Source organism: Sus scrofa, chromosome 13 (genome assembly GCF_000003025.6).
Source record: "Sus scrofa isolate TJ Tabasco breed Duroc chromosome 13, Sscrofa11.1, whole genome shotgun sequence".
Taxonomy (NCBI): Eukaryota; Metazoa; Chordata; class Mammalia; order Artiodactyla; family Suidae; genus Sus; species Sus scrofa.
The window spans coordinates 89,666,943-89,955,300 of NC_010455.5; the positions used below are offsets into that span (position 1 = coordinate 89,666,943).

Below are 288,358 nucleotides of genomic sequence, written 5' to 3' on the forward strand. Positions count from 1 at the left end.
GGTAACTATTTTGAACGCCTAATCTATGAGGATATTCTTCTGGGACCTTATCTCTAGGCCTTATCATCCCCGGAAGTCAAGGGCTTTCTGTGGTTTTACACTAGAACCAGAGCCATCTCCTCCAAGTCAGTTACACTCCAAAGTTCAATGACATTTACATGTGCAGTGATAGTGATTACCACCCTTTGAAATAACTGGTGAAGAGAGTATGGGGTTTCATTTCAAAACATCAAGACTATGTCTCACAAGTAAAACAAGAATCACAAAGTTTCTGAAAAGAAATAGGTAATCATTGGTTATTAAAGAGATAATTCACAGATTTTATTCTCATACCAATTATTAGTTAATATGAGCTTTCAGAATAGCTATCTACAGTTCATCTAAATTTTATCCAATTCTGAACACAAATTTTTTTAATTTATCCCCCCTGCCATGTGTCTCCCATTTAAAAAAAAATCACAGGAGTTCCCTGGTGGCTCAGTGGGTTAAGGATCCAGCGTTGTCACTGCTGTGGCATGGGTTCAGTCCCTCGCCTGGGAATTTCCACATGCTTCAGGCGCATCCAAAAAATAAAATAAAATTAAATAAATAAAAAATAAAATTTTAAAAATCACATACAACTAAATGGTTAAGAGCACAAGTGTTAGATCCAGAATGCCTGGGTTTGAATCCAGATCATGCCATTTACTCTATATGTAACTTTAGGGAAGTAACTTAGCCTTTTTAAGTAATTTAATCTTTATAGCTATTTAGCCTTTACAGTTTTCATCTGTAAAATGGGAATGACAATAGTACCTAATTCACAAGGCAATTACACAAATTAAATGGGTTAATATACATAAAGTGAAAAACATAAAAATGCTCAATAAATAGTGGAATCTTGTATGTTCCTCCAATGCATTCATTTAATGGATGGCTAAATGACAGTATGACATTCCCCAAATGCCATGCACTCAGTAGACACCCAGTAATACTGATGATAATGAACATGAAACAGCCCAAACTTAGACATGAAATCCATTAAGTCATTACAAAAGCTTTATTCAAGCAAGTATATTGGTTTATATCTACTCTTACATATTAAGGCCTTACCTATCTTGGCACACTAGAACAGAGCTGTCTCAATCTGCTTCCAGAATGCCACAAAGCAAGATGGATGCATGCAGTTCTGCAAAGATAAATTGGCTCCCCCAATACAGATAAAAACAAAATGGTAGAGCCTTCACAAAAGTGAACTTCATTTTTAGCCCTCTCACCTCTGAACCTAACCATCCCAACTCCTTTTATCGTTGTTTATATATGGTGTCTAGTCATTTAATTTTTCCTTTTGTTCTTCCCTAGTCCCTCATGCGTACTTTAAAATGTACTGAACATCCCCAATGGATAGGAGAGGGTCTGCTGCTTTCCCCATGCATGTGTCATCCATTGTCCCATCATTACCCACAAACTTCCAAAACAGAATGCTAAGTATGTAGTCACAGGTTCAGCCTCTGGTGCACCAGATGTTCAGCTCTAGAAATTACCATTGAATATTAGTTGGTACTCAGGCATACCTTTAGCTCACAGTAAATAGCCTTATGCTACATGTATTTGAAATCTGCCATGCACAACTAATTTTCAGGAAGAATTCAAAATATACTTTATTCATTCTGTATGCCTGTTTTGATGATTGTAACCATGGTTTCCCTAAATCCTTAACTTCCTGTGGAGATTTCTTTGGCAACGACAGAGAAAATGTGACAAGAAGATTCCACTACTGAAAAATGGAGAGCCAAAACAAAAAATTCTTATACCTTAACATTTTAATAACTACTTTGATTTTATGGATCAGCACAAACTTCCCAGCTAAATGTAAGAGGATCAAAGATAAGTTAGAGTTTTATTAAAAGCAGTACAAACTCCCCCCTCAAAAAGAAAGATTTTTGCTTTTATAACTGCATTTAGATCACTCAGTAATAAGCTAAGGTCCTAGTTTATGTGACTTTGGGGAATCTGAAAGCTACCAATTGCATCCCCCTCTGATGTAGACACACTTTTCTCCCAGGTCTTAATTAGAAAGGTCTTTCTGTTCAAACCATCTTATTTCCTGCCATGCATACTGCCAGCCACACCACATGCCATTTTTACATCCGACCTTCAGTAATCAGTGAAGGCTACAAAGATAAATAAGCAATTAAAGAGAAGGAAGTAATTAGCTTTTATTAGAGAATATTGAGATGATTAACCTCCATGGTTTCTAGTCATTTTGAGGTGCGGCTTGCTCCTATTTTTAGCAGCAATAAAACATACATCTCTTCCTATGTTGCCATTGTCTATGTATTCATAGGCCTAAGTTATATCTGAAGTATTTTCCACATGGAGATTTGCATAGGGAAAGGGCAGCAATGCAGTCTGGGATCCTTAGAGCAAATGCAGGAAAATGAAGTTTGTTCATGTGTTTGTTTTCCTTCTAAATAGCTGTGTGATAGGAATATAAGATATAGTCTCTGATGAAATCAGCTTCCCCAGTCATCTTCTCTGATTCTGGGTCATGACCTTACTGTGAAATAATGAGCATTGACCAGCATTGCAGTCTCTCTAGCCTTGTCTGATGCTGTGTCCTTCTAAAAAGATAACCACTAGTGCTCCAAACTGTGACAGCAACAATGCTAAATTTTTGGTTAAGGTCACTAACCTCTAACCTTGAATTTTAAACCCAGAGAGAAAACACTGTTACACTGTAAGTCTTCTAAGTAATTCAAACTGGTGTCCTATGGATTGAGTTCATAGTTGATGACCTCACAATCTCTTTTGCGCAAAGAAACTTTGCTTGCAAATGTATGTGTCATAGGCTCTTATCGGAGTTGAAATGAAGAAAGCCTGATATAAATGACAAGAATGAGACAAAGGTTATGGCAAACACAGTGTGATGTGGAGCCCTTAATTACCATCCATGACCTAAAACATGATTGAGAGGTGGTGACTAACAGGTAATGTCACGTCCTCTCTCCCAACCTCCCCATAGTAGATACCGCTATCGTGATGGGAAAACTCCTGGGCATGACCAGCCCTTGTATGACAGGGCCCTCCCTTTTCCATTCATTAGGCGCTAATGATGGCCCCTGCCTGTAGGTTCAAGGAGGGTAGGCGTAGATGGGACCTATAATCTGAAGTGGAGGAGGCAATGGGAAGGTTGGTGTTCTGGATGCAGGAAATCATTTAGAATATCATCCCTCAAACATTCATAACTTTAGTTTCAGGAAACCTAAAACTAGATGGAATTTGTATAGCAAGTGGGTAAGGCATTTCACGGGTGGTGGCAAGACAGAAAGTTCTGCAACAGCCATGAAAGACACAGCAGTGATTTTTTTATGGGAGTCACCCAGAATCCCACTGGACTCTGATGGGCCAGGTGGGGGCTTGGCTAGATGCTCTTAGGGGCTGGTCCCAGGGTTACCAACTTGGGTCCCAGAATCTCTCAATGAACAACATAAGGTGAGACGAATATCATGTCCACTTTGAGAAAACATGCACACACACACACACACACACACACACACACACACACGGCCATCAATTCTATTAAGAGACTTATAATGAAAGCAGTCTAATCAGAGCTGGCATCAGTTAGAAAGGGTGGTGGGAGTTCCCCCTGTGGCTCAGTGGGTTAAGGACCCAACACTGTCACAGCAGTGGCTTGGGTTGCTGCAGTGGCTTGGGCTCAACTCCTAGTCCAGAAACTTTCACATGGTGCAAGTGTGGCCAAAAAAAAAAGTAGCAAAGAGACTGCTAACAGTTCATGTGGCTTCTCCTCTGACAATCCCAGGCAAGGCCATGTCTCTTAGTCCATTGGTGAGGAAGGGGGTGCCTATAGTTCCTGAAGGATGAGGTTAAACCCATGCCACTAAGGCAAATAAATACCTTTAAAGAAATATAATGCTTTGCAGCATGGGGACACACTCTGATGGGAGGAGTGTCTGAACAGTAATGAGAGGACTGACATTCATCCTCATTTATAGTGTGGGGCCATATCCTTTGGAAACACACAATAGGCATTCAGAGAAATGCAGAGGCATTACTGGAGGGATAGAGCAGCAGGATGTAGTAGAGACTTTCAAGGAACAAAGTAGCACCATTAGAATGAGACACTTGATGGGGAGAAGAGCTATATGTGGGCTTGAGGAAGAGACCTGAGGAGAGCAGAACAGGTGGGTTCCTAGGATACCCATCCTTTAAAGACCTTCCAAGAACCTAGGAAGGCTCAGTTTTCATAAGGCACAAAAATCTCTCAGACTTTTAAGCATTTAAATGTTTATTTTTCTGCTTCTGAAATACCCTTTGGATACTTACTACCTTTTTAATAGAGATACAGGGGGGTAAGGCATGAGAGGAGGACATAAAGAGGGATGGAGGAATTCCCATTGTGGCACAGAGGAAATGAGTCCAACTAGTGTCCATGAGGATGTGGACAGGTTCAATCCCTAGCCTTGCTCAGTGGTTAAGGATCTGGTGTTGCTGTGAGTTGAGGTGTAGATCGAAGACATGGCTCAGATCCTGTGTTGCTGTGGCTGTGGCATAGGCCGGCAGCTGCAGCTCTGATTCAACCCCTAGCCTGGTAACCTCCATATGCTGCTGCAAGTGCAGCCCTAAAAAGCAGAAAAAAAAAAAAAAGAGAGAGAGAGAGAGATTTGAGATGGAGAGGTAGGGCGATTGATTTCTAAAGTCCTGAGGTTAGATGACAGTTGCTTATTTTCAAAATTCACCTTGAAAATTGCCTAAATCTCCCATAACACAGAGGACATGAGATTTCTTACAAATAAAGCCATTCACTCACTCCTTTGTCCGAAGTTATTTGCACATTTTCTCTGTGCAGGCTTCCCCCAGGCATGGACTGTGTTGGGCTTGACTTCGTCCTTTACCTAATTGCTATAATTGAGTCAATTAGTAGTTTAAAAAAACTTCTGATCTACCACAAGTAGGAAAAACCCTTTCGTAAAAGGGATTTATGTTGAGATTTTGCTGTCTGCACATCCAAACGTGGTGGGCGCTGTGTGTGTGTGTGTGTGTGTAGGCGTGTGTGTGCATGTGTGTGTGTGCCCTGCTACAAGAAAACTGTAATGCACCTACTATGGTGCCTATCATTAATTGCAAGCCTTGATGGAGAAAGGCATATTTTAGTATGTATTTGCTCGTTTTGGGTTTTTTTTGTCCAATCTCAGAACAGTTTTTAAGAATCCTTTGCTATCTGTTCTTCCTTACTGTCTACTGTCTATGCTCTTAACTTCTTCAGACATATATCTAGATTGCATGTCCCAGGCTATGAATAGTTTTCTCTACTTCATGGTGGTTCTAATATACTTCAACTTTAGGACTTCACAGTTCCTGAAATGATTGCTTTCCAGGTGGAAAAACAAATTGAAGAAGAAAATATTGTCTGTTGTAAAGAGGATGTCGTTTTGTCCCTAACAGTTCTTTGGACAGAGATACAATCACAGTTTAAAAGTTACGGCTTTAGGGAATTCCCATCGTGGCTCAGTGCTTAATGAATCTGACTAGCATCCATGAGGATGCAGGTTCCATCCCTGGCCTTGCTCAGTGAATTAAGGATCAGGCGTTGACATGAGCTGTGGTGTAGGTCATAGATGTGGCTTGGATCCTGCATTGCTGTGGCTGTGGCATAGACCGGCGGCTACAGCTCCAATTAGACTCCTAGCCTGGGAACCTGCATATGCTGTAGGTACGGCCCTAAAAAGCAAAAAAAAAAAAAAAAAAAAAAAAAAAGTTACAGCTTTTCTACTCTTTGCTCCCTCCATAAGAAGAGGATATTTTTCAAAGAGACTTTCTTATAGAGCTGTGGGCCTTTTCTATATGAGCATGGTTTTGTTTAAACATGATCATGATGAAATAAATTCAAGCTAAAATATTGACTCTTAGAGGGGAGTTAGAAAGAAAACTGCTTCTACCTCATTCACTTCAGATGGACCCACTGCCATAGCACTGCTGTTGAAATCTGAATTCTGAGTCTAGTTGCTAAGTTGGAAACTGTCAGATATCTGTTATATAAGATATAAGACCTGCTGAAGGATCACAAAGTCACTATTCTTGGAATCAAAATTACATATTTAACCAGAAAAACAATGTATTCCTTTTTCTACTCCATTTTTTCTAGTAAATTATGTATTTATATATATATATAAAATATATGCACATATGTACACATATAGCTCCTATAACATTATTTTAAACTAAAAAAAATTTTATAATACTTTATAGTTTATGAAACACACATTCATATATTCATAAGATTAAATATTTACTTAATCTTCACAACAACATTTTGAAGGTATAAATATTAATCCTCTTTGGAGTTCCCTGGTAGCTCAGCAGGTTAAGGATTTGGTGTTGTCACTGCTGTGGTGCAGGTTCAGTCCCTGACCTGGGAACTTCTGCATGCCACAGGTGTGGCCAAAAAAATAAAATGAAACAAACATTAGTCCTCTTTGACAGATGAGAAAATTGAGGCTTGACCATCCTAAGTCCTTAATCCGAGGACTCTAAGGAGCTAGGTATCATGGTTGGAATTTTGGCTAATTGCAAACTCTAAATTCATAGTTCTTTCCACTATACTTGGCTCTTTTCATCTTTGGTCATTTTCCCACATGCTCCATTTGCAAGTATTTTCCTGAAATCATGGCCCAATCACTGTAAGATAAAAATATACAGTGATTATCAATGGCCTGCATTCTTTTCCACAAATTTTCATTTAATTCAATTCCACAGATATTTATTTAATTCAGTGATGATGACACAGAAGCCCACTCTGTATTAGTAAGGCAGAATATTGCAGTAGACTAAATACTCTGTGATCAGACTGCCTGGACTTGAATCCCACCCACCATCTCCTACAAGTGTGAATTTAGGCAAGTTTTTCTGCCTATTTTTCTCCATAGGCATAAAGGATATAATAATAGCATGTACCTCATAGGGTTGTTGTGGTAACTAAATGATGTAATTCATACCAAGCACTTAGAACAATAATTGAGACTTATTAAAAACCAAATAAATCCAGGAGTTCCCGTTGTGACTCAGCAGTAGCAAACCCAACTAGCATGCATGAAGATCATGTTTGATTCCTGTTCTTGCTCAGTGGGTTAAATACCTTCTTTTTCCTTGCGGTGTGGGCTGGTAGCTGCAGCTCCGATTTGACACCTAGCGCAGGAACTTCCATATGCCATGGGTGCGACCCTAAAAAGACAATAAATTAAAAATAAATAAATAAATCCTGGTTAATATTCTTTGGAAGGACAGAGATTTATGGTGACCATACCCACATAAATAACTATTTTAACTGCATAAATAACTCTGCCACCTGGAGGAGGCTGATAAATGCCGTAGAATAGGTATTCACTAGGTATTATTGAGGTTCTAAGTAGGGAGGCAGTAGCCGCAGGAGGAGGCTGTTCGAGAAGGCCTATGAGTTGGGGGAGGATTCTAAAAAGTGGAACAGGCAGAGACACTTAGGTTTTCCAAAAAAAAAAAGGAGACTAAAATGAACATTGGATTTAATGGGTTCTTTTGGCCACACCCATGACATGAGGAAGTTCTACGGTCAGGGGCCATGAATCGAACCTGAGCCACAGCAGTGACAATACCAGATTCTTAATCCACCAAGGGAACTCTGATGTAATGCGGGTTTTTTGTTTTGTTTTGTTTTTCTTTGTTCTTCAAAGCACTGTAACAAGTGGAGGCAAGCTCCAGGAGTGAGACATAGAAAATGGAAGAGCTTCCAGACCTCCCCATGCTCTCAGTCCGAGGAAGCACATGACTTAAATAGCACCTGACTTGAATTTCTCAATCAGCTACCATGTGGTAATGTTACCTGGCTTCAGGAAGGCATGTGTGCGATTCCTGCCAAGAGACTAAAATTTCCAGGTGTGTCCGCCCTTCCCTTCGGCCTGACTTATCATACGACTTACCTAAGTCATATAGCTCCTAAGGGACCCCTCTCCACTTCTTCCTGCCCCCATCCTCCTCCCCCTTCCCTTCCATATTATTCTATCTAACAATGTTTTTATGAAGATGACTAAGGCACATAACGATCATTTGGTAAAAATACAAAATGCCCTGTGGTTAAATGATGACTAAATGAGAAATAAAAGTCAAACCAACAAAGCATAACTATCTTTTCATCTTCACATGAATTAGCGTGCCCAACTTCAAAATTAATGATTTCAGATGTTAATTTAATGATGTCTCAGACACTTGGGTTTGTTATTGCTATTTTATAGAGTAAACTATGACACAGAAGCAGTTTGCCTGATGGATGCCCACGAGTTAGTAGCGGAGTCAATGAAAAGCCTCTGAGATTTGACTTCTGGCTAGATTAGCAGCCTGAACATAACCCTCAGATTGCTTTGGACTGAGACCTTTTACTGCATGCTCTAGTGGCTCAGAGGACTTCCCTCAGGACTACAGAGCCAAGCTACAGAAAAAACTCTGTAACCAAATATAAATAGCTTGGAGATGTCCCACAGCCTTGTGGGTGGTGACTTTGTCTTTTAAAATTTCCCAAATCAAGTACATATATGTGTATATATACATACATATACACACACACACACACACACATACTATATATATGTATGTATATATGACTTGGAGCTTGAATATATAAAGAATTTTTGCAAGTTAATAAGAAGAAGACAACTGAGTAGAAAATGGGTAAAAGAGTTAAACAGACACTTCACAAAAGAAGATATATACAAGGGGCCAAGAAGCACATTAAAAAATGTTCAAGACCATCATTAGACAAATGATTTAGGCAAATTAAAACCCTAAGGATATATCTTTTTATATCCACTAGAGAGGTTGAAATTAAAAAGACTCACAAAATTCCCACTGTGGCTCCCTTGTAACGAACCCAACGAGTATCCATGAGGACGTGGGCTTGATCCCTGGCCCCACTTAGTGGTTAAGGATCCAGTGGTTTAAGGATCTGGAATTGCCATGAGCTGTCATGTACGTCTTAGATGTGGCTTGGATGCCACCTTGCTGTGACTGTGGCGTAGACCAGCAGCTGCAGCTCCAATTCAACCCTAGCCTGGAAGTTTCCATATGCCACAGGTGTGACTCTAAAAATTAAAAAAAAAAAAAAAAATTAATTAACAATAAAATAGGAGTTTCCATCATGGCTCAGTGGTTAACGAATCCGACTAGGAACCATGAGGTTGCAGGTTCGATCCCTGGCCTTGCTCAGTGGGTTAAGGATCCGGCGTTGCCGTGAGCTGTGGTGTAGGTTGCAGACACTTCTCGGATCCCGCATTGCTGTGGCTCTGGTGTAGGCCAGCGACTGTAGCTCTGATTCAATCCCTAGCCTGGGAACCTCTATATGCCGCGGGAGCAGCCAAGAAATGGCAAAAAGACAAAAAAATAAATAAAAATAAAAATAAATAAATAAATAATAAAATAAAAAGACTCACAAGTCGTTGCCAAACTTGTAGAACTAGAAATCTCATATATTGCTCATAGGAGTATAATATGATACAATCACTAGAGAAAATAATGTGATGATTTCTACCAAAGTGTTCATTATAACCTAGCAATTCCGTTCTTAGGTATTTACTCAAGAAAAATGAAAATGTGTCCACACAAAAACTTGTACACAAATGTTCACAGCAGTCACACTATGTGGTTAGAGGTCTCTAACCTGGATCACAATGATCCTTACCTCCTAGAACTCATGCCTTTGTTAATACCCTCTCCTGGAGTGTGAGCTGAACCTAGTAACTTACCTCTAATAAAAAAAATATGGCAAAAGTGATGAGATTGGGCCACCAAAATACTGGTTTTTTATTCTCTGCTCTCTCTTGCCCTCTTCCTTTTCATTCTGATGAAGCCAATAGACATGCCATGAGCTTCCCTATGAAAAAGCCACATGATGAGGAATTGAAGGAGGCCTCTGGCCAACAGCCAGGAAGGAATGGAGGCTTTTCAGTCCAGCAGGCCACAAGGAGCTGAATCCTCCCAATAACCATGAGCCTGGGGACTAGCAGCCGGCCACACCTGACTATGACTTTGAGAGAAACTAGAGGCAGAAGCACCCAGCTAAGCTAGACCTGAATTCCTGATCCACAAAATCCATGACATAATAAATGTTTCCTTTTTAAATCACTAGTTGTGTGATAATTTGCTCCACAGCAATAGATAACTAATACATATTCACAGTCGTCAAAAACTGGAAACAGTAGAAAAATGATCAACATATTTCAGCATATTCATACAATGGAATGCTACTTGGCAATAAAAAGAAACAAACTTCTGATACTTGCTACAACGTAGATAACTAAAGAAAACAAACTGCAAACAAAGAGAGTATATGGTATGATTCCATTTATACAAGAGTCTAGAAAAGACAATATTTACAGTAACAGAGAGCTGATCAGTGGTTGCCCAGGGCCAGGATGTGAGGGTTGGCTGCAAAAGAGCAAAGGAAACTTCTGGAGTAATGGCAGGCTCTGTATCTTGTGTATATCTTGTGTGTTGTGTCATAACTCATTGAACTCTATACTTAAAATAGGTATACAGGAAGATTTATCATATGCAAATTATACCCCAATTAAATTGATTTGCAAAGTAAGCAAATAAGTCCCAAGCAAATACAAGTATAAGGAAACAGCTGTAAATTTTTTAAACGTGTAGGAAATGAACAGTTTCCTAACAAATACAAGTAACTGAAATTGGCCCACAAAGAAATGGGAACATAGACTGGCATATAATAGATGATAAAGATGATTAAAGAACTATCAAAAGCTACTTAAAATGTATTTATCTTTTCAGTCTTCAGTTTCTTAATCTGTAAAATAGAAATAAAGTAACATCTATCTCAGAATTTTTATGAGAATTGAAGAAACATGTTTAGTACAATGCTTGGGGCATAGTAGGTACACAGTAATAGTTTTCCTGGTCTGCAGTGGTGTTTTTTGGGTTTTGGGTGGTTTTTTTTTTGGTTGTTTTTTTTTTTTTTTGGTTTTGTGTGTGTGTGTATGCTTTTTAGGGCTGCACCTGAGGCATATCGAGGTTCCCAGGCTAGGGGTCGAATGGAGCTGCAGCTGCCGGCCTACACCACGGCCACAGCATCACCGGATCCAAGCCACATCTACAACCTACATCACAGGTCTCTGCAACACCGGATCCCTGACCCACTGAATGAGGCCAGGGATTGAACCCATGTCCTCATGGATTCATTTCCACTGCACCACAGTGGTGTTTTAAGCCCTTTTAATGATAACTTCACTTCTCTTTCAAGCGGGCAATGTGACATTACTTAATTCAGGCAACACACCTTGAGTTCCTCCTTTGAGGCTCTTCCCAAGGAGATTCCAACTTCACAAGATGCGACAGAGTCAATCTATCTTTTTCTTTCCCAAACCTAATTGCAGAGTGAGAGAGGAGAAAAGACAACTAAATGCAGGAAGTAACCCTCAAAAAGGAAAATACCACCCAGGGAGGTAGGAGATGTCTAAAGAACGTCTTCAGCATATCCAACACACACCACCTGTGCAAGCCCTGAACTAGGGACATTGCCAATTCTGCTGTGAAGAATGCAGAGGTTTCCCAAGTCTAAGCCATAGTATGGAAAAGTTGAGCCTTTTAGCATCTAAATGTAAGATGAAGGTTGCTGGAACCAGAGCTTTTCGACAGGGTGAATTCACCCTCCCTCCCCTACCCCACCAGAGAAGCCTCTGGGCTGAGGGTGGAACCTGCTCCCCACCCTGCCCCACCCCGAGGTTTGGGAATGGTGTTCAGGGAAGGTAGCCTCCTACCAGCTTGGAGGTCTGAAAGAATGTGGCAGGTCACTTCCCTGTTGGCCTCCTCCACTCTCCTTACCCCATGACTGTTTCTCTTGGCCTCCCTCAAAATCTGGGAATGTTCTAGCTTTCAGATAGCTGTTGGAGCCTCCTGTAGCTTGGGCCTGGGCGATGCAGGATGCCAGGGAGCATGGGTGTGGAAGGAAAGGAGGAGCCAGCACCAGGCTGTTATCCCAGGGAGCAATGGTGATTTCCAATAGCCATTATCATATCCCTCCACCCTCAAATATATCTCTTCCCTCACTCACACAACAAGAAATAACATCAGAGTCAGGTCAGGTGGCATCAGGCTCAGAGAGAGTCTAAGAATCCCTAAGAATCTGCCACAAAGGAACTTTGCAAGAACTTCTATAGGTGACTTCTGTGGCATTTCCTCTGGACAAGGGATTCTAGGCAACGTAACTGTCACTGAAACCAAACAGATCTACCAACCGGCCCTGCCATGCAGCAACTTTGTGGCCTGAGTTTTTTCAATAATTGAGGATGATTATATCACCTCCTTTTAATGCTGTATGGAGAATGACCAAGATATCACATGTCAAGCACATGGTAATGTCCCTGGCTCATAATAGAGCCTCAATAATTATCAGTTTTCCCCTAATCACTGTCATTTCACACACTTCCAATAGGAGCATGCAAAACAACTCCTTCTATCTATAATTTGCCCAGTGACCCTGACAAAAGCCGTCATGAATTTTGGTGAGATCTGGTTTGTTCTACGAAGGAAATTTCAATTCAAATTTGACTTAAAAAGGATTTGTGGAGCACGTGTTATCTCTTGAAGGTCCTAGGAGTTAAGATGATTTCCAATTACTATTGCCAAAACCACCCAGATGTAGTGTCTTAATACCAATGGGCGTTCTCGTCATAGCTCAGTGGAAAAGAATCTGACTCACATCCATAAGGACACAGGTTAATCCCCGCCTCGCTCAGTAGGTTAAGGTTTGGCATTGCGTGAGCTGTGGTGTAGGTTGCAGATGTGACTCAGATACAGCATGGCTGTGGTGTAAGCCAGCCGCTACAGCTCAGAATCAACCCTAGCTGGGAAACTCATATGCAGTGGGTACGGCCTAAAAAGACACCCCTCCCCCCCACATACACATAAATATATTATTGTCCCTCATGGTTCTGTGGGTGGACTAGGCAGCTGGCTTTTTCTCATGCAATGGCAGTTGATGCTTAGCCATCTGAAGGACCGTCTGGCTGGGCATCCAGAACAGCTTCTTCCGGATTCATCTGGGGTCTGAGTAATCCTATCTATGAATCTTTTCCAGTGGAGTGGCTAGATTCTTACCAGGTGGCTTAAGGCTCCAAGAGAAAGAAAGCAGAAACTGCCAGTGATCTTAAAGCCTGAGCTTAGGAATGGCCAGCGTGTCCTCTACCAGATTCTGATGACAAGTAACTACAGCAGGCCAGATCCAAGGAAGAAGAGGGGCAGACTCTAGACTCTACCGCTGGATGGGAAGTAGCACTATGTACAAAGGGAAAGGATTGATTGGTAGTGGATCTTTAGAGACAAGCTATCACCAATGGATACACACATGAGTTCCATGTGGATATAACACAGATATTTGCTTGTATAATTTGTTGTGCTGAGAGTTTTTCAAACGTGTTATAAAGCCCATTCATCACATGCTCAGATTTTGAATTCCTACCACTAAAACAATGCCACCACGGAGTTCCATTGTGGCTCAGTGGAAATGAACTGGCTGTATCTGGAGGATATGGGTTCGATCCCTGGCCTCACTCAGTGGGTTAGGATCTGTGTTGCTGTGAGTGTGGTGTAGGTTGCAGATGTGCTCAGATCCAGATCCTGTGACTGTGGTGTAGACTAGCAGCTACAGCTCTGATTCGACCCTAGCCTGGGAACTTCCACATGCCTCGAGTGCAGCCTTGAAAAGACAAAAAAAAAAAAGAGAGAGAGAGAGAAGAAGAAGATCTTGATATCTGCTTAAGAAAGTGAATTATGAATTCTGTGACTCAGGCAGTAAAAATAAAGTAATCTTTAAGAACCACTCCATTCTATTGTGGAGCAATGGAAACAAATCGACAGGACATGAGGTTGCGGGTTCGATCCCTGGCCTTGCTTGGTGGGCTAAGGATCTAACATTGCCGTGAGCTGTGGTGTAGGTCACAGATGCAGCCAGATCTGGCATTACTGTGTCTGTGACGTAGGCCGGTGGCTACAGCTCCAATTTTACCCCTAGCCTGGGAACCTCCACATGCCGAGGGTGCAGCCCTAAAAAGCAAAGCAAAAAAAGAAACAGTCCACAGCAGCAGATATGACCTCAGTCTCTACTAAGGAATGTATCCAAGTTTCAGCTCCATTATCATTCCAGACCTCTTGCCTCTTCTGCATTCGCATTCCTTCCAGTTGCCTCATACTGGTTACCTAACCCAGTTGATGGATGTTACAGTTGTAGGGTCAATTTGGCTTAAAATTTCCTGAATTCCCTGACCCCTTGGGCAATATCTTTCAAAGATCCGTCCTACCTCAGGCCAGACACACCTAACATGACTGTGGAATCCTTGATTAATTCCAATACGCTGATTCTCAACATATTCAGACACAGCCTGGTCCTGCTTTAGGATTCCACAAACAGTGAGCACAGTTGAGCAATTGGACTCCAGATTTTTTTCTTTTTCGGGCTGCACCTGCAGCATATGCAAGTTCCAGGCCAGGGGTCTAATCAGAGCTGCAGCTGCAGGTCTAGGCCACAGCCACAGCAACGCTGGATCGAGCTACACTACACCACACCACAGGTCACCGAATGCCAGATCCTTAACCACCTGAGCAAGGCCAGGGATTGAACCGTATCCTCATGGATACTGTCAGTTATTACCCAATGAGCCGCATGGAAATTCCAGAATTTTTTTCATTCTTACTTTTTATACGGAAAATTTTGAAGGTAAAGAAAATATTATAATAAACTTTGATATAGGCATCACCAGCTTTAATAATTATCTACTCATTACCAGTCTTTTTCCATCCACACTCCACCCACTTCCCTAGCCTGGATGATTCAGTATCCCATCTCAACTAAAATACTTATCATACCTAAAATACTGGGGGCCTTTAAATGTCAGTGACTGCTAATTTTCAGTCTGAACTACTGATACAAAGAGCTCCAAAAGTTAGCCTTTCTCTACCATGCTCCAAGTCCATAAGCAAACTTAGGTTTCTACTCTCTAAAGTACAGAAGACTGCATTTCCGAGGACACCTTTATTGTTCTGTGTAAATGGAACTAATAGATATTGACTTCACTTTTTTTTTTTCCTGTTCTTCAGACAAGACCACCAGGAAACCTGTTGTTGAACAAGCTGGGGTTTTTTATGGGCTGCAGTGGTGGAACACACCCTGGAGAACCATGGCGTTTCTCAGTAAGAGAGTGTCAGGAGGAAGCTGGTAACAGATGTGGGCTTTGGTGGGCTCGTTAGGGGGAAGAATCAAAGGAAGCGCAGCTTACTCTGGATTGGAGTTGTCCGCAAGTGGAGGCAGTTCTGTGAATGGATTCTCAATCGATCATTCTGTGCGGAGGTCTGATTAGAGAACGGCGAACATTGACGTAGGTAAAGAATTAAGTCTCCACTCTGCACACCAGGGTAATGGTCCTTGCTGAATGGGGAAATGATATTTTGTGATACACTGAGACCTTGTTTTTGTCTCACTTCATCATGATCTGAGATGTGCCTCATTTGACATGGATTTTCTGTAACATGTTTCTGTGCAACAGGAGACAAAGGGAGGCTGTGAGCATCAGACTAGCTCATAGACATCCAGCTGCCAAAGTCAAATACATTCTGGATGTAAGGGGCTATTTTTTTTTTCTTTCTCATTACCAATTTCTAGACTATATGAGTTCACTGATACTACTAACTTTAGTCTCGTTTTATTTGACTTTGTGACCCTCTTTTCTTTAAGATCATTTTATCACTCACATTTACTAATGTGAGTGGTGTGTGTTCTATTATATTCAACTGTTTATAAACTTCTTTAAATCTTTTCTGGAGAAGAAATGAATCATGTTCAAATAAATGTTTGAAAATGTGAAACTAATCTGCTATCTATATTTTTTTTTGTCAAACATCCAAAATCAACTCATCTTGGTTGAACATTCATAAGATTGTGCTTAAATCAATTTCTTAAAAAAACAAGCATTTTGCTTGAGTAGAGAATAACTAAACCTGCTTTTGCAATTACTTTATTCAGTTTAAACTGGGGCAATTTTTTAAACTTTTTTCACCCTCACTGGGACCTCAGTAAGCAGTACACTGCACTCAGTAAAAAGTGTACCCAAAATACACACATACACACAGATTACAAACTCAAATTCTACAAGCCGTATTTATTTTTACCAATTGTGATATACCTCATATTTTCTATTTTATTTCATTTAAAATTAAATACTAATTTCTAAATTGACTTCATGACCGCCTAATGATCACAACATGCAGTTGAAAGACTGACTTGGCCCGGGGTATTTACTTTGCTTAATAAAATACTTACAGGTACTTCATTGAATTGTATTAATGACTGTTTTTAAAACTGTGGTGGGTTTTGCAAAAATCATTTAAAAATCTTCCCTGCCAAAATGATGACAATCATGTTGAATGGCATAGAACACAACAAATTATTTGTAGAGAAATTGTGGTTCTCTCTCTTCTACTTCTGGCTACCCCGTGCAGAGACAACTGTATTGGGTGTGTTCCATCATGCATCAGACTATCATAATTGGGTTTTAAGCCAAGTCCAACTTATCAACACAGCAGAATACTTCCAGTGGAATGATCTCTTTCCACTTTACCGAAAGCTTAGCTGGAAGAATGACTGTAGAGGGATGATGTTTGGTGATACCTATCAGGCCAAGGTCTTTGTTGCTGATCCCATTTCTACCTTGCCACTGTCAACATCATTCTTTTTGATTCTTGCTCTTTCATTCTCCATAAAGAAGAAAGGACAATTTACTCACAGTATGAGATGAGGAAGGAGGTTTTAAACTCACATCAGTAGTAAACTAATTTGGCTCTGAATATCAAGACAAAGAGATCAAGACATTTATTCACCAACAGTAGATGAGAGACCAAGAACAGAGCAGGACAAGCTGAATTCCTTTTTTTTTTTTTTTTTTTTTTTTTTTTTTTTTGTCTTTTTAGCTATTTCTTGGCCGCTCCCGTGGCATACGGAGGCTAGGGTCAAATCGGAGCTGTAGCACCGGCCTACACCAGAGCACAGCAACGCGGGATCCGAGCCGCGTCTGCAACCTACACCACAGCTCACGGCAACGCCAGGTCGTTAACCCACTGAGCAAGGGCAGGGACCGAACCCGCAACCTCATGGTTCCTAGTCGGATTCGTTAACCTCTGCACCACGACGGGAACTCCCAAGCTGAATTCTTGAGGATGGAGAGCCTGTGGTGGGTTTGGGGAAAAGAAGATTAATAAAGGAGGGGCATTACTTGGCTGGGGGTAATTCTTGAGGATGGAGAGCTGTGGTGGGTTTGGGGAAAAGAGATTAATAAGGAGGGGCATTACTTGGCTGGGGGTGAGCGGTGCCTCTCGGGTGGGGGACCACTAACCATAGAGGCCATCTGGGCAAGTGTTGAGTAAAGATGGGCACTGCCCAGCCTGCCAGATTGAGCACTAGCCTTCACGGTAGCACTTTGTTGAGCCAGTACATCTGACTGCCATTGCCATTCACCTGAGGAAACACTTAGCTAATCATCCTAAGCTTGGTTGTTTTAGGTTGCTGTAAAAGAGTTTGCATCCCTTAAAAAAGAAGTGAATTCTTGGAGTTCCCCGTGGTGGCGCAGTGGTTAACGAATCCGACTAGGAACCATGAGGTTGCGGGTTCGGTCCCTGCCCTTGCTCAGCGGGTTAACGATCCGGCGTTGCCGTGAGCTGTGGTGTAGGTTGCAGACGCGGCTCGGATCCCGAGTTGCTGTGGCTCTGACGTAGGCCGGTGGCTACAGCTCCGATTCATCCCTAGCCTGGGAACCTCCATATGCCTCGGGAGCGGCCAAGAAATAGCAACAACAACAACAGCAGCAAAGACAAAAAAAAAAAAAAAAAAAAAAAAAAAGTGAATTCTAACACATTCTCCAACCTGGATGAACCTTAAAGATATTCTGTTGAGTGGAATAACGGCTGACAAGAAAAGGCAAATATAATATGTTTGCCTATGAGGTACCTAGAACAGTCAAATTCATAGAGACAAAAGTAGAATGGCGATTACAGCAGGCTGATGGGAAGGAGGTGTTGCAAGTTTGTGTTTAAGGGAATGGAGTTTCAGTTGGGAAAGATGAAAAAGATCTGGAGATCGATAGTGATGGTTGCACAACAATGTGAATGCACTCAGTGCCTCTGAACTGTACAGTTAAAATAGCTAAAATGGTCAGTTCTAGTTTGTGTGTATTTATGACAAGTTTTAAAAGGGCATGGGCTCTTAGTATGTAACTGCAATGTAAATTTAAATAACAATAATTATTTAAAAGTTTGGTTCTTTATTTCCTTATTTGTTTTTGTTTTGTTTTGTTTTTTAAGGCTGCTCCAGAGGCATATGGAAGGCCAGGGGTTTAATCAGAGCTGCAGCTGCCGCCTATGCCACAGCCACAGCCACGGCAACACCAAATCTGAGCCACATCTGCAACCTACACCACAGCTCACGGCAATGCCAGATCCTTAACCCACTGAGCAGGGCCAGGGATCAAACCCACGTCCTCATGGATACTATCAGGTTCATTACCACTGAGCCACAATGGGAACTCCAAAAGTTTTGTTATTTTAAAATCCTGTGTTCAGGGGAAATTTCCAAAGTGCTCCTCCTTTTTTTAGGGTTCTGCTTGTTTGCACACAAAATAAGTGACTTTTTCAGTGCCTCCCTTTGTGGTGGGTGTCAATCTTCCTTCCAGAATACAGTAATGAGTGATTTGATCCTGGGCCTACAAATACTTATAGTTTACTAAGGAAATTTCTCTTACTAGACCGTCCATTGCCCACACCCCCATCCCCTGAGAGGAAAATAGAAAACATTTTCTTCCTGAATTATCTTCATCTATGGAGTTAGCATAGACACAGTTGCCTCCAGCCTAAACCTGGGAAATAGTCTAGACTTTTCCTCTTTCTCTGTGTCCCCTCGTCCAGACTTTGCCATGATTACCCTCCAAATATATCTCAAATCTGCCACTCCTCTGCCACACCACCTCAATAACTCACTTGGGCCACTACCATGAAATTCTGTCTGGTCTCCTGATTAAACCTTTGTTTTGCTAATCCATTATCCACCCAAGAAACCAAAATGATTTTTTTTTTAATTTGTCACACCCAAGGCATACGGAAGTTCCAGGCCAAGCATCAAACCCACATCATAGCAATGACAATGCCAGAGCCTTAACCCACTGCACCAGAGGGAACTCCCAAAATGATCTTAACTAAAAGAAAAAGGCAGAAAGAATTGTGTTGCTCTTCTGCTTAAAACCTCCCAGTGGCCTCCCACTGAACTAGAACTAAAACCCCAGCTTCTGACCCTGGCTTCATGCCTCCACGTAAGCTGGCCATTGCCCTCCCTCCAGCCACAGGGCAGCTCTGTCTCAGCCCGTAGCCCCCATACTGGGGCAGGGCTTCTCTTACCCAGGCGCTCCTGCACTTGCTATGCCTCTGCCTGGAATGAGACACCCTCTTCCCATCTAAATTTCATCGTGAGTGTCCCAAACCTCGTGCAATGCTGGGCTCATAATTCCCCACCTCCCTAATCTGCTTGATTCCTTTATAGTATTCCTTTGAAGTATTTTTTTTCGAGTTTGCCAACTTCTCTCTCTCACTCGGCTCCACGAAGGCATGGACCAAGTCTGCATTTATTTAGCACGGTAAACCCAACTCCTCTGGACACAGGAGTGGAACCCAACAACATAGTCATTGAATGAATAAATAAGGCGGTATTAAGATGTATAAGGAAATCACATATAAGTAGGAAATGATAAATGCTAGGAGAAAAGTATGCTGCCTCTGAATTCAGAGTCAAGAAAGACAACTGAATGTGTGTGTCAGTTTGTGTAGGGGGGAGAATTAGTCAGAGAAAGTTATAAGTAATACGTTTTAAATTATGTCCTGATATGTACATTATATGTATAGCATATGTATCTGTTAGACATTTTGCCCTTTTTGTTCCCAAAGATATATTTTAAGTGGTGATAAGTTTTTCCATTATGACTAATAAATCAAACATTCTTTTCTTGGTCTGCATTCCTATGAGATACAAGGAAACACAGCTATTAAAAATAGTTTCTATGAGTTTCTGTTCTGGCTCAGCAGCAACAAACCCACTGGTATCCCTGCGAATGCGGGGTCAATCTCTGGCTTGCTCAGTGGTTAAGGGTCCAGTGTTGCATGAGCTATAGTGTAGGTACAAACGTGGCTCAGATACTGCATTGCTGTGGCTGTGGCTGTGCATAGACCGGCACCCTGCAGCTCCAATTTGACACCTAGCCTAGAAACTTCCATATGCCGCACATGCAGCCCTAAAAAGCAAAAATAAAAATAGTTTCCAAACTTTTGATGATTATAAATATTATGATTATGAGACCAGAAATATTAAAGAAATACACTGAATGTAAGCCATGTAAACATGGTGTGGAATTCAGAAGACTTGTGTCTGAGTGCTGCATTCATGTGGCCTTAGTCTGGTCACTGTCTGACCAGTTCTCCAATATCTTAGCTACAACATACTGGATTGGGCTGGATGACTTTTTGGTTCTATCAATCTGATTCTACAGCATAAAATAGTCTTTGCTATATTACATACACATGTATCTTCCTTCCTCTAACTTTTACCATGGAAAATTTCAAACGTGTAAAAGTTGAGAGAACAAGTGAAACCAAAACCCCCTATAGTCATCACGGGCTTTTCCAGCCACCAAGTTTCCAGCACTGGCCAAGGTTGCTTGTCTCTGCACCCACCCACGCCAATGCTATTTGGAAGCAAATCCCAGACATCATTTATTTCATCTGCTGTTCTGACTGGAAAAAAAAAATTTTTAAGAAAAGGACATTTTAAATTTAGAGTCCCACAATGTCGCCATTTGCTCTATATAGAAATTTCAGGACAAAGAGTCTATGTTTAATAGTGTGACTGGAAATGGACAACAGTTTTATCAGACGTGGTTTTAACAGGCATGATGCCCAGTGGCAGAGTTAGAAAAAAGGTAAAGAAACGTGGTTTTTTTTTTAGAGTATTCTTTGCATTTAAAAACAGTCCAGGTGTTCCTGTCGTGGCTCAATGGAACAAATCTGACTAGCACCCATGAGGACACAGGATCAATCCCTGTCCTCATTCAGTGGGTTAAGATCCAGCGTGCCGTGAGCTGTGGTGTAGGTTACAGACATGGCTCAGATCTGGTGTTGCTGTGGCTGTGGTGTAGGCCAGCATCTGCAGCTCTGATTCAAGCCATATCCTGGGAACTCCATATGCCTCGAGTGCAGCCCTAGAAAGCAATAAATAAATTAATTAATTAAAAAATAAAAATAGTCCAAAGATTTCAAAACCAAACTTAGGCTCACCAAAGAGGAAACTGGGAGTGGGAGCATAAATTACGGGCTTGGGATTGATACATACACACTATTATATATGGAATAGATGGGTAACGGGGATCTACTGTACAGCACATGGAAATTTACTCAATATACCATGTGGTGGTTTGTTTGGGAAAAGAATCTGAAAAGGAATAGATACATATATAATGTATGACTGATTTACTTTGCTGCATGACTGAAATTAACACAACTTTGTGAGCCAACTATACTCCAATAAAATTTTAAATATATATAATTATTAATATAAAGAAAGAACTGAGACATATTCACTCAATAAAAAATAAAATAAAATAAAAATAAAAATGGCGTTCCCTGGTGGCTCAGTGGGTTAACGATCCTGTGACTTGGGTTACAGATGTGGCTCAAGTTTGGTCACTGGCCCAGGAACTTCCATGTGCCACAGGCAAAGCCAAAAAAATAATCAATTGATTAACTAATTTTTTAAAAAATAGTCTTCTGTGGCCATTTGTCAGTTCTAATTGAATCCATGCATATCAAGGGACAAGGTGGTCAGAGAGGATGTGAGCCATAGGATGAGGGGCGGCTCAGCCCCAGTCAGCCACAATCTGCTCTTTTTTGGGCCCCAGCTTTTGGAAGGCTGAGTGCCTGGGTCTGCAGGGTCATATCTGACCTCACCAATGTTGTGGGTGATCACTGAATATGATGGCATGGATCCCACATAGGTTCATACTGCCAGTAGGGTTGCCAGATTTAGCAAATAAAAATACAGGATGTCCCGTTACCTTCTAATTTTGGATTACCAATGAGTAATTTTTTGATGTAAGTATGTCCCAGATATTATGAGACATACTTAAACTAAAAAAAAAAAAAATATTGTTTATCTGAAATTCAAATTTAACCAGGCATCTTATATTTTAACTGGCAACCTTAATTACAAGGTATGTGTTCCAGTTACTCTGGCTGCAAAATACAACTTAGTGGCTTAAAATGACAATAGTCATTTATTATGTTTCCTACCCTCTGTGGCAGGGATTCCGAGCGTGGGGGACCGTTTCTGCCATTTCTGCTTCACGAGGTCTGAGGCCTCAGCAAGGAGATGGAGGATGCTTATGTCTGGCAGTTGATGCTGGTTGTCGGCCCTGCACATAGCTGTTGGCTGCAGTGCTCACATGTGGGCTTCCTTACAACAGAGTAGCTGGTCTCCAAAGGCAAGGGTTCCTAGAGAGAGAATCCGGCCAAGGGCACACTGCCTTTTATGACCTAACCTCAGTGATACTTTCACCCAGTTTCAAAGGGAAGGGATATAGAACGGAACTATTTTTGTCACATAGGGAGAAGAGCAGGATGGGGTACATATTGATGGTCATCTTTAGAAAGTGCAACCTTCCACAGCATGTGATGTCATTTTGATATCTTGTATCTGACTATTCACTTTCAAATACAGATAAACATTCCAGATACAGCTCAGAATGAAGACTCTCCTATGTGTGCTTTTCGTGAACTGGACAGCTAAAATGTAAATGCATGTATTTACATCTGTAGGGGTAAAATGTCAAAATCATTATGATTGTGAAAGCTATTTATCTGTACATACAAAACCAGTTAAGAACTACTAAATAGGGAGCTCCTGTCGTGGTGCAGTAGTTAATAAATCCAACTAGGAACCATGAGGTTACTGGTTCGATCCCTGGCCTTGCTTAGTGGGTTAAGGATCCGGCATTGCCGTGAGCTGTGGTGTAGGTCGCAGACGCAGCTTGGATCTGGAGTGGCTGTGGCTGTGGCATAGGCTGATGGCTACAGCTCCAATTAGACCCCTAGCCTAGGAACCTCCATATGCTGCAGGAGCAGCCCTAGAAAAGGAAAAAAGACAAAGAAAAAAAGAACTACTGAATGGATCATAGGAAAATCAGTTGATAGTTTGTGCAATAATTCTAAACTTTGTAGAATGAATGGCTGTTCTAATTCTCTTAACTTTTACTTAAGTTAATTAATTAAAATAAACTTTCAAAACTGTACTTCATTTTTGGTTATTTAAATTCTATACAGCAGAAATTGACAGAACAATGTAAATCAACTATAATAGGAAGAAATAAAAACCTAAAAAAATAAAATAAATAAATATATAAATTATATTTGAGCCATTCATCTTTCAAGGAAAAGTCCTATTTAGAAATTCTTTACATATTAGGAAGACAATTTGATCTGGACTACTCAATATGACTGATAAATTTAAGAAAAGCTGTTAATTTCTAAAAAGTCATTGTTTGATCTATGTGATGCCAAATACCTGGATTTTATTTTATAAAATAAATAAATGAATAAAAGTTTTGCTCTGCTTATAAAGTAATGCATGTTTTATTTTCTAACAGTCTCCGGGCCAGGTGCAGACAGTAAGCATTCTTCAGACACAGCCATGACCTTCTCAGCTGCCCATGTACATTTCCTCTCTTAGTCCCGTTGCCTCCTGAGGACTTCAGTGTTGTTATTCCCTTGGACTTACCCTCGAGTAAACCAACAGGAGATGACCTCTAACATGAGGGATCCTAGGCCTGGAAGTTGGGTATAAGCAACACGACGTAGGATCTGATATGGGTTTTCCAGTGTCCTTTTTCTAACAAAGGAATAAATTACATGAACCAGATCATTTTCTACTCCTTTGGGGGGGAAAATTATTTGCCTTGACCCTGCCAAAGAGAGGCAGATTTAGGCATGGCTAGAACATCAGTTTTTCTAAAATATTATCTATCTGATATAACTATAGAGATTCTATTCTGAATAAGAAGAAGAAAAAACAGAAAGAGAAGTCTTCATGCTGATGAAGATGACAGTCCATGAGGTGCGGTTTGATCACTGCCTATGGGTTATTGGCATGCTATAGCTATGAGTAGTGTGGTACAGATGGCTGGATCCTTGTGTGTGTGCTGTGGCAGTAGCTCCAATTGATAGACTGGAATTCATTCATCAGTAGAAAAGCAAAAAAACAGATAAAAAACAGGAAAAAAAATCTGGAAACATGGAGATGTCCCACAGGTTCATCTGACACTGAGAATAGTGCTGACCCCAATGCCTATTGAACATACTGATGGATGAGCAGCTATTCTGTGTGGTGGCCTTTGGCTACATCACCTCCTTTGGCTCTTGATAGCCAACTATTCCATTTCATACATGAAGTAACCAAGGGTCACAGTTATTAAGTGGTAGAGCCAGAACTTATATCTAAGGACTCTTTCCATTATACTAGCAAAGTTTCTGAAAGGAATTGACAGTGGGCCTGCCTCAAAGGCACACATACCTCAGTTACTCTGAGAAGGTAGTTTTGGGAGTTCCCTGGTGGTCTAATTGTCAGAACTTAGCACTTTCACCACTGTGGCCCAGGGTCAGTTCCTGATCTGAGAACTGAGATCCCATGTCAAGCTGCTGCACCATATGGCTTAAAAAATAATAATAATTTCATGTGAAATGATGGCCGAGTGTCTTCACGAGAACAAAGCATACAATTCAGGGAACAAACCCCTTTAGCCAGGAAGCTTTGGGGGATCTTTGAAGTCTTCTTTGCTTGCTCTGCAGCTGGTAGATGAGCTCTGAGGCTGGTAGCCAGCTCCAGAAGTAACTAGGAGCTTAACTCATGGTCAACAAAAGCACTAGAGGTGTCCCGGGTCAGGCAGAGGGAGGACTCTGCGGATCATGGCAGCTATGAGACTGTGGTCCACATGGGGACTCTCAGCCCATGTGTGCACATGGGAGAAGGGATGTGACTTATGTTTCCTCTAAAGATTACTGTCTAAACTGTTTGCCAAAAGTGTTCAATATGATTATTTTTTCAGGCGTCCTCCAAACATACAGGGGGAGAAAATACAATGCTTATATCAGGTAAAATAATCTCTCCTCTCTCTCTCCATCCTCCCCCTATGTGATCCCCTAACCCCACCTTGCTGGTTACATGTGCTCTTAAGTAGCCCTCAATTCAATTGTGAAAAAGTGATGCATGAATACTCAAGTGGTAACTTGAATTTTAAAATGCATTCAGTTTTACATAGGAACCACGTGAGCATGGAAATCCCAGCCTGGGAAACTTAGGTAATTAGCGATATGGTTATTTCAAAAGGGCATCAAAACCGGCGTTTAAGAAGTAAAAATAAATGATCCTATCTCATGTTTCCGCCAGTCAGGTTTTATAGCTGCGTGGGAGTAGCCGTCATTATCATGGTTATCACCATTATCAGTTAATAGTTTATGGTGCTTCGATTAAGTGAAGGACCTTACCAGGTACAGTCAAGGACTTTACCTTTCTAGAAGGTACAGTCACTGTCTTTAAAGGAGTGGTCCGTCTCCACTCCTGGGGCAGAGGTTAAGGTGAAAGGTTTTGATGTGGTGATAAGTTTGGAAAGTCATTGTAGTCCTGAAAGGCCTGGAAAGGGAGAAATTTGCAGAGGGTTAACTGCCAAATCCCTATACAGAGAACCAGTGTGACTCCAGCCACACAAAGGAAAAAGGAATGCAGCAGAGGTCAAAGAAGAGTGAGGCCTGAGAAATGGCCACTGGATTCAATCATGCAAAATGTTGCTGAAGAGCTCTCTATAGTGAGCCTGGGACAGGAGCTGGACAGCAAGAGGACCAGGAATTGCAGAGAGGAGCTTGGTCACAAAAGGAAGCCAAGAAGTAGCGGTGGTAGGTGAGGGAAGGCACAAGGGAAGACAATTCCAAGAAAAAAAATTCAAAAATGGCAAATTTTGATAATGACTGAAGTTAGTGGATGGGTAAAAAGGAGTTCATTATATAATTCTTTCTACTTGGCAGGTTTTTTTTTTTTTTTGTAAGTATAGCTGATTTACAATGTTATATTAGTTTCAGGAGTACAACATAGTGATTCAATATTTTTACAGATTATACTCCATTTAAAATTATTATAGGAGTTCCCGTCGTGGCGCAGTGGTTAACGAATCCAACTAGGAACCATGAGGTTTCGGGTTCGGTCCCTGCCCTTGCTCAGTGGGTTAACGATCCGGCGTTGCCGTGAGCTGTGGTGTAGGTGGCAGACGTAGCTCAGATCCCGCGTTGCTGTGGCTCTGGCGTAGGCCGGTGGCTACAGCTCCGATTCAACCCCTAGCCTGGGAACCTCCATATGCCGCGGGAGCGGCCCAAGAAATAGCAACAACAACAACGACAACAACAACAACAAAAAAGACAAAAAGACAAAAAAAAAAAAATTACTATAGTATTATATATGTAATTAAAAGTTGTAATATAAAATAATATGTATAATATATATTTATATATAATGTAATTATATATATATATATATAATTGGGTCACTTTGCTGTAGAGCAGAAATTGTAAATCAACTACATGCTAATAAAAAATTTAAAAAATAGAGTTATTATTAAATATTGGTTATACCGGCTAGAATTTTTTTTAACTTCCTTAATAAAAATTTAGGAAAAGAAACGCAAGAACTAGCATCCCGAAAGATGGTAGAGAAATGAGTAAAGGGAATATCCTAAGTGTATATGAGGGAATAACCATAATTGATGGGACGGTCTCAGAGGAGGTGTGTTGAAATGGAAACAAGAGCTAGGTGGGGAGTTCCCACTGTGGTGCATCAGAAACGAACCCGACTAGTATCCATGAGAATTCAGATTCAATCCCTGGCCTTGCTCAATGGGCCAGGGATCTGGCATTGCTGTAAGCTATGGTGTAGTAGCAGTCGAGGCTCGGATCCCACATTGCTGTGGCTCTGGCTGTGGCAGCAGCTATAGCTCTAATTGGACCCTAGCCTGGAACATCCATATGCCTCAGGTGCACCTCTAAAAAGAGAAAAAAAAAAAAAAAGAGTTGGGGGAATTAACCTTATTACAGGAAGGATAATTTTTAAAAAATCAATGAAAATAAGGATAAAATTGTGTTGGAGAGGAATTATTGTGTGCATATATGTATGTATATGTAATAAAGTTAAAAGTAAGATGAGGAGTTTCCTCGTGGTATAGTGGGTTAAGAATCCAACTGTAGGAGTTTCCGTCGTGGCACAGTGGTTAACGAATCCGACTAGGAACCATGAGGTTTCGGGTTCGATCCCTGGCCTTGCTCAGTGGGTTAAGGATCTGGCATTGGCAGTGAGCTGTGGTGTGGGTCGAAGACGCGGCTCAGATCCTGAGTTGCTGTGTGGCTCTGGTGTAGGCCGGTGGCTATAGCTCCGATTAGACCCCTAGCCTGAGAACCTCCACATGCCGTGGGAACGGCCCTAGAAAAGGCAAAAAAAAAAAAAAAAAAAAATACCAACTGTAATGTCTCAAGCCATCTCGGAGGAGGGTTTGATCCCTGGCCCGGCACAGTGGGTTAAATTAGAGCTCCAGCATTGCTGAGCTGCAGAGTAGGTTATAGCCATGTGGACGACTTCCATATCAGTGGGTGTAGCAATTAAAAAAAAAAAAAAATGTAAGGTGAATGAGGGAATGTGGGTCACCATTTCCACAAAGTGGGAGGAGAGACTGTAAGAAGCAAAGGAATGGGGGCCAAAAGAAGGCGGGCTGAGAAATGTGAAAAGGGCTGGAACGACAGTCCTGGAAGGCAGTCAATAATGACTGAGTGCCAGGGGAAGACAGACAGCTGAGTGGCAGGGTCCTTCCCATAGATGTCAGCACAAATTTTTAATGGGCCCACGCTTTAAGAACCACTACCTTGAAACATGCAGAAATCGGCAGGCTGGAGAGATGAGAGTTCTCTTTGAATCGCCAAACCTTCTGAAATCCCCAAGTTGGCAGTAATTATCTCAAGAACAAAGTTTGCTAGAGCAAGGAGCAGCTGCCCGAAACACTCTACACAGGGCAGATCTGGTAGGAAGTCAAAGAAGGGAGTAGGTTTGGCCCAAAATAAATATTCCAATAAATGTATATTATTTACTATATGGTCCTAGAACACAGGTATGACATATGACATGACCTCCAGCATTACCTGGAAGCTTGTTAGAAATGCAAAATCTCAGGAGTCTAGCAAGTTAAGGCTCCCTACGTTTTCACTGTTGTGGCTCTGGTAGCTGCTGTGTGACCCAGAATCTCCACATACTGTAGGTGAGGCAAAAAAAAAAAAAGAAAAAAAAATTTTAAAAACAAAACAAGAGAGACCTGAAATGCAAAATCTCAAGTCCCACTCCAGATCTTCTAAATCAGCATCTGCTTTTAACAAGATCAAAGATGAGTCATATGCACAATAAAGTTTGAGAAGCCCTGGTCTATAACTTTGCTAAAACTTTTGATGTACATATAGGTAACCACAGTAATGCTAATCTCAATTTAAAAATATTGGGCTTCTGCAATATGCCTCAGGCTGCATAGGGTACTATGAAAACCACCAAAACCTCCAGGATGCATTCTCTTACCTCTAAGTTTAATGACCAGAGTTACTAATGGAAGGATATTTTTATTTTTGTTTTTTTGCAGCTGTACTTCAGTCTCCAAAGGAAAGCAGTTTACTTTATCTTTGACTTTCTATAATTTGGAGCTGGTCATTCAGTTTCAAGTGAGTGATGTTTATCATTCAACTCAGGCTTCTGGACATCACCACTGACAGGGAAAGAGCACACCAAGTTGGCCACAGAGTAAACATCACACCAACTGCCCACACCAAGATCTACCTTTTTAAACTTGGTTTTAATATTTTCACCACCCCTAAGAATGTAGTCTTACCCATAATTTTTGCTCTCTTTGCTCAGTACTTTTGCAGCTGAGAATCGGTCCTTAGAGTCAATGTGAGCATCTTTGGGCAGTGGGACAGCATGAGCCTCCCATTGCCCGGGGAGGGCTTCTCCTTTTATTAAGACAAGTAGGAGTTCCCATTTTGGCCAAGTGGGTTAAGAACCAGACAGAATATCCATGAGGATGCCAGTTCAATCCCAGGCCTTGCTCAGTGGGTTTAGGATCCAGTGTTGCCACGAGCTGTGGTGTAGGTCACAGATGCACCTCTGATCCAGCATTGCTGTGGCTGTGGTGTAAGTCAGCAGCCACAGCTCTAATCAACCCCTGGCCTGGGTATTCCATATGCGCAATGCGGCCTTAAAAAAAAAAAAAAAAAAAAAAAAAAAAGGCAACAGCGTTGGCTGGGTTCAATGCTAATGATCCTTTTATGCACAGCCTGATACTCCTTTTACCCTCAGAGCATCAGTTTCTTCCTCTATAGGAAAGAGTGAGTTACTCTACCACTTAGAGAGACTTCGTCAAGATCAAAAGAGCAAAGAATGAAAAGCATTGAAGCCATACCTAGCATGTAACAAGCACACAATAAATATTAACTATATAATTTTGTTAAAATTTTATTCTTGGCAATGAACAAAATTTCAAAGGTAATTACCTTCCTAGAGAACTTCATATTTTCCAAATATTACTTTTATTTTCGGGTTTTTTGTTGTTGTTGTTTTCTAGTATATCTGTGAATTTTTTAAGAGCAAATATGACTGGGGAAATAACTTGTGGAAGGTATAGGCCAAAAAAATATATATATATATTTATGATGTCATAAAATCAGGTTTATACACATAAAAATAAATGTAGTGTTCAAATTTCTCTGCCTTTTTAAACCGTAGCATGAATGTCTAAACTTAGTGTACTTTAGAACCCATAAGTATATTTAACTTTAAAAGAGAATGAGAAGCCTGAATTAGGGATGTTCCACTTTCTGGAGAGTAGGGGTAGAGGGATGAGTTTCTATTGAAAGCTAACTTTTCACTTATAACCATAGTGACGTGAAAGAACACTAAGCCGATCAATATTTGGGCAGATCTCTCGGGAGAGATTCATCAGCCAGGGTTCATGCCTTTCTGAGAGGTCAGGCTGTGCCCTTTTGTACTGAGAACTAGATTAGAGAGGGCCAAGGAGCACCCCTTTGAGTCATGAGGTATTGTGTGCTTATAATTACTCATTCTGATTTTGAAAACAACTAGAGGTACTGACTTTTAGGTGTCCATGACATTTGCAAATCCCCAAGTTCAAATCCTAATTAAGCTGTGTCCACCCATATGAAATAGAGGAATTATCCAGATATTCAGCCTGACACTGAGAAAGGTAAATACTGCTCTCCCTGTGCTGATCCAAGCACAGTGTATTGAGGCATTACACTGAGGTAGTTAAGAGCCCAGTCTCTGGAATCAGGGACTCTGAGTTCAAATCCCACCTCTACATCGCTGAGGATTAAAGATGGCCACAAATTCTTTGACATTTTTCTCATGCAGATGTGAGGTCTACGACCGAGTCCTCGAATCTTAGATGACTCTGACAATCCTAACCAAGAGAATATGACAAAAGGGGCCTGTCCCTGTCTCTGCCTTAGGTCTTAAGAAACTGGCAGCTTCCATTCCTTGTCTTTTGCAGCACCATGTAAAACCTCACTATGTCACTGCAGAGACCATGTGCGGACCTCTAAGACTATGGGGGAAGGGAGGGCCCTCCTGAGCCCAGTCTTACCACCCTTCCCATCGAGGTGCCTGGAATGTGAGTGAAACCATCTAGGACCCTACAGACCAATGCACTGCAGCCCCAGCTGAACAAGAAAGAGCCAATAATCCCAGTGACACTACCTAGAGCTGAAGAAATACCTTGTTGATCTCCACTCAAACAACTGACCACAAAACCATGCTGTATAATAAAATGGTTGCTTTTTCTTCCACTATGGCTTATTACAGGATACTGATATAGTTCCCTGCTATACAGTAGAACCTTGTTTATCCATCCTATATATAATAAGCGTCTGCTGATCCAAACTCCAATCCTCCCTCTGACCCCTATTTTAAACACAAAGTTGCTATTTTAAATATAAAGTTTTAAGATGCTTTATGCTACATCAAGAGTCAACCAGAACAGCACTTACTAGTTATTTTGTTATCACGAAAACAGGGCAAGTACCCATTTTATTGGAATGCTCTGGGATTAAATGAGTTATGGCACAGACCGGTAGACCAGTGCCTGGCATATAGCAAGTGCTCTGTAAATGGTGGCTCTGGTTAGGCTTGGATGACAACTCCAGTTAGGTTCTGACAGAGAGAAATCCGAGAGTGGGTCCTGTGTCATTCAGCTCTCTAGGCTGTTGGAGTCCTTTTGTGGTCTAGTCTCAAACAGGACAGTGGCCACTTATGGAACGCTTATGCTGGAATGACCCAAGAGTGAAGGAGCCAGTCATGTGCCACCCAGGCTCGTGTTCTCTCCTTTTCTCTCCGAAAGGATCCCTTTCTGTGCCTTCCAGAGATTCCATCTATTCTCACCTCTGAGGTCTTCTTCCTATAGGACAGGACCCAAAGTGGGGCTCCAGGAGTTCCTGTTGTGGCTCGGTGGTATCAAATCCAACTAGAATCCATGAGGATATGGGTTTGATCCCTGGCCTTGTTCAGTACATTACTTGGCGTTGCTGTGAGCTATGGTGTAGCTCACAGATGCGGCTTGGATCCCACATTGCTGTGATTGTGTGTAGGCCAGCGGCTATGGCTGAAATTAGACCCCTAGCCTGGGAACTTCCATATGCTGCAGGTGTGGTCCCAAAAGAAAAAAAAAAAAAAAAAAAAAAAAAGTGGGGCTCCATCTCAGCCACCTCCTCCTTGCTGTCTCTGAAAAGGAAGGCTCTAGCCCTTTTGGTTTAAGGGCTTCAGTGCTAAACAGAGAGTGAACAGCAAACAAGAAGGGTATCAAAAGAACTATTGTCTGAAATCTCACAAGTGCCTAGAGCCATGACCCCACCCTTCCCTTCCTGAGGGTGAATTTCACCAAGCCTCCCTCCCTCACCATCCCATTTCCCTAGATTAGGTATTCCACTTCCTGCCTACAGGTCTAAAGGCACAATGAATAGTTGAACAATAAATGAATTAATCACCCTCCAAGCTTGAAGTCAGGGCATTCCAGAAGGGTGATTGTCTGTCTGTGTTTCCACTTCTCCACACAGGAAATAAGGACCTCTGGCCTCTCCCTCACAGTTACTCAGTTACCAAGTCTTCTTAAAAAACTGAATTGTGATCCACAGTATCTCTTACTTGCACTTGTTCACTTAGTGATTGCCAACCCCAGTTGCTCATCTAAAAAGTCTGGGATATCAGGGCTGTGTTGACCAGTTATTCAAATGCCTTGACTTCTAGAGGCAAAAGTCTCTGAAGAAAGAAAAAACTGCCAGTGTCCAAAGGGGAATGGCCTAGCTCCAAGGTGGCATCTATAAGGGTGAACTTACCACTTACAACCCTAAAATCTTTGTCTTCCGTCTGGGATTATTCTTATGGCTCCCTGTCAAACCTGGTGGGTTACAAAGAAAGCTTATTTGCACCTGCTTGGGGTGTTGGAAAACTAATGCCAGCAAAGAGATAAGAGTCCTTACCTATTGGTGATGGAACACAGTTGGTTTTCCTTTTCTTCCTTCTGTTTGTCTATATTTCTGACTTTTCTACAAAAAAGAAAAAAAAATCCATATTATTTTCTAATAGGAAAAAAAAAATCACAGTTGTTCACCATTGTTCAGCAGGAAATTTGTCCAAACTTACCCACACAATTCAACATGGCATCATTCTTGTTCATATTGAAAAAATAACTTGTTTAATTTCGAAAAAAGGAAAATCTATGAGGAAAACAATAGCCTGGGTTTTGGTGACAAAGAATCTTGATTTAAACTCTTAGCACCACACTTCATTAGGCTGGGGTGATCTCGCAAAATGTATTTTTAACCTCTCTAAGCCCTACTGCCTTCTACAGGGGACATGACGTCTTCTTCCAGTGCTCAAGAAATATTTTCTGTTTTTCTTCTCATCCCCAATCCTGAGATCTCAGAAAGTATCTTTTATAGAGCAACCAATGCACGTTTCATAGACTTTTAGAAGGAACCTCAGAGTCCATCTGCTCTGAATCTTCTGGAATTCTGTCCACAGCTCCCCTGGTTGAGGCTCCTTGAGCCTTGGTAGAATGCAGCCCACTGCTTCCCAGGGAACATTGTGGCCAACTCCACGGGAGGACAAGTCTCACCATGATAATGATGTTACTTGCTTTTTATTTAGCTAAAATCTGACTATGAAATATTATCTACTGTCTTATTCTAACCTCTAGACTCCCAACAAAGAGCTAGCAGGCTCCCTTTCCATCCCATAGTCCTTCAGCTGTTACCCAACACCAGTTCAGAGCAGGGTCATTGCACATGGTAGGGTTTGGTCTGGGCATGGCAGAGACCTTCTTAAAATGACACAGTGCAAACTAGTAATTTAATCATGCCCCAGGCTGTTGGCAAAATTTCCAGTAGAAGTCCATCTTACTGCCTCCTACATTCTCTAACTGTTCTTTCAACTTTTTCTGCTCTGCCTCCAATTATTTATCAGTATCTTTCCCCTCCTCCACTCAACCTCAATCTTCCTTTCCCCTTACCTTTTGTAAAGGTAGAGGTTTTTACCTCTGCATGGAAGATGCAGCTGAACAAGTTGATTGTGGAAACTGTTTTTTGCTAATTCTAGCATGCCAAGTAGGGAAGGAGAGAGAATTTAATGGAGTAGCAAGTATAAAAATAGAGCAATGAGACAACAAACAGTCATTCTGATATTGTCCTTTAAAAAATTCCTGTAGACCTAAGCTCAGCAGTATCCAACTGGATCATCAGATTGTTATTTTCCTACTGAGGAAAACAGAAGCTCTTTCAAATATCTCTTTTGTATTCCCAGCTTTCAGCGGAAAAGACAAAGACACGCACTGTAGGCCATTAAGTACTTAGGAGACATGGTTTTAGCTAGGATGTAACTCAATTTTACAGTGATTTATAAAGAGCCTGGGGAAAATATTTCTTGATTTGGGTAGGGGCATTGTCAGATTAAAGGTGCAGTATTTCCAGATGCTGTTTGTTTCAGCCCTATATTCTACTGCAACAAGGTTGAGTATCTTGTCTATGCTGGTGGATTATTAACAGAGGTTATTGGTCTCCATGGCAAAATGATTGCAAAGGACGTAATCTTATTTATGAGGGTGCAAAAAAAAAAGAAAGGACTTAGTGTCAAGCAGAATGTATAAATGCCTGTTGCCATCGAGGTTCTGCTGTATTTGAGAGGCTGAAGCAACTCCAAGGACACAGTTCACGGGCTGATTTCGTTTCTGAGCTCCAAAATACGGATTGACTTGTGGACAATTATTAAGACGCTGTGGCCAATAATTTGAAGAGAGCCTGTGAAGAAGGCAGCGAAGGACTTTGTATCACAAACCTTGTATCTCCATCTCCAGCATGTGCACTGGGAGCTGTGCCAAGTGCCTGGGGGGCACCCTCATTCCCCTCACTGTGTTTGGCTTCCTGGCTAACATCCTGCTATTTTTCCCTGGAGGAAAAGTGATAGACAACAATGACCACCTTTCCGATGAAGTCTGGCTTTTTGGAGGAATATTAGGAAGCGGAGTTTTGGTGAGTAGGGAAGCCTTAAAATCCCCCCAGAGGATATATTCACCCTATCCTTTTAAAAGTGGGTACTGACTAAACAGGAAGAGATTTGGCTGCTAACAAAAGCCCAAGCACTGCATGATGAAAAGTTAGCGCTTTAATTTCTGCCCTTCCCCATTGGGACCGGCCAAAGACACGTTCATTAAATGGACTAAGTGATGAATCCCCAAGCTTAGGCTAGCAGTTCTCATGGGTCAGTTGAATTTCCTGAACCGAACTGATTGCCGCATAATTTCTTCATTTTAACAAGAAAACGCTGGGGTGCAGGGTGGTGGTCGGGGAGGAGGTGAACACAGTTTTCTAGTAAATGACTGAAAACCACCAAGAGAAGCAGGTGTCAGTGGATTCTTCTTCCACTCTTGTGCTAATGATTTCTTTATTCCCTCATTTCCAACAGAGGTTGGTTATGTTTCACGACCATTGAGGACAGGATTTTTAATCCCTATCCTGACCCACCATGTAAATGGGAACACAGGGTGTCAAATCTCGACATCCTGCCTCACAACAGCTGCCCTTAGGCCAAATAGAACCCGGATACTCAACACTTGTCCACCCACCAGCCAGGCTCTGTTAGTTCCTGCCATACCCCTTGGCCACCAAGTCCCACATCACAGGTGTGGCTCCTCACACAGCCAGGCAGGCATGGGCACCCCCTTCATGACCAAACCAGAGTCCCTCTAAGGTGCTTCTTTTGCCTATAGATGATCTTCCCTGCACTGGTGTTCTTGGGCCTGAAGAACAATGACTGCTGTGGGTGCTGTGGCAACGAGAGCTGCGGGAAGCGCTTCGCGGTGAGTCTCTGGTTCTGTGCCCTCCTGCTCCCTCGCACTGCCTCCTTGTGCTGGCGGAGGTGGGTGACAGGGGATGGAGAAGTTACCAACCCCAGGAAGGACTTTGGGAGCAGCTGGTAGGAGGATGACGATGGGATTCGTGCTGGAGCAAAGTGACAATTATCCTAAATTTTAAAAACCATCGCCCTCATACTTATAAAGGCATGAGTACCATTTAAAATGTTATAAACAGGCAGAGTTGGAAAAGTGCAGCAGTGCTGTATAAAAAATACAGGTTTGGCAGGCAGAAGGGCTGTAACTCTCCCTTTGCCACTGAGAAGCCCTGAGTTCCCTGGCGAGGCCTTTCCCTTCTCTGGCTCTGCGTCACCTCATCAGTAAAGGGGAGTGGGACAGAATAACAGACAATAACCCTGTCTTCTCCCCAATGGCCCCCTCAACTCTCCATTCTTACCACCAGCAAGTTCACTGCCTCAGAGCCCAGCATTTCCGTCCTCTACCTGGACTTTGCCTTGGGACCTCTGTTCCCTTTCTTTCTTTCTTTTTTTTTTTTTTTTTTTTTTTTTTTTTTTGTCTTTTTGCCTTTTCTAGGGTCGCTCCTGTGGCATATGGAGGTTCCCGGGCTAGGGGTCGAATTGGAGCTGTAGCCACTGGCCTACGCCACAGCACAGAGGGATTGGAGCCACATCTGCGACCTACACCACAGCTCATGGCAATGCCGGATCCTTAACCCACTGGAGGCCAGGAGTTGAACCCGAAACCTCATGGTTCCTAGTCAGATTCGTTAGCCATTGAGCCACAGTGGGAATTCCTCTGTTCCTTTCTTGTTTTCTGCAGTCATACATCTTATAGTGGGCCACACTGTTCCAAGCAGGAGGGAAAGAAGACTGGGAGTGGGGTTGAGTCTCATTTCCACAACTGGAGTCACTGCTCTCTGTCTCCCTCTGCTCATCTACAAGATAAGGATATGGGACTAGATCAGAATTTCCCCAAGTACAGACAAGCTCTGCCCAGATACAGATATGCTCTATCGTTCGATCACATACAAAGTTAGTTTCTTTTTTCTTCTCCTTCAATCCTCTTGATTCTACCAGAAAACTCTTATTTTGATGGAAATTAGTCCTTACTAATTCGAATCGTTTTTAATTTCCCTTTCTTAACAAAGTGAGATCAAGTCTCCGGCTCCAGGAGATGAGAAACATTAATGAGAAAATCAGTAACATTGTGTTTACATACATTAGTGATTCTAGTTTTTCATTCAGAGAGGTGATATAAATGAATAAAATGGAGAGTTGACTTAGAGAAGAATAGTGAGTTCGGGTACCTTGATGTGGCAAAAATGAAGAAACTGAACTGGAATTACTGTCTGAATGATGATAAGGCAAGCTCCTGCTCTAATTTCCTGAGCTTCAGCTGTCCATCTTAGAGACTCATGAACCCAGTGATGAATTACATTCTCTCACCTTAACCTCTTAAAGGAAAGGTATAGGAGTTCCCACTGTGGCACAGTGGATTTGGAATCCACCTACAACGGCTGGGGTCACTGAGGAATCACAAGTCAGGCCTGGGAACCTCCATATGCCGAGGGTATAGTCATTTTTTTTTTAAAAAGGGAAAGGTGCAGCTATTTGCCCTGAAACAGAAACATATCAGCATTTCTCATCATTAATTGCTCGTTTAGTCAACTAAAAAATATGTATTGAGTACATATGAAGGGCTGCAGCTGGTGCACTCTGCATACATTAATGCTTTTCCATATGAGCTCAAAGATCATTCCAAGAGGATGTTCTCACTGTTTAAACACCATCAAGTATTGATGATTATAGCAGCATTTAAAATCATAATTTAGGAGTTCCTATTGTGGCTCAGTGGGTTAAGAACCCTTCTAGTATCCATGAGGTTGCTGGTTCAATTCCTGGCTTTGTTCAGTGGGTTAAAGGATACATCATTGCTGCAGGCTGTGGCATACATTGCAGATATTGCCCAGATCTGGCGTTGCCATGGCTGTGGCATCATAGGCTGGCAGCTGCATTCAGCCCCTAGCCTGGAAACTTCCATATGCTGCGCATGTGGCCCTAAAATCACCATTTATAAAGATGTCAAAATTAACCACAATTTATTTGCTATATTTGCATAATGTGTGTTATATATAATAATATTTTAAAATAATTAATTGTAAAGGAAAGAAATAAATATGTTAACTCATTTCCCTTTGAAACGTAGTCCCATTATACCTTGTAGTTTTTTGGGGGGGGATAAGTCGGAAATGAGAACTTGCAAAAAATTAGCAATTAAGGAATTTGGATGAATTGCTTAGAAATCTAACAGCTCATTCCCTGGTGCAGAGTAGAAGGCTGAAGATTAACCAGTATAAAAGAAGGATTGGGGGGTTGTTTTGTTTTGTTTTTAGGTTTATGTATAACCACAGTGAGATGTGAAACAGTATTCAAAATACTGTGCAAAACATGTTTTTAAATTAGATTTATGGGGAGTCCAAGAGGAAGGCAGAGAAGTCCTATTTTTCCAAGCAAAGTTGAGTCAATATGCTCAGAAACATTTAGAGCAGCTGATTGAAGTGGTCTGACTGGGCGCTCTCACTGTGACTGAGCTGAGGATGATGCATCCCAGCGACTGGCTGCCTGTCCACAAGGCAGTGCCCATCAAGTACCAGCTCTTCCAGCTGGAAACCAAGTACCAGCTCTTCCAGCTGGAAACCCTGCACCAGGGGCGACCACAAACTAGATGGCCAGAAGAAGGGTTTCTTACTTGGAGTTCCTTTGTTTGTTAATCAGCTCCCAACTTTTAAAAATAGTAAGATTTCACCAAAAATATCTAGATATCTTACTTCTTTTCCTCTTCAAAAAAAAAAAAAAAACAAAAACAAAAACAAAAAATTAACCTGATTCTCCTGGGCCTACACATTGGCACAAAAATGGCCTGCCCTGGGCATGATCAAGTCCTTCACCACACCCCAAAGGGCTATTGGATTCATGTCCCAGCTTTAGAGCCACATTTCCTTAATGTTTTGAGGCTCTGGAGCACAAAGCGATAATCAATTTTTAAAGAAAGATATTTAACAGACAAAAAGAAAAAAAGCTACAGCATAATCTGATCAGGACTATAATGCTAAAGATTTGAATTATTTTTCCAAAGGCTCACAGCCTTCCTCTCCAGATATTTAAGGTCACTGGGCTTCCAAGCAACACTGTGTAAGAAATATTGGGTGGAAAGGCCTGTGAGGCAGAAACAGACTAGGCCAAGGGCTGCTGGACTAAATCCTACATCTGTCTTCACAGCTTTGCTCTCCATCAGTTGTCCTGATCTCTCTCCTCTCTTCTCTGCTGTCTTTCTAGAATAGCCCCAGAAATCAGCTGCATCACTCCCTTCCCTTTCCTTGGGTAGTAGAACCAGGACATATTAATCAATAGTGAAAGCAGGGAGTTCCCTGGTGGCTTAGTGGGTTAAGGATCTGGCATTTTCACTGCCGTGGCTCTGGTTACTGCTGTGTCATGGGTTCAATCTCTGGCCAGAGCAGCCAAAAAACTAAAATAAAAATAATGGAAGCAGGATGTTATGGCTGTAGAGATAAAGTAAGAAAATGAGCTGGAGAAAAAAAAAATCTTGAGGTCACTTAATTGATAGTTTTGTAGTGACACTAAAAATTGGAGGAAAGGCTCCTCTGAAACAGAACAAGACTGAAACCCAATCCCAGGGATCTGTACCCTTTTACATAAATTAGAGTAAATGAGAGCTGAGAACAGGGTGACCTGTGAGGGGAGGATGTCTTCCAAAGTGGGCGTCAAAAACCTTGGCCTGGGTCTGTTGCTAGGTCTCAAGCTTTCCTTCCCATCCTAGAGGTTCACTAGTAGCGATCGTGGTAGATCAGGAGCTCCTGCCCTCTAACCCTTAAAAAAAATGGACTTGTCAGATCCAAAGGGACAGCTAGTTAATTTTATTAACTCTTGCTTGTTAAATATGTGCTTTAATAAGAAACTTTAGAAGACCTTGACCTTGACTTAAAGGAGTGTCTTTAATAATGGGATGATAAAAAAAGATATTTCGAGGCAGGCAGGTATTTCAGCATCCTTAAAGTATATCAGGCAGATAAAAGTCCACCCCACCCATAGGCAGCTACAGATGGTTGACAGACCTGTCCTGAAAGATCTTGGTCAGATCATAAATCAGTCTATTCCGTGTAGAGTCAGTGCTTCTTCCTGTGCCCAGCTTGGCTCACCAGTGCCCTCTAGGGACGCCTCCTGTGTGGTGAGCACTGCTGGGGATGGCACTTGCTGAGGCCAGGAACACTGACTCCCTGCCATTCTCCACTGCATTCCTTGGAAGGACAGCCAGTTTGAACGGGGGTGGGGGTTAAGAAAGACAATTCTTTTGAAATAATGGATTAACTTACAAAAGAAATAAAGTGTAAATTCCTATCTCTTCACTAAATGTTTTTCTATGTTTCAAAACCCTCTGCTGTAAAGTGGACCATGGCAGTTGCTAGCTTTCATAAGGGCATTGCAGGGGTTGAGGAAGCTGTTTCAAGCATTAGTGTTCAGGGAAAGGGCGGCGAGTACCAAGGATCTGGGGTATTGAGGACACACAGGTGCTCAGTAAGTGCATTTTGGGTGGATGAAGTGAATGAATGTCCAGGAAGGATTTAAGGTGATTTGCACACTTTTTCAGGCTCAATTCTCACAGTACCCTTTGAGTTAGGCACTAAGTTTCTAAATTTATGAATTCATAAATAAGGAAACTGAGCCTCTTGCAGGTTAAGTTTCTGACCGACCGCTTGCCTCCCCTGAGCCCATCTTCCCAGCTTCCCAAGACAGAGGCAGAAAATTCAGGAGGATATGAAAGTTTAAGTGAAAAAAGACTTCAAGTAATCTCTAAATGACTCTTAGAATACTTGCTTAGAGGAAACTTCATATCCACAGAAATGCTTCCCCAACACATTGCCACTACCCAAGCTGCAAAATACCTTGTTTCCAGAGTTCCCTGGTGGCTCAGCAGGTTAAGGATCCAGCGTTGTCACTGCTGTGGTGCAGATTCAAACCCTGGCCCAGGAACTTCCACCTGCCACAGGTGCAGCCAAAAAAGAAAAGAAAAGAGTACCTACCATATCTCCGAATCACCCACTCTTCCTCCCTTCTCAGCCCCCATGCTTCCTCCATCTGGTTCAGCTGACAGAAAAGGCTAGGATCTGATCCCACATCATCTGCCTTCAGAGCCCAGCAGAGACGGAGGTCTTGAAGCTAACACATGGTGAATTTGAAGGCATTATCTTGCATTTCAAGGGAAGTGTTTACAGTACATACATCAACGGATGTTTCTCTAGAAATATGAACTTAACATGAGCAACCCCAAGATAACCTGCTTACTTTTATTTTTCTCCCCAGAGCTGTGCTCTCTGTATTTGTGGGAGGTTAATGTTTGTGAAGCTATGATCATTAAAACATTATTATGGAGTTCCCATTTTGGCTCAATGGTTAACGAACCCGACTATTATCCATGAGGAAGGAGGTTCAATCCCTGGTCTCGCTCAGTGAGTTAAGGATCGGGCATTGCTGCGAGCTGTGGTGTAGGTTGCAAACATGGCTCAGATCCCACATTGTTGTGGCTGTGGCTACAGCTCTGATTCCACCCCTAGCCTGGGAACCTCCATATGTCACAAGTGTGGCGCTAAAAAAAAAAAAAAAAAAATTATGTAACAATGATATTTATCAAATGCTTGTTAATGTCATGTGAAATTATCCAAATCTTGGAAATAAGCAAAAGAAATTTCTGGATATCCCAACAGTGAAATACTAGGCATTATGTAATTGCCTGACGCACCTGGGGGTTGTCTGATTTTCTAGAGATGGGTACCTTTGATTCTCTATTTCCTATTGATTAGATATCTTACTTATCATGACCTCTGAGAGTAGTTATTATTGAGCCTTGCTTTACAGAAGAAAAAATGGAGATCTTAGAAAGATGAACTCCCAAGGTCATGAGGGAGGAACCAGGACTCAAACCCAGATCTATCTGCCTATACTGCATGCCCTTGACCACTGCACAGCAATGTTTTTCTTTATTTTTACTCATCTAGAATAGGAAAAACACGTCCACAGTACAAAAACTGCAAAGGAAGCCACACATTCCTGATTCCAAAGTCTGGCAACGCCCTTCCCCAGAAGTTACCAGTGTCCCCAATTATTGTGTCTCCTTCCAGAAATATTGAAGGCCTTTTGCCTGTTTACTTTAAAAAACACCCCGTTTAGAGTGTCTGTTCCCTAACATATTCTGCTTGATTTCAATAACTTCTCTTTTACTTTTTATTTTTTAATAACTTCTCTTTTAACATGAAAATTTTTGGATCAGGACCCCCTGAAAAATTGAAGGTGCTCCATCTGATTTCAAGACTGATAATATCTCTGAGTAGTGAATTTGGCGATTTTTAATTTTTCTGAAAATAAAATTAGTTAAAACAAAGAGACATACAGTATACCTTGCTTCATGTAAGTCATCCATTCTGGAAAATTATAAAAAAAATTTTGGAGTATTTATTTTCTTCATTTTAAGATGAGATATTTCAAATGTGAATACAAAAACAAAACATACCACCTGTAGCTTTAAGAAATTGTAAACTGATGCCATAGTTTCTTCAGGTAGTTTTATAAAGAAATAAAATGTTTGAGAGTAAAGAAAACAAGAATAAAACCTTTCTTGCAAAAAACATTTACAATAAATAAAACAATTGAGAGTCATGGCATTCCCCCTCTGTACCACATTTCCCTCCTTCCTGAGAGTAACCATAATCATGAAATCAGTACACACCATATCTATCCATTTTTTAAACTTTTACTACCAAAAATCAATCTATCAAATGTTCTAGACTATACTGTCTACTAGAGTAGCCATTATCCATATGGAGCTATTGAGCACATGGAATGTGGCTGGTCTAAATTGAGATGTACCCCGGGTATAAAATACACACCAGATTTCAAATAATTAGTACAAAAGAAGAATGTAAAATGTCTCATAGTAATTGTTTTGTTGATTACATATTGAAATGATAATACATTGTATATGTTGAGTTAAAGAAACTGTGTCATTAAGATTAATTTCAGAGTTCCCGTCGTGGCTTGGTGGTTAATGAATCTGACTAGGAACCATGAGGTTGTGGGTTCGATCCCTGGCCTTGCTCAGTGGGCTAAGGATCTGGTGTTGCCGTGAGCTGTGGTGTAGGTCACAGGCCGGCAGCTGTAGCTCCAATTAGACCCCTAGCCTGGGAACCTCCATGTGCCATGGGTGTGGCCATAGAAAAAGACCAAAAACAAAAAAAAAACTCACTTTTTAAAAACTTTTAAAGCGGAGGTTACTAGAAAATTTTAAGTTACATATAGGGCTTGCGTTATATTTCAATTGGACAGGGCTAGTCTAGAGGTGCTTACAATGGGGGCTCTCCATAAAGGGGAAAATCCTCTCATTGATATTTTATAAGAACCTGGTTTTGATTTCCTCAGACTTGCTTAAAATGAAGACTTGCTTGCTTGCAGTTGTACACACTTTTCATGTCTGTAAACATCTGCCTGTTAAAATGTTTCAAGAATGATATCTAAAATCCTTTACCCATCTCATATAGCAGGAATAGTGCAAGTTAGGTTTCTCCTCTCACTGCCAGCCAGTGGTGATGAAATCCTGAGTTGTAGCTGAAGGGACCTTTTCAGCCCACCCATTTCTTCTGTTACCACTGGGAGCTGAGGCCAGAGAGCTGGGGGCGGGGGGGCGCTGGGTGATGCCAAAGAGGCTGGAACCCAGGTGTCCTCAGACTTCCAAACTCCCTTTTTGAAAATGCAAGCTTCTTTTTTTATTACAGCAATTTTAGATACTCTTCCATTCTTACCTGTCAATAGTTTCATGATTCTCAACTAATAAATATAACTCAAGATCAGAAGGTCAAGTACGCAAAAAGATATTTTTTCCTGGAGTTCCCATCGTGGTGCAGTGGTTAACGAATCCGACTAGGAACCATGAGGTTGCGGGTTCGGTCCCTGCCCTTGCTCAGTGGGTTAATGATCCGGCGTTGCCGTGAGCTGTGGTGTAGTTTGCAGACGCGGCTCGGATCCCACGTTGCTGCGGCTCTGGTGTAGGCCGGCAGCTATAGCTCCAATTCGACCCCTAGCCTGGGAACCTCCATATGCCGCAGGAGCGGCCAAAGAAATAGCAAAAAGACAAAAAAAAAAAAAGATATTTTTTCCTTATCTATTGTTTTATTTATATGAGAGAACCAATGTCATTTACAAAGAAATTTGAAAATGACAGGGTATCTGGAGTTAGTTGGCAGAGTATTGTGTGTGGTGTGTGTGTGTGTGAAGTGGTGAAGGGTACAGGACACTGGATATAATTATCATGTATACCCAAATATAAGGCAAAACAATATATAATCATCTCTCATTTTCCCATAAAGTTTCAAAAAATGTTCCTTGACTAGCATTAATATTCACATAAACTTTCAATGACATAGCAAATTTTAAATCACATGTATAAAATATAAAATAATTTTTTTGTCTTTTTTTTAATGGCTGCACCCGTGGCATATGGAAGTTGCCAGGCTAAGGATCGAATTGGAGCTACAGCTGCCAGCATACACAACAGCCACAGCAACAGCAGATCTGAACTGCATCTGGGACCTGCACCGCAGCTCATGGCAATGCTGGATCCTTAACCCACTGAGAGAGGCCAGGGATTGAACCTGAATCCTCATGGATACTAGTTGGGTTCATTACTGCTGAAGCACAATGGGAACTCCATAAAATAATTTTAATATATGCTTTTGAGATATTACTTCTCCCCCATTTATTTATTCTAAAATGTTTTCATACTTCTTTGACGTCAAAGTCTTTGCTCTCACTGAAGTCTTTGGAGCCATCAAAAGTTTCACACAGGGAGTTTCCCCGTAGTCTAATGGTTAGGATTCAGCACTTCCACTGCTACAGCCTGGGTTCAATCCCTGGCCTGGGAACTGAGATCCTACTTCAAGCTGCTGCATGCCACAGCCAAGAAAGAAAAATTTCCCACAGTACATCCTCTCTTCCATTTAATGACATTTTTGTATCCATGTGTGATGCTGTCAGTGGAAATTTCAGTCTTAGTCATAAATATCAATTCACATAAGACAAAGACAGATTCAGACATTCCTCTTGCAAGTATAAATTAATTATCTCCACTACTGTAAACACTGTGTGCTCATATTAGAATGCCCTCTAAAAGGCCTGTTAACTATAATATCCAGAGCTAAGAACTGTGAGGTAAACTTTCTAAGAATTATTAACAAATCTGTGTTAAGAAAGAAATTTTTAAATAATTCTGTCATCCAATAGTAATGGGGTTGTTTCTGACTAATGTCTTTCCTACACAATACTTGGCTGTTCAAATTTGAGGAAATGCCCTATTGCATGATGGATGAAATAAGGACAGGGCTCTAAGGCAATTCCCTCACATCTGAGGAGAGTGCCCATTCTACCATGATAAATTGAGAAAAATGTTTTTTTACTTCTGACCTAGATTATATTCACAAATTTTTTGATGGTGAGAATAGGTTTAGGATATCCTAGGCACAAAAAAAAAAATTAAGGGGAACAAAATCTAACTGATAAGTAATATGAAAGCCTAGTCATTGAAAACATCCAAGAGTTCCCATTGTGGCTCAGCGGGTTAAAAAACTGACTAGTATCCATGAAGATGCAGGTTCAATCCCTGGCATCGCTCAGTGGGTTAAGGGTCCGATGTTGCCACAAGTTGTGACATAGGTTGCAGATATAGCTCGGATCTGGCATTGCTGTGGCTGTGTTATAGGCTGGCAGCTGCAGCTCCAAATCAACCCCTAGCCTAGGAACATCCATATGCCGCAGGTGCAGCCATAAAAAGAAAAAATAATGAAATCATCCAGTAAGTACCTTTGATTCTGTACTTTTGATAAGCTAGGAAGGAAAACAGCAAATGTACAGTTGGTGGTAGGAGTCGGGCAACGTCCAAACTATCTTCAGATAACCTACTGTCCACGGCTTCAAGGAATTTGTCCTCTGGTTGGGCAAGACACACATAAACAGCTATGCATTATGGTTGTGGGTAGCTGCTGTGATGGGAGTTGACACATTCCAGAGTATGGGGCGGGTGAGAGATGTGAAGGAAGGAAAGGTAGGTTCTACATGGGAAGTCAGACATGGCCCGTGGTGCCAGAGCTCAGTCTTGGAAATGTGCACTCAAAATACACTTATATATGCTATGAATATGAATCCCTGCTAAATAGATTACATAGACTCCAGTTGCCCTGGTACAATTTGATCCTTTCAACCCTCAAACCCTGGAATACATACCGTGAAAAGATTGATAGTAACACGGGAAAGAGGGAAGAGGGAGTATCTGACATTTAGCTCAGGTTAGCACATCTAACTTAGGTAGGCTTTATCATGCCCTTTTTCTAGATAAGAAACAAAGACCCTGAGGATACATCCCTTGTGCAGTCATCTCACAGAGAAAAGTAGTAAAGCTGAGATCTGAGCCTGAGTCTGCTGACTTTTTAAACTCTGCTCTGCACTATACCTTTGTGTCACCGGAGCAGTAGAGGTGATAATTTTTCACCTCCATTTCCAAAATTATTCATGTTTCCATACTGCTCTCTAATTTCTGTTTTAGAATGGACAGTGCCTCTCTAGATCTTTTTTTTTTTTTTTTCATCTCTAAGAGAGAGTTAGCCTAGATAGGCTCCAGGACCGTTTCTGCCTTTTATATTCTATATATCTATTCTATATTCTATCTTGATTTTATAATTTGAAAAAAAAGATGCTAGTGCAGTCTATTTTTCACTAATTAATCTCTGTCATATAAAAATATTTAAAAGAGGAGTTCCCTGATGACCTAGTGCTTAAGGATTCAGTGTAGTCGCTGCTGTGGCTTGGATTCAATCTTTGGTCCAAGAACTTCCACATGCCATGGGGGTGGTCAAAAAAAAAAAAAAGAAATTAAAACAACTGGAATTGTTGGGTTTGTGTAGTCCAAAGAAGAGAAAACTTTCAGAGAGCAGAAGGGGTGGAGAGATGTAAAGCAGGCAATATTTTTGTGTAAGATATAAAATATCTTTGGATATTTTAGAGGTTGCTACCTCATGGGAAAGAGGTTGGACTTAATCTTCTTGAATTCAAGGAATATAATTAGGACCGATGAGGAGAAATTCTTGGCTGCCACGCCTTGTCATAAACAGAATCCGCCTGCCAAATGATGCCCCACTATGACTTAGCTTCAGCAAGATAACTGGACCAGAAAACTGAAGATCACTTTCCATTCTAAGATTCTTTGATTCTATAAAAGCCTGGTCTTCCATTATTAACTTTGTGAAGGAGCATCTGTTCTTAATGAGGTTAAAAATCATGGTTCAAATGTATCAAATCATAACTAGCACTTGAGTCATCAATGAATAGGTGAAAAAGGTATGGGGATAGGGTGAAAAGGGGCACATGAGACACCAAAAATCATTCTAGGAGACCCCACAACCCTATTTCCAGTAAAGACTGGCTCTACCCCTAACTTCCCTATATTCACCGTGCTCAGCAACAGGCTGCTTAGGAGTGCTGTGGATACTCTTTGGACACCTTAGGAACCTGGTGGTCTTTCTCCTTCTCTTTCAGATGTTCACCTCCACAATATTTGCCGTGGTTGGATTCTTGGGTGCCGGATACTCATTTATCATCTCAGCCGTCTCAATCAACAAGGGGCCAAAATGTTTCATAGCCAGGAATAGCACGTGGGGCTACCCTTTCCAGGACGGGTAAGGTACACCCTGTACACCTGCAATACCCATGTGTCACCACGGGGGGCACCAGCTGGTAAAGGGCCCAAGGGGGACACAGCACACAGTCCGCCATCTTCAATGTACAATCTCCAGCATTTTGCTCCTGTGGGGCAGAGTCAGAGTTGTGGGGTGGATTTGCAAAAGCTTTCATTTCTCAGTGCTCTTTTGATAGACATCAAGAGAAATCATGAAAGAGGGTGCCTCAGCTAGCCCGAGGCCTGGAGATTGGTGGGGGTCACCACATGCATTCAAACATTTATTGCATCAACACGAGGCAACTAGTAATATTCATAAATAGAAAGCAGTGGCAACCATTGCACATCTTACAATAGGAAACAAGAATGATTACTCATTAACAGAGCTCAGAGGCTTTCACTAATAACCCAAATGATGGATAACTAAACAATCTTTTATGGTGCAAATTTATGGAAAAATGACCTTGAAAACACTGTAGTTTCCTCAAGAGAGTTGATGTCAATAGAACCTATTAAAATTACACATCATATTTTCATGGTACTTTGTGATTTATTAAAAGTAAAAAAAAAAAAAAACTTGGAGTTCCCGTTTTGGCGCAGTGGTTAACGAATCCAACTCGGAACCATGAGGTTGCAGGTTCGATCCCTGGCCTTGCTCAGTGGGTTAAGGATGCAGCATTGCTGTGAGCTGTGGTGTAGGCTGGTGACTACGGCTCCGATTAGACCCCCTAGCCTGGGAATCTCCATATTCTGCGGGAGCGGCCCTAGAAAAGGCAAAAAGACAGACAGAAAGAAAGAAAGAAAGAAAGAAAGAAAGAAAGAAAGAAAGAGAAAGAAAGAAAGAAACTTAAAAAAAAATAAATTTACAACAAACTCCACAGCAACCTCAGAAGGTAGTTACTCCCCACCAAGGCAGGCTGAATAAATGTGACTTGCTCCAAGTCACACAGTTAGTGGGGACAGAGACAGGGCGTAAACACACATCTTCTAAGTGAAAGTCCTTAGTCCTTTTATATTACACACCCTTCTGCCCCTAGACACACTACCCAAGGCAGTACACAATTTCCACATGTGGCCACTTAAACATAAATTTATTTTAATTGAATACATTTTAAAATTCCTCAATCACATGAGCCATATTTCAAGCATTCAGTAGCTACACAGGACTATTAGTTACCAGAATGAAAACCGCAGAGAGAGGACTTTCCATTAGATGGGGCTGCAGTAGACCCTAACTTCCAGAAGGACTGGGACTATTTCTATTTTGTTCACCATTGTAGCCCTGCTGCCCTGTACAAGAACTGACGTATCTTGAGAGTCAGGAATTACAGCTGTTGGGTCCTCCTGCACATGGAGGATAGGTCTATGCCTAACAAATCTGTAGGACACTAATTCATTAACTTACCCCCTAATTTATTAACATATAGTGAGATTCTACAGAACCCTAAGAGTAAGCTTCACATGGAAGAAATGGGGGGGTGCTGGTTCTGTATGACACAGGGTCTCAGTTTGTCCTCAAGTGTTTCACATAAAACATCATCCCCACCCTTCTCTGTAGTTAAACAGGAGTATAAGCCCTCTAATATCCTCATGTCCCACCCAGTGATTCCCATGGATGTTTATGTTTAGTTTTTGTGGAAAGCCCTCTCCTGTTACAGAGGACTGCTGGGCTCCATGGCCATAGGGTTGGCTTGCCTGAGCATAGCATTCAGACTGCATGAGGGGCCACCTCCTGAGGTCCTTGCCTCTATGGCTCCCTCTCCCTGACCCAGAGGTGTGTCTATGAAGCTATAGATTACTAGAATTTCTTTTTTCCCTAGAATTTCTTTTTTTAAATTTTTTTTTTATTAAATATAGTTGACTTGCAATGTTATGTCAATTTCTGCCATACAGCAAAGTGACCCAATCATACATATATATATTGTGTGTATATATATATACATATATACACAATATTTTTCTCATATTATCTTCTCTCATGTTCTATCACAAGACATTGGATATAGTTTCCAGCGCTATACAGGAGGACCTCATTGCTTATCCATTCTAAATGCAACAGTTTGCATCTTCTAACCTGAAACTCCCTGTCCATCCCATTCCCCCTTGGCAACCAGTATTTCCATCAGCACCATCAGTGCGGTATTAAACACATTTTCTATTTATTCTATAATGTGAACGATACTACCCTTGATGAATTTAAAACCAATTTGAATAAATCTATGTCCAAAACAAGGGAGGGAGAAAGAAACAAAAGAAAAGCTAAGTAACAAGGCAATACAATGGTCCCATATTGTTCTGACTAGTGGGCCCTCACACCCTCCCCTGGCACACTCACACCTTGCTTGGGGTGGGCTGGGCCCAATGCTCCAGGTCAGGACAGTGACAGCTGGTCTGTGGGCCACACCGTGAAATGTTAGCTTGTGGGAGGACAGGAAACCCCCTTTCAAAGTCTTCTGTATCTGTCCTCCTACTGAAGCAGGTTTGCTTTCACATCTGATTCATGCGTTGCACATCACTCTGTGATAGATGTTTTTGTCTGCATTGTTTTACCTATATCTCACCACAGCAGCTAACCCTCCCATTGACAGCTATCAGGTTAGAGCAGTTTAATAACAAAACCAGAATAAACTGTGCAGGCAACATTTCAGAATTCTCCACCCATCCTCTGTTCACCATATGGCTTTGATAATTATTGGACGGGAGAAAGATTTAGATACCTGGACATCTGCCTCAGGACTTCAAACTATAATATGATCAAAAATTGCTATATAGGGGTTTATTACAAAACCATATATGTTACCCTTTCCAGGTGATTTATAAATAAGAATGATTTTGACTCTTCATGCTCTTTCCCATCATGCCCTGACTCCAGAATTTAATCCCATATAAATGCAGGTCCACTTTCACTGTGAAATATGCTGAAATTGCTATGGGAGGGGCTCTTGGGAGGGTAGGTCATGGTGGAGTGTCTCACCATACCTCTGCCACCTGGCAGGCTTTCCTCAGCATCCCATTGTCCCTATATCCTATTCCTATCTTCCTTTATAACCTTACCTCCCATGCCAGCTCCAAATCTCCCCTTGAACTGCAGGGGCTTGTCTTGAGTTTCTTATAATAATACTTGAACTTGGTGTTTTCACTTTGACAAAGAGCTTTCACCTACAGTATTTTATTTGATCCTCACAAAAAGCTCGTGAGATGATCAACTCTCCTTCCAGAGGTAAGACAGCCAAGGCCCAGAGAGGGCAAGCGACTTGCCCGAAGGAATGCTGTTCTTAATCATCAAAGCTTGAATCTAGGTTTTCTGACTTCAAGTCACAGAGCATTTTCTAGGACACAATTTATATTGATTTACGCTATCTGATTTTTGTAGAGTCCGTTTAGAAAAGCTCAGGGGCATCTGTCTCAAATCTTTTTTACTGTCTTGTGGACTCTTTTTTTCTAAAATTTTATTGGAGTAAGGTTGACTTACAATGTTATGTTAGTTTCAGGTATATAGCAAAGTGAATAAGCCATGCATATACGTATATATCCATTCTTTTTCTGATTCTTTCCCCATATAGATTTTTCCCATGCTATACAGTAGGTCCTTGCTTCTGATCTATTTTGTATATTGCAGTGTGTACATTCCAATCCCAACCTCCCAATCCATCCCTTCCCCTCAATGTTTCCTTTTCCATAACCCTAAATTTGGTTTCAAAATCTTTGAGTCTGTTTCTGTTTTGTAAGTTCTTTTGTATCACTTTTTGTTACATTCCACATATTAGTGATCTCATATGACATTTGTCTTTCTCTGTCTGACTTACTTCACTTAGTATGATAATTTCTAGGTCCATCTAAATTGCTGCAAATGGCATTATTTCATTCTCCTTTATGGCTGAGTAATATTCCCTTGTATGTATGTACCACATCTTTTTTATCCATTCCTCTGTTAATGGACATTTAGGTTGCTTCCATGTGTTAGCTTTTGCGAATAGTGCTGTTATGAACATGTGGGCGCATGTATCTTTTTGAATTTGTAGTTTTGTCTGGGTATATGCCCAGGAGTGGGATTGCTGGATCATATGGTAGTTCTATATTTAGTTTTTAAAGAAATTCCATACTATTCTCCATAGTGGTTAGACCAGTTTGCATTCCTACCAACAGTGTAGGAGGGTTCCCTTTTCTCTACATCCTCTCCAGCATTTATTGTTTGTAAACTTGTTGATGATGGCCATTCTGTCTGGTGTGCAGTTAATACCTCATTGCAGTTTCGATTTGCACTTCTCTAATAATTAGTGATGTTGAGCATCTTTTCATATGTTTTTTGGCCATCTGTATGTCTTCTTTGGAGAAATGTTTATTTGGATCTTCTGACCATTTTGATTGGATTTTTTTATATAAAACCATATGAGATGGTTGTATATTTTGGAGATTAATCCTTCGTCAGTTGCCTTGTTAAGCAAAATTTTCTCCCATTCTGTGGGTTGTCTTTTCATTTTGCACACCATGGTTTCCTTTGGTGTGCAAAAACTTTTAAGTTTAATTGGGTCCCATTCTGTGGATTCTTCTTATCCATTGATCCTAGTGTGTAAACATCACAGGAGTTATTTTTGTAGCAGCAGGTGTAACACACATAGACAGCTATCTAGTGGGTATAAAGGAATGATCATTTGTAGGAGCCCAAAGGGAAGGACTTAAAACAGCTTCCCTTATCACCAAGTGTCAGAGGCAGCATCTCCTCCTCCTCCTCATTTTTTCCTCCTCCTCCTTCTAATGTTTAAAGCCTGAGTGTTTTTGCTTTCATTATTTCACTTAATCCTCCTAATAAATCTCAGGAGATTTCTTGTCCCTAGAGTAGAACAATATAGTTCAAAAGGTTAATTTGCCTGGGGCTCCGCAGCTAGAAATTAGTAGAAGAATTAAAAAAAAAGAAGCACCTTACAGTACCTTACATTGTGCTGAAGCCTGTGCCAAACATGGAGCACAGAAGGACAGACCTGGGCCCTGCCCCAGTGAATACATGTTAAGTTAGGGTGACGACACGGAACAGATCCTCACTTACCAAAAGGGTGAAATGGAAGTATGCAAGGAAAACTTCTCAGAGGAGGTGACGTGGGCTGGTTTTGGAAGTTGCACAGAAGCTTGCCTTCCAGGGAGGAAGGGAAGCAGAGGCAGAGAGAAGAGCAAATCCTGAGGCAACCTGGAAAAGGTCCCCTGAGCTCAGAGTATGTCAGTTCATTGTATGGCTGGAAGCTCAGGGTTAATTTGGGGAGGAAGAGCCGAGGGACCCCATAGGATGGAGATGATTAAGAAGAAGGAAGACCTTCAGGTCATCCGGGAACAGCAGAGGATTTCAAGCAGGACAAGCCATGACCACTCGGGAGTTTTAGGATGATCCTGATAGTAGTGACATGGAGAATGACAAGAAGGTTCAGTAACTGAAAGAGGGAGCAAAGTAATAGGTTGGAGTACTTGTCCAGATAAGATCTTGAGCATCCCCAAGGTATGGAACTGGGGATCAAAAAAGGAGAGAAATTTCAGAGACTGTCTGAGATGGGATCATCAGGATTAGGTGTGAGGAAAGATAGAAGGTTATCAGGAGGGCTCTTTCCAGCTTGGGGCACAAAATTCAGGGCTCTTCAAGGCCATAGATTTTAGTGCTGTTTCCTTAGAAATGTTTGTTGACCATCATGTTAAAGTGACAAAAGCAGGTAACTTTTTCTGTCCTAGGAAAAAGAAGCATACTAAAGAAGCAACCTAGAAGAAAAAAGAAACCTAGGGCATTTTGAGATCCGCCCTCTTAGTTTCCTTTGAAGTAGGACCTCCTCCCATCCAGGCCTTCCTTTCTGAGACAATTGGCCACCTCTCCCCTGACCCTGAGCTGCTGAAAGGGAAGCAGCTTGCATAGAGCATGGGGACAGCTGTGGGAGGGAATACAGGAGGCAAGGCCAAGGACAGTCAGCAGTGGGGGAGCAACAAGGACATGGCCAAGCACAATACTGCCTGCTCCCTGGGGAAGGAGTTCAGGGGGGAAGAAGAGTGCTCTCTCACCAAGCACAGAACTGATACAATTCAATGTTGTGCCTGGGCTTTCAGTTAAGATTATCAGCAGCCGCTCTTCAGTAATTACTTTTTAGCACAAGGAACCCCCATACGCTGCTGTGAACACACTCCCTCAGCTGAAAACCATGTGGAGAGGGGGAAATGGGCTTTGTCCTAACGTGCAATCATGAAGCAGGAAAACCCTGGAGATGTTAAGATCTGGCTTTGCCTTTGGCCCGACTAGACTTAGGGTTCAGTCCCACCTCCGCCACATACCAGCAATGTGATCTTGGGTGATGCAGTCCCCTCTCAGCTCTTTCCCTGTGAAATGGGGTGATGGCAAGATCTTCCTCACAGGTTCAGGCAAGAATGAACTAGCATAATGTGCATAAAGCACTTGGCACAAGTACTGCTTGCTAAACATTCAATCTTATTATTCGTTTTTATGAATAGAGCATATACTGTAAATGGAATTAATTACGATGCATTAGAATTTTCTAAAATGTGATTTTATAATAAGTTTGTGATTAATCTTAATCTTTTCCAAACAGTTGCCTGAAGGCTCAAAAGAGAATAATCTCTTTATTATGATATCAGGAAACCTTGATTGACATACTGTTAAAGATGTATTGTACAAATCAAACTTCACAAATAAATCCTATTTTAATTATTTTGAAGGGATGAAATTAGTCAAATAGAGGAAGTGTAATGATTAAGAGGATTGGCTTTGGAGTCAGACAGAAGGAAAATCAAATCCAGGTACTTGCATTTCTTAGCCGCAACTTTTTTTACACTTTCTGACTACTTAATGTCTTTTTTTAAGCAGTACGTTTTTTGTAATTGAAGTATAGTTGATGTACAATGTTATATAAGTTACAGGTGTACAATATAGTGGTTCACAATGTTTAAAGGTTATACTCCATCTACAGTTTTATAAAATATTGGCTATATTCCCCAGGTTATACAATATACCCTGTAGCTTTTTTTATACATAATAGTTTGTGCCCCCCCCCTTTATGGCCACATCTGCAGCATATGGAAATTCCTAGGCTAGGGGTCACATTGGGGTTGTAACTTCAGCCTACACCACAGCCACAGCAACGCTGGATCCAAGCCACATTTGTGACCTAAACCGCAGCTTGCAGCAACGTTGGATCCTCAACCTACTGAGCAAGACCAGGGATCAAATCTGCATCCTCACAGAGACAATGATGGGTCTTTAACTTGCTGAGCCACAATGGGAACTCTTAGTTTGTGCCTTTTAATTCCCTACCCTTATATTGCCTTTCCCCCCTCAACTTCTTAATCTGTGTATGTATATGTTCATTCATTCAATGACTGTTTCCTGGGAGCTCCTCTATGCCAGGCATTGTTCTAGGAAAAAGGCACCTCCTTGAAGGATTGAGAAGGATGACAGGAGTTCCCGTCGTGACTCAGCAGTAAACGAACCCGACTAGTATCTATGAGGACATGGGTTCAATTCCTGGCCTTGCTCAGTGGGTTAAGGATCCGGTGTTACTGTGAGCTGTGGTGTGGGTAGCAGATGCAGCTTGGATCCCAAGTTGCTGCGGCTGTGGCATAGGCTGGCAGCTGCAGCTCCGATTTGAACCCTAGCCTGGGAACTTCCATATGCCTCAGGTGCAACCCTAAAAAGACAAAAGAGAAAGAGAGAGATGGCATAACATAGCTAGCCCAGCACCAGGAATGTGGGCAGGACCCTGTACCTGAGATCTACTCATTTATTGAACTCTCCCTGTACTGAAACTGGAGACAGAGATAGGGGACATGGTCTCTATTCTTGGGGGTATATAGTCATGAAGAGAGGACTGACAAATGGACACATAAGGACAGCTGAGGGGTCTGGTCCTTTATCAGAGGACAGAGAAACACAGAAGGGGTCCCAAGGCCAGCCAAGGGCAGGAGGAGCATCAGGGCATCTGTCTGGGAGGAGCAGGTGGCATGGGATTATCCAGGCAAAGCACTTCGGCTCCCCTGTTCTTCCCTCAGAGGTCTTAGTTGCTGGCAAGAAGTGAGTGGTATGAAATCCATGGCATTCTACTCTGAGGTTGATGGAATTACTGCAGCTCAGGTGGGACGGCCCTTCGCAATGATGGGTTTCAGTGGGTTAAACTGCCTCAGCTCTCCTTGCTTCACGGAATGTGGAAACACGGTTTGCCACTAGATCCATGAAAAGTTAGGGCCTCCTCTCCCCTAGGATTGGAGAGTTGGACACAGCAGTCATTGGCAAGATCTGATACTCTCAGGACTTGAGAGTTTGAGGTGAAAGAAGGGTCTGTGGAATGGCTATCCGTGGTAGTTTGTAAGAGGTGAAGCAACAGCAGGAGTGAGGCTGAGAGGATTTCTCCACCCAAACTCAATCTTTGCTTGCAAGCTCCCCCATGAGAGGTTTGTCAATCTCACCACCAGGGGGTGCTGTTGTCCCACCGCCGGACAAACTCTTTAGCAGGAATCAACTCAGGACTGCCAAAAACTTCATCTTGGAATATTTTCTTTATAAAATGTGCCCAGAAAATATTATCTTCATAACCTCTATTAATCATCAAATTTAAAAAATTTTAAAATAGGAAACAATACGTGGAAAAAGGCAGAAGAGAAAGATGAATGTCTGAAAAATAATGCATATTGGGAGTTCTGTCATGGCTCAGTGGGTAAAAATCCGACTAGGAACCATGAGGTCATGGGTTTGATCCCTGGCCTCACTCAGTGGGTTAAGGATCTGGTGCTGCTGTGAGCTGCGGTGTAGGTTGGAAACGTGGCTCGGATCCCACGTTGCTGTGGCTGTGACTTAGGCCAATGGCTGCAGCTCCAATTCGACCCCTAGCCTGGGAACCTCCATATGCCGAGAGTGTGGCCCTAAAGAGAAAAAAACAGAAAACAAGAAAACAAAAATGAAACAAACAAACCAAAAAAAGCATATTGAAGAGAAGTCTCATACAGCAATACATAAGGTATATTATATTACCTCAGTGAATTCTCACAATTGTGAGGTTGTTCTCAGCCCATTTTACAGATGAAGAAACTGATGCAGAGGCTTGGAGGTGGGGTACAAGGCGTGGGTAGGTGACCTGTAATTCACAGCCAGTAAGAAGAATGCTTGGATTCATACTCAGGTCTATCTGAATTCAAAATACTAGTCCTTCTCCTTTAGAGCAGACTACTCAGATTAAATAAAGTAATAATAATACTAGGGGTTTCTTGAACACTTAGTATATGCCAGGCTCTGTTCTAAGTACTTTACCAGTGTTAATTCATTTAATCCTCATTTTAATTTAATCCTAATTTAACCCTATGATTTGATAGATATTGTTATTCCCATTTTACAGATACACAAGTCACACAGCCAGTGAACTGCTAGAACCTCTGTTCTCATAGGAAGGTGAATCAGCACAATAAACAGCGCTTTATTTTTAAATCAAGAGCAAGTTCTCTTTATCCCTTCTGCTCTGTTAAACTCTGGGGCATCTTTCATCATTTCAAAGGTTTTTCAAAATCTTAATACAGAATGTGTTTAAATTATGTGTGTACTGATGCACTGGAGAAATAATCAGATTGTTGAAGAGATCTGAAAACAATAAGGTAGATGTTAATTTAGTAGCCAGGTGGAGCGTTTCCATTGAGGCCTTGAAAGGAGAGAAGATGCATAAAGGAAGAGAGAAAGGCCAATTTGCAGCTCTAAGAATGTGAAAAAAAAAAAAAAAAAAAAAAAAAAAAAAAGAGTTCCCGTCGTGGCGCAGTGGTTAACGAATCCGACTAGGAACCATGAGTTGCGGGTTCAATCCCTGCCCTTGCTCAGTGGGTTAATGATCTGGGGTTGCCATGAGCTGTGGTGTAAGTCGCAGATGCAGCTCGGATCCCGCGTTGCTGTGGCACTGGTGTAGGCTGGTGGCTACAGCTCTGATTGGACCCCTAGCCTGGGAACCTCCATATGCCGCCGGAGCGGCTCAAGTAATGGCAAAAAGACAAAAAAAAAAAAAAAAAAAAAAAAAAAAAAGAATGTGAAAAGAAATTATAATAATGCTGAAGTTTTACCCTCTTTACCCTCATTTTTGTCTTAAAGATAACATACTTCACATTTCTCCTTCGAGGGACAATGCCTTTGATATCACAGTGGGATTCCTAACGCATGTATTTTATAAATATATGACCATTTCTCCTATTTCAAAGTTTTTATGTAATGTGTATGAAAGCAACAAATTATTTTTTCCTTTTAATTAATTAAACCTTTGCAAGTGGAATCCTTACATGTTAACAGAAATATAGCTGTCAAATTCACTGTTGGGCTAGAAACAGGCCTTAAAAGTGTCAAGCTCTTCCCTTTAACTATATGACAGGACTGTACTCTTCATGGCTTCAGTGGCCACTAGACTTGACAGATAATTTGTGAGAGGTCCGAATAGTCCCTGATGATGAGAGTAGGAGAAAGACTGAACATTTGTGAGATTCTGACGCTCAAGAATCTTCATTTTCGTGGTCTCTTCATAGATATTAAATGTACCCATCTTCCTGGTCAACTCACACGAAAAAATCTCTCTGTCACTCAGTAGCTGTGTGAGCGAGGGGTAAGTCACTTAGCCTCTCTGTGCCTCAATGACCTCATTTATGAAATGGTAGAAAAGAACCTGAAAATTTTTATGGGAAATAAACAAGGGAATATGTGTAAAATGTTCAGAACATGGCCTGGCACATAGTATATACTCAATAAAATTGTTAGGAATTGGTTTTAAAAGTGTTATTGTGTTTTGTTTTGTTTTGTTTCCCTTATAGAGCTATGTCTTGGATAGAGTACTGAAAAAGAAAAATTGTTATGGTGACTTTCTAGCCTAGGGTATTATGTGCTTTTTACCAGTGACTCCTTTCTCCCCCATGTCCCCAACAGGGATTACCTCAGTAACCGGGATTTATGGAGCAACTGCCAAAAGCCGGACAACGTGGTTCCCTGGAATCTGACCCTCTTCTCCATCCTGCTGATCACAGGAGGGGTCCAGATGCTTATCTGTGCCATCCAGGTGATCAATGGCCTTCTGGGGACCCTGTGTGGAGACTGCCAGTGTTGTGGCTGCTGCAGGGTAAGCTGGGGTTTTCGTCCTTTCTTCTCAGCAGGCAGGAGGCCAGATCAGGCCACCCACACTAATGGAGATGAGGGGCAGAGGGGTGGCGGCTGCCGAAAACCAGAGCTTGGCTGGAAGGTCCAGGGAGCCCCTTAGCCAAGGGAAACAGAGATGCTGTGTTGTCAGAACCCAAAAGTTGTGGTCTCTGTGACACTAACACCCCAGGTTGAAGCTGACCAAGGTTTTCAGTCTCCCACCCAGTTGACCACAGTCTTAGGGCAAAGGACTCCATATACATATAAAAGTTTATTATAAATGTTTACATCAAAATCCCAGTAAGGGATTGGGCAGTGTCCTTGCAACACTGGGATGCAGGTTCAATCCCCAGCCAGCACAGTGGTTTAAGGATCCAGTGTTACCGCAGCTGCAGCATAGGCTGTGACTGCAGCTGGGATCTGATCCTTGGCCTGGGAACTTCCATATGCTGTGGGGAGGCCAAAAAAGGTCCCCAGGAAGTGGGCATCTGTTATAGGCACATATTGTCAGGAATTGTGGTCTGTTCCCCAAATGCTGTATTTCCTAAATAGATCTAGACAGTGAGTTAAAGTTGTCCAGTATATATGGAAGGGTATTTCCTTTTCCCTGGAAAAGATGTAGAATAGAGAAATAGTTCTTAAGTGAGAAAAATAAAAGAAAAGCAATGGAGACTTACTCTCCCAATATGACTGTAAATTATCAACAATATGAAAAGTAAACCTATGGACAGTAAGGCAGGGTGATTATTATTTCAACTACTGAACAAACCAGATTAGGCAAATATTCATACACATAAAGTTATCTTAAAATACAGATTGAGACTTCCCTGGTGTCTCAGTGGGTTAAGGATCTGGTGTTGTTCCTGCTTTGGTTCTGGTTACAGTTCTGGCATGGGTTCAATCCCTGCCAGGAACTTCTACATGTGTGGGTGCAGAAAAAAAAAACAAACAAACACAGATTGATGTATGAGGAAAAAAATTAACAAGTCTTGAGTTCCGTAATTGGGGGATTATGTAAATAAGTCTATCTACGAATACAATATTATACCAAAATTTTAAATGATACAAGTAATTCCAACAAGGATTACATGTGTATAGGTCAACATGTCAAATTCCTTGTTAGAATTTCTTTTGGAAAATCTTACCTTTCCTCCACCTAATTCCTTCAGTTCTAAAACTGGGGGAGTTGTGTAATTTCTCATATATCCTCCCAGAGTTCCTTCTTTTTTTTTTTTTTTTTTTTTTTGGTCTTTTTTCTTTTTAGAGCCACACCCGCAGCATATGGAGGTTCCGAAACTAGGGGTCCAATTGGAGCCGTTGCCGCCAGTCTACTCAACAGCCACAGCAACTTGGGATCTGAGCCGCGTCTGCGACCTACACCACAGCTCAGGCTTTAACCCATGAGCGAGGCCAGGGATCCAACCCGCAACCTCATGGTTCACAGTCAGATTTGTTTCCACTGCACCAAGACGGGAACTCCCCAGAGTTTCTTTTTAATTTTTTTCATTCCCCCTACCTTAAAAGGATTTTTTCTGACATTGTAGTAACACTGAAAATTCTTGAGATAGTGTTATTTGAAAAGAGCAAGAGGGAGTTCCCATCGTGTCTCAGTGATAACGAATCCAACTAGTATCCGTGAGGACACAGGTTCAATCCCTGGCCTCACTGAATGGGTTAAGAATCCAGCATTGCCTTGAGCTGTGGTGTAAGTCGCAGATGCGGCTCGGATCTGGTGCTTCTATGGCGGTGGCATAGGCCAGCAGCTACAGCTCTGATTGGACCCCTAGCCTCGGAACCTCCATGTGCTGCGGGTGTAGCCCTAAAAAGGCAAAAAAGACAAAAATAAGTAAGTAAATTAATTAATTAATTAAAACATACTCATAGGTCATTATGCTATAAGTGAAATAAGTCAGACAGAGAAAGGGATATCCGTTCTATGTAGAATCTAAAAAATACAACAAACTAGTGAATATTCCAAAAAAGAAGCAGAGTCACAGATATAGAGAGCAAACCAGTGTGTTACTGGGGGAGGCAGGCAATAGGGGTCAGGGGTGGTAGGTACAAACTATTGGGTGGAAGGTGGGTTCAAGGAGGTATTATTGTACAACATGGAGAATGTAGCCTATGTTTTGTAATAACTTTAAATGGAAAGGAACCTTTAAAATTGTATAAAAATTTTTATTTTTACTTTTTTAATTGTATAAAAATTTTTAATTAAAAATTTAAAACAACATGTCCATAGGTGCAGTTAGCTGACTCTTTCCAGTGAGTGTTATCTGTTTAGACATCATATTTTAGCAATTTTAGTGAACTAATCACTTGACAGTCGAAAAATAGTACATGAACGTCACAGCTATCAGCATAGCTGGCACCAGAGAATCACAGAGGAAGACCATATATCACCAAAATCCTCTTCCTCACTCCCTTCCTTCCTTTCTTCCTTCTCTTTTTATTTGGATAATTTCAAATTTATGTAAAAATTTTAAAACAATACAATGAACTCCTGTGTGTTTTCGCCTGGATCTACATACTACTACGTGCTCACTCTCTGAACCATTAGAAAAGTAATTTGCAGATATCATGAACCTCAATGCTAAATATTTCAGTGCACATAAGAGCTGCATGGGGGAAGAAGAAAAAAAAAACAGTCTGCTGAGGTTGCCTTTCTTGCAGGCAGCTGGTCAGCGTCCCTCCAGCTGGAGGACGCGGTGGAATCTGGGCTCCTGCCTGTCACTCACTCGCTGAGTGAGCCAAGCTAGCTGCCTGGCTTCTCCGTCTTGGTCCCCCCAAGTGCCTCTTGCCAAACTTCCACAGAGAGTATGCAGATCAACCCTCATCCATTCAGACAGAAAGTATTTATTGAGAGGTTCCTGGCCTGGCACAGCCTTTACGTGAGGTAATAGATGGAAACAGCCTCAAAATACAAGCTGTTAAGATCTGGGTTGGGATGCCAGCTGTGCAGTCTTTGCTCAAGTCAGTTGCCCTCAACTGCTTCTTTGTCTGTAAAATGTGGTTATTAAACCTACTTCCTAAGGTTGCTGAGTGAGGGTCTAACTTGGGGTGTTCAATATGCATCCATGGCAACAGATAGAAGGCTCAGTACATTGTACTGCTTGTTAGTAAATAACGAAATAGCCTGGAAATCAGTGAGGCAGCATAGCTTCAAGGAAAAGAGCACAGTCTCTGGGCTCAACTTCCCTAGGGTTCTTTATTAAGTCCTGGCTTCTCTCCTTATTAACTGTGGCTTTATATACATTACTTGAGCCCTCTGTGCCACTTATCAAAACTAATTTTATTTTATTTATTTATTTATTATTTATTTATTTATTTATTTATTTTTGTCTTTTTGTCTTTTCTGGGGCCACACCTGTGGCATATGGAGGTTCCCAGGCTAGGGGTCGAATCGGAGCTGTAGCCACTGGCCTACACCAGAGCCACAGCAACTTGGGATCCAAGCCGCGTCTGCAACCTACACCACAGCTTACGGCAACGCCAGATCCTTAACCCGCTGAACAAGGGCAGGGATTGAACCCGCAACCTCACGGTTCTTAGATTCGTTAACCACTGCGCCACGACGGGAACACCTCAAAACTAATTTTAATAATAAATGATGGATAGACATAGAGAACAGACTTGTAGTTGCCAAGGGAGGTGGGGCAGAGTGGGAGAGGGATGGATTTCGATCTGGGGATTAGTAGATGCAAACTATTATATGTGGGGTGGATAAACAACAAGGTCCTACTGTATAGCACACCAGAAACTATGTTCAATATCCTGTGATAAACCATAATGGAAAAGAATCTGGAAAAGAATATGTGTGTGCGTTTTATATATACAACTGATCATTTTGCTGTACACCGGAAAGTAACACAACCTGTAAAACAATAAAATAGTTTTTTCTTTAAATAACAGAAAATGAAGCTTCCACGCCTATAAACATAGGCAAGTGATAGATGAAAGCTCTGAAACAAAATAGGAAAAGTATAGAAAACTTTCAGTAGGTAACCAATAATGGACAGGAGTAATCAGGAAGAAGAGGGCTAATGGGAGAGTTCCCGCTGTTCTGCAATGGGTTAAAAATCCGAGCAGGAGCTCGGGTCTCTGTGGAGCTGCAGGTTCAATCCCCAGCCTGCCTCAGTGAGTTAAAGGATCTGGCATTGCTGCAGTTGCAGTGTATCTCGCAGCTGTGGTTCAGATTCAGTTCCTGGCCTGTGAACTTCCATGTGCCATAGTCTCAGCCATTCAAAAAAAAAAAAAAAAAAAAAAAAAAAAAGGAGGATGGAGAGGGGGAAAAGAAAGAAAAAATAAAATGATGTCATAACTCATCACCTTTTCCTATCTTCTAGGGAGATGGACCAGTCTGAACCTCTCTGATGAGCTGCTCTAACTTGATGGCGTGTGAGAAGATACATTCAATGCTTTTCCCCTCCGGAGGTTACTAATTCCTATCTGCTTCCCAACTGACAAAGCTTAGGGAGGCCAGAGTTAGTCCTTCTTTCCAACCAGCTGAGCTCAAGTTATAATTTTATGCTAGTTTCAAATTAGAAAAAAAAATAGTTTTCACCACTTAAGTAATATTTATGAGTCTTACAAATTAGCTTCCTTTTAGAATTGAAGAGCGGGTTCAAAGCAAATACTCCATCATTTTTTCTTTAAGAGTGAAAACTGTATAAAGTCACAAGTACTGCCTTACTGCTTCTTTGTATATTGAGTTGTTAATATCTTTGGAAGTTTTACAGAAGTCACATGAGGAATGCACATTAAAAATAAAATGAGAAGCTAAGACCAGTTTTTATTTTAAAGATTTATGGGAAAAAAAAGAATGACTGATGTATCATAAATAATTTTTATTTGTTGTCTTTTGGGCTAACATGTTTGAATTACTTGTTACTAGTCTTTGAGGCCTGCCATCATTTGCTAGGTTTTCTTTATGTATATTAAATTAAAATCAGAATTCAGAGGTAATATAATAAAGATTGTGTGTTTGGGGGGAGGGGCAAAAGATTGAATGAATAACAGTTTCTTTCCATCTTTTCCATAAATACTTCCTTTGATCAAACAAAAAAACTATGTTTTTTAAAAGTTGATTTGGAGTAACAATTTTGTCAGCCTATGGCCCAGGATTATGGTAACTGGTATTATCAAATCTATGTGTTACATTAAGACATTACCTTTGGTTGCATGAGTCAGTCACTAATAGAGTCAAATCCATCTGTTGATTTGAGTTCAAGCACCAACTACCCACATATCAGCTTAGGGGTCCTGGGAATGTCACTTTCTAAGTCTCAGTTCCCCCTTCTGTACAAAGACTGTTGATGGGCAATCAGTCATCCAAAAAATGTTGAAGTCCTCCAAGGGTGAAACAAAGAGCCTGTGGGATTGCCCAAATGACTGATGCATAACAAAGAGGATCTCAGAGGGTGTTACAAACAGGAGTCTAACTTCTCTACCTGCCAAGCAGATGGGCTGCCCTGTGTAGTTAGGCACAGTAAAAACTGGATTTCTCAGGGAGTTCCCATAGTGGCTCAGTGGTTAACAAATCCGACTAGGATCCTTGAGGTTGCAGGTTCGATCCCCAGCCTCGCTCAGTGGGTTAAGGATCTGGCGTTGCTGTGGCTGTGGTGTAGGCCGGCAGCTGCAGCTCCAATTGGACCCCTAGCCTGAGAACCTCCATATGCCACAGGTGCAGCCCTAGAAAAGGCAAAAAGACCAAAAAAAAAAAAAAAAAAAAAAAAAAGCTGGGTTTCTCAGTCACCAATAAGGCAATTACTAATCACCAGGGACCAGGCACAGAAGACTCAAAGAGTTACATGCTGTGATTTTGCCCTCACTATAATGTGAACTCTGAGGTCAGAGATCACATCAGGCACTTGCTAGGCGGAAGGAAGAAAGGCAGGCAGACAGGCAATTAAGGTCTTGTCCAGGGAACAATGAATCCCAACACACACACACACACTTAAATAAAACATGTTTCAATTCATTGTTTCTCAAACACCACTGACACTAGAAACAGCTTGGTATTACTCTAAAATTAGGATTCTTGAGCCCCAGCCTAGACCTACTGTCTCTAGGCATGAGGCAGGAAAGCCTGCTTTTTTTTCCATTATGTAGTTTTTAAAGCTCACCAGGTGATGCTAAAAATCCACCCACTTTGAACAACCACTGACTTAGACCACAAACTGGCAGGCACCAAGGATGACAATGAGTCAGACCCACCGACAGTCTGTTGCTAGCTCACACTCTACTGATTAATATCAATCAACATCATACATGCTAAATCTTGAAGGTAACACAGATAATGAATATTCCAGAGGCTCAGAGTTGTCAAGGCATTAGGACAGATTCACCTACCAATGTTCTTTGATGAGGAAATAAGAATGTGGGGAAGGTATATCAATTCCTTTTTTAGGGGTTTTCATTGATTCAGAGCTTTAGGAATGAAGGAATGTGAGTGATCATCAAATCTAATCTCATTATTTTATAGAATAAGACCTAAAACAAGCCTTTGACACATTTTTCACACAAAAGTTTTCAGATCTAATTATAAAATTAGGGAAAATAGCTTACTTTGGATAAGAAGACTTAAAAAGAAGAGATGAAATAAACAGTAAAGATGAATGCTCTCCCTTGGTACCTTTTCCTACACACACACACACACACACACACACACACACACACACACACACACACGCAGGTACACCTCTCAAGGTTGGTCATCAGACTGTCCAGAAAATTTATTTTTTAATAAAATATATTTGCTATATAATATTATGCTACTTTCAAGTGTACCACACAGTGATTCAACATTTATATACATTATGAAATAATCACCACAATAAGTATAGTAACCATATGTCCCCACACAAAGTTATTATAATATTATTGCTTTTGTTCCCTTTGCCTGAAGAGATAGATCCAAACAATCATTCCTATGATTTATGTCAAAGAGCGCTCTGCCTATGTTTTCTTCTAGGAGCTTTGTGGTTGCCAGTCTTACATATAGGTTTTTAATCCATTTTTAGTTTATTTTTGTATGTGGTAGGAGAAAATGTTCTAATTTTATTCTTTTACATATAGCTGTCCAGTTTTCTCAGCACCATTTATTGAAGAGATTATCTTTCCCCATTGTATATTCTTGCCTCCTCTGTCTTAGATTAATTGACCATAAGTACATGGGTTTATTTCTGAGTTCTCTATTCTGTTTCATGGATCTATGTGTCTGTTATTGTTCCAGTGCCATATTGTTTTGATTACTGCAGATTTTTAGTATAGTCTGAAGCCAAGGAGCCTTATACCCCCAGTTTTGCTTTATTTTCCCTCAAGGTTGCTTTGGCTATTCGAGGTCTTTTGTAGTTCCATATAAATTTTAGGATTATTTGTTCCAGTTCTGTGAAAAATGTCATGGGTATTTTGTTAGGGATTGCATTATATCTATAAATTGCTTTGGATAGTATGGGCATTTTAACAATGTTAATTCTACCAGGTCCTGGTGTTAATAGACGGAGTATTCCAAAATGATATTTACCAGTGCTGCTGTTACTGAAACAGAATAAGCTCCCCAAAATGACTACCATCCCCATCCCCAGGGGGAGTCTCCATTGCCTGCTGACTCTCCACAACACTCTCTAAGATCAGCAAGTGAGTGTTATTCAGGCTCTTTTAGGGCTGCTACCTCTGCACTGGGTCTCAGAGCAAGTGAGATTTTTGCTAAGGGTGGAGCCTCAGGGAGTTCCCTTTGTGGCTCAGCAGTTAACGATACTGACTAGGATCCATGAGGATGTGGGTTCAATCCCTGGCCTCGCTCAGTGGGTTAAGGATCCGCTGTTGCCATGAGCTGTGGTGTCAGTTGCAGACCAACCTGGATCCCAAGTTACTGTGGTTGTGGCATAGGCCGCAGCTATAGCTCTGATTCACCCCCTAACCTGGGAACTCCCATATGCCACAGACACAGCCCTAAAAAAGAAAAAAAAATGTGTAGTCTCGGAGTTCCCAGGTGGCATAGAGGTTAAGGATCCAGTGTTGTCACTGCTGTGGCTCAGGTTGCATTGCTGCTGTGGCACAGCTTCTATCCCTGGCCATTTCTGCATACCCCAGGAACAGCCAAAAATATGGAAAAAAAAATTTCTCCCTCTAAATCCTCAGTTCTCCCAAACATAAAGCCAGACATTCTAGGAGCTCATCTTCCAGTACAAGATCCCTGGGCTGAGGAGCCCAGTGTGGGATCAGACCCCCGGCTCCTTGAATAGGACCTCATGATTGTGATACTCCTCCCATTTGGGGATCACCAGCTATGAGGTGTGGGACCTGACCAGACTGTCTCTGCCCATCCTACCCACCTTGGTGTGACTCCTTTTCTATGTCTTTAGCTATGGAAAATGTTTTCTGCTCATCTTCAAGTCATTCTCATAAATAGTTGCTCTGTAAATAGTTGCAATTTTGGTGTGCCCAGAGGAGGCAATGAGCTCAGGCTCTTCCTACTCTGTTTTCTTGGCCACTTCCTTCCAGAAAATTCTTTCATGGGGGTTACCAACGTTGTGTTGCTTTCTTGAGTACATGACATATCTCTCCACTTTGGACTACAAATTCTTTGAGGCAAGGGCAGTACCTGATTCATGTCTACATCCCCAGTTCCTAACAGGGAACCTAGCATGTAGTAGGCAATCAATAAATGTGTAGGGTTGGTGAAGATGCCCAGGGCCCATTTCTTTTTCTCTTATATCCTCAGACTGAGTGAGGCAGTGCCCCTTGCCCTGAAATAAACTGTAGGATGATTTCAAAAATGAGTAGCCAAAAAAAGTAGGATGTGGGCATCTGTGTTACAAAATGAACAAGGGCCCAGAGTGATCTTAGTACACAGATCTGGGAGTATACGAGTTACACCCACATTTTCTGTAACTGTATTTTATTTCTGACTCTGCGCATCATTGCTCCAGGCTTTAACTTCAGTTGTTCAGGGGGTTTCCCCTCTGCGTCAGCACTCTACTGAACCCCTTACACAAGGCCAAAGACCCACCTGAATGAGGGGAAGCAACCAGAACTCCAGTGGTTGTGCTATTATCACCATTAAGCGAGAGATGAGGAAACTGAGGCATGAAGAGGTGGAGCAAGAGGCCCAAGGCCACAGGGCCAGTTGGTGGCAGAGCTGGCAGTAACCTCAGGACACCTGGCTCCAAGCCTGAGCCTTCCCTCTGATCCCCACCAGGTTCTCCTTTTGGGCACCTCAAGTGTCAACCCGAAGACAGCCCCTCCCCACCAACCCTACCTGGGCCTTACAGCTCTGATGCTTCCCACTGGCTAGGCATAGGTTAAGCTCATTCTCAAGAAAGTGCCACAGACTGAGTTCAGTGGAAATGGGCAGCAGGCACCGCAGACAGTGAGCCAAAGAGGAAACCTGCTGGGCACTAAGGTCAGTGATCTGCTTCTGAAAATACCGAGGTGTTGGCGACTCCTAAACATGGGCATCTTCATTGCCCAGGTTTCTCAGGAGTATGAGGTCCCCTCCTGGGAAAGGAAAGATGGAGATTTGGGTGCTCCTGAGTCATTCAGTAACTGTGTGGGCTTAGGGAAGCTCCTCAGTCTCCCTCCTCTGGGCATCAGTTTCTTCCTATAGATGCGAGGGATGAGTCAAGCTGTTCAAAGTTCCTCTCTAGGAGGAGGAGATAGACTGCCCTAGTTTGGGATTGTCAGAAATAGCCTGAGTTGTTAAAATCTTTTTTTTTTCAGGGCTGTACCTGTAGCATATGGGAATTCCCAGACTAGAAGTCGAATCAGAGCCACAGCCATAGCAACACCAGATCCAACGCCACAGCAACATGGGATCTGAGCCATGTCTATAACCTATACCACAGCTCGTGGCAACGCCAGATCCTTAACCCACTGAACAAGGCCAGGAATCAAACCCTCATCCTCATGGTTACTAGTTGGGTTCGTTACCGCTGAGCCATAATGGGAATTCCAGGGTTATTGAAATCTGGGTCCACAGGGCTTAGCTCCTTTGAAGAGCTTTTAAAAATTCCAATGTTCAGGCCCTACCTCCAGAGATATGATTTAATTAAAGGAGATCTTAATCCAGGCATCAGTGCCTTTATTTATTTATTTATTTATTTATTTTTCCCTGACTCATCAGGTGATTCTAATAAGAAGGTAGATTTGAGAACCACTGCTCTGGGGTGTTTTCAAACTTGAATAGTCACCAAAAATACCTGGAGGGTTTATTCCCACCCAAAAGTTTCTGATTCAGTAGGCTTTGAGGGTGGAGCACTTCTAGTAAGTTCCCAGAAAATGCTGATGCTTCTGGCTCAGAATCCACATGTTGAGAACTCCAGAAACTTTCACACCCTCTAAAATGGGATGAGAAATTGTTTTCCCCCATCCTGGGGAAAAAGTTGATAGATTTCATTAGATTCTCAGAGACCTATGACCTCAGAAGGTTAAAAGCCAAATTTAGAATCTAATCAATAATTTAAAGCTTTTTTTTTTTTTTGACAAGAATTTAAAGATTTTTGTAGGCAGGGTTTCATAGCAGATGATTTTTGCAAGTTGTTCATTCTTGACGTAGTCCCAGAGGGGTGTGTGTGTGTGTGGTGTGTAAGTACCTGGGCATTGCCAGGCTCTACGATGCCAACACACCCAACAGTCCACACTTGGTTTCCCACCCAGAAGTTGCCCTCAGGGCATCAGTTTGAGGAAGAGGGTACACATGACAGTTTTCCCCAGGACCAAATGTGAATTTTGGAGTGAAGGGAAAAGAGAGAGGAGAGAGAATTCCCAGTGACTCTTTGGAAGCCGAAATAAAACCTTTACAGATAGACATGCTGCCTCATGCCTATTGATGCCAAGGCCATAAACTTCAGACAATGAAGGTTGTGCCCTCACAATCAGCCTGCAGATCAGCTAAACAACATTTCATCAGCATGAATTATCTGTATCCTCTCATCCAAAATGTGGCATAGGAAGTCCACGTGTAAAATTTAATGTATATGTCTTTTTCAATCTTTCAAAATTTCTGTTTTTGTGAACTGTTTTATGATATATAAGATACATTAGGATAGCCGTCTATGTATATAGAGAGAAATAAGTAGACCAACATACATACGTATGTTGGGCCTCCATGATAAAAAAGTTTGGAGACTATTCATCACATGTGGTGGTCCTCACACTTGAGGGTGTGCCAGAATCACACTAAATAAATGCAGATTCCCAGCCCTTGGCCTCATTCAGATGCAGGAAGTCAGGGAAATCCACATTTTACACTGACAGCTGCAGACAATCTGAGGCAGTTTTCCATTGACTCCATTATGACCCTTGCTCTCAGAATGCCTCATTTTTTCCTTTTTTTTTTTTTCCTATGTACTTAAAAATAACTTTATTGTCACTCAAAAGCTGTAGATCTTCCTGGCAAGGGATATGTAGGTGAGGGCAAAGAAAGTAACAAAACTATCAGTATTCTGCATTTCCTTCTGTTTCCCCTCCTGTGATGTCCCACTCCTTCCCCAGCCTTCCCAGGCACTGGTCACCACACCATAACAAAGCCATCTGGGGCCCTCAGACAGCAATTTGGCCCAGCAGATCATGCAGCAGATAGTTTCTAAGGGGGTAGGTTTGGTCATCTTTCTAAAGAATCCAATTTTTCTCTAAAATCTCCCTGTTGAGCCTTTTCCAAAAGCCTCTTTAATTCAAGACATAGAAGTAGAAGCAAACAAGTCAATCAACAGTGGCGTTGGTCCAGTCAAAGACGGTCCACAGGAAGGGTTGCAGCATGAAAGACAAGCTCCCATAAACATATTCATTCATTCAACAGCTATTTTGAAAATACTTTTGAACAGTGTGCTAGTCATTGTTCAAGGTGCTAGACGCTAAACAAAAATTCCTGCTCTCATAGCACTGACAGGTTAATGGGGGGAGACAATGACATCAGACTATCAGATGGTGTTAAGTGCTATAGAGAAAAATGTGGCTGGGAAGAAGAGAGAAAAAAGCTCGCCAAAAAAAGAAGGAAATGAGGAGTTCCTGTAGTGGTGCAGCAGAAACAAATCTGACTAGGAGCCATGAGGTTGCGGGTTCAATCCCTGGCCTCAATCAGTGGGTTAAGGATCTGGCATTGCCCTGAGCTGTGGTGTAGGTTGCAGACTCGTCTCGGATCTGGCAGATCTGGCGTTGCTGTGGCTCTGGCGTAGGCTGGCAGCTGTGGTTCTGCTTCAACCCCTAGCATGGGAACATTTCTATGCGATGGGTAAAGTCCGATAAAGCAAAACAACAACAAAAAAAAGAAGAAGGAAATGAACATGTATTCATCACCTTTGGAATTATTGAGTGTTCTTCATAAGTTACTTCTCTTGATCTTCGCCACTCATTGTAACTCCCTTTTTTAGGATAATAGCCAGTTTACATGTAAAGACACTGCAGTTCCAAAAGCTAAGTAAGTAGCGTAAGAAGCTTGACTAAGGCCACAATGTTAATTAATAGCTGCCTGGCACTGAACTTCTTAACTGGTTATAGGAACGAAGCCCAGGGCAAATTTGTAATGGAGACTGCCCACACATGCCCTTTCTCAACTCACACAGCCACCTTCTCCAGGACCTGCAACGCTGCATGGCATGTGCCAGAATCACATTTCCCAATTCATCTTTCCCTTGTTCTCATTCTCTGAAACTCTTATTTTATTCTATGCTAATTCCATAAACAATTCACTTTCTAGAGTGTGAGGATTTAATGACTATTAATCCCTACTAATTATATAAATTAATTTTCTCCATTTATAGCCGAATTAATCACCTCATCCTTATCCAGGTAAGATATTTGAGAGGAATTTTTTCTGGAAATAGTCCCTAATCCTCACAGTGGAAAAATCAGGCCCTCTGGTTGGGCACTGTGAACATGCTTGCTGAAACTGTGCTATGTATGGGGATTAGAGCCATAGGTAAAATATGTTTCCCATCTTCCAGCTGCTATAACTATTGGACTCTCAAAAGTAAGAAAAAGAGTGTGTCTTTGTGTACCTGACACAAATCCATCAATCTCCTGAATATAGAAAATCTATTCAAACACGGGGAGATTATAGAATGGGAAAGTTTTGGTGCCATGAGAAAGTTTTATAGATAAGAAGAATAAGAAATGAGACCTAGTATATACTACTATATATAAAAGAAATAAGCTACAAGGATATATTATATATTACAAGGAATATAGCCAATATTTTATAATAGATATAAATGGAGAAAAAATTTTCAAACTTGTAATTTCCTATGTTGTACACCTGGAATGTATATAACATTGTACATCCACTGTACCTCAATTAAAAAAAAAAGAGAGAGAGAGAGAGAGAGAGAAAAGGAATGAGACCAGAAAGGTTAAGTGGATTTCTGAAAATTACAATTATATCCCTCGTTTCTTTTTGCAGATATGTCGCACCTGCAACATATAGAAGTTCCTGGGCCAGCTATCAAATCTCAGCCAGAGCTGCAACCTATGCCACAGATGCACCAATGCCAGATCCTGAACCCACTGAACAACAGTGGGAGTTCCTATCTGTCATTCTTTTCTTTTCTTTTCTTTCTTTCTTTCTTTCTTTCTTTCTTTCTTTCTTTCTTTCTTTCTTTCTTTCTTTCTTTCTTTCTTTCTTTCTTTCTTTCTTTTCTCTCTCTCTCTCTTCTCTCTCTCTCTCTCTCTCTCTCTCTTTCTTTCTTTCTTTCTTTCTTCTTTCTTTTTCGGGCCACACCTGCCACATATAGAAGTTCCCAGCTAGGGACTGAAGCACAGCTGCAGCTGCTGGCCTACACCATAGCCACAGCAACGTCAGATCCGAGCTGGAGCTGAGTCTGAAACCTATTCCACAGCTCATGGCAACACCAGATCCACTTATCGAGGCCAAGGATGGAACTCCTGTCCTCATGAATACTAGTTGTTCATCACCACTGAGCCAAAATGCAAACTCCCTTTGCCTGTTTTTCTCAAACCACTCTACCTTTGGAAATCTTCCTGTGGTTTTCATTGATTGGATTAAACTCCAATTCTGGAACAAAGCATACAAACCACTTTAAGGACTATTCTGCATCTCCTTTATTTGGCCTCACCTCCTGCCTCATCGCCTTCCTGTACTCTCCCACCAGGGATGTGGACCTTTTCACCACTCCTCTTTCAAAATTCGTGATTTCATATATGCTGTTTCCTTTACCTGAAATGCCTAGGAAATTCCTTGACACCACAGCCTATTTGAGACTGTTCACTCCTCTTCTTCTTTCCCCACTCTTAGCTCCCATTCCCTTCTGTCCTGTAATATATGGCCCTGATTAAACTGTAAAGCTGTTTAATAAACTGTAAGCTCCTCTAGAGAAAGGACTGAGAAATACTTCATTCCTGTATTTTTATTTATTTATTTATTTTTTGGCCACCCTGTGGCATATGGAGTTCCTAGGCCAGGGATCATATGTGAGCCAGCAACGTCACATCCTTAACCCACTATGCCAGGTGGGGGATTGAACCTGCATCTCAGTGCTCCAGAGGACACCACCCATCCTGATATGCCACAGTGAGAACTCCCTTTTTTCTTTTTAGGGCTGCACCTGTGGCATATGGAAGTTCCTGGGCTAGGGGTCAAATCAGAGCTGTAGCTGAGGCCTATATCACAGCCACAGCAATGCCAGATCCAAGCCTTATCTGTGACTTAAGTCGCAGCTTGTGGCAATGCCAGATCCTTAACCCACTAAGTGAGACAAGAGATAGAACCTGCATTCTCACAAACATATGTAAGGTTCTTAACCCACTAAGCCACAATGGGAACTCCTCATCTTGAAAATCTTAATAAATCTGGGTGAAGAGCCATATTTCCATTTTGCATTGGGTCCCACAAATTATGTAGTCTGTCTTGCCAATGAGTACATGATGCTTGCTTTTCAACTTTTTCCAGTTTGCTGGCACTTTCCCAAATTTAACACTGAAAGTCCTGAGTCTTGTGGGGAAGACCTCTAGCCCAGGCAAATCAGAAAAAAATGGTCACCCAACTCTTGATCCTCAAACTGCAAACATATGAGGCTTACATCCTTTTGTTCAATTAATAATATGACAATGACCTATAAAAAAATCCATTTAGAATATATAAAACTCTGTGATGTCTATCTGTGACCATCTACAAATTAATATTTCTAAACACGACTTATAGATCTCTGCTAATGACCATTTAATGCTTTATCAACTTTTAAGTTACAAGGGACCTATTTCAAAAGACAGCCTATAGGGAAGAGTTGCAGAGTCTAAGGTCAATGGAAGGGCTTCAACAAAGCCATGCGTCAACTGGAATTGAGTGTAACATATGTGTATGAACATCTCTCTGTGAACAGCACCTCAAGCTTTGGTCAGTTTCCTGAAGGCTTCAGAGATGATGCAAAAATAAAAATGCATTGGTTAATTGTTTTGGTGAATCTTTAACATTGGGAACATTTTGGAGAACATTTTAAGGAATTCTGCTCTGAGACCTGAATGTACCAGAACTTCTGAGACATCCCTGGAATAAATCCAGAATCCATAGACCCATTTCATGCCAGGGACCAGAATCTCATTCAAAAAGTCTTCCTCATATGACATAATGCATCTGATCTTTATAGTGTATTCATTTTGATATATTACATACATTTAACTATTCTGGACAGCAAGGCGGGTATCATAGCTTCTCCAGATTTTAACCTAACACAATACTTTCACATAGGCTCTCATTAGAAGTCAAGTAAACTATATATCCAGAAACTTTGATGTCCACACAATATTTAGTCATAATTTTTTTTAGAGTGCCCCAGGGAAAAACTTAAAATATAGTGGCTACAGTTTTTCATGGGAAACACCCATATATGAATATTTAGTAGATTGTAAAAAGAAAAAAAAATTGAATACACTGTAATTGTACAAGTCCCAGATCTCAGCTGGTTTGGCTGCAATGCCTGTCAGACTGACTTATCAAATAGATTGATCAACTAGATGAAAAATGTGGTTGGTACAATGCTGTCACTCCATTGCCTGGGTCTGACAGATTTGTTTAATCAATTAAATTGTCTAGGAAGTTCTTTTCCCCCTATTTTGCAACCACTCTTCTCTGTATGTTCCCTTTGAAACTACTTGCTTCCTAGGGGAACACAGCGTGCCAAAATATTAATTCAGTCAACAAATATTTACTATTTAGTATCTACTATGTTTTGGGCGTTGCCCTAAGGACTGAGGATATAGTGGTGAACAAAATAGATCAAGTTGCCAGCCTCATGGAAGTTACAAATTGCCTTTATCAATTTACACTGCCACCAGCAGTGTATTGCTCTCCCACTTCCCCACATCCTAGCCAACACTTGGTATTATCAGCCTTTCTTATTTTGCCATTTGATAGAAGTGAAATGTTATGTCATTACTAACTAATTTCCATTTTCCTGATGAGTAATGAGGTTGGGAAATTATTTGGCATCCAGTTTCCCACTGCAAAATATTTCAATTTATATCCTTACTCCTTACACTGTATTTCAACTGGATTGCATTTTTTTTTTTTTTTTTTTTTTTGTCTTTTTAGGGCTGCAGCTGCAACATATAGAGGTTCTCAGGCTAGGGGTCTAATTGGAACTGTAGCCTCCAACCTACACCACAGCCATAGCAATGTGGTGGGATCCAAGCCGTGCCTGCGACCTACGTCACAGTTACATCATGGTCCCTAACCCACAGAGGGAGACCAAGGATTGAACCTGAGTCCTCATGGATGCTAGTCAGATTCGATAACTGCTGAGCCATGACGGGAACTCCTGAATTGCTTGTTTTTCTTATTGATTTGCAAGAGTGTGTTGTATGTTCTGGATGCTATCTTAGGTCTGGTTTCCAGAACAGATACAAGTAATCATGTACAAGTGACTTACTAAGAGAGCATTGTTTAAGGAAGGATTTATCAAGGAAGTGGTTGTTTATAGGAGAAACTGGTAAGAGAGTCAGGGAAACAGCACCAGAAAGGGGAGAAAATAGCCAGTGTGCTTTCAGGCAAAATCCCACAGAAGGTAGTTTCTGCATGATCCCAACAGAGGACTCACTCTGGAATGGAAGTTACATGCCTACCTGTGATTGGCCAAAGGGCCTCTTGAAGGATGTAAATTCCTATGCATTTCTAGCTCTTTGTGGTTGTGATGTCTCTGTCAAATCTGTGAGGGTGTTGAACCGACAATGTGATTTTTTTATATATATGTAAAGTCTCAGGGAGTAAATTCAAATACAATGGAAATCAGAATTCTGTGGATATTTAGAATATTGAAGGCATTTGAACCAAAAAAAATGTTTGCCTACAAAATTTTCTTTCTTTGTTTGTCTGCCAGAATGTTACATAAGCCTTTCCTCAGTACCACCCAAAGCCCTTAGTGAAAGGAACACACACAAATAACGACAAGATAAAGGCTCCAAGTGGAAATTCAATTGTATTTATTTTTCTTATACAGAATCAGAGAAGTAAAAACCAGTACCAAACTCCAGGTAAATTGGTTTGATCTGACTGATTTTTCTGCATACTTTCTGTATGCATAGCAATCTAAATTAAAAATAAACACACATATGTCATACTACAAAAAGTAGAAATTTTTTTTTTTAAATTAAAGTACTAACACATAAATGATGTAGTGTGTTAGGGAAACAGTCTCTGTCAATCACCTATTTTCCCAATTAAGTTAATCTACAATTTCCTTTTAACAGCTTTTATTGTTCATGAATGTTGCATTCTCTCAATCCAGATCACCTTCCTCCACAGAGCGCTTTTCTCCCACGCTGGAGTCAGCAGTACCCCCAGGAGACTAAATGTTTTACGCTGTGTTGTATAGTCCATGAAAGAAATGGCATTTCACATCCTAAATACAACATCTTAAAAGAAAGAACTCTGAAATTATTTTTTATTTCAATTTTTAATATGCCTTTTCTCTGCAAAATTATTAGATAAAATGTTGACATCTATTGATTGACTTAGGACTAAAAAGACAAGATATTCTGGCAGTTGTTTTATAATAAGAAATATAGTATAAATAGCACCTTATCATGAATTCTGCAGGGCTTTAAACACTTAAACAATAATAGGAAATAGCCTTTAAAAAGTTGTTCTTACTTTAGATTTCTAGCTTTAGTGTTCTTTAACAAAGGCCATATTTTATGACCTTAAAAAAAAAAATTCTATCTGGCTTCATTTATTATTAGTAAACACATAGTCAAGGTCCATATTTAACTCTGGAAAAATATTTGTTATGTTCATTAATAAATGTTCCAACTAATTTCACTAAAAAAAATTAATCTATTTTTCTAATGCCACAAGCTTACTAGGAAATTACGTCTAAAAACTGACAATAAAAATCATCGATGTTTTAACTACTTTAAAAAAAGAGGGATATCTGTTTCTTTTATGTTTAATAACCTGAAAATGAGTCTACAAAAATATTTTTTTAAAAATACAGTAACACTGCTCAGTTTTATTAGGTCCCTTGTTTTGGTGGGGTTATAAATTTTTTTGTTTGTTTTTTTGCTTTTTCTTAGAAAGAACGCACAAAGCTTTTTTGCAATTATTACTAACACGAGAGAAAAAGAAGTAGTGCTCCCTTCAATTTAGTAGCAACAGAAACATCTACCCCCATCTCTCTCAGAGCGCTTCGAGGAAGAGAGAAGGAGTCAGAGGAACAGAAACCATGGGTCCTTCAGGAAAAAAAAAAAAAAAAAAAGTTACTTCATTGTGTTGGAAACAACCGTAGGTGTATGTTCTTGTCCGCCTACATACCTAATATTGGCACGGACTGGGCAACACCAGTCCTGCTCCTCCTTCTCCCACATAAAGTGCACCGAAGCCTGCTTTCCTTCCACAACAGAATCTTTGGGTACAAAGGTTGTAGGAGGAAATCGTTGCTTTGTTCCTTGGGGCACTTTCCAGACCTCCTGCTCGTCTTGCTTTGGGGGTACTCTGGCTTGTCTATTTCCATTTCACACCTGGCATCCTTTCCACTCTATTCCACTGCTTTTCTACTTCATCTCTGACCTTTACACTTGCCTTCTTTCCAACAAGATAAGATGAATTCTGCTCGTCTAGATCCTGGTAGATTGAAAAGGATCCCATGAAAGATCCCCAGCAAATCAGCCCCTTGGGAATGGGAAGGTTCCTCTCAGAGACCTGCAGTATTAATGTCTTTCCAAAAGAGATATTAAATTCATAGATTATAAATAATGTCAAAATATTAAACAGTTGAGGACTTCATTGGCAATGCAGGCAGAGTGCACGCCCGGTGAACCCGATGCTCCCTCTCAGTCCTTAAAAGCTAATAAAAAATGGTTTTGGTTACATAAGAGGTATTGAGTACATATTTCAGGCCTTTTTATACCAACTGTAGCAAACAGGGTTAGGATAATATACTTAGGAATCAACTGTAATGACTTCAGAAACATGTCTCCACCATACACCCTCAGGGGGCATATTTTTACATGTCAGTCAGAGATCTGCTTCATCCTTCAAACAGTTTCATAGATAAAATGATTTTAAATACCTCAAATCTTGAAAGAAGCAAAACCGACCAAAGACTTCAGCATTTAAAAAAGCAACAGTTTACTGTGTGTGCCATCAGGTTGAAAGCTATGTTGTCCTGATGTTTTTAGGATAGTTTCAAAAGGCAAAAATTCAGTTGCACTGATTTATCAAAAACATTCGGCTGCCCTCTGTCATCAGCTACGAAATGATAGTGCTTGACAAAATAAACATCAAGGTCTAAGCTGCAATTAAAAAAAAAAATCCAACTTGTAATTTTCAAAACTTCTGTCTAATAAATGTTCATAATGAGTACCAAACGGGTTTCTTTCATAAGATCTTAGAGTAGGAACTGTGACTAATGCTGCCGTTACTCTCCTGCTGAAAGGATTAGTTATTTAGATGCTGTGCAGTAAAATGAAGAAGGAGAAACTGCAATGGGACTGCATGCGCCTTTGTAAATACAAAGAAGAACTACCAGAACTAGCACGGATTCAATACTACATTGTATTCCAAACAGCAGAATTTTACTATCCGTACAATGATTTTTAAAGCTCAAGTTAAATATTTTTTAAAGCATCTGGTACTAAGATCATCAATACAGTTTTTGAAACTGTAAATCAGGTCTAATTTTGTGTACATTTCCTGGACCGAGCCGCCTGTCACTGCCTGTGGTCAGCTCTTCATGGTTTATAATTAATTGATGTATAAATTTCAACTAACACCCATAAAGCTTAGTCATGGGGCAGCAGAGAGAAAAGCGGAGAAGCAATTCTGCATAATTAATTCTGCAGAAACAATTCTGCTTAAGCCATCACAGGAATGCAGGCTTGCAGAAAATGAAACTAGAATGTTTATTTGGGTTGAACTTAAGTTACTGTCAATCAAATCCAGGCAATGATTAAACTGGCCACAAGGAAAGGAGGGAGCATGCGTCATGGAGGCAGAAAGCAGCACACCTGCAGACTTGCTCTGCTCCATCGTGTTTTCCAAGAGGCCCAGGAAATGTCAGGTCACGGCTGCATCCAAGCTACAATGGTATTGATTACAGCCAGGTTAGAAAGGGCTCGCTTTTGTTCAGAGCAGACTCAACATCATTGAAGAGAGGGATCAGATCTTCAGATTCCAAAGTTCCTAGATCAACATTTGTTCCCGGAAGACAGTCAAGAAAATCAGGGAAACGGGTCTGCTGAGGATTGATGTTCATGGGTGTGGGTCCTGCGTTTTCTCCTGTAACAGAATGAAATGAAACCATTTTAATTCCTTTTTCTAAGCTCTTGAAAGAGGGACAAACTCAAGTGGTAGCATAACTCTCTTTATTTCACCGTGTCTACATTCCATCAGAAGATTTTATTGCTGCAGATCTAAACTATTTCATCTCTGTGCAAACCACAGCTGCCATGTTACTGAAACTGAGTTGGTGATGCTTCCCCGCGAGAGATGCAGAGGTGCCAGGTGAATCTTTTATTGTTCTGGGTGAGCATGGTCCAGAATGGGTAAGTCCAGGGAGACAGGAAAGGAGCAAGTGAAGGCACTGTGGATCTGACCTACGATGGGTGCCAAGAGTTGAGAGGCTGTGACTGCATAAAAGCCTTATCCCAGAGCTATAATCCAACGATTTAACTGTAAGCTTAAATTTGTCCCTATCATCCCTCTTTATGTTCAAAGACAGCAGTGAGGAGTTTCTCTTAACCATGTCATTAAAAGGCTATCTTCATTGATAGCTCTAGGGATCATGTGGTATAGGTGGCAGATGCGGCTCAAATCTGGTGTCTCTGTGGCTGTGGTGTAAGCCGGCAGCTACAGCTCTGATTCGACCCCTCCTAGCCTATGAACCTCCATATGCCATGTTTTCAGCCATAAAAAGATTAAAAAAAAAAAGAAGAACAAATAAATAAGTAAATAATAGTGGGACAGCCCCCCCCAAAAAAAACAAACAAACAAAAAAACAAAGCAAAACAAGCAATTCTTAAAAGGGTGTGGTTATCACAGAATATTCTAGAAGGTAGATAACTTCCTGGCCTTTTCTCTGTTCTTCCCTCTACTCTATGCTCACACCACGTCCAGCTATTGTTTCCATGTGTATTTGGCAAAGGAAGTGCTCAGCTGGCTTCTTCCCACTCGGCATGTGGTTAGGGTGAGGTTAGTGGGTCTACTAGAATTTTGCTAGTTACACTTGAGCTTTGCCCACTTCTCAGCTTTTCATCATCTCTACAGTTAATTTCATGTCTCCCCTTGAGAGGGTTTATGCCCACTTCCTATTAAGGCTTCAGAGATGTGACCCTAAACTCAATGGGCTAATACTCACTTAACCAGGTTAACCTGGTTAAGGCCAGCTTGTACATCACTTCATCTTTCTTCGAAGGAGGAGAAAAAACTTGGTGCCCAGCTCTATGACCTCATGACCCCCTCACAACTCTATGAAGTGAGCACCTTACTCCCACTCTATAAGTGAGAAATCTGAGGCCCTGGGAGTTTATGTCACTCACCCAAAGTCACTGCTAAGAAGCAGAGAAGCAAAGGTCCAACCCAGTTGCCTGTCTGGGCAAGACCATGCTCTTTTCAGGACACCCTTTAATTCTACATGTTGGCTTCAAAACATCCCTCATTTATCCACTCAATGTCATTTTAAAAAGCCGCAGAATAGCATTCATCCTTTTTATTTCTAACGCTTTTTCAGCTGCATATGGAAGTTCCCCGGCCAGGGACCTATGCCACAGCCATGGCAACACCAGATCCTTGCTGTGCTGAGGATCAAACCCCCACCGCCTCAGAGACAATGCCAAATCCTTAACTTGCTTTGCTGCTCCACCTCGGGAACTCCTCAGCTTTTTTACTTTTTTATTTTTAAGCATCAAGCTTAGATTTAGATCTCCAGATCTTTTCTTATTTAACTTTGCTTTTTATCTTTACTGGTGTCCCAATGTTTAAAAGATGAAAGCAAACAATTATTAAACATAGGAAGGAGCCACTTCATTAGGCTGTTCCAAAGAGGGCGAAATAAATCTCACACCGAAAAATAAAGAGACAGATGAAGAAAGAGAGGGAGGGAGGCAGGAAGGGAGGGAGGAGGCTGAAGTAATAAATTGAAGAATAACAAAACAAACAGTTCAAACTATTCCTGTGTGACTCCTCACAAGACAGTCTGTGCAATTCTCTAAACACGTAGATGAGGGCCCGCACAGAGAGCCGGGAACAGCTGCTCTAACGTTCTGGCCGAGTTTGACTCTTGTCTGACCCATCGTTTAGTTTCAGGGCACAAAGAACAGTCATGGAGGAGCGGAGGGTAACAAACAAGGGCACTCTGGACAACTGCACTGGGAGAGCAATGATTTGCATCACAGAACCATTTTCTTTCTTTCTTTTTTTTTTTTTTTTTTTTGCTTTTTAGGGCCGCACCCGCGGCATATGGAGGTTCCCAGGCTAGGGGTCCAATCGGAGCTGTAGCCTCTGGCCTATGCCACAGCCACGCATATGTGACCTACACCACAGCTCACCACAATGCCAGATCCGTAACCCACTGATCAAGGCCAGGGATCAAACCCGCAGCCTCATGGTTCCTAGTCAGATTCATTTCCACTGCCCCACAACGGGAACTCCTGCATCACAGAACCATTTTCTATCATCAGTGATGATGGAGGAGAAACTTGCATGAACAAGTCCAAATAGTTAACACGTTAGCTGTTATTTAATGTTTTTAAGTCCATTTTTAGTTTTTTTTTTTTCCCCCATTGGAGTATAGTTGATTTACAACATTGTGTTAGTTTCTGTTGTACAGCAAAGTGATTCAGTTTTATGCATGTGTGTATGTGTGTGTGTGTACACATACATTCTTTTTCAGATTCTTTCCCATTATATGTTATTTCAACATACCGAATATAGTTCCCTGGGCTATACAGTAGATCCTTGTTGTTAGCTGATATTTAATATTGGTTCTAGAATATCTTCTGGGATTTGAGGACTTTGATAATTCAATCTAGATTTGGCTCTTAAAACCAAATTTGGAAGCCTCACTCCTGGAGAAATGGAGAAAAGGAGGCAACCAGGAAACCAGCTGAGGCAGGGCCAGGGACTATGTTAAATTTAATTGCTGTGGGATAACACTGTTACCATGTTAGGACGTGGAGCTGACAATTTAGAATTCTCTGAATTGCTTAACTTTCCAAATGCCCGTGCCAATTGCTTCCCAAATGCAGTGAATGCATGAGAAAACTTGCATACTGGTGGCCCATACATCATAACCAAAAGCTAGAAAAGCACGAATATTCCATTACGGAAGAATGGCAAAGCAGAGAGTGGTATGTCAGTGCAATTGCGAGGAAATGGTTTTATGAAGCAAGGACAAGGGGGAGAAAAAAGAAAGAAAAGAGAGCAGAAATTAAAATCTCATGCTCATATATAAAACTATATTTGTGTCCACTATGGGGAAAGGGCTAGAGTTTATTTATAGTGCCCAGGTTTAGGGGGCTTTTCCGCAGTCACTATGTTGTTGTTGAGGTTAAATGCTTCTGGTTGGATTTTAGAATTGTGATGACTAAAGAGACGACTTAAAAGTGCAAGCCCGGAAGCTGCTGTTGTGGCTCAGTGGTAACCATCCTGACTAGGATCCATAACGACACAGGTTCGATCCCTGGCCCCACTCAGCAGGTTAAGGACCTGGTGTTGCCGAAAGTTGTGGCGTAGGTTGCAGATTCGGCTCAGATGCGGTGTTGCTGTGGTGTAGGCTGGCAGTTGCAGCTCCAATTTGACCCCTAGCCTGGGAACTTCCATATGCCGCATGTGCGGCCCTAAAAAAAAAAAAAAAAAAAAAAAAAGTGCAAGCCTGGGAGTTCTCCTGTGGCACAGTGAGTTAAGGATCCAGCATTGTCACTGCAGCAGCTTGGGTCATGGCTGTGGCATGGACGTGGCCAAATAAATAAATAAATAAAGGGTAAACCCGTTATGAGGCCTCCTCACAGGCCCTGATCCTACCTGTGTCCATCTCATCCACGTTGCTGAGGAAGTCCTCTGGAGTCGTGGGGACACTGTAGCAGCCTAACCCCAGGCCACTGTCGGTACTCTGCTCCCTTGAATGATATGGTCCCCTGTGGAGCAAAAAATGGAAAGAAATTTCAAAAATAGAATACAGTCACAAACAAATGCCATACGGTATCACTTTTACGTGGAATCTAAAATTTTGACACAAATGAACTTATCTACACAACAAAAACAGACTCATAGACATAGAGAATGGACTTGTGGTTGCCAAGGGGTGGGGTGAAGGTGGGGAGGGGAAGGATTGGGAGTTTGGAATTAGCAGATACAAACTATTATATATAGGATGAATAAACAACAAGGTCCTACTGTTCAGCAGGGAACTATATTCAATACCCTGTGATAAATCGTAATGGAAAAGAATATGAAAAAGAATATATATGTATAACTGAGTCACGTGGCTGTATAGCAGAAACTAACACATTTTAAATCAACTATACTTCAATAATTTTTCTAACATGTAATGGATACACATCAATTTCCAAATAGTGGATACCACTGGGAGGGAATAAGGGAAAGAAATGGATTTCAGTAGTGGCGGGGATGAGATGAAATATTAATTTTAATACTTATTAAAAAAATAAGATCTATGGAAATGTGGTAAATCTGGGTGATGGGTATATGGGTAAATCTTAAGTTATTCTTTATAATTTTATGTACATGTGAAGTATTTTTAAATCAGTCATTTAAAAACTCTTTTCCTTGATTATTTTGGTTACTTTTTGTTTTCATCTTTCTCTCTGTTTTTAATAACTTTCAAAATTTATTTGTTTACTTATCAGAAGTCTCTGCAAGGGCAAGAAAGACATAGGAAATAGAAAACTGCTCTTTACTTGGGTTTAAAAGGCTACAGTTAAGGTTGATTTCTTTTACTCATAAAGGTATTTCTGGCTAAATTATCTTTTTCTTCTATTCATATGTTTCATATTTTAAAACAATACCTATTTGTTTTAATTGATATTTAAATTGTGAGATAATAATTTTAGACTTGCAGAGAAGATGTAACAAGAGTACAGAGTTTCCGTGCATCCCATACCCAGCTTCCTGAAGGACACGGTGCTTAACCATAGCATAATGATCAACATCAGGGGCTGACAGTGTATAATACCATTAACTAAACTACAGATCTCAGTCACATTTCACCAGATGCATCAACTCAAGTTGTTTTGCTCCATATTTGCCATATAACATACTTTTATCGCCCTATTGGCTATGTAAAACCACAAGATTCCTCTAAATAATTACTGCATAATGCTACAGCATAACACAGAGAACTATATCCTATCTCTTGTGCTAGAATATGATGGAAGATAATATGAGAAAAAGGATGTATATACACATATGACTGGGTCACTTTGCTGTATAGCAGAAATTGACACAACACTGTAAATCAATTATACTTTAATAAATAAATACATAACAAATGCTGGAGAGGATGTGAGAAAAGGGTACCCTCCTTCACTGTTGATGGGAATGTAAATTGGTACAACCACTATGGAAACCAGTATGGAAGTACCTTAGAAAACTAAATACAGAACTACCATATGGCCCAGAAATCCCACTCCTGGGCATATATCTGGACAAAACTTTCATTGAAAAAGATACATGCACCCATATGTTCATCACAGCACTATTCACAATAGCCAAGACATGGAAACAACCTAAATGTCCACTGACAGATGAATGGATTAAGAAGATGTGGTACATACATACAATGGAATACTACTCAGTCATAAAAAAAGAAAAAAATAATGCCATTTGCAGCAACATGGATGGAACTAGAGGCTGTCATAGTGAAGTAAGTCACAAAGAGAAAGACAAATACCATATGATATTACTTATATATGGAATCTAAAATATGGCACAAATGAACCTAACTAAAAAAACAAACAAAAAAAAACCACTCATGGACATGGAGAACAGACTTGTGGTTGCCAAAGGGGAAGGGAGGGAGTGGGATGGACTGGGATTCTGGGGTTAGTAGATTCACACTATTGCATTTGGAGTGGATAAGCAATAAGATCCTGCTATATAGCCCAGGGAACTATTATCTAGTCACTTGTGGGAACATGATGGGGGATAATGTGAGAAAAAGAATATATATAATTGACTGGGTCGCTTTGTTGTACAGTAGAAATTGACAGAACATTGTAAATCAACTATAATAAAAATTTAAATAAATATATATCTATAAATAACTGCTACATAATACTAACCCACTGAAATCATAATTCCATCCTCATTTTCAAGTTACTGACTAGGGGTTTACTCCATTTCATAGCACCAATTTTTGAATTTGAGATTTAAAAAGGTAGATGACTTCTTCCTCTGTTTTTCTTTTTTTTTTTTTTGCCTACTGACCCCAACCTCCATCCAAAATCCCTAACTTCATACAACATAAAGCTTTGTTACACTCTAAACCACCAATAAAGAAAGCAAAAATAGTCGCCCCAAGTGTTGACTTACCCATTGAGGAAAGGATCTGAGCTATTATTAGTGATGGACCTCATGTCCGGGGTCATGGCGGGTGGGTTGACGGCAGCTTGAACTGTGGGCAGAGTCTCGGCTTCCATGGGGAGCTGTCTACAGAGGGCGGCTTCCTACAGAAATACGACAGTCAGAGGGAGAGGTGACAGTTAGTCACTCATTGTCACAAGGATGGGAGCAAATGATGCTTTGCAATAAAAACTTTTCACCAAACAGAAAAGCACTTTATCTCCCATAGGTCAAAATAATCAGGAAATCATTAGTGTTATTCCTCTGAAGAAAGTCCTACCAGCATGTCACTTTCTCACAGTCACAAAATTAATGAGAAACTCATGTAATATCTGCCCTTGAGGCACTTAGGTAGCAAGTGTCCAACCCATCCATTGTTTAAATATTCAAATCATATAAAGACACTTTCTCAGAGACAAGGCTATTTTTATCCCAGGTGCTCAGATCACAAATCTAAGTCAATCAAAACAACTGGACTCCTTTGGACTGGCAGGTGCATTCTGGTTTTTGCCACTTACAGGCCAGTAAAGCTGTGAAATTAGAGTTCAGGCTCTGCCTTAAATCACACCTGGCAGTTTTATGTCAATAATCGGGAGAGCAAAAACAATCAGTTAAAAGCTTTGTTAGTCAATTAGTTTTTCTCTTTGACTAATTATTTTGCTGGCTAAAATGGCTGAAGCTTGGGGAACCATGCAGATGCAATCCAAATTCCACTGACAACCATTTGATAGCATATGGATTTCATCAGAAAAAAATTAAAACACAAGCATCACTTTTTTTTTTGAGTTGGCATGCATTACTGTGCCAAGGAAAGTCAATCCAAAAGGTTACTAATTTGACTGCAATTACTTTCTCGAGATATAACCTCCAGGAAATTTCTTCCATTTTGACAAATATGACCAGACATAAAATTCCTTTCAAATGTGCTGCCGTTTCCACAGTGATACTTTTGTATATTTATCCTTGTTCCCCTGACCAAAGTTAGGCCTTTCCCATATTTATGCCTATTAGTTTCCCACTACCCAGGCTGAAGTCATTGCTCTCACCATCCTCAAACCCCAAAACCATGGCTACCATGGCAAGCAGAATATTTAGGCATCTGAGTTACAGTGCCTGTTTAGAGCTCTTCCAGCCCTTACATGCTATGATTTTAGAGAGAAACTGCTGTCTAGACAAGTCTAGTGAAGTCATCGGCTATAAAAGCTTTCGGTTACTAGAGTTCAGGAGTTATGGTAGCATGACTCTTATAGACCGTGAGAGGCCTGGTTGATAAGAAACTGCACTGCTGACTTATACGGAAATAAATACTCTTGTCTAGAAAGGGCTTCTAGTTCACTTATGCTCATCCAGATGGCAAATGATCAAATACTTAACTAACAAATTTTATTCAGTAATCTGTAAAAAGGAAACCAAAAAATGGAGATTTTTTAAGGGGGAATTTTAGTCCGTAATCTCAACTTTGGAAGTACCTTCTGAATAAATCCAGAATAAATGAATTATTTCCTGATAGCTGTTTTTATATGGTAGGCAGTGTGCGTTAGAAACTTTATCTTTCAGCCAAAGCTTACATGGAGGCCTCATACACAAAAATAACAAGGACTGGAGCTGGCATGAGGGTATAGAGCCCACCAACTCCTCAAACACACTCAGCTACACAAACCACAGTCAAAAATAGCTGGTCAATGATATAATTCCTAGTCCTTTATAAACTGTACCTACAAAGATCTTTGGGCAATAACCATCATTGTCAAAAAAAAAAAAAAAAAATCAACTGGAATGTTCCAGTTCTCCAACTATTCTGAATAAATGTGGGTTTAGCTCTTAATGGATACCCTTTTAAACAACCTGAAGAGATTGATGCATTTCTTTATACGTGATACAATTTTATCATCATATATCCTAAAAGCACTAGTTGAATTTGCGATTTCCAGGTAGTATGAATTTACATACAATAAGAATCATTTTTGGAACTCCATTGGAGATATATATATATATATATATATAGACACACATGCACACACACACACACATAAAACACACAATGCATATGAACTATGTCACCTGTAATGACATAATATGAAAATAAAATGTTCAACTTAAAAGAAAAATGTGAGAACACAGATACAAAATATATAGTTTTAAAATTTCCCCTTCATTTAAATTACTTCTGGAATAGTTCAAATAGATACAACATGCATTTTAAAAAGAATGCTTGAAGAAAGTCTATTCAGCAAGCATTGCTGGGAAACCTGGACAGCTGCATGCAAAGCAATGAAACTAGAACACACCCTCACACCATGCACAAAAATAAACTCAAAATGGCTGAAAGACTTAAATATAAGACAGGACACCATCAAACTCCTAGAAGAAAACATAGGCAAAACACTCTCTGACATCAACATCATGAATATTTTCTCAGGGCAGTCTCCCAAAGCAATAGAAATTAGAGCAAAAATAAACCCATGGGACCTCATCAAACTGAAAAGCTTTTGCACAGCAAAGGAAACCCAAAAGAAAACAAAAAGACAACTTACAGAATGGGAGAAAATAGTTTCAAATGATGCAACCGACAAGGGCTTAATCTCTAGAATATATAAACAACTTATACAACCCAACAGCAAAAAAACCAATCAATCAATGGAAAAATGGGCAAAAGACCTGAATAGACATTTCTCCAAAGAAGATATACAGATGGCCAACAAACACATGAAAAAATGCTCAACATCGCTGATTATAAGAGAAATGCAAATCAAAACTATCATGAGATATATCACCTCACACCAGTCAGAATGGCCATCATTAATAAATCCACAAATAACAAGTGCTGGAGGGGCTGTGGAGAAAACGGAACCCTCCTGCACTGTTGGTGGGAATGTCAACTGGTACAGCCACTATGGAGAACAGTTTGGAGATACCTTAGAAATCTATACATAGAACTTCCATATGACCCCGCAATCCCACTCTTGGGCATATATCCAGACAAAACTCTACTTAAAAGAGACACGTGCACCCGCATGTTCATTGCAGCACTATTCACAATAGCCAGGACATGGAAACAACCCAAATGTCCATCGACAGATGATTGGATTCGGAAGATGTGGTATATATACACGATGGAATACTACTCAGCCATAAAAAAGAATGACATAATGCCATTTGCAGCAACATGGATGGAACTAGAGAATCTCATACTGAGTGAAATGAGCCAGAAAGACAAAGACAAATACCATATGATATCACTTAGAACTGGAATCTAATATCCAGCACAAATGAACATTTCCACAGAAAAGAAAATCATGGACTTGGAGAAGAGACTTGTGGATGCCTGATGGGAGGGGGAGGGAGTGGGAGGGATCGGGAGCTTGGGCTTATCAGACACAACTTAGAATAGATTTACAAGGAGATCCTGCTGAATAGCATTTAGAACTTTGTCTAGATACTCATGTTGCAACAGAAGAAAGGGTGGGGGAAAAATGTAATTGTAATGTATACATGTAAGGATAGCCTGACCCCCTTGCTGTACAGTGGGAAAATAAAAAATAAAAAAAAAAAAATAAAAAGAATGCTTGTGTATAGCTAAATATACAAATAAAATTCAAAAGTCCTATTTATAATAACCAAAGCTGGAAGGGCCATTACTATATCAGGGAACATTTCACAGTGCTGCCGTTTCACATCTGTTCCTGCTATTTTAAATGAAAGATAACTGAAGTTCCATTCTTCACCATAATGTTGTTTCCCTAATTCTTGAGGACTTGATCCCCAACATCACAGAAGGCAATGCCACGTTTTGCCTGTAGGGGGCTCACAGTATCCTTTTCACCTTCGAATGACTAACACATAAGCGAGAATACAGAAAGAGTGTTGAATATACTTGAAGACTCACTTTGAAATATAAATTAAGCCAGTCTGAGAAAATTTCTCGAGGGGGGCAACACTTCTCCGAGATTATTCTAAGGTTTTTCTTGGGTCACAGTAGGCACTGTGAAGATTAGGCTGGCCCCTAGCTCTAAACCCATCTGCTCCCTATCCCACCTGGACGATGGCCCAGAAGCCTGCCTGACAGCCCTGTCTTCTCTTTTGTCTTGAACATGCTCCCTGCATCCCCTCACTCCCCTCCACTGTTCCTCACTTCCAGCTCCAACTGTTCCTTCTACTGGAACATAATCCTCAGATCTTCCTAGAGTTCCCTCCCTCATTGATGTCTGTCTCTACAGCTGCCATCTCTTCGGCGGTTCTTCATAGCAACTAATGGATTTATTGCCTGTCTTTCTCTTTAGAATGTAAGCTTCAGGAGGAAAAGGATCTTATTTGTCAGGTTGACTCCTATATCCCCACTGTGTGTAACAACCAGGCACATATGTACTTGATAAATACTTGCTCAGTGAAGAAGCAATGAATCCACTGGGATTCAAGTGGAAATATTTTACATTGTAATTAATAATAAAAGAAAAAATTAACTAAGAACATTCAGTTCTCAACTCCAACCACAAATATGAGTAAAACAACAGTCAATTTTATACATCCCAACTAGTCAGGCTCAAACTCCATCCTAGTGAAATGACCCCACTGTGTTTTTCCTATTCCCAACACAGAAGATGAACAGGAGGGCAGAGTGGTCAGAAACAGGGATTCCAGGGCCAGATGCTTGGATTTGAATCCTGGCCAGGCCATCTCCCAACCAGTTATCTGACTTCTTTGTTCCTCATTTGTAAATTGGGGATAATAATAGCATCCACCAAGTAGGGTAGCTGTGGTGCACTCGTACATGAGATCACTTAATAAATGTTAACTAAATATTATGATTATTAACATCTCTTGCCTTGTAGTCCAATCCCAGAAAACAAAAATAAACAATCTTAAAAGTCATACTATCACATGGAACTAATCCACTTTACCTGATTTGACACTTCTTCCTGGTCAACTTTCACCTTGAAAGGATTAAACCAAATGTAAAACTCACCATGAGTCAGCAAGGCTAAGAAAATTACTACTACGACTTCTTCTTCTAACAAAGAGAGGTTTTGTAAACCTTTTTGTATAGCGTAAAATTCATTTTTTAGTATAAATGGAGAATGGTTAGAAGTTTCATTTCACTCAATTATATTTCATAATATAATAGTCCCATATTTAGAATTTTTAAAATTGTAGCCTTTTTAGAAGGAAAATAGTTGCCTATTTTTGTTCATAAATTGAAGAAGAAAAGCAGTACAAAACCTAAGCCTTGAAAATAAAAGAATTGGGAGTTCCCTGGTGTTCTAGTAGTTAGGAATCAGTGCTTCCACCACTGTGGCCCTGGCTCAGTCCACTAGTCTGGGAACTGAGATCCCACATCAAGTTGCTGAATCCTTAAGCCAAGAAAAGAAGAAGAGGAAGAGGAAGAAGAAGAAATGAAAGGAAGGAAGGAAAGGAGGAAGAGAGGAAGGTCACTAACATGTCCTCATCCAAACAATAGAGGATTTGTATTAAAACAAACACACTAAACTTAGGTATAAAATTAAGCCTCGTACTCAGTATGATTTGGCTGCCACATGACATTGCTGCCCTTGCAGGGGCAGTTATGAAAGGCAAACACCTGACTTTAGTTTGAGCAAGATGTGGCAGACAAGACTGCTGGAACTAAAACAGCTAAAGCAAAGACCAATGCCAGGGGCACTGGACTAAGTAAACTGACATGGAAACAGGGGGACAGCTGAACAAGGCTGGTCCAAAACAGGACTCAGGCCTCCAAACACCATGCTCCCTCCGCAGCTCCCCCTACTCCAAGCAGGATAACATGCTAAGCTGGAGACACATCTGAGCTCCTGGGTCTGTCTCATCTCCCACCTCCACTCCAGTTCAGCAATCTGTTCACAGATCCTTTCCCAGGGTCCCTTCCACCTCCACCCACCCTGTCCTTCTGAAAAAGTCTTCAGTTTCTTGGACTTCTCAGTGCTTTGGGTCCCCCTTCATTGAGCCATAACTCTCCAACCCAAAGGGGGTTCTGACACCTTTTCCAGCAAGCCGTCCCTGACAACCGTAACCACAGCAAACCATTACCTTCCCCTCTCCCAGCCCTGAAGTCCAAAATAAACGTGTCCAGCTGGAGTCTGAAACTCCACATCTCACAGTACACTCCTCATCCAGCCGCAAAGCAGCCTTTCCTACTAACTTCAAGCTTCCTCCTTATGCCATCACCACCTATCCCAGCTCCAAATCTCAGTCAGCTGTATCTCTCAGCTCCCACAACGCATTCATGTGCACCTGTATTTATTTTTTTAAAAATACTACGGAGATTACCAGGTGCCAGGTACTGTTCTCGGCAGCAGGGATACAGCCATAAACAACACAGACAGCATCCCGCCTCACTGAGGATTCTAGAGGGGAGACAGACTGTAACCAAAAAAAATGCGGAGGAGTTCCCGTCGTGGCTCAGTGGTTAATGAATTCGACTAAGAACCAGGAGGTTGCGGGTTCAATCCCGGCCTTGCTCAGTGGGTTAAGGATCTGGCATTGCCGTGAGCTGTGGTATAGGTCACAGACGCGGGTCAGATCCCGCATTGCTGTGGCTCTGGCGTAGGCTTGGCAGCTACAGCTCCCATTAGACCCCTAACCTGGGAACCTCCATATGCCGCAGGTGTGGCCCTAGAAAAGGCAAAAAAAAAAAAAAAAAAAAAAAAAAAAAGGGCCATTCTTTGTGGGATCCCTCTCCCTGATGTGTACATGCTCTAGACCTCCTTTTCAACTCACATAGTCCACACTGCTTCTCTAGAGCTACCAACCACCTGCCCGCCTCCAGTCAACTTCCCCATACAAAGCGGCCTCCCATGTTCTACACTTTGTCACAGTATTTTACAGAGTCACCAGAGGAGAAAAATAAGGATGGGGAGAGGTCAGGGTGTCATGACCTAGGAAGATACAAGGGGACTATTTCATTTTTTTTAATCTTTTTTTATTTTTTGGTCTTTTCAGGGCCGCACCCAAGGCGTATGGAGAGTCTCGGGCTAGGGGTTGACTCAGAGCTGTAGCCGCCAGCCTACATCACAGCCACAACAATGCCAGATCCAAGCCGAATCTGCAAACTACACCACCGCTCACAGCAACGCCAGATCCTTAACCCGCCAAGCAAGGCCAGGGATCGAACCTGCGTCCTCATGGATACTAGTCAGATTCGTTTCCACTGAGCCACGACAGGAACTTACAAAGGGACTGTTTTAAAAGAGACTTGAGTGGGCACATCACAGCTCCTCAACTACTAATGGACTGTCACATGAAAAAGGACGATGCCTTCTATTCCAGAGGGAAGCTTTCTAGTTAGTAGTCTATTGAGTGGTAGAACTGGCTTCTTCTCCATTCTCTGAGCTACTGGCCACTGAAATTTTCAAGAAGTTGTTGAGGGTTAAATGTTACTGGACATGATCAAGGCTTGGCACAGTGTCCCTGGAATTGGAATGATGCAAGCTTAAGTCCCAGCTCAGCTACTCCCAAGCTATAACATCTTGGTCTACATTTTTAAACTTTCTTGACAGTTTGTTCATCTGGAAAAAAAAAAAAAAAAAGTGGTTTGGAGTTCCCTTGTAGCTCAATGGGTTAAGGATCTACCATTGTTACTGCTGCGGCACAGGTTTGATCCCAGGTTCAGGAACTTCCATGTGCTGAAGGCATAAAGAAAAAGAAAAGAAAAGTGGCTTATAAAACACATCTTGCTGGACTGTTAATAGTACGTTTTAGGAGGCAGAGATATTAGCTAATACTTGCATGTCACTTACTACTTATGAAGCACTGTCCTAAGTGCTTTAACCTGCTATTTCATTTCATCCTTGTGACAACCCAGTTGTCTCCATTTTATGGACGAGGAAACTGAGGCACAGAGAGCTAAGCAACTTTCCCAGGATCTGGACCCTGTTCTCACAGTCCCTCTGCAAATAGTGGCAGAGAGAGGAGAGCCAAGGTTGAGGTTGGCAGACCTCAAATTTTCGGCCTTTTCACCTACTGTCTGTAGGATCTGGGCAAGTTATTTCAGTTCTCTGAGTCTGTTTTCCCAGCCAAAAAAAAAAAAAAAGGAAATAACAACCCCCCTCCTTCCAGCAGTTTAGGATCTAATGAAGTGGCCTGTTTCACTATCCTGAACACGTTTTCTCCCTCTGAATTGGAAAAGAGATTGAGCTGGATGGATCCTCTGATCCTTTTCAATGTATATGGGTGGAGCTAGTGTCCTGGGAATTCACAAGCACATCTAGCAAAGTTCCAAGTTCAGATCTTAAAGGCCAGTTTCAGAAAGATCTGGAAAGATGTCCCTGGTAACCCACCCCTACGCTCCTCCACCACAACTTTATTTTTTCTCTACATCCAAGCTGGGGGTGAAAAGACGGATGCAAATAAAGGCGAGAGACTGTCTTTCAGAGTTTTCCGTCCTCCATCTAGCTCCCGGAAACAAATAATTATATGAGGGTTAAAAAACACCCTCCCTTAGGGGTTGGGGGAGGGGGTAGTGTGTAAAATAGCTGGGGCGAGGTGGGGGGGGCGTTGAGGGGGGTGAAAGACAAAAACCGATTTGTAAGAGGAAGGTGTCCCTGGAAGCAAACGACAAACCTCCCTTCCTTCCAGCTCCCCAATGGCCTGCAGCCTGCCTGTGGAATAAATCAACAGAGGAGGTGAGAAAGCAAACAGCAGTGAAAGCATCCTGCAGCCCAGTCCGTCCTGGGCTGAGGGAGCACCTCCCACCAGCCAGCTCTGGCCCTTCCTGGAATGTACTTCAAAGAGAAAGACAATAACCTCTTCTGAGGGTGCTTTGCTTGATTTAAATGTGTGTGGCCAGGGGTTCTACAAAAATGGAAGATTGGATTGTTTTCATTATAAAGGGTGGGGTGAACAGAAACAAATGGGAAAAAAAAGACAATATTTTGAAATCCTAACATTAAAATAGTTACTCTGGTGCAGAGAAGTTGCTCTGTGCCAAAACCCCAAGGGACTTGAGAGGCAGAATGCTGAATTATTTACCTTCTTTATAGGAAAAAAAAAAAAAAATCCCAATGTAAATTTCTTTTTAACTCTGGGCCAAGGGATTCTAGAAATTCACTGTCACATTTCCTGGAGCCTCCCTTTTGCAAATACTTCATCACACAGGCTCAGCTGCTAGATTCAGATTATCACCATGAAATAACAGTTGAAACTGACATTTGGAGAAAGACATTTTGTTGAGTCCTTAAGTATTATCCATGGTCTGTTTGATGCTCTTTTAATTCAGGATGCATACAGCCACCTTGTGTTATTCCATAATCTGTTATCCTTTAGAATCACATTAAGGAAAACATTATCTAATTTAGATATTCTTCTCATTACTTAACAAAAAAAAAGAATAGCTGCTCTTTTCATGCCTGGTGCAGCCATGGCTCGTGGTCCCAAGAAGCAGCTGAAGCACGTAGCAGCTCCAAAACACTGGCTGCTGGATAAACTGACTGGTGTGTTTGCTCCTCATCCATCTACTGATCCCCACAGGCTGAGGGAATGTCTCCCCCTCTTTATTTTCCTAAGGAACAGACTTAAGTCTTCCTAACAGTAGATGAAGGAAAAAAGTCTGTATGCAGTGTTTCCTTAAGACTGATGGCAACATCCCCACTGACATAACCTACCCTACTGGTTTTATGGATGTTATCAGCATAGACAAGACTGCAGAGAATCTGTCTGATCTACAACACCAAGGATGGGTTTGCTGTTCATTGTGTTACACCTGAGGAGGCCAGGTGGAATCCCTCATTTGGTGACCCAGATACTCGAGCCCTCATCAAGGTGAATAACATCATTCAAATTGATTGGAGACTGGCAAGATTACTGATTTCATCAAATTGGACGCTGGTAACCTTCACGTAGTTATTGGAGGCGCCAACCTAGGAAGAATTGGTTTGATCACCAACAGGGAAAGACATCCCGGTTCTTTTGATGTAGTTCATGTGAAAGATGCCAATGGCAACAGCTTCGCCACCCTGCTCTCCAACATTTTTGTTATTTGCAAAAGCAACAAACCATGGATCTCTCTTCCCCCTAGAAAGGATATCCGCCTTACCACTGCTGGGGAGAGAGACAAGAGACTGGTGGCAACACAGAGCAGTGAATAAAATGATCTCTGAGGAGCTCTCGTCATGGCTCAGCAGAAACAAATCCAACTAGGAACCATGAGGAAGCAGGTTCGATCCCTGGCTCGCTCAGTGGGCTAAGGATCCGGTATTGTCATGAGCTGTGGCATAGGGTCGCAGACTTGGCTCAGATCTGTCATTGCTGTGACTATGGTGTAGGCCAGCAGCTGTAGCTCTGATCCGACCCCTAGCCTGGGAACCTCCATATGCTGTGGGTGCGGCCCTAAAAAGACAAAAAAAAAAAAAAAATCTCTAAGAGACGTGACTGGGAAAGTCTTTGTACTTAAAAAATAATCCTGCATAAAAAAATTAATGTAATTTTAAAAATAGCTGAATGGATTTGGAGATGGAATATTTCTTCATACCTCAGTGATCTTATCAAAATCAGGAAAAAAGAAGCTGCTTTTCCTTTGTGCACACTTGGTGAACCTCATTTTAAAAAGTGTATTTGTACTAATTACTCAGTCATAAAAAAGAATGAAATTTTTGCCATTTGCAACAGCATGAATGGTCCTTGAGGGCATTATGCTAAGTGAAATAAGTCAGACAAAGGCAAACACTGTGTGATGTCACTTCTATATAGAATCTAAGAAATACAACAAACTAGTGAATATAACAAAAAAGAAGCAGTCTCACAGATATAGAGAAGAAACTAGTGGTTACCAGTGGGAGGGGAGGGGAGGGAGGGTGAGATACAAACTACTGGATGTAAGATAGGCTCGAGGATGTACTGTACGAAATGCGGAATATAGCGAATATTTTACAATAACTGTAAATGGAAAGTAACCTTTAAAAATTGTATACAGAATTGTAGTAACCTATAAGGGAAAAGAACCTGAAAAAGAATCTTAAAAAGAATATAGCTGAATCACTGTGCTGTACACCTGAAACTAACACAACATTGTAAATCAACTATACTTCAGTAATTTTTAAAACATTGTAGAGAAAACAAATAAAAATTGAAAAATACATAAATAAAAATGAAAATGTGTTCTGGTTTATAACATCTTTCAAAGGGATCCTTTGAAAAAGAATTGGTATTTTTTTAGAAAATGGATTCTTTCTGGGACCTGTAGGCAAATAAAACACTGACAGCAGTTAGAACGAAAGCTCTAAGAGGGTAGGGACCAAGCCTAAATGCACTGCTGAGCATTTAGTGCCTACAGCATGTTGCACAAATAAATGAATGAACATAAATGGTCAGGCTACTTCAGAGGGAGCCACATTCTGGGTGGACAACATGACTGCTGACGAGCCCAGTCAACCCTGAAACCTAATTCCCTGAAATGCTTTTCTAAAAGGAAAACTATGGCCCCATGGGCTGAAGGAAAGACTGAAACAGCTGCTATTTATGCTATGATATGACACTTTTTAACCTCTCTCAATAGCTATTCTTCACATGACAAAAAACAGACCTCAGAGCCTTCCCTGGACCAGAGCTGCTCACAGCCGGGTGTGTCCCTCCCTGGGGCCCTTGGTCAGGAATGGCTTCGAGAAGGCAGCCAGCTGGCCAGCCAGCCCCGGTAGTGGCTGTCAAGACCCTGAAATCCGTGAAACCTGCCAAAAGAATTCCAGGGCCTCCCGCCCAAACCCTCTCCCCTTGTCACTGTTGCCCTGGTAACCAGAGGCCAGGCTGAGTCAGCAGATTTGTTTGACAGGCTGCTTTCTCCTGTCCACTGGGCCCCAATTAAGGGACGGATGGGGGTAAAAGCAGTGCTGAGTCTGCCTGGGAGTAATAACGGTTTCTCAACAACGGGAGTGAAGGCTTCTCCACTTAAGGCTCTTCCCTGGGAGCTGACAGGAAGTCCTTGAGGTTATAATTATCTCTGAGGCAGAAGCACACCCCCAGCTTCATATTTAAATGAATAATACAGTGACAAACTCTGCTTAGATAGAGCCAAGAAGTCTGTTTTCCTGTCAAGGAATTTTTCTTTCAGAGGGGTAAATAGGGACTGCGAAGCCTGTTTCTCAATTTCTTACCAGTTACTAAAATTTTCCATTTCATTGGGTAAAGTTGTAAACATGCCCTTTATGATACTGAGCAAATATTGTGTTGATTTTTAAGCTGCAGCAGCAGAATATTCTATAGTCTTGTGGGCATGGTATCTTAAAATTTATGTCCAGCCTTGTTGTAGAAAGGATTCCAGGCAGCTTAGAATAGGTACGTCCAAACCCACAGGACAACTTCCATGGCTGCTACAGAATAAATACATGACTTCCCAGTATATTGAAAAAGAGAGAGAGAGAGATAACAAACCATACCATTTGGACAATTCTAAATTTTGATAAATACACAATACAGTTGTGAAACAGCCACCTCAGCCAAGCCACAGAACTGTGTCTAAGCAGGTGAGCCAAATATCACTTCTACTTCCCGTCCATTTCCCTGCTCCCACCCTGGTTTAAGTGCAAATAGTATGGCTGATGTGAAAACCACCAAAAGAAAAAGAGGAAAAATAAAACAACAAAACTCCACCAAGGGGATACACATAATCCACACATGAACAATCCGACATCTTGGCAAGTGCCCCAGAAAACTATCAAAACTATCAAACACCCCAACACCATTTATCATATGGCCTCAAATAATATCTTTGACCGGGAGGAGCAGCTGCTTCTAGATGGGGGAAAATATCTTCCAAGATTTAAAAAAAAAAAAAAAAAAAAAGTCTCTTTTAGGTCTTTTTCCCTATATTCCATAATAAAGATAAAAAGACATCATAACCATCCATTTCATCTGGACTCCTCCCCTAACTACACACACACACACACACACACACACACACACACACACACACACTCAAAGCTGAACTATGTGAGCCTCTGCAAGCAAATCTGGACAGCATTTCTCCCTGAGGTCCTGTACACTGGAATTGACACTATGATGCAGCAAAATACTCCAAGTTCCACAGCCTCTAGGGATCAGCATTTAAGGAACTCGGTTGGTATTTCTGTAATATGAACCATCAATATTAACATTCTGGTTCAAAGGCACCTAATGGTTGGAATAAAGGAAACAATTTGGGGCACTTTTCTCCACCCCTTTGCAGAAATACTTTCTGTGGGAAAGGAGGAGGTGGGGCAAGAAAAAGAGAAACACAGAGGCAGAAACCGAGGAACAAGTCATTCTTTGCAGAATAGTCTTAGCTTTGTGGGGGGAAAAAAACCCTCATTAAAGCTCATTTGGATATAAAATTAAGAGAAAATATAACTGCTACTATAATACTGTTTAATTATTTGCTCTATATTGTAAAATAGGTAAAATATTCCAAATAGAATTATCCAAAGACGGAAACCCGTAACACAATTATTTCCTGCTAAGAAACATGATACTGTATATCTAAACGTAGTAAAAACAACTGTTACCCTGAAATAACCATGAAAGTTTAGACATAAATCCTCAGGGTGAAAAGCACAACAATGGTTATATTACAAAACTGTAGTCCTCAAATTTAGAGGAGAGTTCAACAAAACAACAGAGCACAATTTAGATTCATATGCCCTCATTTTAAAAGGCTAGGTCTCAGGAATTCTTTTACTTCATCATGCTTTGTAAGCTTCACGCAGTACAGATACTTTATATTTTAGAATTTATTTGATGAGAAATACATTATTTACCTATGACAGTTGATGTATACTATGCATATTTTTGAATGTATCAGATGTAACTAAAAGAAAAAAAATAATGTTGACCCTAATACTCCCAGCCCCCTGTAAGAAAGCTTTCCAGAACAGTTAAAACTACTCATTTCCTCAAACATGGAAGGGAAGCTACCCATGTCTCTTGCTTCATGTGACTTATAAAGCAAAGTCTGAAGAATTAAAACAATAAACTGAAGCCAGCATGATTTATGAGACCTGAGAATATGTGCTAAACTGTGTGTGATTGGGTCACTTTGCTATACACTGTAAAAAATTGAAGAAACACTGTAAATCAACTATACTTTAATAAAAGAAAAGAAAACATGTGCTACAGTAGTTTACCAACAGAGAAGAGGATTCTGCTCTTGCAGAGACCAAGCCACTGATGCAGGGAGACAACTGTGGGTTCCCTCAGCAATTCTCTTTTATTTATTTCTTGAAGTGAGGCACTGAGACTGACCCACAGAGCACACACATTCTGCTGGTTGACCTACTGAGTAAATGAATGAAGCGAGTGTGGCACAAAAGTGTCTGATATAAGCCCAGGCAGCTTTGCAGACGACTCTATCAGAGTCCATATGCAAAATATTTTCTTTTCTCATTTTTCTGTTTTCTTGAATTTTTTTTTTCATGCTCCATAGCAGATCAAAGACAGTTGCAAATTCTTTGTCACTTCTTCCACAGAACATCCCCTCTGCTATCTGTTCTAATTTGGGGACAGGTGGGGGGGGGGCTCTGTAACTGCTTTGACCAAGAGAATATGGAAGAAGTGACTGGGGGCAGTTTTCAGAACCATGCCTGCCCTAAGACATTGGCAGCTTCCAATTCCTGACCCTTAGAACATTTTTTCTGGGGGAGACCCAAGTTGCTATGAAGTATGTCCCCCTGCTGCAACCCCACCCTGCTCTGAAATTGCCATGATAGGGATGCCACGGGCAGATGTTCCATGGGTTAATGCCAGCTAAGCCTAGTGTTCCAGAAACCCTTACCATGGTTCCACTCAAGTAAACCCACCTTGGACCCTCCAGACCAACCCACCCATCAGTTGAACACCACCAAGTAACCTCAGACAATAACATGTACAGCAAAAGAACAGTCCAGATGAGCCCTGCCCCAATTCCTGACCACAAAGTTGGATGACATAATAAAATGGCTATTATTTTAAGCCATTAAGTTTGGGGATAATTCATTGCACAAGAATAAATAATTGGAACATATTCTTTCTCTCCTTCTAATGACGAGCAGTGAAAGCCAAAGGCAGCCATGCTAATACAGCAAGTCTTTGTGCTCATAAGTTTGGCTCTCAAGATAGTGCACATAGATACTGAGAGAAAACAGAGACTACTCAGCAAGTTTAGAGCAGGGCTTTGGACTTTTTTTTTTTTTTTTTTTTTTTTTTTGTCTTTTTAGGACAGCACTCACATCCCATGGAGGTTCCCAGGCCAGGGGTCGAACTGGAGCTGTAGCTGCTGGCTCACACCACAGCCACAGCAACATGGGATCCAAGCCACATCTGCGACCTACACAACAGCTCAGAGAAACGCCAGATCCTTAACCACTGAGCGGGGCCAGGAATCAAACCCTCAACCTCATGGATACTATTCGGGTTCGTTAACCACTGAACCATGACAGGAACTCCTTTTATCTTTCTTTCTTTTCTTTTTTGAGGTGAGGGGGACTTTGGACTCTTAATGCTTCTAGATAAAGATTTACTCTGACGGCCAGCAGCTACCTACCCACTAGCCTTGGTGCACACAGCCTCTACCAGGTACTTCTGAAGGTCATACCTGCCTCATGAGCTCCTCCTGGCGCATCCTAATCCTCTCTCTCTCCATCTGGATCCTCTGAAGCCGAAGTTTCTGCTGCTGCTGCTGTTGGGTGGTCAGCGCATTGGGCATATTCATGAGCCCCGCTGGCGGGTTCTGAGGAGGGTGGCTCTGCTGGCTCAGGGAACTGGGTGCCATCTGCTGCTGGTGATGATTCATCACTACAGGAGGGGAGAACACCAAGAGATTAACAATCAGCGACCACAGCTCCTTATCACAAAGAGACCATCAGAATGCTTTGTGCTTTGGAGTATAGATTCCTGAGATTCCTTCCAAAGCACTTCCCTGTGAATTATTACTGTTTAAGTAATAATTACCTTAATTCAATTTATGGAGGCTCGGACACTGGCCCCCTCTCCTGACTCATTTAGTCACAGCTTCTGCGCCCTATTAAAAAAAAAATCTGTTTCACACCTTGCCTGTGTCTAGAGGACATTTTTAAGCCTTTCATAGAACACAGTGGTCATAAGTAAATACCACAAAGGTAACCACTGCGTAAGAGATAATTTCACCAGGACATCTGGGCATGTGTGTATGTTCTCAGACAACCTTATGGTAGAGCTAAGGAGGATATGTGATCATTGGCAGGTGGGGGGTATAAAATAATATTTAGGATGGATAAGGGAATGGACAAGGAACACGTAAAACATAGCACCTAGTTCAAGGACCTATACAAAAGGAGAAGTCCTTTAATGCTTTGTTTAAAAAGGGTGCCACACAGCAATTATTCAGTGAGAAATTATAGTGAACAATTACAGAAACATTTAGTGAGAATTATTAGTGAGAAAGAAATTATATAAAAATGCAGTGTTTGTGATTAGATAAAGCCACAAGAAATATTTTAAACTTTTTAAGGATTTCCTTTTTGCATTTATCAACATTTAAAATTTAACCACGTTTGGAGTGGGTAAACAATGAGATCCTGCTGTATAGCACTAGGAACTATATCTAGTTACTTGTGATGGAGCATTATGGAGGATAATGTGAGAAAAAGAATGTATATATGTATGTATGACTGGGTCACTTTGCTGTACTGTAGAAAACTGACAGAACACTGTAAACCAACTATAATGGAAAAAGTAAAAATCATTAAAAAATTATTAGCACACAGTACTCACTTTAGAAAAAAAAAAATTTAAATCCTTTAATAAATTCTGTAATTGCTATTCCCCCAGGGGGGAAAAAAAAAGTGCTAGTTTTTCTCAAACAGTTTACCAGTCAAATTTGCTTAACTTTTGCCTTGGTAATATTCTGTCATAAGGAAAACCATGCTTTTCAGCCTATTTGCTCTCAGGTCAGGACCAAAGGCAACAATGCGTAATTTTATATATCACTTCATTTCTGAGAAAAAACCCTCTCAACTTTGCTATGTTTGGTATCATTACCTATGAAAGATAAAATTATTGGCATATTTTACCTAAAGTTCAAAGTTAAACATTTTATCAATCACTGGCTGGGGAACTTCCATATGCTGCGGGTGCAGCCATAAATTTTTTTAAAAAGTTAAATATTTCATATCTTCAGTTTGTTATGAACATTATGTGCAAACATATTTTATAAATAAACTTTCTGGAGTTCCCTAGTGACTCGGGGGTTTAAAGATCTGGTGTTGCCACTGCTGTGGCTCTGGTTAGAGCTGTGGCACAGGTTTGATCCCTGGCCCAGGAACTTCTGCATGCCACAGGCATGGCCCAAATAAATTAAATGAATTTTTTTGGCCGCACCCACAGCATGTGTAAGTTCCCAGGCCAGGTATTGAACCTGAGCCACAGCAGTGACAATAACAGATACTTAATGCACCAGGGAACTCATCTTAAATGAATTTTAAAGTATCTCAATCAACTATGTATTCAATGATTGTGTAGAAAAAATATATATACACATTCAAAATCAAGTACAACCACTGAAGAATTTCTGTTGAAGAACTGGTTTTCTTTAGAAGGAATTAATTCCATGATAGGAACTTCCTATGGATGGGTGCAGAGATGGGATAAAAATATTCTTTTTAAAAATTCACTTACAATTCACTCAGATCTTTATTGCATTCCCTCTGTGTGCCCAGCATTGGGCTTGTAGTTGGATAAATACCTCCTGCCCTCACAGGAACTAACAGGCTGTTGGAAGGAATTTATGAAGAAATGAGGTAGTTTTTAATGCTTGGCTGTGGAGTGCTAGAATGTTAGGCTTTATAAGAATTCTTAGAGAGTATCTAGTCCAGTTTTTCATTTTGTGAAACCCAGGGAGATGAGGGGTGTGCTCTAGTTAGAAACAGGTGGAACCAGGGCCAGAGCTGAAGCTCCTGACACCCCATCCACCTGCCCTTTCTCTCAAGTGTCTCTGGCTGCCCTCTGCCACACCTGAGACTGAAGACCAGCAGTCACTGAAACTGAGGTAACCCTCTACACACAGTTTGCCTTTGACCATAAGGAAGCACCACTTAAACAGCAGGCCCTCAAACAGGACCCTGGACCTGAAGGTTGCTCAGGTTACAATTAGGAAGGGTTCAAGCAGGGTTTGGACAGATTGATAACTCCACTCAATCACAGACAGGTCGTTCAAGGCAAGGTAAGATACTGGACCATTCTGCCCAAAGAGTTTGGCTTTCCCTTTGTGAATCAAGCCCACCCCCAAGTGCTCTCACCTCCTGGCACCATTCCTGGCACACAGGGAAACTCAGTAAATGATGGGATGAATGAATGGAACCAGCTAGGCATTCCTTATGTTCTTAGTTCGAGAAGAGGAAAAAAAGCACAGTCCTGATCAATGCCAAAATAATTAAGTATTTCATTTCTGCAGCTGGATGAGCATAATTCACTATCTCTATTCAAAGGCCTGGGCAGGCGGTCAGGGAGTGTGACACTCACTGTGTCATAGGGAAAAAGTTCTCTTAAATACAGATTCAAGTAAGACAAAGTCCAGATATCCAGAAGGGTGTAATTTATAAGACCTCTTTCAGGCCAGGGGATGGAAGCTTAGATGGAAGAATAGTGATTACTTCCAGGCATAGTCATTACTAAACCTTCTGAAAAAGGATGCTCCTATTTTTCTGATATAATAACTAAAGACAAAAAAATTAAAAACAAAAATTAACAAAACCCAATTGTGTCTATAAGAGAAATGTGTTAAACTGAATATTTCCAATATCGGAAATTCCCAGGATAGGAAAAAAGGGGCTTGAAAATGTTTTGTTTCGTTTTTTTAAATGTGTTAGCCGTTCAGAGGTTATGTTAATTTTTGTAACTCAGCTACTCTGAAAAATATTAAAACTGACTCAGGTCTGGTCCTTACTGACATGACAAATCCATTGGATCAGAACCATCTTCCATGACTTGAAAAGGCAGCCCTGTCAGCTTATGCACACAGGACTCTTTTACTTAACTCCACATATCGTACAGATACTGCTCAGCGGGTTTTATTGATGTCTGCATCCTTATCTGGGGGAGGTTAAGACTTAGAGACGATCTCTTCCAAAATCACACCCTTGCTTGCCTTTAAAACACCAGCCCATACAGAGGCCATCCATGGGGGGGATGGGCATATGCTGCTTTCTTTCATTTAATCTGGAGTTGACCTTTTAGACTAAACATCTCCAACGATTAACTGTGGAGGCTGGAAAAGAGCAGAACCTAAACAATAGCTTTGTTTTCAGAGTAAAGCACATATACCAACAGAGAAGTCTGTGTGAGACTATTCACTGCAGTATTGTCTATAACAGCAAAAGACCCAAAACAGTGTCTGCCAATAAGAGATCATGATCCACTCATTCAGAGGAATTCTATGTACCTATTCCCCCCAAATGAAAACACTCTGTAGGTACTTCTATGGAAGCATCTCTAAGAAACAATGTTCAGAAGAGGGGAAGGGGGAGGAACTCAAGAAACAGAAATGTATATATGAGCATCTACTCTTTGTAATTAGAAAAATTGGGGGGTGGAGGTGAGTATTATCTACATACAGCAAATCTCTCTGGAAAAACACACAACAGTGGGTTATTCTAGAGAGGAAACAAGGTGTCGGGGATGGGAGGAGAGCTTCCTTTTCCTCTTCTGTATTGTTTGAAGTTTTCCTGTGTGCATTTATTACGCATGTAAAACATGAAAATCTAAAAGTAAAAAATATAAGAACATAGTCATTTATCCATCAAATACACAAAATATTTTCTTGGGGGAGTTAAAGGAGATAACCCCCAAATTATTTGAAAAACGGCAAACAAGGCCTAGAATATAGTTGAGATTGTCAAAGCAAAGAATCCTCCTTGTGGAGGTGAGGAAACAAGACCCAGAGATGCAAGAATTTGGTCAAGGTCATAAAATGCTCCAGGGCCTTTCTAGGGCACTCAGTCCAGGTGCCCATGATTGAACCTTCCACTCTGTTCATTCTACGCATTTCATTTCAAACTGTTATTAAACCTTCTATTTTGAATCTCATGAACTTCACTAATGGTTGAGGTTCTTTAAAACCACTGCTTTTGTAGCTACTCAGAGACCAAGGGGGAAAGGAGGCCCAAGACAGAGATAAACAGAGAGGGGGGTCTTAGGAGTTCCCTTGTGACACAGTGAGTTAAGGAACCAGCATTGTCATGCTGTGGCCCAGGTTCAATCCCTGGCCTGGGAATTTCCACATGCCACGGGCTCAGCCGGAAAAAAAGAAACAGACAAAAAACAAAACACAGAGGAGAGCATGGGAAGGAAAACATCTAGATTTGCAGGAAACAAAATATTCCTTGGGACAATATTCCAGAACATTTTAGGGCAAGAATAGTTCAGTTTAAAAAAAAAAAAGAAAAAAAGAAAGACAGAGGATCCCAAACGCAGTATCTAAGGCCAAACCACTTCAGGGCAGACTGCCATTAAATGTCTCAAAAAGGCTAAAGACCTAGTCAGATCTAGACTCCTGCCAGTCTCCACAGAAAGGAATAACCCAAACAGAAGATTTCTCCATTGAAGCAAGAATGCATCAAAACTAAAGCAGAGAAACGTTTTTTCCCTTCCAAGAGAGAATTTAAATTAAAATCCACATTTATCTTTTTCTCTGTTTTCATCTCCTTTTCCTGTTCTTTTTCTCCCTTCTTTAATAACTGGCTTTCTCTGCTGTGTTTGGCCATCACCATAACTGGGTTCTGCCGATATATGACCAGAAACACTTTACCACTGTTATTCAATATAAAAGATAACAACAAGGAAAACAAACTCCACAGCACCTGAACACTCTTGATTGAATGACTGTGCCCTTGGTGAAGTAAAAGGTCACCATGGGAATGGGGTGTACAGAGGGGGTCCCTATCCATGACCCTCTGGTTAATAATGCTGCCCAGAACGCTGCTACAAAGCCCCACAAGTAGGCTCAAGGCCAAGAAGATCCCTGGACTCAGTTCTGAGCCCTGCACATCATTAGTTGTATAAGAAACAGCCGAGGACAAGGTACAGGCTTCACTCCTGAACTTTTGCCTTCCTCAGCACCAGGAACACAGAGCGACAGCTCGCAGACAAAGTGTTTTGGCAGCTTCTCCGAGAGCCAGGAGCTGCAGACAAGGAGGGAGGCCAGGGAATCAGGCTGCCCAGCACGCCTCCTGGAATGTTTGACAAACGCCTTTCTGGCCTCGGAGAGGTTCAGTGGCTTGCTTTTCTGGGTCCTGGGCTTGCTTCCCTCGTTTTTCAAAAAGGCTATGGTTACACACACATGCACACACACACACACACACACGCGCGCGCGCACACACACAGCCAAATGAAGAAAACAAAACCATAAAATTAGGCTCAACTACAAACCCTATCATGGGCCTGCATGGGGCTGGCTCTGAGCCAATTATGGAAAGGACAACCAGAGTGCCAACGGCAGGGAGCCACACCTAAGCCCTAGAAAGACACAGAAATTGCTTTATTCTCTTCAAATCCTTTTCCCTGACACACACGTGAGTCTGGGGAGGGCAAAGAGAAATACCTGTTGTTAGTTAGGCATTTCTCCTCTTATTTTCAGTCTCCTCTTTTCTTGACAACAAACTTCTCAGCTGTGGTATCTCTATGCTGGCTCTTTAAGTTGAACTTTCAAAAAGTGTGTGGTTTGGGGAGTTCCCATTGTGGCTCAGTGGTAACGAACCCGACTAGTATCCATGAGAACAGGGGTTCGATCCCTGGCCTCACTCAGTGGGTTAAGGATCCAGCATTGCCGTGAGCTATGGTGTAGGTCGAAGATGCAGCTGATTGTGGTGGTGGTAGTGTGGGCCGGCAGCTATAGCTTCAATTCAACCCCTAGCCTGGGAACTTCCATATGCTGCAGGTGCAGCCCTTAAAAAAAAAAAAAAGAGAGAGACAAAAATAAATAAATAAATAAATAAATAAAGTGTGTGGTTTTGTCAACATATCAGAGACACAATATCCATGTAGATGAATGAGGAAGGCCGCCCCCAGTACTCCATGAACTTCTCCACCCCCAACACCCTCTCCCCAGCTGCCCTTCTCTTCTGTCAATAATGTTGGAAGCTGCACATGCTGTTGCATTGATTCCCTAGCACATGCTATGATTCCCTAGCTTAATAAAAATATAATACCCATGAGTCCCCACTCACATAAACAAATGATTGAGTCATTAAATAAACGGCGGGACAAGAGACAAATCTGTGGGGATAAATTTCAAATAATCTAATACAGATATACCGCCCTGAAGGAAGGGGAGACAATTCCCACTCCTGAAGCCTGGTTGTGCACCATGACCTCCTCCCAAGGAACACAGTCCTGGATGGGGGTGGGAGGCAGTAACCCTATCGGGGAGAAAACTTATATACCAGCCAGATCAAGTGATAAATCATGGTGATGGCGGGACCCTTGATAAGATGTGATGAAAAGGACACTTTAACCTCTCTCTTCGCCCCCCCAAACACATCATCCCAATCTAATTGGAGAAAAACATCACACAGATTCCAACAGAGGGGAATCTTACACAATTCCTAAGTAATACTTCTCAAAACTATCAAAGTCATCAAAAACAAGAAAAGTTTAAGAAGCCTCACAGTCAAGAACAGCTTAAGGAGACATGGCAAGTAAAAGGTGGAATTCTGCAGGGCACCCTGGAACAGAAAAGGACATTGGGTAAGAAAACTAAAGAAATCTGCATGAAGTATGTTAGTTAATAATAATGAATCAAGAACCTGTACTGGAAGTTCCCACTGTGGCATGGTGGAAACGAATCCGACTTGGAACCATGTGGCAGGTTCGATCCCTGGCCTCACTCAGTGGGTTATGGATTCTGAGTTGCCATGAGCTGTGTGGCGTAGGCCTCAGAGGTGGCTCGGATCCTGCGTGGCTGTGCTTGTGGTGTAGGCCAGCAGCTGTAGCTCCGATTCAACCCCTAGCCTGGGAACCTACATGTGCTGAGGGTGTGGCCCTAAAAAGCAAAAAAAAAAAAAAAAAAAAAGAAACAAAAAAGAACCTGTCCTGGGGAGTTCCCGTCATGGCTCAGTGGTTAACAAATCCGACTAGGAACCATGAGGTTGTGGGTTCAATCCCTGGCCTCGCTTAGTAGGTTAATGATCTCACGTAGCCGTGAGCTGTGGTATAGGTTACAGATGTGGCTCTGGTGTAGGCCAGCGGCTACAGCTCTGATCAGACCCCAAGCCTGGGAACCTCCATATACTGCGGGAACAGCCCTAGAAAAGGCAAAAGGACCAAAAAAAAAAAGAACCTGTCCTGGGACCACCTGATGTCAGCTTTGTCAATTTTGAAATTTTCCAAAACTGAAGAATGTATGCCTGTGTCTACCCTGATCCTCATCTGTGGCCCTATTTTCTACTCCCAAACTATAAAACCACTTCCTATTCTCTCTCAAAGAGGGCAGTCTTAAGGGCATTAGCTTGCTGTGGTCTCCTTTGCTTGGCAAAGCAATAAAAGCTATTCTTTTCTCTTTCACTCCCAAAATAAAATAAAATAATAATAATAATGATGTATCAATATTGATTCATTATTATAACAAACAGAGCATATGATGTAAGATGTTAATAGTACACAAAGTTGAGAGAGGGGTCTATGGGAACTCTACTCAGTTTTTCTGTAAATCTAACAGTTCTGGAGTTCCCTGGTGGCCTAGTGGTTAAGGACTCAGCATCATCAGTATTGTGGCTCAAGAGTGATCCATGTGGATCTTCCACATGGTGTGGGTGAAACCAAAAAATACATAAACAATTACTTAACTGAAAAAAGTTCTAAAAAAATGTGTGCTGTGTTTGTGTGCATGTGAGTGTGTGGTAACCATGTCTTCAATAAATACCAGAAATTGTGCTGGTAGTTTCTTTACCACTCACTATTAATTAGCTTTTACAGGGTTTGTAAAAAATTAGTGCTATATATAAAAATGGATGAATATCCAAAAGAAAATATGATCTAAGTATGTTCCACAGGATTAAGTAGATATTAAGCTTAAATTTAAAAAATTGTAATAGCTACTTCCAGTGTTCCAGGGTCAATTACGATTGGGAAATACTAGGCTCAGCAGTATTGGGAAACCAACTAGTATCCAAGAGGATGCAGGTTCGATCCCTGGCCTTGCTCAGTGGGTTAAGAATCCAGCATTGCTGTGAGCTGTGGTATAGGCTGCAGACACGGTTTGGATCCTGTGTTGCTATGGCTGTAGCATAGGCCAGCAGCTGCAGCTCAGATTTGACCCCTAGCCTGGGAACTTCCATATGTCGAAAGTGTGGCCCAAAAAGGAAAAAAAAAAAAAAAAATTGGGAAATACTGGGCTAGACAAAGTTAACAGAATTTATTTTATTGCAAGATTTCTCACAGTCTTTAATATACTAACAGATAGGGAGACATTCTGAGAGAGATATACATTGCAGTACTTTATAGTTTTTTGGCCGCACCAAAAAACTATAAAGGTGTGTAGAAGCTCCCAAGCCAGGGATCTAATCCAAGCTACAGCAGTGACAATGCCTAGTCCCTAACTACTAGGCCACCAGAGAACTCCAAGTGGTAACACTTTTCAATCCTGTAAGACTAGTGTTCTCTTGAGGAGGAATACTGGGAAATGCTGGCCTCTGCATCTTAGCAGATGTCTTGGCAGTACCGAATTATGAACTGACTTAGAAATGAATTAATATGTATTAAGCTCCTACTATGTGCTAAGCTCTTCAAAGTCAACAAAGCAGCTGTGCAGGATATGGAGCCAGAGAAGGGAACATGGCAGCCTGTGGATGCTGAGCAAAGTGGTTTCATGCACCTAGAATTACCTGCTGCTGTTCAAGATACAAGCAACAGAAAAACAAAGCAAAACAAAACACAGGGAAAGCAAGGGTTCTAAAAGACTCCCAGACTGGCCACACCTGGGCATGTGGACGTTCCTGGGCCAGGGATCAAACCCACACCACTGCATCGACTTGAACCATCGCCATGACAATGCAGGATCTTTAACTCTCTGCACCACAAGGGAACTCCAAAACAACATTTTAATTCTTAGTCAAAGTACTAGATCAGGAAGGAGCATTGCTTTCCAGTTTTTATACCTTCTTCTTTTCTCAGTTTGTGTCACCCTAGCTCATTTTTAATAATCCAAGTGAAAATAAATTCCATTAGTATCCTATCTCAACAATACAAAATGATCATGACAAAAATATTTTTCTTCATGAAACTGAACTAAATGCAGTCTTTACATGTCAACAAAACTTTGTGGAAAAATAACTTAGATGAGTATATATGAAACATTTTCAAATATTACTATGATCACGAAATTTTCTATTTTTCAAATGTTTATAAATACTGTTCATTTTACAAAGTCGACAAAGTTTCAATTAATGTTTTTATATTTTTCATTTGCAATAAAATAAAATAATGTGGTTTAAAAAAATAAATAAATAAATAAAATAAAAGACTCTCAGAATACCTGCTGAAACTCTCCATTAGCAAATGCTGATTTAACAGTAAAATTTCAAAGATGGTTTATGTCAGTTTTCATGGGTGGTAAGCAGAACCTTGCTAAATGACCTTCAGTTCTGTATCTTCAAAATAACTTCTCTTTTAGTTTAGTTTTGTTCTTGTTGTTTTTAACCAGCTTCTAGGATAAAACAACTTTAAGCATTCCAAAGAATCCTTCTAACATCATGCCTTGATCGGAAGAGCTTCAAAGAAGCTGACTTCTTTTGAAAATCTGGTTGCAGTTTTCTCAAGATAGGTGAATATGCAATATTCGAATACACACCCTGGGTAATACATTTGAGCTGGGATGTGGGAAACTTCCCAGATGGAACAGGTGTTTAATTCAGTTTGATGTTTGGGCCAATACATTTATACATAAATTGCCTTGGAAACACCTTTCAGAAACCTAAACACTCATGAGAGGGCAACACAAGAGCTCTTGGATCATGGACTGTTACAACTGGAAGCTTAAAGGTTACTCCATTCTCTGTCCCCGCTCAACAAATGCTGAAACAGGTGTGTCACTGAAAGCGACTAGCTGTCCTGGTTCAACTCAGGGTTTCTTGGGACACTGGGGCCTTCAGGGATAAATTCGGAAGAGTCCCATGCTAGTGGGGTGGTTGGTCACCCTAAGCCGGTGACTGGCCACGTCCCCAGAGCCACAATTCATGGCAGTAGAACCCAAATTTCCTATTTCCACTCTAACGTGTTCCCCTACAAAGAGAACCTATAGCAATAAGAAATAACCATTTGATACTCAGAACCACAGCCGGACTATCCAGCTTAGCTCCCAGTGTCCTCCACAGGTCACAACTAGCTGGTTGACCTTTTGCATCCATACTACTTGATAATCAGAGAGGGAATATTGTTCCTACACTTACTCTGTCACCTCTTAAGGAAATCAAGCACTATTTATGACACTGCATTGCATCACTTGAAAACATGCGCTTGGTTAAAATCAGGAAATCTTTCCTGCCAAATTCCGGGTTGAGCCATACACACTGAACAGAAACCCCTTTAAGAAATACTGAACTTTCATCTTCCTATGATTTGAACTCTCACCTTCCTGAGGGCTGGATCTGTGCTCCTTATAAATAAGACCCAGGAAGGAGCCAAGCCTCATTTTGTCCCTAGGAACCAAACCCAATGATACAAGTCTTCCTTATAAACACAAAAGAAGAACAAAAATAATTTAGTGCATTTCAAATGTGACTTGACTTACTAACACACAGAGTAGACACTAATTCTCCCTGAACTAAACTTCAGGGTTTATGGGTCAGAAATTGACAGTAAAACATCAGTTTCATTTATAAGATGATGACCATACATTTTTTAAAAAAAGGAAACATAATGGGAGTTCCCATTGTGCACAGCGGAAATGAATCCGACTAAGAACCCTGAGGTTGTGGGTTCGATCCCTGGCCTCGCTCAGTGGGTTAAGGATCCCACGTTGCTGTGAGCTGTGATGTGGGTTGCAGATGTGGCTCAAATCTGGGGTTGCTGTGGCTGTGGCTGTGGCTGTGGCCAGCAGCTGCCTGGGAATCTCCATATGCCAAGGGTGAGGGCCCCAACCCCCCAAAAAAGAAGAAGAAAAATCAGAACTGGAAAACCCTCCCCCCAACACACACACACACACCACACAACTCTTTCTCTTAAGGATGCATTTTTAACCATTACTTCCATAATCCTTTAAGTGAATAGTTAATGAATACTAGATTTTTCTTGTTACTTTCTCTTTACTTCCAGAGCATATTCCCTGTTCAGGATACATTGCATTTTGCTATTTTATCATTAGTGGTTTACAAACTCCATCACACTCATCACAGCTGGGGCCGTGTATTTATCCCACTTTGAAGCATCACCTGAGAAGTTCAGACTGGAAGGGGCTTAGTCCATTTTGACCAGGATTCTCAATCTTTTCCGTAGCAGCAGGGTCTTTCTTCAGAGGCTGCTATACGGCATGAAGCAGAGACACCTCACCCATGCAGGGGTTCATCTATGACCTGCCCAGGGCCTGTGCTCGTGCTGGAGCACCAGTGAGCACTTACATGGCAGTCCTTTCAACTCTTCTCTAAATTCTCTTAGTCTGGCTTTCACTTTGATTTCCCTACAGGCTGTTTCCCAACTCTTGTGTCAAAATATTAAACAAAGTTTTAAAATATGTTGAACAGACACAGCTCTTGGAGACTAGATACTAACTAATCTTAGCTTCTGCTCACATGCCCCTAGAACCCTGGCAAGGGGCCTGGGGACACCATTTAAAACCTATGATTTAAGCCAATTCACTTTTTTAGAGATGAAGAAACTTGGAAGGTTAAGTGACTCAGCACAAATCACAGGCATAGACTGGGACAAACCTAGGAAGCCCGGGGAACAGGCCAGAACGCCTGGCTGGCGTCAGCTGCAATGACCACCCATCACTGCCCTGTCCTGCAATCAAAAATATTTACTGAGTTAAATTTGGTGACAGGGATGAAGATGAGTTTTCTTTTCCTTATTTCATAAAAGGTTCTAACACTGATTAATTTAATGGATTTATTTATATGACGATGAAAACCCACATGGATCACATGTTATGATGCACCCTGTTTGTGTAATCTGGTTTTCCAGAAAATGATACACGGTTTTCTTCAGCCCTTCAAAAAAAAAAAAGACAAAGTCAGATAACTTTGAAGAATTACATTTCATAATTCAGGAGGGTTTCAACAAGAAGAGGTGCTGCCCTCAGGCAATACTAGCCCTTCTGGCTAGAGTGGCTTTGGGGAAGTAATAATAGGCAACGGATAGAAGCCAAAACATACAGGTGTAAATCGTTTCTGACATATGTACAGACCCAGCCACACCAAGCTTCAAAAATATTTCAGCATCAAGAGCGTCTGAGTGCAGCTGCAGGTCTTTTCCTCCCTGTTTATGGGCCGCACAGGGCTTAACTCATGTGAACTGGCCAATGTCAGGTGTCACGCAGCCTGTCTGATGGGAAACACATGTCTTCAGAGGTAGAAAGAAAAACCCAGCCTCAGTCCAGCCTGGACTCAGTCACGATACAATGAAGAGGGAAAAAGGGCTGCAGACACGTCTTTCTGCCCTTCTTGTGTCTCTCTCAGCTCCTGCCAACAATGAGCCGCTTGTTTCTCTTATTTCCCAGAAACAGTATTAGCCGTCCAACAAGGTCAGCAAAAAAAAAAAAGAAAAAAAAAAGGCAGCTTTTCACTTCAGGGTGCATTTGGTTCCAAAAATCTGTAAAGTATTAAACCAAGAAGTTCCACTATCCCAACTTCACACTGAGCCCTTTATTCTATTCTGGGTGAGAATAACCATAAGGAAATTTCTTCAGCTGGCTCAGTTGATAAGGCACAGTGCTTTGGATCCATGTGCATTCAGCCAAACTTTCCTGGTTTCAAACCTTAAAATCACTTCCAGGTGCCCCCCAAACTTGACAGGTGGACCTTAGGTTTTTCCGGATGGCCCCAGGTCTTCCGGCTTTAGATTTGTAACCCAAGCTGCATTTCCTTCGCAGGAAGCCCTGCATTTTTAGCACCAGCAGATGTCTACTCATCCAAACAGCAATCTAGTTGACAAACTAGGATGCAAGTATCTAGACAACTCTTCTCTCTTAGGTGTCAAGATGGAAAGGCCTGAAACACTGGTTTTTGTTTTCCTAGCCAATGCATTACCTACAATGTATACATTATTAGCATTTTAAAGGATTTCAATATCAGCTTTCATCATTTTAATATACCCAGAACAAGCTAGAAAAAAAAAAAAATCACATCTTGCTGACATGTTCATTTCTTCTGGGTCCTTTTGCTGAAAAGAAACCATATTTCTTCCACCTAAAGCAGTACCAGAATATGATACTCAGATTCCATCTGATTTCTGAAATATCTCAAGATTTATCACAAATGGCCAGGCAGGAAGCACATCTATAAAGACAGTAGATTTAGGCAAATAATGACCTAACTTGGGGGAGAAAAACAAAGAGAGAGAGAGAGAAAAAAAATGGGTACTTCACTGTGCTGCTTCACAAAGTTACCTTTGTGCTTCGAATTGAATTCCATCGCCTGTTTTACTATCTTCAGACAATAGGTATACTTTTATCCCAGCAGGAAATGGAAACTCTGATTCATGCACTTATTTTCATTAGTCAGGAGAGAATTTATTGTAGTGTTCTATTGGTTAGCTTTCCTGAATGATTTAAAAACTACTCCAGGTGCAAAATATGGCAACCTAAGCTCAGTAACAGAAAATGAATCCACAGCTGTGTTCCACAAGAAGCGGGAAGAAGTTGCCAGTGTAGGCCGCTAGTTCTTCATCTGTTTTCTTTTTACTGCGTGCCATTTTAGTAAACATCTTTATTATTGAAAGAGCTCATACAACAGACACTCCGAGAGACAGTCAAAAGACTTGAAGAATTTAGGAAAGAAAACATGCATTTACTAATCAACCATGGAAAAATTATCAGCTTCGCAAGGAATCATGGATATGCAAATGAAAGTATGAGCCATTCTTCAGCAATCAAATTAGCAGAGATAATACAGTAAGGTGATGTGGGCGTTTTACATCTGGGCTAGGAGTACTCAGGAAAAACAAAACAAGAATTTCACCAGGGGTAGCAGGATTAAGAAATCTGGTAAAATCACAGGTCAGATTTCAGGAATTTGTGCTTATATGCATTTTGAGGACTGTAACCCTAAATCTTATAAGATTTCTAGTGACCCCAAAAGGTTAGTTACCTTTAAAATGAAAATGTATCAAAATACTGACTGTGATAGCATTGGATGGTAGGGCCATGGATGATTTTTTTCCTTTCCAGTGTTCAAAGGTTCTTTTAAACTCACTCATTGGGAGTTCCCATTGTGGCTCAGTGGTAACAAGAACGTGGTTTGATCCCTGGACTCTCGCAGTGGGTTAAGAATCCAGTGTTGCCGTGAACTGTGGTGTAGCTTGCAGAAGAGGCTCGTATCCTGAATTGCTGTGGCTGGGGCGTAGGCCAACAGCTACAGCTCCAATTTGACCCCTAGTTTAGCAACTTCCATGTGCCATGGTATGGCCCTAAAAAGACAAAAAACAAAACAAAACAAAATTTGCTCATCAAATACCTGCTGAGCCCCAAGCAGGTGAAAGGCCCAGTTTCTAGGTGCTAGAGATACTGAGGAACAAGATGGAAAGGTCCCATCCCTTCAGGAGATTATAGTCTAGTGGGAGACAGACAATAGCAAATATATAGTATAATTCTAGAGATAAGGACTTTGAACAAACAAACGCGAAACTATTTTAGGCACAGAAGGAGGGCCTCCCAGTGGAGGTAATGTGTGATCTAAAAACATCTGAATAATGTGCAGAAATCAAGGTGAGGGATAATCTAGGCTTAAGGACAGTAAGTGCAAAGGTCCTAAGGTGAAAAATGCCTGCCCAGTACTTGAGCAAAACAGGGTGGCCCAAGAGGCTGAGGGCACAGGGGGAGGGCAGGGACCAGGGCCCATGGGGCAGGTGGCTGTGGTGAGCACCACAGTTGGCCTCTACTCCAGAGTCATAGAACTCTCCTTCAGGCTCACTGCTTGGGGTAACTTCAAGAGCATTGCACACACTTTGGGAAACGGAAGAATTCTGAAGAAATCCAGAGACAGAGTTCCTGGGTCTGCTCCTCGGAATCTCTATCTCTGGGATGCGAGTCTCTAAAGCCCTGTGAGGTGGTTCAGAGTCATCTTTGGGCACGAGGAATAAGCTTTGGGGTGGAGGTAAGGGGAGACAGAAACCAGAGCAGCTCTGCTTTTAAACACTTAACAAAAGGAGACTCTGGTCCCAAGCAAAGCAAAACAAAAACCTACACTTCTTTTTTTTTTTTTTTTTGTCTTTTTGCTATTTCTTGGGCCGCTCCCGCGGCATATGGAGGTTCCCAGGCTAGGGGTCTAATCGGAGCTGTAGCCGCCAGCCTACGCCAGAGCCACAGCAACGCGGGATCTGAGCCGCGTCTGCAACCTACACCACAGCTCACGGCAACGCTGGATCGTTAACCCGCTGAGCAAGGGCAGGGACCGAACCCGCAACCTCATGGTTCCTAGTCGGATTCGTTAACCACTGCGCCACGACGGGAACTCCAAAACCTACACTTCTAATTTTCACTTGGGAGGATGGGCCAAGGGGGTTCTGTTCTTCAAAGCAAACATAAAACAAAACACACAACAACAACAAAAAGCTACAACTCTGGATTTTCTAAATTGCATCCTTGAGTCCAATGGGGTATGCAGGGTAGCCCTGTCTACAGCCATTCCTGGCGAGAGCTCCGAGAGCACGCCACCAGCCTGTGTCTAAGAAGGGTAGGGGAAAACCTCTCCAAAACTCCTGGGATTCATTGTAGGGAGATTTTTTGAGGACGGTCTCCTAGATCGCAGTGTCTAGATCATTTATGAGGCATTAGTGAGAGAACTCCCTCTTAGGCATCTATAGTTGTGAAAACTTGGTTTCTCCTCCACATAGATGAAGGCTTTCCCTCCATTCCTCCACATGGATGGCCTTTCCCTCATGGATGCTTTGATTCCAGTAATTGAACATAGCTCACTGCCTGCTCTGCACAAGCCATCAACGTTCTTTTTTTTTTTTTTTTCTCTCTTCTTTTTCCTTTTTTTTTTTTTTTTTTTTTTTTTTAAGGGCTGCATCTGCAACATATGGAAGTTCCCAGGCTAGGGGCCAAATCAGAGCTACAGCTGCCAGTCTACGCCACAGCCACATGGGATCTGAGTGGCATCTGTGACCTATACCACAGCTCATGGCAACGCTGGATCCTTTAACCCACTGAGCGAGGAGGCCAAGGATGCAGGTTTTTGTTTTTGTTTGTGTTTTTGCTTTTGTTTTTGTTTTGCTAGTCAGGTTTTTAACCCTCTGAGCCACAACAGGAACTCCTAAGCCCTCGACTTTCAAAATCAAATCTACAGACACCTCTAGCAACCACACCAGGTCTGTGGTATGCATTTTTCTCCCAGGCTTTATTATTTTCTCAGTCTTAGTCTCCAGGACCCCAACTTAGATCAATTTTTTATAGGTATCCTTGAATTATGTGTTTTAGAAGAGACAAGAGTAGAATGAATGGATGGAAGCATTACAAGTTTCATTTTAAAACTCCGTATATAGAGCCATACTATGTATTATTTATGAATTAAATAGTTTTCTATGAAGCTTAAGTGAGCATGCTAAAGATGGCATTTGCTCATCATCCTGAGGAGAGAAGAGTTTACATGACCTGAGGCCACATCTTACAGAGACCTGGTGGATTAAAAGGTTTTTCCTCACAGCATACTGTTTTCATGGAACACAGTTATTAGAGGAGCCAGCTGACCCAAGCAAACACTGCCCTCCTCCCACATCACCCATTTTGGGACAAAGTGACATCGCATGCCTCCTGACAGGAGGCAGTGAGAAGAACCCAACATCACATCTGTGTCAAGTTATTTCTCCTGCCCAAAACCTATAACCTAAAGCTAAACCAGGAGGAAAAACCAGAAAAATCAGAATTAAAAAGCAATCTTCAAAATGACTGGCCTGCACTCTTCAAAAATGTCAAGGTCCAGAAACCCAAGGGCTGAGGAATCATTCCAGATAAAAAGGAATTCAGGAGACAGGGCAACTAAATGCCATGCCTGATCCTCAATAGAGCCCAGACCAGAAATCAAAATGGTCATAAAGGATGTTACTGCAGCAAATGAAATTTCAAATATGGACTTACAATGCTAAATTTCCTAATGTTGATACTATACAGGCATACCTCAGAAATACTGAGGGTTCAGTTCCAGACCATGGAAAAAAAAGTAAGTCATACAAATTTTTTGGTTTTCCAGTACATACAGAAAATATGCTTATACTATGGTCTATTTATATATATTACATATCAGTCTATAACACATATATGTAATGCAATAGCATACATTACAATATCGTTGCAATATCAATTACATTACAATATCATTGCATAAAAAAATGCACATACCTCAGTTAAAAAATACTTTATTGGAGTTCCCATCGTGGCTCAGAGGTAACAAAACCGACTAGTATCCATGAGGATGCAGGTACGATCCCTGGCCTCGATCAGTGGGTTAAGGATCCAGCTCCAACATTGCTATGAGCTATGGTGTAGGTTGAAGATGTGGCTTGGATCTGGCATTGCTGTTATTGTGGTGCAGGCTGATAGCTGCAGCTCTGATTTGACCCCTAGCCTGGGAACTTCCATATGCCACTTGTGTGGCCCTAAAAAGACAACAAAAACAACGAAAACACTTTATTGCTAAAAAATTCTATCCATCATCCGAGACTTCAATCAGACAATCTTTTTGCAACTGTAACCAAAGTCACTGATCACAGATCGCAATAATAAACGCAATAATAATGAAAAAGTTTGAAATATTGTGAGAATTACCAAAATGTGACACTAAGACACAATGCTATTGGGAAAATGATGATGACAGACTTGTGTGACACAAGGTTACGACAGCCTTCAATGTGTAGAAAATCACTTCACTTTATTGCATATCTTCAAGGTGCAATAAAGTGAAGTGAGGTAAAAGGAGGTATGTCTGTGCTATGCTTGTATAAGAACCTGTATTTTTGGAAAATACAATCCGAAGTATTTAGGGGTAAAAGGACATGATGTCTCTCCAATTTAGTCCCAAAGGGATCAAAAAAGAAAAAGAAAAAAAATATCTTCATACAGAGAAAGAGATAAGCAAATGAGGCAAATCATAAACAATTAACAAAGGCAAATCTGAGCAAAGGGAATGTAGGAGTTCCATGTACTTTGAACTCTTCTGTAGGTTTTAGATTATTTCAAAATAAAAGGTGACATATTACAAAAACAATAACAAAGAAAAAACTTCCCCGAAACACACCCTGAACACCCTGGAGACTGAAATTTCTCAGGCTGGCAGAGTCCACACAAAGGGTGTTGGATAGGGGCCACTGCACTGTGGTGGTAATTCTCTGAGAGGAACCACTACTGCACAACGATTTTGAGAACTGAATGGGGTTTAGAGGGAAAAACCCCTAGCTGTATCAGGTGCTATATGATTCTGATACCCCACACTCACCCTTCTTCCCAGCCTCTCCACATCCACCCCCTACCCCCAACCCCAACTGTTATTTGTGGTTTAAAAAAAAAAACTGTGCCTGACATTTCAGCAAACAATGAATGTGGCCTGCTATTCTGGGTAAACAACGAATGTTGCCAGCCATGGAGCCATCAGCCACTGCAGCTGGAGCAAAACAGGATAAGGCCCTACATAATTAAGATGTATATCAAAAGAATGATTTCAATGAGCCTTGACGCTTGCATCTTCCCATACATAGAAAAGCAGTAAGATCATTAACTTGAGATGTCCATTTTTTGGTGATTAGCAGTAATCTTATGATGGTCAACTGTGTTTTTTTGTTTGTTTGTTTGTTTGTTTTTTCCAGCCCAAACTCCTGTATATCCTGGCTCCTCCCTTACCCCTTTGGAACAGTTCCTCAGGGCTGAAAGGCTGTCTCCTAGGCTAATGGTTCTCAGTAAGTTCCGAATAAAACATAATTCTCAGCTTTTAGGTTGTACAGTTTTTTTTTCAGTCAGCACATCACAAGAAAAAAAAAGTGTGGCAATGGGTAATAATTAGATGTATTGTCATGTTCATTGCACAATATATGTACATATCAAATCACTGTGCTGTGCACCTGAAACTAATATAATGTTTATGTCACCTGTATCTCGATTTTTTTAAAGAGGGGAAAAAAACATCGCATTTTCAAAAAATAGGGAGCCTGGAAAGACAGGACAAAGAGATGCCCTACAGGAATGGTCTTTCAGAAAAAAGAGCTCTCAGGTTTCCAAAGGGGAAAGGGGGTGCTAAATTAGGAGACTGGGATTAACACATACACACTAATTCATTAAAAAAAAATAAAGACACTAACAAGGACCTACAGCATAGCACATGGAACTATGCTCAATATTTTGTAATAACCTGTAAGGGAAAAGAATATGTATTTATATATGTAACTAAATCACTGTGCTGTATACCTGCAACTACTGAAATTATAAATCAACAGTATAAATTTTTTAAAAAGAAGAAGAAACACCTCTGGACACCTATGCCTGACAGTAAGACACTGGACTAAAGAACTACAAGTTTTCTTGGCAGGGGTAGCTGGTTAGTTAAGTTAGTTGAGTTAGGTGGCTATAAAGCTTGAGGCCCTGGGGTGAAAGGCCCTAGCTGAAGAAACTGTTCCACACCGGCCTTCTCCATAGAAGGAAAACTAGCCAAGGGCAGAGTTTAGGCTGGAAAAGAAATTCCCAAATGCAAACATAGGGCAGTATGACAAAATGAAAAGACAACCCACAGAATGGAAGAAAATCTTTGCAAGTGAATCAACTGACAAGGGATTAATCTCCAAAATTTATAAAAACCTTCTGCAGCTCCATACTAAAAAAACAAACAACCCCATCCAAAAATGGACAGAAGATCTAAACAGACAATTCTCCAAAGGACACATACAGATGGCCGAGAAACACATGAAAAGATGTTCAGCATCACTCATTATTAGAGAAATGCAAATCAAAACCACTATGAGGTACCACATTACACCAGCCTGAATGGCCATCATCCAAAAGTCTACAAACAATAAGTGCTGGAGAGGGTATGGAGAAAAAGGAACCCTAGTACACTCTTGGTGGGATTGTAAATTGGTGCCACCACTGTAGAAAACAGTATGGAGATGCCTCAGAAAACTAAAAATAGAACTACCATTTGATCCAGCAATCCCGCTCTGGGCATCTATCCAGAGAAAACCATGACTCGCAAAGACACATGTACTCTGATGTTCATTGCATCACTATTTACAACAGCCAAGACATGGAAACAACCTCCGTGTCCATCAACAGAGGAGTGGATCCAGAAGATGTGGTACATATACAAAATGGAATATGACTCAGCCATTAAAAGGAGTGAAATACGGAGTTCCCGTTGTGGCGCAGTGGTTAACAAATCCGACTAGGAACCATGAGGTTGCGGGTTTGGTCCCTGCCCTTGCTAAGTGGGTTAATGATCCGGCGTTGCCGTGAGCTGTGGTGTAGGTTGCAGACGCGGCTCGGATCCCGCGTTGCTGTGGCTCTGGCGTAGGCCGGTGGCTACAGCTCCGATTGGACCCCTAGCCTGGGAACCTCCATATGCCGTGGGAGCGGCCCAAGAAATAGCAAACAACAAAAAGACAAAAAAAAAAAAAAAAAAAAAAGACCAAAAAAATAAATAAATAAATAAATAAATAAAAATAAAAGGAGTGAAATACCAGCATTTTTAGCAACATGGGATGGACCTAGAAATTATCATGCTAAGTGAAGCCAGCCATACAATGAGACACCAACATCAAATGCTTTCACTGACATGTGGAATCTGAAAAAAGGACAGACTGAACTTCTTTTCAGAACAGATGATAACTCACAGACATTGAAAAACTTATGGTCTCTGGAGGAGACAGTTTGGGGGGTGGGGGGATGTGCTTGGGTTGTGGGATGGAAATCCTGTGAAATTGGATTGTTATGATCATTATACAACTACAGATGTGATAAATTCATTTGAGTAATAAAAAAAATTAAAAAAAAAACAACACAGGGCAGTATGTTTCAAGAAGGAATGTCTCAGGCCTAAGCCATCCTACTTTAATACAATTTGGACCCTGAGATTCCCTCAAATGGTGGGGGAAAAGTGTTGCACTTAAAACTAAAGTAGAGGACTTCTCTGATGGCTCAGCAGATTAGGGATCTGGCATTGTCACTGCGGTGGCTCTGGTTACAACTGTGGAATGGGTTCAATCCCTGGCGTGGAAACTTCCGCATACTGTGGGTGTGGCCAAAACCAACAACAACAACTAGAGTAGAGACAGGGGAGAAGACAACAGATAAGCAAACGTTTAGATGGGAGAAGAGGGGTCTCCAGAGACAAAACTCCTTGTTTGCAGTGTCTCAGGCAGTAGCAACAGAAAAACAATCTATACCAGAGAGGCAAAGAGTCCATAAACCATCCATTTGCAGCTGCCCTAAGAATTCATTTTGCTAAGGTGATAATCCAGTTCCATTTAGGGAGAAATTATACTTCCATGCTAGTTAATTCAGGCATTATGGTAATCATTAAAGGTAGAAATAGAATAGAATATTTTTCTTGATATTTAAAGCACAAGCTTTGGGAAGTTCCCCTGTGGTACATCAAGTTAAGAATTCAGCATTGGCGCAGGCTGCAACTGCAGTGCAGGTTCAATCCCCTGGCCTGAGAACTTCCGCATGCCATGGGTGCACCCTTAAATAAATAAATAAATAAATAAATAAAGCAAGCATGAGCTCTGAAGCAGCTACATGAAAGTCTTGTGAGCCAGGACTAAATTGGCCACATTAATTTTTTTACTTTATTTTTTTTTTCCATTTCTGCAAATACTTAACTCTTGGCAAAACTGAAAACTCACAACTCACTCTTCACTGGTGTCTGAGAAATATAATACTGGAAAGGAAAAGGACGAAAGTAATATGGAATGAAATGCATGACATGTACTGGGAAGCAAACTTCAAATGAAACTTCTATTTATGGTTTAGTCAAAAACATATGGATATGCAAGCTGAAAAACAGAGCTAATGGGAACACTAGGTGCCTGGCTAAAAATATACTTTTTTGGCAACCTTAAATCATTTTTTGTAAAAGAAAGTAACACCCCAAACAAATCTTCCCCAGCAATACACAGAGTGGACCTGCAGACAATTACCTGTTTAGCTCAATAAAGCGAACCAAGTCAATATTTTTTGGGGGGGACTTATTTTTTGGTGTTTTTTTTTTTTTTTTTTTTAGGAATTCTTATACTTTCCTAACAAATAATCCAAAGAAACTGGAGGGAAAATGAGGAAATTAAAGGAAGGCACAAAAATTTATGTATAAGAATATTTACTGCAATATCATTTATAATAATAAAAAATAGAATTGACCTGTATGTGTCTCAATAAAAGAACTGATTAAGTAAATTAAGGTAGAGTCACACAACAGAATATTAATATCGTACAGTTGTTATCATGAAGTAGTGTACAGAAGGAAATATTCATAACTTAAATATTTATATACATACATACATTATATACATTTTATATATTTATACACACACACACATATATATTATACTAGAATTATAAAGACTAAAAAGTTTGGTAATGAACATTATTGGCCACAGTAGGAGGAAAGGAGCACTTGAAGGGAGTTTCTGCTGTGGCACAGTGGGTTAAGAATCTGACCGCAATGGCTTGGGTCACTGCAGAGGTAAGGGTTCGATCCCCACCCCAGTGCAGTGGGTTAAAGGATCTGGTGTTGCCAAGCCGTGGCATAGGTTGTAGCTGCAGCATGGATTCAATCCCTGGCCCAAGAACTTCCACATGCTGTGGATGCAACCATAAAAAAATTTAAAAATTTTAAAAAAGAAGCACTTCAATTTTTTCTTTTTTCTTTTTTCTTTTTGTCTTTTTAGGACCGCAACCTTGGAATATGGAAGTTCCCAGGCTAGAGGTCAAATCAGAGCTGTAGCCACTGGTCTACACCATAGCCACAGCAAGGCCAGATCCGAGCTGTGTCTGTGACCTACACCACAGCTCATGGCAATGCCGGATCCTTAACCCACTGAGTAAGGTCAGGGATTGAACCTGTGTCCTCATGGATGCCAGTCAGATTCGTTTCTGCTGAGCCACAATGGGAACTCCTATTAAAACTTTAAAGGCACATAACCTTTGCCAGGAATTCCACCTCTGCAAAATAGTCCTATACATAAACAGCATGTGACACAAGGATTTACATACAGGCATGCACATTGTAGCACTGGTTAATAACAGCAAACAATCAGCAAAAACCCTAAATATCAAACATAGGGGACTGGTTGAATAAATTACTGTACATCAATAGAGTGGAATATTATTTACTACTAACAAAGAATAAATACATCTATAAGTACCAATTCTTTTTTCTTCTTGGCCCTGCCTGTGGCATGCAGAAGTTCCCAGGCCAGGGATCAAACCTATGTCACAGCAGCGACCTGAGCCACAGCAGTGACAACATCAAATCCTTAACCCACTGAGCCATCAGGGAATTCCTATAAAGTACTAATTTATAAAGCTCCCTAAGATATGTTAAGTTTTAAAGAGGCATATATATCCAAACACACATCTGTGTCTGTAGAGCATTTCTAGAATATTGATGGCACCCCTGTATTTGCAGGATCCACATCTGCAGAGTCCACCAACCATGGATTGAAACTGAATCTGCAGATGTGGAACCCATAGATATGGAGGGCAGACTGTACTGCATAAGGGAGTTGAGCATCCTCTACTTTTGGTATCTGCAGGGGCCCTGAAACCAATCCCCTATGCTCAACTGGGTATGAGGCATGACTGTACTGAGGAAGCTGGCATTAGTGGATTCGCTGGGAAGGAGAGAAAGGCCAGGGTCCTGGTGTGAAGGAGACTGACTTCTCATGAATACTCTTGAGAACTGTTTGTATATTTTGCCATGTTTGTGTTACTTTTCCAATAAAAACAATGAATTGAAAAATATTTATCAATCTAAAGATGCTCATAATACATTAAATGAAAAAAGCAGGCTACAAAAAAAGAACCGAGAATTCACCAAACTTTTTTGTTTACATTTGTATTGAAAAAAGACAAATATAGGAGAGTATGTAAATGTGTTTTGGTTTTTTTTTTTTTTTTTTTTTTTGTCTTTTTGTCTCTCTGGGGCAGCACCTGCGGCACATGGAGGTTCCCAGGCCAGGGGTCCAATCGGAGCTACAGCCACCGGCCTACACCACAGCCACAGCAACGCCAGATCTGAGCCACGTCTTCGACCCACACCACAGCTCACGGGAATGCCAGATCCTCAACCCACTGAGCAAGGCCAGGGATTGAACCCGCAACCTCATGGTTCCTAGTTGGATTTGTTTCTGCTGCCCCATGACGGGAACTCCCAGATGTCAATGTTAGTGTGACTTAGAATGGTCAGATGAGAGTGTTTCTTATTTTCTCATTTTTTGCTGATTAGCATTTTCTAAAATGACCAAATAGTAATTATATTATATGGGGGAAAATAACATACTTGAATCTTGCTGCCTCAAATATGTTTTAGAATCTTATTTCTTCCTGTCTTTATTTATTTATTTTTTTAAACCAGGGAGAGGGGATGATCTTCCTGTCTTCAAAACACTTAATGAGAAAAGACCATGAAGGCTTTTGTTTTCCCAGCATCTTTTATGGTATTATTTTGCTGACTTCATCACGGAGAATTATTCAGAGTCAAGCGCGGTAGAACAGCTGTCCCTGACCACCAGCAACTGCAAAACACCCAGGGAATAAATTTAGACTTCCAGAGAGGAAGGAGAAATCAATTGTCCCGTTGATACGGGGTGGGAGAGGTAATGATCACACACAAGCAGGGACTCCATCACCAGAAGCCCCCAGGAGGAGATCAAAGCAAACTGTCCAAATGTCACTTGACACTTACCAATTTGGAACAAGTGGCTGAATGACAAACCATCCCAGAACCCCTCTGCCTAAAACTTTAACTGGGTGCAATTCTGCACAGCAAGGACGTTTCTGGGGGCAAACTACTGGAAGTCAGCCCACCGAGAGTACTGAAACTGTCCAAATTACTTTTAAAACTCTCAACAGAGGCCCAAAGCTTGGTGAAGAGATTAGACATCATTAGAAATAAATTAGTACATGAAAGTCATGCACACAAAGAAGGAACTAAGGAAAACCGTGACCTGGCCTTTACCTCTTTCCGAAGAGGCTCTGCACTTATTTGGGATAAGAGGCCCCCCTCCAGAATTTTTCAGGGGTTCGGGCCTACAGAAGCCTCACTCCTTGGCCACTTCTTTTCAGGTCACTCAAGTTAAAGGCTGGATTTCTGAGTGGGTTACTGCCAGTGATCATGATGGCGTTCTCCAATCACGGTGCTAAAGCACAGTTCTGTGGCGTTCCCATACCCGACAGATGACCACAGCCATCTGAGCCTTTGAAAACGGTGCTCGTTCCCAGGCCCCCTACAGGGTCTGAGGCAGAATTCCCCAGGGTTGGGGTCCAGGCAACATTCCTCCCAGTAGCTGCCCTTGACCATTCTTTCAGGAGCAATTAGGCTACTAGACTTGGAAGATGTATGGTTAACAAATGGTCAAATGGATCCACCCTGTGCTAGGCATGGACCCCCACTTGAAGAAACACTGATCTTAGAGACTAGAAAATGACTTGTTTGCCAAGGCAGACTGGGTCAGCTGCAGAAGCTTGACAATTCATGGCTTTGTCTACACTGCACAGGGCCTGGAGCCTTCTTCCCAACACCCCACCCTCCTCTCCCACCATAAAGAAAGCTCAAGACACCAATGGTTCTCCTTTTTTGCCCCTTTTGGCTATTATAAAACTAATATCACCATATTACAGAGAAAATTAAGGGGACCACCTCCAATTCAAAAGTCTTACTATAATCACTATCAATATCTAAAAATACATAATTGATTTGCTCAATACATTTATTCTACATGGCTGCTTATGTTAACACCAGAGCCAGATCCCTAACCCACTGAACGAGGCCAGGATCAAACCCGTATCCTCATAGACACTATGTCGGGTTCTTAACCCACTGAGCCACAAGAGGAACTCCCTGTTCTCTCTTTTTTTAATCAAGAAAAAAAAAATTTTTAATCTAGAACACCCCCTTTTGCCTGTGCCCACCAGTCTTCCTTTTTTTCCATAAAGAACCATTTTCCACTACAGCAATCCTACCCATCACTCCCACCCTGCCCCTTAAGTGGAGGTTTTACAGTTTGTCTCTGGGTTTCTGTGTGTATGTGCTTGTGTGTGTTAGGCTAATTTATGCTGCAGAAACCACAAAGTTCAAAAAGCAGTGAGACCATTGGAGCTGGAAAAATCACGGTAGCCAGATGTGTCTGCCACAAACTCACCACATAAATTTTATCAGAAAAAAAACTACTGGGAAAAGGAAATATTAAGATGGCCTACATATAAATCTGACTTTCAGCAAACTTTCAGGATACCTTTCTACAGGCTTCCAACAACACCCGGCTGAGGTGTCCCTTAGCTATTTTATTTGCTTTTGATAAAATGTCTTCAAGTGTCTTTGTACACTTCCTAGAGGGATGAATGAGCCAACTTTGCAAACTGAGCAAAGACAAGATTTTTCCATCTTGTCTTGAAAAGCATACCCTGTAAAAAAGAAAAAGAAAAAAAGACAGCAAGACAACCACACATGTGCTTATAATTTGAAATACAGATCAAGACAGACCCGGAGGAGAGACTCTGGCTTGGTGGATGGCACATCTTCAAAGGGGGAGTGTGTGTGTGAGTGTGTGATATTTTAAAAATTCCTATAGCATTAAAAATACACTCTGGCTGCACTTTACCAGAAGTTTCTAAACTGGCTAGGGCTGGCAGTCTGGTGAAGTTGTTACACAGTCTTTATTTTTCCTGTCCTGTCTGGGAGGAGACTGGCACCCCAGGTTGGGACCTTGTTCCAACAAAGAGGCCCGTTAATGTGTGACAGGGCCCAGCACACCATGGTTTATGATCGCCAGGATTATCACTGAAAAGGCAAAATTGTTACTTTCTCTGGTTGAAAACATTTTAAAATATGGAGAGGTTTTGTTTTGCTTTTGTTTGCTTGTTTGTTTGTTTTTTGTCTTTTTAGGGCCACACCCACAGCACTAGGGGTTCCCAAGCTAGGGGTCAAGTCAGCTTTAGCTGCCAGTCTATGCCACAACCACAGCAATGCCAGATCCAAGCTGCGTCTTCAACCTATACCACAGCTCACAGCAATGCAGGATCCCTCACCCACTGAGCAAGGCCAGGGATGGAACCCACATCCTCATGGATACCCGTCAGGTTCATTACCACTGAGCTACGACGGGAACTTCTGGAGAGATGTGAAGTTATTGCACAAGGTCAGTACTGTTGTGCTGAGAAATGGGAACACTTTGATGTTGTCATGCTTGCAGAGGGAGAAGTTTCTAAGTGAACCTTCTCTGCCCAAACTCACTGTGCTTGCTAGCTGGGGTTAAAGGTGATTTTTGCAACATGTAAGCAAACGTCGGAAAGATCACAGTTGCAGGATGCGAGGCTGGGTTTTCCTGAGGGAGGAGGAGGAGGACGGCTTCCTAATGGCACACACCACAGGCTCTTCCTCCCACCACACAGGGACCAGAAAAGTGAGGAAAAACCAAGCTACCAACTAATTATAATAGTTATAAAAATCCATTTCTTTGGGGGCTTTCTCTATGCCAGGTACCAAGGCATGGACTACCTAACTACTCAAAACAAATTTCATGGGGGAAAGACTATCATCATCACCTACTACAAATAAGGAAAATGAGACCCATGTTAAGCCCAAGAGAAACTGTTTTGACTCCAAGGCTTCCCATTAACCAAAAAGGTTCCGACTCTCCAACCCACCCCCATCACCACCCTAACAACCTAACTGATTTCCTTAGCAGGTTCCATTTTCCCCAAGCCCATTGTTTTATACACTATAATATGCCTGTGTAGAGTCCTTTTTTTCTTTTGGGCTGTGCCCACAGCATGCATAAATTTCCAGACCAGGGGATGAACCCTCACCACAGCAGTAACAACACTGCATCATTAACTGGTTGTGCCACCAGGGAACTCAGAATCCTTTTGTTTGTTTGTTTGTTTCATTTTTTTCCCACTCCTCCAAAAAAATTTAGTGGCTTTTTTTTTTTTCCGTCTTTTTTAGGGCCACATCTGCAGCATATGGAGGTTCCCAGGCTAGGGTTCAAATCGGAGCTGCAGCTGCCAGCTTCCACCAAGCCATAGCAACTTGGGATCTGAGCTGTGTCTGCTACCTACACCACAGCTTATGGCAATGCTGGATCCTTAACCCACTGAGCAAGGCCAGGGATCAAATCCATGTCCTCATGGATACAAGTCAGATTCGTTTCTGCCAAGCCACAACAGGAACTCCCCTGTAGTGGCTTTAAATAGTAATTAGTCATACCAACAACCCACTTAAAAGACATGAGACTCTGAGTAGTAGTATTATGAAAAAATATCAACTTTCATAGGTATAGAATTCCACCCAGTAAGCTCTCCTCTGCACTATCCAAAGTTCTCCAAGACCTTCCTCTCCCCTTCCATTCACTGTGTATCGCTAGGGACTCAGACTCAAAGGTGACCAATTTGCTCAGACAGAATTGAATTGGATAAAACCCGAAAGACAACCTCATTTGGTAAATACAAAAACAAAGATCTCAGTTAAAAATTAGACCAATCTCCTGTTGTGGAGCAGCAGAAACAAATCCAACTAGGAACCATGAGGTTGCAGGTTCGATCCCTGGCCTTGCTCAGTGGGTTAAGGACCCAGCATTGCCATAAGCTAGGTCACAGATGCGGCTCAGATCCCACATTGTTGTGGCTGTAGTGTAGGCCAGCAGCTGTAGCTCCAAATTGACCCTTAGCCTGGGAACCTCCACATGCCACCTGTGTGGCCCTAAAAAGCAAAAAACAAATAAAAATAAAAATAAATAAACAAAATTAGACCAAGCTTGAGATGGCTATTTGAAATAATCCCTCCAGAGGCTATTTCATTTCACTTCAGAATCTGAAAAGAGAGTTTAGACACAACAAATCTACTGTCCTACTGAGAGACAGGTGCCTTTTCACTAGATTCTGAGCAGCCTGACAAAAATATGCTCGCAAGATCACTCACAAAGAGACCTTCACAAAGTCACTCACTCCAGGATGCCTTTAAGTGATGGGTCTCTTCTCTCCCAATTAAAATATAATATGACTTACAGCCCACATTTCAGGAAAAGAGCTACTGAAAAAAATAAGATATCCACTGACAAGAAGTATCTGAGGGAAGGGGTGGGGGACTAAAACATCTCCACCAGGGGGTGCTATCCTCATTGAAAGTAAAAAACTAAGTTCCTAATTAATTTTTCTTTTCTTTTTTGGGCCGCACCCCCAGCATATGGAGATTCCCAGGCTAGGGGTCCAATTGGAGATGCAGCTGTCAGCCTACACCACAGTGACAGCAACGCCAGATCCTAGCCAAGTCTACGACCTATACCACAGCTTCACAGCAATGCTGGATCCTGAACCAACTGAGTGAGGCCGGGGATTGAACCTGCATCCTCATGGATACTGGTCAGATTCACTTCCGCTGACCCACAACGAGAACTCCTCATATTCCTAATTTAAAGCAATTTGCACTCTGACCAGCCTAAGATAAATCTCCTTTGTTTGTTGTTGAGAGCTTTTATGATGAATGATAAAACTGTCTTCAAATCTAACATTCTATAATTAAATAAAATATAAAATAAAACTTTTCTTTCCACATGGTTCATTATGTACCAAGAAGAGATCTACACACTTTACTTATAAACTCATACAACCTCCTCACACCATAAAAATAATCCCACTTTACAGCTATGGAAACTGAGACATAATTACATAATTTAGCGGGGTCACCAATTAGCAGAGCCAAGATACAAATTCTGACAGTCTAACTCCCAAGTCCCTGTCTCTAACCTACAGAAAAATGTAGAATCAAAATATAAGAAGATATATTGCTATGCCACTGCTTATACAACAGCTCTAGCTTATAAAAGGTACTAATTCCATCACCTGACAGTAATGTTCACTGTATTTTGACATCATTTTCATATGTACATAAAGACCTATCAGTGAAGAGGACTCATCATTTAAGTTCACTTACCTATCAGATATATTCCATTGAAAAGACCAAAATTCTAGATTTAAAGAGGGGAAGGAGAAGAAGGATCAACTCTTTCTTTGCAAGAAAAACAAATTGCAGTGATGTAAAACAGACATATAAATTTTGAGTCATGGAGTTCCCACTGTGGGATCAGCAACGTCTTCGGAGCACTGGGAAGCAGACTCGATCCCTGGCCGGGCACAGTGGGTTAAGATCTGCTGTTGCAGCAGCTGTGGCTTAGGTTGCAACTTTGGCTCAGATCTGATCCCTGGCCCAGGAACTCCATATGCCACCGGGGGGTGGCCAAAAAAGAAAAAGAAAAAAAAGAAAATTTTGTATCATATTCAAAATATTAACTTTATATGTATATATATGTTTACATATGTTAATGTATATGACATAAGCACAATATAAATCCACAGATGTATATCTCTTATTTCCAAAATAATGAAAATAAAATACCACATACTAAACCTTAAAAAAGAAAAAGTAGGAGGATCTGTTCTTTCTATTTTTAAAGACTGATAATAAAGAGTATAAACTGCAGGGAGAGCTACAGCTTGAAATAAAATATTCTGAGTAAATCATTTATTATTAGGACCATATCGTGACTCTCTAAATTATTTCTGATCTTGGGAGCTTACTTTGCATTCCCCATTATATTTCTATCCTTGGGACACATCTGTGATTCTTGAGAGGCTAACAACGCACTTTGTAACAGGCAAATACTCAAATATTACTGGAAACCCCCCAGAATGTGTGTCTTGAGAAATTTATTGCCCCGACTTATTAGAAATCTGGAAGGTAAGGTATTTTATTCAAACACAGGTAACTTGTTTCAGACATTCAGAATACAAAATAAACTTAAGCAGCAACTGGGCTTTTAGTGGGGGTGGGGTGGGGGTGGGGGGGCAGCCTCACATGTGCCTTCAGTTTTTAACATTTACATTCAAAGTCCTTTTAATTCAGTCCACTTCATATTTATCGCACAATTTTCAAAAACTAGGGAAATTACATGAGAACATAAACAACAATATTCACTCCAATACTGACTGCATTAGCAACACACCAAACCCAAATACCCACTGAGGTGGAGGCTAGTTCAATAATTATAGCATATCAACATGTTGGATTATTAGGCAATTTCTTTTAAAAGAATGAGGCAGCTCTGTGTGTACAGATATAGAAGTGGAAAAAGCAAGGTGCAGAAGAGTGGGTATAATGCACCAGTATTTATGTGAAGAAACATACACATGACCGGAAACACTGGCTGACCCCAGGCAACATCAGGCTGAGGAGTGGGGATCAGAAGACTTACTCTTTGAACACACTTTTGAAAAAGTGACTTTTGTTAACCAGGTCCATGACAGATCTTTTCTAATTATAATCAATTATAAACGTTTTTGTGTGTGTGTTTCTTTTTAGGGCCACACCTGTGGCATATGGAATTTTCCAGGCTAGGGATTGAATTGAAGCCAAGTCTGTGACCTACACCACAGCTCACGGAAACACCGGATTCTTAACCCACTGAGCGAGGCCAGGCATTGAACCTGCATCCTCATGGATACTAGTCTTCCACTGAGCCACGATGGGAACTCCGATAATAGATTAACATTAATACTTTAATCATCAGCTTTTAGAATTTTTAATGAAAATTAAATGGTTAAAAGAAACTGTATGGCAGAAATTGGCACAACATTGTAAATCAGGAGTTCCTGTTGTGGCTCAGTGGTTAACAAACCCAACTAGTAACCATGAGGTTTCGGGTTCGATCCCTGGCTTCGGTCAGTGGGTTAAGAATTCAGCATTGCCGTGAGCTGTGGTGTAGGTCGAGGATGCGGCTCGGATCCTGTGTTGCTGTGGCTCTGGTGTAGGCGGTGGCTACAGCTCCAATTAGACCCCTAGCCTGGGAACCTCCATATGCAACATGGATGCGGCCCTAAAAAGACAAAAGACAAAAAAAAAAAAAAAAAAAAAAAAGAAAAGAAAATTGTAAATCAATTATAGTTCAATCAAAAATTAAAAAAAACAAAAATAGCACAACATTGTAAATCAATTATACTTCAATAAGATAAATAAATATAAAAATTAAAATAATCCAAAAAAGGAAAAGCAATTGAGACTAGTCCAATGCTACCTCATGTATGGTTTCTTTGCTACACTCACACCTGCTTTCTAATTGAGCTCTTGTGACCTGGGGACAAATGACTCAGGGGTGGCTTTGGTTTATTGAGGCTCATAGAAGCACTGGCACCAATTTCCTTGATCTGCCCTTTAAATACAAAACACAACAGAGGTTATTCCAAGTCATTTGATTTTTGTATATATTTTACATTTGCAAGCTTTAAAATGGTAGATCCAGACTTCCTGGAAGAAGGGACAATATATTTACTTGAAGTTGACTCAGATCTACTTGAGTCCATGCTCAGCACGGTTAGGCCACCATATAAGGGGAGGGTGTCTAGGAAACATGCTTCCATCTTCATCCTGTTCATTCCTGAAAATCCAACAGGAGATTCTTTACACTCTCTAAAATTCTGTTCTGCATATAAAGCGGTATTTAGAGAGCAGATCTTCAACAGATCTGAAAATGGCACCATCTTTTAAAAACTATAAAATTGGCCCTCTTATTTTTAGCCTTTGGGGGAGGAAGAGAATGGCTGCAACAAAAGCTGATTGGTTCTGTTGCTGGAGTGTGTTCATTCATAGCTGATTCTCTCCAGAAGGCAGAACTGTATTTCTTTTGAAGGCAATTAGCAGAAACTAATCTCTTCTCAAGTCTAAAATCACACTGAAACATTCCGAATGAAGTGAAATATGAACTGGATCAACCTGGGGCAGGTGTGGGGAAAAGCCACCGCAGATTATATAAGAAGTGAATGCTTTCTAAAATCAGAGTAACCTCAGTTCCAACTCCAGCTCTACCGGCCACAAGGTCAGACTTGGGCAAAGTTTCTGCAATCTATACAATGGGAATGCTGTCACTTCTTGGAAGGATCTTTCGAGGACTGAATGAGATAAGGCAAGAAAATACCTCACCTGGTGTCATTCCCACACTATGAAAGAAGAAAAAAAAAAAAAAAAAAGGAAGGAAGGAAGCAAAGGGAGTCGAAGGCAGAACTGTACCCTTTATCAGTCTTCAGGGACCAAATTCACAGATAGGTGCTTATGCCCTGCTTGCCTTGGCTGGATGAAGACAGGAGGCCGAAGTGGTTTTTCTAAGAACTTCAATAAAGGTAATTGGAGGGGATTCTGGGGGCTGTAGCATAAAGCCAGGTAGCAGTATCAAGAACTGTGTAGTCAAGAGGCCAAGAAAAGAAGGCAAGGGTGATAAAAGGGTAACGCAGCCAAGAGCAAGGAAAAGACACTATCTGGGTGCATGAGTAGGTACTGAGGCAAGAGAGCTCCTTCTGAGCTCCAGAGCCCTCAGCTGAAAGCTTGTTTACCCAGCTCCGAGTCAAAGCTTACCGAGATTCGGCTGAGACACGGCCATGGACCTCTGGGGCGCTGGTGTGGAAGTGGCAGCTGGGTGGAGGTTCATATGATTCAGGGGCTGATTCATCGCCTTCCTAGGGTCTTGCCATGTGGTGATTTTTTCTATGTGACTAAAAGAAGGAAAACAATTATCTCTTTAATTGTCAGCATCATTATCATTATCATCATCACCAGTAACAACCCGACAGTTGGATGATGCTGGCTCTTCTTCCCCTAGGATCTCCTTATGAGCAGTTGACACATTGTTTGTTTTCAGCCAATGTCAAGTTTGCCCACTTACCCTCCATCCAGATTGGGCCACATCAGGGATTCTACAGGGGATTCTCTGAACACAAATCCACAACTTAGCTGTCCCAGCTATCCCTACATGGACAAGGCGGAGAGTAACCCCCTCTCCCCACAGACCAAGGAACCTCCATTCTCCAGCCTCAAGTGCTCACTGCCATCCAGTCACTAGGATAACCACAGTGTAGACTCCTCTCCCAAAGCAGGACCGTGTTCTCCTGCCCACCAGCCCTCCTCCCACACTCTCCCAGCTCATATCATTGACATAATGAGGACACCTCCACTGCGGGCCCTTGAAACTAATCTCATAAATATGACATTACTGAGCTCTTACCAAAGGTAAGACACTGTGAGGTCCAAACAGGTAATATTCAAGAGGCTTATGTTCTACCATGCAAGGTAACAACCATGTAACTGGAGAACAGAGTAGCAGGAAATACATGGAGGAAGTGCTGGATTATGGAGAAGCCCAGATGTTGAGGCATAAAGGTTTCTGAGGAAGAAGACATGATTAAACTCAAGGTCATACACAACTTCCAGTGTGTCTTATTATGACTCTATTTCAGAGAAACTGGCACAACACAGGATTCTGCCCAGAGTTTCCAATACATCCTTAGATGGATGGGGGCCTCCAGCTTTGCCTCCCTCCTTCCAGACCACATCAAAAGTCACTTCTCATGCCTTATAGGCCCTATGCAACTCCATAAATTCTATCTTTTTGAGGGTTTATTATGTTCTTCTTTTAAAGATGAGCGTATTTATTCTGGTGCCACAATACTTTTATGAGCTGTATCACAGATCTTTCTGCATTTATCAAAGACATCAAACTTTGACAGCAGAAGCTGAATGCCAATCCTTTGCTCTAAGCCTTATAACCAGGTTGCCTCTCCCAAACCAAAGGGCAATGTCAACCCCACACACTTTAGACCCTTCTAGAGCCACATGAAAAGAGATCGTGATTGCTTTTTCTGTTAAACACACCTGATTTTTTCATAACAATGACTTCCTTTGACTCCTTAGAATAGGAAACCACTATTGGAATACTAGGCTTAATCCTAAATCAGTGCAATCTCTATAGCACTGGAATTGTATTTATCTTTTCTTTTGCTTCTGTTTCCTCACATCTGAATACTGCCACGACTAAAATTCTTATTCACATTTCTTCATCCCAGACTTTCCTTGAGTGAAAACTTGGATGCTTTCCCAAAAGGCCTTTAAAATGGTGTGATTAAAAAAAAAAAAAAAAGTCACCTCTGTAAAGAAGTTAAATTCAATTTAACTGTTGAGAGTTTCATCCTGTAGGAGCCATCAGTGGTCTTTAACAAAGAATCAAAAAAGAATCAAAACTAAACTTGGAGGAATAAAAATAAGAGAACCAAGATGATCTTGTTAAGAAAAGAAACCCAGATGCTGAGGCATAAAGGTTTCACAATGCTTCACAAACAGGGGGATACTGAAATAAAGAGATAAAAAGTCAATTCCTAAGAGGGAAAAAAAAGAAAGAAAGAAACAACGATCTTAGTTATGGCTTCAGTTTAACAACTTTAGTTCTGTTTAAAGATTTCATAAAGGAGTTCCCGTTGTGGCGCAGTGGTTAATGAATCCGACCAGGAATCATAGGTTGCGGATTCGGTCCCTGCCCTTGCTCAGTGGGTTAAGCCTTGAGCTATGGTGTAGGTTGCAGATGTGGCTCGGATCCCGCGTTGCTGTGGCTCTGGCGTAGGCCGGCAGCTGTAGCTCCAATTCGACCCCTAGCCTGGGAACCTCCATATGCCGTGGGAGCAGCCCAAAGAAACAGCAAAAAGACAAAAAAAAAAAAAAAAAATTTCATAAAATCCCTCATCAACTTTTGGTCTTGTGGAAACTCAGAGCCAGCCTTAAGGGGGTTAGCCACAGTCCTTCAAAGCGAGGAATCAGTTGAAGAGGATATTAGAGTTAAGCAAACTCCCTGCAGGAGTTCCTGTTGTGGCTCAGCAGAAACGAATCTGACTAGCATCCATAAGGATTCAGGTTCGATCCCTGGCCTTGATCAGCATGTTAAGGATCCGGCGTTGCTGTGAGCTGTGGTGTAGGTCGAAGACACGGCTTGGATCCTACATTGCTATGGCTGTGGCTAGGCTGGCAGCTACAGCTCTGATTCGACCCTTAGCCTAGGAACCTCCATATGCTGCAGATGCAGCCCTAAAAAACAAAAACAAAACAAAAACAAAAACAAAAAAACTCCCCTCAGCCAAGTCACTGGAGCTAAGACACCCTTTGACTAAACTACTCCTTCAGGATTTGTATTACTAAAACATGTTTTCCAAGGTAGGCTAGTCCTAGAGAAATACTTTCCTCTGCGGTACCAGAAGGGGAGGGAGGGGATCCTCTCTTTCAGGAGCCTTTTTTAGACCCTGTGACACCATGGATATTGACCCTGTGCTAGAACCAGCAGGAGCACAGCCAGGGTGACGTGAAGTGATACACACCGGATGCTGGAGGATATTTAAGGACACTGCTGTATACAGACACTCAGGTACCTATCAGTGGTAAGAACAAGACAGGAACGGCAATGACGGTTCCCCAGCACTGGTCGCCCACTCTCTGCTCCTGTTCTGAACAAGTGGACCGGGGCTCCCAAACCTGCACTCCAGTGGTAGATGAGGCTTGCCTGAGGACTGCCCCCACAGCTGGCCAGCCTCCACCCCCTGGGATGCACAACTCAGCCAAGGCTTCAAGCCCCAGAACCCCCTCGGACCGTGGGAGCAAGCCCACCCTTCCAACTCCACACCCAGCCAACGCTTCTAAAGGAGTTTTGTTCCCAGTGGATTTGTTAATTAAAAGTGTCACTCACTGTATTCCCCCAAAGACTTGAGTACAAGAGGGAGCCTTCTGAAGTGAGCAGTTCTCACTGCTCTGAAACAACTTGGAAAAGAAAGGCCTCTCCAATTTCCCAGCCTCAAACACCAGCCGACCCCACCACAGCCTTGCTCTAAAGCTCAGTTTGTGCCATGTCCAGGGTGGCTCCCATCTGAATGAGCGAGGGCATCACTCACAAGAACATCATACACTACTCAGGATTTGATTTGAAAGCCAAATTCTCTTCTCGTTCAAATCACTTAAGCTCCCCTCCTCACCCCATTCCCAAAAAGAAGATAAACCACTGGCTGTTTCATGCTGCTGTCTCATCTCTGCTCCCTCTCTCAGAGCCACTGAGTCATTTCCTTTCTTGTATTTCTCAGTGTAGCCTTACTGTTTGCCAGGACCCTCAGTTTAGCCAGATTAATCCCCACTTTCTACTACTCCCCCCCTCTTCCCTGATGTCGCTCCCTTGCTGAGTCCACTTCAAGAAAACATTTAAGGAAAAAACTTTAAAAAGAAAAAAACTGATTTAAAAAAAGATAAATGTCTCTCTTCTATTTTCAAAGTCTAATTTCTATAAACATTTACATATATAATACATACACATATGTTCAATCTGCCTATTAGTGTGTATTCTATGAATACGCATTCCATACAGTTTTCATATTTGAAAATGGAACAAAAAAAGGAAGAAAGATACGAAAGTAGTATGGTGGTCTATGCAAATAATACACTCACCGGGGCTTTTTTTCCCCCCTATCTAAACTCTTCTATACTTCCCAGGTTTTTAACAGTGATTATGTCTTGTTTTCATAACTAGTAAAGACAAAAAGTCTTATCTTTGATCCTTGGCCTCGTTCAGTGGGCTAAGGACCTGGCGATGCTGTGAGCTGTGGCGTAGGTCGAAGGCAAGGCTCGGATATGGCATTGCTGAAGGCTGTGGTGTAGGCCAGCAGCTATACCTCTGATTCGACCCCTAGCCTGGGAACCTCCGTATGCCATGGGTGGGGCCATAAAAAGGGGAAAAAAAGGAAAAAAAAATGATGCATGGCTATGCAGGTCATAGGGGCTAAAAAGTTACTGAAGGAGTTCCCATTGCAGCGCAGTGGAAACGAATCCAACTAGTAACCATGAGGTCGAGGGTTCAATCCCTGGCCTTGCTCAGTGGGTTAAGGATCCAGCATTGCCATGAGCTGCGGTGCAGGTCATATTATGTGGCTCAGATCTGCCATTGCTGTGGCTGTGGCGTAGGCTGGCAGCTACAGCCCGACTGGACCCCTAGCATGGGAACCTCCATATGCTGCAGGTGCAGCCCTAAAAAAGCCAAAAAAAAAAAAAAAAAAAAAGGTTACTGGAGATAGACTATATTTGACTCCTATTTTCGATTGGCTGAAGTAAAAAGGGAAATGGACCAATTACCTGGCCCCTCGCTGTTTATAAAGAAAAAGGAGGGAATTCTTTTATGGTTCAGTGCATTAAGGATACGGTGTTATCACTGCAGCCACTCAGGTCACTGCTGAGGCACAGGTTCGATCCCCGTCTAGGGAACTTCCACATGCCACAGGTGCGACCAAAAAAAAGAAAAGAAAGAAAGAAAGAAAGAAAGAAAGAAAAAAGCATGCCAGTTTCTAAGCAAATGAAAAACTCTTCTTGACACCTAAATAAATAAATAAATAAATTTTTTTCCTGGACTGAAAAAAAAAAATGTCTGCAAGGGTTTCACATGGAGGCCCAGGGTGTCGTGTGGTGGAAATGGTGCCTGTAACAAAGATAATGGGGTGGTCTCCTCCTCTTCCTTTGGGGCCCCTTTGACCACTACTTTCCCGACTGCCTTTCTTCACACCTGCCTTTCTCCACACCAGCAAAAAGGACAAATCCGGGAGTTCCCGTCGTGGCGCAGTGGTTAACGAATCCGACTAGGAACCACGAGGTTGCAGGTTCGGTCCCTGCCCTTGCTCAGTGGGTTAACGATCCGGCGTTGCCGTGAGCTGTGGTGTAGGTTGCAGACGCGGCTCGGATCCCACGTTGCTGTGGCTCTGGCGTAGGCCGGTGGCTGCAGCTCCGATTCGACCCCTAGCCTGGGAACCTCCATATGCCGAGGGAGCGGCCCAAGAAATAGCAACAACAACAAAAAAGACAAAAAAAAAAAAAAAAGGACAAATCCCCTCACCACTTCAGGGTCTGTGACAGAACTCCCCAGGTCAGAAAAAGAGCTTCAGCTCTGAGGACATGCACTTTGCCCAGGGGCAAGAAAGGTCAGCATTTTTCTGAGAAAATTTGGCTGGAAATGTTGTTGTGTTAAATAACTTTTCCTTTTAGAAATAATATGTTCTTCAATAAAGACACAAGTTTAGAAAGCCACTTTTTGCATTACGGAAATTTTGCATCTAGGGTTAAAATGTCACTGAAATCAGTGGGGGAGGGGGCAGCACTACCACCCTCCCAGTCATCCTCCCCCAGCGGCCTGGTCCCTCCCATCAGCCTCAAGGGACTGTTAATTTATCTCCTATTTCCACCCCTCCAGCCTCCTACATGACCTTTCACCTTGATAAGGGCAATGGCCTCCAGGCTTCCCCTCCTCCAGCCTCTCCGGTTTTCCTCTAGCCCTCCATCCCTTCTCCCCTCCCCCCACATCTGACAATTTCTTCTCTAACCCACCTCTAGACTCCTCCCAAGGACTCCCCACCAAATCTCACACACACACAACACATCCCAACCCCACCCACCCAGGTCCTGAGTCCTCATGGCCCTTGATAGTCTACTGTGAGCCAGTGAGAATATCATGGACTCAAAAGATCACGGGCTTGAATCACATATACCTGAGTTTTAACCTAGCTCTGACTCTGTGTGACTTAAGCAGACGAGCCAATGAACCCACCCTAGTCTCAGTTCTTTTTTTTTTTTTTTTTTTTGTCTTTTTAGGGTGGCACGCGTGGCATATGAAAGCTCCCAGGCTAGGGGTCAAATCAGAGCTGCAGCGGCCAGCCTACACCACAGCCACAGCAACTCAGGAACCAAGCCGCTTCTATGACCTACACAACTCATGGCAATGCTGGATTCTTAATCCACTGAGCGAGGCCAGGGATCAAACCCGCAACCTCATGGATACTAGTAGGGTTCATTACCGCTGAGCCACAATAGGAACTCCACCAGTTCCCTCTTGTAAGAGGTAAACAGGTCTGTTCTGAGAAACTTGCAACCATCAAAGTCACCTACTGATTTCAGGGCCAGTTCACTGGGCTTCCCAAAGCTCACTTTCTCAGCAAGTGACTCCATGGAAGGCGGTGGCCTTCAGCCCAAGGCTGGCGACATCTGGTTAGAGTTTATTCAACAAGCGTGGGTTGTATGCCTATTGTGCCCGGTGTACTAGATAGGTCTAAAAATGAAAAGCATTTTGTAAATATAAAATCCTGACCAGCAGCAAAACCATGAAAGGCAAAGATAAAATCTTATCTGTAAAAATAGAACCCACCGGCTTCTTACAGCCCAGGAAAAGGCCTGATGTTTTTGGATGAATTTATCCTCCAGTTTATGACCTATTACACTAACTTTATGGAAGGAAGCCATACAACAAAGACCTACTGAAATAGAGAGAAGGGCTATGTAATACATTTTGTATTGCTGGAAGCATACAAAGATATAAAAATAGAAATCATTATGAATGCTTAATTTTGAAAAATTTAGAGTTTGTAGCAACATAAGCTGCTTGCTTTATTTCTATGGGTAAAAGAGTTCATCTTCAAATACAAAGTGTTTGGCCTTTTTACTCCCTTCTCCCCCCGTTCTCCCTTCCTTAATATATTAGAGTTTCACATTAGTGTCAGACATTACTTTGGGGCTCCCTAGCATCAACAAAACTGTTAGGGTAGAACTTAGAAGCAGCCTCTTCTTTTCCACCAGAGCCTAGCTAGGAGGCCAAAAAGAATCACACCAAAAAGAGTTGGAAAATAAAAGACAGCCTGGGGTCATAAAACCAAGGCTGACTGGCTCAAAACTCAATTCACACTCAGTGTTCCTTGCCTTCATCCCCTCTCCTGCCAATTTCAGTTTCTCTTTAATCACTCCTTTCATTCTTTCTTTTTTGGGAGGTTGCTAATATTTCTCTTCCAGTGTAAGTTCCCTTGTGGCACAGTGGGCTAAGAATCCAGCACTGTCACTGCAGCAGCTCAGGTAGCTGTTGTGGGAAGGGTTCAATCCTTAGCCCCATATATTCTGCATGCCATGGGTGCAGCCAAAAAAAAGGGAAAAGGATAGTTAAAAAGTAGTTCTTTCCTGGATTTCCCATTATGGCTCAGTGGTTAACGAATCCAGCTAGGAACCATGAGGTTGAAGGTTCGATTCCTGGCTTCGCTCAGTGGTCGCAGATGTGGCTCGGATCTGGTGTGGCTGTGGCTGTCGAGTAGGCTGGTGGCTACAGCTCCAATTAGACCCCTAGCCTGGGAACCTCCATATGCCACAGATGTGGCCCTAGAAAAGACAGAAAGACAAAAAAAAAAAGGAAAGAAAGAAAAGAAATAGTTCTTTTCTAACAGAACCTAAGCTCTTTTGATGACCAAAATGATCATATGGGGCAGAGCAAAGTGTCCTGCACACAGCAGGCACTTGAAAAACAATACTCCTGCCATCCCCATAATATTCACAAGCCCAACTGAGGGCAAAAGTAAATGACCTTATTTTTAAAATTCAGACATGAAAAACTTTTTTGACTTACAAGGCCAATGTGCCATGTTCTTAATGTTACAACTAAAGTATACATACACTGAAGATTATTTGCTTAAAAACTGCTAACTGCAATAGCTTTGCAACTTTCACGTTGTGAACCAGTTCAATTAAACCCACCAGTGCTACAAATGAAAACTGAAACAGATTTGCATGAGGTTGATCATTTCCCAGATAGGGCCTGCCAAGTAAACTGCACCCACTGTTAGCAGCCAGTGTTTAATCCTGTCCCACATGGCAAGGAGATCTGCCCAAGACTCACAACAAAGTTTTGAAAATTTCCCCAATTAGAATTAAAATACAAAAGTTGGTTTACTTTTTCGTTGTAGTTCAGGGATAGATGTGGCTTGTGTTCCAGTAACATTAAAGACGTGGGTAGTGTATTCTGATTTAAATTTCAAGAACTAAGACGTGACACATCATTTCTTAGTCAGATCTTGCATTTATTCAAGAGTTGCCTTTTGTTTTGTTTTGTAAGTGATACTTAGTTCTTCCAAATGACTCCAGAGGTGGCTCCCAACCACAAGAACAAAGACAGCTGGCATACGCACCTACTGATTTTCCCAGACCTGGAGGCATATACTCTATCTCCAGATAGTAGCTCTGCTGTCACCCAAACCCAGTAGAAGTGGAGGCGGATCACAGTGGGAGCCCTGTTGCTGTGGTAGCTCAAAGCCCATGTCTGAACCAGCAACCCAACCTGACAGCAGCCATCAGTAAATTGTCCCCTTCTGGTTAACCCTACGAGTCCAGCTGGATGATGGGAACTTGACTTTTGACTACACTGACAATCCAGAATGAAGTGCTGGCTCTTCACCTGGCTGAATAGATACAAAGCTAATGTTTTATTTTATTTCCAAAGCCATCAATGTCCCTCCCAAGTTGTCATCCTTCGTATTGTCGTCCTAAGTGATGACTCTTTGTCCCAAAGAAGCTTTCGTAACACTATAATTGGTTACAATTCATCTTCTGTTCTCTCCAGATCCTAAACATCACCATCTCCTGCTAGTCCAGTGCCTTAGAATAAAACATACAAAGGGGTAAAAGTCAGGCTGCAAATGTACTTACTGACACATCCATTAGCAAAACATTCATATCATCCACAGATTAAGTCCCAAAGCTATAAAAACGCACTCTCTCCTGTCAGACAATAAAGGTGACTCTTCACAGGACAAAAGCGAGTTGGCTGAGAAAGCTCATCCTTCTTTGAAACCACAGGGAATTTATAGTTAAAAGGTTCCGGTCAGATTTTCATTTCAGCAGCTCATCAAACATAGCTGCAGTCTATGACACAGGAATAATAACTCATATATAAGTAGGGGATTTTTTAGGATCCTCTAATAAAAGATGATACAAGACCAGAAGCATTATTTTGATGCACGCTTCCGGTCTCTGCCACTCACTTGCCAATTCAAAAAATTTCAGTGTTCTCTGGAATTCCGAATGAATGGCAGGGATTGTATTTTTAACCACCAGGCTCTAATCCTCGACTTCCACCCCAGTCGTGCCAAGAAACCTCCACTTGTTGAAATTAGCAGCGGTAGGAGCCGCAGCAGCGTGTAAGGTCTGTGGGCACTTCCGCCCGGGCAGCTGTGGGCATCTGTCTACACGAATCCCTTCCATCCAGCATCACCAGCTTTTCTGCAGATTCGTTCCTGAACCTGTTGGGTTGGGGCAGAAGCTGAGTCAGGCAGAGCTGCTGTCAGCCCTGAAGTGCCCAGTGAGGCCACTTGAGGCTGTAATATCCGTAGTTCCTTCCTGCAGGGGTTTATTTACCAGCGTTTTGTCCCTGTGGTAGGGAAAAAGGGGACACGATGAACGCGCCACTTCTAGAGAAAGCCACTTTGGGAAGCTTGTGACTCATCGACACAGCCTGAGATGTGACTCACCGACTTGCTTCAGAGGCTGAGCTATTGTGAGAGAGGCACCAGTCAACCCGCTTAAGTCCCCAGTGCCAACCCACTCGGGCAAACTCGACTTGGTCTCTGCAGATTGAGCTAGCTCTTGCTTAACCTCATTTTTCCTATTCTCAAAAAAAGCAAGAAGGAAAAGGACTGCATTTTTGTTTGCTTGTTTGCCTATGGCCAAGGGCCCTATTAAAAACCTTGGCTGTATTGCAGTTATATTATCAACACATATTTTTGTTCTCTTTTCATGTCAGGATCAATAATGGTATTGAAAGATTTATAAATCACATTAAGTTTCTTATATTGAAGCTGATCAACAATGTAAGAGTTTATTTTACCATGTTTAATTATTTCCAGGTATCAAATATAAAATATGAACTTGGTACATTATTTTCCCACATTTCACAAAAATACAGGATGGGAATGAGAAATGAAGAAAAGATGAAGCTCTTCATGAATGCTGATTTCTGGAATTATCAACAGAAAGTGAAAGGTTTCCATCCATTCATTCATTCCACAAGCATTTAGAGTGGGGCTCCATCTTCCATGGTGACTCAGTTTCAAAATCAGTTTTGGCAAATCTGGAGTGTGGTGAAAATTACCACTGAAAATCCTTTAAATGGCCCATAATGCACAGGCTACTAAGCTTTGAGTATATTGTAAGGTCTTTCGGTGAGTCCAAAACAGCCAGATGCTTCCAGGGTTAGGATGCAGTATTGTTTCTACGGCCAAGCTCCAAATAAAATGATGATTCCCCAAATATTTTTTTTTATTAGAGTATAGTTGATTTACAGGGTTGTGTCAATTTCTGCTGTACAGCATGGTGACCCAGTCACACATATATACACATTCTTTTTCTCATACTATCTCTCATTATGTTCTGCTCACAAGATATTGGACATAGTTCCCTGTGCTCTTTAGTAGGATGTTTCAAATACTGACGGTGGGACTTGCTAGGCATGCAGAGCTGAATTCATGCCACTTAAATAGTCCTATGGTCCTGAATGCCTGCAGTGTCCTCTGCTGCGGGATGGACGTAACAGACGATGATCTAGCATGGGCCCTAGGAGCTGGCAATCAAGTGGGTGGGGAGAGAGGGGCAATGAAATAAGTGTGGAGGCTAACAGAGCACAGACCCTATTTATATGGTTATCATAAAGGGTCCAGAACCTGGCATTCTATCTTGCTATCTGTATGTTAAACATGCTCCCTGTATCAGTTGCATCTGACATCTGGGAAACAGCTTTAATCTTGCAATCAGTTTTTGAAAGAATTTTTTTTAAGCCACCGAGCTACTTTAAATGCTCAAATACTTTGAAAATTGTTTTTCCAGGCTCTCTGTGCCCAACACATGTTCCAACGTGTTGTTTTTCCAGTTGTTCTTAAGTGGGACACTGACACACTGCTTGTTCTAATGGGGCCAAATGAATTAAATGTCACTTGCACAAAGAGGGCAAAGCCCAAAACCAAAAATTCTTTGAGGTCAGTTTAGTTTCTTCTTTATTCATGTGGGGAGAGTCTATTACTTTTTGTTGGTTTTGTTTTTTGTTTTTTTTTTTAATTCTGGGAAACGGATGAACCACCCTGGGCCCTGGTCGTCAGTCACTTTCTGCACGTTTGAAAGACAAGACATGTGGAACTAGAGGAAAGACTGGCACGAAACACAATTCCAGTCTGGAAAAAGACTGGAAGTGCTTTTCAGAGCCAACCTCTCATTTCACAAGAAACAATTTGGAGGATCGAAGACAAAAAAGGGGGGTTGAGTTAGGCTTCCGAAGGCAGGGAGGGGAGAGGGACACTGGGGGCGTTGAAGATAATCACTGGGCAACAGAGCTTGTGTTTCCTGTAAACCCAGCCCACAATGTCTCTTTACATGTATTTCTGGGCATCGTTGGTTGAAAGCATCACCCAAAAGAGGCAGTGGCACAGTGGTTTTAAACTTTGCCTCTGCTATTAACCAGTTAAGAGACCGCTGAAACTTCACTTAGCATCTCCACGCCTGTTTCCTCCACTGTAAAATGGGCATAAGAACATCCTTTTCATGAGGCTGTTCTGAATATTTCATCCAATGACAAAAGCGAAACACCCACACAGTGCCAGACACACACGACACTCGATAAATATTAATTCCCCTTCTTTCTCTTATGAAAACCTTTCCCAACTGTTTAAAAAGATCTGACTATTTCCAATGCAAAAATCAGCAAACAGCCTATGGAAAAATGAACCCAAAGAAATGGGGGCAAATAATTGCGGACATCAATTCACTGCAAAAAACTACAGACGTATTTGACTTTACATGGAGTAGCTGAGTAATAATTGATCTAGAGACAAAAATAGTCTCAAAACACAAAAGAACTAGCAAACCACCAGCCTCTGTGGCTCCTTCATACACGCCCCACCCCACACATTCTATTTTCTTTTTCAGGACACACCCACGGCCTATGGAAGGAAGTTCCAGGGCCAGGGACAGAGCTTGTGCCACAGCGGCAACCCTTGCCACAGCAGTGACAACGCCAGATCCTTAACCCGCTGAGCCATCACCGAACTCCATCCCGCATTCTAATAATAATAACTCTCAGAACTAGTGTAAGAAAAGGCCAAATCTGAGATTCCATTCACTCTCTCATTAGGCATTTTCAGCAGTGATGAGTGTGCCATGTCAGCACAAGACTCAGCCTCATGTTTAAAGTAGAAAGGATTTCAGCTTGAAGTGAAAAGTAGAAGGCTGAATACTAGAAAAAGACTATCTATCTGATGGCTTTCCATTCTTCCTCACAAAAATGCTCAAGAAGTTTTACATTGAGAGTTCCCACTGTGGCTCAGAGGGTTAAGAACCCAACAGTTGTGTCCTTGAGGATGTGGTTTCAATCCCTGGCCCCACTCAGTGGGTTAAGAACCTGGCATTGCCTCAAGTTGTGGAGTAGGTTGCAGATGCTGCTTGAATCCTGCATTGCTGTGGCGAAGGCCAGCAGCTGCCGTTCTGATTTGACCCCTAGACTGGGAACTTCTATATGCCATGGGTGTGGCCTTAAAAAAAAAAAAAAAAAAAAAAAAAAAGTTTTACACTAATTTCATTTTTTAATCATTTACAGAGTAACAATAATTCATTCCCCATGGTTTACCCCAAAATGCAGGGGTACAGATCGGGTACAGAAATACAAGAAGACTTGAAGCTTCTGTGACTCAACAAAATGGAAAAACAAATTTAGCCTAAAAAGTACTATAGTTTTGTTTGTTTGTTTTTGACCACACCCACAGCATGTGGAAGTTCCAAGGCCAGAAAAGTACCATAGATTTATACAAAGTATGTTAATGAAAACTCCCAAGACAGTTAGCTTTGTATGCACAGGTATATGTTAATCAAAAATATACTATTGCTTTAATCTTTTGAATTTAACAAAGAATAGAAATATGCATAAGTTTCAATTTTTTTATGACTTATTTCCTCATCCAAACCCCATTGTTTTTCACTTAAGTAGCTGGTGTTAATTTTCACTTTTTAAAAAGTTTATTAATATGTATGTAATTTTAATTTTGGTATAAAGTTAGGAAACTTTCAGGAATATACATGGTACTCCCATCTACAGATTCACCAACTGTCATATTTTTTTCAAAGTTAGTTCTGGAGTTCCCATCGTGGCACAGTGGTTAACGAATCCGACTAGGAACCATGAGGTTGTGGGTTTGGTCCCTGGCCTCGCTCAGTGAGTTAAGGATCCAGCATTGCCGTGAGCTGTGGTGTAGGTTGCAGACGCGGCTCGGATCCCATGTTGCTGTGGCTCTGGCGTAGGCCAGCAGCTACAGCTCCGATTCGACACCTAGCCTGGGAACCTCCATATGCCGCGGAAGCGGCCCAAAGAAATAGCAAATAAGACAAAAAAAAAAAAAAAAAAAAAAAGTTAGTTCTGACTGAAAAGTAACACTAGAATAATCATCTGTTTTTGTTTTTTGGCTACGCCCTTGGCATGTAAAGTTTGACTTGGACTAATATGAAAATTAAAACTAAAAATTAGAAAAATAATTTTATGTTATATATAACAAAATTTAAGTTACTCTAGACACTGTGAGGTGGTCCTTGAAATGTACAAAGACTGAATCAAGCATTGTTTTTCTTGGAAGGCATATGATTTTTTTCAACAAGAGTTGAGAACATACAGAACACTTTTTTTTCCCCATTTACTCTTTAAGGGACATTCAATTTTGATTATTTTATAAACAGAACACTCTTAACATGTAGAAATAGAGAGTTTCAATGATTTTTTTTTCCCCAATGCATTTTTCTTTTTCTTTTTCTATTTTGGAGGGTGGGGGGCTGTACCCAAGGCATGTGGAAGTTCTCAGGCCAGGGATCAAACCTGCATGACGGCAACAACCCAAGCAACAGCAGTGACAACACCAGATCCTCAACCCCCTGGGCCACCAGAGAACTCCAATAATCTTTTTCTTTTTAAACATGCTTTGTTTTGTTTTGTTTTGTTTTGTTTTATTTTGTTTTGTTTTGCTGAGGCATGATGTGGGGTCTCAGTTCCCAGATCAGGGATTTAACCTGGGCCGCAGCAACAAATGCACCAAGTCCCAACCACTAGACCACCAGGGAACTCCCAATCATCTATTTTCATATGATCCTTTAATAATACTTTGGCGGGTCACTTTTCTAACTTTGAAGAGATGTGAATTTTATTCTCTAACATGTTTAAGATAAAGAAAGATGAAAAAAGGCTAAGATAACGAACTTGAGTAACCAAATCAAGAAACAGAGTGACACCAAATTTGTTAATGTCTAAACAAAAGCAATAAAAAGTCAGCAGTAATGATGACCCTTAATATCCTTTTGCCGAAGGAGAAAACAGGCTCCATGTAAGAGGAAGGAATCCCAGGTAGAAAACTCCTTTATTTTTGGCTGATGGCCATATCACAGGGTAGCAAAAATCAAATATCTATACATGTGAACACTGACAAGGGTTGAGCAGCTTCTTCATTGTGCCTTTACTTAACTGGCAGGGGAGTTTTTCAAACTAGGAGGGAGCCGCTTTTCTTGAGTTAGTTTCTTAATTCAATCACTAAATGCATTTTCCTACAAGTGGAGGAAACACATGAATAACATTTGAATGTTCAGGCCAGTGTCCTTTCAGTATTTCGAATGAATGCTCTACTTGTACGGACATGGATTTGTTAGAAAAATTGTAAATATATCAAAAATTGCCACATCTAACAAATGCTAGAGTGCATGTGGAGAAAAGCAAACCCTCCTACACTGCTGGTAGGAATGTAAATTGGTATAAGCACTATGGAAAAACAGTACGGAGGTTCCTCAGAAAACCAAATACAGAACTACCATATGATCCCACAATCCCTCTCCTGGATATATATCTGGACAAAACTATAATTCAAAAAGATACATGCACCCCTGCAGTACTATTCATAATAGTCAAGGCATGGAAGCAACCTTTATGTTCATTGACAGATGAATTGATTAAGAAGATGTAGTACATATATACAATGGAATACTACTCAGCTATAAAAAAGAACGAAATAATGCCATCTGCAGCAACATGGATGCAACTAGAGATTCTCATACTAAGTGAGGTAAGTCAGAAAGAGAAAGAAAATTCCTTATGATATCACTTATGTGTGGACTCTTAAAAATATGGCACAGGTGAACCTACCTACAAAACAGAAACCAACTCACAGACATAAAGAACAGACTTGTAGTTGCCAAAGGGGAGGGGTAAGGGATTGGGATGGACTAGGAGTTTGGGGATAGTAGATGCAAACTATTACATTTAGAATGGATAAGCAGCCATTAAAAAGAAAGAAATACCAGCATTTTTAGCAACATGGGATGGACCTAGAAACTATCATGCTAAGTGAAGTCAGCCACACAATGAGACACCAACATCAAATGCTTTCACTGACATGTGGAATCTGAAAAAAGGACAGACGGAACTTTTTTGCAGAACAGATGCTGACTCACAGACATTGAAAAGCTTATGGTCTCCGGAGGAGACAGTTTGGGGGGGTGGGGGCATGTGCTTGGGCTGTGGGATGGAAATCCTGTGAAATCAGATTGTTATGATCATTATACAACTACAGATGTGATAAATTCATTTGAGTAATAAAAAAAATGAAAAAAAAAAAAAAGATGGATAAGCAATGAGATCCTACTGTACAGTACAGGGAACTATATCCAGTCTCTTGGGATAGACCACGATGGAAGATAACATCAGAAAAAGAATGTATATATATGTATGACTGGGTCACTTTGCTATACTGCAGAAATTGGCACAACATTGTAAATCAACTATATTCTAATTAATTAGTTAATCAATTGATTAAAAATCCCCACAGCAACCCTCTGCACAATATGTGACTTAAACAAAAGAAAAAACACAGCTTTAGGAAAACAGCCTTTAAAACACTCACCAAAAACTCACAGCCTTACTAGGGGTCATTCTTGCATATTACCAAACTTAACATCTTCCTGGAGGATAATTTGTCAACGCAGAACACAATCCTTGAAAAAGCTTTAAACCAGAAACTCCACTTCCATGAAGGTAATACCAAGGAAACAGATACGTCAGAGATGGCGGGCTGCTTCTGAGTATCTTCTCTCCACCTCTTCCAGGTGCTAGGTGTGGCCCAGAGACAAAGCTCTAGACAATATACAGAAGTGCTGTATGAAATTCTGGGGAAGTTCTTCAAACGGAAGGGTTACACAGACTTTTCACCTCTCCCTTAAACACAAACATAATTCCAAACCAATACAACAACTATGCAAAATGTATGCGCAGGAACGTCCACTGCAGTTTTGTTTAGATCTCAAATGTGTTAAATGGTTAAATAAATTATGCTTCAGCCAGACCATGAAGACTGAACAGACATGAAAAAACGACAATAGATCTGTTTTGTTAAAATGGGAAGAGGTACTGGGAACTATATCTAGTCACTTGTGATGGAGGATAAAGTGAGAAAAAGAATGTATATGTATATGTGTGACTGGGTCACTTTGCTGTACAGTGGAAAATTGAGAGAACACTGTAAACCAACCATAATAGGAAAAAAAATCATTATTAAAAAATGGGAAGATGTTCACAATACACTGCTAAGTGAATACAATCCTGTTTTGGTTAATATACAGACATATGAATAAGGGGAAAGTAGGCTTTATTCACATCTTTAGATTTCTTGGTACTTTCTCCGTCTTGTACAATAAGCATTATTTTTTTCAATCAGAAAAAAGGACAGAGAATGAGAAAAGCTACCCTCCCCACCCCCGCCAAGTGAACTCACTTCCTGCTTAAAAAAATGTTACATTCCACATTTGAATCCATAACTGCTAATTACAGCCTCCGAGAGAAAATAATTCCACAGCTAGAGTGTAGGGTTGAACATCTTGTGGGTCCCTGAACTGTGAGTTGGAAAAGGCGCCATGGTAATACTCCTGTGAGTGTTTAGCCTAAAGGTGCTGTGAACCAGGGAGGGGCCCAAAGGGGGATGGGGAGCAATAGAAGGAAGGGATAAAGAGGATCAAGGGAAATTCTGTAATTAAGCAAGATTTCATGGCTGCCTCTGGCAGCTGTTTGAGCAAGGGGGCGACGCTCAACGAGGCGTCAACAGACGGAGCAGCTCTGTCCCCAGGCAGATCAAGCAGGGCCTGTCATCCCCAGTACTGACTACACTTCACAGGACAATCTGGGGCATCTTATATCCAGCACCTGTCTGCTTTGGAGACTCCCAGCTGCGGTGCTGTTATTGCTGTCATCTGCCTAATCCAGAAGGGAGAGGTATTTAGTGTATCTAGAAAGATCAGAGTGAAACTATCTTTCATTCTCCTTATGAAAGAGAATGCATGCCTCATATCACTGTGTTTGTTTTCTTCTCGACCCTCCCGACTTTTTTCTTTTCTTATTAAAGGAAGAAACCTACCCTTGCAGCTGTATTTTTCATTTTTTAACCCGCATGTTAATTATATAGTCACACCAAATAATGGTTTAAATTTAGTCTGATGACCGGCCACAAGGCTCTATCTCCTCCTACTCCAAGGCACATCCTGCCTTCAAGCCCCTTTACGCAGTTCCCACCAACTCAGAGAGGAACTCTGTGCAAGGAATGAAGAAGCAGGATACAGATCATAATAATGGCCAGAGGAAATGGTATTTTCTTTACAGGATGCATTTAGATTTTTCCTTTCCATGAGACATTTCTAAAAAGGGTGTTGAAATGGAAGGAGACTTCAAATAAGCTTTCAACTTCTCAGCCGTTCCAATACTAGACTGAGTGTAGAAGACTCACAGCAGATATTCAAAAATTACTCATGGAATCAATGACCAAAAAAAAAAAAAAAAAAAAAAAGCAAGGAAGGAGTTAATATATTTAATGGATTTTTTTTTAACAAATCATTTTGCTTCTCAGTGTCTATATCCAATGAATCTTACGCATATCTTATATATCCTTATCTATCAAGTGCTCAAAAAACTTTCCAGGAAGATTTGGGGTTTTGGGGGCCATGCTGCAGGATGCAAAAGTTCCCAGACCAGCGCGCCACAGCAGCGACTTGAGCCACTGTAGTGACAGCGCCAGATCCTTAAGCCCATACCACCAGGAAACTCCTCAGGAAGATTTTCTCTTTTCTGGTCCCTGGAAGGACATGAAGGTGAGAGGAGGCTGCAATATCATCTAAAACAAATGAGAGCACTATCAGTTCATTCCTCTTTGATCAGCAAACTGGTAGACTGAAACTCCACCAAGTGCCACACACCATTGGCCCTGAAAGTGCACCAGCTCTGGCATATAGTAGACATTCAATAAATAAATGTTTGTCGAATGAATGAATGAAATGAATAAACGCATGACTGAAGTAGTACTAATATTCATTAATAGTGGCAGCCATAATAATAATGATTCATTATTAGTCATATATCATAATATTCACAGTGGTCGTAATAATGTTTGAGAGTAACAGCTGACATTTATACAACATTTGAATAGCTTCAAAACCTATCTTCATTTGATCCTCACACAGCAGATTTATTAGTCTCCATTTTTAAGATCCAGACACTGAGTTGGGAAAAGTTAAAAGACCATAAATTTCTTGAGGTTCTATGTGACACAGCAAAGAGCTCAATCTTGTTCTCAGAGTCAGGCCTGGGGCTTTTTTCCACACATGATACTGCCTTGTGAACCCAAGGAGGCTGACGCAAGTAATCTGGAGCATTAGGAAGGAAGGAAAAGAGGGTATAGACAGTTGGCGTTGCTGATAGCCTGACTTTTGTCCTGGAAAAACATCTCCTACAGGCTTGGTCCTTTGGAGAAAAGGGCCCCACACGATAGACTCTCCCCTCCCCACCCTCCCTTGCTTTAGTAAGACATCACCAACCCTCCTGAAGCCCTTGAGTCCTGAGTATGTACCCTTGCCTGCAAAGCTGACCTTTTCACTGGCCTGCTTTTAATCAGGCCCACCCTGTCAAGAAAAGGGACTCCCATGACACTAATACAAATTAGCTCCATGTGATCCTATAGTTGATGCTAGGGAGGAAGGAGAAGAAAGAATACAAATACTGCTTTAGAAACATAAACCAAAAACAAAGCCAGACTCTCTGCCATGGCTTAAAAGGATGAGTTAAAAGGATGCTGAAGATGGATTTGAGACACAAAGGTAGCCACTGAGTTTTCCTACCCTGAGCACAGCTCAGAGCCAGAGCTGTGATGTTAAAGGACCCCCCCTCCTGGAAAGCTTGTTCCTTGAGAAACCCCACACTGACAATAACAGCTTCAGGCTTATTGGTGTTTAGTTTCCGTTAATGTTGATAACTAGGAAAAATATTCCAGAGTTGATGTACCATATAAGTGTTTATTCTATAATATATTAGGTTACCAGTTTTTATAATTGACCATAAATTAAGTGAAATTCAAAATTCAACATGTAGATTAATTTTTCCTACCTATTTTTTTGCAAAAAAAAAAAAAAAGTACTGGAGACAGTTCTAATATTCCTAAGATACTCCTTTTGCCTTTTTTTTTTTTTTTTTTTTTTTGGCCATGCCCATAGCAGGTGGAAGTTCTGAAATGAAAATAGTTGCATCAGAAGAAACAGTTCATTTGGGGTTAGGATTTACATTCATTTTAAATGACATTTTGAGAAAAGGTTCATGTTTGCATTCTCAGACACATAATAAATATGACGTTAATACAAAAGAGAATGAATACATACACGTTAGTTATCACGTGTTGCCCAATGTGAGCAAAGAGTAGAAGCTTATTATTACATTGAAATGAAATCAAGAGGAAAATGACAGAAACTTGACCTCATATGACTATCCATATAAACTATCTGTATTTTCTTAGTTTGCTCCAAAATGTTCCGTGAACATTGTTTTCATCCACACAGTCCTACAAAAGGAGGCTAAGATAAGCCAGGCAATTGAGTTTTGGTCTGGAAAATTCCTATAATCCTGATAACAATTATTTTGCCAAAAAGATGAAAATGAAAGTGTGCCCTAAGGTGGGGGCATAACGGGTTATTAATACTAAGTCACTGTGAAGTAATTAGGGGGAAAGACACTTCTGAGTCTGCCCACGGCATCACTGTGTGGATGGACCTCATCTGACATTTCAACCTAACTTCTCAGGTGACAAAAGCTTTTGGGCTCAGTCACACTGGCTGTAAGGGAGAGGCAGTTAACAGGCTGGGTAACCTCAAGTACATTCAGTGGGATATGAGTCCTAGAAGTTGATCCCCCAAGACCGCACCGAGGAAAGTTTTGTTATCAAATAAGTTTGGAAAACACTGAATGTTATATCTCCCTCCTAAAATTTATACAATAAATATGTATTATTGTTAAAAAAAAAAAAAGAATCTGTGCGTAAATTAGCTGAACCTAACATTTCTCTATTTCAGGTGTAATCTTTTTTCACTTTATTAATATTCTGTAGACTACCTTTTAGGAATTTGAATAAATACCATTTGGGATATTTATTCCAAGTATAGCTTCAGATTCAGCAGCATTGTCTGAACACACAATATGCTTCAGACATTACAGCAATCTCTTTATACCCAACTGACTAGAACTAAAAAACTAGAGAGTTCCCATCCAGAGTCAGTGGGCAAATGTGGGTGTGATGCTATAAGCCCATGGTTTCAAAGTATCCTAATGACAAAATTTATCCAAAGCAGAGTTAATAAGATTAACAGAGATACAGCAAGGTATATAGAGGTGTGTATGTATATATTACACATAAGCTTAATTTCAAGCTTTTGTGTGTTTATGTATGTATATATACACTTCCATATATGAAACCTTGAAATTACACTTAGATTTTTAAAAAAAGGGAACTGACCTGTTTGCACCCAGAAGCTTTTAACCTTCTTTCTTACTTTAAAATTGGGAGCCTATATGTGTCTGTCTATTCTTAGCACGCTTTCAAAATGTTGCTTCCCTGGGCTCAGGGTCACAGCTGCTGCAAGTACTCTGGATGGCTCCTCTCCATCCCCCAGAAACAACTGGTGGGAACCTATCTCTAAGCCATCAACCCAGCTGTTCAATCTCACTTTCTAACTTTAGCAAGTCACTTTGCAACTAATGTCTCTAGGGCATGCCACAAAGAAAACCACACCAGAGAAGGTGGATTCCTATCCCCCACCTAAAACTCCAGACACACAGAGCAGAGTCACACTCGGCACCTACATCAACACACCACCCAGATGCAGCATGCAGGACCCATGTGACTGCAAACAGGTGGTCTAAGAAGACTTCACTAGACACTGTAGATCAGCAGGCCTCCATCTCTTCTTAAGGTTCAGCGCATTAGAAGGTTACCTATTGGAGTTCCCATTGTGGCTCAGCAGGTTGAGAACCTGACTAGTATCCATGAGGATTTGGGTTTGATCCCTGGCCTCACTCAGTGGGTTAAGGATCCGGTGTTGCTGCAAGCTGTGAGTGTAGGTCACAGAGGCAGCTCAGACTGCTGTGGTGCTGTGGTGTAGGCCAGCAGCTGCAGCTCTGATTCGACCCCTAGCCTGGGAACTTTCATATGCCACAGGTGCGGCCTTAAAAAAAGGAAAAGAAAAAAGAGAAGGTTACCTATTTGCAGCTGCAGAGCCCAACAGCCTGGAAGTCCATCCAAACCAACCCTGCCCATACACTGTGCAGCCTGTCAGCTTTCTTACTAGAATGCAGGATGCATGTTTTCCACACTGTTAATGTACCATAAAATTGTCATGAAACCCTCATAATGTAATTACTTGCATTTAATTGATTATACATGCCCCCAGCCTTGTTTTCTTTTTTTTTAACTGCATGCTCATTGTAATGATTTGTCCCAAAGCCAAGCAATTTCAGAATTATCTGACTGTTCAGTATCCTGTGAGAGTTACTAATTAAAATAATTTCCTTTAGTGAAAAGAGTTGCTCTTTTCCTGAATTCACGTCCACACTGTTCACCACTGAGGAGAACTCTAGGAATGCCTTGCTAAGCTCCCCTATAATTGACTGCCTCCATTGTTAACATATGCGTGGACTTAAAAAACATTAAACGACTTATACAAATGAAAACAAAATGCCCTTTGAGTTCTATTGATAACTTAACCTTTAGCGTTTTGGATTAAAGCCCGTTTCTAGGGAAGTAGGGGGAGTCACTGAATGAAACCATTATGTAAAACATTGTTGTGGGAATTATTTTGTGTGAAAATATATACAGTATATCATTGAAGATGTCTTTGACTGAAGGTGGGTTTTCATAATTCTTAACTAAATCATACATATCTTTTACAGCTTCTCTAATTTGTGCTCCCTCTTATAGGGAAACAGAAGTAGTTTTGAGGAGGCAAATGAACCCATGACACTGGACATCAGGAAAGTGGCACCCTTGGGGGTTAAAAGGGTCTAGAAGGGGGCAGATGGGTACTTCTTGCAGCTGGGAATGTCCTCTTTCTTGAAAGCTTCTTATGTCAATGTGTCCAGTTACTCATCAAGCAACATACTTAGGATCTGTGTACTTGTCTACAAAAATTATAGTTCATTTTTAAAAGTAATTAAGATAAGTATTTAGGAGGAACAGGATTAAGACTAGTCTACTTTCTACTTTTTTTTTTAATGGTGCACAATATTTGCTTTGAACAAACCAGTGGGGGATAGGGGAGAATATCTTGGAAAATTGGGAAAGTCTGAGTATGCACTGGGTATTAGATGATATTAAGAAAGTATTGTTTATTTCTTGATGTCATGCAATAGGAAATTCACAAAACGACTTATGTTGTATTTTTGTCAAAATTAACCTAATTTAATCAGAAGAAACCCATGTGGAACACTAGGACATTAAAAATGGTTTTTTTTTTTTTAAGTTAATGTGAAAAAGAAACAAATGGTAAAAGAAAGAGGAGCACTTTTCTGTATCAAAACAGACATAAAACTAAATGCAATACATGAACACACGCACACGTCTGCTAAAGTCATTTTATAACTGGAAGGATTTTAATAAGGGCTGTATATTAAGTTATTTAACCAAGGCTAATTTTCTTGAGTAAGTATGGTATTTGTTATTGTATAAAAGGATGTCCTTATTCTTAGACGAGGCATGCTGAAGTATGGAGGGGTGAAATCTCATGTTGCCTGTAACTTGCTATCAAATGGTTTAGTGGAAAAAGAAGCTCCTGGTGGCCTAGCAGTTAAGGATCCAGTATTGTCACTGCTGTGGCTCAGGTTCAATTTCTGGCCCAGGAACCTCCATGTGTCACAGGTGTAGTCATAAAAAATACGGCAAATGTTAACCATTCTTAAATCTAGGCATGGCATACATATATATATGTATATGTATATATATATGTGTGTGTGTGTATATGTGTGTGTATATACATATATGTATGGTAAGTCATTATACTATTTCCTCTTCTTGAATGTTTGAAATGTCAAAAATAACCTTTTGTGATATTTCTTCTCTCTTTACCAATAAAATCCTCCCAAGTTTTTTGGGGTCTCAAGTTATCAAAACAAATTTTAGTAGAATCCAATTAATTTTCCAAGTTCTCCATAAATTGGTAGAGCGTGGGGAGACACCATTAGTTCAGCATACTTAGGATCCTGACTATTTGTAAATAAAGTCAAACAAGCACACTTCCCTCTCAACTCCAGGTAAGACAATAATTAGGGGAAGGGACGGTAAATGTCCTAAGAAAAATACTAAAATCTGTTTTGAATCTTATTGTTTGTCCATTTTCCAAAGACAAGCCATCATATTCCTGTCCTGTTCTCTCAGACGCTGCCACTGGTAACACAACAGCCTTGGGGAATTCATTTTTTCTCCATTGAAGAATTAACTCTGGTACTTCCAATGCCCTGGCTGGACCCCAAGCAAACCCTGGTATCACAGCTCTCCCAGGAAACCCACTCTGTAACCTCCTGCCAAGCCAGTGCACCAATGAACTTAGAAAAGGAGAGCCCATTTCTCTACAGCTCTCTGACCTCAGGAAGCAAGGAATTATAGTTTTAATACACCAGGCAACAGCTCTGCTGCAGTGGGTCTTTGATGGGGAGCCTGCCTCTAATGTGCATTTTCTCTGCTGTTATGACAACAGAAGGCAAAAGCCCTCAGAACAGCACCTAATCCCACAGCCTCAGACTCCAGAGGCCACACCGCACAATAGGCAAGGGTGTGGGCAGTAGAGTCAGAAAAAATCTGCCACTTACTAGCTGTGTGACCTCGGACAAGTTACTCGGCCTCTACCCATTTCTCCCTTTCTTTATTTATAAAATGAAGATATCAAATGGTGGCTAAAGGCTTGGGAGGGGGGTGTGGGAAATAGGTAAAAGAGGTCAAAAAGTACAACTTCCAATTTTGGTGAAGTAACGTACATAGTTAACAATACTATTTTTTTGGAATAATAACAATACTGTATTTTTGAAAGTTGCTGAGAGTAGATCTTAAAAGTTCTCATCACAAGAAAAAACGTGTAACTACGTGAGGTGATGGATGTGAACTTAGTGAGGTAATCACCTTGCAATATATACATATGTCAAATTATTATGTTGTACACATTAAACCACATAATGTTACTGCTATGCAACTGGAAAAAAAAAGTTAAAAAAAAATTTTTTTTTTTCCATTTTAGGGCTACAATTGCCACATTAGGAAGTTCCCAGTCTAGGGGTTGAATCAGAGCTGCAGCTGCCGGCCTAAGCCACCCACAATCACAGCAACGTGGGATCTGAGCTGCATCTGCAACCTACACCACAGCTCATGGCAACACCAGATCCTTAACCCACTGAGGGAGGCCAGGGATCGAACCCGCATCCTCATGGGTACTAGTCAGATGCCTTATTGCTGAGCCACAATCCCTGGCCTCGCTCAGTGGGTTAAGGATCCAGCATAACTGTGAGCTGTGGTGTAGGTCCCAGATGCTGCTCACATCCAGCATTGCTGTGGCCGTGGTGTAGGAAGGCAGCTGCAGCTCTGATTTGACTTGTAGCCTGGGAACTTCCTTATGCCAGTGGGTGCAGCCCTAAAAATGCACACACACACACAAAGTTTAAGACGAGGGGCATTCCCTAGGGGCATAGCGGGTTAAGGATCCAGCTGTGGCTCTGGTGACCACTGTGGCTCGGGTTCGACTCCTGGCCCGGGAATGTCAGCATGCTGCAGGTGGAGCCAAAAAATAAATAAATAAATAAATAAATAAATAAAAAGTTTAAGACAAGAGACCTGCTTGCAGCTCCAGAGTTCATAAATAGTGTAGGAATTTGGACTCAGGTCTGCCTGGCACCAAAGCCAGGCAGTCCTGAAATTTTCTATAATCTTGTTCATGTCCCTTCAGAATCTTAAGAATCTCAATCCAAAATTAAAAGAAAATAAATATTTTAAAGAATTAAGCCCGGTCAAGTCCAAGAATTCCCCCATGGGCTCTGTGAAGAGCAAGACATCACTTTCTAAACATATGCAGGCTCTGTGTTCCCCAACCCCTGAGCATGCCACCTCCTGCTTGGTTTAAATCAGCCACGATGGTGACCCCCAGCTCTGGTCTCCTACTGGCAGTCCTGGGCCGGCACACGACTCAGAGATTAATATTTATAGGTCCAATCACAGCTGGGGAAGATGATGAGGTATTAAAAGAGAAACAGAGACAGAGAGACACAGCGAAAGTGGGGGTGGAGAAGAAAAATAAAAAGGGGGTAGGAACTAGCACTCCCCTCTTACTAAGGAATGTGAGTCCCTTGCTGAGCAACAAGGGAGAGAGAGGCAGTAGACAGACATTACGGGGTCTGCAGCTGGGCTTCAGTTCAAGACAAGTAACACTTACTCTTAGCTCCTGCCTCTGTGCTACAGAGCTGCATTCAGATAAATGTATGCTTTCCATATTTTTATTCTCTTTTACCTTCCAACTGGCAGGCTTTCTTCTCAAACCTCTTCAAGAAGATTAAACTCAACTGAAAGGGGAAAACTGCTAAGGGCAGAATCATTCAGGAATTTTTTTAGCAAAATAAGCATAGGTGGTGTTTTTAATCATTTTAACCTGCAGTGGTAGGTCCAACCTCTCAGTGAGCGGGTGTAAGAGGTGGGGCTTCATGACATTTTGCCTATATTGTCCCCGCAATTTTAAACATTCAAGAAGTTAGCTTATCCATTTGCAGCAAAGTGGATGAACCCAGAGATCATCATACTAAGTGAAGTTAAGTCATAGAAAGACAAATATCATACCACTTACATGTGAAATTTTAAATAATTATATAAAGGAACTTATTTATAAAACAGAAACAGACACAGAAAACAAACATGTTTACCAAAGGGGAAAATTGGGGGTTGGGGGATAAATTAGGAATTTGGGATTAACAGATACACACTACTATATATAAACCAGATAGCCAACAAGAATCTACTGTATAGCATAGGACACTATACTCAGTACTTTAATAACCTATAAGGGAAAAGAATCTGAAGAAGTATATATATTTAAATAATAAGTATATATAAGAATATGTATATAGTGTAAAATATATATATGTAAAATTTAATCACTTTGCTGTACACCTGAAACTAACAACATTGTAAATCAACTCTACTTCAAAAAAAAAGCTGGCTTACTTGTCCAGACTTTTTAATTAAACAAAAATGAATGAAATTCTGATAAATTTCTTGATATTTTAGTGACACTTATAAGTATTAAAGCCAGGGGCCTTAGCATTTTTATATTTAAAATTAAATTTTATAGCTGAGCCCTACGGGAAAAAACACATTTAAACAGACTTTTCTCTAAGGTCTAACAATTACACTTTCATGCAAATCACAGTATTATTGTTTTCAAAAAAGAGTCTTGCAAAGATGATTCAAATTGAGATCACCATGCCCCATTCCCATCAAGCCTTGTATAACTGACTAAATAGACTGATAAAATAACAGCATTCTTTAAAACTCATCCAGAATCCACCAGAGACATCTCTAGCAATGGTCTAGTCCCTGATTACAACACCATAAACCATATAGCATCTACTACAAAATGTAAGTAACTTCTACCAATTTCCTGTCGTTGTTCATCAAACTATTTGTGTTACATAAAGCTCACAAGTAGCCTACAGAGAAAACCAGATAGTGCAGTTACCTTCAAGATGGGCTGAATAAATGGTCTTATTACTAACGGTATCCAGCAACATGTATACATTCATCGCTTATCAGAACTTCTGAAAATCTGTTATCAAATAGATCTTTTTAGGAGTTCCTGTTGTGGCTCAGCGGTAATGAACCCGACTAGTATTCATGACGATGCGGGTTTGATCTCTGGCCTCATTCAGTGGGTTAAGGATCACAGCATTGCTGAGAGCTGTGGTGTAGGTCGAAAATGCCATTTGGATCTGGATCTGGCTGTGGTGTAGGCTAGCAGCTGTAGCTTTGATCTGACCCCTAGCCTGGGACCTTCCATATGCCAAAAAAAAAAAAAAAAAAAAAGATCAAAGGCCCTTTTTTCTTTCACGTGCATATCCTCAGAGCTTGCTTCTAGGAGACAAAAATGTATGCATTGTTCCATGCATACCATGGATGTTAAGAAATGGGAAAAAGGGACCATGTAATCTAACTTGCTTGTTAATCTGTCTTCTGCTTTACTGTGCCACATTTAAATGATAACAAGAAATACTAGCATCACACACATCTCACAGACCATCGCAACCCATCCTATGGAGGAAAAAGAATGGGATTTGGGCATGAGCATTACTTTTTCTGAGTACAAGTTCAGTGGACCTCCCAAGCCTTCCCTTATTAGAGGCTTCGTTCCCCGTTTTGAAGACTGGCACTCTCAACAGTCAGTCGACCAATGCAGCAACCGAGTTTTATCTTCCACTTATTTGAATAGGGTAAAGAAATGATCATGTTATTAATTGAGGACAACTCATTACATACAGACTTTGAAAGTTACTTGTGCACAAGAGCAATTTTAATGATATTTGCAATATCAAAGTATCTTTAATTAACCAACCAATTAATTTGTAATCTTTTGCCCCGGTATTCATTGCTGCCATGCTTGACTTAGGTCAGTCTATAAAGTGAGGATTCCAAACCCGCAATGACCAAGGTCTACCATGGAACCTCATTCAGAAATTAACATCAGTCTGCGTAGTACTAACATGTAGATTAACAGCTGGGTACTGGAGGGGAGATTTGACTCATCAAAGTTAATACAGTGGGGAAAACAATGGGTCTAATTAGCAAATGGATTATTCTTAGACTCTTGGCTAATTTCAAAAGGATAAGCTTATTGGTTCCCATGGCAGAAAATGCAGAACAAATAACCAGGTTAATCACTGAAGTTCAAAAAAATTTGGCCAGCACTGGTCGTCAAGAGCTCTGTGTCCAGGAAATCCCTCCAGACAGGCACTGTTTGCAAATGGCTGGGAAATATGGTCCACTGCCATCAAAAACAGATGAAAAGCAGGACTTGGTTAAAAGAGTGAGTCTTTGCCCGAGTAAAACCTTTCCAAAATAAAGAAACAGTGTATGCTGGCTGCCAACTGACCTCAGCTGAAAAGAGGGGACTGTCCTGCACTGGTGTTCATTCTCCTCACTTTCAATACTATTAAATGGTGTTGAGTGGAAATAAAACTTAATCAAAAGAAGACCCTGCCAACTCTGACAGCATGGTAACATCCCAAACTACAAGACTCCGATTCTCATTAAATCACATATTTTGGTAAACTTAAAAGTAAGATACACCAAGATAATATCTATTCCAGCATTAAGAGAAACTGCAAAAATATGAGGAAGGATTGAGGTATGTGTTCAAAAAAGTCAAATTCCAAGGATTTTCAGAATATCTCCACGTTATCTGTAAACAGCAACAAGGTATATATTATACAGAGTAATAAAACAGGGCAAAGGATTATTATAATAATGTCTTCAAAAAATAATGTCAGGAGTTCGCATCGTGGCTCAGTGGAAACAAATCTGACTAGCATCCATGAGGATCCAGGTTCAATCCCTGGCTTTGCTCAGGGGGTTAAGGATCTGACATTGCTGTGAGCTGCAGTGTAGGCCAGCAGCTACAGCTCCGATTCGATCCCTAGCTTGGGAACCTCCACATGCTGCAGGTATGGCCTTAAAAAAAGAAAGAAAAAGTCATTATGAAGAATCAATCGGTACTCTAAGATTCTACCTATAACACCGTCATCTATGAGTTAAAAGATGTAAAGTGCCTGGTGCCTAGTAAGCACTGTGTAAGTATTAGCTAAGCTAATAAAGTCACAGGGCCAAAAAGGACAAGACAAGCCTGCCAAATTCTCCTCCAAACCTAACACAATGTGCCTTCTTCAACCATTCAAGAAACTCAAACTGAGATCCACACCTCAGTTCACCTGAATAGGAATAATAAAACAAACATCACAATAAGCTTTAACTGCACCTCATACACCCAGCACCTTCCTTTACCCTGGTAAAGCAGGAAGAAGATGGATATCACCTCTGGGGTACCATCTAAATGACTAAATGAAGTTCAAATAAACTGTTCCCATAAGTCATGAAATTGCCTATCAAAAAAAAAAAAAATCACATTTTCAAGTACTTGACCAATAGAACATGGTGCCAGTTTCCAAGCTCAAGTCCTTTTTTTTTTTTTTTTTTTTTGCTTTTTAAGGGCTGCACTCGTGGCATATGGAAGTACCTGGGTTAGGGGTCCAATCAGAGCTATAGCTGCCAGCTTATAATACAGCCACAGCAATGCCAGATCCAAGCCACAACTACAATTTACACCACAGCTCACAGCAACGTCAGATCTCTGACCCATGGAGTGAGTCCAGGGATCGAACCCACATCCTCATGGATTCTAGTCGGATTCATTTCCACTGTGCCACAAAGGGAACTCCCTCCAGGCTCAAGTCTTTAAAAACTCATACCTTCCACTTTTCTGTCTTAGAATACTCATTCTAAGAGGTATTCTAAGAGTAACCCATCCACCATGTCATAAGGAAGCTCAAGCAGTCAATAAAGAGACTCTCATGGAGAGAAACCGATGTACCTAGCTGACAGCTAATACCAACTTGCTAGCCACATGAGTGAACTGCCTTGAAGAGGATTCCCCTAAACCCGGTCAAGCCACTCTAAATGAACAGCATGTGGACCAAACATAAGCTGTCCCTGCCAAGTCTATCCAAATTGCAGATTTGGGAGCAAAATTAGAAACTGATGTTTAAGCCTCCCCCTCCCCTCACCAAAAAAAAAAAAAAAAAAATCACATTATCTCAGTTCTTACATTCAGGTTCTAATTAACCAAACATTCTTAAACTCAAAAACATATAAATTTTAAGAGATGGGTGAATATTTCAAAAGAAGCAACCAAAAAATGACCAGACATGACTAGTACTCCTTTTCTTTCTTTCTCTCTCTCTCTCTCTCTTTTTTTTTTTCCTGTCACACACATTTAGTATGGAAGTTCTCAGGCCAGGAATTTAATCTGAGCTGCAGCTGCAACGTGCATCACAGCCACCAACACTGGATCTTTAACCCCCTATGCTGGGCCAGGGATCAAACTGGTGCCACCACAGAGACAATGACAGATCATTAACCTGCTGCACACAGCAGGAACCCCCTGTTTCTCCTTTTCTTGAAATTGCAAGGTCAATTCTCCCCTGGAAATGTTCCCATAGTTAATATCTAACCTTTTCTATTTAACAACCAGCCCAAATATCCCCAAACCAATATATGTTCTGATTCTTCATTCCATACTATCACTGTAAACAAAGCAGTATGACCTAGGATATGAAAATAAATTTTTTGTAGATTGTTTTTAATAAGGTCCTGTTCCTTTCCTACCTTTTAAGGATCCTCTAAACTACTTGCAAAGTAGGACATGCATATTGTTTAGAGCATATTGATTACAGTTTTTATAGTTGTTTATAGCACCTAGCAAACAACGCTATAGGCAAGATAGCAAGTAAGCAGCCTTGTGAATCATATGGTATGCAGTGGATACCTCACTACAGAAAGAATTCAATGAAAGCAAGACTTGAGAGTTGGGTTGCACTTTACTTCAGTTACATTTATCCAAAGAGATTGACACTAGTGGATGTGGGAGGTCTGATTTCTATCAGATTTTAACCTCCTTTAGAGCCTGGACCACATCTAATTTTCATATGCACCACTAACGACCCCACTAGGAAAACTATCAATACACATTTTGCAGGCATTCAAATAGTGCTGGGGGGAAATGAGTAAAAGAAGCTTTCCCAAAGTTCCTGCCCTGGCGCAGCAGAAACAAATCCGACTAGGAACCATGAGATTGTGGGTTCGATCCCTGGCCTCGCTCAGGGGGTTAAGGATCTGGTGTTGCCGCGAGCTGTGGTGTAGGTCACAGACATGGCTTGGATCTGGCATTGCTGTGGCTCTGGCATAGGCTGGCAGCAACAGCTCCGATTAGACCCCTAGCACCTCCACATGCTTCGGGTGTGGCCCTAAAAAGACAAAAAAAAAAACAACTTTCCCATGGTGGGGGGGAATGTATCTATGTAGGGTTCAGAAGAAATGTTAGGAAAACTCAAGGCAAAGTTCAGTTAGAGTTTTTCATTCTCCAAGTCACAGTGTAAAAGGATATTTTTAAATCTTTTATTTCCTTGAATGAGCATCCGCATCTATTTTTGCTAACAACTATTTTGGAATGAGCTGAGTATTTGGATTAAAGAGTAAGAAAAGGATGTGAATGGAGGCCATTCGAGACCAGAAGATGTTGCTGGTAGCAGCAACTTTCTCTCCTTTTTTTTTTTTTTTTTTTTTTTTTTAAAGTGCCGCACCAGCGGCATATGGAGGTTCCCAGGCTAGGGGTCTAATCGGAGCCACAGCTGCAGCAACTCGGTATCTGAGCCGAGTCTGCAACCTACACCACAGCTCATGGCAACGCCGGATCCTTAACTTGCTGAGCAAGGCCAGGGATCAAACCCCAACCCCATGGTTCCTAGTGGGATTCGTTTCTGCTGCACCACAATGGGAACTCCCTCTCTCTCCTTTATTTCACTCTGAGCCCTGAGCAACCCTGAAATCCCAGCAGTTACAGGATCCTAAATGCTGGTAACATCCTGACTCAGTCTCACAGACATCAAGGGTATAAAGCACAAGATCTCAGGAGCTGAAACTCCAGTGGTTGATCATCACCGTGATATAACTTTTAAATGGTCACTAAGCCCCTTATTTAATATAAGCTATTTAGCTTATGTTTTCATCATTGTTTAAATTAATCATGCTGATGTTCAAATAATTTATGAGAACATCATAAATTAGGCAAATTTTATAATATATAACAGTATATTAGTATATAGTATCTATCATATTAGGCTAATTTTAAAGCCAAATAAGAATAATAACCAAGTTTCATCCAACTCTACGCTTCAACTGTAGAAATCTATTTTCAAACTGCAAGAAATATTAATTGGGGTAAGAATTTTTTCATTCTGACAGGGGAGACTCTGAGGGAATTATTTGGCTCCTCTTACTTTGAGGAGCCAGTGTCACTGGAGACCTGCCCCTCTCTGTTCCCACCTGCCCTGGGCCCACAAACTGCCTCTGGCATCACTCCCGCTCTCTGGCTTCCCACCAACTCCTCAAGAAATGATTTTCTAAGTTCACTCAAGTAACCAGATTCTATGAAATAATAAAAGGAAAATAGAGTTCATGACTGAAATCAAGCTGGGTGGAGACATAAAGGGTCTTTTGTTAATGACTGTACAAGGGAATGCAAATGAAGTCAGGCTTCACAAGGAATTCTGACATCTTAATGAAGATTTATGGAGAATTTCTGGCATATAAACCTCAAAGGCAAGGGGAAATGGTCACATAAAAATACTGGGTTTATGATTTCTTTAGCTTAAAAACAACTCAAAAGACAGTCCCTTCATAATTATCCTAATAATTGAATTGTGAGGGGTTTTTATTCTGTTCTCTACTCTAATTCCACGGCCCACCCCCCATTACACTCTCTGTTTCTTCTTTCTTTGGTTGACTCTGAAGTGGGATAGATCACCAGCTTTGCCCTAAAGCTGTGAACTGCCCCACTGATGAAATCATGAGAGTGATTAGATTTCTCTCTTCCACATAGAAAGTTTCGTGTCACACAGTTTTCTTTGTTCATGTTCATAGTAATGCAGAAAATCAACTGACATTTTCTCCTAATAATGATTGGATTATGAGATAATGTCAATGAAAAAAAAGAATGCTGTCACTGGTAAAATCCTTTACTGGTGCTACGGAAATGTCACACAAGACGCAGCAGCATGTAAAGCTGTACAGATCTCATAAGGAACACATTTCCCACATCCAAGGTCAGTGAGGGTATTTTGCCACCAGTCATGGATTTTACATTCCATTCAAGATACACTGAGATAACCGGAAAGACAGTGAACTCACAAAATATATTCAAAGGAATATTTTTTAACTTTACAAGCAGTAATAATATTACTAGCAGGAAGAACATAAATCAGTAGTTCATGCAAAGTATTTTCACATTTCATAATACACAAAGCATTTTTAGTTTTTATTTTCTTAATATTGATTTCACGCTCTAACCCTGGAAGATAAGTATTATCGTCCCCACTTTATAGGTGAAGAAACAGAGGATTGCTGGTTAGATAATTTGCCTAAGTTATGCTGCTAGAAAATCACAGCTCACAGCATGCAAGTCCCAGGGCACCCAGGAAGGGGTTTCCACTGGCTTTGCAAGAGTTGGCTTTGATGGCTACTCATCATCCAGAGGAGGCACTAGAAGAGAAGCCAGTCTCAGGAAATCAATGCTGGCAGGGCCTGGTTCACTCCTAAAGTTCTGGCTCCTTGACTTGTAGTTGTAATTCAGAAAATGCAGGAAGTGAAGGAAGGAGGTCCAAGAAAGAGCTCCAGGACTTCCGGGAGGGCCAGGTGCTCCCAGAGTCACAGTTGCTGCTACAAGGGCTGCCTTAATCCCTCGTGCCTGGCCCAGCCCCATTCCTCCCAGCCCACATGCTGACCAGCTGCTCAGTGTTTCTGTGTGTGGAGCGTGGGGGGCAGATGGCAGCCAAACCCAAGGCTCCCAGCCCTCCCCACACTGCTCTTCCTCCTGAAGCCTTGCTGACCCACCCTCACACCCTCCCCTGCTCCCAGATCAGACACAACGTGCAGTCCAGGAGGCAGGTGTGAGGACAGGTGCCTGGAGTCACCAGTCTCAGAGAAAGGGCCACACACAAACTGAAGCCCTAAGTTCTGCATTATCCCCCACCAAACACAGAGGGGGAATGTCAACAGAAGGCTTGAGTTACTGAGCTGCAGAGTCACCTTAGCCCCTGGATTTCAGGGTGTCAAGGATCATGGCAAGGCTTCCAGACTCTGGAGGAAAGAAGAATCACTAACTGAAAGGACAAGTAATCCAGACAGAGGGAAGGGCACTGCAAAGGCTCAGAGGCTAGCAAGAACACAATATTTGGGAGGAGCTGTAAGAAGTTCAACATGGCCAGAAGGTAGGGGCTAGCTCACAGGATCTTGTAAGCTCAGTTAAAGCATTTGGACTTTACTCTGAAGCCACATGAGGAGCTGTAAAACAGGTGACATGATACTAATATATCTGTCTTTTTAGAAAATCACTCTGGCCACAGCATGGCAATGAATCAGGAGAGTAAGACCATCTCTAGGAAGGAGATTGATTAGAAAATTATTGCAGGAGCTAATGGTGACTTAGACCAGGGAACACAGAGAAGGGAGGCTATGGGGGACATTTATGAGGTGGGAATATGAGAAGGATCGGATGCGATAAGAGAGGAAGGAATGATGGGTGAGTTCCAGCTTGAGTGACATTACTGACTTCCAAACAATGGAGGAGAAGCAAGTTGAGGAGTGAGATCATGAATTCACTCTGGACATGTTGCCTTTGAGGTGACCGTGGTACACAAAAGAGGACATGTCGAATGGACAAGTGGATACAGGAGTCTGGAACTCAAAAGAAAGATTTAAGCTGGAGGTTTAGACCAGGGATTTGTCCAAGTAATGGTGCTGAAAACTTTTCCCTAGTTACTGAATCGTGGCCATGCCTTACAGACCCCGCCAAACCCCAACCACTCCATGAAGCTGCTTTCTTATCACCACTTCATGTTCTGAATTCCTGTCCTGAACTTAATAGCCTGTATAATATCACTGAGTATTGGGGCGGGGGCGGGGAGATAAGATGAGGTCATTGGTTCCGGACTAATAATTTATGCACATGTATTTTACTTTAAGCAGTTTAAAGACAAGATGTGTCTGGTACAGGCCCTGGGTTTTCCAAGTCAGTCTTGGTTCCAAATGTCCTGGCCTTATGCATTCCTGTGCCATTAAATTTTCTTTAGGAGTTCCCGTTGTGGCTCAGCAGAAACGAATCTGACTAATATCCATGAAGACACAGGTTCGATCCCTGACCTCATTCAGTGGGTTAAGGATCCGGCATTACCGTGAGCTATGGTGTAGGTCACAGATGAGGTTCGGATCCCGAGTTACTGTGGCTGTGGTGTAAGCCAGCGGCTATAGCTCCGATCGGACCCCTAGCCTGGGAACCTCCACAGGCCATGGGTTTGGCCATAAAAAGACAAAAAATAAATAAATAAATTGTCTTTAAAAATTCCAACACTTCCTCAAATAGTAATTGACCAAACTCTTTCAGCAAAGGTTATAATTAAGTACATAGGTCATGAAAGATTGAGGACTACGAAAAGACACAGACCCACGGGATGAGAAAATATCAAGACGTTATGATGTTAGCACTTAACACTGATAACTCTCCAACTGAAGTACCCATGTGAGAGGCAATGTCTGGGTCCTACAAACCTGGGTTGGCACTGAAGCTCCACCATGGATAGGGGCATAACCTTAGGTATGACTTAACCTTTCTGTGCCTCAAAAGCCTCCTTTGTGAGGGGAAGATATAAATATATAACTATCTTTACATAGGTTCATTCAGACCAAGTTGGGTGTAGAGTTTCAGGCAAAACAGACTCCACTTTCATCCAACTTGCTGTCAGACAATTTCAGAAATAATTAATTACAGTTGTTCTGACGAAGTAGAAGATGCTACCGGGCTTATAACAATAGGAATCTTCTGTTCCCAGAAAGATCAGGGAAAGCTTCAATGAAGAGGGGACCTTATAAGGTGAGACTTAGGATGAACTAACTAGATGGTAGGGTTAGAATGGGGGAATCTCAAGGAGCAGCAAATTCATTTGTGAAAGGTCTGAGCTCAGATTTAACTTTATTAGAGAAACTTCGAGGTGACCACTCTGAATGAAAGTAGAGTAGAGCATGGAGTGGCCTTTAGGGGACTGATGGAGAGAGACAGCTTTCAAAATTGTTGGATTATTTGGTGTTGTCATAATATTATTATTATTATGATACTATTTTTTTCTAGTTGTAAAGCCCAAGAATGCCACCCCTTTACAAAAATAAACAAAATTTGTGATACCAAGGCAAAGCTGGGAGACAGCTTTAACAAGCATTGAGTATTTCAGTTGCTTTTATTTTGCCCATGATTTTTTTTTTTTTTTTTTGCACTCATTTAATAAATGCTTACGGATTTTTTTTTTTTTTCTTTTTTGGCTGTGTTCATGGTATGTAGAAGTTCCCAGGCCAGGTATTGAACCTGCGCTTCAGCAGTGACCTGAGCCACTGCAGTGACAAAAGCTGGATCCTTAACCTGAAGAGACACAAAAGAACTCCTTGTGGAATATTTTTATAAGGAGTATTGTGCAAGGAAAATTCTAAATCCACTATTAGTGCTTAAAAGGCTGATAGTATTAATTAATTTAAGTGATCTTGAAAACTTGACACAGTAATTACCTCATTTGACTGACCCTCTCTAAAGTTTTGAATTGAATGAAGTGTTTTCCAAATTAGCTAACATAATTGAAAAGAGTGGGTTTGGTCTCTGTCAGTGAAAAACCAGAGTTATCTTTCACAACTTTACAAGAGTAGGAAAGTCAACAAAGACCTGTGTGGCTGTAAAATTTCCTGATAACTCAATATTACTCAGAGATTTGCTAAGAGATAACTGAAACAAAATATATATATATGAAAAACAAATAGTGAGTAAGCAGACCTCTTGTGAAAAGTACAAATAAAACTACCTACCCATCACCTTCAACCAAAAATCCCCATTTAGAATATAAGCTTTACAAGGGCAAATGGTTTGGACCTCAATGCCCAGACAAGAGTCTGGCACATAGCAGGTGTTGTATGTGTTAGGTGAACAAATGAGTAACTATAGTTAACAGTGCAAATATTGACAGCTGCTATTTTTCTTTGTTTATTTGCTTTGGGGTGTTTTCTTGTTTTTGCCATGCCCATGGCATGTGGAAGTTCCAGGGCCAGGGATCAAACCCAGGCCACAGCAGTGACCTGCGCTGCTTCAGTGACAATGCCAGATCCTCAACCTGCTATGCCACCAGGGAAAGCCTGATATTTCATATTTTGAATTATTCATATAATTTTATTATTGTTAGTAAATATATTTTAAATGTATAATTACTATGCTATAACTATAAGAAAGATTGTTTCCACAATGTAGAAAAAAATTTCAGGCATTCTCTTGGTGGCACAGCGGTAATGAACCCAACTAGTATTCATGAGGACATGGGTTCAATCCCTGGCCTTGCTCAGTGGGGTGAGGACCCAGTATTGCCATGAGCAACATGAGTAGAGGTCACAGACACAGCTCAGATCCTGCGTTGTGGTGCAGGCCAGCAGCTGTAGCTCCTATTTGACCCCTAGCCTGGGAACCTCCATATGCCACAGGTGTGGCCCTAAAAAGACAAAAAGGAAAAGAAAAAAAATTCATTTGGAATACTAGAATAGGCATTTTTTTTATTCTGACTACCCCACCATCCACATCCACACACACAACCACACCATTGAGCCCTGTACAGTTAAGGCATACGTTTCCCAGGAAATATCTAAACAATTTTTAGGAAGGTAAATTTGCAAGCATGATCATCATCAGAAAAAAGAATGAAAAAGTACAAGTGATCAAGAGTCTAAAATGTGAAGAGCTTAGAATCATCTAGTCTGACCCAACACACACCAGGTGGGTAAGAAGGCCCAAAGCGTCACTCAACTTTGTATTAATAGGGCAAGGACCAAAGCACCAGACCCTCCAGAGTCATCCAGACTCCACCAGGATTTTCTTAACAAATTTGTGTTAGCTAATCATGATCAGATTATCTACTAAAAGGTACTGAATACCAAAGACTTCACCACCACACCGTCCCCGCCTCCTTCAAGAAATTATCATGCTAGTTCATTAGGCTAGATACAAGTCAGCAAATTATGCCCTGTAGGTAAATCCCACCCACCACTTGTTTTGTTTAGCCAGTAAGCTAAGTGTGGTTTTTACATTTTTAAATATCCAATTTTGACAAATGAAAAATATAATAACATTGGTGACACAATGAAAGTTCAAATTTCTGTGTCCACAAACAACATTTTGTAGGCACGCAGCCACACTCCTGTGTTTAGGCACTGTCCATGGCAGAGCTGAGTAGTGGCAACAGGGACCGCATGGCCCATAAACTCTCAAATATTTATCATCTGGCCCTTTACAGAAAAGGTCTGCCGACCCTTGCAGGAGATAGAGATAATTTATGTGCCTTCAGTAAATTTCACCTTCTGAAAGAGCCAGCCCCGTCCCCATCAACCAGCTAGAGTCACTCACATGCTATTTCCTCTCCTTTGATTATTGAAACTCCACAGCAAACTATTGTTTTTACCAGTCACTCAGAAAACAAAGATAAAAGTTTCCACAGAGGAAATAATAACCTTCCTTTTTCAAGGTCCTCATCTGCCTCACTTGTAGTGAAATTAAAAAGCAATGTTTCACTCACAAGTTGGTCTATATCACTGGCCCCAAATAAAGTCAGAAGACTCTAACAATTCATTTTTTAAAAGAAGGGCTCAGGGAGTTCCCATCGTGGCTCAGTAATTAACAAATTCAACTAGCATCCATGACAATGCAGGTTCGATCCCTGGCCTTGCTCAGCGGGTTAAGGATCCGGTGGTCATACCCCAAGCCTGGGAACCTCCACATACTTCTGGTGCAGCCCTAAAAAGAACCAAAAAAAAGAAGAAAAAAGGCTTGGACAGAAAAAACAACAATAGCCGGGTTAGCAAAAATGATTTTACCCTAAGGGGGAAAGAAAACAACGTTTAGTATCTGGAACTGAAAGCATTTTTCTCTTCCTTTGAGATGCTATTCTTCTAATATTAAAATGTACAAACTCTGCTTATATACTACCCATCTTTTAAAAATGGAAAACTTCAATATTCATACTAAAAATTTCAACTTGCTGGTTTTCCAGATGAAAACAAAGTACCAAATTCATATGTGCTCTGTGTTGCCAAATGACTTTTAAGATGTCAAGGAGTTTTTTGTTTGATTTTGTTCCATATTTCTTTCCTCTACCAGCATACAAAGCGCTGCCTTGTAACACATCAACTAGGAAAATCCTATTCCTGGGGCCTCTGGAAAGAGCTTTAAGGGTGTCTATGTTCACTTACATCATGACCCCAGCTGTTATGTTCCCTAAAGTTACAAATGGCCACTCTTCATTTTAAGAACACATTTAAAGAAACCTAATGTTAGTTCAACACGGGTAAACAGTCTCTGACACTGTATAAATAAAGAATTCTTTGAGTTGTAAATAGTAGTTGCTCAAAGTAGTGGAAGACTGGCTGAGAAAGACAGAAGAAACAAGAGATGGACACAAAGTTAGGAGGGTCTCCCCCTTGCCTTGCTCGCAGGCCAAGAAGAGGGGATAAGACCTCAGGAGTCTGAAGAGTTTGGCCAACCAGGAGGGCACTGAAGTTGCCAACACCCGAAACCAACCACCATTCAGCCACTGTTCAGCCACTGAACAGCTTCCTTCTTATCCAACATCCAGGAGATTCAATGGCAAAAAAAGGCCCTTGAGAAACCTACTGACATGCAGGTATGAGAGAACTGCACACAACCAATAAAGCTACACAGAGGACAATGCCACATGCCAACCTGCAGGCCCAATCCAGGGGGGAGCCTGTTTTTGTAAATAAAGCTTCATTGGAACTTTGCCACACCCACTCACTTATGTATCATCAATGGCTAGAGTGGATGGAACAAAGACCAGGTAGCCCACAAAGTTGAAATACTTACCATCTGACCCTTTTCATAAAGAGTTTGCCAACCCTGAATAGGACAGAGAGCAGGCATGCAGTGGGGGTAATCAGAGGAGACTACTGAAAGAGCTGGTATTTGGTCTGAGCCTTGAAGAATATGGAGAGTTTCAAAAGAAACAGGACAGAGTATCTTGGTGGCCTAGCAGGTTAAGGATTGGGTGTTATCACTGCTGTAGCTTGGATTACCACTGTGGCATGGGTTTGATTGATTGATCCCCAGCCCAGGAACTTCTGGATGCTGAGGGTGTAGCCAAAAAAAAATTTTTTAAATCAAATTCTAAAAAAGGAAAAAAAAAAGAAATGGGAAAAGAATATTGTGAGAGACAAAACAGCCAAGAGGAGAAGAGTCTGGGCAAAGAAAGGACCAAATCTGAACAGGGTACAGAATGTGAGAAGGGGTATCGTGGCACAGAGGCCGATGGCTCTCACTGAGACTGTGGGGTTTCACCACTAATAATGCAGTTCCATCACGTTTGGTAACTGACTGGCAATGTTATTCCCCTTTCCTCTAGGTCCCTTGACATTTATGGCAAGCCCTCACAGGGACCTAGCAAAAGCTAAAGTGTAATACGGAAGTTTAAAAAAGTGTTTGTTCACTGAATGATTATTATAGCCAATCAAAAATTTGCATGTGAGTTCCATTTCAAAAACACTCGTACACATTATTGCCTAGACTTACATTTAATCCCCAACCACAGACATTATTACTTTCTTTTGGTAAATGAGGAACTCTTGGACTTACCACACGTCCCATGTGCCCATGTGGAGTCAGAGGCCAAGAGACTGGCCTGGATTCTACCCTATGATTTACTCCAGGAAGACACTTTATTTAGGGGTTGCCATGTGGACTATATTCAAGAATAGAAATTCTGATCATCGAATACAAAATGATCAAACAGAAATTCTTTCTTTGGACATATCCTTGCCAAACTTGAACTATGGCCTGCTTTTTCTAGAACTTGGTACTCTTAAAATCTAGATCAAAGACCAAGAGCTTGAGGGAAGTTCATTCTGTGCTTCATCAAACTCTGGTCAACATGCACATTTTATTACAACAGGCACTAGGTCAAAGTTCACATGGATTAAGCTGAATTCATTAGAGATGAAAACGAAATTCACCTACCCATATATATCTTGGTGGTTGGTTCACTTTATTCTGCCCTGGAAAACTTAGGGTCCTTAAGAGAAAGGCATCAGGAATAATATTAAATTCCTCCATCCATCTGTACTGGCAAGTGCACAATAAACAGGGTTTGAATAAGTCCCTTAGAAACCCCAGTTGCCTGCCAGCTGAGTAATATCTTCTTTTCAGGGAAGTGCCATAAAAGAGATTCTAATACCTTGGGTCACTAAGTATTTCCTATGAAAGAGGATATGAGGCTTCAGCCCTGAGTTTCTCCACTAGTAGGAAATTCGTGTGATGAGTAAATTGTCATGGAAAACAGGAGTTACTCTCACCATTTGTCATTCCAGAGGTCAGAGTTTCCACAGTCATCACATTGGTATAAATGGCTTCTTTAACCATGGAAGCTATCGCCTCTCAACCCTTTCCCCAGGTCTCTCCACTCATATCTCACCTCCACTAACCCCTCAAAACATCTTTTCCTGCAAAATTTTTAATTTTCGTTGCTTTAACATAGCCTGTCTAGAGGTCTGCATAACTAAATGATTCCACCATAGTTAACTTCAGAATAGAGATAGTGGTTCCAAAGCAGGTCTGAAAACCATTTTGAAAAATGTAACAACTCTTCTTTCAAAGTAGAGGTGGGAGACTTCTCTTGTGGCTCAGTGGGTTGATCATCCAGCATTGTCGCTGCTGTGGCACAGGTTTGACCCCAATCTGGGAACTTCCACATGCCACAGGTGTGGCCAAGAAAAAACAAAAAGACAAAGTAGAGATGGGAAGCCTGGCAGCAGAGCACAGAGGCATATTTTTATGCTTCCAGGATTGGAGGAGGGCCTATGCCTGCTCTCTGAGGTCCCTGTCCTGGTAGCTGCTAATGTCCCAACTACCAGCATCTACTATCTTCCAGCCTTTTCCCAATAGCCACCTCTTGAAACCAGGGCAGACTCAGAAGGCAAATTAGGGCATATAACAGCAGAGGACAGAAAAGAATCAAGTAAGAAATCTAAATACAGCTTAGGGGCCTGGCCTAGGAAGTATGGCCAAATTTCCTCCCAACCTGGCCTAATGAAATGATGTCACGAAGGTAAGCATCATTTCCCATCATCAGTACCAAGGAAACAGAGGCAAGAGCCAGGGACCAACTACAGGGCTGAAGATAAGAAGCAACATTAAGGCAAAAAACAGTAGTTAAGAAGAAAAGGTATCAGGAGTTCCCATTGTAGCTCATCGGTAATAATTCCAACTAGTATCCATAAGGATGCAGGTTTGATCCCTGGCCTCGCTCAGTGGGTTAAGGATCTGGTGTTGCCATGAGCTGCAGTGTAGGTCACAGACACGGCTTGAGTACCAAGTTGCTGTGGCTGTGGCTGTAGCGTAAGCCAGCAACTGCAGCTCTGATCTGACCCCTAGCCTGGTAACTTCCATGTGCCATGGGCGTGGCCCTAAAAAGTAAGGGGGAAAAAAAAAAAGGGTATCTGCCTTGCCCTGACATAGTCAGGTCAGTCTCTATTTCCTGCATGCCTTCTTTTATTTTGGCAACTTACATTCTTTTACTACTTTTTTAACAAACAAGTTACCTAGGCCCATGGTGGGGAAAAAGATGTAAAATACAGATAAATGAAACAGAAAGATGCATAGGTGGAAAAAAGAAAAAAGAGAAAAGCCATCATTTCTCCACTCAGAGAACCCATTGTTAACATTTTGGTATTGGCTTCCAAACTTATTCTTGCTTGTGTGTCTTTTGAGAAGGTCTTTCTGGAACTGCTTTCAAACATCAGACAGATTTTACTTTTATTCCATCTGGGAAAAGTCGGTTCCTCAGAGAAGCTATACTGACATACTTCTCAAAGGCATTGATGATTAAGGATTTCTTTCCATCTAGTGTAATACAAATGTTTGATTCTGTATCTTTCTCCAAATTAATGAGGCCATCTTGACCCAGGAAGTCTTACAAACAACACGAACATCTTTCAAAGAGTGACACTGGAGTGACATCTTAGGTGGTTGGTACAAAGGGGTTCATTATACTACTCTACTAATATTGGGTATGTTTGAAATCTTCCATTGTAAAAAAAAAAAAAATGCTTTGCACTTGCACCTCAGTGCTAATTTACATGCAGACCAATATGTGAAGTACTCACTAAACGAAATAAACAATATTTTGTACTGTCAGAGTGCCACTCTTGAATAAAATACTTGCAAACATCTTCTGATTTAATGCAGAGGCACCTAACTCAGCTGTGAAAATCGGGCTCTGTGCAGCAGAAAATTGACAGAACACTGTAAATTAGCTATAATGGAAAAAAAATCATTATAAAAAAAAAGAAAACTGGGCTCAAAATATTGGTTTCTGCCATTTTTAAAAGAGTTTCTTCTCTGGCCCACAGATTTCTCAGACGCTTAAAAATCATGCACAAAATTCGATGCCATGTGGAATTTGCTTTAAAACAATTTAGCTAGCAGTTAATCATGACCAATTTTAAAATATTTTTAGAGGAGAGAGTGAGTGGATCGATGAACAAGAATGGCAGAATGCTGATAACTGAAGTGACTGATGATGGGTACTCGAGAATATACTCTACTATTCTCTCTGCTTTTATGTATATTTGAACATTTCCATAACACAAAGCGTTTGGTTATTGTCTCTGTCACTGAAGATATTGCTCGTATTGTGAACAAATCCTTCATTCCCAAGGTAAAGATTATTAAGCCTTCCCTGGAGTAGCTACCATGTGCCCAGCACTGGTCCCAGCATACACGCATCTATTTCTCATCTGTTCCTGCTGGGTGGGTGTTATTGGTCCTGATTTGATACCTAAAGAAACTGAGACCCCAAGAAACAAGCCACTTGGGCAAGGACACAGGGCAATGGGGTTGGGGGAGGGAGAACAGCCACACCATGGAGGTGTCTGCTACACATATTGTTTGGTCCCTTTCTAAATATTATTGTACGTGAGCATGTCTGTTTCATTGTCACTTGCAGTATTTTAGTGCATCCTGTTTTTCTAGAAAAATGAATCAGCCTCTCTCTGTTTATCCAAGATAACAAAACAAAACAAAAAAGGCCCGAGAACAATATTGGTCTGATGGAGGCCATCCTGACTGTAAAAGGAAACGTCCCTGAGTCAATATCCTCAGGGAGAGACATCCCTTCATAAAACAAACCAGGAATATTCCAGCAGGGTTCAAATAAGCATAAACATCCACACGGTTCGGTGGAAGCAGCTCTGTACTCACCACCCAGAATTTTGACTGCTTTGTGGAGGTTTTTCCCATCTCACCTCAGATTCATTCCATGAACTCTATTCCCTCAAACGGCTTTGGCTTTAAACCTTTCATAAGGTCTCTTTTTCCCCTTAACTGAGATGCCCTCTTCCATCCCACTTCTCTGCCTCCCGAAATGCTACTCTAGTCTTAAAAATCCAGCTCAGGAAGCAGCCTTCCTCTGTGACCCTATGTGACCCCCAGGCTGGAACTAAGTGTTTCATTTTCATACTTTCCTAATACAACAGCTGTCATCTCCTTTAATAAATTTCCTTGTATCACTATGTATTATGATAAGCCATTTTCATATTTCTCTCTAATACTCAATGCACTCAAAGGCCACTCTGTTCATTATTATAAACCACAGTCCCAGCACCTAGTAGAAGCTTGATGTGGAAGGAGAAGAAAGAAAGAGGGAAAAAGGAAAACCTCGCTTTCTATGTAGAGGCCAGAGATTTGTTTCATACAGGAGTTAGGATCTAAAGTCCTCAAGTGTGGGAGTTTCCTGGTTGCCTAGCAGTTAAGAATCTGGCATTTTCACTGCTGTGGCTTGGGTTCGATCTCTAGCCCGGGAACTTTCCCATGCCATGGGTGTGGCCAAAAAAATAAATAAATATAAAAATCAAGTCACCAAGTTGAAGACAAACTGACATAGGAGAACTGCTCCTAAAAATCGAACTGGACATTAAGTTCATATACCATGTGTAGACATTCTATCTCTTGGTAAAACCAGCATACCCAGTTTTCCTTCCAGCTTTAGGACAGCTAGGAAGATAACTGGCTTGCACTCAGGCACCATATTGTGGTCATACCCTGAGTCTCCTTGGAACCAAGATGAGCAGAAGGAAAAAAAAGACTCACATCTCACTTCACACTCACTCCAGGGCATACCCTCTGAGAGCCAGAGTGATGCATTATGCAATCCAGCTTCACTTTCTACCCCTCTCTCTCCAGGCCCACATGGTTGCATGTGAGTGCTTTCAATACACACACAGCATAACTCCACTGTGCTTCTTCAAGTTCAGAACTATTAGAGGAGTATGAGTTGCCAAGGGTTAGCCACTTTCATTACCTCTGAGTTCAGTCTACCAAAGGATTTATTTGGAGCCCTTTAAAATCCCATATATCACATCAATATTTTTCATGAACTCTAAAAACCTCTCCCATGGATACAAAATTAAAATGTAGACTATTCCACCACTGGGCAAGAGAAAACATGCACATAGAGAAAACTGGAACGACAGATACCACAGTGGACAGTGGATATTCAAGTGGTGAATTATGAGAAAACCCCTTCTTTTATTTAACAAGGAACTATGATTACTTTTGAAATAATTTTTAAGAATTACTTTTTTTTTTTTGGAGTTCCCACTGTGGTGCAACAGAATTGGCGGCATCTTGGGAGCACAGGGAAGCAGGTTCTATCCCTGGCTCAGCAGAGTGGGTTAAGGACCCAGCGTTGCCGCATCTATAGCTTTAGTTGCAAGTGCAGCTTGGATCTGATCCCTTACCCAGGAACTCCACATGCCAAAGGGCAGCCAAAAAAAACAAAAAAGTGATTTTTTGAAGGCTGCTAGCGAGGTCTTAGGGATGGGCTGAAACAAGAGATTCCAAAGATAAAGTCTGTGTCCTCTGCAGGCACGTTCTTTCAGACACTCTAGAATGGTAGGAAGGGCTCCTGGAGCCAATAGGCTGCCTGCCCAAGGTGGCCACAAGCTGGGGCTACAATGTCAGGCAGCGGATGGATATGTCCGGGCAGCTGGGGGGCTGGGCAGACACTGAGGCGCTAGTACCAAGCTGGGGGGAGGGAGGGATGTGGTCCAACATCTCCGAGCATCCATTTGTGCTGCTCTTTGTGCCAGACGCCCTACATGTGTTTATCTCTAATCCTCACAACACCCAAGGCAGGCAAGAAGCTAGATAACTTACCCAAGGTCACATAGCCAGAAAATGGCAGAGCCAGGGTTGGAAGTCAGGTAAGTCAGCCTCCAGAGAGTGCTCTGAACCAATGGAATGCAATGATGTGGTCTCCACACACCAGGAGCTTACAGAACAATGGGGGAAAAGTGGGGGCCTTGTCATGTCAGGTGTGAGAAATATCAGTCAAGGATAAGGATAAGGGGATTTGGGAATGCAGAGCAGAGAAACCTAATAAAGGGCAGAGGTGAAATTTGAACCCAGTTCTATCTGGACCAAAAGTCTATGGGCTCAGTACCATGTTAGAATGTGTCTCCAAGCTGCAGGACCCTGGGAAGGCAGAGAAAGTGCCAAGTGAGAGGACAGTGATCTGACAGGTGCAAACTTGTTCTCGATCCTTCCCCCTCCTCCCCAGGTACCACCCGGGCTCCAGAAAGAGGCAACAGAGGAGGCAACGCCACCTCCAAGCCATTGACATCTGCGTGATACCCGGAGACACTCAACCCAGAGATGTTTAATGTTTAGGCTGCTGGCCAAACAAGGAAATCCAAGATAAACCTGCCAATCTGTCATGACCTCATCTTGCTGCGAGACAGACAGAAACAATGGCAACAAGGAATAGCCCTGCTGTGTTTTCATGGCACCTCTCAGGAAGAGATGAAACTTACTGTCACTAACACCCCACTGAGGTGGCACCACGTGATTAGGCAGGGAGTAGGGACTATCCTGAAGGCAACCCAGTAGGCCCCCCACAACTTCTCAAAGCATGTAAAATATAAAATAGCACGGCTGCCCCTCCAACTCTTCATACTAACCAGGGAGTTCCTATGAGGCAGTGTTTGTCGCAGCATTACTAAAAACAAAATCAGCTAGATAGGTGACGATTTCTTCAAATCCCCACACTCTTTTCACTGGAGCACAACAGAGGTACTTTTAACTGACTGCCAAAGGGGAGACCCACAGTTTACCTTTACTGCCTGAAGCAATACACCTGAGAAGGGTGCTGGTTAATCACAAAAGCAGGCTGAATCTGGGGATCCCATTGCTCCAATGGCCTGGTTCTCTCAAGATCTCAGGGAGTTAGTTTCTAAATTTTGTTTTCCAAATGGTTGTCCTTTGGAAGCATCTAGGATTCCACCATGTACCTTCCTTTAGGTGCCAAATTAAGGACTTGGCTCCCCTTAACATCTACACGCTTTCATTTTTATGTTTATTTTTGGTCCTAGGCTCTATTGTACGAGACTTTTGAGCAATTACCTCAGTACTTTACATAGACTGGCTCTCTTAATCCTGGAAACAGCCTTGTTGACAGGTGCCTTGGTTATCCTCTCTATTTAAAGATGAAGAAACTGAGGGAGTTCCCATTGTGGGGCAGTGGAAACGAATACGACTAGGACCCATGAGGTTGCCGGTTCGATCCCTGGCCTCACTTAGAGGGTTAAAATCTGGCATTGCCGTTAGCTGTGGTTTAGGCCAGCAGCTGTAGCTCCGATTCGACCCTTAGCTTGGGAACCTCCATATGCCACGAGTGTGGCCCTAAAAAAGAAAAAAAGGAAAAAAAAAAAAAAGATGAAGAAACTGAGACACGGAGAAATTATGTTATGTTCCTGGGGTCACACTGTTCCCAAGAGGCAGAGTTGAGAAGTGAACTCTAACAACCTGACTCTAGAACCTGCATTCTCAACCATGACACGAGGCCACCTCCTTAAAGGGGGGTTTAAGGTAACTGGGTTTCTTTCTGTTTTAGGTAAGATTCTCACAAATGCAAGCAGGACACGTGGAACACAAACAAGCTCAAGGTCATGTGTGGACATCCTAACCTCGGTGGTGTGAGACCCAAGGATGTAACTGGATCTCCTTTGAACGTGTTTGGTCAGTCCTCAAGTCCAAGCCAACGAAATCCACCTTCCAAGATGACAGTAAGTCTGACTGCAAAGCTCAGCTGAGCTGACAAGCCTGGATGAAGGGCCTTGTTCAGGAATCAGCTGCCTTCAAGTTCAGTTCCAAGTGCCTTAAGGAAGACCCTTTGGGGAGCTGGCTCTCACACAACTGAGTATCATGTTCTCCTTCACCCCTCCTGCACACACACACCCCCACACACATTCATACACATCTACCTTTGTAAAAGATTTCTTTTAAACAACACGGAGTACCTTATCTACTCAAGACAGAGAATGTTTCTACAGGTGCTGAAATGAATGTTTAGATCATTTTATCTAGAGCCCATCCATCTATCCCTCAAGATTCAGCTCAAATCCAATCTGTCCAATTCTACTAACAGTATTTCCACTGTAGAAAGTTACAACAAGGTCTGCCCTACACACATCCAGGAATGAACCATATCTCCAGGCTGCAGAGACCACACACAACACCCTTTACATAAAAATCTCAAGCTCTTTGACTATAGTGCATTCCAAGACCCTATTTGCTCAAAATGACGCAAGTGGAGAAAATGCAGAACTGTGGAGCTTCAAAAAAGAATCCATGTCACCCACGGGAGGAACAACTCTGGACTGGGATTAAATCTGCTGAATGAACCACAGGTCCCTAAAAACAAATTTGCTGCCACGCTTACTTTACGGTCCTGAAAATGTCACAAAACTACATGCTTCTCCACCTCGGCTTTTGCCTCACTTGAACTGTCTTGAGGCATACTAAATATGGCATTTAAAGGGCAAAAAATATGTACCTACAGCTGCTAGGCCTCCTTTATGAAGAAAAAGTCCTTGTTTTAACACTGTTCAAGCTTCTTAAATTTGCTTCTTCCCTGTCTACTTTTTAAAATTCCAGACGGTAATGCTAATCACAGAAGTCTTTGTGAAACTCTATTTCTGTGATTTTTTTAAACTCCAGTAATGTTATTGGAAGGAAGCAGAAAACCACAGGGCCCAAACAGAAGTGACTAATGCTGGTAGCAAGTGCTGTAAGAAATAAGGCCCCACAGAGAAGGAGACCCTGGACCACAGTGGCCTGTTGTATGTCACAGTGGCCACGACTATTTGGAGACAGGCAACCAGATTTTCCAGCCCTCTTATGTGTTAACCAGAGTAACCAGGTGCAGTCTTCCACTGGCAATCTTTTGCTAAAAAATGATAGGAAAAGAAAATGGAAAAACACAAACTAAGGAGGAGGGGAAGAAATTCAAGTAAAACCCTCAATTCAGTAGAAGACAAAGTCATCCTGCACATCTACGCTAACTATATTATAAGTCTATTTTTAAAGAACTACATATGTTCTACTGTCTGAGGTAAGGCATTGCAGGTGTTCTCAAAAAGGTTGACATGGGAGGTCCTGCCATGACTCATTGGGTTAAGGATCCAACTGCAGTGGCTCAGATGGCTGTGGAGGCGAGGGTTCAATCATGGGCCTGGCACAGTGGGTTAAAGGATCCTGAGTTGCCGCAGCTGTGGCACAGGTCACAGCCGTGGCTCAGATTCAATCCCCGGCCTGGGAACTTCCATATGCCGCAGGGGCAAGTGCAGCCATTAAAAAAAGAGAAAAAAAAAAGGTTTATGTGGAAGATAGGCCAGTGACCTAACAGTAAACTCTTTGAATTCCTCTACTATCATTTCAACATGTTGTTGGCACAGTTTCAAAACCAGTATGCAGTTTTTCTTTGGTGCTATAAGGATGTTTGCTCTGGATCCCAAAATGTCTTTATCATTTCACTGTCCTTATCTTCATTCTTTCAACTCTCACATACTCACCTTTATCTTAAAAAATACTTTGATAGAAATCATGAATCCATACCCCACATCCTTCCCCCACAAAAACACTACCCCTATCTGCTACTATGCACTGCCTCCCACCCTCCTCTTATGACATGATTGGTAATAACCATTTTTCTATGAATGTAAGCTTGTCCATCTCAAAAACAGCAAGGGGCTTGTTTTAGCCCAATGTTATAAGATTGTTTCCCAGACAACAAGGTTTTAGCTCCAGCCAGGTCGATTAAAACGCACTTGGGATGACGTTGCTGCTACTATTTTCCCAAGTACCAGTAGGTTTTCTATCACAGTTGTAGTTATTTATATAATAGATTTGAATAATAGATTCTAAAACTATGAAAATGCAATCGATTATCAATTTATTAGGGACATGAAATAATGAATTCATACTAATAATATATGGATATAACACAATAATAATAACAATCACTTGGTAATTACTACCAAATTCTATTTTCCCACATAGTGAAAGAAAATAAGGAATTGACATACTTGATTCAATAACCAACTAAAATGATTCTGAGTTGACCAAGAATTTTTCCCCACTATTCTCCATGGTAAAAATAGCCTTGGATCCAATAATTGCATTTCTCAAAATTAATTTTAATGAAGTAATCATGGATATATCTTAAAAATCTGTAAGAATGTTACTTGACACATTTAAAGAGTGAAAATAGGAAATATTCTAAACAATCGTGAATGGGAGCTAGATGAATAAATTAGCATACAAGCATAAAATGGAATGTTGGGCAGCCAGTAAAAGTCATGCTATCATGCCTTATCTGTGAAAGGCATCCCAATTCATTAAGTTTGCAAAACATGTTCTTTCTTTTTTATGAATTAAAGCCTATATCCGTGGAATAACATCACTCCTATGAACCTGCATTCTGACACCTTACTTGAACAGGAGAGAAATAATGTCTACAGGTAAGTGTAGAACTGTATAAGCAGAAATGATATCGTTGCTTTCAGGAGTAATCATCTACTATGTGTCCACAGAAAAAAGAGGTGAAATTCTGATGAATAAACTGAAGGTCTACTACTTATGGCAGAGGGAAAGTTGTATATAATGCTAAAACTTTACAGTCCTCTCTGAATGACCTCAACTCAGGCTGATCGCCCTTAATTCTCCATCTCCTCATTACTTTTACATAGTCCGGGCAATGCCATGCTCTCTCCCATTTATGCATGTGATCACTCCAGTCAGCCAGCAGGGTCTTGGTTTCCCACTATAGTGAAGGTATGTGGTCACTATGTGCCCTGCATCTCTTCCTCTCATCCGGCCACAGAAGCTCCCACCCCAACCACCACCACCACCATGACCACTTCCACTGAGAAACTGCTCTTCCTCCTTTTCACTGAGGTGAGGTGATTCTTGGGTAGTGAAAGAATTAATGCCTTGCTTTGCTGGGCTCAGGGAAGAATAGATGAACAGATACTCATACACTGAAGCTAGAAAGAGTAGAAAGAAGGAGTAGAAAGAAGCCCTCATATCCATTTGACATTGCTAATGTGGAATATAGGAAGCCCAGATCTAACATTTGGCCATGTTCCTGCCAAATGGAAACATGTGGAAGCATGTGGCCAAGGAGAAGAGAGCTGCCTAGGAAACACACGGGTGTCCAAATGATACTGAGGTAGCCCCTGGATCTGGCTCACATGGTACAAGCATCAGCTAGTGTGAATTAGACATGTGTTCTTTTCAGCTGGGATAGTCCTGACCGGTCCCCTCTCACTCACACAAGCCAGAGGAAGACTCTACATTCTGTGCTATCTTCATGGCCAAAAGGTTCAGTCTCTTCTTTCCCAGCCCTTCTGGGTAATCGGGTTACCTAGCACCTTGGAGGTATGGGTCACACAAGATCCAGATAGCTGCATCTGCATCTTTCAAAAGTACCAGTGTCTGTGCTAAGGAGAAGAAACTGGTTCATTCTGTTTCTTAAGAAAATTAGAAAAATAAACCTAATCACTCAATCTGTATAGGAAATCTCTTCTCAAGAAAAGCTGGTTGTTGGTAAAAAAGACAACTCTGACCTTTTTCATCCCTCCCTTCTGTGACAGTTATTGTGACTTGGTTTGTGCGTTTGTTTGTTGAATCGGAGCTACAGTTGCCAGCCTATGCCACAGCCAGAGCAATACCAGATCCAAGCCAAGTCAGTGACCTACACCACAGCTCACATCAACGCCAAATCCTTAACCCACTGAACAAGGCCAAGGATCGAACTCACATCCTCATGGATACTAGTGTGGTTCATTTCCACTGAGCACAATGGGAACTCCTTGTTTGTTTTTAATGAAGCAGAAATTAGGACCACATGCAAATGAGTGTTTTCTCATAAAGAAGCCATGAGCTGTTCCAAGCACAGCACTAAAAGCCCTGACTCAAACCAAATGCCACCCCTTTAATCACTAGTACACCTCCATATAGCATCCTGAGTTTGCTATTTAAGTACCTATCAAGTCCCTCCCTTCCTAGATGTCTGACACCCAGTTGAGCTCATAGATTAAGGAGACACTCATCAACCATTCCTGGTGATGAATGTGCTGCAATCACACAGTAATGGCTGCAAAGTAATTGTCACTCGTGAACAAAGAGTTTTCCTGCAGAGTCCGAGAAGAAAAACATCAGCAATGGTTTTCTGAGTCAAAGCGAGGCCCAAGGGACAAGTCTTAAATTGGGAAAATTATCCATGTGAAGATTTCAGTAGGAAACAATTGTAAATCAAATTAATCCCACTCTGTCAATCCTCTGCATTCAATACTGGAACCCACTAATTAATAACAGCATCTCCAAAAGAGTACCTCCAAACCCAGTAAGCAGTCAGTAATGCAAGATCTAGGGGCAGACCATGTCAGATAAGCATCCTTTATGTCTCACGGTCATAATTTCCTGGTTCCCCCCCCAAATCCATTCAGTTGATATCAGTCACTATACAAAAAAAAAAAAGCTAATAAGTTCTCCCGTTTGAGCCAGAATTTTGAAATAATGTTTGTATATGAATATTGACCAATGTGATGTTTAACATACAAATAAACTTTTTTTACCTTTTTTTTTTTTGTCTTTTTTTGCCTTTTCTAGGGCCGCTCCCACAGCATATGGAGGTTCCCAGGCTAGGGGTCAAATCGGAGCTGTAGCTGCTGGCCTACACCAGAGCCATAGCAACACGGGATCCGAGCCGCGTCTGCGAGCTACACCACAGCTCACGGCAACACCAGATCCTTAACCCACAGAGCAAGGCCAGGGATCGAACTTGCAACCTCATGGTTCCTAGTCGGATTCATTAACCGCTGCACCACGACGGGCACTCCTAAATTTTTTTTACTTTATTTAAATAACTTGCATTAAAACTCAAAAGCACACTCAGTCTGATTGGTTATAGCTGAAATTCTACTCCTCTTCTTCCAAATTCTAAGAGAAGATACTGCAGGTGTTTGCCCATGAAGACTACAAAAGGGCATCAGTTGGAAAACTGCCCATGTCTGAATGTGTGCTCAGATGGGGTGATGAAATACATAGGGGTGCATCCAAGAATAGTATCAAAAACAAGGTGTTGACCAACCCTGACATATCATGAACAGGTAGTTTAACACCTACTCTGTCCTGAGGCCACTAAGCAGCTGCTTGGCCAATACTGTATTTATGTCCTGCCCTGCCCTTTCTTAGTTCACAGTAGTGTAACAGCCTGACCACTGTGCCACTCCCCTGAACCTCTGCAAAGCAATCTCAGGCTAACCAAAAATGTGAAATGAGACTTGAGAGGTATCTTAGAGACTTAGTGTTGCCAGATTTAGCAAATAAAAATGGAGGATATCCAGTTAAATCTGGATTTCAGGTAAAAAAATAAAAATAAAAAAATAATTTGTTTAGTAGAGTATACTCATGAAATAGTTGGGATATACATATATTAAAACTTTATGCATTGTTTCTTTGAAATTCCAATTTAACTGGACAGCTGTATTTTATCTGTCAGTCCTACTTAGGGTAGGCATCTAGTGTTGACTATCCATCACCTATTCCCACTTCTTTCCTAACTACAATCCAAATTTCCTGGGAAACACTTGCTCCCATGTTCAGCCATGTGGGGTGGCCTCTGGTGTAATATACACTCAGCATATACTCAGAATTTATATATGCTGAACAATGGAATGCAATGAGTAACACACATTTTGATAGAAAGAAACTATTCTTTATTCTCCTAAAGGTGAGGAGGCTTGAGAGAAAGGAAGGTATGCCAGCTGCCTTAAACCATGAACTTCCCTGTCCCCCTGTGAAATGCCAGAGAAGCCAGGAAGGGAGGGTAGGTGGCGATAGCAGATGAGAGTGTGATGTGGCTACAGTGGGCATCCCAAAAGCAAACTGGTCAAAATTTATACTCGACCAATCAGAGATATCCATACTGTCTGGTTCATGAAATCACAGGGGTTTTTAATCCAACGATAAGATTTACGAAGCTCTCTAAGGTAAGTCTTCCCCCTTTCTTTGTATAATGTAGCCTGTGAAGGTCTTTTTTTTTCTTTTTTAAGGGAAGTACTGTTACATTTAAAAAGTCAGAAAGTATTTTAAAAAACTCCCATTATTAAACCAATTTGGGGTACTCTGTACTGCATGCTTTGCAACAGGGAAACCCAAACATACAAACACTGTTCTAACAAGTAGCTTCCACCAAAACTGGTTCTTGGTTTTGTCCATGGCTCTTTATGATGGGCTTAGTCTCTTTTTCCATATGATGGAGTGTGTGTATCCTTGACAACAGGAAATACAAGGTGAGCTTTTGGAGGTTTGGAAAAATGACTATCTAGATCAAGGTCAACTGTATCAGACTTTTTAACACAGGGGGAAATTCTAATCTGATGATACAAGCCTTACAGATCATTCTTCCTGCAGTAATCTCTGCCAAATATTTTAGGGAAAGATTAAAAGAAAGAGATTTTTTCTCAACTGTGCATCATTAAATGTAGAAGGAAAAAAGTCTTCCCCACTCCTGCAACACTTGCAAGTTTGAAAACTGGAAAGACATTAGCCCCCCTATTTAAGTCAGTGATGCTGTTTATAAAAAAAAAAACAATTTTACTTCCTTCTCAACCAAACTCAAACGTGTCTTTGATCTTACAGCACAGTCCCCCAGGCTCACAAAAATACTCGCATTTGTACTTCCCACTTATTTATTGAGGATATTTATACATTATAAAGAGAGACCTCAGGGATCAGCTAAGAACTAGTTCAGTATTTCTTAGGTTAGGGAGCCCACTAACCCAAGCTAACCCCAAGCAAGACTTGAATGTGGCCTCAAGGACTTTTTTCTATCAAACCCTGTGGTTTTCCCAATCTCATTCCTATGATCTACCATTTCTGAATCTGAAGAAAATAGTCATCCTCTTCTATTTTCCAAATACTAGTAGCTTGTTGTCCAGACTCTTGGTGACATCTGAAACAAAGCCATGAAGATATCCTTCTGTACAATGTGATAACTGTCTTCTGTTTTTGACCTGACTGACCCTAAATAACACATTAAAAGCCCCTCTAAGTTTTAAATTGGATAAAAGCATATATTAGAGGAATTAAAAAAAAAAAAAAACCTTCAAGTCAGCCAAACCAAACCATCTATTCCTGAATATTTGATTGTGAAAGCATATAATAATATGAAAAGCATATGTATAAGTATATAGGAAAAAACATGATGTTATAGCGAAGACATTTCTGTGGACCTTTCCTTTATAAAAAAGTTTAAATTATCATTATAAATTATCTTGCTTCTGTCTCAGGCTCTAGCAATGAACAACAGAAAGAGATCTTTCAAAGAAAATCTCAGGAGAAGAAATCAGCAACTTATTTCAGACCGATAGACAAAGACAAGGATCTAAAATCATCAGAGGTCATGTACTGACTGCACAATCCTTTCTAGGCACCTCACAAGCAGGATAACCTCCACTGGGGGACAGGTGATCAGAATTTCTTCTTGCTCTTCCTCCAGAAAAGTTCACCTGTATTTTCCAGGTAGACACCAAGGGCCAAGGCTTGGCACTTCATGTGAGGCCCCTGTCAGATGCCTGAGCTTTCTGCCCTTGTCAGGTTGGCAAAGAAAAGGAATCTGCATGTAAGTCAGGGCCCTTCAGCCCCAGGACCAACAGGAAGCAAAGTCATGATGCTGAGAGTAATGATCTTCCTTTCCGTGGTCACTGTATAGACCACAAGGCCCTGAAGTCACCCCTTAAATCATGTCCATTCTCATCCCATCCATTTGTTTCTAAAGAGTCTGCACTTAGATACAGCAAACTACATTTTCTTTACTCACTCCTCCTTCTGTCTAAGTTCTGTTTAATTCTGAAGTGAATCACAATCTAATGATGGAAAGGTCAGACTTAACAGAAAAAAATGGCGTCGGTCCCCCAGAAACAAATCCTCTTTTGTCATGATCTCCTACACAAACCCTGGTCGTCATGTCAGCCTGGACATGGTGGCCTATTCACTCTCGCCGTGCACAATTCAGACTGGTAGGAAGGATGCCAGGCAAGACCTGTCTGCACTCACCTGGGGCCAGAACAGAAGAGAGGAAGGAAGACAAATATGGTTCCACAATCGATTTCACTTCTTCCCACCAGGTTCACAGGGGCAGAAGCTAAGTCTGGATGAGAACAATGACTTACTTTCCATTCTCCCAAAAGACCTGAACTTGTAAGAGTTGTATATTTCTAAAACCTACTTAAACAATAAAACAATATTTTTATTTTGGGTGTGGAGGCAGGCCACACCTACCAAAAGTATAAGGTTCTTGGATTCTTAATAACAGCACTAGCCCAATCAGTGATATTGTTATCAAACCTGCACCCTCCAAGTAACGTTTAATCAAATTAACATTTCATCTCTTATTCACCTATTTACCAAAAAAGGCATTTCAGTCTTCATGTACAAACCCCCAATATAAGACCATAAAAAAGCTCAGGGTATCAGCTATACTCTGAAGTTAAAGCCTAAAAAGGAAGCACTCCATCTTCCTTGTCCTTTTCCACAAAGAGTGAAATTCATTCCCTCTGTATCTTTTTACCAGAGAGGGAACAATTCTTACCCCCTACAGTCACTCTTCTCAAATGGCCTGATGGGGTAGTGACCAGAGCACAAATCTAGACCCCAGAGGAAGAAACACTGCTAACACAATCAAGGGGAGACATTAATTGTCCCAATAAGACTAAGCAGGTCCCCTGGGTGACTGCAGCTGGGGTGATGGCTCTGGGCTCCATGCTTTAAGTCATTGTGCCTTAATAAAATTGACAGCTTTAAGCACTTTTTTTTTTTTTTAGGGCCATACCTGCGGCATATGGAGGTTCCCAGACTAGGGGTTGAATCAGAGCTGTTGCTGCTGGCCTACACCACAGCCACAGTAACACCAAATCGAGCCAAAACTGCATCCTACACCACAGCTCACAGCAACGGCAAATCCCCAACCCACTGAGCAGGACCAGGGATCAAACCCGTGTCTTCATTTACACTAGTCAGGTTCATTACTGCTGAGCCACAATGGGAACTCCTAAGTACTTATTTTTTATAACTTTCATTTTTACTTATTACTTATTTATTTGTGTAGCCATAATCAGGTCCCTCTGCACTGATGGAGTTGCCCCAGGATCCACACCCTTTCTAGCATGACCTTGACCGTAAGGAAGCAGGTAGGGCAGTTTCCATCTTGCAAAAGGGGACACTGGGGTTCGCTGAAGTTATGCAAGCTCACTGAGTGGCAGAGCTGTGATTCAAACCAGAATGTCTTAACTACAGAACTCACAAGTGCTCCCTATGACTACTCCCCACTGCTGATGACCAAGTATTCAACCCCTTCTGCACACCCACCACACATAAACAAACTCCTACTTTTAAAGCAGCAGAGGAAAACTATTGTCGGCAACTGTAGAAACCACAGCAAGAAAGGCCTTTTTTTCCCCTCAAAAATAGGTATAATTAGCCAAAAGTTAGAAACAACCCAAACGCTCATCAACAGAGGAACAGATAAAATGGTGTATATCTATACAAGGGAATATTATTCAGCCATGAAAAGGAATGAAATCCTGATACAGGTTACAACATGCAGGAACCTTGAAAACATAAAGCCAAGTGAAAGAAATCAGTCACAAAAGAGCATACAATATATGATTCCATTTATATGAAAAGTCCGGAATAGAAAAACCTAGAGAGACAGTGGTTGCTTAAGGCTAGGGAGGATGAGGTTATGGGCAGAGTAAGGGATTCTTCTCATCTCATTCAAGAGATGAACAAATTCATCTCGATGAAATTGTTCTTATATTTACTGTAGGGATAGCTGCATGTATCTGTGAATATGCTAAAACACCACTAAACTGTATGCTTTAAATGGGTAAAAATGTATGGCATATAAGTTCTATCTCAATAAAGCTGTTTTAAAAATTAAGTTTTGGAGTTCCCTGCTGGCATAGCAGTTAAGGACCCAGCATTGTCACTGCTATGGCTTGAGTTACTGCTGTGCCATGGGTTCAATCCCTAGCCTGGGAACTTCTGCATGCCACAGGCATGGCCAATAAAATAAAATAAAAATTAGGTGTCATCAGGTAAGCAAATTAAAAGAGACTTTGGCTATTATCTCAATTCCATTTTTAAAGGTGAGGAATCCTAGCAAAGAGCCCAGTATGAAGGTCTAAATCAGTGTCCTCCTGTGCTCTGCCAGCCGGTCCCACGACTCAATGTCCCTGGGTACTCGGCTTAGTGCCAAGCCAGGGAAAATGAAAGGCCCTCATCTTTGCCCACAAAGAGCTTAAATGTGATTCAGCTTTTTCAAGCCTGAAACAATGAAGTTCTGTCCAACAGCCTGTAGCACTGGGTTCTAAGGTGGTAAAGACTATAGGAGCTGAGGAGCTGGGCAGGAGGTGAGGCCTGGAATGGGCTTTCCAGGAGGAATGAACTGGATGCAGGGCCAGAGAAGAAAGGTAAAGGCATTGCTGGGAAAGGAGACAAAAGCTGCCGAGCAAGCATTCAATTTATACCAGATTTTTCAGATGAGGTTTAAATAATATTACAGTCCCTGGAGTTCCCTTTGTGGCACAGCAGAAACAAACCTGACTAGTATCCATGAATTTGCGGGTTCGATCCCTGGCCTCACTCAGTAGGTTGGAAGTTGTGATGTAGCTCACAGACACAGCTCGGATCCCACTTTCCTATGGCTGTGGCCTAGGCTGGCAGCTGTAGTGCTGAATCGCCCCCTAGCCTGGGAACCTTCTTATGCCAAGGGTGCGGCCCTAAAAAGCAAAAACAAAACAAACCAAACATTACAGTCCCACTGTGGGAAGAATGCGTAGATAGGTGAGAGCTCAGCCCTGACAGGACAGGGTGCTAGGGAGGATTCTGAGAGAGAAATGACAGGATGGGAGCTCTCTTTGCAGAAGTGTAGCCTGGCTGCAACATGCAAGGGACCGAGGTCAGAGGTGAGTGTTATAATCTACAAGTCAAGAGTCAAGTACTAGGGTGGGGGCAAAAGGAATGGAGAGGAAGGAAGAAAGAAGGAAGGAAGAGATCACAAACTAGAAAAACAATAAAATCCAATCATACCAAGACCTCTGGAAAGGAACAGAAGAACAACCAGGGCACTGACTCTGGGCCCAGACTGCCTGGGTTTAAATCCTTACTACCTATGTGACATAGGTCAAGTTACTTAAATGTTCCGTGCCTCAGTTTCCTAAGTATCCTCCTAAGTAAAGTGAGAATAAAATTGTGTTTCTGTCAGTTGTCAGAATTAAATACGGGCAGTGCTTAGAATAATGCCTGGCGCTGACTATGAGCTCTATACTATTTGTTCAATAAATACATGTAAATGCATATTCAGATCTCTGCAACCTCACTTTTTTTTTTTTTTTTTTTTTTTTTTTTGGCCTATGAAGCATGCAGAAGTTCCCGGATCAGGGATCGAACCCACACCACAGCAGCAACCTGAGCCACAGCAGTGACAGCACCAGATCCTTAACTCACTGAACCACCAGGGAACTCCTGTGACCCCCACCTCCACCCCTCCATCCACCCCCTTTCAGACTAAAGCAGCAACAGGGAAAAGCCTCATTATCTCCCATCAAGCTTCCTTTTTCATTTACTTTTCCCCAGGCATTCACCCGTAGGTGCTAAGTTCTAGGAAGAAGGAGACACACTCCCTGCCCTTGAGGGTGGGACTTCTGGGAAAAACTGAACAGAAAAAAAAAAGCAATGACTACTCTCTACCAAGATCCATGCACAATAAATAAATGGCTGAACCACAAGCTTGGTGAGCAGCCCAAAGAAGCAAGTGAAAGAGCCTGGACTAGTCAGGCCAAAGCTCTGCAGGGAGGCCTGGCGGGGGTGGGGGGTGGGGGTGCCTCCTGTTTATACAGCCTGAGGGTCCACCTGAGGCTGCACTTTCCAGGCACTGCCATCCAGCCAGAGCCCCTGAGCCTCTTCCCTCCCTGATTCCTAGCAGCTCACCCTCCAGGCCTATCCACAGTACCTGTCCCCTCTCAGCTTAAAGACTCTGAGGCCAAACCTTGAAGTAACAATGCTGGGCAGAGCCTGTACGCCACAGAGGAGAAATGGAATCCTGGCTTTCCCAAATGGGAGGGAGGAACACACTGTGATCTTGACCAAAGGGCCCTGGAAGGTCAGAAATCAGGAGAGCGGGCTCTGGTCCACCCTCACCTTCATGTGGCTGTGATTCTGTGGGGGTATCTTCCCACACCCCTACCAGCCCCACCCCACTCCCACCCTGCATACTCACAGGACTGCTGGAGAGATCACACCCATATTGAAGAGAAGGCTAAACTATTGTACACAAAGAACCAATTCTTAGTAACTGGATTTGAGTCTCCTATCGTTGGATAATTATAATTACTAAACACAGCCCTTCAAAATGATTAAAAAAAAAAAAAAAAAAAAAAACCTGAAAAGAAGAAAGAATTTAATTCTTCCAGATGAGGTTTAAATAACATGAACAGTCTCATTATTAGAATGGGTAAATAAACTGTAGCATAGCCATATGATGGAGTGATATATTTAAGGTACATTTGTAGCTACTACTGTCATGGGAAAAGCTACTTTTTTTTTTTTTTTTTTTTTTTTTTTTTTTTTGTCTTTTTAGGGCCACACCCTCGGCATAGGGAAGTTCCCAGGCTAAGGGTCAAATTGGAGCTACAGCTGATGGCCTACGCCACAGCCATAGATAGCAATACAGGATCCGAGCCGCATCTGCAACCTACACCACAGCTCAGGTCAAAGCCAGATCCTTAACCCACTGAGCGAGGCCAGGGATCAAACCTTCGTTCTTGGTTGTTTCTGCTGAGCCACGACGGGAACTCTGGGAAAACATACCGTTAAGTTTAAAAAAAAAAAAAAAAAAAAAAAGGAACATTAAAAAAATGTGAACCACAGGTTTGTACATGCACTTGGATAGACCTTGAACTCAGAGAGGGGCTCACCCTCCAAGGAGATAAGCACAACTGGGGTTAGAAAATCAAGAGGGATTGTCTCTTTGAACAAAAGGCATTCATGTATAACTTTGGCAATTTTAAGAAATAAATACTGTTGCATTTAAATATAGATCATCTATGGGTAAAGTAAACCTGGTTTATAACTTTAAACTCTTCTTCCCTTTATTCAGATCAGAAGGGGGCTCAATGCCTGCTCTTCAGAGATCTGAAAAGATGATAAAATTAAACCTTAGTTCTATGTGACCTTAAGGAACTTGTAAAGAAAAAAGCAGCCCAAGACAAAATTTAAAATAAAGATATTAATAATAGATATATGATTTAGAATGAGATGTTCCCAGGAGAATCATTTCAAACATCCTTTCAAGTTTGTTTGTGGATGCTGGTGATACCACTGAAAATGAACTTGAGGCTATGTTTAAATACTTGCTACTAACTAGCTCCTCTGACATCTCTGTATTCACTACTGACACAGTTAATCTGCTTAATTACAGTTTTGTTGATATTTCAAATTCCCCTTATTTACTTTGCATCCTGAAAAGTCCTTTGAAATCTAAACATTCTACTACCTCTCCAGCTCAGTTTGGAAAGGTTACAATCTTAGGATCACTTGAAAGGGAGGTGGCGGTGGGCGGCTGTGCTTCCAGCATGGAGTGGAATGTAGAAATAATCTGGGAAGAGATGAATATACTAGATTTATTCCCGGCAATTTTCTCTCTCCTAATTTGTTATTGTTCTGCCTGAGGAAGTGACTTTTTAGAATTTATAGTCAAATTAACAATTAGAATCAAAGAATAAAATATATATATAAAGGATATTTACACTAAAGTATAAAGTAGTACACTTGATGTGGACCCACTATGCTAATAAGCAAAATACCATATCTGCACACAGTATATACTTAGTAAATATCTATTGGCCTACTGAATAAGAAAGAAGTACCAAATGATCTCAATAGTGGAGAAATTTTAAATTATTTCTATTTCTTTCAGCAAATATGAGTTGAACTCCTAACATGTATGCCGGCTTTGGGGTAAAATTTGGTTCTTTGCCCTTAAGTAGTTCACAATATAAAGAATGAAAATAGGAGTTCTCACTGTGGCTCAGTGGAAACAAATCTGACCAGGATCCATAAGGACACAAGTTCAATCCCTGGCCTCACTCAGTGGGTTAAAGTTCTGGCATTGCTGTGATATGTTGTATAGGTTGCACATGCGGCTCAGATCTGGTGTTGCTGTGGCTGTGTGTAGGCCAGCAGCTATAGCTCTGAATGGACCTCTAGCCTAGGAAACTCCATATGCCTCGGGTGCAGCCCCAGGAAACAAAAAATAAATAAATAAAAATAAAATAAAGAATGAGACTAAAGCATAAGCATTCTCCATTGGGACAAAAATAGACTTTATTATTTCTTACACTCAATTCAAACCAAATTTGTGGTACTATTACATTTAATCTAAAAGCATCCTTGGAGTTCCTGCTGAGGTACAGTGGATTAAGGATCTAGTGCTGCCACAGCAGTGGTGTAGATGGCAGCCGAGGCTCGGATTCAGCCCCTAGACCAGAAAATTCCATGTGCCCTGGATGCAGCTGAAATAATAATAATAATATTTAAAACAAAATAAAAGCAGGAGTTCCCATTGTGGCGCAGTGGAAACAAATCTGACTAGTATCCACGAGGATACAGGTTTGATCCCTGGCTTCACTAGGCAGGTCAGGGATCCAACATTGCTGTGGCTGTGGTGCAGGCCAGCAGCTGTAGCTCCGATTAGACCCCTAGCCTGGGAACCTCCATATGCAGTAAGTGCAGCCCTAAAAAGTGGAGAAAAAAATTTAAAAAAATAAATAAAAGCATACTTTTCTGGAGTTGCCTGGTGGCTCAGCAGGTTAAGGATCTGGCATTGTCACTCCTGTGGCTTGGGTTGCTATTATGGCAAGGGTTTGATCCCTGGCCTAGGAACTTATGCATGCCAAGGGTTGGGCCAAAATAAATAAATAAAAGCATCCTTTTCTGACTCTGACCAACCAGTAACATTTTGATTATTTCCAAAGCATGTTTCACATCAGCCTTGATCTGAACAAATATTCCCTGGTACCAATACATGCTAGGCATGAAGGGGTCCATATTCTGAGAGCTGTCATGTTGGGGAAAGGAAGTAAACCCATTCATTTCACAAGCTTTATACACCTTTTTTTTTTTTTTTTTTTTGGTCTTTTGTCTTTTTTAGAGCCACACCCTCGGCATATGGAGGTTCCCAGGCTAGGGGTCAAATCGGGGCTGTTGCTGCCGGCCTACACCAGAGCCACAGCAACGCCAGATCCGAACCACGTCTGCGACCTACACCACAGCTTGTGGCAATGCTGGATCCTTAACCCGCTGAGTGAGGGCAGGGATCGAAACCTCCGAACCTAGTCGGATTCGTTTCTGCTGCACCACGACGGGAATTCCAAGCTTATACACATTTTAACAGACAACAGGAAAGATCAATTGCCAAATTATCCCTACAGATCAAATTTACCATGGGGATCTGGAGGAATAGGAGATCCTTCCAGCTGGTTGGTCCAATAGGTGTCAGAGAGGAGATGGGATTGGCTGAGTGTTAACAGACTAAACAGGAGATGGAGAACATTCCAAGACAGGGAGAGAAATGACCTAGTATTCTTAATCATAAGTCCAAAGACAAGCCACTCTGTATACAATATGCAGAGGTCATGAGCATAAATTGGAGATAAAATGGACCTTCACAATCATTATGAGCAGGCTACCCTCAGCCCCTGTTGATTCACATATTCCAAAAAAAAGTCACTCCACTATTAGATACACATATGCCTTGAGGCGAAGGTAACCAACCAACTGCAAAAAGGAATCAAGCTCCCAAAGAGAGTATAAATCCCTGCTATTTGTATTTTTTTAAAGAGTTCATAGAAAGGGCAATGGCACTAGCATAATACTGGCTCTGGACTTTGGAGTTTTCACCTAATACTCAAAATGACTCATTTTCCCTCTTCTCTGTGTGTTTTCCCTCACTCTCTTGGTCTTTTCTCTTTTCTTTTTCTCTTTCTGCTCTTCTCTGCGTAAGTTTAAAAAAAAAAAAAAATGAAATGTCACAAGTCTGTATGTTTAAATTCAGCCCACATGACATTTCCTTCGAGTTTAATTGCTTCCATACAGTTTATATCCGCTAGTCACGCTAGACCCCAGAGTATTAAACATGCTCTTTTACAAAGAAGCTCTTGTCCTATAATAACCCCCATAATCAAAGCGCAGGAATTATGGGTAAGACCCAGCCGGATGACGGGTGAAACAAACAGGTTTTTAAATTCACTCAAAGCAGGAAACAAATCAAAGCTAGCCACTCTACCATCAGGCCTGCAAGCAGAAACACTGGCTGCAACAGAGATCTGGGCATCTCAGCACGTCCAGCCAGGAAGAATGAAGTCAGATACTTCATCTTTGGGCTGCCATGAAAAGCCACCCATAATGTCACTTAAAAACGCCAGGTTACATTTTCTCTTCTTTCAAGTTAGCCCATCCAAAAAGTCCTAGTGACAGACTCCAAAGCCCTCTCTTTAATTGAATAAAACATTCTTCTTTATTATTCTAAGTAAACTAAAGGTAGCATTTCCATCTTCCCATCAAGATCTCAAACAACATTTCTGGCCTTGTCCTAGAGTAAAGGACATCTACATATATCACAAGGTCTTTCATAAACCCTTATTTTTCTAAACAGTTGTTTGACCTATCTGATTACCTTCCCCAGCCCTCAACAAACCACCTCCTCACAAGTTCACCTTTGTGATTTTATAACTGCACAGGGCACTAACAGGACTCTTTGTATCTCCCACATTCAGCTAGACCACTTTTCACAAGAATTGTTCCTACCTTTCTTATAAAAGTATTTTGACCAACAATGGGGCAGAGGGGAGGGGGAGTATGGGCTGCACCTGCAACCTACAGAAGTTCTGGGGCCGGGGATGGAACCTGTGCCATAGAAGCAACCAGAGCCACAGCAGTGACAACACTGGATCCTTAACCCACAGGGCCATCAGGGAACTCCCAACATTTTTGGTTCGCTTCACTGGATTCAGGTAAATGCCTCTCCACCAGGATCAGACATTTTTGTTTTGTTTTGTCTTTTTGCCATTTCTTGGGCCTCTCCCGCGGCATATGGAGGTTCTCAGGCTAGGGGTCTAATCGGAGCTGTAGCCACCGGCCTATGCCAGAGCCACAGCAACATAGGATCCAAGCCACGTCTGCGACCCACACCACAGCTCATGGCTACACCGGATCCTTAACCCACTGAGCAAGGCCAGGGGTCGAACCGGCAACCCCATGGTCCCTAATCAGATTCATTAACCACTGAGCCACGACGGGAATCCCAGGATCAGACATTTTTAAAAACACAATTTTTAATTCCACCCAATCTCTCCTCGTGTTCAAAGTCCATTCAGGGCAAAAGCAAAACAACCTCAACTACTTAGCAGATTGTCACCCCTGCATCTTAAAGGCTTTAGCAAATGTTTCTATAGCTTACCCCTTTGCCTATATTCCCCCACTGATTTTCATAGACCAATGATGTTGTCTACAGATAAAAAATTAGAACCAACTGGAGTTCCCATCCTTGCTCAGCAGAAACGAATCTGACTAGGAACCACAAGGTTGCAGGTTCGATCCCTGGCCTCACTCAGTGGGTTAAGGATCCAGCGTTGCCATGAGCTGTACTGTAGGTCGCAGACGAGGCTCAGATCTGGCATTGCTGTGGCTTTGGTGTAGGCCAGTAGCTGTAGCTCTGATTCGACCCCTAGCCTGGGAATCTCCATATGTCTCAGGAGCGGCCCTAAAAAAACATAAAAAAAGAAATTTAGAACCAATTGAGTTTGGATCATATATGTTATCCTAGTCTTAGAAACTGATAGATGAAAACATTTTGCTTGTTGTCAATGAACTACTTTCAACCTATTCTAATAAAGAGCAATTTCTATGCTATCACTAAAACACAATGTCATTTAAGGTTTATTTATATTTTATATGCTACACGGATGTACTCTAGATCTGGACATATTCTGAGTCATAATCACTTTATGCATCAAGTCACTGGACAAATCAAAGTAAAATGAGACTTTTAAAACATTCATTTAGAAGTTCCTATTTACATTTTGGAAAGGAAAACATATTTTAATGGTATTAGATATTATTTATTATGCAGTGTCCTTTTATCTTGTTCCACAATATAACGTTTTTGTTATACTCTTGGCAGACTGGACCATCACTGTACAAAACAGACATTGTTTTAAAAACCCATTTGTAATAAGTGTCAGTAAATACGATCTTTCACTTCAGCTGAAGCAGCTCCATGGCATCAGTTTACACCTTCATGATCACTTGGAAGTTTATAATACTCTTTTTCAGCAGCTCTCAAAACTAGACTCCACAGAGATTATGTACCAGTCACGAAGGTGTTTACTAGCCCTCAAAAGGCCCTTCCGAGAACTCTTAAAACTTAACTTGCTACTGACGCTTTGCTTTAAGGTAAGTATAGACAATGCACTTTAATTAGTCAGATCGTGGGCTATTTTACTCACACACACATGAGGAGAACTGGACATTCCAATGCATGTGCAACTGGGAAATCTGAGTCCTTTAATGGTTTTCAACCAATTAACTAGGGTTGGCCAACCATTAAGTTAAAGGAAAAGCACTGTGGCAAAACTTGACTCATTTCACTATGGCTAATAATTAAAAAGGCTATGCTGGTCCATCCCTTGCTCTAGCCACCTGCCAAAGTTTCACGCAAACATTTCAACAATTCTGAATCTAACTTTTAAAATCATTTCTTTAATGTTGACATTCCAAATTGTCCTTAATGACCCCACACTCTTCTCTCTTCCTACTGTTAAATAGCTGTTAATAATCACCGACCACTCAATAGTTATTAAAATGTAAGCAACAGACAAACACAAAGAACAATGGCTCCTCTGTGTCCCGTATGGGTTACAGCCCTTGGACCCCCGGCTAGAAAATTCCAGCTTTCTGAAGCCTCAAGCAGAGCCCTTGCCGTCCTCATCCTACAGAAATGCGAGATCAACAAATGCATGTTTAACTTTTTTCAGACTGCAGATAACTCAACTTTTTCAAAATCCTATGGAAAAAAAATGGACCATATTTTTATAATGCTTTTTGTTTTAGAGCTGCACCTGTGGTATATGGAAGTTCCCGGAATGGGGGTCAAATTGGAGCTGTAGCTGCAGACTTACACCACAGGTCATGGCAACGCCAGATCCCCAACCCACTGAGCGAGGCCAGGGAGCGAACCCGCATCCTCATGGATACTAGTCAGGTTTTAACCCGCTGAGCCACAACAGGAACTCCAAAAACGGACCATATTTGTAAACACATTTGGGTACAGCTAAACTTTTAAGTAGCTGATCCCTTCGCCATTCCTGTCTCTCCTTATAAGTTTTTCTACAATACATACTTATGGCTGGATTTTATGTTAAAATGTACGAATAGCCAGATATATTTTGGATGATATAATTATGCAACAAGAATCCGTATTTTCCAAAAGTCCTATATACATAGACATACTTCACATAGTACATAAAACAAAGACCCATAAAAGTGTTGACGACTGCACTAGAGAGTGTGTCTCCAGAAAACATTAGTAATTTTATAAGCAGCACTTAAGTTTACCGATTCTTTTATGATTTTTAATCCCTCCTACTAAATTCACATGTTCATATAAGTCTCAAACCAGTCACAGGGCCACTAGATGCTCCCAAATTAGAAGACTGGCCTTTTAACTACAATCCCAGCTTGAACTATAAAATGTATTCAAACTCAAACTCAAACCAGTTTGATATAATCAAATGTGTTTTATTTACTTCCATTGTGAACAGGTAAACTGGCCCAGGGCACTTTCCTGCATTAATTTCAGGATCCTCTTTGCTGGCTAACAAAATCAGTTCCGGCAAACGGAGAAACAAAGATGGAAAGATAAATGTTTATTTGAAACTACAGTTACATAATACTCTGAACCATAAATTTTTAACTGATACTCTCCAAACATAATCTGCTATTTTTATGGCTGCAATTAAGGATGACGCGTCTCAGCAATAACAGTCCTGTGAGCTACAAACTGTGACAAAGGTTTGACCACAACTAGGGTTGGAGATGGTAATTTTCTACATGGCAAGTGATTATCCCATCAATTAGAGTAATATTTTTACCCAGGTCTTATAACTTATCTCGGTTAGTTATAAAACACTGATTTCAGACCTCATGTTAACTGGATGTTTAAATAAGCAAACATGTGGTCCTTCTAGATGGCAGTGGACCTCCACTGGGAGAGCACCATACTCTTTAGTGGGCCCACTACTTAGGTGGGAATTTGTGGGGCCTGCTTTATGTAATTCAGACACTTTTTTTTTTTTTTTTTTGCTTTTTAGGGCCCCACCCCAAGCATATGTTAGTTCCCAGGCTAGGGGTTGAATCAGCCCTGCAGCTGCCAGCCTACACCACAGCTCACAGCAATGCCAGATCCCCAACCCACTGAGTGAGGCCAGGTATCGAACCCACATCCTCATGGATACTAGTTGGATTTGTTTCCATTGTGCCATAACGGGAACTCCTCGGATGCTTATTTGCATCATTTTTCCCTCTTCAAAAATTACTTTATAAGAATTAATGTCCCAAGCCCCTGACCATGCCCTACTCGGGATTAAGAAAGTGGCCTCAGTGGAAAAACCATTCACTGCATATTTTTCAGTTCTCATCTTCCTGGACCTCTGAGGAACACCCTTCCTCCTTGAACTTCCCTGAATTTCAGGCACTACTTTCTGGATTTCTTCATAGATATCTCTGGTTGTTTCTCGTCCATCTCCTTTACCAAGTCTAATGGAACTTTTCCTTTCTTTCAATCTATTTGCAACCTCTATCTAAGGAATTTCATCCACACCTGAATTTGAATAATAATATAGGGAGTTCCCATTTTGGTTCAGCAGTAACAAACCCGACAAGTATCCATAAGGATGTGGTTCAGTCCCTGGCCTCTTTCAGTGGGTAGGGGATCTGGTGTTGCCATGAGTTGTCGTGTAGGTCGAAGACAGGGCTCAGATCTGGCGTTGCTGTGGCTTTGGCGTAGGCTGGCAGGTACATCTCCGATTTGACCTCTAGCCTGGGAACTTCTATATGCCACGGGTGTGGCCCTAAAAAGCAAAAAAAGAAAAAAATAATATATACACACAATACGCACATATATATAGTTATAGTTATATAGATAATATATACAGGTAGATATAGTTATCTCCCCCTTGGATATCTTACACTCATATCAAACTCAACAGTTAAAACTGCCTCTTCTAAGCCTTCCAGTACTGCTTGTTACAATTATTCTGATTTTTTGGGGGGAGAGGGGTGGGGGTTAGTCACACCTACAGCATGCGAAAGTCCCAGGGATAGGGATCGAACCCGAGCTGCAACAGTGACAACACCAGATCCTTAACCCACTGAGCCCCAGGGAACTCTTTGCTTGTTACAATTAGAAGCACCACCATCATACAGCCAGCAACCTGCATCTTCCATTTCACCTCTTTTCCTCACTGCCCTTATCTAATCCATCACCAAATTCTGTTCAATTTACCTCTCTAATATCTCTGAAATGATTTCACTATCCCTCAAATGACTAATTGCACATCCCTTTTTCCAGCACCACCAAAGTAAGTTCCCATGATTCAATCACTCTCATGAGTACCTTCATGCCAGAGTGGCAAAATATTCAAGTCACAGCTTGCTAATTGTGAAACTGTGGTTAAAATGTCTTCCCATTTCATCCCAGTACAGCCCACATCAGACAGCCCTTGAAAACCTCATCAGTTTTGGAGCACCAAGGATATCAATTTTCTGAACCTCAAAGCCAAATCCCAGTCTCTGAACTACAGTTACCCCAACAAGGCTTCTCACCCTCAGACCTCTCCATTAAGCATCATATCGAGTTCTCCACAATTTAATCCACTTCTGTATCAGTCTTGAGGTTGTGTGAGGGTCGACCAGAAACAAAGACCACCTAAGCTGTGGTTCCCACAATCCCAAAACAACCCACTGATGCAATTATAAATGAGGTCATGTGTATACATAATAAATCCCTAGAAGATATGCATGCAATTGTCAACAGTAGTTCCATCTGAGTAAAACCAGAGGGTGGAGTACTTTTACTTTCCACTTTATATACTTCAGTTCTGCTTTAATTTTTTGATAAAAGTATGTTAAAAAGCCAGCTGTTAAAAAGATAACCAAAATTAAAATCAAGTCAATAAGTCAGTCAGTAAAACAGTCAGTAAAAGTCAGTAAAATGAACAGTAATGTCTGCTCATTTTAGTTACACTATTTTAGTTATGTTTATCATTTGCCTGTGTTTTCTACTTTCTGATGAATTATCACAGTTGCTTTCTCAACCTGTGAACACCTAAGCCAAGAAAGGTTTTTCACGGACAAACTGGGGGAAAGACAAATATTCAGTATTTTGATATTTGTAGAAAATCCACCACAAAGTGCATATATATATATATATATATATATATATACACCACAGCTCACTTAACCCACTGAGCAAGGCCAGGGATCAAACCCGTGTCCTCATGGACCCAAGTAGGGTTCGTTAACCATTGAGCCATGAAGGGAACTCCGAAAAGCAAATTTTTAAAATAATGAGTTAGCGTGGGGGCCACAAAGATGAGATATATTATGTACTGAAAAAAAATCATATACAATCTTTGTGCCATAGAATTTGTTTCCATATTGAGATTCATTATTCAACATCTTAGGTCAATCATTCTTAAGTTAATGAGAGGTGTGATTAATTGATTAGTTGGTAACATAAAATATAGTTGTAAGGATGGATGGAAAAATAAAATGGTAGGTAGGTAAATGAATGGATAGATAGATAAACTGAATTAAGAGAGAGGAATAGGAGTTCCCATTGCAGCACAGTAGGTTATGGCACAGGTCACAGCTATGGCTCAAATTCAATCCCTGGTGGGGGAACTTTCAAATGCTGTGGGTGCGGCTGAAAAAGAAAAGAGAGAGAGAGGGGAGCAGATCAGCTCTTAACAAACTATCTGTGGTAAAGGACTAGTGTTTTTTATCTTCAATCTGTCAAGATCAGTATGTGGTCCCATTGTGGATGGCTTATAGGCCGCTCAGGCCACATATGACTCACCACAAAACTCTGACGTACCCAAACTACCCTGTTCCACAAGGCAATCCCAATGATCATGTGCTTAGATGTCACAGCAATGTTATTTTGCTATAAGTTTCTAAACACTTTCGACTTCCATATCTAGCTCATCATGGGCCCATAACATTAGCCCACTGGTGGCAGTCCACAGACTACACTTCACACAGCACTGAGGTACCTGACCAGCTACTTCACACCGATATGTCATTCATTCTGACTAGCCAGGCATCCATCTAACTGGCCAGTGCATTCACCACAGCATTTATCACCCTTGTATAGGAAGTATACAAGTATACAAGTATAGTGATTAATAAGTAGAACAGTAGATGATAGCGAAATTAGTTAACAGACAAGCTAGAGAGATAATAAATATAGGACCCAGAGATTCTCTTTTTGTGCAAAGAATTCTCGGATAAAGTGTTTACAATGGTTGTCTCTAAATAGGGATCCAAGAAAAATAAGAAGAATCTATTTTCCATTTTCCTCCCTCCAGTAGTGGCTGAGCAAATAATTTTTTTTTTTTTTTTTTTTTTTTGTCTTTTTGCCATTTCTTGGGCCGCTCCAGCGGCATATGGAGGTTCCCAGGCTAGGGGTCCAATCGGAGCTGCAGCCACTGGCCTACGCCAGAGCCACAGCAACGCAAGATCCATCCGAGCCGCGTCTGCAACCTACACCACAGCTCACGGCAGCGCCGGATCGTTAACCCACTGAGCAGGGATCGAACCCGCAACCTCACTGGTTCCTAGTCGGATTCGTTAACCACTGCACCACGAGGGGAACTCCTCAAATAATATTTTTATAATTAAAAGCAAAGTCAGTGGAGAACAGACTTGTTGCCAAGGAGGAGGGGGAGGGAGTGGGATAGACTGGGAGTTTGGAGTTAGTAGATGCAAACTATTGCATTTGGAGTGGATAAGCAATGAGACCCTGCTGTATAGCACAGGGAACTATATCCAGTCACTTGTGAGGGAACATGATGGAGGATAATGTGAGAAAAAGAATGTATGTATGTATACATGTATGCCTGGGTCACTTTGCTGTACAGTAGAAACTGACAGAATACTGTAAATCAACTATAACGGAAAAAATTAAAATCATAAAAAATAATAAATAAATAAAAGTAAAGTCAGAAACAACCTAAATGTCTGACAATGGGGGATTAGTATAAGAAATTTATAGTACTTCCATACAATGGAATACTATGTGGTTCTTAAAGAAATAAGGCAGATATTTATGTACAGAAGAGGAATGAACACCAAGATATACTAAGTGAAAAAAGAAAGGTACAGAAGACTGTGTACCATTTGTACTGTATTTCTAGGTGGGAATACACATTTAATTTATATATATATATATGCATACTTGTACTCACATAGAGTTTCTCCGGAAAGACAAAAAAAAAAAAAAATTGGTATTCTGGGGAGGGGACCAGAGAACTAGGGGAGGGTGAAAGAGAGACTTCTCACAGTATACACTTTGATATTACTCAAAATTTTATCATTTACGTATACTTATTAACTACTTTAAAACTTTTTTAAAATTTTTCTAAATTTTTTTTGGCCACACCCATGGCACACAGAAGTTTTGGGGCCAGGGATTGAACCCAGGGCACAACAGACACAATGCCAAGTCCTTAACTGCTAGGCCATCAGAGAATTCCTTTGTTTTTTTTGTTTATTTTTTGTTTTTTGTCTTTTCTAGAGCCACCCCGCGGCATATGGAAGTTCCCAAGCTAGGGGTCTAAGAGCTGTAGCCTCAGGCCTACACCACAGCCACAGCAACATGGGATCCAGATCCGAGCCATGTCTGTGACCTACACCACAGCTCATGGCAATGCCGGATCCCCAACCCACTGAGCAAGGCCAGGGATTGAACCCGCAACCTCATGGTTCCTAGTCGGATTTGTTAGCCACTGAGCCACGACAAGAACTCCCCTTTGTATTTTTAATTTGAAAAAGCCATTTGAAAACATTAATATGTGATTCAGCATGGTGAATGAATGTGAAAAGGGTCCTGGTGGAATTCCCTAAGAGTTTTGGAAGGGTGTACCCAAGAGGGAGGCCACAGGCTGCTCATGCTGGGCATCCTCAGGAGACTGGGTCTAGGTGGGCTTTGGTGGGTTAACTGTGGTTCCAGAATCTGTGCCCAGTTGATCAGCCTCACCCAAAACCCACAAGTGTATTCTGAGAACAACCGGACTTGCAAGTTGTTCACTTACAAGCAAAAATAGCATATTCAGTGGGGATGGGCCTGAGTCAAGGGTAGTCTCATATCCTACTAACTTGGAGACCAAAGACCACCCACTGTGGTCGAACTGCACAGTGAATTGGATATAAATCAAAATATATGACCAATGGATGAATCTATAGATGGACAGACGGATGGACGATTTGCTATGAAAGCACTATCATTTCAGACCCACAAGTTAGCATAAAATGCTTAGTTCTCTGAAGAACAAGGAAGACCTCAACATAGGGGACAATGGTGAGGTCTTAACGCTACATTCAGTTTAACTCGAGGATTGCTGGATCTTCAAAGTACAGGATGAGGAAGTTGGCATTTTCTAGTGAAAGGGTGGTATACCCATCTCAGCAAAGTTCTAAAGCCTCAGTTGGATGCATGGTCATCTACCAACCAACACTTATCTTCAACCCCATCAGGTCAGGTTCTCCTTGGCCTCAAAAACAGACCTTTAGAGGACTTCCTGTGTAGCTCAGTAGCTTAAGGATCTGGTGTTGTCACTGCGGGGGCTTAGATCACTGTTGTAGTGCAGGTTCAGTAGCTGGCCTGGAAACTTTTAAGTGCTGTGGGCATTGCAAAACAACAGCAACAACAACAACAAATGCCAGACATTTAGCATTTCTGCTTCTGCACTTCTCTTCCTCTTTCCTGGAAGGCCCTTTTGCTCACTTACCTACACTGTTTCCATTCCTGAAGAATCCACAGATGCCCAACCACCTTTACAGAGACTTCTCTGAACACTCACCCTTCATCCATCTTCCTCTCCACCGTGTTTAGTACATGGGGCTAGGATTCTAAACTTTCAGTCCAGGGGAGCAGAGACATGATGGGACTACATTCCTGAACATGGTAGATTCCTATGAAGAATTCCAGGGTGCAAGCTTGCAAAGATTTAAAAGAAAATATTACAGGATTCCTTCCTTATGTGCCAGGAACTGTGCTCAGGTTATACAATGACAAGCAAGAAAAACATCACTCTTGCCCTCATAGAGGTTACAGTGTCATGGGAAATAGAAACAGGTCAACAGTACTAGAGCAGCAGTGCTGTGCGTGGTGAGACACAGAGGGCTATGGGAGAGCCCAGCAGAAGCATCTAAGCCAGCACAAGGGCTCTGAGTCAGGGAAAACCTCCTGCAGGGCTGGCACCTAAGCTGATGCCTGAAGGTAGTGTAGGCGTTAACCTAAGCGGGGAAATAAATGTTCCAGGCACAGGCAACAGCTTGTGCCAAGTTCCTGAGGCCAGAAGGAGTGGAGCCAATGAGAGAAACCAAAGGACGTTCTGCCCGGCTGCAAGTTTCAGACCTGTAACCATAATAGAAATGACTGCCTTATTGTGACACACCTCAAAGAGCTTCCTACCCAGGAGAGCAGCTGCATACAGGTCAGAAGGGGGCTATTAGCCTAGTTTTGTCTGGATTCCCCATGTCTCTCCAGCTAAGACTGTCAGCTGCCTGAGGTCAGAAAATCTGCCAAAACTTTTCCCCTCCAGCATAGCTCATGGTGCTAGAGTACAAGAAGTCAATTTTTTTTTCAAGCAAACAAAGTCTTTATTACAGGAAAGCAAATAGCCCCCAGGGCTCCTGGGAGTTGGGAGAAGAGCCCCAGCTCTCTATTGTCTTATAGGGTTTTGTATCCCTTAAAGGTGGGGGGTACCAACGTGGGGTCCAGAAAGATGTGGTTTTCTCCCATCAGCCTTGATCAATTACCTCTATCAGTCCTTGTCCAATAGGGGTCTTAAGGGTGGAAATGTCCCATAAGTCTCATGGTTTCTTTGCCCTTTTCTTCCCATAAACGGAGTCACAGGGGGTGAGGGATTAATGTCCATCTGGGCAATGATTTTTTGTTGTAAATGTTAAAAAAAAAAAAAAAAAGCTAAAGATCTTTAGGATGGTACAAAGGTAAGGTCCTGGGAAAGTGCTGCCCCCATCATCTTCTCAACCAGGAACAAGAACAGGAATAAGTAAACTTTCAGGGGTGCTCACTGTGCCAGGCAAGGCGCTAAGCATTCACGTATATTCCCGATTTTACTTCATGTAACAGAGAACAGAGAACATCATTTTTTCCTTTATCTTCTGCAATGCCTAGATAAAATATCATTAAATAGGAGTTTTTGTCATAGCTCAGCAGTAACAAAGCCAACTAGTATTCATAAGGACACGGGTTCAATCCCTAGCCTTGCTCAGTGTTAAGGATCCAGCATTGCCATGAGCTGTGGTGTAGGTCACAGACTCGGCTCAGATTCAGCCTTGCCATGGCTGCGGCAGATGCAGCTCCGATTAGACCCCTACCCTGGTAACATCCATATGGTGTACATGTAGCCCTAAAAAGCAAAAAAATAATAACTTTAAACAGAAGCTAGAAGTCCAGGAAGAATGCATGCTAATAAATATGTTGAGGGAAATCCAGAAGATCTGCCATTAAATCTACTTCTTATCCTGATGTGACTTTTATGGAGAGTTCTTGGTTTACAATTTTAGCATTAGTGTGTCAGTTCATTTCTAAAGAAAATAACCCAAAATAAGAAAAATACAAGCAGCTCCCAAAGAGGATCTCTTTAGTAACATAAGCTCCAGGCTTCAGTTACTGAGCTGTGGCTATGAGATTCCCCCACGTCCCACACACCTACCCAAATCTTCTCTTGTTTCTTTGCTTTCTTTCTCCTGTGATTTTTATAACTCCTCCCTCCCCCCAGATTTAGAAGTAAATGTTTATTGTATGACATATGGAACATACCGAAAGGCAGAAAGCAGACCAGAAAAATCTCCATAATCCCAGGAATGACCATCAAAGAAAACATTTTGGTATATATCCCTCTACCACACAGACAGACACACACTCACACACACATACTTTCTAAAATAAAATCAGGATTGGAGTTCCCATCGTGGCACAGTGGTTAATGAATCCCACTAGGAACCATGAGGTCGCAGGTTCCATCCCTGGCCTTGCTCAGCGGGTAAAGGATCCGGCATTGCCACGAGCTGTGGTGTAGCTGGCAGACGCGACTCAGATCCCGAGTTGCTGTGGCTCTGGTGTAGGCTGGTGGCAACAGTTCTGATTAGACCCCTAGCCTGGGAACCTCCATATGCTGTGGGAGTGACCCTAGAAAAGGCAAAAATACAAAACTAAAATAAAATAAAATCAGGATTATGATACTGGGCCATAACTGTTGAGGTTTGTGTGTTACATGCCATCTGTCTGATATTTAGGACCATTTCTTATCTCTAAGCAATGGTAACTGACTATTATATCAGGAAATATAGGCGTCCCAGCCATGGCGCAGTGGGTTAAGAATCCAACTGCAGCAGCTCAGGTCCTGGCCCAGTGCAGTGGGTTAAAGGACTATGCACAGCTGTGCCTCAGATTCAATCCCTGGCCCGGGAACTTCCATGTGCCGCGGGTGTGGCCATAAATTTTTTAAAAAAATAAATAAATAAAAGAAATCTAAATGAAAACAAAACCTATACACAAAGCACAGCAAAAAGAAAAACTGTGACTTGATTTAAACATGAAACTCTCAACTAGCAGAGTAATAGCGAAGATCACAAAAAGGTTTCCCAAAGTGTGGTCTATTAAAACATTCTTGGGTGGATGGTAAAAGATGATAGTTGGAATAAAAATGTTCAAAAATCAAATACACTTGTGAAACATTGGCTTAAAAATAAACTAGTTTTGTAAGAAGTAACTTTGAGTCTTTAATGTCTATTGTGAAATTCCAAGAGAGGGACAGAGCATGCAACATGTCCCAAATCTATTGGTCCAGGAACCCTTTGTTCACAAAGTGTCTGAATGACTAGAGTTCCAAGGAATACACTTTGTAAAACATTACTGATATTCCAATGTCCTAAAACATTCATTGTCCCCCACAAGCTAGCAGAAGGGCCACCCCCTCAGCATTTGTTCTTCAATAATAAGTTGATTACTTCAGCCCTCAGCCTTCTAAACCTCTCTTAAAAAAAAATAAAATAAAATCACCTGGATTGGTAGATTCTTTTACCTCCATCACCCTCTCCTGCGGTTAAACATTTCATTGAGGGAGGAAGGGAAAGGTGGGAACGATACATAAGGGTGTAATTCCTACAAGTCTTAATTTGTCAATGAATAAAAATTGAGACTGACTCAACCCTTTAAGCAATTTTTTTCTAATCAATCTCTGTAATTATAAAGACAATGAGAAGTACCCTTTTCTTTTGGTCTTTTTAGGGCAGCACCCGAGGCATATAGAGGTTCCCAAGCTAGGGATCTAAACAGAGCTGCTGCTGCCGGCCTACGCCACAGCCACAGCAACACACCATCAGAGCTGTATCAGTGGCCTACACCAGAGCTCAGGGCAACGCTGGATCCTTAACCCACCGATCAAGGCCAGGGATCGAACCCGCAACCTCATGGTTCGTTGTCAGATTCATTAACCACTAAGCCACGATGGGAACTGCTCCAAGAAGCAACCTTTTTGAAGGTACTTTACTAACATTATTTAATTAACTCTCTTAATGAGTCCTCAGCAACCTGACATAAATTGGTCAATATCTGTGTTCCCTATAGAATGATATGGATTTATTAATGGTGAAATCTCAATGAGATTAAAACATAAGTAGGTACTGTGTGTATACTATCCATTTCTGGTTTGTTTGTTTCAACAGCATCATCTTTCTCTCCAGCACTGAGAGCTCCAATTATTTTATTTATTTATTTATTTATTTATTTTGTCTTTTTAGGCCCATACCCTCAGCATATGGCAGTTCCCTGGCTAGGGGTTGAATCAGAGCTGTAGCCGCAGACCTACACCAGAGCCACAGCAATGTCAGATCCACACCTTGTCTGCGACCTACATCACAGTTCATGGTAATGCCAGATCCTTAACCCACTGAGCGAGGCCAGGGATTGAACCTGTGTCCTCATGAATGCTAGCCAGATTTGCTTCCACTGAGCCATGACCAGAACTCCCTGAGAGCTCCAAATTTGATCACCCAAGCTGAGTTTAGAAGCAAACTCGAATGCTCCGCCCACCACTCCAAAGTTATCTGGTCACCAAGGATACCTAATTACAGGGCCTAATAATGGGCCGGTAATTGGCATGAGGCAGGCCATGTATAAGGGCAGGCCAGGTACAGGTTTGAGAATCACATGACTCGATTCCCATCTATTGCCACTCACCTGTTATGTGACCAGGGGCTAATTTACTCAGCCTCACTTGTGCCACAGTTTCTTCAACAGTAAAATGAAATAATAATACATACTGATCACAGGTCACCGTGAAGGTTAAAATAAAGAATGCACGTGAAAACACCTAGGGTGAGGAATAAAGTTTCCATACACATGTGTCAGGAGTGTGCTCCATGGGGAATCCCTGCCCTGTATCATTGGGAAGCAATGACTCAGCTCCCTGCCTCCTCTGGCACAGAGGAGGTTGTCAACAAATGTCAATTACCTCCCTTCCTTATCTCTACCCCCTCTCAATCCCACCCCAGCTCCTTTTCCTTCCCACGCACAAAATCAGCTCAACTAACAGCTACAACCAGATACCAAATATCACAAAGCCAGAGTTTACTGGTGGCCTAGCAGTTAAGGATCCAGTGCTGTCACTGCTGTGGCTCCGGGAACTGTTGTAACATGGGTTCGATCCCAGGGCAGGGAATTTCCACTTGCTTCAGGAGTGGTCAAAAAGGAAGAAAGCTGACCCTCCTCGGAAGGGGACGGATATCTTCTGTCCAAGATGCTGAAGCAAAAAGGCATCTGTGGTGGACACACCTATTTTGGCTTTTTAACAGAAAAATGGACTCTTGGTCCTTATTAAAATTTTTTTTTTTTTTTTTTTTTTTTTTTTTTTTTTTTTTGTCTTTTCTAGGGCCGCACCAGCAGCATATGAATGTTCCCAGGCTGGGGGTCCAATAGGAGCTGTAGCCACCGGCCTACGTCATAGCCACAGCAACGCCAGATCCAAGCCGAATCTGCGATCTACATCACAGCTCAGGGCAACGCCATATTCTTAACCCACTGAGCAAGGCCAGGGATCAAGCCTGAAACCTCATGGTTCCTAGTCGGATTCGTTAACTACTGAGCCACAACAGGAACTCCGAAATTGTGGTTATTTATTTATTTGTTTATTTTGTCTTTTGTCTTTTCAGGGCCGCACCTGTGGCATATGGAGGTTCCCAGGCTAGGGGTCCAATAGGAGCTGTAGCTACCGGCCTACGCCAGAGCCACAGCAACTCAGGATCCAAGCCGCATCTGCAACCTACACCACAGCTCACAGCAACACCAAATCCTTAACCCACTGAGCAAGGCTAGGGATGGAACCTGCAACCTCATGGTTCCTAGTCAGATTCGTTAACCACTGAGCCACAACAGGAACTTCCCTTTTTCAAAATTTTAAAAGCCAGTTTGCAATTCCAGATCCAGGCTGTCATTAAGAGCCATAGCTATAACTGAGAGTCAAAATTAGTTTCTCTTACTACCAAAGTCTCTGCATCTGATGTTGGCCAGGCAGAGAGCGACTGAATATGGGGAGAGAGGCAAGGGAAGGCAAGAACAAACTTGCACTGAGAATCTACTATGTGCCAGACACTTCAAATATTTTATCTAATCTTTCAGAATACCATGAAATAGGTATTACTGACCTCATTTTACAGGCAAGGAAACTGAGGCAGCAGGCAATTTTCCAGAATGACAAGAGGCCCTTTGTGAAAACAACTACATTATACAGTTATCCAAAGGTAAACAGAAAAAAAAAAAAAAAGAGCCAGTCAGTTCTTATTTAAGAAAAAATAAAAATCTTAAAAAAATTAAAAAAAGAAAAATAAACTTAAAACTACTTTTAAAATGCTTTTCAATGCTCTCTAATTGAAAAGATTTGAAAAATTTACCTCCCACAAACATTTCTTAAGAAGCTACTCAAATATGTACTGCAGTAAAAGGACAGCATAACCCAAAAGAGGCAGACAAACAGCCCTTTTAGCCATGGAAAGAAGTAAAGAGAAGTCCTAGGATGACAGCTCTATCGTAGGCCTAGAGAGCAACCAGAATGGAAGAGAAAGACGAAAGAATCTGGACATAAAAGCTTAGGAAAGGAGAGAACTGATAGAACCAGGGGAATTGAGAGTCTGGGAAATTTTTGAGACTATAATAAAGGCAAATAATATATAAAATCCAAAAGGCAATTAGAAATGTTAGACAAAATACATTTAAGAAGGTCAAGGCCAAATATGAAGAAACTAAAAGGTGACAAATTTAAACAATGATGAAGAGTGAAAAACAACTCATTTGACTTTGATGCTGGAGATAGCCTCCTCTGAGCAGCCCAGGAGTCCTGATAGCAGACCCCACGTGCAAGTCTAAGATCCCATCTTGTTTGTTTGTTTATCTTTTTATGGAAGTTCCTGGGCTAGGGGTCAAGTCGGAGCAGCAGCTGTAGGCCTATGCCACAGCCACAAGAACACCAACACCAGATTGGATCTAAACTGCACCTGCAACCTACACCAGGGATTGTGGCCACCTTGGATCCTTAACCCGCTGAGCAAGGCCAGGGATCGAGCCCGCATCCTCATAGATACCAGTTGGGTTCTTAACCCACTGAGTCACAACAGGAACTCCCTAAGATCCAATCTTAACATATAGGCAGTAAAAGTATATTAAATGTATATTAAAAGTATATTAAATATTCTTCAACTTCAAGAATAATTTACAAAACAAAAAGTCAATTTGGGGACAAAGCACAAAACCTTTATTGGTTATGAATTCAAAGCTTTGGAACGTTAAGGTGCCACTGACAAAAAGCAAACTGTGCAACTGATAGCCACCCAAACCTCCTGACTTACAAAATGTGGAAATACTGTCAAAAGTTACCAAAAAACAACAAAGATAACCTAACAGGCAAACTAAAAATTATATAATATAAATATCAAATAATATAAATATCAAATTTGGGAGAGGAAGAAAAAACAATCTAAGGAGCTCTACTTTTCACTTTCTGATCAAGAGTTAAAAATTGGTAACTCAAAAATCAGTGGTAAAAGCACATTACTTAGGGTTAAGGAGGTAGCAATCTAAGACTTACATACAGAAACAGATTTAAAAAAATAAATAAAAGTTTTCCTCTGTGAGCCTTGAGAAGGTGAAGGAAACCACTGTTTTCCAACAAAAGTCTTCTGTCTTGTTGGATTTGTTACCAAGTATATAGATCACTTTGATAAAAATAACTTTCTACCATACATTTCAGAAAAGTTAACATTAAAATTATTACTAAAAATTGGGAGAGACAGGCAAAAGTTACTGGAATTTTATTGAAAAGTGGGAAATCTCTTGTCTTTTTTTTTTTTTTTTTCCAGCCACCCTGAAACATATGGAGTTCCCAGGCCAGGGATCAGATCCGACCCACAGTTGCAACCTAAGCTGCAGCTGCAACCTAAGCAGAAGCTGCAGCAACACTGGATCCTTAACCCACTGTTTGGGGCTGGGGATCAAGCCTGGATCCCAGCACTCCCAAGACACCTCCAATCCCACTGTACCACAGTGGGAACTCTAAAATATTTTTTTCTTTCTTTTTTTTTTTTTCTTTTTCTAGGGCCGCACCCATGGCATACAGAGGTTCCAAGGCTAGGGGTCCAATCAGAGCTGTACCCACCAGCCTATGCCACCACCACAGCAACGCGTGATCTGAGCCACGTCTGCAACCTACACCACAGTTCATGGCAACACTGGATCCTTAACCCACTGATTGAGGCCAGGGATTGAACCCGAAACCTCATGGTTCCTACTCAGGTTCGTTAACCACTGAAACAGGACAGGAACTCCAAAAATTTTTTTTCTTATAGAATGTTATTCAATTAAGTTTTCTACAAGAACGCAAAGATCTACTGAAGTCAGATCATTTTCTTCTTTATAAGTCTCTATTTTCTGGTCTATGTACACTAAATACGTATTTCATTTGCAACCAGAAATTTTTTAAACTTTTGCTTGATCAGTGCTCAAAATCTGTGTGCCAGCTGCTAAGAGCCTAAACCTACACACACTAGCCTGATTTATGAGCTGCAGGGGACAACAGGAACAAAGTAGTTGTTTTCAGAGGTCATAAGTTTTAATATTCAATCCTCCCTATTTGTTAAATCTTACTCTAACATCACAGGAAAGGAGTGAACACTTAGAAAAAGTGTTCTTTAAGAGGTACTAGAAAGTGATTATATCACATACCTAGGAATAATCTTACCCGAGAAAAATGACAAAATGCTTTTGAAAGCTTCTTAGATGAACAGGCTTTGGATTACCTGGGGAAGTGACATGGGCATAAAGGTGGGAGTGGGGAAAATGGAAAATCCCCTTTTCTGCTGGCAACAGATTAGAAGGCCAGTCCAGGGTCCACCACTAAATAATCACATGACTTTCCCAAAGTCACTCGGTCACCCTTCCCTTGACTCAGTTTTCTAGCTTCCCCCAATCCCCACAAAAAATGACCTTGTCAATTATAAAATACTTTGATTTCTGACTGATAAAGCCCTCCACTCCTCACAGAATCAAGAATAGGATTCTACTGCTAGCCCCATTTCACAGATGATGGGGCAAAGCCATGAGTAGATTTCATGAAAATTAATTCAGGGTCAGTTGCCATCATTATCCAAGCTTCTACTTAAATCCACCAAAATACACTGCCTTTTGAGGCTGTGTAACAAAGTGTGGCATATAACATTTACCTTATTCCAACTTTAAAACAAGATTCCAAAAGAAACTCAGAGAACTCCTGGCAGATTGCCTATCTTCTAAGACAATAGTCACAATGACTTCATTTCTTAAATTCCCTTAGCTCTTTGGCCAAAAAAATTTCCAGGGATAGCATCAGATCAGGCCTACAGGCCTACTACCTACACGTTTTTCCAGCTGTTGTCCTCACTGCCTATTCAAAGTGAAAGGAAGACACATCTAGCTTTGGAGTGAGGAGTGGTTTAGTTGGGGGTATGAGGCAGATGGATCATATCAACTTTCTCTAAACCCAAGGCTAACTTCCATTTTTGGTTATTTATTTGTTTGTTTTTCTTTTTCTTTTTATGGCCACACCTGCCACATATGGAAGTTCTCGGGCTAGGGGGTCAAATCAGAGCTGCAGCTGCAGGTCTACACAGCCACAGCAACACCGATCTGCAACCTACACCGTAGCTTGCTGCAAGGCCAGAATCTTAACCCACTGAGCAAGGCCAGGGATGGAACCCACATCCTCATGGAGACTACCTCGGATCCTTAACCCACTGAGCCACAATGGGAACTTCCATTTTTAACCTAGTTTCACAAACCTAGTTTTTAACTACTCCAGTCATTCAAACATATGTATAAAAAGGAATTCTCTTGCTTTGCATTTGTTTAGGAATCTTTTCCTCCTAGCTTCCTCAGATGTCAGGCAAACCTGGCTCTTATGTCATACTTTTAAAAACCAGTTATACTAATCATATATTATATATATTTGTGCCTGCATATTTATAAACACCGTTCAAAAATAATTTGCAACCAAAAATATCCTCCAAAACTATTATAAGTGACTAGGTCGTTTTCTATTTGCATTTATTACTAAGTCCATTTCTATAAAAGTCACAATAGAATATTCATAACTACATTTACCCAAGTAAATTTAATATAAGATGCTATTTTGGACCTTTATATAGTATATAAACTAACGCCATCCTTTAGAACAATACCATCACACTTAGAAAAATGTCATGATATTACATCACATACTTAAATTCCACCACCCATTTAGAAATCAAAGCACTGAGTATATGTTCACACTATCACTCAATAACCAGGAGAAGACCAACTGAGAAATAAAATGACCATCAAATCTCTTTCAGGACAAGTGCTTTTCAGCACTGCATCAACCCCAGAAACAAAAGAAGAACTCCTCCTTGCACAGGATGTCAATGGCTTTGGGATGGGGAAGGAATAACTGGTCACCAGTATGAGTCAAAGAATTGGCTATTATAAGCCTTTTTCATCACCGGGTATTTGTTATTAGGGTCCTCTCATAACAATCAAAGTATCAAATATTAGCACCAAACAAAGGCTTGATGATCTTTTTTAAATAGCACATAACATCTTAACTTTTAAACTAAGGCTACTCAATTCAAGAAATATGGGCTTTAAAACAAACTCTAAGCCAAGTTCTGAGAAGGAGTGTCCCCTCCATGGCAGTGAATAGCCAGCCAGTGCAGGCAATCCTGAACCAAGTGGTTGAGCCGAAACACTTTCAGGGAGGCCATAGATAGCCTGACCCCTCATGACCTCACTGGTTACATTTCAAGTTCCAGTTTGGTTCCTCCTCCAAAATAGAACTTTTTAGGGCACCACAATTGAAATAATCTTCTTTATGCCTGTGAATGTATTTTCCTATACAGTATAATTCCAAATTCATTAAACCAAAAAGCTGGAAGGGAAGAATGAAAAAGTAGGCTCCTGATGAGATGGTATTTTAGGTTACCAAGTGCCACATAATAAAACTCCTGACCCAATTTCCACACAATTGATTTGTCCAGCCCACAACTACTTCACCAAGCAGTTCCTAATTACATCAGAGGTGCTGTGTGGTCATTATGTCACCCAGCTGGAAACAGTAAGGCTTACTGGGCAGTGTTCACTTTTCCAGCCTGCTTTTCCCAAGAATGGAGAGGCTGCAGACCCCTACATTAAGAAGAGTCCCTCTCCTCCCCAAGCCTCAGAACTTTTCTGGCATTTACATTTGTGTCTCGAACCCAATGGACCAGGCTCTGAATTATCTGATTAGAGGGGGCAGGGAAGGGATTAGAGCTTGGGTCCAGCAATCTGCATAGGTACTCCAGATTCAAGGACAGTCACCTATGTGTTTCATGAGAATCCTCCAAAAAGCACTTTTTTTACTCCTACTTTGAAGAATCTCCATGTCCTGAATCTCTTGTGACTTCCAGGACTCTGTAAGACCTTCACCAGACTCTTACAAGTTGATCTCTTACAATTCCAATACCCAGAGATTCACTCCCTACTTCAAGCTTCCCAGATCTCTGGGGAAAAAACCGTGGAAGGGCACTCATTTCACACACACGTACACACGCACACACGCACACACACGCACAAGAACCAGCGTGGGTGGGCTAAGTATCATGACTCTGTGTCCCCCCTAGCTCCAGGCTGACTTACTTGAGGAAGTATCTCTGGCCAGTGGCCGTGAAGGTCATCTCCCAGCCGGGGGCAGGGGCAGCTCGTCGGTCACGTCATAGGACTGCTGGCGGAGGTGCGCGTGCTGCTGCGCCGGGTTGCCAGCAGCACCCGCGCCAGTGCCCAGCTGCAGAGAAGCGGGAGACGAATGCGAGCGGACGTGCTGGGCGCCACCGGCCAGCCGGGGCCCGGGGTGGCCACCGGACGAGTCGGTACTCGACTGGCGCGAGTGCGAGCCGGAGTCAGGCTCCTTGAAGAACGACTCAGGCAGGATCTTCTTCCGCCAAGAGCTGGGCTTGGGGTTCATCACGGAGTTGAAGAGGGCTTCCAGGTCCGTGTCTAGGTCTTGAGTGACGTGGATCACTTGCTGCCCGGGTGGCGGGAGCGGAGGGGGTGCCGAGGCCGGATTCATCTTCTGTAAGGAGAAAAGAAGTCGGATTAACCTTTTTTATGTAAGGTTGAAGAAAGGGGTACAGGGCGGGCGCGGGGGTAGAATCAAAAGAAAAGAAAGGAGACACATAGGGGTCCTCCTCGAGACCCCAGACACCCATCAGTAAGACCAGCCGGATGGGGGAGGGGTCCCTTCTAACCTCGAGAATTATGCAACTTTCTTGAAGCCCAGAAGTTACCAGGAAAAGGGGGGGAGGGCACTGCTGGAAGTTAACTGCCCTGGAGACGCGGCTGAACTGCTAGTGGCAAAGGACAGGTCGAAACTTTCCAGGGCAGGCAGCCCCCAAAAAAGTTTCAACCGAGCCAACTCCGAGATATCTCGCCTCCGGAACCCGAGGAGCCAAGCGCCCTGGAGTGGTGCCGGGTGAACGGGCGCGCGCCAGCGGGCACTACCTGGGCGCGCAGAGAAGCCGAGTCTGGGCGTGCGGCGGCCGCCGTTCCGCCCGAACTCGCAGTCGGGCCTGGGTCACTCGGGTGCGTTCCGAACTTGCAGGGCTGGAGCCGGGGCCCGGCTGGCAAATTCCGACCCGACTCGGTGCCTGGCAGCCTAGGGGCTTCGGCTCTCACATCCCCCGAACTGGCCTCAGGCGCTCGCGCTCCGAGAGGAGGCGGAGGTGAAGCAGACTCAGCGGCTGCCGCGGATCCCCGACTGTCCCATAAACAAAGTTTGGAGCAAACTCCCACTCCCAGGAAAGAGGCGGGCCCGAAAGTTGAGCTGTTGAATTATGCATGACCTCCAAGTCCAGAGGCTGCCTGCCCCCGCTCGTCCCTCCCCTTCCTCCTCCTCTTTCCACCCCGGCTGCAGAAAACCCTGGGCTTGCTGGGTACTTTGCAGGGTAAGAGGAGCCGGGTACCCCCCACCCACTCCTCCTGGTCGCGCGGACCTCTCCCGCGGAGCCCTGGATCTGCATTCCTTTGAGTTTACCACGGACTTGGGGCGGGATCAAAGGGAAAGTGGCCCGAGCCTGTTTAATCAAGGACTTGCGGACCGAAACCAAGGCTGGGGGCGGCGGAGGGCACGAGGGTGAGGGGCCCAGATCGAGGAAGGGCCTGTCCTAGGCGCCGCTCCCTCTCTTCATGCAGGGTGCCGTGCCGAAGTTTTGAGCACAGGATCCCGGGACTGACCCATAGGGCGGGCCTGGGTGCGCCCCGACTCGAGTAGACACCAACGAGGCCAGCATTTCCAAGGGAGGCTGCTGAGAGCTCGTGACCATATTTGGTCTGGCGAGGAGGCACCTCGGCAGTTTGGCTTTCAATTGTCTGCTCGTGCGTAGACGGCTCACAGAAAGTGCTTCTGTCGTTAGGGATGGGGCTTCGTCAACTGGTTCATTGTAAACAAACAATCTTCAAACCTTTTATCAATCCTTTTTTTCCTCTCCGGGGTGACTCGAGTTACTAGGAATTGAGAAGAAACCTAGCCAGAGCTGGGCGCTGGAAAAGGAGAGCAATTGCGCCCCCCTCTCTCCAGAGACATCCGCGCGGGTTAGTGGGAGGATTGGAATGTCCCTGACGCCCTCCGAAGAGCCTGGAGCCGGGATGGAACCAGAGCAGGTGGCTGGGAGTAGAAAGGGTGCGCCAGTGACCCGGAAAAAACACCCACCCTCCCACCGACTGGATCTGGGCAAGTGGTGGAGACCCCCTGCTTCTAGATCTAGCATGCTAAGACAGCTGAGGGAAGTAAGAGGCTGCCTGACCCTCTGGAGCAACTCAATTCCTTCTTTCCCTTGTCCCCACTCCATTTGGGGGCCGGAGAGAGTGGCTTCGAGGTAAGTCAGGCTTCAGAGAGCCCCTAGTCCACCGCATTTGATTCAAACAGAAGCTTATGAAGTAAGTCAAATGAGGCAATATACGTTTGAAGACATAGCTGCCTACATACCTGTTTGTTAAAGTGGAATTGTATCAAGTGCAAGTATTGTGCTTCAACATTTTTATGAAGATGAAACAAAGTCAATATTAAAATCTGGAGTTGCTTTGAAAGAGAAGTTTATGGGGAAGACAAGGCAACCCCATAGTTTTGCTTTGGGAAAGGTAGGAGTATTGGGAGGGCATTCCTGAATGGCTACTCCCTGTCGCTGCCCAGAATAGAGCAGAGCCCAGCTAAGGGAGCCCCCCATTATCTGTATTTGAGGGTGTTCTGATTCTAGTTCCCCACAGACTAGAAAAAAAGTAATGCTGCCTGAGAGAAAGACAGCCCCATGGATCACTGTCAAAAGTAGACAGAGTATGGCCTCTTCAGAAGACTCTGGAACTTTCCCATCAGCAAGTCCTGAGCCCTTAGGACCAGCAGAGCGAAGGGGAAGCTACTACAGGTCACTCCATGGGAAACAGCCTTTTTGAAGCCACCACAATTGCAACAATGGGGAAATTCGCTTCAGATCTAGAGGAGGTGACTAGAACCAAATGGTTACTAATTTAGAAGCCAGTTGGAGATTAATGGATGGAAGCTTGAAGCCAACCCTACTCCAGGAAAGTCCTAATCCAAGAAGGACGGTCCTGCTTTGTAAAGAGTACCTGGTTGCTACAAAAGAGGAAAATGCTGAGGGAGCCATGAAGTTAACCAGTCAGAGAGAATCAGAGTTGGAGTTGGGTGGGCAAGGATGCCATCATTCCTTGCCAAACTTCAAGAAATAGATAGTGGAGGACAAAGTAGATGCCTGAAATGGAAATTGCCCTGATCATGAAATAGCTCAAAGGGAAAACTCCTAGTTCCCAAACTGTCTGTAAGATATGATAGTGAATGGCTGGAGAGATTTGCTTCAGTGCTTCAAACAATACTTTCAGACTAAATAACATTTACAGGTGCCTTGTATGTATCAGGTATTTCCCATAGAGGCAGTATGTCATAGCAGGTAAGTATATGATGAATCTGAAGTATCACTGGAGCAAACACCTAAGGTAAGATACTTAAACTCTCTATTCTTGGGACAATAACAGTACCCACCTCAAAGGATTCTAAATTAAAACAAATTACAGTTGACTCTTTGTTTTTGTGGCTTCTACATCTGCTGTAGATTTTTTTTTAATTTTTTAGAAAGTTACAAAAAGAAAACCTTGAATTTTATAAGATTTACATGATGTTTAATTTTTTTAGGTAAAAAATGTAGAGGTAATTTAAAATATATGGGGAGGAGTTCCCATCGTGGCTCAGTGGTTAAACCCAACTAGTATACATAAGGACACCCGTTAGATCCCTGGCTTTGCTTAGTGAGTTAAGGATCTGGCATTGCCGTGAGCTGTGGTGTGGGTCGAAGGTGCAGCTCTGATCCACCGTTGCTGTGGCTGTGGTGTAAGCTGGCAGCTACAGCTCTGATTTGACCCCTAGCCTGGGAAACTCCATATGCCATGGGTGCGGCCCCTTAAAATATATATATATATATATATATATATATATATATATATATATATATATATATATGGAGTTCCCCAGTGGTGCAGTGGGTTAAGGATCCAGCATTGTACTGTTGTGGCTCAGGTCATGCTGTGGCTCAGATTTGACCCCTGGCCCAGGAACTTCCACATGCCGCAGATGAGGCCAGGGGGGAAGAAAAGAGTATATAGGAGGATGTCTGTAGGTTATATTTACATACTACGGCATTTTATATAAAGGACTTGAACATCCTCGGATTTTGGTATGGGGGATGAGGTGTTCTGGAACCAACCATCTGCTGATATTGAGAGAAAACTGCATACAAGTTTTATCTGTTCTCCTTGATTTAGAACACAAGCTTTGAAATGCCTAGTTCTACTCTACACCGGGCAAGTGATTTAACCTCCCGAAATCACAGATTATTCATTTACAAATTGGAGATAATATTGTGATAGTACGTGACATGGCTGCCCTTAAATGGACCAGCCTTCTGTAGGTCACACCCTTATGGAGTTCCTCCCACTTAAATCTGGACTGGAGCAGTGACTTGCCTTCACCTGGAAAACACAGCTGTGCAGCTGTGCTAATTCCCTCTTTTAACCCATAAGAAAGTGTGGAAGTTTCTTTTGTCTTTTGAGATCTGAGCCACTAGATAAGAAATGCAACTACTGTGCTGGAGAAACCGGGTGAGGAAGAGCTCTTTAGATGCCTGGAGAATTGGGGAAATCCAGCCATCCAGCACCAGAGCTGAGCCCAGCCCCCAGCCCACCGCCAGCTGACTGTAAACATGTCAGTGACAAGCATCAAGACCAATGGAACCACAGAGTCCAACCCAACCTAGATTGTACAACTGCAAGCAAACAAAATGAATATTATTTTAAGCCACTAACTTTAGGAATTTTTAAAAAATGCATAATGGGCATTCTAAAGACTAAATAAGAGAATACAAATATAGTTCTTAACACAAATTCTGTTACATGTGAAAGTGTTTAATAAATGATGGCTGCAATCTGGGCTGAGACCCATAGAATAGATAATAGATATTTTATAGATAAGGAGACTGGCCCAGTGAGTTTTAAAGCACAACATCTAGTTTTATCACACTTCACAGGTACTTCATATTTTTACAAATTGAAAGTTTGTGGCAACCCTGGATCATGCAAGACTATCAGCTCCATTTTTCAAACAGCATTTGCTCAGATCATGTCTTTGTCATATTTTGGTCATTCTCACAGTATTTTAAACTTTTTCATTACTATTGTATTTGTTATGATGATCTGTGATTAGGGATCTTTGATGTTACTATTGCAAAAAGATTATGACTCACTGAAGCCTCAGATGATGGTTAGCATGTTTTAGCAATAAAGTATTTTTAACTAAGGTATATTCATTTTTTTACACATAGTGTTCTTGCACATTAGCAGACTACAGTACAATGTAAATGACTTTTATATGCACAAAGAAACCAAAAAAATTCAAGCAACTCACTTTATTGCGGTGGTCTGGAACCAAACCAATAATCTCTGGGGTATGCCTTTATTTTGTCCATGACATAAAATGAATTTGTGGGAAAAATACAAAAAAAAAAAAAACCCTGAGATCCTAGGGTTTGTAATCCTAGTGCTTTTTTCCACTCTCCCATCCTGTGAGCCAGGAGTTGCTCCCTGGTTTTGTCATTTTAAATCAGTATGATACCTACTACCTATCTCATAGGAAAACTCCACAGGTTTTATAAGATAATCAATTGAGAGTACACTCCTGCCAATATGTTAATCTTTCCACTTGCAAAACTTTCCACTGGGAGCTGATCTCCAGCCTCCAAATCCTCCCCTCAACATTCCTCCTACTGAAAGCTCCCCTGAGTCATCTCTCCTCCTCTGTCCACATCCAACCAGTGGCAAGTCCTATCAATTCTTCTGTCACTCAAAGCTTCCCTTCCTTTCCCACTCCTACGGCAGAACCTTATCTCTGAAGGCTTGTGGTAGTGGCCTCCTAATTGGTTTCTCTGCCTCCAGCCTCTCCTTTCTGGCCGCCCATTTTCATGATGTCATTCCCTGGCTCACCAGCTTGGAACAATACCCACAAGAATAAAAGTCAGAGCTATCAATCTAGCACCCAAGGACTCCCAACAAACTACCATCTTCAAAGCTTTCTGACCTTAATTTTTACACAAACACTTTCCTCATCCACTCCAGCCAGGCTCTGACCCATGCATAATGGCTTAGTACTTCACTACACTGATCTCTTTGTTTGAACCCTGCTCAAAACTACCCTCCATGCTCCACTGTCAAACCTTCCTTAATCTCTCCCTCCTTTCTCCTAAATTCAGGTTGCTCTTGTCTTTTCCACTCCCTTAACACATAATCACACGTAACACTGTCTTATATTATATTTTAACTTGTATCTCAGTATCTCTTGCCTTGCCGATTGAATTGTAAATAGCTGCAGGACTCAACACCTCTAGCATTTCTTTATGGAATTGCTTCTCTGAAGTCCTTGTTGCAGGAATGATGATCTTTATATGATCTTGCCCATTACTCTTCCAGCACCCATTGGTGTACTCTTAACAGTTTGTGAGGTACCCTCCCACCATTCACTCTAATTTGGGCGCTGCCTTTGGGCTCAGTTCCTTAACAGGGTTGCAAGACCTTTGAGGACAAGTCTAAGAAGCCTTTATTTTCTTTTTTCTTTTCCCCTTGCCTTACAAGGTGTTCTCCACACAGGAGTGTCCGATACATGTGGTTGCTTAGCCCAGTGGCTGTTGTCCAAATTATATCATCTGCCATTTTGCCTCAGGAAAGCCACAAGCTGCTTTTCTCAGCTCTGAACTGCTGACTTGGCCTGAGTGAATGATTCCAGCTAAGGTGAGTGGTCAGAAACTTGGTGGGGTGGGTGAGTTGTTAAAGGACTCTGGTCCAGACGCCCTTGGGGCAGAACCTGCCTGGACTTGCTGAACCAGTATGGAAAAAATTCCCAGAGCAGTCACCATTAGCAACTGAAGAGGAGCAAAACAGACAAGGACTTTGAATAGATAAGGGTTTGAATAATAGAGTCCAGAGAACAGTTGAAGAAGATTAACCTTTATTTCAACAGGAGGATAAGAGTTTACCAGATCCTTGGCAAATCCAACCTGGCTCTTGTGTAGTCATAACTTATTGCATCGGAAGTGTCTACCACAGTTCCCAGAATATAACAAGTTTACACATAAGATTGGTGCTGTCACCCATCTTTGCATTTACTCTCTCCAGGTGCAGGTCTTATTGTCAGGCTTCCCTTTGGTGTTCCTCAGGCATCACTGGTATGATCATAAGGAAGATAATTTTGATAATGGGGATGATGACAGTGATGATGAACGGGACTGTGTTCTGCCTAATGGTATCTATTGCTTCAGCAATGCCGCTGGACCAGAGGAAAAAAGAATTTCTTTTTTTTTTTTTTTTGTCTTTTGTTGTTGTTGCTGCTGTTGTTGCTATTTCTTGGGCCGCTCCCGCGGCATATGGAGGTTCCCAGGCTAGGGGTCGAATTGGAGCTGTAGCCACCGGCCTACGCCAGAGCCACAGCAACGCGGGATCCGAGTCGCGTCTGCAACCTACACCACAGCTCACGGCAACGCCGGATCGTTAACCCACTGAGCAAGGGCAGGGACCGAACCCGCAACCTCATGGTTCCTAGTCGGATTCGTTAACCACTGCGCCACGATGGGAACTCCGGAAAAAAGAATTTATGAGATTTAGTCTTTACTGGGATGCTGTGCACAAGTTGTTTATCCTTTAATATTTTAACTTTTTTTTTCCCAACTGGAGAAAATAATTTTAAATGAAACAAATTGAGAAAAGAAAAATACACTTTTGAAAATGCTTAACAACCTAAAGTCTGGTCTGGAAGTTAACCAGCATGCTGCATTGCAAAGTTGCCAATTTCGTCATAATCTACAGTAAGAGAAAATTATAAGTTTCTTACACATTTAACATGAGATTAGCTAAGTATATGTGATGGCTTAATATATTCAATGAAGTTTTTGCTAGCTATCTGCAAAAGTATTTTTGAAAATAGTGTAGCAGTGTGAAAAAGATATTTTTTAAAATAATTTTGATGAAAAAAATTCAGAAACAAATATCACTGAATACATAATTATGACTTTGTTCAGAAACATGAGGGGAAAAGTGAATAAAAAATAAGATCCTAAAGTAATACCAAAAAATAAATACCTATATAAAAATAAAAAGATAGGAGTTCCCATCGTGGTGTAGTGGTTAATGAATCCAACTAGGAACCATGAGGTTGCGGGTTCGATCCCTGGCCTTGCTCAGCAGGTTAAGGATCCGGCGTTGCCATGAGCTGTGTTGTAGCTGGCAGACGTGACTCAGATCCTGCTTTGCTGTGGCTCTGGTGTAGGCCAGTGACTACAGCTCCGATTGGACCCCTAGCCTGGGAACCTCCATATGCCACGGGAGCAGCCCTAGAAAAGGCAAAAAGACAAAAAAATAAGATAAAATAAAAAATAAAAAGATAAATCTCTTGATATGTATTTAGATCTGTGTAAATCTATAAATGTGTCACATGATAGAGGAAATTGAATCATCACTCTCAGAAACCCAAACCATATTATTAATAATTATTTTGGGTGTGATGATAGAGCAAATTAACAGTGTTTAGGGGGAAATTTCAAGGTGCTCAGTATTATTCATACATTCAAAAAGTATATATGTGTGTATGTGTGTGTTTGGACAAAATATATATATATTTGGGAAAAAATTTAAAAAGAGAAAAGTTGGAGTGCTCACTGTATGCAAGAGCAGAAGTCAGACATGGTCTTTCAAGCTGAGCTTGGAAGTTTGCCACCTGATAGGACATTCATTGGTTGACAATGTCATTGACCTCCTCCCTCTGTCCAAATAAGTTCTAGATCTAGTTACACCAGCTGTTCAAGCCACCTCTCTTCCCCTGTCTTATTTGTCATGTTGACAGGAGCCAAACATATACAAGCTCTGCTATTATCTCTGTCTCAGAACTGTCCAGACTCAAGTGAGGTCACTTTTTGAGCCTGGTCAAGAAAGGTCAATTTGTGGTTTGGAGTCGAGGAGAAGAGGAGAGGACCAGCCAAACCAAGACAGGGTAGAGAGACAGCCCAGAGGCAGATGCTGCTCCACAGGACAGCCAACCCTAGGGGCATGAGTTCAATTCACACGTGCTTAAAAACTATCAGTTTCCTTTAAATATATATAATATATTTGCAGATAATCTTGGGATAAGAGGATGAATTTATTCTCCTATAGTGTCTGTCATACAATAAATCTTGATTTGATCATATGATTGTAGACATTTCCACCTAGTCATAATAATTAAAAGTTATGAGTATTTCAATTATCACAATAAGACTAAATAATATTTACATAATATTTTACAGACTATAATTTCACATGTACAGTCACACATGAATCTCACAGTAACTCTATAAGAATTGGCAGTCAAGCTTTACTGGAACACCTATATCACAAATAAGAAAACAAAGGTTCAGAAAAATTTGTGTCTTGCCAAAGATCATTGAGTTGTAACAACAGAACCAGAACTCAAACCCTCTAGTGCCTCCAGGCTTTCGAATTATATTTCTCTTACAACTTCTTAACTGAATCAGAGTCTTAATTGCTTCCTCCCTGGAGAGCATACAGAATTCTGTCTGTTCCTAAGGAAAAAGAAAAGAAAAGAAAAAAAAAGAAGGGAGGTGTTAAGTTATTTTTCCTCCACTGACTTACAATAATATTGCACAAATGCTTTGTCATCTAATAGCCATTCAATGCACAGAAAATTGAAGTTTAGTTGTCTCCTCCCTCTCATTAAATAAATGAAAAGTCAAATGTGTTGGAGGTAACTTAAAATGCAATCAAATCCTGATTAATGGAGTGTTTGTGGTGTATTAAAGAACCCTTTCTGTGTTGTGAATCATCACTGCTAATTTTTTTTTTTTCTTTCTTTCTTTTTGTTTTTTGGGCCACACCCAAAGCACATGGAAGTTCCCAGGCTAGGGGACGAATCAGAGCTTCATCTGCAACCTACACCACAGCTTGTGGCAATGCCGGATCCTTAACCCACTAAGGGATCGAACCTACAACCTTATGGATACTATTTGGGTTCTTAACCCGCTAAGCCACAACGGGAACTCCCCATCACTGCTAATTAATAGGGAAAAGGCAGTCCCTTTTTTGTTGTTGTTGTTGTTTTAAGGGTTTTGGTCCTAAAGTCATTTTGTAAATTGGTCATTTGGAACACAGAATGTATTTTATTATAGAAAAAATATATCACAAATGATGGCTAGGCACTCTAGCTTAGCCAAACCAGGGGCACTAACAGCCCCAAATCCTTGGTATCCCCCAAACCTCAGTCTGCCCTGATCCTCAGATTCAGTCTTTCTAGACCTTTGGAGAGCTGGAGTGGGCAGAGTGCACAAAGCAGGCAGATGTCTTCCTGCAAGGAGAAGAGGTTCCTGCAAGATCAAAATGTTTCCTGTAAGTCCAGGATTTCCTGTTTGGCAAACTCACATTTTCTATATCATACATTTGCCAGGGGTGGGAAGAAAAGTTAAGACTCCTCTTGGCTTCAGGTAAAAAGTTATGTTCACTTAAGCGAAAGGGAACAATTCCAAGGATACTGTATAGAACTTGAGAAAGTCTACATCTCTGTCTCTCACGCCTCACCTCCACTTCTCTGCATATCTCCTTCACTCATCTTTCTACACCCAGCTTTTTCTGCTCTTCAATCCAGATGGCACATATTGTCTATACCTCACAAGTTCACATATTATACACAATTCCTCTTTAAAGAGAAATGGATTTTTGCCTCAAGTCTAAATTCCCAGGGAAAGCTGTCTGATTGGTTTAACTTGAATCGGGCCCATCTTTGGACCAATCACTCTGATAGTGGGGCAGGAGGGAGAGCAAGGTCAAGAATAAGTATAATGAGGAGTTCCCGTTGTAGCTCAGTGGTTAACGAATCTGACTAGGAACCATGAGTTTGCAGGTTCGATCCCTGGCCTCACTCAGTGGGTTAAGGATCCAGCATTGCCACAAGCCGTGGTGCAGGTCTCAAATTAAATGATCCCACATTGCTATGGCTGTGGTGTAGACCGGCGGCTACAGCTCCGATTTGACCCCTAGCCTGGGAACCTCCATATGCCATGGGTGTGGTCCTAGAAAAGACCAAAAAAAAAAAAAAAAAGAAGTATAATGATTCTAAAGGGAAGGCACTGAATTCCCTGGTGTTGTCACTGCTGGGGCTCTGTTTACTGCTGGGGCTCTGGTTCAATCCCTGTGATTTCTCCTTGTAGTGGGCACGGGCAAAAAAATTTTTTTTTAATTTTTAAATTAAAAATTAAATTAAAAATTAAATTAAAAAATAAATAAATAAAGGGAAGGCGGGAAGCTCTCAGAATGAAGGCCCAAGCAGAGAACCCAAAGATGGAATAGCTGCCTGTGTTCATATGCTTGGCATTTCTTAGCATGAACACAAGTCTTAGTTTTTTTTTTTTTTTTGCGGGATCCTTAACCCACTGAGCCACCACAGAATTCCTTAGCTCTTTACCTGTTAGAAACAAATCACCAACAAAATAATTGAAAGTATCACATGATGCCTTTACAGCCAAACAATTTTAGGACTACATGGGTACCAACCTAGTGGCTGCACATTGTAGTTCTACTGAATCATCATCTCTAATTTTGGAGGCAAGGATTTCAGGGGATTGATTGTACAATCAGGAGTTCAAGGTTAGAGATGATAATATAACTCAGTCTGGCTAGTAGACATTGTATCTATAAAAGTAAAATTGTCTAGGAGTTCCCATTGTGGCACAGCAGAAACAAATCCAACTAATATCCACAAGGATGTGGGTTCCATCCCTGACCTCACTCAGCAGGTTAAGAATCCGGTGTTGCCATGAGCAATGTAGCCGGCAGCTACAGCTCCAGTTCAACCTCTAGCCTGCAACTTCCCTATACCATGGGTGTAGCCCTAAAGAAGCAAAAAAAAAAAAAAAAAAAGGAAAATCGGTTAATAGCTTTCAAGGAAAAAGCTCCTAGATTTTTAGTTGTCTACTTCTCTTGCAATTATTAAAAGACTGCCTTGTTCAATTAAGTATGGCAACCTGCACCTTTTTTTTTTCTTTTTTTTTTCTTTTTAGGGCCACACCTGCAGCATATGGAAGTTCCCAGGCTAGGGTTCACATCAGAGCTGCAGCTGCCGGCCTACACCACAACCACAGTGGTTCAGGATTGGCACTGCATCTGTGACCTACGCTGCAGCTTGTGGCAACATCAGAGCCTTAACCCACTGAGCAAGGCCTGGGATCAAACCCAAATCCTCATGGGTCAGGTTCTTAACCTGCTGAGGCACAACAGGAACTCCCAACGTGTACCTTTCGATGAGGAATGACAATGTTCTTTGTCTCATGTTGATTTGATACATCTTGGGTGAGAGATGTATCTCCTCTCTCTGCCTTGGGGATCAGTGTATTGAGGTATCCAGGAACTGATGCCTCATTACTTCACATCACAAGCTAAGGTCCCAAGTTAAAAGTGATGGATTCCATTCTTGGAATAAAATTAGCCACTAGCAGAGAGGGACTCTTTTGATGCATTCTGTGACGACTCTGGAGCAACAGTTACATTGATTCTTCCACATAAGCTCCTTTAGACACTTTACTCACCAAAAAACATCACATGGGTTTCAAAACATTTTGTTGTTAGTGTTTGAACACCTCGAGAAATAAATCTCAGTCTGTTCAGCCGAACAGACGGACATAATCCGGTGGTAAAGTTCAGCCTTGCTAATGAATCTCCCCTTTGACTTTCTGGGCAGCTTGGCCAAATGAGTTTGGAGACCAGACCTTACAGCCTGCAAAGCAAGCTGTTGGTACGGGAGGGACCCAGCCCATTTTACCTAAAATTACCAAAAGCCTTTGTGCAGAATCCAAGTGTTTACCTTTAGTCAGTCTTTTCTCTTTCATCACTGCCAGGGGATTTGTTTTTGTAGGATAGGCAGAAAGAACCCCATAAAAAGGTGTTTTCCTACCCAGACTTATTTACTTGCAAGGGAACCTCCTTGGTGGCCACAAAACCTCACCAAGGAAAATCTCAGCCAAGTTTTTTTCCTGTGCCAGTTCCATTCATCAGCAGCTTGGGGCAACAGTGTGTAGCTGGTCTCAGAGCAAGAGCGTTCTTCCTTTCACATATCACAAAACCATCTGAACTCAAAAGGGCCTAACCTAAATCAGGAATTTCTATTCTTCTGGAAACATCATTTCATTTGTATTCGCAGTTCTATGGTTTAAAGGAGACAAACTGTTTCTACCACTAGAGTCCAAAGGGAGGAGAAAAAAGGAGAGAACCGTTAAAGTAATTCAGGAAAAATTTGAAGGTGAACTTGCCCTTCTGCAAATAGACAAAATAGACCTCTGTCTCCCCAGTACAATTTCTGGAAGACACTGACACATCCTATAACGCCTCTGCAGAGTTAAATTACAGTAAATTGGCCCATAGAGATTCCTGTATTTATAGAGCAGGTGTCTATTTAACTTTCAATGTTCAAACTCTCCATCGAGGAGGAAAAAATTGAGAAAAACAGATGGTTACATGGAAGGGAACTACAAGGATGATTTGTGAGACAGTTCAGATCCACCAGGAAGCAGACACAAAGATGGAATTAGATGAGCAAAAGATGTATTGGAGGAAACACCTGTAAAGAATAGAAGGGAGAAGGCAGAAAAGCAAGGAGAAACTATTCAGGTTGCAAAGGCAAATATGACCCCTGAGAAAGGGAGGAAAGAAGGAAGGAGGTTAGGCTGTGAAGAGTCTCAAAAGGCAGTGCAACTCTAAGAAAGTCCTGGCCAGGCCAATAGGGAGTTCCAAGGCAGTGATTAACTGACAGATGTCCCACATGGGTAGGAGTGGCCCAGCTTGAGCACCCTGCTGTGCGCAATCGTTGCTGGCTGAGGAGAGCATGGCCTTCAGCAGCATTACTTGCCATGGTGTTTAGAGTCCCTGTTCCTAAGGACACCTCTTCTATCAATGGATTCTGGACTGATAATTGGCTCAGACCCAGGAGCTGAGCAAGGGATGGTGACTTTTCGTTGGGGCAACGAGTTTTAGCCTTTTCCTCCTTCATTCTTGTCTTATTCTGATTGTAGATATTAAGTCATACCTTTCAGGTTATGAACAGCACCTAGAATGTGAAGAAGGCTATGAAATATTTTAAATACAGTCATTAAATGTCAAAGGTGATTTACTTAAAAGGCAATCTTGGAGTTCCAGCTGTGGCACAAGAGGATCTGCGGCATCTCTACCGCTCTGGGACACAGGTTTGATCCCTAACCCAGCACAGTGGGGCAAAGATCCAGGATGAAAGTTCAGCTCAGATCTGATCCCTGGCCTGGGAACTCCATACACCACATGATGACCAAAAAAAAATTTTTTAAAGGCAGTCTTACTTAGTAGTCTAAAATATTTAAATCCATGAACTTTCACTTCTAGGTACAAACCAAACAAAAATGTTTACATATGTTCCCTCAGAGACATGTACTAGAATTTTAATTGTTCATGGCAGTAAACCTCCAAATGGAAAACACCCAGGAACCTTTAAAGAGTAGTTGAACAGGGAGTTCCCATTGTGGCTCGGTGATAACGAACCCAACTAGGCTTCACGAGGACTCGGATTTGGTCCCTGGCCCCACTCAGTTGTAGTGTAGTTCGCAGATGAGGCTCTGATCTGGCGTTGCTGTGGCTGCGGCATAGGCTAGCAGCTACAGCTCCGATTTGACCTCTAGCCTGGGAATTTCCATATACCGCAGGTGTGGCCCTAAAAGGCAAAAAAAAAAAGGGTAGATTGAATAAATAAATGAGGAGGCACTGTACAGCCATAGAATGTAAAATATATAATGAACAAACTACAACTACAAACAAAACACATAAATTTTACATATATGATATTATCAAAAGAAGACAAATGCTCAAGAGTGTATACTGTATGATTACATGAGATAAATTATAAAAATAGGCAAATCAAATCAGTGCTGTTTGAAATCATGGTAGTGATCACCCTTGGCAGGAGAAGAGCAATCAGTAGCGATGAAGGGAAGTGAGGTGCTTCTGGCTCTGTTCCATGGGTATTTTCAGCCTGTGAAAGTTAATCAAACAGAACACTCCTGTGATACGTGCATTTTTTGTATGTATATCATGTTTCAACAAAAAAACTCAAAGTGTATTCAGGTACAGTTTTATCCTTTCCACCCTCAAACCCTCAAATATATACTGTGAAAAAATTGATAGTAACATAAGGAAGAGGGAAGAGGAAGTATTTGACATTTAGCTCAGGTTAGCACATCTAACTTAGGTAGGCCTTTTTTCCTTTTTAGGGCCACACCCACAGCATATGGAAGTTCCCAGGTTAGGGGTCAAATCAGAGCTACAGCTGCTGGCCTATGCCACAGCCACAGCAATGCCAGATCCAAGCCAGGTCTTCAACCTACACCACAGCTCAGGGCAACGCCAGATTGCTGACCCACTGAGTGAGGCCAGGGATCAAACCTGCATCCTTAATGGATACTAGTTGGGTTCATTTCCACTGCGCCACAATGGGAGCTCCCCTGCTTAGGTCTGTTTTTACTTGTGATGTCTAGAAATTTAGCCTCCTTACACAGAAGCAGTAAGTAAGGAGGTTACAACTTTAGTCATTGTGGCATAAATCATGTTAGCCACATGCAAGAAGCCAGTGTAGAATAAAGACAATTAGAGCCAGGTGAACATTAAGGACAAAAGATAAATCTCTAAAAATACTGTTTGAACTCATAATAACCATTCCTGAAATCCACAACTATACAGTTACAGGAGCAATACATTCCTATTATTGTGTGAACTGATTTGAGTCCATTTCTGTTATGTGAAACTGCACTGATGACTAATACCTAGAATGAAAACAACAACAACAAAAACCTTTAAATGTCTCCATCCCCTCTCCTTGAGCTTAGAAAAAGCTATAAACTTACTTGTTTCCTCTCTTTGGGGCCCACCATGGTCCTTTAGTTCTTCTGTAACACAAGTTCATTTTAATGAGGCCCTGTATACCCAAGGAAGTTCTATTTAACATTGTTTTTAAAATAAGGAGTGTCTGCTGTGGCGCAACAAGATTGGCAGTGTCTCTGGAGTGCTGGGATGCAGGTTTGATCCCCGGCCCAGCACTATGGGTTAAGGATCCAGGATTGCCAGAGCTGCAGCATAGTTTGCAAGTGTGACTCAGATCTGATCCCTGGTCCAGGAACTCCATGTGCCTAAAAAAAACAAAACAAACAAACAAACAAAAAGTTATTTGCATATGGCCCTACTTTTTTTTTTTTTTTTTTTTTTAGGGTCTGAATTGGAGCTGTAGCTGCCAGCCTACACCTCAGCCACAACAATGCGGGATTCAAGCCACATCTGCCAACCTACACCACAGCTCATGGCAATGCCAGATCCTTAACCCACTGAGCAAAGTCAGGGATCAAATGCCCAACCTCATGGTTCCTAGTCAGATTTGTTAACCACTGCACCATGACGGGAACTCCCTGTTTGATATTTCAGTGGTGGCTCTTTTATTCCTGCTATAGATCTCTTCTTCAGTATTGGTCCTTCCTATTTACTAGGCCCCTGAACTGGAGTAAAATGAGTCCAAGAACAGAGTCAAGGTCTTGGCCTGGATCAAGAGGCCAGGCTTGGGAAATGGGAGGGAAGCTTCCCTTGGCAGCCAGAGCTTAGAGAAACTGATGAAAATGAGGGAGGGTTTGGCTACCTTTATAGCCCGAGCCTCTTAGTCCTACCTATTGTGCCCTCTCCTCTTAGGAATGTCTCTGGATGGAGAGGGACCTTAATAGCATTAATCAGGCTCCTGTCACCTTGACATCATTTTGAGAGCCTCATGGAATGTCTGAACGTTCAAGGAAACTATCCGCTTCTTGGCCTTCTCACCACCCATTGGAGGGTATTTAGGGTTGGGCAGCTGACCTAGGCACAGGAACTCTGAAATCCATATAGTTCCAGGGTTACTGTTTTAAAGCACTTTTTTTTTTTTTTTTTTTTTTTTTCCTTTCTAGGGCCTCACCCGAAGCATATGGAAGTTCCCAGGCGAGGGGTCTAATCGGAGCTGTAGCCACCGGCCTACACCACAGCCACAGCAATGCCAGATCTGAGCCACATCTGTGACCTACACCACAGTTCATGGCAACCCTGGATCCTTAACCCATGAGCTAGGCCAGGGATGGAACCCAAGTCCTTATGGATACTAGTTGGGTGCATTACCGCTGAGCCATGACCAAAAACTCCCTCCCTAACCATTAGAAGGCCATTTTAGCGTAGGGTCCACATGTACCTATACAGGCCAAGAAATAGCAACAACAACAACAACAACAAAAAAAAAAGACAAAAAAAAAAAAAAGAAGGCCAATTACATTAAAGTGTTTCAGATATCTACTGTTGCCAAACATGTCACCCTAGCTCCATGGTTTAAATGATAAAAATGTTTTATTATCCTTTCCAATGGTCCTGGGGGTTGAGTGAGCTCAGTGAGGTGGTCATCTCTCATGGGATCTCCATAACTGGTGACAGATGGTGCCTAGGGCTGGAGTCATCTCAAAGGCAGCTTCACATGTCTAGTATTGATTCTGGCTGTTGACTGAGACTATAGCTGAGACTGTCAGCTGGAACACCTACAAGTGGCCTCTCCATGTGGCCTGGGTTCCTTCACATTGTGGTAACTCAGTTCCAAGAATGAGAGCCTGGCGATGTCTGAGAGTGAGAGTGAGGCAAGAGCTGTATCACCCTTTATGATCTAACCTCTGAAATCAGAGTCACTTCCACCACATTCTGTTCTGTGCAGAAAAGTTCACCCAGGTTCAGTGGGAGGGATACCAATGCCATCCCTTGATCAGAAAGGAGCAAGGTCACGTGGTCAAATGAATCTGTGGGATGAGAACTATAGTTACATCCATCTTTGAAGAATATTATCTGACACAGTAAGTTACTTTCAATAATGCCTAATAGATACGGGTTGAGTGGATACAAGGTGTTGTTTTGTTTTTTTTTCTTTTTGGCCTCATTTGTGGCATGCGGAAGTTCTCAGGCCAGGGATTGAAATTCGCCACAGCAGCAGCCAGAGCCACAGCAGTGACAATGCCAGATCTTTAACCCGCTGTGCCACCAGGAACTCCACAAGGTGTTTTGTTATCCAAACATTAATGATCAGGATCTTCACTGAAATATTGTGATATAGGAAAGCAAAAGTCACCATATAATGAAAATACTCCTTAACATGTACTCAAGCATCTCTCTGCTCTTAACCCTGATACTGCCTCTGATTATTGGAAGTTGTACATATCCACCCACACGGTGCAAAATGAAAGTGTTAAATCTTGCAAAAGAGAAATGATTTCATTAATCCAACTATTTTTAGAGAGTATTTGGAATCCTGGGTAACTGGTCAACCAGCTAACAACTGAAGAAAAAAATCAAGGATGATCATTTGTCAACAGAATTATTTAAAAATCTGAAAATTGGAGTTCCTTTATGGTGCAGTGGGTTAAGGATCCAGTGTTGTTACTGCAGTAGCTGGGATCACTGCTGTAGCACAGGTTTAATTCCAGGCTCAGGAACTTCCACATGCCATGGACTTAGCCAAAAAGAAGAAAAAAAAAAAAAAAAAAAGAAAGAAAGAAAAAGAAAAGAAAGGCAGTGGGGGGAAAGACATCATTGAAACTCCTTAAGTTTCTACATGTTAAGAGTGTTTTCTGGAGTTCCCATCATGGTTCAGCAGTAACGAACCCGACTCAGCAGTAACGAACCGGACTAGCATCCATGAGAATGTGGGTTCAATCCCTGGCCTCGCTCAATGGGTTAAGGTTCCTCTGTTACCATGGGCTTTGGGGTAGATTGCAGACCCCACTTGGATCTCACGTTGCTGTGGCTGTGGTGTAGGCTGGCACTGCAGCTCCAATTCAAACCCTAGCCTGGGAATTTCCACATGCCACAGGTGTGGCCCTAAAAAGACAAAAAAAAAAAAGACTTTTGTTTATACAATAATCAGGATTTAGTATCCATTAAAGAGTAAAATGTGAAAAAAAAAAAGTGTTCTGTGTGTTCTTAACCTTCATTGAAAAAATTATGTGGCTTCCAAAAAAAAAAAGGCAATACTTGATTCAGTCTTTGTACATTTCAAGGACCAGCCTACAGTTTCTACAGTAAGCTAAATTTTGTTATGTATAAAATAAAATTATTTTTTAAATCTTAGTTTTACTTTTCAGAAATAGAACAAGTCAGGCCTCTTCCTATGAAATTTTGATCTCCCCTCCCTTTTTTTTTTTTTGTTTGTGCCTGAGTTTCCAGGCCAGAGAATAAACCATGTTATGACTGGAGCCACAGCAGTGACAACACAGGATTCTTAACCAACTGGGCCACCAGAGAACTCCTTTTGAGTAGATTTATTTCAGTGGCTTTTTTCCACTACTTTTGAGAGGAGGTCCTGCTATAATCTACACAACCTTTCTTCCTTTCCTAAATAGTAAATCACGAGCAATATCAATTAAAATTACTTCAAAGACGGTATTTTCACAGCTTTCTTAGAAAGCCTGTTATATCAAATGATATTAAATATGAGACCTTTACAAGAGCATTAGTTTTTGCCTTAGATATTAGGGCAAGGTGAATCCTTAGCTGTCTGCCAGCCCCTCTTCATCAAGCAGTTGTCAAGCACCTGCTTAGTGCTAGGCAATGCAATAAAGATCTACGGGAATCATAAAGATGAACAGACCTGTGATGAAAGCATTAATATATGTGTTTTCATTCAAGGTCACTGCAAAGTTTACACCACCACCTCCACCATCTCCCCCCACATCACTACAATACCTACTACACCACCAGTTATCACCTCAACCACCACCATCAGCAGCGACATAGATCTAACAGCATAAAACATTTATTATGCAAACTGGAATCAAACAAAGAACTCTACCCTAAAGTTATTTGGAAAACAGTATCTCTTAGGCATTTCATTCATTGGTATTTTTCATGGTGCGTATCACATAATGCCAAATGAAACACATGAATATTCTGAAATTTTCAGGGCAGATTTTCAGCATTTTGACATGCAAAGAGGAGATTTTAAGTCTGAAGGAATCATAGAAATTACTTATTCCAAGGCGATCATTTTTGTTGTTGCTTTGCTTTTTACATTTATTTATTTATTTTTGACTCTTAGGGCTGTACCCACGGCACATCGAGGTTCCCGGGCTAGGGGTCGAATCAGAGCTATAGCCGTTGGCCTACGCCACAGCCACAGCAACCAGATCAGAGCAGAGTCTGTGACCTACACCACAGCCCATAGCAATGCCAGATCCTTAATCCGCTGAGCGAGGCCAGGGATAGAACCTGTGTCCTCATGGATCCTAGTCAGATTCGCTTCCAATGTGGCACAATGGAAACTCCAGTTTTTATTTATTTTTAACTCAGTGAATTTTATTACATTTATAGTTGTACAATGATCATCACAACCCAATTTGTTTTGCTTTTTAGAGCTGCATCTTTTTTTTTTTTTTTGTCTTTCTAGGGCTGCACCCAAAGCATATGTAAGTTCCCAGGCTAGGGGCTGAATGGGAGCTGTAGTTGCCTGCCTATGCCACAACTCACAGCAACGCTGAATCCTTAACCCACTGAGCAAGGCCAGGGATTGAACCCTCCCATAGATCCTGGTAACTCACTGAGCCAGGACCGGAGCTTCTGGCTCATTTTTCAGATGAGGAAAATAAACCTCAGAGAGGTGAAGGGACTTGCCAAGGGTTACATGAGTGGACAAGAACAGATCAAAACAAGAACTCAATCCTCCTGCTTCATCCCCAGGTTCATCTTCCCTCCTACTCACTGCTGCTATAAGAGGACTAAGCAATGACTGGCAGTCCAGCCAGACAGAAAGTTATCACACCTGGTAGGCAGATAGAAATTCTCTGAAGAACAGAAGAAACTGCAGCTCTCTCCCAGGAGTCCTTTGTTAGCTCAGTTTGGGGGTGGGTTATGTACATGAGCAAGAGAATGGGGTCACAAGTTTCCTGGGGATTAAGCATGATAATGCAGTGTGCCCAGGAAAGAAAATGATACTTTGCACTTGTATACCTTCCACCCACCCAACAATAATAAATAAGACTTTGTACTTTCAGCCAAATATTGCAAAGTGCTTAACAAATGTTTAACTCATGAATCCTCAGAACCACCAAGAAAGGAAAACTTTTGAAAGGAAAGAAAGAGGCATTCCTCCTCAGGATTCAGTGGGAAACCTGAGGTCGAAGAAATGAGTCCTCACCTAGCAAAGCAACACTCCTGATGTGGAAAGACATTCCTATGCAGGAACACTCCAAGGTGAACTGGACACAGGATTTTGAAAAAGGGCAGAGCTGAACCAGAAAAGTCCCTGCCTGTTCTTCCAGCCCTGTAAATCTACAAAGCTTTCAAAAGAGGTTTGTTTCTGCATTTTTTTTTTTTTTTTGTCTTTTTGTCTTTTGTTGTTGTTGTTGCTATCTCTTGGGCCACTTCCTCGGCACATGGAGGTTCCCAGGCTAGGGGTCCAATCGGAGCTGTAGCCGCCAGCCTACGCCAGAGCCACAGCAACGCGGGAGCCGAGCCGCATCTGCAACCTACACCACAGCTCACAGCAACGCCGGATCGTTAACCCACTGAGCAAGGGCAGGGACTGAACCCGCAACCTCATGGTTCCTAGTCGGATTCGTTAACCACTGCGCCACGACGGGAACTCCCTTTTTCTGCATTTTTAAAGCTTCTTTGAAGAGACTTTTCTTTTGGCATGTTCCCTAAAATAATTTTTTTAAACCATGTAAACTTTCTCAAAATTTTTAGTTGATGTTTAAACTATTTCATATGTTTGGATAATTGGAAAGGTTGTGATTTCCAACATATTATTATTATTATTATTATTATTATTTGGTCCTGTTGTCTTTTTAGGGTTGCACCCATGGCATATGGAGGTTCCCAGGCTAGGGGTCGAATCAGAGCTGCAGCTGCTGGTCTACGCCACAGCAGTGCAGGATCTGAGCCATGTCTGCACAGCTCACAGCAACTCTGGATCTTTAACCCCCTGACCGAGGCCAGGGATCGAACCTGTGTCCTCATGAATGCTAGCCAGATTCATTAACCGCTAAGCCACGATGGGAACTCCTCCAACATATTATTAATACAGATATTTCACAGCGTTCCCATTGTGGCTCAGCAGTTAACAAATCTGACTAGCATCCATGAGGACACAGTTTCGACCCCTGGCCTCACTCAGTGGGTCAAGGATCTGGCATTGGTGTGAGCTGCGGTGTGGGTTGCAGGTGTGGCTCAGATCTTTTGTCGCTATGGCTGTATTGCAGGCCAGCAGCTATACCTCCAATTGGACCCCTAGCCTGGGAACCTCCATATGCAATGGGTGTGGCCCTAAAAAGGCAAAAATATATATATATTTCACAATAAATTATCGCAATAGTCTATTTTTCGGCTGCACCTGAGGCATGCAGAAGGTCCTGGGCCAGGGATGGAACCCTTGCAACAGCAGTGACCTGAGCCACAGCAGTGACAATGCTAGATCATTAACCTGCTGAGCCACAATACTCTCTTTAAAAGATCCATTTAAATCAAAAATCAAAGTAATGTGATGCCCATCATCATCCATTTAAAAAATATATGAACAAGTTCTGTAACAGCAGAAATTTTACATCATTCCTCTTTCTTAAGGTAATATTTTTTCATTTTTTAATTGCAGTATTGTTGATATTTAAGTCACAGGTGTATAACATCATGAATCACAATTTTTTTTTCTTTTTTTTGTCTTTTTGCCACTTCTTGGGCTGCTCCTGTGGCATATGGTGGTTCCCAGGCTAGGGGTCTAATCGGAGCTGTAGCCACCAGCCTGCGCCAGAGCCACAGCAACTCGGGATCCGAGCCGTGTCTACAACCTACACCACAGCTCACGGCAACGCCGGATCCTTAACCCACTGAGCAAGGCCAGGGATCGAACCCATAACCTCATAGTTCCTGGTCAGATTCGTTAACCACTGAGCCATGATGGGAACTCCTTAATCCCCATTCCTATACTGTCTCTCCCCACTGTCCTCTCCCTACTGATAACCACTAGTTTGTTTTCTATATCTGTGGGTCTGCTTAAGCTCATATTTTTATCCCACTTGTCTTACATACTTTTATCTTAATATACTACATTAGGATGTTCCAAGTTCTTATAATTCATTCTGCTCATAAAAATGTTTGTAAATTAAATTTGTAAATTTCCTGTATTTTTGTTGGGTTGAGCTATAGTAACAAATAGACCCAAGCATGTCTTGGCTCAGCACAGTCAAAGTTTCTTTGCTTCTCTCAAGATAGTGCTGGGTAAGGTGTACAAATAACCAAGGTCCTCTCCTCCACATAGTGATTACAGGATCCAAGAGCCATCCATCAAATGGCTCTGCTATCCCCTAGAACAAGGATCTAACTTGTGGGCCTATTTTTAGTTGTCTTGGGAGCTAAGCTAACAATAGATTTACTTTTTTTAATTTACATTTTTAAAGGATTACTAAAAAATTTTTAAAAGGCAGAATATGAGACAGAAGCCTTTTGTGGCCTGCAAAGCCTAAAAGGGTTATTGTCTGGCCTTTTGATGAAGTTTGCCAACTTCTAGAGCCTCATTCTTTTTTTTCTTTTTTTTTTTTTTGAAAATAAGCAACTATCATCTAACCTGAGGACTTTAGAAATCAAACTCCTCCCATCCATCCTTTTTTTTTTTTTTTTTTTTTAATTTTTTAGGGGCAAACCTGCAGCATATTGAAGTTCTCAGGCTAGGAGTCAAATCAGAGCTGCAGCTTCCAGTCTGTGCCAGAGCCACAGCAACAAAGGATCCAAGCCACCTCTGCTACCTATTACCACAGCTCAGGGCAACACCCGATCCTTAACCCACTGAGGAAGGCCAGGAATTGAACTGGAGTCCTTATGGATACTAGTTGGGTTCGTTACTGCTAAGCCACAATGGGAACTTGCAAATATGCAGTTCTTAAAGAGATGAAAGAGACTGTTTACTTTTTTTCTTTTCTTTTTAGGGCATATAGATGTTCCTGGGGTGGGTCAAATTAGAGCTGCAGCTTGCCGGCCTACACCACAGCCACAGAAATGCAATACAAGCCCTGTCTGCGACCTATGCTTGTGGCAAAACTGGATCCTTAACCCACTGAGCAAGGCCAGGGATCAAACCTGAATCCTCATGGGTACTAGTAGGATTCTTAATCTGCTGAGCCACAACGGGTACTCCGAGACAGTTTACTTTTCAGTTAGTTCATGTGCCCCAAGTTAGAACCTCAGTTTCATTCCTACTTTGCATTTTTATGAATTTTTTCCAGTTTTATTGAGATATAATTGACATAAAGCCCTGTATAAGTTTAAGGTGTTCAGCATAATGATTTGACTTACATACATCGTGAAATGACTACTAGAAGTTTAGTGATCATCCATCATCTCATAAGGATACAAAATAAAAGAAAAAGAAAAAAATGTATTTTTCTTTGTAATGAGAACTCTTAGGATTTGCTCTTTTAACAACTTTCATATATAACATATAGCGGTATTAATTATATTAATCATGTTAAATATTATATTCCTAGTACTTACTTATAACTGGAAGTTTGTACCTCTTGTTTGTCTTCATCCAGTTCCCCTTCACTCCCCACACTGCCTCTTGTAACCACAAATCTGGTCTCTTTTTCTGTGAGCTTGTTTGTTTATGAAGTATATTTGACCTACAACATTATGTTAGTTCCTGGTGCACAATATAGTGATTTGATATTTCCATACATTGCAAAATGATCACCACTCATTTTTATAAATGTTCCTGCCAAGAAAACATCACAAAAATAAAAAGATGGGAAGAGTTCCCACTGAGATGCAGCAGGTTAAGGATCCTGTATTGTCTCTGCAGTGGCTTGGGTGATTGCTGAGGTGAATGAGTATTTGATTCCTGGCCTGGGGACTTCCATGTGCCACAGGTGTGGCCAAAATAAATAAACAAACAAACAAATAAATAAAAGGATAGGAATGGAAGAAACTTTTTACAAAAGCCATCTTAATTACTTAAACTTACTCATAATTTTATAATTTATCATCAAAAAATTGCTTTAGGAGTTCCCGCTGTGGCACAGTGGGTTATAGATATATAGCAGTGTCTCTGTGGCAGCAAGGGTTCAATCCCCAGTCCAGCCCAGTGGGTTAAAAGATCTGGAGTTGCTACAGCTGTGGCATAGGTCACAGTTATGGCTCAGATTCAATCCCTGGCCCAGGAAATTCATAGGCTTCAGGTGCAGCGGAAAAAGAAAAAAAAATTTTGCTTTAATAATCCATCAGCTAGGAGTTCCCATTGTGGCATGGCAGAAACGAATACATCTAAGAACCATGAGCTTGCAGGTTCAATCTCTGGCCTTGTTCAGTGGATTAAGGATCTGGCATTGCTGTGAGCTGTAGTATAGGTTGCAGACGTGGCTCAGATCCTGCGTTGTTATGGCTGTGTTGTAGGCCAGCAGCTGTAGCCCTGATTGGACCTCTAGCCTGGGAACTTCCATATGCCACAGGTGTGGCCCTAAAAAGCAATAATAATAATAATCCATCAGCTAATAACTCAGTTAAGGATTCCTTCAATTTTATGGAGAGTTGGGGGTTTGAGGAGTTTTTTGGCTATGCCTGTGGCATGTGGAAGTTCCCAGGATAGGTATCAAACCCATGCCACAGCATTGACCTGAGCAGTTGTAGTGATAATACCACATTCTTAACCTACTGTACCTCAAGGAAACTCCTGGAAATTTTTTTATTAGAAATGACCTGACTTGGAGTTCCTGTTGTGGCTCAGCAGAAACGAAACTGACTGGCATCCATGAGGATGCAGTGTCCATCTCTGGCCTTGCTCAGTGGGTTGAAGATCCGGTGTTGCTGTGAGCTTCAGTGTAGTTTGCAGACACGGCTTGGATCTGGCGTTGCTGTGGCTATGGTGTAGGCCAGCAGCTACAGCTCCCATTCCACCCCCTAGCCTGGGAATCTCCAAATGCTGCAGGTGCAGCCCTAAAAAGGCCAAAAAAAAAAAAAAAAAAAAAAAGAAACAACCTGACTTGCAAAATGATTTGGTACCCAGTTATAAAAGCCATTCACTTCTGCAATTTCTGGGAGTTTGCTAACATTTCTACTAAGATTTATCAAGTGATTATCTCTCTTCTCTTTGAATTAGAGGTGCCTTATTTACTCTGAAAATAAAAATAAAAAGCATATAATGGCAATATACTTTCACCAGTACATTATTTTCAAAGCAGTTCTAATTTTCAAGTAATATTTTAGTCAGAAGCTTAGAGCTACTGATTTAGCTCATTTAACTTATAGAAAATATTTTCCAAACGGACTAATTGGAACAGACAGTCCTATCAAGTTAGTCAGCTAAAACAGACATACATGTTCTGTTGGAAAAGTCTAAATTCATTTATCAGTTCAAATAGAGTTAAAATGCAATTTGAGGAATGGTATGAAACCACAGATAAATTATGGAACCCATAAGATGAATTGCTAAAAGTCACACATTAGGCAATAGAGTAACTGCAATTATCGCACCCATTTTAAAAAGTGTAAAACAATTTAAAGGTATATTTCTCATTACTTAATTTGTAACCATACAATAAAATGTGGCTGAAATTTTAAGTTACTTATTAAACAAGGAATAATAGAAGTCCTAGTATTTCCTTGGTAAATGTGCATATGTGCAGGTAATGGACTTTGGAGGAGGAAATTAGATAAAAATCACACATAAAAAGTCAGGAAATAGACTTCATGGAAAGACCTGCCTGGCCTTTGTGCTTAATCATTAAAGGAGGTTTCCCCCAAATCAATACTTCAAATTACCCCTTTGTTTTCCTCTTCCTCCATTTCCCAGAGCTTCTTAAGACCCTAGAGGTAAATTTTTTTTTTTTTTTTTTTTTTGTCTTTTTATGGCCACACTCACGGCATGTGGAGGTTCCCAGGCTAGGGGTCTAATCAGAGCTACAGCTGCTGACCTACGCCATAGCCATAGCGATGCCAGATCCCAGTTGCCCTTGTCTGTGACCTACACCACAGCTCATAGCAATGCTGGATCCTTAACCCATTGAGCGAGGCCAGGGATCGAACCCGCATCCTCATGGATCCTAGTCAGGTTTGTTAACCACTGAGCCACAACTGGAACTCCCTCTAGCAGCTGTCTTATAACCAATATCTCTTTATATACCAGTTGCCCAATTTCTGTTCCCATCTACTTAATTCTATCTTCAATATCAAAGGTAGATTCATAGATTTTTCTATGAAGCTAATAAAGCTTAAGTTTCAGGACCCTCACTTTCATGGGAACTTTCCAGGCCCTGGGAGGGCTCTGTCAGTGGGTTCATAAAGCTATGTAATAATGTTATGTTTTTTTTGTTTGTTTTCTTGCTTTGTAGGGCTGCTCCCAAAGGAAATGGAGGTTCCCAGGCTAGGGGTCTGATCAGAGCCATAGCTGCCAGCCTATGCCACAGCCACAGCAAAGCTAGATCCAAGCTGCATTTGCAACCTACACCACAGTTCACGGGATGCCGGTTTCTTAACCTAATGAGCAAGGCCAGGGATCGAACCTGCAACTTCATGGTTTCTAGTTGGATTGGTTTCCACTGCGCCACGATGGGAACACCAAATTTTTTTTTTTTTGGCTGTGCCCACAGCACACAGAAGTACCTGGGCCAGGGATCAAACCCAAGTCACAGCAGTGACAATGGGGGATCCTTAACTTATAGGCTACCAGGGAACTCCTCATAAAGCTATGTTTTTATAAAACTTACAAAAGCAGAATATTTGAACCTCGATCAGTTAAGACCACTGCTGGTTTCCTCTCTGACGTGTCCTTCATCATGGTTCTCTTCATATCAGCTATAGCAGCGGGTTGGCCATGGGCATTTTGGTTACTGTGTTAAGGGGAATTGAGTTAAGGACAAATATATTTGTTTACATTTAGTGAGATATATTTATGTACTTCAGAGTTTCTATATCAGAAAAGTGGGGACACTGTACTTTTCAAGGTTGTTGTGAGCATGAAATGAGATTACAGTATGGTAGCCAGAATATTAATTTTTTCAACCTAAGGAAGTGTCCTGGAGTTCCCATCATGGTGCAGCAGAAACAAATCCGACTAGAAACCATGAGGTTGTGGGATCCATCCCTGGCCTCGCTCAGTGGGTTAAGGACCTGGCGTTGCTGTGGGCTGTGGTATAGGTTGCAAACACAGCTCAGATCCCACACTGCTGTGACTGTGGTGTAGGCCAGCAGCTGTAGCTCCCATTAGACCCTTAGCCTGGGAACCTCCATATGCTGAGGGTGTGGCCCTAAAAAGCAAAAAAAAAAAAAAAAAAAAAAAAAAGGGTCCTCACTTTCTGAAACTCCAGCCTCTTTTTTCTCTCCTATTCAGTTTTTCTAGGTATGTTGGCTCCCAGGAAGGCCGTAAACACATTGACAAATTGATCTAGTTTAGCTGGACTGGCTTTGGCACAGTACAGACAAATGTCAGTATGCCCACTGGGGTAGCTGCATAATATCCTTTTAGGACTGATGAGACTCACTTCCTCGGAGAAGCCCTCCCAGGCTAATCCTACCCTTACTGATCACTTCTTCACTCTAGCCACAGTAGTCTTATTTATTTATTTAATTATTTATTGCCACAGCATACAGTGGTATTAGTGTGGGATCTTGGTTCCCAGATCAGGCCACAGTGATGAAAACACCAAATCCTAACTGCTATACCACCAGGGAAACTCCTCTTTCATTTCTTCTTAAAAAAAAATTTTTTTTCTCTTTAGTTGCAAATCCACTTGAAAAGAAAAGGCTGGGAGTTCTTTCGTGTCGCAGCAGGTTAAAAGGCCCGGCATTGTCACTGCAATAGCTTGGGTCACTAATGTGGTGCAGTTTCGATCCCAGGCCTGGGAATTTCCACATGACTTGGTCATGGCCAAAAAGAAAAGTCGAAAGAAAAGAAAAGAAGTGGCATGCCTGTTCCTCAAATATAATAATAAAGGGAAAGAAAAAAATATATCCCATTAGATAAACTGCCACACTTTTCTACACAATCATAGCAGCTAATAATTGTACTATGTACCAGGCTTTTATATTAACTTGATCTTAAAACAATCCTTTGAGGAAGGCACGATTATAATCTCCATTTTGCAGAAGAGGAAACTGAGGCACAAAAAGCTGAGTGATTTGCCCAATCATGCAGCTAGAAAGTAGCAGTGTGTGTGAGGAGATGGGCATCATGAAAGACATGGGCTTTGGAATCAGAAATATGCAAACTTTATTACCTTCCCCCAAATATATCCCTTCTATTTTTCTCAACTCAGAGACTGGCACCACCAACCCCTCAGGTGCCCAAACTTGCAGCCAGGACGATATACTTGGCTCTTCCTTCCCTTCCACCTGATATTTTCCAAATGCACAGTATGTGTGGGGATTACACTCAAGTCTTGGAAGGGATTCTCTCTTTAATTCTTATGATGACCTTATGAGGTAGATGCTATAGTATCCTCATTTAGATCCTCTTTTTTTCTTTACTACCATACTAACAGAATTTATTTCATTCATTCTCAACGAAAAGTGGAAGAGGAGAGGATATGACCACTCTGTCTAATGGGATGACTCCACATATTTGGTCTCTGCCCTTGAAGAGCTAGATCCATTTTGCAAATGAGAAAGTGATAATTAGAGAGTTTATAATGCCTTGTACAGTGTCACAAGCAATTCCGTCCAAGACCTCTGCCCAACATCATAAGCATCTCTGCTGTTAGGAAGAAGCAGAGCAAGGATTCTCAGTGGTTCTCGAATCTACTATCATGACCATTACTGCACAATCAGGCCTTGAAAGTCTATTGATTCCGTCTCTCTCGGGGTTGACACTGGCTTAGGCTGCCATCATTTCCTGCCTGTGCCATTCTCTCAATCAGCATTTTCCTTTCCAGTGTGTTCAGCTTTCCACAGCCAGAATGATTTTTCTAAAGTGTCACTGTATGCCCATTACTCTTGTGCTACATCTCGGCAGGATCTCCAATGCCTGGCCTCCTCAGGGCTCAGTTAAGTCTCCTGGGTCTCCTCTGGGCACAGCCCAGTCATTTTGAGAGCCTCTCAACACTTCAGACCTCAGGTTTGGCCCATGGGTTTTATTTGCTTAAATTTCTCTTAATCCTCCCATGTCTTTCCCCTTCACCTGGCTAACTCTTTTTTTTTCCCCCCTTGTCTTTTTGGGGCCACACCTGCAGCATATGGAAGTTCCTGGGCTAGGAGCTGAATCAGAGCTGCAGCTCTTGGCCTGAGCCATGGTCACAGCAACACAAGATCTGAGCCACGTCTGCCCACTCCAGTTACTGTCAGAGTCACCCCCACCCTCCACCCCTGTGAAATTGGCTCTGCCAGGAGGATATCAGCAGTCGGAATCCTCACTCTGACACATTACATTTACCACGGATCTAAATCCTTGCTCCTCATGTCACTCAACTCGTTCCTCCCCTTGCCACCACCCTAAGTCCAAATCTACCCCCACACCTCATCCTACAGAAAGAAGGTGGACTATACAGTCTCCCACCAAAATAGTTATCAACTATAAACGTTTTCTCTTTATAGAGGTTTTAGTCACTCAGAGATTTCTCTCTTTCAGTTGCCAGGACGCGAGCTGAAGTGAGTGGATTTAGGGACTTAAGTTTGGAAGCCTCTGGTGTGAGTGTGTCACAAAGGGGGAGCCTGGATTTCAGAGCCCATCTGGGGCACACATGTTGTTTACGTCCATAACCACATAAAAGGTGATGAACAACCCAAGCGAGTTTTGTCAACAAATAGAAACATTCACCACACAACAGTTATAATGGCCAAAATTTTAAGACCTGGTTAGCAATTAATGAATACATTTACAAAACTACTCTAAGTAGATTAGTTGATGTCAGCTGAACTCTTTGACTTGGAATTCTGGCACAAAAAATATATAACTTTTCAGAACAAGTCATTACATTAAGGGTATCTTTTTAAAAAATACGAGAGATGGCTGATTGAACAAATGCATATACTCCCTCTCCCAAATGTCCATTAAAATAGAAAAAAAGAGATTTTTTAAAATTAAAAGGAGGAGGAAATAACTAGAGCAATAAGATATTAGAGGCTGAAAAAGGCCAGTTGGTATCTGAGTCAGCAAACTGAGAAAGCTAAATCCTAAACCAGCAGAGAGGAAAACTGAGAAGCAACTCAATTCTCAGGACAGACTGCCCAAACTCCTTTCCCAAGTGCAGCCTAGATAATTGTCTGCAAAACAGCAGAAGGATAAGTGTCCCCATGCCTGAATTAGGGACACTAGGCAAGATTAAGATTGGGAACACTATACTGAAGGAAGAAAGATTTGAAAAAAAGTTTATGTAATGCAGTGTTGTAATTCTCCAGTCCACATTCAACTTTCAGAACACTAGCAGCCAGGTATAACTAAGCCATTTAGGCAGGAAAATAGATGTTTCCTTCCTGAAAAACTTAAACAGACCAAGGAAAAAAAACCTAAGGCAATGACATTTACCCTCATAAAAATGGCACAGGCAGATCCCCCTGCAGACTGAATTTGACGAACTTCATCTATGGCACAGAATTTCCTATCAGCTTTAAAATATGAGTAAAGGGTAAGGATTATCAGACATCTAAAGAAAGCAAGCCTCCACCAAAGAATATACAGACACACACATAAAAAGAAAAAAATCAACCAGACAGGAAACAGACTATGCAGGGAAATATAAGCTCCACCCCACACCATGCAAAAGCTATTATTAAGATCTTCAGAGAAATGAAAAGATATACGAATAGGATGTTATTTTTTAAAAAGAGAGTGAGACGGAGAACAAAAAAGAACTCTTGGAAATTTAAAGTATGATAATAGAGTTTAAAAATTTAGGAGGTTGGAGGTGATGAAGTTGAGGAACTCTTAGAAAATAAAGCCAAAAGACAAAGAAAAGGATAATAGCAAAGAAAAGAGAGGACAATGAGAGGAATACTTTGGAAGGTCCAACATTTTTTTTTTTTTTTTTTTTTGTCTTTTTGCTATTTCTTGGGCCGCTCCCGCGGCATGTGGAACTCCCCAACATTTTTTTTTTTACTTTTTAGGGCCACACTTTCGGCATATGGAGGTTCCCAGGCTAGGGGTCTATTTGGAGCTATAGCTGCTGGCCTACACCACAGCCACAGCAATGCCAGATCTGAGCGGCCTCTTCAACCTACATCACAGCTCATGGCAACGCCGGATCCTTAACCCACTGAGGAAGGCCGGGGATGAAACCTGCAACCTCATGGTTACTAGTCGAATTTGTTTCCACTGAGCCACTATGGGAACTTCCTGGAAGGGCCAATGTTCTAATAAATAGAAGTTCCAGAAGAGAAGAGAATTCATGATGAGGAACAACTCATCATAAATCAAAAGTTCCTGTCGTGGCTCAGTGGTTAATGAATCCGACTGGGAACCCTGAGGTTGTGGGTTCGATCCCTGGCCTTGCTCAGTGGGTTGAGGATCTGGCATTGCCGTGAGCTATGGTGTAGGTTGCAGACACAGCTCGGATCCCAAGTTGCTGCAGCTGTGGTGTAGGCTGGCGGCTGCAGCTTCGATTCGACTCCTAGCCTGGGAACCTCCATATGCCGCAGGAGCGGTCCAAGAAATGGCAAAAAGACAAAAAGACAAAAAAAAAAAAAAAAAAAAAAAAAAAAGAAAATCAACAATTCACCAAGATTTCCAAAATCAAGGGAACACAAACTGCCAGATTGATAGGGCCCAACAAATACCTGGTACAATGGATTAAAACAGACTGACACCAAAGCATATCATTGAGATATTTTAGAACCCTGGAGATGGAGATAAAACCAACCAGCTTTCAGAGGGAAAAGGTGAGCGTCATACAAAGGACGAGGAGTCCAAATATTGGAAGGCAGTATGAGATGGTAATTATTAATCCACAGAAGAGACAGGATACCGCTTTGGTTTCTACAAAATGAAGTGAAACGGTAGGTAGAATTCTAGGGGGACACTTTCAGGAGAAATCCTAATTCTATTTATTTATTTATTCCTTTTTAGGGCTGCACTTGTGGCATATGGAAGTTCCCAGACTAGGGGTCTAATCAGAGCTGCAGTTGCCAGCCTACACCACAGCCACAGCAACACCAGATCCAAGCGGCGTCTGCAACCTACCCCAAAGATCATGGCAACCCAGATCCTTAACCCACTGAGCGAGGCCAGAGATCAAACCTGTGTCCTCATGGATGCTAGTCAGATTCGCTAACCGCTGAGCCACGATGGGAACTCCACAGCAATTTCTTCTTAATCCTTGGGTATCAACAAAACTACAATCATAATAGCTGCCCTGGGCCACACTTCTCACTAAGCATGTCTAATATACATTAGCTTATGTATTCCTCATGACAATCTGAAGAGGCAGAAGTAACTAACAAAATTTTACAAATTAATTTATGTTAATTAAGTAGTTAACCAAGGTCACATATACTTGGTTAAGAAGAGAAGCCAGAATCCAAATTCTGAAACCCATTCTTTTGACCATTATGTCATGTAGGCTTTCCCAAATATAAAATGTTTATATTTAAATATTGCAGTCACAGCTCTTATAAAGCTCCCAATCTCTGCCAACACTGACTTCCTAGAGACAGCAAAAATGTGCATATGAGAACTCTATTTTATATAGTTTTTTTTTTTTTTTTTTTTTGTCTTTTTGCCATTTCTTGGGCCGCTCCTGCGGCATATGGAAGTTCCCAGGTTAGGGGTTGAATCGGAGCTGTAGCTGCCAGCCTACGCCAGAGCCACAGCAACGCAGGATCCGAGCCGCATCTGCGACCTACACCACAGCTCACGGCAACGGCGGAACCTTGACCCACTGAGCAAGGGCAGGGATCAAACCCACAACCTCATTGGTTCCTAGTCGGATTCGTTAACCACTGCGCCACAATGGGAACTCCTATTTTATATAGTTTTATTTTGAGAGAGAATGAGGAAAAGGGTAGATTAGCTTAAAGCTATTATTATAAAATAAAATAACTAGTTCATGAATTTTTCAGGAAGAGTATCTTGGTTAGCTGGCAGCGTGTCTAGGAAATCTTTTAAGAAGAGGAAAGCCTCAAAGATAAGGGTCCCAAAGAGAGCAGCAATATTTCAGTTTCAACTGGACTATCACTCAATGACTCAGTGGCATCAATGCCCAAACTAACAAGAGAGTTTTGCACAAGGCTTTTATAAGTCAGCCTGGCAGCCATTTTTTTGTATGAAAGCCCTCCCGTACTGAATTTTCCATATTAATGTGTTTCCATTGTTCTCAGTTGGGCTACACTAACTTTAGCCCTTTTCCAGATGTTTCCTGACATCAGCATCCAAGATGTGCTGGCCAGCTGTCTTTAAAATTGCGGGAACTCTGGGTTGTATGCATTAGTTATGCAAATGGAAAAGTGCAGACAAGAAGCCAATGTAGAGGATAAAAAAGAAGCAGGGGAGGGATTGGATCAGGGCTTTACTGGCACATGTAGAGTAGGTAGAAAGCCAAACCAGCAAGCTGTCTTTGATCAAAACCCCCAGCAGCCTTTCTTACCACTGTCCATGCAGAGATGTCAGTGTCCTCAGTTCCCGGGTCAGGCCAGGATTTCTGGAACCTTCCTCACTCTGTTTTGGTGACTTAACAGGGACACACTGAATACCCTTAGATCCATCAACCCTCTAACCAGTTTCTCCTTTGCTCTACTTTGTCAACAGAAAAATATCTGCGTTTACTAGAAAACAAGTCCCCAAAGTGTAGTCCTCAGTAAATTCATAGAGGTTTTATGGGGGATAAAAGGGGAGTGGGCAGTCAAAGGAGTTTAGAAAAGCCTGGGTTAAACAAAGTTAGCAATTCCCTTTTCCAAAACCCTCTTAAGAGTCCTGAAAGGTTCACATGCACTGTGAATGTCGGAGGAGACCATTTCTCAGAGGACTAGGGCTTACCTGAGGAAATGCTGGACAAGAGGCTCCTCAGCCCCAGTCAGCCACTCGAACTTCAAACACTGTCAATGGAATGGAACAGCTGTGCATATCCTCAAATGTTAGGCATCCATCACTGAACTCACAATTGCCTCTTCCATCTGTTCAGGCTCCAGCTTCCCCTTCCTGAGGCACGGCTATCGCTATTCTCTTAAACTAGAATGATGGCAGTTGTCGTCATATTTTCTTTTGTCCTCATCTCCATCCTTCCCTATCAAACCACCTTTGCAGTTAAAGTCTACTGCTTTGCCTTCCTAGAACCTCCATGGTACAGATCACCAGCCTCAGACCTGCATCCCCAGCTAATGTCTGGACGTTTCTATCTGGGTCACTAAGGAACATGGTACCTGGGCTTGTCAATGACCAAGCTCATGTCTTCCCATCCAACAGGCATCCTTTTCCCAACTCTGTCACTCTCAACTGTACAGAATCACTATTTTCTCAAGAAGATTGGTGGGTTTTTTTTTTCTTGTTTGTTTTCACTTTTTGTTTTGTTTTTAACTGTGGTAACATATATATAGCATAACATTTACCATCCTATTTTTAAGTGTATGGTTCAGTAGTAATAAGCACATTCATATTTTTGTACAATCAATCTCCAGAACTTTTTCCATGTTGCAAAGCTGATATTTTGTACTCATGAAACAACTCCCTGTTTCACTCTCTCCCCCAGTCCCTTTTATCTTCTACAATCACCAGTCTACTCTCTGTCTCTATGAATTTGTTGGGCGTTTTTTGTTTTCTTTTTCTTTTTAGGGCCACACCCATGGCATATGGAGGGCCCCAGGCTAGGGGCTGAATTGGAGCTACAGCTGCCAGCCTACACCACAGCCACAACAACCCGGGATCTGAGCCATGTCTTCGACCTACATCACAGCTCACAGCAGAGTCAGATCTTTAACCCACTCAGTGAGGCCAGGGATTGAACCCTCAACTTCATGGTTCCTAGTCGGATTTGTTTTCGCTGTGCCACAAAAAGGAACTCCTGTCTCTATGAATTCAACTACTCTAAATACCTCCTGTAAGTGAGATCATACAATGTCTTTTTGTGACTAGCTTATCTCATTTAGCATAGTGTCTTCAAGTTTCATGTTATAGCATGTGTCAGATTTCCTTCCCTTTTAGGGCTGAATAATATGCCTTTATATGTATATACAACCTTTTGTTTATCTATTTATCTGTCTATGGACACTTGGGTCACTTCCGAGTTTTGGCTATTGTGAATAGTGCTACTGTGAACATTGATGTACAAGTATCTTTTTGAGACCTTGCTTTCAATTCTCAGAGATATATACTCAGAATTGCTGACTTATATGGTAAATCATTTTTGTTTCTTTGTTTTTCTTTTTTGGCCACCCCAAGGCATATGGAATTCCCCACCAGGAATCAGAACTGAGCCACAGTTGCAACCCATGCCACAGCTGCAGCAATGCCAGATCCTTCAACCCACTGCCCCAGGCCAGGGATTAAACTTGCGAACTGGCACTGCAGAGATAACACAACAGGAACTCCTAGTAAATCTATTTTTAATAGATTTTAATCTAGGGTAGTTTACTTAATACCTATGCTTTGATTTCATCTGTAAAATAAGTTTAATTGTAGTACTTATTTCATAGAGTCTTGTGAAGATTAGGTGAATTAATACCCGCCAAACACTTATAAAACACTATCACAGGGAGGGGGAGGAAGTGGGATGGATTAGGAGCTTGGGGTTAAAGGATACAAACTATTGTCTTTGTAGTGGATTAACAATGAGATCCTGCTGTGTAGCACTGAGAACTATATCTAGTTACTTATGATAGAGCATGATAATAGGAGAAAAAAATACGTAGACATGTATGTGTAACTGGATCCCCATACTGTACAGTGGAAAAAAAAATTGTGTTGGGGAAATAACAATAAAATAAATGAATAAATAAATAAATAAATAAAAATAAAACATTATCGTTATCTCCTTTTAACATAGGGAGAAATTGAGGCATATAAAAGTTATGTAACTTGCCCAAGTTTACACATCTAGTAAAGAGCAGAGCCAGGATATAAACCCAGGTTCATACCCAGAGTCTGTTCTCTCTCTCTCATTCCTCTCTCTCGTTTTTTCTTTCTTTCTTTCTTTTTCTTTTTTTTTTTTTTTTTTTTGGCTACACCCAAGGCAAGAGGAAGAGAGGAAGTTCCTGGGCCAGGGATCAAAACCTTACCACAGCAGTGACAATGTCAGATCCTTAACCCATTGAGCTACCAAGGACCGCCTAAAGTATGTTCTCTAAATCACTGTGCCAAAGTGATTCCACTCCCCGGCTTTTACTTATAAACTTCACTCACGTTGATTATGGATTGCTTCAATTATATGAGCACAGTTGGGAGGAAAATGGGGGAGAGGAAAGAGAGGAAGCTTTACATACTTGGGGAAGAAAACAATCAGAAACTTGATATAACAGTCAAAAGTATAAAAAATTAGTAGTAAAATTGAAACAAATAATTCTATTATCATTACAAGCACAATATCAGAAGTGACATAAACCAAGTAGATTCATTTCTGTTTATTTTGAGGTTGCTAAGTGTCAGCAGCTTCTTCTAGGGTGCATGTCTGTGAGTAGGAGTGAGGGTGTAAGAGTATGTGTGTTGCTGAGAAGTGGGGATGGGGCATTATCGTGCCCTGACTCCCCTCCCCCTCATCAGTCATTTGACATTTACTGTAAAGTTAGTTCTCTCTCCCTTCTCTTCTTAGGGGTTTATATGAAGACCTTTCTTTCTTTGTTAATTAAATTATAGTTGATTTACAATATTGTACCAGTTTCTGTTGCACAACCAAGTGACTCAGTCATGTGTATATATGACTTATGTGTAGGACCTTATTGTTAATCCACTCTAAATATAATAATTTGCACCTACTAACCCCAAACTCCTAGTTCATCCCACTCCCTTCCTCCTCCCCCTTGGCAATCACAAGTCTATTTCCTTTCTTTTTTTTTTTTTTTTTTTTGTGTGTGTGTGTGTGTCATTTTGCCTTTCCTAGGGCCGCTCCCATGGCATATGGAAGTTCCCAGGCTAGGGGTCAAATCGGAGCGATAGCCGCCGGCCTACACCAGAGCCACAGCAACGCGGGATCCGAACCACGTCTGTGACCTACACCACAGCTCACAGCAACACCGGATCCTTAACCCGCTGAGCAAGGCCAGGGATGGAACCTGCAACCTCACGGTTCCTAATAGGATTCATTAACCACTGAGCCGTGACGGGAACTCCGACACAAGTCTGTTTTCTATGTCTGTGAGTCTGTTTCTGTTTTGCAGATAGGCTCATTTGTGCCTTTTTGTTTGTTTGTTTTTTTCTTTTTAAGGCCATGCCCTCAGCATATGGAAGTTTCCAGGCTAGGGGTGGAATTGGAGCTACAGCTGTCAGCCTATGCCACAGCCACAGCAATGCCAGATCTGAGACACATCTGTGACATACGCCACAGCTCATGGTAACACTGGAACCTCAACCCACTGAGTGAGGCCAGGGATCTACCCTGCATCATCATGGATCCTAGTCGGGTTTTTTCCTACTGAGCCACAATGAGAACTCCATGTGCCATCTTTTAGATTCCACATATTAGTGATATAGTGTAGTATTTGTCTTTCTCTTTCTGACTTACTTCACTTAGTATGAGAATCTCTAGTTGCATCCATGTTGCTGTGGATGGCATTATTTCATTCTTTTTTATGGCCGAGTAGTATTTCCTTGTGTATATGTACCATATCTTCTAAATCCATTTATCTGTGATGGGCATTTAGGTTGTTTCCATGTCTTGCTGTTGTGAATAGTGCAGCTATGAACATGGGGTGCATATATATTTTTGAATTATAGCTTTGTCCAGATATATGCCCAGGAGTGGGATTACTGTATTATATGGTAGTTCTATTTTTAGTTTTCTGAGATACCTCCATACTTTTTTCCATAGTGGTTGTACCAATCTACATTCTCACCAACATTGTAGGAGAGTTCCCTTTCCTCCACACTCTCTTCAGCATTTGCTATTTGTAGACTTACTAATGATGACCATTCTAACCAGTGTATGGTGGTCTCTCACTATAGTTTTGATTTGCATTTCTCTCATAATTAGCAATGTTGAGCATCTTTTCATGTGCCTACTGGCCACCCAAAGACATCTTTGTAAAAATGGAAGACCATTTTTATAAGAAGTAAGTATCTAAAATGGATAAGGATATGTAATATCCTTAACCAATAATATTTTACAACTAAATCACACCTTTAAGCTCAGGACTTATATATCTTTATGACAATGCTTCAAACAACCATGGAAATAGCTAACAAGTTTCCTGGAAATCCTACCTATCGCATGGATAAATTACACAAAAAGATAAATGACTTGTTCAGGCTGTCAAGAAGATGATTTCATGGATAAATTTAATGATATGGTCATTCTGAATGAAAGTGATTCCCCACAGCCAGATGTTTCACTGAATGCCACAAAAGACTGTGCAGTTATAACCAAAGGAGCTACAAAATGTGTGTCTTATGAGAGGAGGCACTGGAACTTGTTATCCTATTTTATAGAGAAAAATCTACGTCTGTCCTGGACACACATAGCCTGACCACTAGTTTCCATCCTTAGTAGGCTTCTCCCCTCCATCTTCACTACCTGGGCTTCCATCCAGATCACTCCTCTGACCCTACTTTTGCCCATGTCATCAAAGGCCAACTCTTACAGCCACTTGTGGCTTTTATCACGCCTACTCTCCCAGCAGCATCAGTGGACTAGTCTTCCTTTCTTGAAACACTTTATTCTCTTGGCTTCTGTGGCGTCATATTTCCTACTTACTACTCAAGGTCTTCTTTGACAGGGATCGAACCCGCAACCTCATGGTTCCTAGTCGGATTCGTTAACCACTGCACCACGACGGGAACTCCACATGCATCTTTTTTAAGGAAAGTTTTGTCTGGATATATATCTGATCTCTTAAAGATGGAGGTCCTTAGGGCCCACATAGATTTCCTCCAGTACCTTGCTCACAGCCCTGCAGCATGGCTTGCTGTTTATGTGCCAGGTATATTCACATCTCAGGGGAGGTTGTGCTGGCTCTATCTAGAACACTCTTCTCCTGGGTATCCATAGTGCTAACTCCTTCACTTCTTTGAAATCCTAAAGTTCACCATCTCGGCAAGGGCTTCCTGACCTCCCTATTCAGAACCATAAACCAGGAGTCTCCTTCATGGCTCAATGGCTAAAGAACCCGACTAGCATCAATGAGTTTGCTGGTTCGATCCCTGGCCTCTCTCTGTGGGTTAAGGATCCAGCATTGTCATGAGCTGTGGTGCAGGTTGCAGATGCAGCTTGGACCCCACATTGCTGTGGCTATGGTGTAGGCTGGCAGCTGTAGCTCCAATTCTACCCCAGCCTGGGAACTGCTATATGCCGTAGATGCAGCCCTAAGAAGCAAAACAAAACACACACACAAAAAACCAAACCATAAACCAGGTCTACCCCTCTAATCCCAATTCTCATCCTTTTCTCTCTTTCTCTCTCTGGCTGTGTCCCTGGCACATGGAAGTTCCTGGGCTAGGTATCGAACCCGAGCTACAGCAGTGACAACACTGGATCCTTAACCTGCTGAGCCACCAGGGAAGTCCAATTCCATAGTATATTAGAAGGTGACAAGTGTTATAAAAAAGAGAAGGGAGTTCCTTGTGGCAAAACAGGTTAAGGATCTGGCATTGTCACTGCTGTGGCTCAGGTTTGATCCCTGGCTCAGGAACTTCCACATGCCAGGGGCATGGCCAAAAAAGAAAAAGAAAAAGATACTGTGGAATTGACTGCTCTAGCATTAGTACAGAATATATCCACCAATACATAATAAGCACTCAATACATATGTTTTAAATAAATGATTTAATCTCTCTCCGAAAATGTTACATGATATCTCCAGCTCTAGTCTCTCTCCTGAGCTTCAGAACCATATATTTAACTGACTGCTTGACATCTGCCATTGACTATTTGAAAGGAATCTCAAAATTAACATGACCAAGAATGAACTCTCAGTATACACCCATAACCCAAACTCAGTCTTTAACATTTCAGCAATGGCAGTCCCAGGTGCTCAGGCTAAAACCCTGGAAGTCATGGTTAAACCCACCCTTTGCCTGCTGTTCTGTATCTAATCCATCAGCAAGTCATCTGAATTCTCCTTCTACACCTTGTTCCCAAATGTCTACCGCTCGCCTTCTCAAGTGCTACCGTTAAGTTCCAGTCACTATCCGTTCTGCTGGAGGACTCACATGACTCCCAAACTCATGTTCCTACCTCTAATCAGTACCACCAGGAGTCCAGAGCAATTCCTTTTTTTTTTTTTTTTTTTTTTTTTTTTCTTTTTGCCTTTTCTAGGGCTGCTCCCATGGCATATGGAGGTTCCCAGGCTAGGGGTCTCATCAGAGATGTAGCCACCGGCCTATGCCAGAGCCACAGCAATGCAGGATCCGAGCCGCATCTGCGATCTACACCACAGCTCCCAGCAATGCCGGATCCTTAACCCACTGAGCGAGGCCAGGGATCGAACCCTAATCCTCATGGTTCCTAGTCAGATTCGTTAACCACTGCGCCATGACGGGAACTCCCCAGAGCAATTCTTTTAAGCATTAAGCAGGTCACTTAAGCAGATCCCTTGTTTAAAAAGCACCAGTTGGGTACAGCCACTATGGAGAACAGTTTGGAGATACCTTAGAAACCTATACAGAGACCTTCCATATGACCCCTCAATCTCACTCTTGGGCATATATCCAGACAAAACTCTACTTAAAAGAGACACATGCACCCGCATGTTCCTTGCAGCACTATTCACAATAGCCAAGACATGGAAACAACCCAAATGTCCATCAACAGAGGATTGGATTAGGAAGATGTGGTATATATACACAATGGAATACTACTCAGCCATAAAAAAGAATGACATAATTCCACTTGCAGCAACATGGATGGAACTAGAGACTCGCATACTGAGTGAAATGAGTCAGAAAGAGAAAGACAAATACCATATGATATCACTTATAACTGGAGTCTGATATACAGCACAAATGAACCTTGTCACAGAAAAGAAAATCATGGACTTGGAGAATAGACTTGTGGCTGCCTGCAGGGGAGAGGGAGGAAGTGGGAGGGATTGGGAGCTTGGGTTATTGGATGCAACTTGGAATGGATTTACAAGGAGATCCTGCTGAGTAGCATTGAGAACTATGTCTAGATACTCATGTTGCAACAGAACAAAGGGTGGGGGAAAAAGGTATACATGTAAGAGGAATTTGGTCCCCATGCTGTACAGCGGAAAAAAATTAAATAACAAAACAAGAAAAAAATAAAAAATAAAAAGCACCAGTTGGAGTTTCCGTCGTCATGGCAAAGCTGTTAACGAATCCAACTAGGAGCCATGAGGTTGCGGGTTCGATCCCTGGCCTTGCTCAGTGGGTTAAGGAAGACCGCAGGAAGTGGCCCTAGAAAGGGCAAAAATAAATAAATAAATAAATAAATAAATAAATAAATAAAAAGCACCAGTGTAAAATCCAAAACCTAATCAGTCTAGAAGGTCTTTTACAAAATGCCCCTCCCCCACCCACCTCTCCCATGACCTATCTCCTGCCCCTCTTCCCTTCAGCTCTTCCTGCTTTGTTTCTTTTAACAGAGGTCATCCCCAATGCAAAGTCTAGACTCAAAGCCTAGGCATTTGCTATACCTGACACCTGAAAAGCTCTTCTCTCAGATCTTCAAATGACTTAGACCTCATCAGCCAGATCTCAGCTCAAGGTCACTCCTCCTTGAGGCCTTCTCTGACCACCTAATCTAAAGAGGTTCCCCAGTTACTCTGCTATAATTGTTTGCTTTATTTTCCTCATAACGTTTAGCACTCTCTTATAATCATTATTTATATTTTTTTCCTTTCAGGGCCGCACCCACAGCATATGGAAGTTCCCAGGCTAAGGGTCAGATAGGAGCTGTAGCTGCCGGCCTATGCCCCAGCCACAGCAACCTACACCAGATGTGATTCACGTCTGTGACCTACACCACAACTCATGGCAACTCGGGATCCTTAACCTACTGAGCAAGGCCAGGGATCAGGGATCGAACCTGCGTCCTCATGGATGCTAGCCAGATTTGTTTCCTCTGAACCACGACGGGAACTCCTCTCCTACTATTCATTTATTTATTTAATATCTCTTACTTCTTGTCTGCTTTCCCAACCAAGGTGAGCTTCATAAGTTCTGACACTGTGGCAGCTCTGTTCACCATTGTATTCTCAGTGCTCTGCACCGTATCCAGTACACAATGGGGCACTCAGCTTATGTTTCTTTTTCTTTTGAAAATTTTATTGGGGTATAGTTGATTTACAATGTTGTGTTAGCTTCAGATTTACAGCAAAATGAATCGGTTTTATGTATACAAATATTCATTCTTTTTTCCCATACAGGTTGTTATATAACACTGAGTAGACCTCCCTGTGCTATGCGGTAGGTCTCTATTAGTCATCTACCCGATATACAATGGTGTGCATATGCCAACCCCATCCTCCCAATGTGTACACTCCCCCCCACTCCAGCTTATATTTCATGATTAAATAAATGCTCAGTGGAGTGGAAGTAATGGAAAGAAAAGAGAAGGCAAGGAAAGGCAAGAAAAAGGAAAATAAGAAAGGCAGAATTTTACTTAATAGTTTTAAACTTTAAATTATTGGAAACTTGGAGTTCCCATCATGGCACAGTGGAAATGAATCCAACTAGGAACCACGAAGTTGCAGGTTCAATCCCTGGCCTCTCTCAGTGGGTTAAGGATCCGGTGTTGCCGTGAGCTGTGGTGTAGGTCGCAGACACGGCTCGGATCCTGCATTGCTGTGGCTGTGGTATAGGCCCGCAGCTGTAGCTCTGATTCGGCCCCTCGTCTGGGACCTTCCATATGCCACAAGTGCAGCCCTAAAAAGCAAAAATAAAAAATAAAAAGAAATTATAGGGAACTTTGACAGGGAAAAGAAAAAGATAGAAGGGATGAACAATAACACATAAAACTGTCGATTCCCAAATCAGATTCTTTTCTAGCTGTGGCTTTCTTCATATTCAGTCCTTGAGTTGCCGTTTTCCCAACATCCTCTTGTTCCTGAACTCTCCTGAATTCACAACAATTCCTGTGTTGTGATGTGATCCCACTTCTTTACAATTCAAGGTGTTTTTAGGTGCTGACAAAAGTTTGTTTCAGGAGGAAAAGCAAGTGTGACCTGCACAAGCAGCACTGTGTAACCCATCTTCGTATGCTTGAGCCTTAATAACAAGAAATGTTTTGAAAGTTGACATTAGTCTGAGGGCAATACCAAAAGATAATCCCTGTGGTATAGCAACAGCCTGGGTTTCCTGGCTGTACTCACTACTCTAAGCCACAAGTGAAATGGCAAAATCATTTATTTATTAATTTATTTAGGTGGTGCCCACGGCATGCAGAAGTTCCTGGGCCAAGCACCTGAGCCACTGCAATGACCATGCTGGATCCTTAACCTACTGAGCCACATGGGAACTCCACAAAAATAATTTCTTGATAGATATTACCCAATTTACTACTAAAGAGGGTGGAAGTATTTTGGAACCAATTACACTCCAGGACAGTATAAATGATATCTAAGTTAATGTTCAGAATAACGCTAAGAGGTATATATTATGTTATTTGCTGAGGTGGAGACGGAGGCTCAGTCAAGTCACATTTGCTCAAGGTCATGCTGTAGAATAAGTAGGGGAGGGATGTGTCTGATGCTCAAGGCTACATTTTCCCCTCCACCCACACTGCCTCCCAAAGAAATCTCCAGGTTTGATAGACCCTGTAAACAAGAGTGACTACTCTGGTCAGCAGGTTATGTGGGTGGAGAGAAAAGGATATACTGGGAAATGAGAAGAGGGTCTGAAACTTAAGATTTGGGGTTGGGTTGGAGTTGGCAGAACTAGAGTTCAGAACATATTTTGCCATGTACTCGGCATTAAAACATATTTCAAGTTCAAATATCTGACTTGAAAAAATAATTTCACCCATACACCAGTAGAAGCTCAGAGTTCCCATTGTGGCTCAGTGGTCATGAACCTGACCAGTATCAATGAGGACTCGGGTATGATCAGTGGGTTAAGGATCCCAAGGTGCCGTTAGCTACAATGTAGGTTGCAGATGTGGCTTGGATCTGGTTGCTGCAGCTGTGGTGTATGCAGAAAGGCTGGGAACTTCCATATGCCTTGGGTGCAGCCCTAAAATACAGAAAAAAGAAAAAAAAAAAAAAAAGACAAGAGAAGAAACTCAAGATTTCCTGTGTCAATTCTAAAAAATAAAGCAAAAAAGCCAATTCTTTTCTGTAATGAGGTGCATCTTGAATTTTAAAATCTTATCAATTTATTTAACTTTCCGGAGGCAATTTTCCCTCCCATAAAATGCAGATAACAGCATATCTGCGACTATCTCACGTAACTCACGTATCTCATGTGGAAGCTGGGACACGGATGAGTACAACTCGGTGCATGTGAATAGATTTCTTTATAAATATTAATTTCTCTTCCCATTACTTACACTAATCACAAAACAGTCAAAATAACAACAGCAAAGTGTGGCGGGGATCCCCAAGGGAACCACATTATTTTTCATGTTTCACTGTGTTTTATTTTGGTGAGATTGAGCTGGGGTGCCCCACCAACATTTAAAACATTGTCTCTGTAGACCAGGAATACCGGTTCCAAGTTTGCTTACAAAGAAAACGTTGGCAAAACTGAACATAAAAGCTCTTTACCAGTGAAGGCTATTTGTGTTGAATTCAGAGTTGTTCTGATGCCCTGAAACCTCTGACTTCAGCTAAATTGAATTATAGTTGTCAAAAGAAGAAAAAGATACATAAAAACAATCTTAAGAAATTTGAGGAGTTCCCATCGTGGCTCAGCAGTCAACAAATATGACTAGCATCTGTGAGGATGAAAGTTCCACTGCTGGCATTGCTCAGTGGGTTAAGGATCTGGTGTTGCTGTGAGCTTTAGTGTAGGTGACAAACGAGGATGGGATCCTGTGTTGCTGCAGCCCAAGGAAGGATGGCCCAAAAGAAAATTAAATTTTTTTTTTCTTTTTAGGGCTGTACTTGTGGCATATGGAGTTTCCCAAAGATAGGGGTCAAATTGGAGCTGCAGTGCTGCCTACACCACAGCCACAGCAGACAATGCCAGATCCTTAACCCACTGAGTGGGACCAGGGATTGAACCTGAAACCTCATGATTCCTAGCAGATTCGTTTCCATGATGGGAACTCCAAATTTTTTAATTTTTTAATTTTAATTTGTACACTTCTTTTTTTTTTTTTTTTTGCTATTTCTTGGGCCGCCCCTGCAGCATATGGAGGTTCCCAGGCTAGGGGTTGAATCGGAGCTGTAGCCACCAGCCTACGCCAGAGCCACAGCAATGCGGGATCTGAGCCGCGTCTGCAACCTACACCACAGCTCACGGCAACGCTGGATCGTTAACCCACTGAGCAAGGGCAGGGACTGAACCCGCAACCTCATGGTTCCTAGTCGGATTCGTTAACCACTGCGCCACGACGGGAACTCCTAATTTGTACACTTCTTAATATCCACAACATCTTGTGTGTTTGTGTATAGACAGATAGATAGATATAGATATAGATACAGGTATAGATGGCTACCTGGGTGGTTCTAAATGTGCAGTTTAGGATAAGTCCACAAGACTTAACAGGTTTAGAAAATGAAACTTTTTCGTAAAGGAAGCTCAACAGAAGAATCACAAGGAAAAAAAAAAAAAACAACTATGAGAACTACATTCACAAGGACCAAAAATTAATTTTACTCTTTTAAAAAAGTGCCCCCAGAAAGTATTACTTATTAGGCAAATAGCCAGATCTGGTTAAGTACATCGTAGAGGGAAGTCTACTTTACAATTATATGGTGTTTCTTTCCCTTTGAAAGCAGTCTCACTTCTATTATCTCATCTTATATGCTTTGAAGACTAGAGTAATGAATAGAATTTTAGATTGTCTTTAGCCTAAAAACAATTAAAAGTTAACAAGAACAGCAAAAAAAGATTTGAATGGATGGTTTACAGAGACTATTTACAAGAACAATTCTTTTGATTGTGGTGATTGATAAAGGGTGGCAATCTCCGGAGTAATCATTACTTTTTGTCTTTGGTGGGTGTGTTGAACCTTGGGGAAAGACGTTAATTATCAGGAAGGGTGAGGTTGAACTGTTCATTTAAGCCTCTTCGCGGTGCTGGAGCAAATCCTGCTGTGGAGGGAAAAAGGATTTGTGTTCCAGATAAAGTGAGACTTAAGAAGCCTGCCCTCTGGTGCCCAAAAGGTGAAGGGCAAGGGTGACAATTGCAATGTAACCAACTTAACAAACTGTGAAACTCATTGAAAAACTTTATTTATTATTATTTGTTTGTTTGCTTTTTAGGGCTGCAGTAGCAGCATATGGAGAGTCCCAGGCTAGGGATCGAATCGGAGCGACAGCTGCTGGCCTACACCACAGCCACAGCAACGCAGGATCCAAGCCAAGTCAGCCTCATAGGCGACCTACACCACAGCTCACGGCAACACCAGATCCTTAACCCATTGAGCGAGGCCAGGGGTAGAACTTGCAACCTCATGGTTCCTAGTTGGATTTGTTTCTGTTGCGCCGTGACAGGAACTCCCGTTGAAAGACTTTAATTCCCTGATTAGGTGTTTGTGGGTGGGGTGGGGTGGGGTGGGGTGGGGTTGGGGTAGTGAAGGTGAATATTCTCCATTTGAGGCAAAGACATAGAAAACATATTTGGAAGGTGTGCTTAAGATTTAGAAAAAAATTGTAACTTGTGAGTATTCAGATGCTTTTCTAAGTGTTCATGTTTCTCCCCAATATTTTATTTTATTTTAATTTTTTTGCTTTTTAGGACCAAACCTGCATATGGAAGTTCCCAGGCTAGGGATCCAATCAGAGTTACTGCTGCCGGCCTGCACCACAGCCACAGCCAGGGATCCGAGCCACATTTGTGACCTACACGACCGCTCAAGGCAACACCGACTCCTTAACCCACTGAGCGAGGCCAGGGATCAAACCTGCATCCTCATGGATGCTAGTCGGACTTGTTTTGCTGATCCATGACAGGAACTCCTCCCCAAGATTTTATATTACTGTTAGTAAAATAGGTATCATTATTATCCTCATTTTGGAAAGAACAGAAATAATCATATCATTAAGGTTGTGTTTATACTGAAAAATAAGTGAACAGGGGGAATTTATACAAAATTCCGTGCCTAAAATGCCTACTCAGGAGAAATAGACCATCAACCCAAAGAAATCGTAAAATTGCTTACTCTTTTCCTGATGCATCTGTGTTGAAACTACTAAGTTACCAAGATCTAGATATTTTTTTTAAAAGTCTGTGTGAGGAGTTCTTGTCGTGACTCAATGGTTAACAAATCCAACTAGTTTCCATGAGGACTCGGGTTCGATCTGGCCCCACTCAGTGGGTTAATGATCCAGCATTGCTGTGAGCTGTGGTATAGGTTGCAGATGTGGTTTGGATCCCCTGTTGCTGTGGCTGTGGTGTAGGCCAACAGCTACGGCTCTGATTCCACCTCTAGCCTAGGAACCTCCATATGCCACAGATTTGGTCCTAAAAAGACCTAAATAGACCTAAATAAATAAATAAATAAAAGTCTATGGGATTATCAGAAAATTAAAGGGTCTTCCAAAGTAACCTCACCTCTGCCCCCCTTTTTTGCATAATCCCATTAAACTTGGAATAAACAATCTGAAGAAAGTGAATTTACTCTGGTGGGGAAGCAGATCAGAAAGAGAATTGAGGAAGAAAAGGAAACAGACTGTAGGAAGTGACTCAGTTGTGAGTGCTCACCTCTACTCTCACCACCAGCTCAATGGTTCTCAGGGGCTTTTTCTCAGGGTCCTCTTGGTATCTCATCTGGAGCCCCTGATTTTTAAGTGTTTCATTTTGTCTTTATTGTGGTAAAATAAATGCAATTTTTTTTTTTTTTTTTTTTTTTTTGCTTTTTGCTTTTTTAGGACCACACCTGCGGCATGGGGAAGTTCCCAGGCTAGGGGTTGAATTGAAGCTTCAGCTACCAGACTACACCACAGCCACAGCAACGCAGGATCTGAGCTGTGTCTGAGATCTACTCCACAGCTTGCAGCAACGCCAGATCCTTAACCCACTGATTGAGGCCAGGGATCAAACCCGAATCCTCGTGGATCCTAGTTGGGTTCGTTAACTGCTGAGCCATGAAGGGAACTCCCCCCAAAATTTATTATCTTAACTATTTCAGAATACTTTTCAGTGACATTAACTATATTCACATTGTTGTGCAGCCATCACCATCACCATCACCCATTTCCTGGACTCTTTTCATGTTGCAAAATCAAAATTCTATACCATTAAACAATTGTTCCCCATTCCTCATTGCTCCCAGGCCTGACAACCACCATTCTATATTCTGTCTATATTATTTTTTTATTCTCTCTTTTGTTTCTCTCTGCTCTCTATTATTTCCTTCCTTCTGCTAGATTTGGGTTTAGTTTATTCATTTTTCTAGTGACGTAAACTGTAAATTTAGGTTGCTGATTTGAGATATCTTCTTTCTTTCTCCTTTCCTTTCTATTTTTGGCCTTGTCTGTGGTATGTGGAAGTTCCCAGGCCAGAGATCTGAACCCGCAACACCGCAGGGACCCAAGCCACTGCAATGACAATGCCAGATCCTTAACCCACTGTGCCACAGAAGAATTATTTTCTTCTCTTTCTTTATTTGTTTATTTATTTGTTTACTTATTTATTTATTTATTTTGCTTTTTAGGTCCACACCTGTGGCATATGGAGGTTCCCAGGCTAGGGGTCTAATCAGAGCTCCAGCTGCCAGCCTACATCACGGCCACAGCAACACAGGATCCGAACCTCATCTGCAACCTGCACCATAGCTCACGGCAACTCTGGATCCTTATCCCACTGAGTGAGGCCAGGCATCAAACACAAAACCTCATGTTTACTAGTCAGATTCGTTTCCACCGCACCGTGATGGGAACTCTTTCTTTCTCTCTCTTTTTTTGCCTTTTCTAGGGCCGAACCCACAGCATATGGAGGTTCCCAGGCTAGGTGTCTAATCAGAGCTGTAGCCACCGGCCTACACCACAGCCACAGCAATATGGGATCTGAGCCGAGTCTGTGACCTACACCATGGCTCAAGTAATGCCGGATCCTTAACCCACTGAGCAAGGCCAGGGATCGAACCCACAACCTCATGCTGCCTAGTCGGATTTGTTAACCACTGAACCATGATGGGACCTCCCTCTTTCTTTTTTTAATGTGAGCATTTATAGGTATAAATATTTCCCTTAGCATTGCTTTCACTGTATCCCATAAGTTATGGTATGCTACATTTTTATTCATTTCTATGTATTTTCTTTCTTTTTCTTTTTTATTTTTAAGGGTCTCACCTGCAGCATATGGAAGCACCCAGGCTAGGGGTCCAGTCAGAGCTGCAGCAGCCGGCCTACACCACAGCCACAGCAACACAGGATCTTTAACCCACTGCGCAAGGCAAGAGATTGAACCCACATCCTCGTGGTTACCAGTCAGGTTGGTTACCACTGAGCCAAGTGGGAACTCCTCTATGTATTTTCTAATTTCTTCTCTGATACATTGGTTGTTTAAAGAATGTATCACTTAATTTCAATGAATTTGTGAGTTTCCAAAATTCTCAGAGTTTTGGCCATTATTTCTTCAAATATTCTCTCTGCCTCTTTCTTCTCCTTCTAGGACTTTGACAATGCATGTGTTTTGTCCACCAATGGTGTCCCACAGGGCCTTGGGCTTTGTTCACTTTTCTTTCACCTTTCCTTTCTGTTCTTCAGATGATATAAATTCCATTGTTCTGTCTTCCACTTTACTGACTCTTTTTTCAGTTGCTCCTATCTGCCTTTGGATCCCTCTAGTAAATTTTTCATTTCAATTACTGTACTTTTCATCTAGAGAATTTCTTTTTTGTTTCTTTTTGGTCTTCTCATGGTCTTCCCATCTCTTTATAGTTCCATTCTGTTCATATATTGTTTTATTGAGTTTCTCTACATCTTCCTTAGTTTTGGGGCATCTTTAAGACAGTTGTTTAAGTCTTTGTCTAGTAGATCCATCATCAGGTCCTTTTCAGGAACTCTTTGTACTAGTTTATATTTTTCTATTTAAAAATATAAACTGGGCTGTAATTTTCTATTTCTTTCTAGGCCTTGTGATTTTTTTTATTGTTGTTGTTGAAACTGGACACTTGACTCTAATAATGTGGTAACTGAAAATCAGATTCTCCTCCTTCCTCAGGATTTGCTGTTATTTTTGTTTTTGCTGTAGGCTGTCTCTGTGGCTGTTCAGTTTTGTTCTGTTATAGGCCGATCCTTGGGGTCAGTCTGAAGTGTAAACTTACGGTATTCTTAGGTCTTTTCTGAATCTGTGACTTCCCCTGAGCCTGTGGTGGTTTTATAATTTCCCTGTATATGCAATTGCTTTTTTTTTTTTTTTTTTTTTTTTTGTCTTTTTAGGGCTGCACCCATGGCATATAGAAGATCCCAGGATAGGGGTCAAATCAGAGCTACAGCTGCCAGCCTACACCACATCCACAGCAATGCAGGCTACACCATAGCTCATGGTAACACCAGATCCAGCCCACTGAGCAAGGCCAGGGGGATCAAACCCACATCTTCATGGATACTAGTCAGATTTGTTACTGTTGAGCTGCAATGGGAACCCTGAGATTGCTTTTGAAAACCCTAGTCTTGGAGTTCCCGTCGTGGCGCAGTGGTTAACGAATCCGACTAGGAACCATGAGGTTGCGGGTTTGATCCCTGCCCTTGCTCAGTGGGTTAACGATCCGGCGTTGCCGTGAGCTGTGGTGTAGGTTGCAGACGCGGCTCGGATCCCGAGTTGCTGTGGCTCTGGCGTAGGCCGGTGGCTACAGCTCCGATTCAACCCCTAGCCTGGGAACCTCCATATGCCGTGGGAGCGGCCCAAGAAATAGCAACAATAACAACAACAACAACAAAAAAGACAAAAAAAAAAAAAGAAAACCCTAGTCTTCAGTGTCTGGCTCCCAATAGGAGGAAAAGAGAAAGCAGAGCAGTAGAGGCAAGTAGTCCTTTAAATCTCCTTTGAGTCATGACAGCCAAAGGGGAGGGGCTTGCAACTACAGTGGAGGCAACTGAAATGGCTGCCCCTTTTTGTTTGCACCTTTATGATCAGAAGTAGCAATCAGGGAGTTGCCGTCGTGGTGCAGTGATTAACAAATCCGACTAGGAACCACGAGGTTCCCTGGCCTTGCTCAGTGGGTTAAGGATCCGGCGTTGCCATGAGCTGTGGTGTAGGTTGCAGACACAGCTCGGATCCCATGTTGCTGTGGCTCTGGCGTAGGCCAGTGGCTACAGCTCTGATTAGACCCCTAGCCTGGGAGCATATGCCGTGGGAGCAGCCCAAGAAATGGCAAAAAGACAAAAAGACAAAAAAAAAAAAAAAAAAAAAGAAAAGAAAAAGAAAAAAGTAGCAATCAGCAATCAGAAAAGAGATCCCCACTGTTTGGAGGACAGAGTCATTTATGCTCACCTTAGCTCCCACAAACTGTGAGCAAGCTGCTCCAGGAACAAGAGCAAGACTGCCTGTGCAGGACCTAGGGGTGTTAGATGGGTGGGTGCTATAATGATCAAAATGAATATGATCAAAATTCACCACAACTTATCATCCAACTCTTTCCCTGGAATTTTCAAGGTTTAAAGATTTGAGAGTTCTAAAATAATCACATCAGATAGATTCTGCCTGTGTAAGTGTGGTCTAGGTGAAGAGATAGATTTATGGAGTGTCTTATGTGTCACCATTTCAGAATTCACTCTGGGACCCTTTACTTAAAAAAAAAATTATTTTGGAAAATTTCAAACCTAATAAGTGAAGGGCATGATATAATGAACTCCTATGTACCACTCTGAAGCTTCAATAATTATCAACTTCCTGCTCTCTCACCTTGAATTTCCACTTCTTCATTGTCCTTCCCTCCATGCCTGGCTTCAAACAATATGATTCCCTGATTTCTGCTCCAGCACCTAGAACTAGTGAGATCCTTCTAGATATTTGACTAAACCAACAAACCTTCTTTTCCACCTTCCTAACTTGGGTGATTTTTTTAACCCTCTACCCTAGGCCCCAGACTTCTTTAAATAAAAAAAAAGGTGGGAGTGAGGGGAGAGTGTTCCCTGATGGCCTAGCAGTTAAGGATTCAGCATTGTCACTTCTTCAACTGGGGTTTAATCCCTGGCCCCGGAACTTCTGCATACCATGGGTGTGGACCCTCAGAAAAATTATTTTTAAAAAATGAAGGGGAATTCCTGCTGTGGCACAGTGGGTTAAGAATCCAACTGTAGTGGCTTGGGTCCCTTGTTCAATCCCCAGCCTGGCACAGTGGGATAAAATATCTGGCGTTGCCACAGTTTCAGGTCGAAGCTGCAGCTTGGATTCAGTCCCTGGCCTGGGAATATCCATATGCCACAGGTTCAGCCGTAAAGTAGAAAAGAAAAAAAAAGCAGCACTTAATCCTTCCTAACAGCTTGAAAATTTGGTCAAAGACTTGGACTCCAGAAAAAGGCTCACACACAGTTTTGCATGTAATCTCAGGAGGTTCATGGACACCCTGAAACGCTCCAAAGATCCTAGTTTAAGAACCCCAGTTTTTGTTCACTCTAGAAGGTAGATTCTTCCTTCCTTACCTGGCCTTTCCTACGTGGTTCTCTTTCACAGATACATAGAACTGCAAGGCTGGGAAAGTATCCAGCTTCACCCCTTTTTAACTATTTTGCAGAGGCAACTAAACATACAAAATGTACTGGCCCAAATCCCAGAGTGTGAACAACAGAACTAGAAATCCCACCAATAATTTTCACGCTAACCTCATGGTACACTCTTTGAATATTTTCCTGCCCCTTTGAGGTGAATTAATACCAACTCCAAAGTAGTTCTAAAACCCACTGTCAGCACAACTTCTCTCTCCTCTCTTCTTTTTATTGATGCAACATTGGCTTTTCATGAAATGTATGGAAAAAAATACTAACAGACATAGAAGCCGGAAAGGAATTGAAAGATTAATTCAAAATAACTCTTTAACAAGTATCTTTTAGGAGTTCCCATTGTGGCACAGTGGAAACAAATCTGACTAGGAACCATGAGGTTGCGGGTTCGATCCCTGGCCTCGATCATTGGGTTAAGGATCCGGCATTGCCATGAGCTGTGGTGTAGGCCGGCAGCTGCTGCTCCAATTGGACTCCTAGCCTGGGAACCTCCATATGCTTAAGGTGTGGCCCTAAAAAAGCAAAAAAAAAAAAAATGTCCAGCAACAGATGAATGGATTAAGAACATGTGGTACAAGTATACACTGGAATACTACTCAGCCAAAAAAATAAAAAATTAAAATTAAACATTAGAAAAAAAAACAAGTATCTTTTAACTACAAAGGTGTCTCTACTTCTTTGTTAGGGTTCAATTTATGTTCAACTCTGCTATTTACTCATTTGTGGGGAAACGTTGGGTTGGACCAGTTAACTAAGGCCTACTCACTTTGTGTAGAAGGTTGGGCTGAGTCCTCTGGGAGGTTTTCCCTGTAATATTCTCTCCAGTTGTTCTAGTGCTGGACCTTAATTCTGGCCAGGTATGAGAATCAACTGCAGAGTTTTTAGAATTACAAAAAGAGGTGGTCTCCCTCCAGGTTTACTGATCAGGCTTTTTTTTATTGGTCAGGCTTCTGGGTGTGCGACCAAGGATGGAACCCTGCTGTGATGCTATGTGCAAGGAATTAACATCATTACTAGAGGTATAAGCCTGAGAGAATACTAAAGTTGTTCCACTTAGATTTCAAATATGGATATAGTTTGTCATTTTTTTTTTTTAAGGCAGGAAAGTTTTAAAAGAAACTTGGCAAATGTGAATCACCCTGTGGTAATATTTAAAACATGTTGCTTTTCTCCACTATTTAATTTAATTTATCTATTTATTTATTTATGCATTTTTTAAGGCCACACCCTTTTTTAGGGCAGCATATGGAAGTTCCCAGGCTAGGTGTCGAATCAGAGCTGCAGCTGCTGGCCTACTCTACAGCCACAGCAATACCAGATCTGAGTAGCATCTGTGACCTACACCTAACTAACCCACTGGGCAAGGCCAGGGATTGAACCTGCATTCCCATGGATACTAGTCGGGTTCATTACTGCTGTACCACCACAGGAATTCCTCCACTATTTAATTTCTAATGTAGCATAAACTTCTTGGTTCAGCTGGGATATAGTTTTAAGTTTATACATACATATATATTTTTTGTTTGTTTGTTTGCTTTTTCGGGCCACTCCTGTGGCATATGGAGGTTCCCAGTCTAGGGGTCCAATCAGAGCTCTAGCTTCTGGCCAACACCACAGCTCACAGCAACACTGGATCCTTAACCCACTGAGGTAGGCCAGGGATCGAATCCTCATCCTCATGGATACTGGTTGGGTTCATTAACTGCCGAGCCATGGTGGGAACTGCCCAGGGAATATATATTTTTGATATATATGTTTATCTTATTTTAGTTAATTTATACTATAAAAGTAGTACATATATTTTATAATTTTTTTTACCTTATAGAATAAAAGTGAAATCCCAGAGAAAACCCTGTTGACAGTTTCTTCTATATCCTTCTAGAAATTTGCTATCCACATCAAGCATTTATATATGTCAATATTTATTTATCTCTGGTAGTCTCAGGACTCACATGTCTTGGAGACTAGCATAAAGCATATTTCCTCCTTACACCAGCCAGAATGGCCATCATCCAAAAGTCTACAAACAATAAGTGCTGGAGAGGGTATGGAGAAAAAGGAACCCTAGTACACTCTTGGTGGGATTGTAAATTGGTACAACCACTGTAGAAAACAGTATGGAGATGCCTCAGAAAACTAAAAATAGAACTACCATTTGATCCAGCAATCCCACTCTGGGCATCTATCCAGAGAAAACCATGACTCGCAAAGACACATGTACTCTGATGTTCATTGCATCACTATTTACAACAGCCAAGACATGGAAACAACCTCCGTGTCCATCAACAGAGGAGTGGATCCAGAAGATGTGGTACATATACACAATGGAATATTATTCAGCCATTAAAAGGAACGAAATACCGGCATTTTTAGCAACATGGATGGATCTAGAAATTATCATGCTAAGTGAAGTCAACCATACAATGAGACACCAACATCAAATGCTTTCACTGACGTGGAATCTGAAAAAAGGACAGACTGAACTTCTTTGCAGAATAGATGCTGACTCACAGACATTGAAAAACTTATGGTCTCTGGAGGAGACAGTTTGGGGAGTGGGGGGATGTGCTTGGGTTATGGGATGGAAATCCTATGAAATTGGACTGTTATGATCATTATACAACTACAGATGTGATAAATTCATCTGAGTAATAAAAAAAATTAAAAAATAAAATAAAATAAAAAAGCATGTTTCTTTTACTTCCATCCTGCTTGAGGGGTAACATGAAGTCCAGTCTTTTACCAGGTTTACCTCCCAAATAGCCCCAAGAATCCCTGGGAATATAGGGCCCTGGGTCCTCCTGTCCCTTAGGACCATCATGGCCACTGCATCTGGCTCCAGGGGACAAACTCCTGTGCAAGTATCTTCCTGCAATATCAGGTCTGGCCTCTCACAGCAGGATGCTCATAGTCTCCCTTGTATCAGTTTTTTACATGTGTTTCCAGCTCTTTTCTTAATCTCACACAAGGCAGTTGAAACCAGAACCCCATTTTTTTTTAATTTTATTTTTTTTTTGCTTTTTAGGGCCACACCCTCGGCATAGGGAAGCTCCCAGGCTAGGGGTCAAATTGGAACTCCAGCTTCCAGCCTACACAGGATCACAGCAACACAGGATCTGAGCCATGTCTGTGACCTACACCACAGCTCATGGCAATACCAAATCCCCAACCCAATGAGTGAGGGCAGGGATCGAACCCACATCCTCATAGATACTAGACGGATTCATTTCTGCTGAACCACAATGGGAACTCCTGGAACACAAGTTTTAATATGATTTTGTTGAAGGTTCAGAGATAGCAGAAGGAAAATACAACACAGAAGATAACCTCTCTATAATTCTTACTGAGGTGGCCTATATCAGATTGTCCAGCCCCCGACCCTGGCAGCCCACCCTGCCTCACTCCCAGTCAGCGAGAGTAAGACAGAGTCCAAAACTCCTCACTCTTCAGGTGGCCCTTGAGCCTGTTTTTTCCTAACTGAACCCAGACTCCTGAATTCCCTCAGGCCATGAGAGAAAGGAATATGTCTTCAGTCAAAGTCCACCATGGCTGTCCACTTCCATATGAACCTGGGAATGCTCACTTTCTTCTGAGAATGCCTTTCCCTTTTCTTAGGAAAGCATGATTTTGACCCCAAAGGTGGTCAGAACTCAAGACAATTTCCACAGTCTAAATTCTTTGGTCTTGGACAAAACCATGTGTGGCAGTAAGGGTCTCCTGTAGCCCACTACAGGTCATACCTAGTCAAGCCCAGACTGGTTCCCTAAGGCTCAAGATGAGGTTCTAGCCTGAGCACCTTTCCTGGAGACCTTAGGCTTGCTCATGATTTCTTGTGAACGATCGCTTAAATGACAGCACACATCACACTCCCCTAAGAACAAATGAAATTTTACCAGAATAATGCAGCCTAATCCCATACTTACAAAGACATTTTACTGTGAGGGAAATATTATCTGAAGAAATGCAAGTCTTCTAACCATTATGGTTGTTTTCATATTAGAAGCCAGAATAAGTTTTTTCCTCAACTAAAAAATTTCCATCTCAGGAATCACCACTGTGGCTCAGTCGGTTAAGAACCCAACTTAGTGTCCCTGAGGATTTGGATTAAATCTCTGGCCTCGCTTAGTGGTTAAGGACCCAGCATTGCCACAAGCTATGGTGTAGGTCGCAGATGCAGCTCGGGTCCCGAGTTGCTATGGCTGTGGCGTAGGCTGGAATCTGTACCTCCGATTTAACCCCTAGCTTGGGAACTTCCATATGCTGCAGTTGTGGCCCTAAAAAGCAAAAAAAAAAAAAAAAAAAAAAAAAAAAAAAAAAAAAAGAAATAAAAGAAAATAAAACTAAAACCAACAATAACAACACCAAATAACCCTCCATCTCAGAAATGATGAAATGATGTCTGAGATTTGATTCAAAACTACATGGGAGTGGGAGTGGGTGACACAAAGCCAGTTGGGTAGGAGTTTTAATGAAACAAAATTGGCCTGAGTTGATTGTTATTGAAATTAAGTGATGAATACTTCAGGCTCCCTGATGCTGTTTGATCAAACTTTGTATATGCTTGAAACCTTCCATGGTTACAAACAACAATAGCATCTTTGCAGAGGGTTTGCCCATGATGTTTCATCACTGGAACATCCCTCTTTATCGTTTTCCAGAGTAAGGGAACTCGCAGCCTTACGAGTGGATGAATTCGGTCTCCACCTCCTGCAAATAAGCTTCTTCTCTCCCTCCACAGAGATTTTAGGGCCAATACTTACTCAACGCTCACATTCTAGCTCCTGAGTTCTTCCTCACCACAACCACTCTCTTGTCTTCAAGGGAACTTCTTTTAATCAGCCCTAGTATGATGACACCTGAGGGTTTTATTCTCTTTTCACCATGTCTAGGGGCATGTGCCATCTCATTAGGCATACAGACAGAGGATTCAGGCACTGCATATTTCTTTTTTACTCTTTTTTTTTTTTTTGCTTTTTAGGGCCGCACACACGGTATACGGAAATACACAGGCTAGAGCTGTACTGTGGGCCTACGCCACAGCCACAGCAGCTCAGGATCCAGGCCATATCTGCAACCTACACCACAGCTCACAACAATGCCGGATACTTTACCCACTGAGCAGGGCCAGGGATTGAACCCACGTCCTCATGGATACTAGTTAGGTTCGTTACCACTGAGCAACAATGGGAATCTAGGCCTGGCATTTCTTTTTTTTTTTTTTTTTAATCTGTCTTTTTTTGTCTTTTTGTCTTTTTCTAGAGCCGCACATGTGGCATATGTTGGTTCCCAGGCTAGCGATCTAATCGGAGCTGTAGCCGCGGGCCTTCACCACAGCCACAGCAATACCAGATCCGAGCCGCATCTGCAACCTATACCACAGCTCACGGCAATGCCGGATCCTTAACGCACTGAGCGAGGCCAGGGATTGAACCTGAAACCTCATGGTTTCTAGTTGGATTCGTTAACCACTGAGCCTCGACGGGAACTCCTAGGCACTGCATTTCTAAATGGTAAAAGAAACTCTACTTGTGCTATTTTATGCCACTTTTTAATTTACCAGTACAGTCTGAATAGAGAGGAGTCTGGTGAGGATGGCTCGAAAGAATGGCTGGCTACTAGAATAGGATAACACCTCTGGTCTTAGTAAAGTTTATGGCAGGGCCCTTGTTCTGGAATGTGGTCCTCAGGGCTATAAACTCAGAAACTTAAATATTAGCACACGTAGACACAATGAGACTCTAAGGCCTGATGAATGCCAAGAAATTAACTTGCAATGGGAAACATAACTATAAGCAGACCCCCAAATCCATGTTTGCTGGTTAGCACATTTTCTATAATGGGAAACTTTTTATGCAAAGCCAAACTATAATGAGAAGGGTATCTGATGAGACCAAGTTCTAAAACAGTGAATTTTCACCCGTTAGCTTCCCCTGGGGGATTGGAAGAGGGAAGGAGGCTTTTAGGCAAATTTTTGAATGTGGTGTTTTGTTGTTGTTGTTGTTTTCTTTTCTTAGCATATGTCATTGGAAATGACATAACCAATATTATAATTCAATAACATATTTCAGGGGGAATTTAAACACTATTGCTTTTGTAATGAAGATTATAAAAGGCAAAGCTTAACAGAATCTTCTCAGCTCGCAGGGTGGCATCCCACAAATCAGACTCTCGGGAGGGTCTAAGATTTTTTGTTTTTCAAAATGAGGCAAGAAAATGTGGTCGCTGAGGCACCAAGCAAATGCCATACATCAGGCAACTTATGTTGGCAGGGTCCCAATCAAATTTTCTGTTCTCAAGTTCTTTCTAACTGAACAGTTTTGTGATGAATATAATCTTATCTAATTATTAGTCACTAGCCATGCGACTTGATGTGGAAGTATATCCAGGCTACTTATATCGGAGTATGTACTTTATACTATAGCATGTACTGCAATATTATAAAACACTACTACAGTTTTGTGACCAAATTCCGCAGCTAGGCCACACCACTGTGGTTATAGCAGGCATCTAACGGTCACAGGATTGACTTCCCCAAAAACCCTCTGTTCACTTGGGAATTGAGTAGAGGACCTCACTGTCATGTTAGCACATTCCAACCCCTTGAACACAGCAGGAAGTTTGTCACCCAAACCAGTCCAATCAGAGTGAGAATTTTTCTCCTAATGATACTGGGGCAAAGACAGGCTCACTTTCCAGGTGCCTTTAGCAGCCATCGTGGGCCATGAGGAGGGCCTAATGGAGGAAAAAGCCAAAAAGACAGGTAAGAAAAACAGAGATATGGAGTAACTGAGGACATCACAGGGCCCCTGGACCAAGACTGCTTGAAACCAATACCACCTCGGGACTTGACAGTACCGAGGAATCCTTTCCACTGTCTTAACCATTTTGAGTTGTCATTGGGATTTAGGACATGAAAAGTCCTGGAAATGTTACAAGGAATGGCTCGGGGAGGGAAGGTAAACTTTTTCAGAAGTTACTGAAATGGAGAAGAGAGAGAGCATATGGTAACTGGAAAGGGTGTGGGTCAAGAGATATTAAGATGAGATAGAGATTTATTTTTTTATGGAAGAAAATCAGGAAGATGGATAAGTAGAAAATACAAAGGTGACAGGATACTGGAAGGAATGGGATCCAGATACACGAGGGGGTACCTCTTCTACTGGAATTTGAGAAAGAAAGGGTATTGGTGCAGAGACGGGAAAGGACTGTAGGTTTGTTGGCCAAAAGTGGAGAGAATTCCAAATCTGATGGCTTCTATTTGTTCTGTGAAGAAGGAGGCAGTCATCGACAGAGAATGAGAGTGGGTGGTGGGTGGGTCAGAGGTTTGAGAGGAGTGGAGAAGTTTTGAAATAGTTGTTGAAGACGGGAGACAGCTGACTAGGGAAATAGTAGGCTAGTCAGGCACTGGTAAGGGCTGAACTGGGATTGATGACCATTAATATATAACTGCAACAGTCTGTGTGCTTTGGCATACTTTCTTCTGTGGGTCTCAGCAGCCCGTGAACTAGCAAGAAAAAAGATGGACATTTACATTGAATTTAAATGTAGTGGGCAAGCTAGGTGCAACAGAAAAGCTTTAGAATATTGGCAGTGATGGGTTGTGAATCCAGTTGGATAGGGAGAGAAATATAGATGGGCAGAAGCTAATAGGGTAGGTGAATTGAAGCTCCATTTGAAGCTGGAGAACTGGGGTGTTGGAGGTAATTGACCAATGAGCTGCATCCATTTCAGAGGATGGGCTGCTGGAAATTGTGATTCCAGGAGTTCCTGTTGTGGATCAGTGGGTTACAAACCCAACTAGTATCCATGCAGTTTCCATCCCTGGCCTCGCCCAGTGGGTTAAGGATCTGGCGTTGTGGTGTGGATCGCAGACCATGGCTCAGACCCAGTGTTGCTGTGGCTGTGGCATGGGCCAGCAGCTGTAGCTCCAATTCGACCACTAGCCTAGGAACTTCCATGTGCCTCTAAAAGAAAAAAAAAATGATTTCAGAAATAGAACAGTTTTGGCGCAGTGGTTAATGAATCTGACTAGGAACCATGAGGTTGCAGGTTCGATCCCTGGCCTTGCTCAGTAGGTTGGGGATTCAGCATTGCCATGAGCTGTGGTGTAGGTTGCAGATGCGGCTCAGATCCTGCATTGCTGTGGCTGTGGCTGTGGCTGTGGCTGTGGCCGGCAGCTGCAGCTCCGATTTGACCCTTCACCTGGGAACCTCCATATGCTGTAGGAGCGGCCTTAGAAAAGGCAAAAAGACAAAAAAAAAAAAAAAAAAAAGAAAGAAATAGAACAGTTCATGTGGAGACAAGCAGCCAGCTGAAAGAAACATGGAAGGCCTTAGGAGATGAGATCAAGAAAACAAGAAGCCAAGGTGTGGGGATCATTCATGCACCCTAGTTTGATGAAGGGATTTGGAGAAGAGCATTTGGACACTAAGGCCCCACATAATTTTGCTACTGCCCACTCTTCTGACTCCATCTAAGCTCACTTGACTCCAGCCATACCACTCTCCTTGCACTCCCTAACACAAATCAAGTTCATTCTCACCTCTGGGGGTTTGTGTGTATTTTTCCCTCTGTCTTGAATACTCCTCTTCAAATACTCCACATTTTGCTCCCAGTGTACTTCACTTCTAAAACCATAGTAAAGAAATGTAATACTGTAAAATTGTTTTCTTTTTTTTTTTTTTTTTTTGTCTTTTTTGTCTTTTTGTCTTTTAGGGCCACACCCGGGGCATATGGAGGATCCCAGGCTAGGGGTCCAATTGGAACTGTAGCCGCCGCCAGCCTACATCACAGCCACAGCAACACCAGATGTGAGCGGTGTCTGCGACCTACACCACAGCCCATGGCAATGCGGGATCCTTAACCCCTGAGCAAGGCCAGGGATTGAACCTGAGTCTTAATGGATGCTAGTCAGGTTCACTAACCAATGAGCCACAATGGGTGATTTCCAAGAGCTTGTTCTTAGTAGCTACTGTAAATCACCATGACTTATTTTACCATGATTTACTTAACATGAACAAAAACTACAGACACTGAAATATCCTAAATTAAAAAAAATTTTTTTTTTCTTTTTTGGCCAACCCATGGCATATGGAGTTCCTGGGCCAGGGATAAGACCTGAGCCTCAGTTGCAACCTATGCCTGCCACTATAACAATGCTGGATGTCTAACCCACTGTGCAGGGGATCAAACCTGCATCCTGGTGCTGCAGAGACACCACTCATCCCATTGTGCCACAGTGGGAACTCCTAAATATTCCTAAATTTAAACTATAAGTCTATAGAACACATTTTTTCCCATTCAAAACTGTACAGCTTCTTTATTGTTGCTGAACACAGACAAACCTGGGTCATCACTTCCACAAACTATGGATCCGTGTCACAAAGATTTGTGTGACGCCTTCCGGGCCACAGTACTCGCAGGTCAGTGAAGAGGATGCATCATTTCACCTTCTAATAAGCAGACACTCTTGTGATGCCAATTCCTGATATCTAGTGATCTTCACCTCCTCACTTCATTCAAGTTTCTGCTCTAACATCACCTCTTCAGAACTTTCTCTGACCCAGTCTACCTAAACCAGCAGTCTCAACTTCAACCCCTCACTCTAGCTCCAATCTGTTTTTCTTTTTCTTTTTTTAACTCTTTTTTTTTTTTTGTCTTTTTAGGGTCACACTCTTGGCATATGGAAGTTCCCAGGCTAGGGGTCGAATCAGAGCTGTAGCTGCTGGCCTACACCACAGCCACAGCAGTGTGGGATCCAAGCCTTGTCTGGGACTTACACCACAGCTCACAGCAATGCCAGATCCTTAACCCACTGAGCAAGGCCAGGGATCTAACCTTATGGAGACTAGTCAGAGTTGTTTCCACTGAGCCATGACAAGAACTCCAATCTATTTTTATTTTTCTTCAGAGCATTCAGCACAACCTGAAATTATAATACACATTTCTTTATTATCCTTGACCCCACTAAAATGTAAGCTCAATGAGGGCAGTGACTTTCTCTTGTCCCTCCTGTATTCTTAGCACCTAAAACACACTCTAGAATACAGTAGGTGCTCAACAAATATTTGTTGGATGGATAGATGAATAGAAAAGGGGAAAAATTCAGGAAGCACATGAAAGGCAGCTATAAATGGTAAAGAAGGCATGGCTGAACAACATAAATTCTAATGAGCAAGATCTTTCAAACAAGATTGAAAGGAGAAAGTTTGAAAGGCACAGTTGGGGACCTCCCCTTGTGGCTCAGTGGTAACAAATTCAGCTAGTATCCATGAGGATGCAGGTTCCATCCCTGGCCTCACTCAGTGGGTTAAGGATCTGGTGTTGGCGTGAATTGTGATGTAGGTCACAGACGGGCTTGGATCTGGCATTGTTGTGCCTATGGCATAGGCTGGCAACTGCAGCTCTATTTGACCCCTAGCCTGTAAACTTCCATATGCTGTGGGTGTGACCCTAAAAATTAAAAAAATTAGAAAAAAAGGTACAGTCGGCAAATGACCCTGGAAAATCCCTGGTAAATGTTCCATACCTGAAGATACCCAAGTCTCCAAAGAACATCAGCGTCCACTATAAAAGGCAAAAGGAAAATGAGGTCCTGAGGGAAAATCAGACCTAAGGTTACAGTGACAGGCATTCATCCTGTACAGGGGCTCTCAGAAGCAGCAGTCACCATCTATTCTATAGCTCCAGTTTACAAAAGTGCAGCTTCTAGAGCTCCCTGATGGCTCCATGGATTAAGGATCCAACATTGTCACTGCTGTGGCTCTGCTTACCATTGTGTTGTGGATTGTGGGTTTGATCCCTGGCCCAGGAACCTCCAAATGCCACAGGCAAGGCCAAAAAAAAAAAAAAAAAAAAAAAAAAGTGCAACTTCTGATTTTCTATATTTTTCTGTGCCTTTGCTTTTCTCCATCTCCTGCTCAGAATGCCTGACTTGCTCATTTATCTGCTCAAATCCAACCCTTCTTTCAACAACTCAGAAACATTCTTCTGACCACTCCAGGCTAAAGTGCTTTTTCCCTACCCTGAAGTTCCACAAAGAATACAGTAAATACTATTCACTCATCACTATTATTTAACTCACTCATTTATCCATTAATTTATTGACTATGATTACCAGGTACTATTCTAGGCACTGCTTCGCTTGGTAATTACTGTTTTGTTTTCATCTTATTTCCACAAGCAAACTGTAATATACTAAGAACTAAAAAGATTGCAGTGAAACCATGAGATTATTGTTCTAAGGAAACAGTTTATAGATACCACAGAGAAGATAAAGAAAGCAAATAAAAGAAATAGCACATTAGAAGGAAAATGTTAATTAAGGTTTTGTTTTGAATTTTGTCTCCCTGTGAGATCCTATGTTACAGTCAATCTATATCCTAAAATAATGCCTAACTTTTATTTATTTATGCATTTTATCTTTTTAAGGCTGCACCCACAGAATATGGAAGTTCCCAGCCTAGGGGTTGAATAGGAGCTACAGCTGCCCGCCTACACCACAGTCACAGCAACTAGGAATCCTAGCCGCTCCTCCAACCTACACCACAGCTCACAGCAATGCCAGATCCCCAATCCACTGAGCGAGGCCAGGGATCGAACCCGCACCCTCATGGATACTAGCCAGATTTGTTTCTGCTGCACCACAACAGGAACTCCCAGCGCCTAACTTTTAGATGCATGACAATTTGCAGAGTTATTTTACAAAAATCTGTTTTATGAAATTAAGTGTGGAATTTTACAAAATGAATTGTATTGTATTGTTATCCTCTGTAGCATTTAGGATTATTAAGATGCTAACTTAAGCAGAGAGTGAATTTATTGGATATGTATTAGGTACCCTGCAGAATCAAGAGACAGCTCTGAGGCCAGATCCTTAAAGAGTAAGAATAGGAGTATGTTTGTGAGGCTTTGGAACAGGTCACTGAGCATCCTGCAGGGCTGCCATGAAAATGAATTTGTGTCAACCTTTCTGAGTCCTCAGGTTTCAAAGCCCCTGAGACTCACAGGCTCAGCATGAATAGTAGGGAGCACATGCTCTCTTGTCTGATAATCCCATAAAACTGTATTCAATTGAAAAGAAATTGTTCTCCAAACATAAACTGGGGCACAATTACCAAGGCAGCAAAAATGATCAAAGGGAAAAAAGTGCTTGCCTGATTCCCCAGTAGAATTACTCACTTCCTCATTTAGTATGCAGAGGTCCTTATTTGCTGTATCTTTTCCTATGCCTAAATCACACTGATTCAATCAAGGTTGTTTACATACCCTTTCATTTCCTCCACTAGCTTACAAGACCCAGAAGGCAGTGGCTGTAGAAATTGCACCATCTGGAGAATGGTGTCTGGAGTTCCCCCAGGGCTCTATTTTAAAATTAGCTTTGAGGAGTTCCTGTCGTGGCTCAGTGGTTAATGAATCTGACTAGGAATCATGAGGTTGGGGGTTCGGTCCCTGGCCTTGCTCAGTGGGTTAAGGATCAGGCATTGCCATGAGCTGTGGTGTGGGTCGCAGACGCAGCTCGGATCCCACATTGCTGTGGCTCTGGCGTAGGCCAGCGGCTACAGTTCCGATTAGACCCCTTGTCTGGGAACCTCCACATGCTGCTGGGGCAGTCCTAGAAAAGACAAAAAGACAAAAAATAAAATAAAATAAAATTAGCTTAGAAATATTCTGAGGAGCAAACTTTAGCAAAAGTAAATGGCTCTTT

At 41.7% G+C, this 288,358-nt stretch overlaps 2 protein-coding genes, 1 long non-coding RNA gene and 1 pseudogene across 3 annotated transcripts; 3 read left to right on the plus strand and 1 right to left on the minus strand.

Annotated features, from left to right (window-relative positions):
- Positions 34,229–63,546, plus strand: TM4SF4 (transmembrane 4 L six family member 4). Its single transcript, XM_003132480.5, has 5 exons — positions 34,229–34,776; positions 35,514–35,603; positions 47,267–47,406; positions 58,327–58,516; positions 62,880–63,546. The coding sequence occupies exons 1-5, from the start codon at positions 34,603–34,605 to the stop codon at positions 62,895–62,897; spliced, it is 612 nt and encodes a 203-aa protein (XP_003132528.2). The 5' UTR covers positions 34,229–34,602; the 3' UTR covers positions 62,898–63,546.
- WWTR1 (WW domain containing transcription regulator 1) lies at positions 76,038–222,605 on the minus strand. Its single transcript, XM_013992351.2, is given in 8 exon segments — positions 76,038–79,258; positions 83,000–83,112; positions 85,529–85,662; positions 101,100–101,299; positions 135,280–135,416; positions 221,816–221,861; positions 221,864–222,248; positions 222,424–222,605. Coding segments are annotated over 7 exon segments (1,197 nt in total). The 5' UTR covers positions 222,246–222,248; positions 222,424–222,605; the 3' UTR covers positions 76,038–79,073.
- On the plus strand, positions 92,647–95,791 carry LOC110256315 (annotated as a pseudogene).
- LOC102162026 lies at positions 242,428–277,705 on the plus strand. Its single transcript, XR_002337726.1, has 3 exons — positions 242,428–243,162; positions 276,599–276,671; positions 277,478–277,705. It is a non-coding gene; the product is annotated as an uncharacterized LOC102162026 (long non-coding RNA).

Coding starts and splice junctions, on each gene's coding strand:
- TM4SF4 (XM_003132480.5), top strand. CDS start 34,603: ATGTGCACTGGGAGCTGTGCCAAGTGCCTGGGGGGCACCCTCATTCCC. Junction 35,604..47,266: donor GCTGCGGGAAGCGCTTCGCG/GTGAGTCTCTGG, acceptor CTTCTCTTTCAG/ATGTTCACCTCCACAATATT. Junction 47,407..58,326: donor GGCTACCCTTTCCAGGACGG/GTAAGGTACACC, acceptor TGTCCCCAACAG/GGATTACCTCAGTAACCGGG.